This window comes from Topomyia yanbarensis, chromosome 2, assembly GCF_030247195.1.
Source record: "Topomyia yanbarensis strain Yona2022 chromosome 2, ASM3024719v1, whole genome shotgun sequence".
NCBI classification, from domain to species: Eukaryota; Metazoa; Arthropoda; class Insecta; order Diptera; family Culicidae; genus Topomyia; species Topomyia yanbarensis.
The window spans coordinates 462,620,407-462,868,460 of NC_080671.1; the positions used below are offsets into that span (position 1 = coordinate 462,620,407).

At 39.8% G+C, this 248,054-nt stretch overlaps 5 protein-coding genes across 7 annotated transcripts; 3 read left to right on the forward strand and 2 right to left on the reverse strand.

The window, feature by feature from the left end:
- The first annotated feature begins 16,958 nt into the window (after positions 1-16,958).
- Positions 16,959-21,062, forward strand: LOC131686045 (actin-interacting protein 1). The gene is made up of 4 exons (XM_058970160.1): positions 16,959-17,372; positions 18,537-20,068; positions 20,128-20,278; positions 20,336-21,062. Exons 1-4 carry the CDS (start codon positions 17,357-17,359, stop codon positions 20,446-20,448), a joined length of 1,812 nt encoding a protein of 603 aa, XP_058826143.1. The 5' UTR covers positions 16,959-17,356; the 3' UTR covers positions 20,449-21,062.
- A 43-nt stretch (positions 21,063-21,105) lies between these two features.
- LOC131686044 (uncharacterized) lies at positions 21,106-181,137 on the reverse strand. The gene is made up of 8 exons (XM_058970159.1): positions 180,084-181,137; positions 71,464-71,953; positions 70,118-71,194; positions 69,887-70,017; positions 43,451-43,937; positions 42,728-43,390; positions 42,586-42,668; positions 21,106-42,505 (listed from the first exon to the last, which is right to left on the reverse strand). Exons 2-8 carry the CDS (start codon positions 71,555-71,557, stop codon positions 41,768-41,770), a joined length of 3,273 nt encoding a protein of 1,090 aa, XP_058826142.1. The 5' UTR covers positions 71,558-71,953; positions 180,084-181,137; the 3' UTR covers positions 21,106-41,767.
- LOC131686046 (cilia- and flagella-associated protein 157) lies at positions 59,773-61,969 on the forward strand. Its single transcript, XM_058970162.1, has one exon. It carries the CDS (start codon positions 60,200-60,202, stop codon positions 61,928-61,930), a length of 1,731 nt encoding a protein of 576 aa, XP_058826145.1. The 5' UTR covers positions 59,773-60,199; the 3' UTR covers positions 61,931-61,969.
- A 26,140-nt stretch (positions 181,138-207,277) lies between the features above and the next one.
- Positions 207,278-208,323, forward strand: LOC131686047 (protein FRG1 homolog). Of its 2 annotated transcripts, none has more exons than XM_058970163.1 (3): positions 207,278-207,437; positions 207,503-208,096; positions 208,154-208,323. In XM_058970163.1, the coding sequence occupies exons 1-3, from the start codon at positions 207,379-207,381 to the stop codon at positions 208,299-208,301; spliced, it is 801 nt and encodes a 266-aa protein (XP_058826146.1). In that variant the 5' UTR covers positions 207,278-207,378; the 3' UTR covers positions 208,302-208,323. The 2 variants fall into 2 exon arrangements, with proteins under 2 accessions (XP_058826146.1, XP_058826147.1); XM_058970164.1 differs by having other exon boundaries at positions 207,295-207,437; positions 207,506-208,096.
- A 563-nt stretch (positions 208,324-208,886) lies between these two features.
- On the reverse strand, positions 208,887-244,655 carry LOC131686048 (DCN1-like protein 4). 2 transcript variants are annotated; one of them, XM_058970165.1, is made up of 6 exons: positions 244,376-244,655; positions 243,540-243,847; positions 229,178-229,275; positions 228,858-229,111; positions 228,582-228,789; positions 208,887-209,290 (listed from the first exon to the last, which is right to left on the reverse strand). In XM_058970165.1, exons 2-6 carry the CDS (start codon positions 243,638-243,640, stop codon positions 209,223-209,225), a joined length of 729 nt encoding a protein of 242 aa, XP_058826148.1. In that variant the 5' UTR covers positions 243,641-243,847; positions 244,376-244,655; the 3' UTR covers positions 208,887-209,222. The 2 variants fall into 2 exon arrangements, with proteins under 2 accessions (XP_058826148.1, XP_058826149.1); XM_058970166.1 differs by lacking the exons at positions 243,540-243,847; positions 244,376-244,655 and adding an exon at positions 229,386-229,584.
- Between the last annotated feature and the right edge of the window lie 3,399 nt (positions 244,656-248,054).

A 248,054-nucleotide genomic window follows, 5' to 3' on the forward strand; every position in this document is an offset into this window, starting at 1 on the left:
TCCTACTTGTGTGGACACTTTATCATGCTGTACAAATCAATCGCGTTGGACGAATTCAGCGTCATTGTTTTAAATGCGCTCTGCGGTTTCTATCTTCAATTAATTCCATTCGTCTAGGGTGGAACATCGATGCAACCGTCTACGTTTGCCGACTCTTACAAGTCGGAGTAAAAAGCTCGATTCAGAGGATATATCAGCTTCCGTCAACGTCATCGGAACGACTCCGTTCCGTTAGGATAAGTTGAATGCCTTTCTTGTGTGCCCGTTCACACGTACCGTACGTCAAAAAATTCCGTGCCTCCAATTTAACCACGAAGAACAGACATATAAGCTAGAACAAACTTTCTCAAAAAAACTGTGTAAACATTTAAATGGAATTATGTTGAAAATCACCATCGCATACAGGTTCACATGCGTGAATCACCATTGTATCAAAGTTTGCACGCAAGACCCGTATAGCGTTTGCTGGGCAATCGTAATGCCGACTAGTGGCAAGTTCCTACTCGCTGGTGGCATATCAAAACGGCAGTTTTATTTCTTACACACATTGAAAACCTGACTTGTATGTCAGTTATCAGTGATTTAACTGCATGTAACTAATCTTGATATTCCGTACCGGTGACGGAAGCCTGATGTTATCGTGTGAGTTGTACTTAATGCTGCAACGGCTCTTCGTGTTTGGGCTTCTTGGAAACAATATGCATAGATAGCCCGAAGCTGCTGAGCCAGGTTCGAATCAACGTATCACCTAGAGTTGATTTCTTTCGATCACCGATGTATCATACTCTATTTTCTCAAAACAATCCGCTGTCAATTTATGCTGTCGTAATTTTAATTATGTTGCTGACAAGTATGATTTTAACCTAACTAAGACTGCCTTTAAACGTATAACTAATATTAATCAAGAAGCTCCGTACGAGTAATTCGAAGACAAATATAAATAATAAATAAATAAAAAATTACCTAGTTTAACACTACAATGATAAACTATGTGAAATAATTAGATCTGTTGGAAAATGCACAAAGGAAATACAATCAAATTTTATATTGAAAAAAGAGTGCTGATGATACAATGAAAAATCCATAAAATGCATGAAATTGAGAGGGTGCGAACAAATCTATTCAAGAAAACACTACCGTAAAAAGGAATAGCTGATTGGAAATCAGCCGCAATAAGACTATACGCACTATTACTGAAAATTCGTCGCGTCTGTTTCTATGAATGTAATTTCAAGTTCCGTTATTGCGAGCCAGCCCGTGTATCAGGTTAATAATCCTTTGTATTTCTCTTCAATGGTTGTTATTATCGCTCGTACACGTGTATTTTACAAATCATCCGATACGTAAAATAGGAAATACTTTCCTTGATTCATAACATCTCGCACTATCATAACTCTTTGTCTGTATAACGTGTTATCACTCGGTAGTTTTCAACTGAATAAGTATATCGTAGAGAAGGCATAACAAAATCTGTCTAAATACTGGTGCGATAAATAGTGATCCCATTTCGCAGATAAGATTGACTTTTCTAGGTAATACTCCCTCGGTCGGCCGTGTGGAGTTCAAATTGCTTTTGATTAGAAAACATAATCTCGGTATCCAGCTACCCAGAGTTTCAGTTATCGGTTCTCTTTCACGCCGAACGGACGTATTTCTCCGATTACGCTGATAGAAGGTCGAACCGTAGAAAAATTAAATTCATTTCTTTTTCCCGAGTTATCTGTGCCTCGTCGCGTGTTCAGGGTCCGCGATGAGGCGAGAAAATACTGTTAACATAGACTATTCGACCTTTCTCGTGCAGCCGTCATTTGAAAAAGTGCATTCATTTTGCCGTACAGTGCTGGGCCTAAAAGAGTAAGATGTCAAGAGACTAGGTGGAGCGTGTGCTTCCGTTAAGGTCAGTGATCTGGCGCTAGCATAAAAAGTGGTGGACGAACACGACGAGAAACAAGAAGTGGAGTTAGACGGGATGAAGCACAAACTTCGAATAACCATGGAAGATGGAAGTGTTGAAGTGAAAGTGTTTGACCTGCCCGAAGATGTGAGCGAAGAGAAGATTACTGCTTTTTTGAGCACGTACGGTGATGTGCTAACAATTCGTGAGTTGACACGGAGTGAAGGTTTTGAATTCAGTGGAATGCCACTCGGCATCTGGTCGGGCCGGATGATTATAAAACAGAACATCGACTCGTGGGTCACTATCGATGGAGAACAAGCGTTCGTTGTGTATAAAGCACAGCTGCAATCCTGCCGACACTGTAAAGAGCAATCACACACAGGCATATCTTGTGTCCAAAACAACAAACTGCTGGTTCAAAAGAGCTAGGCAAACGTGGCAAAACAAAACAAAACAAAACAACCGCAACCGAAAAGTTCGGCTGGCAAAAAGTCAGCTAACAAGTGACTGGCTGTACCAAGCTTATCGGCACCACCTCCTCTTACACCGAAGACATTTCCAGAACTGCCCAAGGCAGCTGGTATGACACCGCACAGTAGCAAGTACAATGTAGAGATTGTAACAGCCTCATACCTAGAACCGCTACAATTGCAAAGACCGACGTCATCGCAACGATTACCACCGCAAACTGACGAACCACGTAACACCAGCACGGTTGCAGCTGCGCTGCTTAAAATACCTACTATTACGACACGCACACAAAGCAAGCGTAGCAATGGGAACGAAACCGACGAGTCCTACACATCTACAAACAGCCGACGAACGCAAAACCGACAGCCGGGCAAAAAGTTCTCCGAACCTTCATCAGTAGCCAAGATCTCGATATCGTGTGTCTGCAAGAAGTGGAGAACGAGCAGCTCTCATTGCCTGGCTTTGGCGTTTTCTTCAATGTAGACCACATGAGAAGAGGCACTGCTATTGCTCTGAAGGAACACATCCAAGTCTCTCACGTCGAGCGGAGTTTGAATGGGCGACTCATCGCATTGAGAGTGCAAGACGCAACAATCGGTAATGTTTACGCTCCCTCCGGTTCCTCACAACGCGCTGCCCGGGAGGATTTCTTCAATGGAACATTGGCATATTATCTCCTACGCCGCACACAGCATGTACTTCTTGCGGGTGACTTCAATTGTGTACTTCGAACGTGCTAGCCTAATGCTAGTCCCGCACTCAGAACAGCCGTACAACAACTACAACTACACGATGTCTGGGAGAAGTTATGCCCACACGATGAAGGGTTCGTCAATAGGAATGCAAGATCTCGACTCGATCGCATATATGTCAGCAGTGGACTTCGAAAAAACCTGCAAACAGCATACCCCCATTTTTGCTCATTCAGCGCAGAAACTACCGCTCCTGGATGCAATGGTGGTTGGAGTACGCTAAGCCAAAGATAAAATCATTTTTAAAATAGAAATCTCGTGAAGTTTCCGAGGAATTTCATGGTGAACACCAACGATTATATACTGAGCTCAGTTAGTGTACGACGGGTACTACCAACATCCAGAAATGCTACCCACCATCTACCGACTGAAAAGTGAAATGCTATCGCTTCAACGGAACTTCTCGCACACGTTCATGAATTACGTGGCGGGCGAACCAATATCGATATTTCAGCTGGGAGAGAGGCGAAGGAAAAAAACCGTCATCACACAGCTACAGACAGAGCGGGACGAAATCATCCGAGAGCCACATGCAATTGAGGCCGATATAACCGACTACTTCTCGAGTCTCTATACTAAAGAAGCAAGAGAACGAAACGAAAATAACTTTGTCTCAGAGAGAGTCGTCCCACCAAATGACCTACTGAACGAGGCTTGCATGAGCGAGATAATCACAGCAGAAATTCTAGTTGCAATACGAGATAGCGCACCCAGAAAATCTGCTGGCTGTGATGGGATCCCAAGGAAGTTTTACCGCCGTACGTTCGATGTCATCCATCGAGAAATAAATTTATTGCTGAATGAAGCACTCAGCGGCAATCTATCCGCTGCTTTCGAAGAAGGCATTATCGTGATGGTTAAAAAGAGAGGAGACAACACAGCCCGATCGTATCGTATCGTATCGATATCGCTTCTCAACAGTGACTACAAATCGTTCTCCTTATATTAAAAACACGATTAGACCAGGTGATGAAGGCCCATCATATTCTGAGCGAAAGGCAGAAATGTTCGAACTCAGAGCGAAACATCGAATTACTGATTTCAGCTTCGATCTGGACCTCGCTTTCGATAGATTAAGACACTCTTTCCTCTTCGCAACAATGCGCTCGCTTGGCATCAATGAGGATCTCATTCATATTTTAGCGGAGATCGCCAGTCGAGCCACATCGCGGCTGTTTATTAATTACCATCTGTCGCGCTCGTTCGAAATACAACGGTCAGTTAGACAAGGAGATCCGTATTCAATGCACTTATTCGTGTTGCAGTTGCACCCACTAATAAGCAAAAATTACATCGCTGATGGGCACATTTCTCTGGAGAGGAATGATCGCCCGCGTCCCAATTATGCAGCTGGCCCGCAGTAGAGACGAAGGAGGTTTGAAGCTGCAAATACCAACGCTGAAATGCAAATCACTTGCGATAAATCGACATTTACGAGAGACCGGATCCCTTCCTTACTACAGATCCCTGCTTTATGCAAATCCTTGTCCAGTAATACCTGCAGATCTTCCCGGCATTAAAATAATCCTATCCCATTTAGCTCAAATCCCCCAGCAAATCCAACAAAACCCCTCCATCGATCGAATCCACCAACACTTCATCGAACAAACGGACTTGCCAAGAGTGGAACGACGAAATCCGGACAACAACTGGCCACACACGTGGCGAAATATAGCAGAAAAACAACTTACCTCAGCGCAAAGATCGAAACTATATTTGTTGGTGAACGAGAAGATCGAGCACCGCAAACTAATGTTCGTGATGCAGCGTACTTCAGATGGAAACTGCACATACTGTCGCAACCAAACGGAGATGACTCTCAGCCACAAGTTTAGTGTCTGTGCTCGTGTGATACCGGCAGGGACGGTTCTACAACAGAGGTTAACAGGTATCACAAACGGATGGGGACGCCTGTCATTCGAGGAGCTAGTAAGACCATCGTTAAAAGTAAAAAGGGTAGAAGTTCTAAAATTTTTATTAACTGCATCTTCTATGTTGAAGCAAGTAACGACGGAATTAATGTAGCTGAAATGATTTATTTCCTCGATATAGAAATCTAATGTATTATTGAACTGAATTGTAATAATTTGACAAATAAAACTATTTTATTAAAAAAATATTGCGATTTCGATCAGTACAACGGAAGATATTCGCATTTTAAACCTGGGAAAATTTCTCAACTGAAATTTTTGAAACGGGACCCCATATTGAAACGTTAGAAGTATTCTACTTCAAAAACTATATAGGGTAACCAACCTAACTTGGACCCCTACATATTGTGGACCCTGTTAATGTATTTGTCTCCTACACTGCCAAGTTTCTCTGAATCTGTTTGGTTTGATGTACCAATTACATTCCTTGGGTTGCCTATTAAGTTTCAATATCATTAGTTCATCTCTAATTGTTTAAAATTAAACAGAATCCACAGTTTTTAAAAATATCACCGAAAACGTTTCATGTTTCAACGATGGCTAAGAGGAACCGGTGGAAATGATACATTTTCAAATTGGTTTTAAATGCACAATTATAATATTTTTTATCGATTTAATTAGTTTGTCTGATTTGGTATTATGCATGTTACGTGTTTGAAAAGGTTTCTTCGTAATGTTTTATCTAAAAAATCTGAAATAAATGGTGTCTACAATATGTCTTAACAAATTGATATCAACTTATTTTGGACACCCCGATTTTCTTTCTTGACAGCTATTTGTTTATCGAGTTAGAATAATCAAAAAGTGAAAAATTTCGTAACGGTAGGTTGCCTGCTCTTTTTGGTTAAATTATTTAAAAATGTTCAAACCAATGGATGTTGAAAATCAAACGATTGAGGAACATTTCATTGCAGACCATAATATGACCAAAGAGGAGACTTCTGAAATCCATGCTGAAGAACATTTGTAGTTCGAATTTGTTGAATTCGACGAGCTATATGTTGACAAATCTAAGAGACATATCACAGCTAAATAATGATAATAAGAGTGTGCTTGCTGAATTCCTAGAATCGCCTGAAACACTCACACGAACAGGAACATCACGATTCAAGCGACGTAGTCCTGCTGTTTTAACATGACGCCGAACAGTTGAATACCACAAGGCGAACACTGAAGAAAAAAGATGGGTTGGTAATGTCTCGGACATAACCGGAGTGTCGTGACTACTCGTTTGACTTGTAATTCAAATCGAATGATACTAAATGAAATATGTGGGAACCTTTCAAGTTATTCTTTATAATAATTATGGTGGTTCTGAAAAGAACTTTTGTTGTTGGCGTTTGCGTTGATAGGGGATGCGCTGGATTCTAGGCTCGTTGAGATATTCATTCATGAAATGAACAAATGTTATATTTTCTTGCTTTGAAATATCAATGTTAAAATCTCTCGAAACAACCATCGGAATCTTTTTCCTAGCGTACAGAAATGAATCACGCATAGCGAAAAACTAGGGGCGGGTAATGTCCGGGACATAACCGCGATGATGATATTCTTAAAATTCTGCTTGTATCTCTTTCAAATGGCTAAATTTTACGCATTAAGTTCGATTCACCGGGCTCAACGAAATTTTCCCGGGGATTCGTTAATTCGTTCGTTAATCTATTCAGTAAAACAATTTTGTTACCGAGTTCTCCGCAATGAATACAGGTCAATAATTTCATATGATTTCAACAAGCAGACAATGTACTTGTATGACAGGTGGGAGTGTTTTGAAGTGGTTTTAGTGGAGGTAACAACATAAAATCGTGTATTGGACATTTTACAATGATTCTCCTTAACCCCGCAAAACCACGGGGTTGGCAGTAGAGGGTTAAGTTGTTTGGAAGAGATGACAGTTATTATATGATAACTAAAAATATGGCCGGTTGTCACGTCTACCTTTATCAGGACACATGATAGTGAACTCGGGTGATTCGTAGTTATTCTGCCTAAGCTCGACCCTCATTATCAGAAGGCAAAAATTAAGCCCGCACGATATTAAGCCTGTTCTAGTGACCTTGCCACTTCTAGTTTTCCGATCTGTTTACTTCACATCCTTGCTCTCACTTGAGTACTATGGCTCTAAGTTTCATAATTTTCCCTACCCAGTAATCTCTAGATAATAGGAATCTTTAGCGGTGTGCGGGTTAAGGCATATTATGATGCACATTAGTACAGTGAGTTAATATCTCAGTCCTTTTCCAATTTTTAGGCCCGAAACTATTGAAAAAAACATTTTTTAGTTTGTTTCCTTTTAGGACAATAACACATCCAAACCCATGCGACTTGCACGACTCTATAGGTTGCCTTATCAGATTCACCATAGTTTGCAGATGAAACTTGGGATGGCAGGCTGTTAGCGGATTGACAAAGTACCAGATCATGCTGTGTGAGGTGCTGTCCCGGTTAACAATGAGGCGAACGAGATATTTGCAGATACGTCATTTAGTCGGACAACTGTCAGTTTGTCGGTGGAATTTAATTTGGTTTTTTTTAATTTAAAAATCAGAAAAGAATAATTAAGGTTTAAGAATGATATGAGTGCTTTCGTAAGGACACCTGCTATCAATAAATATGAAAAACTGGCAAAATTTTTCCAAATTAAAGATCCCTATTGAGTACTTCGAACGTGCGACTCTAGCAGCCCTAATGATAGTCCCGCACTCAGAACAGCCGTACAACAACTACACGATGTCTGGGAGAAGTTATGCCCACGCGATGAAGGGTTCACATTCGTCAATAGGAATGCAAGATCTCGACTCGATCGCATATATGTCACCAGTGGACTTCGAGAAAACCTGCGAACAGCACACACCCACGTTTGCTCGTTCACCGACCATAAAACATTAACACTTCGACTCTGCCTTCCTTCCCTGGGACGGGAACACGGGCGCGGATATTTGTCCTTTCGGCCCCATCTCTTGAAAGACGAGAATGTTGCCGAATTCCAATTTAAATGGCAATACTGGACTAGACAGCGCAGAAACTACCGCTCATGGATGCAATGGTGGTTGGAATACGCTAAGCCAAAGATAAAATCAATTTTCAAATGGAAATCTCGTGAAGTTTCCGAGGAATTTCATAGCGAACACCAACGATTATATACTGAGCTCAGTTAGTGTACGACGTGTAGAAATGCTACCCACAATCAACCGACTGAAAGGTGAAATGCTGTCGCTTCAACGAAAATTCTCGCACACGTTCATGAGGATAAATGAATTACGTGGCGGGCGAACCAATATCGATATTTCAGCTGGGAGAGAGGCGAAGGAAAAAAGCTACAGATAGAGCGGGACGAAATCATTCGAGAGCCACATGCAATCGAGGCGCATATAACCGACTACCTCTCGAGTCTCTGTACTGAAGAAGCAAGTGAACGAAACGAAAATAACTTTGTCTCAGAGAGAGTCGTTCCACCAAATGACCCACTGAACGAGGCTTGCATGAGTTCTACCGCCTTACGTTCGATGTCATCCATCGAGAAATAAATTTATTGCTGAATGAAGCACTCAGCGGCAATCTACCCGCTGCTTTCGTAGAAGGCATTATCGTGTTGGTTAAAAAGAAAGGAGACAACACAGCCCGATCGTATCGTATCGATATCGCTTCTCAATTGTTCTCCCTTATGTTAAAAACACGATTAGGCCAGGTGATGAAGGCCCACCATATTCTGAGCGAAGGGCAGAACTGTTCGAACTCAGAGCGAAACATCGAATTGCTGATATGCTCCACGGTCGCCGCGCTGGTAAACTTATCAGCTTCGATCTGGACTGTGAATAATCGCCAAACCTGTAGAATCACCCAACACGCTCCACGATATTTTATTAGGTCTTACCTTTACTGGTACCAACGAACGAATGAGGAAATTCGGTTGATCGTTGCTATTGAACTAAATAACACGAGCATAGTAACGGAGACGCATGGTAACATGTTACAATAATAGTGTTGTACTGCAAATGAATGCACGGAACCACGCTTTCGATAGATTAAGACACTCTTTCCTCTTCGGAACAATGCGCGCGCTTGGCATCAATGAGGATCTCATTCATATTTTATAGGAGATCGCCAGTCGAGCCACATCGCGGCTGTTTATTAATTACCATCTGTCGCGCTCGTTCGAAATACAACGCTCAGTTAGACAAGGAGATCCGTTTTCAATGGACTTATTCGTGTTGCAGTTGCACCCACTAATAAGCAGGCTTGAAGCAGTATGTGGGTACGATTTGCTGGTAGCATATGCAGACGACATTAGCGTGATCGTGACATCGAACGAGCAGATCGATGCGATTGACGTTGGAGTCTGGGGAGGCAGTGATATTAACAACACGTAGATACAATCAACCAATGCTGTTAAAATCCTGGGTGTTGTATTCACAAACTCGATACGGCAAATGACGACGTTAAATTGGGATGCAATTGTACATTCGATACTTCCAAGATATGGTACATGCCGGCGATACTGCCACCACTTGCAGTGCACATAGCAAAAATTACATCGCTGATGGGCACATTTCTCTGGAGAGGAATGGTCGCCCGCGTCCCAATTATGCAGCAGGCTCGCGGTAGAGACGAAGGAGGTTTGAAGCTGCAAATACCAGCACTGAAATACAAATCACTTGCGATAAATCGACATACGAGAGACCGGATCCCTTCCAGATCCCTACTTTATCATGCAAATCCTCGCCCAGTAATGCCTTCATATTTTCCCGACATTAAAATAATCCTTTCTAATTTAGCTCAAATCCCCCAGCAAATCCAACAAAACCCCTCAACGAACGACGAAATCCGGAAAACAATCCCAACACACGTGGCGATATATAGCAGAAAAACAACTTACCTCAGCGCAAAGATCGAAACTGTATTTGTTGGTGAACGAGAAGATCGAGCACCGCAAACTCATGTTCGTGATGCAGCGAACTTCAGATGGAAACTACACATACTGTCGTCGCAACCAAACGGAGGAGACTCTCAGCCACAAGTTTAGTACCTGTGCCGGCATGGACGGTTCTACAACAGAGGTTAACAGGGATCACAAACGGATGGAGACGCCTGTCATTCGAGGATCTAGTAAGACCATCGTTAAAAGTAAAAAGGGTAGAAGTTCTAAAAATTTTATTAATTACATCTTCTATGTTAAATTGTAACGACGGAACTATTGTTGCTGAAATGATTTATTTCCTTCGTATAGAAATCTAATGTATTATTGAACTGAATTGTAATAACTTAACAAATAAAACTATTTTATTAAAAAAAAAAAAAGATGGTTAGGTAATGTCAGAGACATAACCGAAGTGAAGTAGAATACACATAGGCTGTTAATTCGAATGCTGCAATTTTTGCTACCTTCTGCATTAAAATCAGCTATTTCGATATTTGTTATGATGTATTGTGCCTCGTAGTTGTGGTGCATTTTAACCCTGCACAGGTTTGTTTTGGCCTTCCCATTTTTCAAAGAGCAATTTATAATGATTTTGAAAAATTGAATATTTTTCATGTTCCTGAATATTGTGCAAAGCGATTGTGATTTCAGAGTAGCATGTTGGCTAAATGATATCATTAATTAAATTCTCCCAATTGATGGTCTTTAGCTAAGTTATGATTATATTTTCTTAGGGGTGTATTTTATCCCATCTACCTCTACATACGCTTGCATTACATTCACATAAATCACTTGTGACGCGTTTGTGCAAATGGAATCTTGATCATACCTTGTAAATTTCAAACGTGCACCCGAGACACATGCGTTGCAAAATTCAAAGGTTTGGTTTGTTCCAAAGTTTCGAGTGGGTAATTACCAACTCGATTATTTTCAAGTGGATAGTACCAAGGAGCTTTTATTCTCACCGATCAGCCATGTTGGTTCTAGAAACGATAGCTAACAACATTGTTTACTACATCCCCATGCATGTTTGGTTGGATTTCAGTATGTAAACAAAGTTGTTCGCCGTCATTTTCTACTCCGCAGCTTGCTGCACGCTAACCTCACTCCTCACCTGGTTACTGCCAAAGACGAATCACCTTATAACTCTAAACACCTTGGATAGTACTACCTTTACTACTTATATTACCCACCGGCCCTGATTATTGAATATTCCATTACACATATGTATAGTGGGATCAAAATGCATTCACTTGCTGAATATTTTTAGAAATAGGCCACTTTAAAGTATAGCATGTACAAATAAAGTAAATTAAGGGCCAAATCGGATAACAAATAGTTTTTGGACTTACTATAAATTGTACTTACTTTACAGTTAAGAGCCAGCAGAAGGGCATTAGCGCGTGGAATGTCAGCATTAGAGAGTTAAGACTAATACCCTATACATAATATGTTCAAACCTTCACCAAGCAGGTTTCTTAGCATAGAGTATTCGCAATAACCCTGCAATTGCCACGTATGATAATAACCCACAACGAATGTAGTGCCAGGCAGCGATGTTTTTATGAAATATCCGCAGAAGAATAATGTAAATGTCTCTAGATGGTTGTGTAAATTCTAGTTACACTAGAATATTAATTTAAAAATAGATTGAAATTAGAATACTATTAATGAAGGAATAACTCGTAGTCGAATACAGATATTCTAGTACAATTTTGCTAAATACTATTACTCTTTTAAAAGTAGTAGATTTCTTGCTACGTCTGTAGGAGGCTATCAAAAGTCTGTAGAATTCCGACATGTCTGTAAATCCCCTCATACATGTAGCAGCTATACAATTAAACTGTGTTTATAACAGCATATACATAGATGATATGTAAAAAGTTATCCTAGTTTGCCCCGAGAATCAAATCAACGGCAGAAACATATTATATCAGTGTCCAATAAGCCAACATCATCTCCTTTACATAACACAACAACCAATGCTATTAAAATCGTCATCGTCAATCATACTACCGCTTGCCAAAAGAAAATTAACCAAATCTAGAAAAAAAAAATCAATAGGACGTAAGTAACAATGAGAGATTCTCTTTGAGGTATTTCTCTTCTGTTCATTACTCGGCCATTTCAACATTTGCTACTCTACTCTTTGCATAATATTGTAGTAAAAACCGTCGACTTTCGATATGTACTGGAAAATTAGTACAAAGTGTTGTAATGACGTCGTAATAAAAGAAAGAGAAAATAAACAAGGAGAGGCTCTCAATGTTACTTACGTCCTATTGAAAATTTTCTCTAGAAATGATGAATTTATCTGAGCCCGCCACGCATAATTTAAAGACCCACTGAGACGTCCAAAAAATTGTTTCAAAATCGTTCAACACGGGTCCAACGATGGACGTTTGTTGAACGGTTATTTGGACGTTGTCCAAATTGGCCCAACGAACGTCCTTCATTGGACAATTTTGAAACCAACCGTTCTTAGAGGGGAGCAAGAGAGCGGGGTCTTTCGCACTCAACCACCCCTTCGCACGCGCACACTTGCAATCCGCATATTGAACTCCGAAAAAAGAGCGTTCTGTTTTTTCTGCGATGTGCGCTAATCATTGTATCACGCCACGTCTGTGCATCATTAGGTGGAATGATACCTGGCGGCAGTCATTGAATATATTCCAACCGAAGAGTTTGAGCTGACACAAAACGTAACAGCTAATACGAGGTCAGAAAGCAAACTGACGAATTTTCTCTTATGTTCCGCTTTTATACCTAGCAAAGTTCTTTTGATAAAAAAGAGGCAGTCCTAGCAACGCTCGCTGCTTGGTTGAATTATACGGACCAATCAGCGCAGATAATTACCACCTTTACAAATTGCATTATTTTCGTTTTCAATAATCGACGTACATTTTACGAGATCAAATACAATATACGTGCACATATTTCCGATCAGATAGTGCAAAAATATAGCGATTTCGATCAGTACAACGGAAGTTAATCGCATTTGAAGACTGGGAAAATATCTCAGCAGAAATTTTTGAAAAGGGACCCCCATATTGAAACGTTAGAAGTATTCTACTTCAAAATTGTTTAAAATTAAACAGAATCCACAGTTTTCAAAAATATCACCGAAAACGTTTCATGTTTCAACGATAGCCAAGAGAAACCGGTGGAAATGATACATTTTCAAATTGGTTTTAAATGTACAATTATAATATTTTTTATCGATTTAATTAGTTTGTCTGATTTGGTATTATGCATGTTACGTGTTTGAAAAGGTTTCTTCGTAATGTTTTATCTAAAAAATCTTAAATAAATGGCGTCCACAATATGTCTTAAAAAAATTGATATCAACTTATTTTGGACACCCCGATTTTCTTTCTTGACAGCTATTTGTTTATCGAGTTAGAATAATCAAAAAGTGAAAAATTTCGTAACGGTAGGTTGCCTGCTCTTTTTGGTTAAATTATTTAAAAATGTTCAAACCAATGGATGTCGAAAATCAAACGATTGAGGAACATTTCATTGCAGACCATAATATGACCAAAGAGGAGACTTCTTAAATCCATGCTGAAGAACATTTGTATTTCGAATTTGTTGAATTCAACGAGCTATATGTTGACAAATCTAAGAGACATATCACAGCTAAATAATGATAATAAGAGTGTGCTTGCTGAATTCCTAGAATCGCCTGAAACACTCACACGAACAGGAACATCACGATTCAAGCGACGTAGTCCTGCTGTTTTAACAATACGCCGAACAGTTGAATACCACAACGCGAAAACTGAAGAAAAATGATGGGTTGGTAATGTCTCGGACATAACCGGAGTGTCGTGACTACTCGTTTGACTTGTAATTCAAATCGAATGATACTAAATGAAATAAGTGGGAACGTTTCAAGTTATTCTTTATAATAATTATGGTGGTTCTGAAAAGAACTTTTGTTGTTGGCGTTTGCGTTGATAGGGGATGCGCTGGATTCTAGGCTCGTTGAGACATTCATTCATGAAATGAACAAATGTTATATTTTCTTGCTTTGAATTATCAATGTTAAAATCTCTCGAAACAACCATCGGAATCTTTTTCCTAGCGTACAGAAATGAATAACGTTTACCGAAAAACTAGGGGCGGGTAATGTCCGGGACATAACCGCGATGATGATATTCTTAAAATTCTGCTTGTATCTCTTTCAAATGGCTAAATTTTAAGCATTAAGTTCGATTCACCGGGCTCAACGAAATTTTCCTGGGGATTCGTTAATTCGTTCGTTAATCTATTCAGTAAAATAATTTTGTTACCGAGTTCTCCGCAATGAATACGGTTCAATAATTTCATATGATTTCAACAAGCAGATAATGTACTTGTATGACAGGTGGGAGTGTTTTGAAGTGGTTTTAGAGGAGGTAACAACATAAAATCGTGCATTGGACATTTTACTCCTTAACCCCGCAAAACCACGGAGTTGGCAGTAGAGGGTTAAGTTGTTTGGAAGAGATGACAGTTATTATATGATAACTAAAAATATAAAATTGTTCTATAAATTGCAAAGTTATTGCCGTGTTAACCTGAAAATTTGTCATTTCATTCATATAGGAACAATCATTGAAATTATGTCAATTTATGCTTTGCAAGATTTGAAATAACTTCGACGTGTGGTCACGACACCCCTGTTATGTCATATACATCACCAACCCATCTTTTCCATTATGCATTCGTCCTAATAAGGACGGTTTGTAGATAACTATGGTGATACAAGACGAGAGTCTTTTGAAACGATTCAAATCTTGCCGACGATTTGTTTCTACTGCGTACACACATACGAACCTTCCCCTTTGGCAGCTCATACCGAATTAACATGCTTTGTATCAAGGCGTTCCTATTTATTAACTTTTCGGTGCAGATGGAAGGCCATCCTTTTGTGCGATAAATGAAAATATTTTCATCATTCGTTTTGGTGTAGCTTTCGTTTAGTGGCAGAGTTGCCACATTCACTGATTCTCTTGGAAGGATTTGCAAAAACCTTCGGGTTTGTAGATTAATTTGAAAAATATTTTTTTATATAATTATCGGTATCGGTAGCAAGCGTTGAACGTTTTCCTTCCGATTTATGAAACAAGATTAGCAATCCGTTTAGTAGAAGAAAAGTTATTAAGGGTTAAATTGTACGTAACGCTTTCGCTAATTTGCACTATTATCGCTTTCTCGCTCGTTCTCGTGCGATCATGAGCCTTTCCGTCTGCCTCTAATGGCATAATCAAAACTAATATACCGGCTTTCCCCCACCAACTGCTCTCGTCAAGCAACCCAATACGAATAATCATAGGAACAAACATGTAGTGGACCTATATTTAAAACTTTTCATTATTTTATTGTTCGGTTGGTGCACCATATTGACGGCTCTGTGCGGGATGGACTGAAAATTTTCACTTTTCCGAGTCGTTTTCGAAAGATTTTCCAAAACCCTATTTTTTCATTGATAATGAAGGTCCTACATATTGCAAAATTTAATCCAGCATTGGTACAAATATTTTCGACAAAATGCCGAAGAAATTGATTAAATCCATTCAGTGCAACAAAAGATATAAGCGATCAAAGTCTTACTTCATTTTTCTTCCGAAATTTTGAAAAGGGGCATCTATATTGCAAGGTAAGTCGTTAGTCACGACAAAATGAAAATAAAGGAAGAGAAACAAAGAAAAACTGAGCTTAGAAAGAATAACAAGAAAACACCTCGTAAACAAAAGAATTAAAAATTAATATAAAGTACAAGAAGATTCCTACACACAGAAAAAATATATTGGTAAAAATAAGAGTGCTCCGCTCTTAGCAAAAAACAACCAACGCCAACTATTGGGTTGAAAGTAAAACTATTAAATTAATCAACAATAATAATCAAGGTAAAAGTTTTCCTCTTAAGCAAATGAAGAATAGTACTCAAAACAAAAGTTTTATTTTTAAACTAAGAGTATGCGTTGGTTGTTTTTTGCTAAGAGTGAAAAACTCTTATTTTTACCAACTTTTTTTTCTGTGTGTAACGAACTTTGAACCTTGATTTATCATCCGCTTGAGGATGTTTCTCCATAATACTGCTACAGATGAACTGTTACACGAAATATATTATTGTTAACTGTATTGTATAACATTTAATGCTGCTTTGTTAAGTCTGCAGTAACCTAATTGTACCGCAAGTTTTTCTATTTCTCAAAATGATATAACTGAAAAAATACTTCATGCAGGCAGCCTTCCATATAAAGATTAATATACCATTTTTGATTGGCAGTCACTGATATGCTTATGTTCTTTTTTCATGCATTAAATATACTGCAAAGAGAACGAGTCAGTAGGTCAGTTTAGTAGAAAAAACTTAACCGTTTCCAAAATATATTCAGTCACATTCAGTGTGTCCAAAATATGCTTGGAACACTGTCCAAATTAGTGTGGAAGGGTCCGAAATGTTAAAAATTCATGCTGTGAAGAAATGTCATTTTCGAGTTTACATCAGTGTATAAAACATCCATTGACAGTTTTCTTTCAAGAACAGTAATTTTGGAGCAGACTCGTGCATGTATTGCATTAAAAAACTTCCCTAATAAAAAATATTATACATGAACTTTAACTTATATAGTCTAACGATTCCACATATTGTTTGGATGATACCCTGAACAGGTTGTTAGGCTCTTGGATCATAAGATGTTTATTAGGGAAATATTTTTGACGTTCACCTAATTTCGCTTCCTTTAGGGAACCAAAATTGTTTGGTTACCCTATTATATAAATTTGTGAATTTCGTCATTTTCACAAAAAGCATGGATTCGTATCCCGTGTGGGGTCGTTTGTGCACATGAAACACCACCCTGTGTTTTACAATGTTGTAAGCTGAAATATTTCAAGCTGTCACTTGTCGGCCGCTTTCGTGTTTATACATTCGGTTCCAAGTCGTGGTCGATGACATTGTGTATACTCAAAGTACCGTACCGGTATATCTCCGATACTTCTGCGATCGTCTACGCTACAGCGACAGCAGACAGCACAGTCATTCATTCATTTCGTTCGTTCGTTCGTGTTTCGCCGTGCAGCCAATGCGTGAAAAAGAGATAGAACACGCTTGTTATCTACATTTCGCAAGTGAAAATTTATACCAAAAAAGGAAAAGTATTCGTGTTTCGTGTTGAATCTGCTAACGAATATCGTACAGACCGAGTGCAGACTTTTTTGTGTGTGTTGTTACAGCTAGAATAGCAGAAGCACAGTGTGACGCTGGTGGTGACCGTCTGTCGTTTGTTTCGTCAAATCAGCGATTAGCGGTTGTTTTTTACCGAGAATTTATATCCGCTAGTTCGTCTGGAATAAGTTTTAAGTTAATCTGATTGGCATCTGGTCGGCGAAAACAATGGCCTACTCGAATAGTAAGTATCGAAATTGCCTAATTAGGTAATTTTTGTTGCAGCCAAGAAACCAACACCCTTCACTGCACTCGGTGGCAAGAAAGGGAAGAAAGAAAAAAAGGCTTACCGGCTCGATGATTACTGTGCACTGAGTCACACTATTCACCTTGTCTGGGGTGTGTGATTTCAATCAAAGTAGTCATCCGACAATGAACGTATATTATGCTTCGTCGCCGCCTGGCAGCAACACAGAAAAGACCGCGGCAGCCATGGTTGATGTTCCGCCGCCATCGCAGTGTGCGTTGATTGGAAATTTCCTCAAAGCTTTCGCCCATTTGGCACCGAGATTGGCACTTGATTCCATCGTTTTGTTTCTTTTTTTTCTAAGCGTGTCAAATCAAAGCATGAGTATACAGCTGCCCACGGTTGTAGAAAATAACAATAACAATAGCATAGTAGGCGGATGTTTCGGAAAGGTTGGAACTAGAGCATGTGAAGAGCAAAAGTTATAAATAAACTCCACTCGGGCCACCACCGGCTTTTCTTGGATTGGATTCGATTTTAATTTCTCCTGTACACTGATGCTACGGGCGACAGAATCTATTGCCTCTTCATTCGTCGGTTCGGTGGCTAGTGATTGTGTACCATAGAACCACAGCATCGATGGGTGATAGAAGGGTGGGTCTGACTCAGTAATGAGTGGAGAAAACGGGAATGATTCCGTAGCTCTGACACATACACGATGCTCAGCGAAGCTTATCTGATAAAAATACAAAAATAAATGGCAAACAGAAGAAATGAGGAGTGTTGGAATGTTAGGTGCATATTGCAGTGTGTACATTTTTGATTCCACTCTGTTTGGTTGTATTTCATTTCAAGATAATTTCCTTTGCCTTAAAATAATTAATTTTCTCCGTTTCTGCCCACTTGTTTTAATTAATTTTAGTTAACTATAACGAAAACATTTAATGCGTGATGCGTCTAGGCGGCTCAATTATCAATGCAAAGTCTACGCTTCATAGCATGCAGAACACGCTATCCGTTGAAAAGCCTACATTTCGATGATGCGTGAGCATAAACAATTTTGTTAACATCCCATTCGTTACCTACCAACATCGAGACCATTTTCGGCTCTGTAACCGCCTTTCATAAACTACAGTATGGATTATCTTTTTTTTCCAACAGAATTCATCTATGCCACGCTTCCGCGCACGCAGCGCGGTCAACCGATCGTATTGGGCAGTGATCCGAAGGGGAAAAACTTCCTCTACACCAATGGAAACTCGGTGATCATTCGCAACATCGACAACCCGGAAATGGCGGACATCTACACGGAACACTCGTGTCAGGTGAATGTGGCCAAGTATTCACCGAGTGGGTTCTACATTGCTTCCGGTGACCAGTCTGGCAAGATTCGTATCTGGGACACGGTTAACAAGGAACACCTGCTGAAGAATGAGTTCCAGCCAATCGGAGGTCCAATCAAAGATATCAGCTGGTCTCCAGATAGTCAGCGGATTGTGATCGTTGGCGAGGGACGCGAGCGATTCGGGCATGTGTTTATGGCTGAAACTGGAACTTCGGTAGGTGAGATTTCGGGTCAATCGAAACCGATCAATTCGTGTGATTTTCGACCTGCCAGACCGTTCCGAATCGTTACCGGTAGCGAGGACAATACGATCGGTGTTTTTGAAGGACCTCCATTCAAGTTCAAAATGACCAAGCAGGATCACACACGTTTCGTACAGGCGGTTCGCTATTCGCCAAGTGGTCATTTGTTTGCCTCGGCTGGATTCGATGGCAAAGTTTTTCTGTACGACGGAACAACCTCAGAGCTGAAGGGTGAGATAGGATCACCGGCGCATGGAGGCGGAGTCTATGGTGTTGCCTGGAAACCCGATGGCACCCAGTTGCTCACGTGTTCCGGTGACAAAACCTGCAAATTGTGGGACGTTGAGTCACGCACCTTGATCAGTGAGTTTCCCATGGGAACGACGATCGATGACCAGCAGGTGTCTTGCCTGTGGCAAGGAGATCACGTCCTGTCGGTTTCGTTGTCCGGTTTTATCAACTACCTCGATGTAAATAATCCCACCAAACCTTTGCGCATTGTCAAGGGTCACAATAAACCGATCACGGTGCTCACGTTGAGTGAGGATCGCAGCACTATCTACACCGGAAGTCACGACGGTGCCGTTACCAACTGGAACTCCGGTTCCGGTACGAATGACCGCGTTGCCGGTGCTGGCCATGGCAACCAAATCAATGCTATCTGTGCTGCCGGAGATTTTGTGTATACGGCCGGGATCGATGATTCGATCAAGCAGATCGCGATTGAAGGTAATCAGTACAGTTCGGTGGAATCGAAGTTGAGCTGTCAGCCACGAGGTATGGACCTTCTGAAAGAGGGTAACATTATTGTGGTCGGCTGTGTGAAGGACGTTACCGTACTGCAGGACAATCGGAAGGTTTCCTCGGTACCGATTAACTACGAATCGAGCAGTGTTAGCATTAATTCGGAAACGCTGGATGTTGCCGTGGGTGGAAACGACAGTAAGGTGCACATTTTTAGTCTGCAAGGGACGCAGCTTAGCCCCAAAGTTGAATTGGAACATCTGGGTCCGGTGACTGATTGCAAGTATTCGCCTGACAATAAACTGCTGGTGGCATGTGATGCCAATCGGAAGGTGATTTTATACAGTGTGCCGGAATACAAGGTAAGTACAAGTCAAATAGATAATCACCGATTTCGTCTCACTCTGTTCCGTCTCTCCAGCCGGCCCACAACAAGGAATGGGGCTTCCATAACGCTCGTGTCAACTGTGTATCCTTCTCGCCCAACTCACTGCTGGTGGCCAGCGGTTCGCTGGATACCACCATCATTATCTGGTACGTCAACAGTCCAGCCAAGCATACCATCATAAAGAGTAAGTATTGTTCATCGTGCTGTGTGATGCCACCTACTAAATCTAACCTCCTTTTAGATGCCCACCCACAATCGCAGATCACCGGGCTGGTTTGGCTCGATAATGAAACGTTGATCTCAACCGGGCAGGACTGTAACACCAAGGTGTGGCACATCGAGGCTGCTGCCTAAGGGCGGGAATGGAATAGCAACAGGAAAAGCAATTGATATGCAGGAAAATAATCGCGAGTTCGTTTCTTTTTTTTTAGTTTTATTCATTAATCGCGAGAGCATGAGAAGAGGTATTGTGATGCAGTACATTTGCGCAACGCTCAGTCAACTATGGAGTATTTCGGAAAAGTCTTGAAAAACAAATTAAAGCTGCTGTTGATGTCGTTGAACATAAGAGAGTAAGTTTCAGTCAGTTAATTGTAGCGTGAAGCAATTAAACATCAGCAAAAAAAGAGAATGATGTAAAATAGATGTGTCACTTCTTCATTTGTGATTTTACAACAGTTTCCTTAAGTCATTATAACTTATTTAAGCAAATCGCGTGTTTTGTAGCGTTAGTCCCTTGGTTTCTTTATAGTGTGACTACTTTAATCGCAACCCGTTATTGTTCATTTTAATTCGTTCCCACGGTTTGTTTGTATAACATACTAATTGCAGCAGTGGCATTTAGCAGGGTTTCTTTTTGCCCGAACTGACCAGACTTTATGATGCAAACGCTTCACGATTTGCTACACGTCAGGAACCCATATTGTAATGAAACAATTTATAAGAATAACACACACAAAAAACAACGATTGGAATGTTTCATATTTTCGGTATAAATGATGACAAACACAGTTAATTTTTTTTTAATTTTTATTATTTCGTTCAAAAACAAAAGAAAAAATGACAAAACAACATAAATCAACATGTCGCATATTACGTCTATTTTACTACAAAACCATCTGTTCAACTGTTTCTCTAATTCTCTAAACTTTCTGCCGAAAATATTCACGTTTCCATTTACTTATTGTTTCGTATCTCTTCCAAACTTTGACCACGGCTATGGCGGAACCTACTTAGCGCGAATAAAATTCGAAGCAATTGCACACGTTTTTTTTTCTCTCAGCTATTGTTTTCAACTCGTACACAAAGAACCTTACCCTATACCTGGCCTATATTATACAGGTTTGTTACAATAATTGAAGAGTTTGATTTTTTTTCTGTATCCTGCTTCAGAGTTTGACAAGCGTAAATAGTGACAGTTTGTCTTAATTTATCGAAAATCAAAAATTTGTTTGGAATCATTTTTGTCTCATTCCTTTTTATTAGCTACATACGGACAATATTCTGTACAAATTTACACATAAATTAGCATCGTAAGCTTTATAATCTCGTTTGTTATGTACATTTACTTTCAATTCCTATTCTGCCGTTCTACGCATAATTGTCCCATGTATATAGGGAATCCCATAGAACATGGGACAATTAAGCTTATAACGGCAGTATTCTTATATTGCGATACTTCAAATTCTGTTTTTGATGAAATCATAGCAATCATCGACGGGACAGGCAACAAGATTTCGCTTCCGTCAAGTTTTTATTCTATAACGTTTTTGGGTAGAGTAGGCGGCATCTTTTGAATTAATGGCCTGTTTGTGTCAAGTAAAAGTTGGGTGCAGATCGAACTAAAAACTACGAGTATTGGCGTTTCCCATTGCAGCTTTTTTTGTTAAAATCCGTTTAAGACTCGAAGGTGATAACGGAGAACGTTCCTGAATAATTTGATCAGCGACAAAAATTTTGGAATTGTGTGAGACAGCATTGCATGATAGAGACACCAGGCATCGTTTGCAAATTCAAACAGTGAGTTACATATATAATGTATTGGGATTTTCTTACCGGGACTCAAAAAAACAAACTAGTAAAGTTCTGCAGTTAAGCTTTATTAGGCCGATGATAAGCTGAAGCGGAAAGCGAAGCGTTTGCGGACGCGTCATAGTGTTTTGCCGCGTTCGCCCCGCTTTTACTATGACAGTATTACGCGTTCTACATGCACACACCAAAGAGATAGGTCAAACGCATTCGCTTCGCTTACCGCTAACGCATCGCAAATCGCGTAAGCATGTCATCGGCCTTATCGTCGTGATCGCGCGGTTTGGAATGACGAAAAGCTGCGTTTGCAGCCAACATCCGTTGCTAACAATATAGCTGGTTGCTATTTGGATAACATCCTCTCGTTGATCCTCCCTCAATTCCCTATTCCAACGCATTTTTCAAGTTTTTCTAGACGGTCAGCCACCATTGGTTTGGTGAAGCGATCAGCCAGTTGATCATCAGTTCGTACGTACTCGACCTTCACACTTCCACTCGAAATGTTTTTGGATGAAATGCTTCATATCAATGTTCTTCAATCGTTTGGACTCATTTTTGGCCATGCCAATGTACCCTTAGTGTTGTCCTATTAAATTGTAATGGGATAGCAAGTCTTTAGCTTCAAATCATCGAGGATTTCAGCATAAAGAAAATGTATACTTCATTTCGGTACTAACACTCGAGACGACAAGTCGACCAGTGAATAGCTCCGCGCGTTTTGACAAATTCGTTCACACCGAGTGATAACTTTCCGTTTTATTCGGCGCAGCTCGTCGTTACGCTTATCGATTTGGTGATACAAAGTGCAAGATAAAAAGTGCGATACAAAAGTGCACAGTGCAAAACCCCCCGTATAACGGGCCGTCGAATCCCGGTGCTGGGCGTGACTGGGCCAAAGGGAAAAAGAGGTGGACTCTGTCGGGAATCTGCCACCCGGCATCGTGTATTCGCATGACCTCTACCCGAGTGTTCTGAGTAGTTAGAAACTTGTCGTCGCACACAACATTTCACACAAGCATCTCACATTCCGTGCAACTGCATCACTCCTTCCGTGCAATCTCGCACCGGGGAGAGCACCCACCCATACATTTTTTTCGGATATCGCAAAACTTTTCATACTCTGGTCAAAAATCCAAAGTGAGTGATGGATGCCGATCCGCCACCCCCCGGAGGGGGGCCTCCACACGATCCCCACCTTCATGAACTCTGGTGATCTGATCGACCAGCAAACATTACTGCTGCGAGCAGCGAAGGATAGCGAGGGGAACATTCAGAACCTGCCCAACCCTCTCATGCTCTATCTGCTGCTGAAAGAAGCGATCGGAACCGACCCAAACAAGGGCATCCAAGCCACAAAGGAGGCCAGAGGGACCCAGTACGTCGTACGTACAACCTCCAAGAAGATTTTAAACAAACTATTCAGCATTCAACATCTCTCGAACGGCCAACATGTCGTATTAATCTACCACCCCTACTTAAACAAAACCCAGGGCCTAATCTTTGACCCAGACACAATCGACCTGTCCACCGACGAAATCCTGACGGCTCTCAAGCAGCAAAATGTGACAAAGATTCGAAGAATCACAAAGCTTGTCTACGGATCTTCCACCAATACACCACTACTTGTCCTCTCTTTTACCGGATCCCACCTACCAGAAACAATCTACTTAGGATTGGTGAGGATTCGAGTACGCCGATACTATCCATGCAGTGCTTCCGCTGTGGGAGATTTGGGCACGGCAGTCGAAACTGCAACCAGAAAGAGATATGCCTTAACTGCGCCAACGAACACGAGACAAACAAAGCCACCCCCTGTCTGCAAAAAAGTGCTTGTGTCAATTGCGAAGGCGAGCACTTGGCCAGAGACCGCGGATGCCCTACATAGCAAATGGAAAAGCAGATTGTTAAAATAAAAATGGATAACAATCTAACCTTCCCCGAGGCCAGAAAACTAGCCAACCAAAGAACAGGGCCACAAACTACAACGTAGTCGAGCAGCCTTAGAGAGAGGCTCACCTCTGGCGCTGACGACAGAGATCGTACCATCAGTCTGCTCCGAAAAGAGATCGAAGCGCTCAAAAAAATCGCTGGTAAGCCAACCTCTGGCGACGACAAAGACAAAACAATAAAACTGCTTAAGGAACAATTTCTGGAAGAAAAAATACTGAACAAAGACCTCCGAAACGAGATGGTCGAACTACGACTAGCCTTTGCGGACCTTAAGAATCAACTACCCAAACCGACTCCCACCGGACTACGCACCAACCCACTCACACAGTTCCCACCGCGGCAACCCAACAAATAACCACAGTAGAACGAATCATAACCCCGACGAAAGGGCAATCTGAAGCCGCACTGACAGGATCCTAACCTTTTCCAGTCCAGTTAATAGCAAATATCGGAGCAGCCAACAACATCAAGATTGCACAACTGAAGTCAACGAAACAGTCTGCCAACAATAACTCAGTAGAACCAGACACTGGAACAAAGGGAAACCCCCCAGGGAAGTAACCCACATAATAACAAACCGAGTATCCTAAGTTCCGCTCCCTCACTCCCAACAGCAACCATTGGCAACAGTCCGATGAACTCCTTGGTCGGCTTCCCTCCGGAAAAAGGTCGCAACGCCCACAGCAGAAACTTTAACACCTCACATCAAATCCGGAAAAAGCAATCATTCTTCGACAAGAAAAAACGCCTGTCCCTCCGGACAGACCTTGGGCAGGGACGCACGAAAGACCACTGCAGAAATACCACCGGCGATCAATTCCCCCGCAGAGGAATCTACTGCCAGTATCGGCTGGCTCTCCAACGGAAGTCCATCCATCAGTAGCAACCGCCCCAATGTCAATTCCCCGGAACCCAGTTACCACACACACCAACGGTTATTTCACAAAAATTTTTAGTTCGCGCAAATCGAGTACTGATACACAACCATGCACTGCTAGGCCCCATGCAAAACTGACTCAGACATCACTTCACTAAAAGCTTAATAACTTCTTTTAACAAAGCCGAATTCACTAGCAGTCTTCGGAAAAGTTGTAGACAATTAAATTATCTTTCTTATTTTCACTTACAGTGATAATGCGATACATACAGTGCCACCTAGCGGCAAAAATGCGAGTTAGTGGGTTTTCTCCATGTAAATTGTCGAAAAATCCCATACAAACTTCAGGCACGTTGGTCCGGTAGCTAGACTTGTCCGATTTGCTTCAAACTTGATGCAAATACTTCTGGTGGGACTAGGAATCGAATCAGGAGTGGGCCAATAGGGGTTATTTTTTCCTGTCACTCTAATGGATACTCGCTCGAAATCGATGACATCACAACCACCCAACCAATCGAGATTGCCAATGAATTAGGCCGCTACTTCTCCTCTCTATCGGCCAATACATCTTTTTCGCAAGCCTTCCTCAGGAGGAAACAACAAGCAGAACTATCTCCAATCGTTTTTCCACCTGACGACGGCCCCGAGTACAATCAGTTATTCACGGGAATGGAACTCACAGCGGCACTCAATCAAGGAAAAGCCACCGGTATAGATAATATCGGATATCCTCTCACTGCTGGCCAGTTACAACAGGATCTGGGAAGGCGGGTCTTTCCCAGAGTCCTGGAGTACCGCCCTCATCATACCACTTCCCAAAAGGAATCAAGGCGCGAGAACGCCGAACGACTTTCGACCAATAAGTCTGTTGCCGTGTACCGGAAAAGTCAGGGAAAGAATGGTCAACAGAAGACTCATTACCCTACTTGAATCAGAAAATCGCCTTGACCGTCGTCAATTCGCTTACCGTAAAGGCCTTGGAACCGGTGTTTACCTTGGGTTTTTCCGGGAAATAGTCGGGCAGGCCGTCGCGGATGGAATGCTTACGGACATCGCCGTTCTGGACTTGGAGAAGGCCTATAATACAATGTGGCGCCACGGGGTTCTTAGACAACTTCAACAGTGGGGAATCCGGGGCAATCTAGGGCAGTTTCTTCAACGCTATCTACTCAACCGGCGATTTCGTGTCGGCATTGGTGGTAGCCAATCCGACGTCTTTTGCGAAGAAAACGGAGTCCCTCAGGGATCTGTACTGGCTGTGACCTTGTTTCTCGTCAGCATTCAGTCTGTATTTGCCCATCTTCCGAAGGGAATTTTCATTTTCATTTATGCTGATGACATCATACTAGTCGTCGTTGGTGAATCCAGGAGCCGCAATAAAATCAAGTTGCAAGCGGCTGTAAACGCCATCGGAAAATGGGCATCTTCGGTAGGTTTCCGGATCTCCATCAGCAAATGTGTTACTGCTCACTGTTGTCCATATAATCACGTGGCAACTGGCAGACCAATAAAACTCAACGGCCTCCTAATACCCTTTAAGAAGGAACCGAAACACTCCTTACGCACTTTTGGCAACTTAAACGGGACTGTGACAGTCGGAAAAGGCTTGTTCGCACCATCTGCTCCCGAAACCCGAGGAACAACCGCAATACTGCCCTCTACATCATCCAAACCCTAATTCTCAGCCGCTTGTTCTATGGTATTGAGCTAACATGCCAAAATCTCGAAGGTCTGATCAACACCCTTGCCCCACTTTACCATGGAGCAGTGCGCACTGCCTCCAACCTACTCCCCAGCACACCAGCAAATAGCGCATGTGTTGAAGCCGGAGTCTTGCCCTGCAGATGGGCGACAGCACTAGTCACTTTGAGGCGAGCCCTCGGATTCCAGGAAAGAACCTACGGAGGAGATTGCCTGACACGACACAGCCAAACAAATCCACATGGAATATACCCAAACACCTCTTCCACCGCTAGCGGGTCTAGTCAGAGTGTGGCATCGTCCATGGAGTGCACGTGGCCCAAACCTGGACATCAGCCTCCCTAGATCAGTGGGGGCGGGCGCAACTCCAAGTGTTGCCCAAACGAAATTTCTTGAAGTGATTGAAAGAAGATACGTAAACCACGCAAAGCTCTATACAGACGGATCCAAGACTTACCAGGGTGTAGGGATAGGAGTTAGTGGCATTGGAGCCGGTCTCTCACTCCGCCTTCCAGCCACCTGCTCCGTTTTCTCGGCAGAGGCAGCTGCAATCTTTCTGGCCATACGCAGGAGGCAAGAGAATCTTCCGACAGTGATACTAACAGACTCTTTATCAGTGCTATCAGCACTTCGAACAGGGGAGTCACAACACCCGTTTGTTCAAGCCATCGAAGCAACCTATGACCCACTGACCACCATCTGTTGGGTTCCGAGGCACAGCGGGATCCAGGGAAACTTGGACGCCGATCGGTTGGCCTCTCTCGGTAGAACCTCGCCCACATCCTTTACCAAGAAGGTACCGAAAGAGGACATTGTCAAGGCTTTTCACCACTGCATTGTTCAACATTTTACCAACCATTGGAGATCTTCTACCGGCTATCTCCAGAAAATTAAAGGATCCATTGACAAATGGACGGACCGCCAGAACCAAACTGAGCAGAAGGTGCTCTCTAGGCTGCGTGTGGGGCACACCAGAGTCACTCATCCGCATACAGTTTCCAGAGTGGATCCACCAGTATGCAGCTCCTGCAATACTAGGCTCACCGTTGAGCACCTACTGACCAACTGCCTGGAATTTGCTGATTTGCGTCGCTTCTATAATATACCCACGTCTATCAGAGACGTCCTATCAAACGACTCGACGCAAGAAGAAGTCCTACTGCTTTTCCTTAAGGACGCCAATATCTTCGATGCTGTGTAGAAGTCCAGCACCAAGCCCTTCAAACAACATGTCCATGTGAAGCTCCGTCGCCTAATCTTTTGGGGGCCGAGGATTCATCGCAGACCTACGCTTCAAACACTAACACAACTGTAATTCTCATTGGTCCAGCGCAAGAAACAAAACACAACTACAGAGACTTTGACATTAAAAAAGGAGATTTATCAATCGAACGATAATTTACCTACTTTTGTTAAATGCAATGTAAACATATATCCATTTAATTCATTAAGGCGAATGACCCTTGGGGTTAAAACCCAAATAAACAAACAAACAAAACAAACAAAATGTATGCTAGAGATCACACACGTTTGATGTTCGAAAGGGTTGTCTTTGACATCTATAGCGCTATCCGGTGATGAATGGGTGTGGAAAGAGCAGTCCCTGCTCTTTTACCTGACCACAGTAGGTATTGACGAATGCTAGTACACCCAAGATCCACCGTATTTGAAGAATTGCGCTTATACAGTGTAGCTGGTGATTCATTACAGCGGAGTCTTTAGTGTTTAACAAACGACCACACTGTTTTAGAGCACGAGGTTGCCGAAGACGAACAACACAGAGTCCTTCACCAGTGGCGGCGCTAGACTTTTTGCCGCTCGGGGCAAAAAGTTAAACTTGCCGCCCTCTTACATATTTCTGACTAACCAAACTATCTCACCAGTACAGTTTTCTGCGTATGTTTATGAAAATTGTAACAGAATAGTTAACAACAACGTTACTTTGAAATTTAGCTATTTTTTTTACATTAGATGTTATTAGTTAGTTTTATGAAAACTAATTAAAAAAACGAAATTTGATCGAAACATTACTTGATCTTAAGATTCTTTGAAACTTGATAGTGTCGCCACAAATTTCATTTTTTGGCAGATTTTTCATTCTTGTGGAATGAAGCCCTTTTCAGCCATTTTCTCGATAAAACATATATTACACCTAAAAATGAATTTTTGGTTTTTTATTAAACTTTCAATAAAGAAATGAATATATAGTATAAAAGCCAGGACAAAATTGAAAGGGTGAAATTTCCTTTGTTTTTTAATCCATTTGGAATCTACAGAATAAAACGCATTCAAACTTGACCAAGTAGCCTTGCAGCAGCGTTACGTATTAATCATGGTGAGCAAGCTAAGGCTACAACTCTGTTAACAAGATCGCACTTAACTGTCATGTGTCCGACAGCGTACTCCTTTGCAGATTTTAATTTATGAAATTCCAGTACTCTTTCCCAAACTGAAAATTGCAACTTAGTGAAACCTTAGAATAATACCAAGCATAGCTTTTGGGAGCATAAAACTAATGATACAGTGATCGGGGACTTGAGGAAGGGTTTTTGTATTTCTTTAACCCCGTAACAGGCCGGCGGGGTACTCCGGTACCACCAAAACCGAAATACTAATAACTATTGGAATTTTTATCCAATCTGGATACATTTGGATGTTTTGAATTCCGGAACTCAACCACTTTTAGAATCTGTAAAAATGCATCTGATTCCCGGTTATTCAGATTTCCGGCAGTAAGTTTCAATTATTTATTTTATTTTATTAACAGATTAAGGCCGAAGTGGCCTGTGCCGTATACAAAAGATTCCTCCATTCCACTCGGTCCATGGCCGCACGTCGCCAGCCACGCAGTCTGCGAAGGGTCCGCAAATCGTCTTCCACCTGGTCGATCCATCGTGCTCGCTGCGCGCCACGTCTTCTTGTACCGGTCGGATTGCAATTGAGAACCGTTTTCACCGGGCTATTGTCCGACATTCTGGCTACGTGCCCGGCCCACCGTAGTCGTCCGATTTTCGCGGTATGACAGATGGGCGGCTCCCCCAACAGCTGATGCAACTCATGGTTCATTCGCCGTCTCCATGTGCCGTCTTCAATCTGCACTCCACCGTAGATGGTACGCAGCACTTTCCGTTCGAAGACACCAAGTGCGCGTTGGTCCTCCACGAACATGGTCCAGGTCTAGTGCCCGTAGAGAACTACCGGTCTAATCAGCGTCTTGTAGATGGTCAACTTCGTACGACGGTGAACTCTGTTCGACCGAAGTGTCTTGCGGAGGCCAAAGTAAGCACGATTTCCTGCCACGATGCGTCTACGAATCTCTCTACTGGTATCATTGTCGGCGGTCACCAGTGAGCCCAAGTACACGAACTCTTCAACCACCTCGATTTCGTCGCCACCGATGCAAACTCGAAGCGGGCGGTTCTCATTCTCTTCTCGTGAACCTCTTCCTATCATGTACTTTGTCTTCGACGTGTTGATGGCAAGTCCGACGCGCTTGGCTTCTCTTTTCAGTCTGAGCTGTAGCAAGTAGCTGAACGGACTTTGTGAAAATCGTACCACTCGTGTCGATCCCTGCTCTTCTTATTACACCTTCCAGCGCGATGTTGAATAACAGACACGAGAGACCATCACCTTGCCGTAACCCTCTGCGTGATTCGAAGGGACTCGAGAGCGTCCCTGAGACACGCACTACGCACATCACCCGATCCATCGTCGCCTTCACTAATCGCGTCAGTTTGTCCGGGAATCCGTACTCGTGCATAATCTGCCATAGCTGATCTCGCTCGATAGTGTCGTATGCGGCTTTGAAGTCGATGAACAAATGATGTGTGGGCACATTGTACTCGCGGCATTTCTGCAGTACTTGACGAAGAGCGAACACCTGGTCCGTGGTAGATCGTTCGCTCATGAAACCCGCCTGGTACTGCCCCACGAACTCTCTTGCAATTGGTGATAGTCGACGGCATAGTATTTGGGAGAGTACCTTGTAGGCGGCGTTCAGCAGGGTGATTGCTCGGTAATTACAGCAATCCAGCTTGTCGCCCTTTTTGTAGATAGGACACACGACACCTTCCATCCACTCCTCCGGTAAAATCTCCTCCTCCCAAATCTTGGTAATCACCCAGTGCAGCGCTTTAGCCAGTGGCTCGCCACCGTGTTTTAGTAGCTCGCTTGGTAATTGGTCAACCCCAGCGGCTTTATTGTTTTTGAGCCGACTAATCTCCTCCTGGATTTCTTGAAGATCCGGAGCCGGTAGTGTAATGTCTTCCGCGCGTGCTCCCAGGTGCGTTACCGTGCCATCCTCGTCGTCTGCTGCATCGCCGTTCAGGTGTTCTTCGTAGTGCTGCCGCCACCTCTGGATCACCTCACACTGGTCCGTGAGAAGATTCCCGTTTGTATCTCTGCACATGTCGGCCCAAGTTTCAATGCTGGGATATAAAATGTATAATAATATAATTGACCCCGCAACGCTCTTTCCGGAGCAGGTACCCGCAAGGCCGTGAGTGACCGTTCCGAGGTTAAATCGTCATATGATCCCGTAACGATAAGAAAAAAACCATCCGAGACAATTCTAACGACGAATACGGGTTCAATTTCATCGATTCTAAAATTGGATGGTTTCCTGAATTCAAAACATCCAAAGGTGGTCTAAAACTATTAAAAATTGAGATAGCTACACACTTTTGCATTTGCGGGTACACGGGTACCCTGTCGGCCTGTTTTCTTTTTGTTGGACACACAACGAATGAATGTGGGCTATCGTCACCTTCTGTAGCGAAATGAGAAGCCTCCGACCAGATAGGAGGTTTGTGCAGGTGTAACAAGTCCGGAAACACCTTTGCGGATTAAATCAATTAAGTCAGGCTACGAAAAAAAGAGTGGTTATTGGAAATACGGAACTGTAAGTCGCTTGGCTTCCAGAGGATCGACCGAATTCTGCACAACGAGTTGCAAACTCGCAACCTCGGGGTCGTAGTATTGCAGAAACTTTGTTCGGCAGGTGTGAAAAAACGGACATCGAGCAGCCTACCAGATCAGCGGCACAACAAACGAGTTGGGTTTTATAGTGCTGGAGAAGATTCGCCTATGCTTGTTCCTGTAACAGCGAGAGACTGTGTGTAGTGAGAAGCAAAATTCCGTTTCTTCAAATACCGCATCATAAACGTTCACTGCCCACACAAAATGAGACCAGTGAACGACAAAGATGCATTTTAGGCCGAGCTGGAGCGTTTCTATGACAGCTGTTCACGATGGGATAATAAATTGATTTACGGCGACATGACGCCCAGACACACAGAAATAAATATTTTGCAATTTTAAATTTATTTTCATGCACATATTTGGAGCAAGAATATCAATGTAAAATTAAGTTCCAACACAAATACACACAACTTGTCGTGCTTTCTGCCAACGATCTTCACAGCCACACAAATGTTAGTACAGCACTCGTGAGCCGAGGCTCAACATCTAGCAGCTACGATCGTGCTGCGGAAATACGTGCAGAAGCTGGAGACGGCACTACCAACAGAAGAACAGGTATGTGTGACTACTCTTGATGGTTGGAGCAACTTACGAAGCACCACAGGTAGCACTACTGAGATGAAGAGACGAATACGGCAGAGGCAAGAATGATGGAGCACCGTACGAGGGAGAACGAGAAACGATTCAGGCAAGCACGGATCAGAAAAAACGGTATTCCACTGGGCACTCCACTGGGTGGTTTAGAGGATTTAAGAGGAAGAGACTTTACCGAATGATTGTATGGTGAACATGGTGACCGGCGATGAGAACACCAGCAGAGAAATTCAGAGATGTATTCTGGCAGGTACTTTGGGCTCGGGTTTTAGTCGAACAAAGTACGATACGGTACGAAGCAAACCAGCTACAAAATGTTCATTGGACCGGTTGGCCAATGGGCTATGCAGACCCGTAGTGTGCGGTTAGCCAGGTTGACCCCCGCCAAGCTTAGAGGGACGCTGAAATTTGCTGTATAAAATAAGTAAGGATAAATATTAAAATAAGTAGGGTAAATGCGCTATACACGCTAAATTATTGTTCGTGAGTCAAATTGAAAAAGGAGCACTACACTGAAATTCAACCAAAAGTATCAAAAGAGTACGCTACGGCCCTATCAGTCCCATCTCAAATCTAAAGTTGATAGAAGATTAAACAACGAACTACAATGACTTCCAATTGAAAATTGTTGCAAACTTAACGCTCGCTTTCATAGTTGCATAGCAACAAAAATGGGACAAATATTTGATCATGGGCAGTAAAGCAGCCACCTCCTTAAAACTGTAGCAAATATCATGAAGAAAGTTAGATCGTTTATCAGCGAGGAGATACCCCATTTTTGGGGTTTCTTGAAACGCTGGAAGCTCGTTTTTTGATCTCAAATTTCCAAGACCAGGAACTGTTTGCTTCAGCTTTGTGTCATCGCTTCCTATAGCTGTTATATTCGGTCGCGGAAAATGTTTACCTTTACAACAAATCTCGTTCGATTACAGTTTTTAGGAGCAGTAACAGATGTCTCATGATGGAGATCGTCAGAGTCATAGTCTTCCTGAACCAAGAGAGCATAACGATTTTTCGTGGTGAGGCGTAGCTCTCCTCAGTATTTCTGTTAAAAAGAGAGCGGCTTTGAATGGGTTTTAATTCTCAGCGCACTTTCCACTCGCGGTTTTATTCTACAATAGCCTATTTACCTTTATTTAATGCAAAACATGACGCGCGGTACGAACCTTGTTATAGAACAATTTTGACACAGCAATACTGCTAAAGGTCACCCGATACGAGTTTGAAGGGTCATACAGTTTTGTCCCGTCCTGTGCAATTGCCATTCAAAATCTTTAATCACTGTAGAAAGCGATCCTTGAAACAACACCGTCGATCTCAACTATGTGAACCGACATTTAGATGTTGTTAGTCCGTCATAAAGTCTCCTGAAAAAATGCTCCGGCACTTGGCATCCTAACCTAACCTCGAAAACAAATCTGTAGTGAAGTAATTTTTAAAATATTTTCAAACTTTAGTAACCTGTTGGCACTTTATATTGATGGTTTCGATTTTCCGCGTCACTTTCGAAGGATTTCCTAAAAATTAGTTTTCGTGCTTTTTTATAAAAGTCCACACACTTCGATATCTTAATTTACTTCATAAACTATGTGCAGATAAGTCATAAAGTAAATCACGATAAGTGTGCCATTTTCAATTATACACTCAATTATTGGTCGAAAGTCGAACAGAAAAAGATAGTCAAGTGGCGTTCAGGGCACAAAACTAAGACTCCGCCAAGGGCGCCAGAAGACCACGTTACGGCTCTGAGGCTATACAGGCGAAGTTACAATGTACCATGGGTGTTTTCGAACGTAAGATGTTACGAGCGATCCGTGGACCGATGCAGTTGGAAGTCAGCATGACAGCATGGCATATGAACCACGGATTGCAACAGTTGTTTGGAAAACTATATATCGTTCACACAACAAAATATGTGAGGCTGTGGTGTGTTGGGCACGCCGTTAAAGTGGCGGACGACAACACGGTAACAATGGTTCCCAAAACTAATCCGACTAGCACAAGTAGCCACAACGAGCAAGGTGGGTTGACTAAGAAGGGAACCTGAGGAGTCCTCGTGCTCTGTGAAGCTGGCGACAAACGGCAATGAACGGAGTGAGCTAGAGACGACATATTGATACAGCAAAGGACATGGTGGCATTACACTGATTGGTACGGTAGGTAATAAGAGAGTTAAAGAAGTTAGTGCCAAGATCTCGGTGTTGTCAAAAACCAATTGCAATTGTAAATGTTGGAAATTACCAAAAGTTTGAAAAGGTTACTGAAAATAAATAAAACGCCGTATAACGTGTGGGATATATTTGCCACAATTAGACAGTGTTAATATAAACATAAGAAAAAAAATTAACATCAAATTTACTTACGATTACAGCAGTAAGAACCCATTTTTTCTGGTTCCTCATTTGTGTGAAATAAATTTCATTACTGATTTTTTTTCTCGAAAATAGTTAAGTTATTAACCCTTTCATGCCCAACTTTTTTCTAGTGTATGTAGGGTTTCAAAACTATTTTTCCTTGAAAACGGAGAGACCAAGAAATACGAAAAGTCTATTGTCAAAAAGATAGGTGCTTCCATTGCAGTGCTAGAAGCTGCTCGATTTTTACCTTCCAATGCTCAATACAATTCTCCAAGAATATTTACAATAGTCCAATTACATGGAAAACGTAGCCAAAGACAGTATAAAATGATAAGTTTTATCAGTTTTCAATAATATTGCACCATAACGAAGATATATGAAAAAAATATTTTCCGTTGTCAACGTAAGCTGTCCCTGGCAGCACTGCTCCATCGGAATCGAGTCAGACTAATTGCAATAACTTCGCTTCTAGAGCTGATCCTTGTAACTGTTATTACTCAAATGAAAGGCAATAGTCACATTCATTAGTCTTACTTGTTTTTGTGAGCAAATCTTGCCTTAAGTTATAGTTGTTTAAAAACGTTGTTGTCCACAAACAACATGGGCACAAATGGGTTAAGAAAGGATTTTCTTAAAATAATTTGCATTTGCATTTGCTAAGATCGTTACGTTTTAGGTTCAGGTTCAGATATATATTGTTTTGTTCCGTCAGATCCGTCGTACTTCTGATCGTCAACAATTAATCTTCTACAGGCGCCAAAACAAAATGAATTCAAACGTTTCACCCGCGCTTAACGTTTATCGCCATTAATGAACAATGATATTCACTAATAAATAATTAAATTATGTTGAGCAGCATTTGCCGGCCCCAAATTTTGCCGTTCGGGGCGGCTGCCCCCTTAGCGCCGCCACTGTCCTTCACAGATTTACGCTCCTCGGTGCCAGAAGCTCAGTTCGCAGCAACGTAACACCCAACCACCAAGAGTTCTGCAGATTTATCTTGCTTGTAATCCACACATCTGGCTTTCGTCTATTTAATGTAGCAAACCACATGCTTCGAACTTTGCCAAGATTGAAACTCTCCAAGATATCTATTAGGTAGCAAATAGCAAGTCTTGTATACAGCTTCACATACATCCACTCTCCGAGGAGTTAGAACTGGGTTGTTTTCATTCTTTTGCCAACCACATTCCTTTTTTCATAGGGCACTTCACTGGATTGAGTATTTGCAACCTGCGACAGTTGCAGGCGTCCTTGCTGACTATTGTAGTCCAAATGAATACCCAAGAAGTGCGTAACAGTCGGACATCGTAAAAGTTGTTATCAAGTGCTGTTTCAGTCTGATGATGCTTTTCGGTTTCCTTCCGCATATCAGCAGGTCACCTACAAACAGCACTATCCCCGTCTTGTATTCCCATGTAAAGGTAATAGTCGGGCCTGGAGTGTTTGAAATCCTAGCTTAACAACTGTTCATTAAACTTTTCGTTGCAGTATCTCGGTGACTGCTTCAAGCCGTAGAGGGACTTAAGCAGCAGGCACACAGTACTCGGAGATGCCTTGACACCTGTAGGAACCTCCATATTTTGCTTCAATTCGCCGTACAACAATGAAGTTTTTACGATACAGTATAACCGTAACGGAAAACATTGACACTTGCTGTCAATATCGTTTGATTTGTGGCGAGCTTCACCACTGGAGAAAATGTTTCTTTGTAGTCCAGGCACCCTAGTCGCGCCTAGTATCACACCACTTTTCCGTCGTGGCCATCTTTCATCCGGAGCATCCACTTGATCTTACCAAGCTTTACGCCATCTGGGCACTTGACGAAGCTCTTCCCGTACCGGTTTCAGCCATTGATGCTCACGTTATATGACGTCATGGGGAGGTCTGTGTCGCCAGAACTTGATCTAACATTTACGAAATAATCGAATAATTCACCAGGAAGTCGGCGTTCTCGCTCGCTATGCCTCAGCACTGATTCATCAAGCTTTCCACGTCATACTATTTGCGAAGGGAGGGGGCTCTGTTGTCAGAAGTTTATGGTCGTAATCCTCTTCAGTGATGAAACTAGTTGCCTCCTCGAAACTATAACTGCTGGCTTCGTTATCTAGAATAACAGGAACAGTATTATTTTCAGTAGTTTCCCTCTTTTGGCAGAACACAACAATGCATCATTAATGATACTTCCTGTCTTAGCTTCGGTTGGGCATACGGAAATAAAACTTCCCCAAATTTTACGTCCCGAAGAGTCGTTACTTTTCGTGTTTGCTTACCTCAAAACCTAACTCCGCTAGCGAATGACGGATCTCAATAGTAGCATGTCTGTAATAGCCTACGTATTTGGAACTATTGAGAACCAGAGCTACAGGTCCAAAGTCCTGGTAAAGGAGGATGGTTGTGATGATCTGGGCCGCGGTCACCACGTAAAGCAAAAAAAGGTCATAACCCCAAGTCCAAGGCCTGAAGCGACCCGTGCCGAGGGATGAGTGATCGATGGGGTGAAAAAGATGCTCGATCGTTAACGGAGCCTGTGGGGTACCTGGGCAACCCCCACAGTAAGCGTCCCTTACCACGTTACTGCGGAGCTCTGACGTGGCGGACATTTCTTTCTCGCGCGACTCGTGGGATCAATGAGCGACGTGAAAAATAACAAAAACCAAAAAACGGTGGTTGGATGAGGTTTCCCCCCAATGGGGAGAGTAGTGGAGCAACGGGGGCTGCATCCGACAGCACCAGTGGCCCCCCAGCAGTAGTAGAAAATAGCCCTACAAACGCGCTGGACGGGTCACTAACCGCGATGCGTAAAGTGGTGGAGCAGCTCGATACTATAATCGAGTTCACTAACGCGAAGCAAAATATCAGCAAGGAGCTGAAACAGAGCCTGCTGGTGCTCTGGAAGGCTGTTCGTGTTACAAGACAGGAACACCAGGCTTATGCCAAGGGGGTGGTATGTCGGGAGAAGTCCGACAGAGAAACCCAGACAGTGGCCTCCAAGAGGGAGGGAAGAGAGAAGACCGACATAGGTACCCAGACAGGGGCCTTCCCCTTCTATGGAGCAGCCAAGTCGCTTGAAGCGGCGGCTGAGTTCCCCTGGAAGGGCAAGGGCAAGCGCAGCGGCCTAGGATGTCACCAGGCGAGGGTGCAAAAACCAACACCATACGGCGTGTAACCGTCACGGCCAAACGCCGTTTGGTCGAGGTAAACCGGGGCGAAAATGACCCCGCCGGGCAGAGAGAAGGTGCCAGCAACTCGGCGCAACCGGGGCAGGGGGGCGTAAACCCCTGAACGCTGGTCACCAAGAAGCAGCCGACACCGACACCGGATGCACCGCGGCCCGCGAAGAAGGCAAAGAACAGAGGCGAGGCCTTGTGGTTAAAGACCGACAAGGACAAATACGCCGACGTCCTAAAGTCGATGAGGGCGGCCGAAAGCCTCTCGGCCCTCGGGCAAGACGTGCGCAGCTTGAGACGCACCAATACAGGAGAAATGCTTTTGGTGCTGAAGCGAGGCGCACAATCCAGTGCTGTCGATAAGGCCTTGACCCAAGAGGTCCTGGGTGGAGGCGCTCAGGTGAGGTCGTTAGGGACGGAAATGACTCCAGTGTAAGCAACTGGACGAGTTCACGACCGCAGACGATGTCGGCGCAGCCGTCAAGGAGCAATGCGACGTAACAATCGAGCGGGCCTCTGTGTGCTTGAGAGGCGGACCCTCCGGCATCCAAGTAGCCTTCCTCAGGCTTCTGAAAGCAGATGCCAAAAACGTTACCGTAATAGGTAAACTGAAGATCGGCTGGTCAGTATGCCCAATTAGCATACCCCAGCCGCCTTCAGTGGATAGGTGCTATCGGTGCCTGGAGTCCGGCCATAAATCGGACGAATGTAAGGGTACAGACAGGAGCAAACTATGTCGTCGCTGCGGCGAGGAGGGACATAAGGAGCGGGGCTGCACTAAGGCGCATAAATGCCTTATCTGCACCGCTAAGAAGCAAGCCCATAATCATGCTATGGGCGGACCTTCGTGTCCCCCATAGAAGAAGCCGTGAACGTCACACAGCTAAATCTTAACCATTGTGCAGCAGACCAACAGCTGTTGGTGCAGTCGGTCTCGGAGTCGAGGACAGATGTCGCCCTCCTATCAGACCTGTACAACATCCCTGCCGGCAACGGCAATTGGGTGTCGGACGGGCCCGGGATGGTAGCGATCTGTACAACGGGACGGTTCCCGGTTCAGGAGGTAATAAACTCCTCCGCCGAAGGAGTTGCGATTGCCAAGATCAATGGTGTGTTCTATTGTAGCTACGCTCCACCATACAGTTCAACCAGATGATCGACAGGCTCTCGTCAGACCTAGTGGGCCAGAAACCGGTAGTCATAGCGGGAGACTTTAACGCTTGGGCAGTGGAGTGGGGCAGCCGCTGTACAAATAGCAGTGGCCAAGCGCTAATGGAGGCGCTTGCGAAACTCGATACCGTGCTAGCTAATAATGGCTCCGCTAGCACATTCCGTAGAAACGGGGTGGAGGCATGGATTGATGTAACATTTGCCAGCCCGAGTCTGGTTCCAGGCATGGAATGGAGGGTAGACGAAGGCTACACCCATAGCGATCATTTAGCAATCCGCTTTAGGATCAACTATGGTGTGCAGCATCCGAGGGCGGGAGATCCCTGTCAGGTACGCGGGTGGAAGTCCAATCACTTCGACAGCGAAGCTTTCACCGCGGCCCTGAGACTGGAGGCCAACACCGACAGTCTAAGCGGGGATGCGCTGGTAGCTGTTCTATCACGCGCGTGCGACGCCACTATGCCAAGAAAAGCACTGCCAAGAAACGGCAGATGCCCGGTATACTGGTGGAGTGCCGAGATTGCAGCTCTACGATCAGCCTGCCTCAGAGCTAGACGTAGGATGCAAAGAGAGAACCGCCGTGAAGTGTTTCGAGCTGCGAAATTGGCCCTTAACAAGGCCATTAAAAGCAGCAAGAGAGCGTGTTTCGAAAACCTGTGTGAGAGTGCCAACGCGAATCCGCCTACAGGATTGTGATGGCCAAGACCAAAGGGGGCTCCTCACCCCCAGAACGGTCTCCGGACAGGTTGGCAACGATTATCGAAGTACTCTTCCCGTCTCGAGCCACAAGCCCCTGGCCACCTGCACTACGGGACAGTGCGGGCACGGCCGAAATGGTGGCTCCGGTGACGAATGAAGAACTACTCGCAGTGGGTAATTCCCTAGCTATGAACAAAGCTCTAGGGTCGGATGGAGTTCCAAGCAGCGCTCTCAAGGCAGCGATCATAGCGAACCCGAACATGTTCAGGCTAGCTATGCAGAGATGCCTTGACGAGTGCTGCTTCCCCGATAGATGGAAAAGGCAGAAATTGGTGTTGTTGCCGAAGCCTGGGAAATCGCCAGGCGACCCTTCGGCGTACAGACCAATCTGTGATCGACAGGACTGGCAAATTGCTGGTGAGGATCATCCTCAACAGGCTAACCCCGTACTCAGAAGGCACGGACGGCCTGTCAAGCAACCAGTTTGGTTTTCAAAAGGGTATGTCATCGATGGACACTATCAACTCAGTGGTAAAGACTGCCGAGATAGCGATCCAACGAAAAAGGCGAGGCATTCGATACTGTGCGTTAGTGACACTTGACGTGAAGAACGCATTCAACAGCGTAAGCTGGGATGCCATCGCGCTCTCGTTACACCGGCTTAGTCTACCAATGGGTCTGTACCGGATCCTGGAAAGCTACTTCCAGAACCGCGTATTGCTATACGAGTCCGATGCCGGTCAGAAAAGGGTTCCGATTACCGCCGGAGTCCCGCAGGGCCCGGTGCTATGGAACCTCATGTATGACGAGACTGAAGTTCCCTCCTGGGGTCAAGGAACGTTTGAGGTCTATGGGGAGTCAATCCCTGAGGTAGAACTAAATGCAGAACACGCGATCAACACGGTGGAGGAATGGATGAGCGCGAGAGGCCTGGAGCTCGCTCAGTATAAGACGGAGGTAGTTATCGTTAACAACCGCAAGTCGGCACAATATGCAGTTATCTATGTGGGAGAAGTCGTGATCACCTCACAGCGGAGTCTGAAGTCTCTCGGAATCATTATAGACGACAAGCTGACCTTCGGCAGCCATGTCGACTATACGTGCAAGAGAGCGTCGACTGCTGTTGCGGCACTATCGAGAATGATGTCCAACAGCTCAAAGGTGTGCGCCAGTAGACGTAGGTTACTGGCAGGCGTTGCCGTATCTACCCTCAGGTACGGCGGCCCGTCATGATCAAGAGTACTGAGGGTTACCAGTTACCTACAGGAACTGGAGAGCACCTACCGCGTGATGTGCCTCAGAGTGATATACTGCGTGATAGCGAGCATGATGCCAGTCGGGCTGGTCATCCGGGAAGATGAGGAGTGCTTCGAGCTACGTGGAAATAGAGGAGCCCGCGAGCGCACCAGGATGGCTTCGGTCGCCAGATGGCCATGGATGCTTCCGACAGTACCTCCACAGGTTTGGGCACGCGGAGGCCCCCGTCTGACCTGACTGCCCAGGTGTTGACGACTGTTCGTATGAATTAAGAAATGTTTTTTTAGAGTAAAGCCATTGAGCTTCAATGTTGGTATTTGAACATGGAATACCCCATCACTGTTGCGGCACAATTTTGCATTTTCTGGGTACTTAAACCAAACCAACACTCAACCACATCAAGTAAGAAATGAAAGCAGTTTGGGTCGAAACGTTTTCATTGAGCCATACATACAACTAGATACAACTTCTCTACCTACTAATGCTGCTGTTTGTTTGTTTTTTAGAACAACTGACACTACGGAATGTTGCGATTGTGTTTCGCATAAAGTGTTTTCGGAAAGTCGCTCCGAGTAGAATAGGAGTTGGATGAAAAACAGATAGAGCGAATTCATCAAATGAAAAGTGAGCCAAAATGCTCCGGAATGACTTTCCGAAAGCACCAAAACTGATCCAAACTAGGGATCTCTTTCAACCAATTAACCCCAAACGCATAATATATCTACGCTTATACTTTCTTACGATGTGTAAATATTCAACAACATCTACACTATCAGAAGGAGAAAAAAATACCTGACTAGAAAGAGGTCCCATTTGTATGTTTCTGGTTTCTAATTCTACCTTACCTACTCCGAAGAACTCCGCTACAGATATGCCCAATATTGTACATTTTATACTTTGGTCAGTTTGACATCCGCCACGTTAGTCTTCTGTGGCGTCCTTACCGCGTGGGATTTAACCTCGTCCCGTACTTCATCTGCCGAATCTTCGTCATCAGCGAATTGAATATCTGACATTTCATAAAAATCAGATATTTGCTTATTATCCACCGGAGACTTCGTGAACGAAGTCTCTTTTTCTTTCTCTTCAGCGGAATCTTCAGCAGGTGAGCTCACTTTGCGTCTAGCATTGCTCAGTGCCAGTTCCTGCAGATGATTCCGTCTACCGGCAAGCGTCGGCTCTCGAACCGATCGATTGTCCGATTGCTCACTCTCCGTGTAGATGTCACTTTTGGAGATGCTATTGACGATCAAGTAGTCATTGCGTTTCTGCTGCAATATCCGAACGATTTCCTCGTTCGGTGTTGTGTTACTGCTTCGCGGCTCGGAAGTTGCTTCCTCGTTGTCATCCGTTCGTTCTTCGTCGATTTCCTCCGTTATGTCCTCATCATTGAGCGGAGGAATCCATACTAAAAAAGCCGGATCCATGCCGAGGTATGAACCGGGAGCAGCACCGGCATTTGTTACGTTATAGTCGTAGTAGTCCATTTCCATGTCTTCCGGGTGACCAAGTGAAAAGTCCGATCCGGCAAGCAGTTTTTGCAGGTTTTTCTTTTCCTTGCTCTCCTTCAGGTTGCGGGTTCGATTGCTGATGGTGTTGGCGACGCTCGATGCGGGAGAAGAGCACTCCTGTTGGATGTGTGAAAAAATATGATTTTAGTTATCATTTTTGTTCTGTGCAACATTTGTAGAAAAGATCTTTAACTCACAATATCCGAAGGACTGATATTGGTCAGTGTTACCGTACTGCTACTAGCTGGAATGGAAACCTTCTCGTTGGGAGACCGATCACCTGTAAATGCAATACAGATAAACAATCGAACGAACTTTGTATTACAAATCATATCTTACCTTCACTTTTCGTCTCGCTTCTATGCTCGGGAGTCTTCTTCCGAGTCACCAACGGTGTATCTTCCCGGTTCAGCGTAGAATACGCCGAGCTGACGTTAGTCGATTGATCGTCCGAGAACTGCTCAACGACTTCCGTCGGTGAACTACACTCGCTACCGTTCGGATTGTCTAAATTGTTAAGATTTTGAAGTGGAATTTCATCACCTTTTTTGGGAGATTGTTCCGTCGCCGCAATTTCCGAGCTTCCATCGGAGGGTAGATCGGTGTTTTCAATTGTATATTCTACACTCTCTCGGAAACGGTGATGCTTGATGGATCCATGTTTGGGGCGAAGTTTGACGTAGGATACAATCTCCGATATTAGCGTCGTTGTCGACATGGCACGTGATCGAGGTTGCTGGGCGTTGTTTAGTGAATTTCCTGAACCGAATAGAGTATGAGCTGGGGAATCGACCTCTATCCGACTAGTAGCTAGTTCGTACTTTCGATAGCGGAACAAGTACTGAATAAGCAGCAGAAAGCTAATGATGATGATGAAGCTTATGAATAGTATTGCACAGATGTGAACCACCGACAGGTTTGCGTAGCTGAAGGATTGAACAAATGGCATGATAATTTGGCTAGCCATAGAGACTGTCACGTTCGTCGAAGGATAGTGTATTTCTGCATGAAAAAATATCACATTAAAATTGGTTTTAGGGGATATAAATCAACACATCATACTTATCTGCTCAGCTTGGGCCAGAAATCCGGCTATACAGTTCTCATCGTAGTGTTCCATTTTCTTCGAGTGAAACTCGACTAACAGTAGCGATCCGGTAGACTCTGCACTCTTACCCGATTCGATGTGACCGGAAGCATACTCCAGAATAAGTTCATTCGAAAGTTTATCCCCATCGCGTACCTTCAACCACTGTTGGTCACAGGGGAACTTGCTGAAATCCATGGTGAATCGTATCCGATGCCCTTCGTCTCCCTGCACCAACCAGAGACTTCGTTCCGGACAGCTCTCCGAGGAGGAAGCTACTATTCGTCTTGGCTTCACCACTCCTAGGTGAATTACACAACCGCAGCGACAAGCCGGACCGATCTCCGTGCTAACGTCGCCAATCTCAGCAGGTAGGGTGGTTCCCGGACCGGGACTGAACATGCATTCCCACGAATCGAACGAGGTGTGCGTTCCGCATCGTTCGGTTTGCACCGATGAGCCCTGTGAACGAGAAACCGGAATGCTTTGAGTTAGGCGCTGATGGTGCTAATCTGCATTTTATCTACTGCATCAGAAAAGTAACATTTTTGCGTTGGGTCTCACGAATTCCTACACGGAAAGGTGATTTATCACAATATCAACCATAAAAGTAGTTAATTTTTTGGTTCGACTAGTTGATATTTGACTTTTTGGAGGTATCTAACTGCGAAAACATCGATATGATTAAACGAAAACTATTATGTGAAAAAAATCCCCCCAGAGGCAGGATTCGAACCTACAACGCTTGGGACTCCCACCCAATGCTCAAATTCTTATGCTAAGATAACGTCCCAGGAAGACCACATGATTATCGCATTTGCGACAGTGATCGTAGCCCGTTTAGCTCACCATTTCGATCTGTTTTCCCCGTTGGAAACCACCAAAAAATCTTAAATGAGATATTAGTATTCACGTTAAAAAACGCTTTTAACACTCGGAATACCAAGGGGGTAAAAAGTTACACGGACTACCAAGGGGGTCTAAAAAAATGGAAACGCTTACTTTGACCGGTCATATCTCAGCCGTTACATAATCGATTTTAAATCTGTCTTCACCAATAGAAAGATATGTCTTTTGTGAACACGTCAAATTAAAAAATAGAAGAATAGAGTTGTCTACCGTAAGTTACAGTAAAAAGAGTATAACAAAGTCAGTGAGAAAAAAAATGGGAACGCTTCTTTGACTTACCATATCTTAGCTGTTTGCTCACCAATTTTAATTCTTTCTTCACCATTGGATAGGTAAATCTTTTATAAAAACAGTGAACAAAGAATGATGGAAATCAAATTTGTATATCTGAAGTAATTGTAAAAACAGTAATTGAGAGTCAGTACAGACGAAATGACTTTTTCTGTTCAAACAATCGTATCACGACCGTTTGTCAACCAATTTCAATTTTCCTTACACCAATGCAATCCTTAGAGCTTCTAGACTTGTAATATATGCAATAAATAGTAGATTTTCAAAAATTACTATACTTTTTCGAGTTTTTAGGAGATAGGATTTTTACAATGTACGTAGCATACGGTTGATTGAAATTCTTTGCGACTTGTTAGATTTACGGTTTGAAAATTACCTGTTTACTCAATAGTTCTACATATTATACATGGATATTATTATATCAAAATGATTGCACGAACGTGGAGAAACACATTATTGTATGTAAGTTACTAAATAATAGAGTGTGTTAGGACGATTCAGTAAATACGAAGAAGTTCAGAATTTTAAAATATTCGTCATATAACTTTAAATTGTAGCCGAAATCAATTACAATCGATTGGTATATATATATAAAAGTGTAGGTCATCACTTTGAATTTGACCTTATTTGCCAACTACATCAAATTTCCGTACTTCTACGTATTTTGTCTATTATTTGAGAAAATATAAAAATGTGTTCTTTCAAAAATTGTAGCCGCCATCAATTACAATCGATTGGTGTATAAAAAAGTATAAATCATCCCTTAGAATTCGTCGTTATTTGCCACTAAATGAAATTTCTGTACTTGTACGTATTTTTGGCTATTTTTTGAGAATATATAAAAATTTGTTCTTTAAGAAATTGTAGCCAAAATCAATTACAATCGATTAGTGTATAAATGGAATAGGTGATAGCTTTGAATACTTGAAGCTATTTGTCAACTAAATGAAATTACTGTAGTTCTACGTACTTTTGTCTATTTTTTGAGAAAATATAAAAATCGTTCTTCCAGAAATTGTAACCAAAATCAATTATAATCGATTGGTATATAAAAAGGTATAGGCCATCACTTTGAACTCGACGTTATTTGCCAACTAAATGGAATTTCTGTACTTCTACGTACTTTTGGCTATTTTTTGAGAAAATATAAAAATGTGTTTTTTCAGAAATTGTAGCCACCATCAATTAAAATCGACTGGTGTATTAAAATGCATAGGTTATCGCTTCAAATTTAAAGTTATATGACAAATATTTTAAAATTCTGTGGTTCATCAAAAAATATCTACTCGATGATCTACGAAGAAAGCAGTCATCCAGACACATACGGACATTTGATGGCCGGTTCCGTGAATTCCGGAACACGCTTTATTTTCCTTTCTCTAAGGAACGATTGCTAATGGTCTGTGAAACCGTAGTACACAAAACAAATACTCTGGAGCAGAAAAGCATTTGTTTCGTTGCTCTTAAGCTGTTCGGATTATAGCAAATCGCATGTGAGTGTGTCATCGCTCCAAATTTGGGCTCCTATCACAACATGTCCCGTATAAACTGAATGTCACTCCTGAATTCCATGTCTACAAACATGTCCAGTATGAATAAGAAAATCGGAGACAAATAATAACTTTATTGTGGCGACTTGTGGTTACTTATACTGCGACATTTTACTTATTAGTTTCTCATTTGACTTCCCACAAATTTCAGCATTGATTATGATCGCTGAGAAATATTTTCCTAAAAAGGCAAATCAAATTGGCACTAAAATGGGGTAAAGATGAGGTTGAGAAGCTGGTGATGAACGATATTTTTTTTCACCACACCAACGGGGAAAAATTATCGTTCATCACGCATATGAAGTTTACCATTGTATGATATTGGTGATGTTATAGTAGGAGTAGAGGGTAAAGCCGGCGCAAAACAAAATGCCAATAATGTGGGTTGAGACAGAGGTTTGGTGGTGAAAAAATACTATCCAATTCTATTTTATTTCCTTGTGGTTCGTTGATATTTGCACTCAATCACTGTGTGCGAATTACTGCAAGTACACGAGGATGACTTTTGGACAAGAGACCGTTAGCTCAAAATCAAAAAATGCGACCGCGCTATTTTGGGTAAAACTTAAAAAAATAAGTTACGTAACGGAGTGTAGTATCAAGGCTTTGCTTTAAATACATTACAGATCTTACAGAAAAATATTTCGGCCAAGGAACCGTGTTCCGGAATCCACGGAACCACAACATCAATAGACCGCATGTGTACGGATGCCTTCATATATGACTGCTTTCTTCGTAAATCATCGAATTGATCTGTTTAGTTATGTTACTCTCCATCAAGTGTCTGTATGTATCCGGATGCCTTCGTATATTATTGAATTCTTCATAGTTCTTCGAGTTGATGTTTTTTGATGTGCCGCATGCTATGATTATCATAAAAATAAAATTCATCCTGGGAACCGTGTTCCGGAATTCCCGGAACTCTCCATCAAGTATCCGTATGTGTCCGGTTGCCTTCAATATGATTGCATTTTTCCTAGATCTTCGAGTTGATGTTTTTTGATGTGCATCATTCCATGATTATCATAAAAATTATATTCGTCCTGGGAACCGTGTTCCGGAATTCTCGGAACTCTCCATTAAGTGTCCATATGTATCCAGATGCCTTCGTATATGATTGCATTCTTCATAGATCATCGAGTTGATATTTTTTGATGTGCCTTATGCCACGATTATCATAAAAATAAAATTCGTTCTGGGAACCGTGTTCCGGAGTTCCCGAAACTCTTCATTAAGTGTCCGTATGTATCCGGATGCCTTCGTATATGATTGCACTTTTCATAGTTTATCGAGTTGATGTTTTTTGATGTGCCGCTTGCCATGATTATCATAAAAATAAAATTTGACCCGGGAACCGTGTTCCGGAATTCCCGGAACTGGCCATCAATGGTCCACAAGTGTACGGATGCCTTCGTATATGATTGCATTCTTCACAGATCATCGAGTTGATGTTTTTTAATGTGTCGCATGCTATGATTATCATAAAAATAAAATTTGACCTGGGAACCATGTTCTGGAATTACTGGAAGTGGTCATCAAGTGTTTACATGTGTCCGGATACCTTCGTATATAATTACATTCTTCATAGTTTATCGAGTTGATGTTTCTTGATGTGCCGCATGCCACGATTATCATAAAAAATAAATTTTGTCCTGGGAACCGTGTTCCGGAATTCCCGGAACTGGTCAGAAAGTCGCAAATCTATATTAAACCTTTATTGAATTAATTGCTTGCTGTACTAAGCAGACGATCTGATAAGATTTGTTGAAAGAAATTAGCGTTTCTGATATAATAAAGCATATGCAATGTAAGCTCATGAATGGCCACTTTTGGGAACCGCTCCCAGGAACTGGCCAATACGTCTTACTCATATATGAAGTGCAATTATTATGTAAGAAGGTCATTTCTAACAAATTTTTGTCGAAAAATGTTGAATTCTAGCGTTGTTTTGAAAATATTTATGAAAAACTGAAAATGGCCAAAAGTTGGTACCCCACTGCAATCTGGATTTACTCCGGGGTCGTATCTCCGAATACAATTTTTAAAGCATTTTCGAAAATTGGAATAATTTCCGGTTCTTTGGCAAAAAACTGCATCAAAATCGATTAAACAGAAAAAAAGTTATGGCCAATTGAACGTCGATTTTGGTGTATCGAAGAGGGCTTGGTAGTTTGAAGGTTAATGTGAAACACAGTGAATAATACATACCATTAAGACCCATTTTTATCAGTCTCATGGTGTATTTTAGGCTGACAAAATGGGGACTAAATCGGGTAATTTTTTTTTCTTTATAATAAACTGAAGCTGTTAAAACATTCTCCTCGTCCCTTGATGTAGTCTGATAACTATTTCTGATTATGATGAACTTTTTATTTTCGCGTATTTCGCAGATCTTCGTGATAAGGAAAACATGCTCAAGAAAGGATTTACTCGAATTCAGTATTGTTCGTCTGCTAGAGCCCATCAAGCATATGTTCATATTTGGCTGATAAAATCGGGGTTTCAATGTGTTATAATAGATATTCAGCATTCGAAGAAGTTTCTTTTGAACGAGTGTAGAACGACTTTGTTTCTACTTACTTGAAGTCAGCGGCGTAGCCAGAAAATCGGTTTGGTGGGGGTTTGGTGAAAATCGATCATACTGTAGAAACGGCATAATTCCGAAACCGTAATTTTTGAAGTTTTAAAATTATGCAGAATTATTTTTTCAGAAAATAATAACAGAGTTCGTGTCTTTAACGAATTTGTTGAGACTTTATTGTAGTCATGAATATTAACCTGAGAAAATTCACCATAAATACTTCTTGGACGATATACTGTCAAAATTATTTTATCAAATGATGCGCTGTTTAACGTTTGCAAAAGCACAATACCAAAAGAAAGGGCATATTACCTCCATTAAATTCTCCGAAGATACTATTGACCTAAAATAAGCCGTTTTGGCGTTAATAATAGATTACATGTTTTTGGTCATATTTCTGGCAATGGGAAATGATAAAAATCTTTCGTCCGCATTTAATGTTAAATATCTGTTTTGATAATAGTCCGATTTCAACAATCTATAGCTTGTTCAAAAGGTATTCGTTAAAGCTATCTAAAAACTTATAAATTGTTTATCTTTATTGTCAATTTCGGCAGATAATTAAAAAAAACTGCAAAAAACGCCATTTTTGTGCATTCAAACATTCATATCTTGGAAACTAAACATCTGAATCAAAAACAAATTAATAGCGTTCATACTGTTTTTTAGTTCTTTCATATAAAATTGGTTTGGATAAGATCGGTTCAGCCATTGCTGAGAAACACGAATGAGAATTTGTTCGTTACACACACACACACACACACACACACACACACACACACACAGACATTGTCCCAAATCGTCGAGCTGAGTCGATTGGTATATAAGACTCGGCCCTCCGGGCCTCGGAAAAAATCTTGAAAGTTTGAGCGAATTCTATACATTTCTTTTATAAGAAATGTAAAAAGAATTACTTGTTTCGCGCTATTGTTGTCATGCTGTCAACCTCAGCCCAGACACGTACAGCTAAGTCTGGGACGATCGTCTCAGCTTGAGATTTTTGTTTCAGCCGATCGCATAAAATTGTCACACAACTAGGCCTAAGCAGTCTCATTCATATTTTTTCCTTGATACTAAGGTTTGATAAGGTTTGATTTCCTTTTTTCGAGAAAAAGATAGCCAATAGAAATGACAGAAAATGAAAGATACATTTTTTTTATTTTAGAGCGAATTAGCTCTAAATGTTGAAAGAAAATATAGACTAATTGCTTGTCTAGATCTACTGTCAGTAGTCAACTGCTTCATACGAGTTTATAACTGATTTGTTAAAAAATTGCTATCCGAAAGAAGTAGGCCATGCCAGAGTGCGGACGAATATACTTTTTTGCTTAAAAAAATGCATATTGCGATTCAATCTGAGCATTTGCCCGGATAGCGAAGTACAGGAAACACATTGCCACAGTGTCCACTTGGGAATCATGCGCTACTGGCGTAAGGCTGGAAGAAGATGTTGCGGCGAAGAATTAATTCGTGTGGTAGCTTTGAAGTCATTGTAGTTAGATTCTAAAAATATCGATAAATAGAGGCCGGCCAAATATCAGCATGGATCAACTGGTCAATTCTACGAACAATGGAATCGAACCCTGAGACAATTAGGCGTAGAATTGCAGTAGAAGCGAACTAATTTTTAACCTCGATGTCATGGGGTACCATCATATATCATGAACTGGATACACGCAATGCTTAGCAGCCGACATCTACGCTCGTCGTTAAGACAAGTAGAGATAACGAAATTGAGTATCTGTTGATGTTCCTAAGGTGGTGCACTTTCACTACTTCTATGGTACCTTGTCGCCGATGGCTTGTTGAGGAAACTTAATGAGCTTGGGTTTCCGACGTATGGTTTCGCCGATGATTATCACATAATGATGACCGGTATCTTCATTAACACACTTTGTGATTTGATGCAAACAAGCCTTGTATATTGTTGAGTAATGGTGTCTTCGTGTTTAACTATCAGTTAATCCAAATAAAACATCAATGGCGCTTTTCACGCAACGAAGAATTACAATCGAAACAAGTTAAGTACGTTGGGGTAATTCTTGACTGAAAACCTAATTGGACAGCTCACATCGATTTCAGGATCAAGAAAGCTTGCATGGCCTTCGGCCAATGTAGACGGCCATTCGGCAAATCTTTGGGGACTCAAACCCAAGTACATTCAGTGGATCTACACAACAATTGTTAGACCAATACTGGCATGCGGGTGCACAGTATTGGTTGGTGTTTGGTGGCTTGAACTTGAGCTTGTGCGACCACCCCTGGCTGCTACTCCGTTATCGATCTGGACTAGCGGAAGTTGCACAGAGAATAAGAAGATAATTATGCTTGGGAGTAGCGAAACATCTTTCAATGTGCAACTCCTGGTAATCCTAAAGTTTTTATTGATCAATACCGGCGCAGGCCAGGCTCGAACATAGATCGCGGAAGGAAAGGGAAGGAATGGTTAGTCCGATACTTGCTTTTGCTAGAGGCCGTACTGCGCACTCCACAAGTATCACAGGAGGAGGATATTTTTGTTAGTAAGAGTATAGAAGTTTGATCTACTTCTTCTTTACCGACGCCAGAGAGGTGACTTCACTATCTGAACTAGATATCGATCCACTAAACACATAGACCGGGGACCAATGGCTTTACTTCCCTTCCGAAGGAAGACGTGACCGCAGATTTTTTCACCTCAAAAAAATGTCAACGACCTCGGTTGGAATTGAACCCAGGCCAACTGGAATGGGTGGCGGTCACGCTTAGGGTGCTTACAGAGTGACGGCGAGAAGCTGAGCTGGGGCTGGTACTGACATTAGAGTGCGAGATGCGAGAAACCTGCTTGCAGCATATTAAATGGAGCCTGTCAGAGTGAAAGCGGGCAGTCGGCGCCGATCCGCTCGGCTTTCACTCTGACATCACCCATTTGGTTTGCAGCAAGCAGGTTTCTCGCATCTCGCATTCTAATGTCAGTTCCAGCGCCAGCTCAGCTTCTCGCCGCCACTCTGTAAGCACCCTTATCACTCAACGACCCGCGCCGTCAGTAATGGTTGGTGTTTGGTGGCAGAAGGAAGAAGTCATAACAATCCAATCAATGTTAAACCATCTTCAGAGGATGGTCTTGATGCCCTATGCTGCTCTAGAGACACTCTTAAATATGAAACCGCTACATGTGTTTCTGAAACAAGAACTACTTTCTTGTGGATATCGTCGGTTACTGGGCTCTGGAATACTGAAGGTTCTTTGTTGGAGGGCCGAGCCGGTGCTGGAGTCTATTGCCATGAAATGAGATTAAACCAATCTCATTCGCTTGGTAGATACTGCACCGTATTCCAAGCAGAAATCTTCGCTATTCTGTGTGGCGTACAATCAGTACTTCAACAGGGAATTTGCGGTAAAAGAATTTATTTTTGCTCTTACAGCCAGGCTGCCCCGAAAGCACTTAGTTCGGCAGATTCGAGATCGAAATTAGCAATCGCATGTCGAACTCAAATCGAAGAACATAGTATTTCAAATGCTATCTACCTTCTATGTGTACCCGGTCATTCCGGTATGACTGGAAATGGATAGGCGGACGGATTGACCAGAGCTGGCGCTGCGACTGACTTCGTTGGTCCAGAGCCAGTTCTACCACTGTCGATCAGTTGGATAAAGCACAAGATTCGCTTTTGGACTGCATCCGAACATGCCAACCATTGGCGTAGCTTGCAAACTTGCGTTCAAGCGAAGACTTTTCTGTTGGATGTGAGTCCGAAAATGTCAAAGAATTTGTTGTATTTTTCCAAGCACAACTGCAGTATTCTAGTTAGAACTGGACATTGCAAACACAATTATCATATGGCTACTATTCAGTGCCCTGAGTGTTATTCATGTGATCTTTGTGAATCTGATTATGGAATATCATATCATTTGATATGCAAGTGCCCTGTAGTAATGCAGTTACGTATCCGGATTGTTGGTTCTCCATACATAGATGTACAGAGAGCTGAAACTGAAGAATATGCTATTGTCCCTAACCCAGCATGGTAAAGAGCTATAGTTTTAGTCGTATTTGAATGACAATATTTATTCGGGGGTGTTGTCGTTCTGTTATCTCAATATGTTGATGTATTCGCTCACTGCTTAAATAAAAATTCTAAATACCTCCGGGGGTTGGAAATTTAATTCCTGTTATTGTAGCACCTGCAGATCATTCAGCATCCCTCCAGGGGTGCAGAATGCTCTGTTTTAATTGTTATGCGTTATTTTCCTTACCCTAACCTTACCACTTCCCCAATCCTTCTCATCAGGGAAATGATTCTTGGCAAGGCACAAATCTCCGATCAACATGATGAACGTGCCATTTGAGCCAGACGCTACTGACTCCTGATTTCTGATACACATACGTGTAAGTAGAGGGGTTGGATTTTTATTTACCTCCCAGGTAGACCCTAGGTGACAGGGCGGCCAAGGTGCTTCTACCAACAATTGTAGAAATTTCGCACAACAAACAAATGGAAAAGAATCTAATAAATTTAATTTTACCGTTTTAATCCTACACTTCCCAAAACTTCTCCGCTGCACACTGTGCTGTTCGTCAAATTGCTGGCGGAAATGCAGGCTTCCGTCCGGCCAGGACAACAATGGTAGTGTTCTGCTGCTGTACTTCCGTTGGCTGCTCCAGAAGAGACCAATGAGCTAGGAAGGTAGATGAGCTTATTAGAACCTCGCTAGCGAGAGTGCTAACGAATCGCCGGATTCTTTGCTTCCTGCAACCTATCCCAGAAGGCATCGCAGTAGGGGAGAGTGGGTACGCTTGATCCCACTTTTTCGAATTGTTAGAGCTATGTACAATATGTAAATCCGAATACTATGTCCTGTTAGTAATATAAACAATTTTGAAAATCATGCCAAAATGAGGTTTTTGTAAAGTTCAGCTAATCACTTATCCTGACAAATTAATTAATAAAACTACCTTTTTAGATGCACGACAAACTTTAACCACAGTAGAAAGTAAAGACAAGTATTTGCGGTGAATCAGTGCTGTTTAACTGGCTTTTCGAAACTTCAATAACTTATACCATCATTTGTTCGCGGAAAAAACATTTTAGACCAAGTAGTAGTTCCAGGTACGTTAAGAGAACGATGTTTTTCTATTTCTATGCATTTCGAAAGTGTTTGAGAGAACTAATGATAGGGATCAAGAATACCCAGTGTTACAGGGATCAAAGATACCTGTTGCATGAGGTGAACGATATTTAATTTTTTTTGTACATTGTGTATTTTTTTTTCAAAAAACTTGTTTTTCCAGGCAAAAGTACTTAGAAAGTAATCGTACTTGAAAATATCCTCACTCTCCCCTATTCTTCTCACGGAGAGCCGCTGTCCACCCTGCTCCGTCCTCCATTGCTGTTAGCTGGACTGGAAAAGATAGCAAGACTCGTTCGGCTTATCCTGCTCAATGAGGGCGGATTGGCATAGAACAACATCTTCTTTTGTTTCTTCTCAGTATTGCTATTGTGAGTATCCGAAACGGCGTGTCTTCTGATTTGCTCCATAGTCTGTAACTAACTCACTACGATGACCACCTTCTTCGATGCGCAGCATAGTCAGTGAGGTGAGGTAGGTGAGTACCTACTAGAATACCTTTCGTCAAATGATGTCAATATATGTAACAATGGAGCTGTACCTACATTTATGAACGCAGTTAGGAGCGAAGTACTGGACCCTACGGTATGCAGCGCTCAAATAACGGAAAAGATAGAGTTTCTGACGAACCTAGTCTGTCGAATCACAGACACATAATGCTCGCCATAGAATCCAATAAACTCACAATGCAAAAACACAGGGAAATAAGGAAAACAAATTGGTGTGTATTCCGCTCACACCTGGAACAATCAAAAAGAACGGAGAGTAAGATCCAATCTCGGAGAGATCTGGATAATGCAGCAAATGATCTACAAAAGAGGATCATAACCGCCTATAATGACAGTTGTCCTCTTGTAACGAGGTCTGTATGTCGTGATGCTCCTTGGTGGAACGAAAATTTAGGCGCCTTTTCAATAAAGCGAAGATTACTAGTAACTGGTCAAACTACAGGACCACTCTTACCAAATACAACACCGAGTTGAGAAAGGCCAAAAAACTATCAATGCGCGAGTTTTGTGAAAACATCGGAAACTTTCAAGAGGCAGTTCGCCTCCAAAAAGCCTTATCAAAGGATCACACAGATGGCCTAGGGCAAGTGAAAAAAGGCGATGGTTCTCTCACAATTGGCAATAGTGAAACATTGGATGTTCTAATGAACACCCACAGAATTCGACAGGTCAGGATTGTGATGGACTCCGTCCTAACAGGACTTGTGAGGCATCAGAAAAACTGGCCTGTCAGATTTTAACACCATCTCTAATTAAATGGGCTATCAACACGTTCGAACCCTACAAATCCCCCGGCCCTGATAACATTCTTCCAATATTTCTACAAAAATCGGCAGATATAATTCTACTGAACATCCTGAGAACCAGTCTTATGCTTGGGCCCTATAAGCTGGAGAGAAGTTTGGGTAATATTTATTCCAAAAACGGGTAAAAAGTCCTAACACTACCCAAGTCCTTTAGACCTATTAGTTTGACATCAACACTTCTAAAACTGATGGAAAAACTGCTGGACCACTATATTCTAACAGAGCACTTATCGAAAGCTCCGCTTAACAAGTACCAGTTTGCATATCAAAAGGGCAAATCTACGAAAACAGCCCTACATACCTTAGTGACACGTATTGAGAAAACCCTCGATTTCAAGGAAATAGCAATTTGCGCTTTTCTTGACATCTAGGGTGCTTTTGATAATACGTCCTACATGTCAATTCACAAGGCCCTGGCAAAAAGAGGAGTGGAAAAACCGATAGAGGACTGGATTCTTGCAATGCTCAAAAGTCGAGAGATCATAGCAACGTTGGGAGACACGAAAGCAACTATAACAGCCGATAGAGGTTGTCCCCAGGGAGGTGTGCTATCACCCCTGCTCTGGTCGCTAGTAGTGGACGATCTTCTCAATGATCTGACTGAAATGGGTTTAGAGATTGTTGGATATGCAGATGACATTGTCCTAATTGCGAGGGGAAAACGTGAATCTGTACTAAGCGATCGGATTCAACTAGCCCTAAACTTCATCATGACATGTTGTTTCAAAGAGGGACTCAATGTAAACCCTGCAAAAACGGTCATTGTACCATTTACCAATAGGAAAAAAAACTAAAGTTGGTTCCCCCAACTCTCAGTGGAACTACAATCAACTACGCAGAAGAAGTGAAACACCTAGGTGTTATCCTAGACAAAAAAAACTGAATTGGAACTCGCACCTGACATACGCCGTTAATAAAGCAACCACAGCACTGTGGCCGTGCAGTAAACTCTTCGGGAAAACTTGGGGTCTCAAACCGAGGTTGGCTTACTGGTCCTACACGACCATCGCCAGATCACGATTAACTTATTCCTCATGTTGTGAGGGAGGCGAGACTTGGCTCTCTGAGAGTGCTAAAGGGTAAACCACTATTCGATGGGGATTTAAATGGTCACCTGAGTATAATAAAGGAACTCAAACTAAACCCTGTCTATACAACAGTTCAAGATAAAATGGAGGCTAAACCGAACTTCGATATCTCATATGAGGTCCACATAGTGGATCGTCAGATGTGGGATGTAGGGGGTCCTATACTGACTCAAGGTAAAATATAATTCTATACGGATGGTTCTAAAATGGGTGAGCTGACTGGCTCGGGAGTCTACGGACCAAGATTTAAAGAAGCGATTTCAATGGGAAAGTGGCCTACAGTTTTCCAGGCAGAGGTATATGCAATATACACCTGCTCGGAGGTCTATAGGAAACGAAACTACAGACATGCAAAAATCGCAATCTTCTCGGACAGCCAAGCAGCACTGTTGGCATTAAGGTCGTCGAAATGTGAGTCAAAACTGGTTTGAGAGTGCATCACATCTTCACGACAACTGGCAACTCGGAATAAAGTAATGATATTCTGGGTTCCTGGCCACCAAGGAATCGATGGTAATGAAGTGGCCAACGAATTAGCCAGGCATGGTTCATCAAACACGTTTGTTGGACCAGAACCATTTCTAGGTATATCTACCTGTGCCATTAAACTAGAACTTTCGGCTTGGGCAAGAAACCAACTACTAAATGACTGGCGTAACGTAGAAGGCGCTCGACAAGCTAAGAAATTCATACATCCAGATACAACGAGAGCCAAAAAACTAATGGATCTAAAACGTAAAGACTTGCGTATAATCACAGGTTTATTTACGGGACATTGTCCTGCTAAGTATCATCTGAAAAAATTGGCAAAAGTCAAGATGACATTTGTGGATTTTGCAACTACGAGCTAGAGAGCTCGGAACATATTCTCTGCCAGTGTGCAGTATTATCTCTTCGAAGGGAGCAATACTTCGGAAGGCATCTTATGACGCCTCACGAGGTATGGCATACCTGTCCCAAACGGATCCTCAGCTACATTAATAATGTACTACCCGGTTGGGACGACACATGTGGACAAACAAACAACTCGCTTCCAACTACATTGGATTCGGGCAATTTGTAACATGTAGAGCAAACAGGGGCAGCCACAAAAGATAACTTGAATAGTGGTCGCAGTGGCAAAGTTTCCCCTAACAAAAAAAAAATAGTCAGTGCAACCAGAGGAGAGCGGAGGCCTACCTAAGCCTTATGTTACGTATATACAAATGTCAAACAAAAATTACTACACTATCTAATTTGTCAAAACCATTCACAAACGCGAGTAATCACAATTAGGTATGTTTTCACCCATTGTTAACCCTTTCATGCCCAACTTTTTTCTAGTGCATGTAGGATTGCGAAACTATTTTTCCTTGAAAACGGTGGGGTCAAGAAACACAAAAAGACATTTTTCATAAAGATAGGTGCTTCCTTCACAGTGCTAGAAGCTGCTAAATTTTTACCTTCCAATGCTCAATACAATTCTTCTAGAATATTAACAATAGACCACTTGCATGGAAAACGTAGCCAAAGACACTCTAAATTGATAAGTTTTATCAGTTTTCAATAATATTGCAACATATCGAAGATATATGAAAAAATCATTTTTCGTCGTCAACGTAAACTGTCCCTGGCAGCACTGCTCCATTGGAATCCAATCAGACTAACTGCAATAACTTCAGTTCTAGAGCTGATTATTGTAAGTGTTAGTACTCAAATGAAAGGCAATAGTCATATTTATTAGCCTTACTTGGTTTTGTGAGAGTTATAGCTATTTAAAAACGTTGTTGTCCACAAACAACATGGGCATGAATGGGTTAAATTGTTACCCTAACGAGTTACAAGTGACACTCAACGATGAAAATATTTTTAAAAATTCTATCGTGTTCATTATTCCACAAACTATTAGTGCATTTTTCCTTCTTTTGACATCGTTAAACTGTATTACAAGTAAACCTATTATTAATCCGATTACTCCGTTTACATCACAAATTGAGTTTTCCTATCGGAAAAAATGATGTGGTAAAATTATTTTTGTACTAAAAGCTGCTGATATAATAATGAGCAACCAGTGAAAATTTCAGATTGATCGATTAATTGGTTTCTAAGATATCGGGATCGCCGCAAATGAACTTTCCAACATAATACAACTCCGAGATAATCGAGTTTTACTGTCGGTGCAGCGAGTTAACGGTCTAGCGTATCAAACACTAAGCACCGCCTACGAGTGATCAATGGGTAGTGGTCTGTGAATAACTGTAACTCAAGTTGTAGTATTCCGATCTTAATGAAAATTTGAGAAAATTTTCCTTAGCGTATGTAGTTTCAGAATATCTAATTTACAAAAATTCGGTTTTTTTTATCCTAACAAAAATGTGTAACCCTTTAAGGGAAAATTGAATAAAAACAAAACATAAACACTGGTTCAACTACTCTAACTTCTCTAAATGTATTCTGCAAGAGTATATGAACAATGTTAACTCATTGATAATGCTTGTTCTGGGTTATTGCTTGGATAATATAAGTAATTCTTAGCACCTACTATATATAGTAGGTTGGGCAATAATGGGTTAATTTAGTCCGACCGAGCATGTGAGAAATTCGGGCATCACACGAATAATAGTAATGTGGTTTTGCTATATGACAGTTTATTTATGATTATCTAAAGTGCCTATTAGTAACTTTGTCTGCATTTTGAATAAACAGCCAACTGTCAAAAGAGTTTTGAAGTTGATTTCAAGATGGGTACTCGTAGCAACATTACTGTTAAATGTAATTAAATAAAAATCTTGGATGCGGTGTTCAGAAAATGTTCCTAATCATAGCGTTATGATATGCGCCAGCGCTACCGAACTACTACAATAGTAATAAGTGATTTGATCTTTTATGCAGGCCTTTTATAGTAGACTCTGTATTACAACGAACAGGTTTTTCTAATGAATTTACTACCCATACGATTTTACTATGCTTATTTCAAATGCAAATCCCTAATCGTCGAAATACAGAATTAGGACGATAATTTCCGTAATACAAAAAACATTTTCCCAACAAACCACGCAAGAAAATTCATTCCGAGCGACTAAATTGTATAATCGATAAATCGCGAAACATACCGCTTGCCAAATTCACATGAACGCTGATACAACATACTAAACCCAAAAAAAAATCTTTATTCACGTACCACCTGTCGACATACGACATCCCATTACCGCCGGTCCCCATCCAAGCAAGCCACTCCACCGAACCGAACAGCTCTAGATCCAACACTAAAAACCCCATCAAAGCAAGCGCCGACAGCAAACTCCATCAGTACAGCAAAGGTGGAAAAATATTGAAAATTTATTACTTTCACTCCGTCTGCCTGAACACCAGTTACTTACTGGGACGAAAGCCCGTTGGTGTTTTAATTTTCCACCCACTTTTTAACGTAGCTTCGTTCGGATGATGACCAGTCGTCTTTTGGGTAGGTAGCTCAACGTTTGAAGTGGAGTTGAGAAATTTCATCCTTGCTGAAACGAAATTTAATGATATTCCACGTTGTTGGGCTTCCTGGTGCACGGTTAATTAGGGAACTTTCAATTTTTCAAGTTCTTGTGTCAAGGCCTTAGTTTTAAAATGTAGTGGAAAGAGTAAGAGAGTAAAAAAAACCGGTAAACCAATTGACAAAACCAACGTTGATAAAACTGTCTGTGCTCAACCCCATTCGAAATGGAATATGTTGATAGGGCGGCTGGTATGGCTACTGCAGGAGTATTTAATCGATATCAACCTTCCAACCGAACACTGCGCAATGTTTTCACGGCCCAAAGTGCAGCAAACATCGTAGCAACCTGAGTTTTACGGCTTCCAGTCGGTTATTACATTTTGAAAGGTGCAGACTATAATTTCAAGCCTGTGTCACAATGCCCAAGGAAAAGAAAGCGAAGAAGGCCAGGAAGCCGGTGCCGGATATACAGCCAGTGGATGGACTCAGTGCGGTGGACAGGCAGTTTTTCGAAATTACCATCAATGATCTAAATCAAAAGTTGGCGCGGCTTCGAACGCACAATGTTAAAATCGAGGAACGCAACGAAGAGCTGGAGGCGAAGGTGAAACAGATGGAAGAGGATCGTGCGGATGTGACGGCTTTCCTGGATCGTACGCTGAACGACAAACTTGCTGTGATTATCGAGCTGGAGGATAAGCTGAGCGAGTTGTCCAAGGTTCGCGATCAGGAAAACGATGAATGTCAGAAGCAGATCAGTAGCTTGGATGCCAAGTACAAAGCAATGCACGAACAGTTAACATCGGAGATCCAGCTACTAACGGGGAAGTTAAATTCCATGGAAGAATTTCGACTTCAACGAGATGAATTAATGGCTAAATTCGATGCTCAGGATACCGAGTTAAAAGAACAGAACAAGCGACATAAAACAACTTTGTATGAGATGGAACGAAAGGTGATTGTGGATAAGGATCGACTCCGGAAAGACGTAGAGAATAAACTTCTGCAATTGTCTACCGAGTTTACGAAATCCTCGGAAATTCGAGTTGCTGCACATACTCAACGCTTAGTACGGGAGAATATTGCCCTGAACAATGAAATGGATCGAATGATTTTCACCCAAGAGCGACTAGAGAAACAATACAACGAACTTAAATCTCAGAATACAGAACTTCGCAATAAGGCCGAAATTGATCTGGTCGAGAAGCAACGTCTAATGCAAACATGTCAAGAGCGTCTTGATCTGATCAAACAACTGGCCGATCAGTATGAACAGCAACTTAATACAAACGCACAGCTGAATGCCTATAAAGAACGAGCCAATGAATTTGAAACAGAAACTCAATCCACCAAAAAGGACTACAACCATCTACGGCAGAAAGTTCGTATACTCGAGCAATACATTCACTACATCAACACTGATCGGCAGGCACTGCGAAACGCATCCAATCATAATCGTAAAGAATTCGAACGTATCTCTGAAATTCTGAAAACCGTTCGATTCACGGTTCGTTCAGCATTCAAAGAGGACGAAGAAGATGACGATCTCCCCTATCAGGAGATCAAACGTAAACGCTTGATTTCGGATCTGCTGAATGCACTGACCGAGCTGGATCTCCAACCACGGGTCGATATATCGGTTGAAACTCTTCCCCCTGACGGAGAGGAAGGTTACGAGCAGGGCGATTTGGGTGTTATTCCGAGAGAAACTATGGAGGCCATCATTCAGAAGACACAGACTTACGACCTAGCCGAAACACCGCTGCTGAGCTCGGAAACGGTTTCGTGTGTAGGTGATGCGGATAGTTCAACTCTTCGGATAGCTTCGGGTAGCGACGTGATTCTGGATGTGGTCAGTGGTTCCCAGCTGGTTTTCAAAGGTTCAGAGGAATCGTACGAAGAGGGGGGCGAAGTGAAAGATGAAGGGAATAGCGAGAGGGCCGAAAGTAGTGAAAGTAGGGTGGATCAGCAAATTAAACGCGAGGAAGAGGTAATCGAACGGTCGGTGGAGGATGAAGGAAGTTCACACGCCTCGGAGGCTCGTTCGGCGACTTCGATGGAACGGCCGGAGGATATTATCGTCGATGCACCAGATGTGATTGATGATGAACCGATTGAGTTTACCGCGGTTAAGAGTGATTCGGATTGAGATTTTTGTATCGGAATATTTGGAATAAATCATAAGACATGAGAGACAACATCAGTCTTACAATCTATTATGTGAAAATCCTTTTCCGTCTGCGTTATTAACAGGGTTATGAAGAGTCAGATTTTACCATATCCTTTTCTTTTGTAAAATACTCATTAATTTTACAGTGTAGAATGGTAGACTGCAATCGCCAAAAACTTGCTCTATACAAATAAAAGACTCTCTCTGTTGCTCTGTACGGCTGTAAGGCATGATCGGTGAAGGAAACAGACTATCGAGTGCTCTGAGAATGAGCGAAAAGTTTTGCGCTCAATACTCGGCGGCACAACGGAGTACGTCCTAGCTGTATGAAAGTATAGAAGCATGCTGATACGGAAGAAATACCTATTTATTTATTTATTAAACACACACATCAACAATGTCATTTTCATCTTTCCTATCCACAAAAAAGGTGATAAAAGGAACATTGACAATTATAGAGGAATTTCTGCCCCTGTGCCATTTCCAAGCTCTTTGAGTTAGTCGTAGTTTTTACACTGTAAGGAATAAAGACCTCAACGACGAATCTACTATCTCTAACCTATTTTGTGTCCGAAGGATTTGACGTGAATGAACAAACTGATGTTATATATGCTGACATATCTGCAGCTTTCGACAAAATCAGTCACGATTTCGAAAATTGGAAAAACGATGGTTCCAATCCTATCTCGTGGGCCGTCAACTCAGTGTGAACATAGGTAATGCTGGTATTCCGCAAGGAAGTCATCTTGGACCATTCATATTCACTCTCTATTTTAACGATGTAAACTATCCGCTAAAAGGGCCACGGTTGTCGTATGCAGATGACCTAAAAAGCTTGAACAGAATTAAGAACCGAACGGACGCACTTTATTTGCAGCAATTCGTCGATTCTTTACGTTAGGGTCAAGAAGATCGATAAGGTAACTCATTATATGGCAGACTGTTTCAGCGGCGGAATTCACATCATCCTTGCTTAGCACAAAATCCCAGTTAATGCTGTGTAAAATGTTCAAAATGCTGCTATAGTCGGTCCGCTTATAATTGTAATATACTGTGGACGCGTCAGGCACGTAGTCAGGGGGGCTAAGGGGCCAAACCCCCTTCCCCCCGAAATTTTTCAAAAATAAATTTTCCGCGACTTTAACCAAAATTTGGCTTATTTGGTTTGAACAAATTATTGATAAAAAATTGAAAAAGTCTTTTTCCAACCACCAAAAACACTGACTTGCATTTATAATCAGGAACATTTCCTGAAGATGTAAGTGGAGGTTAGTCTTTCGGAATCCGCCTTTATCGATTTCTACCATGTCAAGCATTCAGCGCTCATAGCGCTCAACAAATTAGTCTAAATGAAACCATTCATTTCGAACTACTTAAAACACATGGTTGTTGGTGACAATGCTATAACTAAGATCCTCCTGTATATGGACGATGAGAAAATTAATGTTCCGCTACAAGATCGGTTACTGCTTACTTGCAAATTCATGTCACATTTAGGAGAAATGGAATCCATTCCGATGGGCACGTTTAGGAACTACTTCCCGGTATTTCAAATAGTGTTTATGTGGTGAGAATGTCGATGGGCCGATCCATTTTCTCCTACCTGACCCTAGAGTACAAAGCATGATGCGAGAGTACCGTTAAGTGCCAGTTCTGTGATAAAACGGCACATGAAAGTGTCGATGAAACACCGCACGGCTAGCTCACCTGCAGTATCTCTCAGGGTCGGCAACCGCTCTCGGGAGGACTAACAGTACCCAAAATCAATCGACGTTAATTTATTACAAAGTGGAGCGAAACAATAAAAGACCATCCAAGGGAAATAGACTCTCTATGAAAAAATGACTACATACGAATTTTACATTTATTGAATGGCCATACATGCGGTTTGTTTCGGCGCCGATCGACGTTCGTTGGGGCCCTGGACGATCTTCGACGATGGATGGAGAGAGAGAGAAAGAAGTAGGAGTTGACGTACCTTGGCACTCTTCACGGACGACAGCGGCGACAGCCTTTTAGCTCTGCTATATTCCGGGCGGCTGGCGGCGGTTAATACGGTGACGCAGGCGAGTTCGTGGTCGAAAAGATGTGGACCGCCTTCAAAGCGGTGTCGGTAGGCACCACGTGGGTGTTACTGTTGTTGGTCGCAACTTTGGACGGTTTTTCTCGACAATTCTGGGGCCGTCTATTTCTTGGCATCCGTCCCGGTGCAGGCAGCGGTGGTTATTTAGGACCGTTAACGAGTGCGGTGCGAGATCACCGACATTTATCACGAAGCACTGCTCGTCGGTTCTTTTGACTCTTGGCTCACGCTGAGGGTAATACTATTTTTCTTGCTGATAGCTTGATTGCCTAAACCAGACTGATCTCGATCGTTATCAGTGCTTTCCCAGGGACTCCTTTCGCTCTCTATCCCTCTCTCTCTGCTGATCTTCCTCTCTCTCTCTCTCTCTCTCTCTCTCTCTCTCTCTCTCTCTCTCTCTTCCGGATACAGTGGTTCTGCTGGTATTTTTTTTATCCTCCTTACCCAGCTCAAATAGAAACGAGAAATTAACAAAATGTGGTACTAAAATTAAGATTAGTTGTTCTTTTATCGGTTGCGTATATTAGGGTGGCTCCCTATGGCCTTTGCTTTAATTTTCTATATTTATGTACAGATTGCCACTGTTCATGGAATACGGTTGCTTGGCCGGTTTATTTTACTGCTCCTGAAGGGAGCATGTACTAAGCCCCAACGTCTGGTTTGCACGTTCCGGGGTGGGCGCAAAAGGCCTCTTTTTCCCGTCCTTCAATCTGCATACTCCGCATCTCCACGAACAGTGACAAGTTGGACATATTTTTAAGCTTTTAGTGTAAGTTAGGGTATATATTTTTAGGTTTATTAGGGTTAGTGTACACTTATTCTAGGTTAAACAAAAAGTACATAGGAAGTATCCAAAAATTTATAAACTAACGACAATGCAAAGAGAGTCTAACAGTAGCAAAACAAAATTATCTTATGGACTAGAAACACTTAGGTACTAGTATACTAAAGTGGGTGGACAAATATTGTTACGAAAAAAGTTGTTCTGTAACACACATTACAGTCTACCCTGCTTAGAAACCGCTGAATAAAAATAATTGCGAAATTTGTAGCAGCTGCTCAGATAATATTGACAACGGCAAAAGCTGCGTAAACCACCTCAAAATCTACAACCAGTACCATCATTGAGGAAGTTCACACTTGTAAGTGCAAGAAGCAAGGAAGAAATCATATAATCGCGACTATAAAGGCTATATGATGACACGGAAATGTACAATAGCGAGATAGAAATGAACAACACCGTGACGTGACGTGACGTGACAATACAGTGAATATACATCAAGACGCAATCACGAAGAGCGACTATAATGTTGTGGCTGGTTGAATGTATAAGAATGTATAATGTATAAGAATGTTAGGATAAATGTTGCGGTTTCATGTCTTTAGTATGTGGCAGTCTTTCGTCCTGTTTCTGCTCGTCATGGAATAAAATGAGAAAGATAATTTGAAATCAGAGAGAAACGAGAAGAAAAAATAATCAACCAATCGAAATCGACTCAAGGGCACCTCTTCTATCTTTTCTATACACTCAACACGAGTGCTTTCGGAATTGCGCTCTGATTTTCTCATTTCGGTTTAAATACAACGACGTTTTCGTCTTCGTTATCCGTACATCTTTGATGCGTTAGGTGCAATAACTTTAATTGATACTATTTCCCAAATAGTGATAAAACAAACTTGTAATCAGACAAACATTACAACTTTCTTCAAGAAGTCATACATCTCTTCCAATCTTGATGATGACTGTAAAAAATCAAGAGCTAATTATTTTTAATCGAAAACAAACTAATTACTGGACAGATTAGTGTCGACAAATTTGTTGAACGGATTGATAAAAGTTTTGAAAAAGTTTCACAGGAAACGAAAAAAATGCTGTTATTTAAAAATAGACAACTCTAAGAGAAATCCTCTTCGGCAAAGTAAGTGTGATGTGTTCTCTTTCATGTGTCGGAAGAAAGTGATGCTGAAATTATTAAGCTAATCCATATTTATAATTTCTCGTTATTTTAGTGATGTCGTCCATGGCACATTTTACAAATTTTTCCTAAATTAGAAGCTTCCAGTAATCGGTGATTTTCTTTCGATTAGTGAACAATTTCTGAGCAGTTTCCCTCAGTAGATTAAATTCCAGGTAGTTTCCATTAGTAAATTAAATCATTGAAATATATATCTTGCATTGTCCAAAAATTCCGAAATAAAGCCTTCAAATATTCACATATAATATTTGCTTAATCTGGCAAGTCAAGGCAAGATGGCTGAAAATCAATAGATCCAAGGTTCTTAATCTTGATTTGTAGTGAAATCAGTAGTTTTTTATGCACACTCTTTACATTTTGACATTTACTATAGTTTCAGGGATCTAGGAATTCTTATGAACTAGAAAAATCAGTCTGCGATATTTCTAATTCGTAAGTTCAATGATATACAAGTATCGATTTCATAAACAAATAGGATCTGTAAAAGAATTTACTTAAACAGTTATTCTCAGTTGTCTTTGACCCATTCCCCACGAGAGTCAAACGAATAAAACATGTGTTTTTCTCAGCATATTTATGATTACGACATGATCAGTATCACGTAAATCGAAAATTTCATAAAAATGAGTTAACGCAAGTCACAGAAGCAATAATTACTACTATACGCCTGATCATGAAAATTGGAGTCGAATCTATTTTCCGCATCTACAGATCGCCTGCCTGATCAGAAGATTTAAATCAAATTACAACATTCACTTTGTTCGGACATTCTTTGCAACGGTAAACTTGGATTTCTCACTGATATATTCCTATCCATGGAGATAACCTTAACGTTGGTTTCGTCCTCCATCACGGCGATTAGAAAGTGCGTGTAAAGTTTCGTGAGAAAGAGAGGTTTTTTAGATATTTTCTGCTCATTCCACTTTAGCGTCTTTTACACCTTGTAGACGTGTAGTCTAGAATACGTTGCATTTTCAAGCACCCATAAATACTTTAAACTCTTGAATGTTCATTTTTGTAAGTAGAGAATTTGTAACTTGTAAATTAATATTAATAATCAAATTCAATTCGTCGATGCACTATAACCTTTCTTATAATAGATACAAATTTTTAAGATTTTTAGTGACTTCTGTCTTAGTTTTGGAACTGTTTTTACTAAGAACTTTTCATAATTACATTCAGTTTCCAGTGACTATATCAAGTCATCAAAATTAACACATTTATGCAATCATTTTTAAGCCCCTCTCGAAATGAAATCCTGCTACGACGCGTGGTTTGAACAATTCACAGGCAGGGTGGCCAACCCTACGGATTTTCCCGTAGATCTACGGATTTATGTCCTTTCTACGGATCTACGGATTAACGTGAGGAATCTACGGAATTTTCAAAACTTCTTCAGAAGTCTACGGAAGTTTAGTAGAAATAATACGTATTCGATTTTTTTGATTCGAACACGTTTAATAATTGTTGCACTTGCTTCAATCGAAGCGGAATCATTGGATGTATTTCAGCTGGAATACGCCAGAGTTCTGAATAATATTCGACTGGATTTTTTACTTCACATTTAAATTGAACAGTTCGAAGATACTTGTTAATTTGGAGTACAAATCAACGCTAATCCCTAGAATATACGATGTTCAGTTTCACGAAGTAGAAAGGGGGAATGCCGTTGCGACCTGTTTTGTGCCAATATTATCTTTTGGTTACAAATGTGGATATTTTCAAAAACATTCACCAAATATTATCGAATCCTAAAACTTAACTTTATTGAATTTCTGAGCAACATATTACCTATTATCGATGGATTCAATAGATTATGTTAATCGGATAAGTCCAAAATATTGTTGACAAAGAATGTGAAACAAATTTTGGGATATTTCCAAAAAATCTTCAAATTGATTTAGACTGTTCAGTTCCAATAAATGTAAAAACTGAAAATTCAACAGTGTTGGATTTTCAATAAAGCACTTTTTACAAGGATACGAACCAATACGATAAAGTAATGGTTTTCGATTTCATAAATTGCTTCTTAGAACACAACCCCGGATTTCTGATTCAATTTTAGACCTTTCAAGAAAGGTATATCGTTACTCCGTTGATATGCAGGGTATTACGTGCAACGTGTCGCCGGGAAGCTACCTAAACTAAACTTCATTGAATTTCTGGGCAACATATTACCTAATTGACTTGCATTTATAGATGAATTCCCGGGTGCACTTCTTGCAAAATAATGTTCTTATCCATAACCCGGGTTAACCAGCTTTCGACCACAATTCGTATCGGCCGATTGAAATGCTATTCTATTACGCCTGGACAATTTGGATAAGGCAAACGGCTTGTTATTGTAAACTCAGTTTACATTTTGCCATGGCAAAGGGACGAACGATTGTTTTGCCATGTTTTGAACATAAATTCAACTGACATACGCTCTAAGAGCAAATGGCAAATTTATTTTTAACCAATATGTAGCAAGTATTGTTTTCTCGGAACATCTTCATTGTTACGGACTTATACTAATTCTAAACAACTATTCGTAGAATAGTAGCGTGGCAATACGGCGTAAATCCGGGCATCGAGTTCACGAAGAAGAAAATCGAAAGAAGTTTTCAAGGAAGTGTGATCCAGCTCAACTTCAACTTATACCAGTGAAAAGAAAGATTGCTGAAATTTTCGCATTCATGTACTTGAAGGCTGGTTCGACTTTAAAAATTGAAGGGGATACATTTGGTATCGAAAGACTAAATGTCAACAAAGGATTAATTTTCTTCGCACATGAATTTGATCCTGGTATGTAAACTTACAAAAGGTTGTATTGAATAACAATACTCTCAGTAATTAAGCATGGGAACTACTGTTTCCGTTATACCGCGAACACTCCCATTGTCAACTTGGAACAAATACAGTTCGCGTATTGCCCAAGGTTTCCTTTCCATTTGTGGGATATCTCTTCTCATCTAGTCAGCCGATGCGAGGTAATGAAGCTTTGATGACTTGTCGAGTTTCAATCACAAACCAGACAGTAAACTTTGCGTTTGTGGCAAGGATTTCCGAGTCATCGAGCGTATTGCTTGGACGTGGACAAAATGTCATAGTCCCAAGTGCCGATCAGAAAATTCGTTACATTTTCGAGGGAATCATATTTTCGATTTCTCGCATATACCAGTCATCGAGTTTATGCAACACAGCTCAGTACTTTTCGTATTCAGTGTGGATCGACAACGACGTAAAGCATAGCAATGCTAGCATGCTTCTCTCTTTCGCGGTCCGATACACTGATCTCTCCGCTCATCGGCCCAGTATAAAACAGAGTCAGTGTTCGTTCTTTTGTATGTATGTTTGTTTGAATAATACTTCATTTTTTATATGATTTAAAAGAAAAATGAGTATAATTTATTTTAGATACAGTCCTTAGACCAATCATATCGAGAAAACGTAATGACGATCATTTGCCTCCTCTTGCTGCCACCTTTTTATGGGACTACGTTAGCAGTCTCGTCTACGAGGGAATTTACAAAATTCCTCCAGTCTTTCTCGAAAAAGTGACCAAAGAAAGCTACGGAAAGTTTGCTTGACCAAACGGTCATTTTGATGTTGGATAATTAAATTGCAATGAAAACTAAAGCAATTAAACAAATGACCATCATTTGTCAATACTATTTCCAATTTAAAAAAACTATAAAAACACCTACCGATACGTATCGCATAAAGTCAAAATCACATAAAAATACGAAATATTTTTTTCCGTGAGCTTGCAGTTCCGTAAATTGGCTTACTGCTTTAAAATCGCATAAAAAGACACTTCAGTCCACTTGAGAAAAAACATCATAAAAAGGAACTTCACATTCAAGCTGACAATTGGCAATCGAATTCACTTACCTCGCAAAACTTTGCACCATATCGTGGAGGCGGCGAGTCACAGAACCGGTATCGATTTCGCACCCCACCGCGGCATGTGGTTGAGCAGTGTGTCCAGTTACTCCACGGTCCCCAGCCACCGGAATCGGAAGCTGCCGTTGGAAATGAGATGAGCACAACCCCGGTTAATATAACGAAGCTTATTTTCAATCGGCATAAATGTAAACTAAAAAAAGCGAAATCGAAACTCACGGGCAACTGGAAGGGTGGGTACACAATCCATCCGTATATCGGCAACGGCACCGGAAATTGCCTGACTCACGTAGACAAAGCAGTACTCGATGTATTTTTCGTAGAACAGATCACACTCAAAATAGAGAGCATGTTGCCCTTTCATCACCCGTTGCTCGGAAATGTAATGCAGCGAGGTGGGAGGCACTAGCGATAATACGTTCGCCCGGAGCTTGGCATACACCCGTACCCGGTCCGACTGGTTCAGTATGCAGGAAGGGTACTGGAACAAGACGCGTATCCCGGAACTGTGACCATCGCATGGAAATATGCTTCTGGTGTGAACGGTAAAAACGTACTGCTTGCTCCAATCAGCCTTCAGAAGAGCTCTTGCCCCACTTAGAACCCCCGCCAGGGTAGGGTCTTGGATAGAAGAACGCAAATGTAACAGATAGTATCCGGCTAGTCCGAATAGATCACAGCGAAAATTAATCACTCTTAAGCTAGGGAAACCCCGGACCTGTTCCGAGAACAGTATCTGAGGCTTAGAGACCGCTTCCAGCGGGCATGCTTCGTTACGACCACAGTAGACCAGCTCGAGCCAAAATTCGGGCACATCCACTGATTCGTCATTTACTGGCACCGAACTGGAGCAGTGCACATCGGGAAACTGCAATGTCCCCCGGACAACTTCTTCCGGATAAGTACTAATCGTACCAGGCACTATACTGACGGTTGGCGTTGGCCAACTCACATTCAGCTGTTGTCGCAATCGTTCATCAAATTCCACCCCGATAGTGCCAGCAGGATTTTCCACACTCAGTTCGTAAATTCCTCCGTGCATGAAGTAGCCACAGGGTATCTTTATCTGCGTCACGTTGTGATTCACGTCCGGTTCGATGTCCAACAATGAGATCGTCGTTCCACCCGTTGCCCTAACGAGGGAAATTTGCAGCTTCAAGTCCAACGGTGGTGTTGGTTCCCCGTGCACAATCAGCTCGGTCGGGTCCGTCTGCAGCTGAATGTCCAGATCATCCGTTTGGGCCACATAGCTCGCCGGTACCATGAGTCGTCCCTTGCGCAGGCCACACACCAGTGCTATCGGGCGAAATAAGAGAAAGGTGTGAAATTAAGAACTTGTTCTGTGCTGGATATGACCGCAGGTGAGATGGATACGATAAAACTTTTTTTTCTCGCTCATTGAATATGTAATGGATGCTGTTGTCGATGAAAGGAAATTTAAAACGAATAAATGAGGGTACGTATCCGGATAAGCTGGGAAACGTGTCTCCGTTCGAACATTGTTTTATCGTGTCCACTTTGCCGTACAGAGTAAGGAAAAAAATGAAATAAATCAAAACGCTTACCATCGTTGATCAGCACAAACAGAATGTGTACGCAGCAGAGTAGTATTTTTCCGGCCCCAGTGGAGCCACCCCCGCCCAGAGATCCGATGTGCATATTTCGTTGTCCAACTTGGTGATGGTGACGGGAGGCTCGGGACGGCAGCAACAGCAACAGCAACAGTGGACAGTGTAATTGTGCCTCGAGCTTGGAATTTTCATTCTACATTCTTCTCTTCACTTCCCGTTTTTCACAATACCATCTGCAGGAAGGAGGTGGCGGTGGTGGTAAATTTGTCCTACCAGTTTCCGTGGGCAGGGTAGTGACACGCATCTGGGTTTTCCGGTTGGATAGATTGTACCAACAAATACATACACTTCACGGTTGAGCTGGTCGGTCGGAGCCTGTGGCGGGGAAAGTGTTGATCGAAACAAGATGAACAACAACCGAAAAAACGCCTGTTGAAACGAGCGGATGCGGTTTGAATCTGTGATAAGGTTGGAGTGTTTTGACCTGGAATGTTGGATCAGAGAAGAGATGGAGAGCAAATGTTAGATGAATATTGTTTTCGCATAATTTAACTAAATCTTAGATTGTGATGTCAGCTTGGGAAGCAATCAGTTAGAGTACCGTCAGTTGTTGCTACTTGGAAATTGAAATATCTATAAAATGTACAGTACTTAACGGAAATGTGTAATTATTGTTGATTGTTCATAACAGCTACTCAGTGATTAGACTATATAAACTGCACATTGTAAATACATACAAAAGTCAACGGTTGACCTTCAAATCTCTGCCACCAAGTCTGCCACTGGTACAAAGAGGAGAAACTGTCAAAACTTCCTCCTGATCGTAGTCACCATCTCTACAAACCGATGGCGACTGGAGTAGTAGGCGCCTTTTAAAAAAATGTGAATGGAGACGCATGGTTATTACTGATATAAAATTTGAATAATCACTTTTTAGTTATAATAATGACACGAATACATGCACAACTTTCAAATAGCTGAGAGAGCATGATCTACGAGGGTTTTGCTAGTGTTCAAGAGACAGAGCTATGTGGAATGGTTTCTTAGATGGTGAGGGTAGTAAATGTAAATGGTAGTAAATGAATGGTTGTGTATCAGTACTCGATTCCCATAAACTACACATTTTTGTAGAATAATTGTTAGATTTAGCCCAATACTATGTTCAGAAGAATTGTAGTACATAACACGAGCTATGATTTGGTTATAAAATTTTAGTTCCACCTATGGCCACATAGAGGGCGTCAACACTAACTTTTCATAGAAAAGAGATAGCATATCAAGATGTTCGGAAGAATTATTGAAAAATGCTTGTTCTACAACTTTGTGGAAGACATCTAATGTCTATCTCTCTCCGTTACAATGTTAGTGTTGCCGCCATCTGTGCGGCCACGGGTGGAACTAAAATTTTCTAACCAAAACATAACTCGTATTATGTACTACAATTCTTCTGAACATGCTATTGAGCTAAACCTAACCATTATTTCACTAAAATGTTTAGTTCATGCGAATCGAGGACTGATACACAACGATGCACTGCTAGGCCCCATGCAAAACTGACTCAGACATCACTTCGCTAAAATCTTAATAACTTCTTTCAACAAAGCCGCATTGACTAGCAGTCTTCGACAAAGTTGTAGACAATTAAATTATTTTTCTTATTTTCACTTACAGTGATGATACGATGTACACAGTGTCACCTAGAAAAATTAAATTGTCGAAAATCCCATACAAACTTTAGGCACGTTGGTCCGGTAGGTAGACTTGTCCGATTTGCTTCAAATTTGGAGCAAGTACTCCTGGTGGGACTAGGAATCGACTCAGGGATGGGCCGATAGGGGTCATTTTTTTCTTGTCACTCTAACGTACACCTACCATCAAACTTTTTTTTTCGTTTGATTTTGTAAACTTCAACAAAATAGGACAAATTTTTTGGAAGTTCTATGGGTTTCTGCATACTTTAGAACAGTTGTATACGAATAAGAGTAATTCTGTAAAGTCCAGCAAAGTATTTAAAACTTTAAGTAAGTCATAAATTCATCGTGGAAATCTAACAAGTATAAAAAAAATTTGAAAAAAAGCTTTAGGGACGCTGTACATGTTTCAAGAAGGTCTTTTATGTTCTGGGAGATTGCAAACTTACAACGAGATCCTTAAAACTTCAGATAATATGGACGAAACTCAGGTTAGTTATAGTTTGTTTTTGTCAAACTTCAGAGTATCTCAATGCACTTTAAGAATGATCTTCGAAGATCGTTTGGAATTTAGGAAATACTTCAGACTTTAGAGATTTTCTATACTAACAATTTCTGTAGAAAGCAGAGTGTTCAGGATTTTCATACATATTTTACCAACCTTGGGAAATTCTGCAAACTGGACATTTTGAAATATTATTACAGTTTATTTTTAATATCAAAAATGAATCCAGCGCACAAAAATTACATAAAACCGATTTGAACCAATACACATAGAAGTAACTAGAACAAATTCCTGGCCAATAACCGAAATATTTTTTTTGATAAAAAAGTTACATAATGCGGCGAGATCCGGCAAAGCTGCTGAAGCAGTATTACAAAACAAGTTTCCGGCACTTTCAAAAACATTCAAACTCTTCCGATCTTGTCCGATCCTTAAATTCCAAGCATCAACTGATCAACTGTTTATGCAATTATTAGTATTCGAAAGGATATAAAAATACCTCTGCACTGGTAGGTGGATAGATGCCAGGTTGTTCCAAAAACTAGTTATTGTCAATTTTTAGTTCACATTAATGTCTTTTCCGGCGGTCCTGGAACTCCAGACAGAAAGGATGTGCTCTACTGTCTTCTGCGTCTCGCGGGTGGTGTATATGGGGGGCTGAACGTTAGAAACAGTGTGAGTGTGCGGAATTTTGGTGTGCCCGGTCCGCTATCTGGATAGAACCCTCCTTTCTCTCCAGCCCTTGAAGCGGTCCCATTTTCGAGAAGCTCTTTGTTTTTTGTAGGTTTCCCCGGGACGCCTGCCAGTGGTCCGTAAAATTGGTGGTAAGGGCTTGGGCAAAGTGATGGATGATGTCCGCGGCTGGCACTTCCTTCGTTAGGATCCTTCTGGCACTGCTGCCCAGTGCTGCCAAGTGCGTTTCTCCTTATACTGCAGTGTCCGGGGATTCAGCAGGGCTTGATGAGTGGATCAACGTTCTATCAGGGCCGTCTTAAGACTCCTCGGGGCCCCTGGGCACTATTGAACGTAGGGGCCCCAATAGTTGAACAGGCGTAAACAGATTAAGAGTTACCATCGATGAATATGATAAAGCGTTATATCATAGAGATGAAATGAGCATATCGGGGGTTCCAAAAGAAAACATTTTGTAATGACAATTGAAAATATAAGAAAACAATTGAAGGCTAGAAGCATGCGTTGCGTTTCTCTTAATAGCAACTGTATAATTGAATGCGCAGTAAGAAGTATACTAACAGAATTAACAATAGTAATTTGACAAACTAAATTACATTGCGTGGTTTGAGGTTGAAGAGTTTCTTAACCAAGAAGGAGGAATAATGGAGTAGGGTAGATATACCGTAAATTCTCCCTTGTCCAGACCAGCAAACAATTCTTTGTATTTCATGATGCGTTTAAGGCTGTTTTCGTTAACAATAAACTCGGCTATGTATATTAGAGTGGGACATGGTTACATGAAAAAAAATCCGCTCCGAGTAACTTTTTGGGTCACATTTAGCTCCCAGAACAACTCTGCTAATTTTTAGTTCGATCGGTAAAATTATATTTTTGCGCCCACGGTTTAAAATATGCATAGGATTTCGTATGGGATAACGTCTTTTACAAATTAATTCTTCCAAGAGTCGCCCGTTACCTCCTAAAAATAAATAGATGTCTTATTTTTATAGGAAATTTGTCAAGGAAACAAAGTCTAGAAGACCACGAAACAATCTGAAACTTGCGGAAAAAGTTATTAAGCAAAAACCGATTGATGCCCTGAAGATGAATGCAAATTTTACTTTTCATAGCATCACTGCTGCTGAGGGTCGAATTATATATAAAATCTTTAACTTTCTCTTACTATGTACAAAAGCAGACTCAATTTATCCCTCAAAATTCCTGCGAAGTTGCCAAATGGCATAGATAAATGATTTAGATACTTTAAGAGAAGATCAAAACAAAATTGCATATAATTGGACAACCAACATTGCTAGAAAAAATGAATATTTTATCAATCGTCAGAGCATCAATTGGTTTCAGCTTAATAACTTTTTTCTCAGGCTTCAGATCGTTTCACAGTTTTCGAGATTTTGTTTCTTTGTTAAATTTCCTACAAAAGCCGCATTATTTTTAGGAAGCAATGGGCGACTCCTTGAGGAATTATTTTGTAAAAGGTCATTTTCTCATATAAAATCCCATGTAAACTTTAAACAGTGGGCGCAAAAGTATAGTTTCAGCGATCGAGCTAAGAATTTACACAGATGTTCTAGGACCCAAATGGTACCCAAAAAGTTGCTCGGAGCTGGAATCTATTTTTTGTCCCACCCTAATGTATATCTGCGTAAATATACATCATCTGTTATATATGCTATTATATGTCAATAGATACCAATGTTCATTGATAGATGGGCGAGCATTACTAGTTTAGAAGTCTATCGCTGATGTATAACCCTTTTTTCATCAATTTTTTTGGGTTTCGCACTCTTAATGCTATCAACGAGAAAACTTCCCCCGCATGTTGACAGCTGTGCGACGCAGAATAACCAAATGATCCCTATGATACATGTAAGATTCGAGTTTAATAGAGTAAAATCCCGGCTGTGAATCGCTCATGTTCCGTCCTTTGAAGTTGCAGGAAGTGTAGATACAGCACAACGGATCAACACAATAGTAGAAGCCACATAATTCAGCAGGCTTTCGACTATTTTGAGGCCAACCATCAGATCTTATGGAAATATAGACTTAAATCTTTAATGGTTCATGACCGGAATGCCTACGCTCACGGTAGTGGCCAAATATTCACTGCTAGCAGAGTTTTATTTCGATCATTTGAAACATATAATTTACATAAATAACAGTACAAAATATATTAAAGCTAAACGTACCGTTGGAAAGCGGAACAGGCGCAACTTATAACATATCAAATAGTTTCAATTTGAGTGTTTTATTACAAGACTTAGCATACATTCACATTAATAAATAAATCTAATCAATCGTGAATGTTACATAGGTTATAGCATCATTGGTGTTATCACTTCTTATTCGAAAAAGTTGATCATGCACAGTCCCATGAATATCTCAACAGCTACCTTATTTTTTTTATTTAGATTATAGAGGTTTTAACCTTAAGGTCATTCGCCTCTTCGGGTTAGGAAAATCTCTTATGAAAAATTTCTAACCCTATGTGCGGGGTCGGGACTCGAACCCAGGTGCGCTGCGTACAAGGCAATCGATTTACCAACTACGCTACGCCCACCCCCTTTAGCTACCTTAGAATAAGATAGTAGATTCCACATATGAAAATGCTTTGTAAGATTGAGAAAAATCCTTTTTATTTGACATCCAATATACCTACACTGGTCAAGTTACGGTTGAGATATTGAACAATTCAAAAAATGTAGCAAAGTTTCATGGTTTGAAAGCATTTACTAAAAATGCTATATCTCAGCCCCTCGACCGAATTTTCACAACATTTGTTCACGAAAATTTTTGCAATGAAGAGTACTTTCCAAAACATGCCTTTGATTTATTGAAAAAAAATATTGACATTCGTTTTGTGTGGATTTTCTTCAAAATTAACCAAAAAAATATTTTTTTCGCCATGATTAAGAGATTCTATAATTAATATAAGGACTTTTTGTAAAAAACTTTTAAATGGGATTTATTCTCTGAAGTCCACAGAAAAATGAAAAAATATATTAAAAATAATTGGACTTTGAAAAAGTTGCGAAAACCACTTATATACGACAATTTTGCTAAAAAATGACCATTTTTCATAAATCGCATTTGCGGAACCTCTAGATGATTTTTTAGAAACTTGATTTGTTCTACAAAAGTGCTTAAAATATGCTTATCTTTCATTATAGGGTTGAGCACCATGACTTTTCGAAAATCGATTTTTTTTTGGGACAGCCTACTCCATATGTTGTCACTTACGATGAGTGCAAGTGCACAGTGTGATTCCGTAGATGTCCGGTATGGAATGCACTGTATAATTAGAGCTCTTAAGTAACCCACCAGGTGTTGACTAGCAGCCGAAAGACAGCAACTGGCGAAAATCGCGGTCGGAGAACATATCATCGACTCGAACTTTTAAAGTCACGACAATTATGCTAAGGGAAAGACTATGAGAGTAACCACAGTTTTGGTTGAGGCGCCCGTGTACCGGGCACCACGAACCATCTGGAATCGCCGGACCGAAGCCCGTGAGCAGACTAGTTACATCGTCAGGAACTAGATCGAGTGAAGCGACAGCGGTTGGTCGTCGAGTTTTCAGCGAACCGAAAGCAGCGAACCAGAAGCTACGCTCCACCCGGTATCGTCGAACCAACATCGCCAAGTACTGGTTGGCCATTTGAGTAGAATTTATGGACTATCCGAGTAGATTGCGACAAAACTGGGAGCTAAATGACTCACACAACGGGCATCGGTAGGGGAGACTGAGGAGACTTGATCCCTTTTTTATTTTTCAATCCTACTCCGTGGAATGATACAAAAACTATGTATTTGTTGTAGTTTTATATTGTTTCTAGGGTTGACTGATCATCATAAAAAAATTACATGGAAATATTATACTGAACATGAGCTATGAGCATTTTTGGAAAACAACAAAAAACTGGAAAATTCTTTTATTAGTTGAGACTCGATCCCTAATTTGGGGACACTTGATTATTTTTTGAAAACGTGTTTAAAAGAGCATATAGGGTAATAATCCTATTTTTACCCTTTTTATATTATCATTCTACCCATCTGACGCCTTTGGCTAGAGCAGCTTCTGCCATATTTGCTCAACGCATTGGCTCAAATGGTGTTGCGATAAATGGGGTACTCGATTAGAGTTTTTGCTGCGCTCAAACAGAAGATTTTCACCAAGACAATTTTGTTATTATATTGGTTCTCAATAAGAGGCGAATGACCTTAAGGCTAAAACCTCTATAATCGAAATAAAAAATGGCTCCTAATAACAAAGCAAAGAAGCTGAAATAATAAAATTAATAATGAAATAATGTGGTACCCTCTCTAATAGGGCAAAAATAGGTACCTAACCCCATTCAATGCTATAAATGTATTGTGGTATTGATTAAATTGTTGTGATTACATATTACTATTTTTGTTACTACATATTACGCATCTCTCACCAGATTTTTTTTACGAATTCCCCAAATCTTTGTGCAATTATTTGAAAGCTGTCGTCATTATGGTTGAGGAACGTCAAATGTGGGATGCATGGTTGCTACGTATACTGTAGTAAACAATTACAGTTAAGTTTCTGTACGATGAAGCGTTCATTTTTGACAGTATTTTTTTGTTATTTTATGGCAACAATGACTTCAATTGTTCTGGTGTGAATTTGGTTATTTCCAGTGGTGTGTATGAAGCATGGCGAAGGGGATCAAATCTCCACGAATTTTAAGGGATCAAGTGAACCCATAGCATCTATTTCAGCAAACTTTAGTACAAGTATAGTTGAACAAAAAATCAGCTCAATCATAACGTATTCATATAATTGACATTCTTCTGTAATTCTGTATGCAAAAGTATAGTATGTAGTGGGTGACTTTATCAATTGTATAAAAGTTTGAAAATTTAGAAAATAAATCTTCTTCAGTTCTTCTGAGATTTTTTTCTTTGAATCGGTAAAAATTCAGTAACACATGTCCAGTTTATTTTTGTGTGTTAAAGAAACTTATGTTTAGATAAAGCTGCGCAACTTTCTAGTATATTCGATTAATGTATTCTGATCCGCCTTTGAGTTACAATGATGGGATCAAGTCTCCCCGGGGATCAAGTCTCCTCAGTCTCCCCTATCGGGAGAAATTCCGCCGCCGAGGAATAAATGACTCATTGAGATGACTCGCGTAAACAGGAACTAAATGGCTCACAGAAACGGGAGCCATAAGGTTCACAGAAGTTCCCCACTGCGATTAACCGAATAGGTGTTCGGAGCTAAACGGCTCGAATGCATGCTCTATTGTATCAATTGGTCATAACTTGTCCTGGACAATATATAATCATTTTTATACAAAGACATACCTTAAGTACCACCATTAAAGCTGAAATAGATTGTTAAAATCATGTAAACGGAACAAGCAAATGGAAATTTCAACAGAAATTTCCATTTGCTTGTTCCATATATATCTCGTGATCTCGATCTTGTACAGGGTATCTATCTTCGGAAAACCTGTTCGGAAGATCAAGAGCTGTGAAAGACCAAATAGTTTTCAACTCTACCACTAGGTAGTGCCAGTGATCATGCTATTTTTGAGTTCACTGTATCTCAAGACCGAATCAGTCTCCCCACGATATAACGCTTTGATGCAGTCTCGTGGGGCAGAAGGAAGGAAGAAAAGTAAGGACTGTTTTAAGTGGTTATGCACGAAAGTGAGTCACAGCCAGTGTCAATGCACTTTTGAAACTTTTCAACTTTACTATAATAAACACACATATAGACATTTTCACATCTCGACGAACTGAATCTAGTGGTATATGACGCTCGACACTCCGGGTCTAGCTTAACAAGTCGAGTTTCAGAGTGATTGCATTCCTTATATGAAAAAGGCAAATATGAACTGATGATTCCTATACGTTTCATAAATCCATACGACTGCACAACAAGATGGGGGAAAATGCAAGTATTTTGAAGATGTACACGGAACAGAGCCAAATGACTATCTTATACCAAACAAACATATAGAGGTTTTAACCTTAAGGTCATTCGCCTCTTCGGGTTAGAAAAATCTCTTATGAAAAATTTCTAACCCTATGTGCGGGGTTGGGACTCGAACCCAGGTGCGCTGCGTACAAGGCAATCGATTTACCAATACGCTACGCCCACCCCAAAATCCACAAGTTTTCAAACACAAGCAATAAAGCAAACCTGCCGTTTTCACTAGAGCTCGAAAAATTATAGTATGCTTAGAATGTACGTTCGCCTGTTCGCCAGTCCATATGTAAAATGCTATAATCCTGTTTCTGTACATTGTTGCATCTTTGACCAATTTTTATGCTTTTTGTTTAAAGTCGGTCCATGTGCCACTACAACGGTACGAAAACTATCCAAGCAACCAAAAGTTCGGATAATACCTAAAAGTACTCCCTAATGTTCATATTAAGTTCTTAGTGATCATTCAAGCTTTTATAGGGAATTTAGAAACAGATTAAACCGCTATTAGAAATTGTACTGTTCGGAAAATTATTTTAAACGAAAAACGTAACCATCCCTTTCTTATATGAACTTTTGATTAATTCAATAAAGTTTGCTGGAATTGCTTTAGTAAAACAACCCCGCTATCCGAAATCACCCTGCGGAAACGTCCACGAGAACGATCGCAGAAAAATGTAAAATGAAAAAAATATGCTTTTTTTGTTTTAATAAAAATAATTGCTTGTCACCCCCCTCAGAAAAAAAATTGTACTTGGACATAATTTTTAAAAAAAGATTTGTAATGGCCTAATTGGAAAAAATAACGGAAGATATAACTATCGACTCCTATAGTGTGAGACAATACCTTACTAACGCATGAAGAGTTAATGCGAGCAAGTTTCTAATTTGAAAAAAAAATCATCCCTTTCACATTTGGGAGATTACTGATCAAGTCGCGTGCCGAGCAAAAGCAAGCAGAGATCTTCTCCGCGTATAAGCTTGAGCACTATTTACCTTTCAACGAGTTTGGAACACGTATTTGGAAATTCGAAACTCGCGAATCAAGTCAGACAAAAACTTTAACTCTGGAGGAAATTTTTAGGTTGAGTCGATAGTTTCGGACAATGCGGTAGCAGAGCAGTGATCAAATCAGAGACCTCATGCGATGAATGGGGTCTATCGCAAAGTTAACACCAGACTTTTGCGAGGATCAGTATTATTGAATGTTTTATCTTTCTCACATAGAAAGGTTATGCAATAGCTCTAAAAATCGTCAACCTAATCACGGCCCGGAGGGCCGAGTGTCATATGCCATTTGACTCATTTCGTCGAGATCGGAAATGTGTGTGAGTATGTGTGTGAGTATGTGTGTATGTGGAAAAAAAACTGTCACCTCTGTTTCTCAGAGATGGCTGGACCGATTTGCACAAACCTATTCTCAAATGAAAGGTACAACCTTCCCATCGGCTGCTATTGAATTTTTTATTGATTAGACTTCCGGCTCCGGAGTTACGGGTGGAAGAGTGCGACCATAAGCAAAATTATGTTTGACCTATATAGGCTCAGGCAGGAGTATGCAATGAGGGGTTGCTATTTTAAAATTAAAACTAGCTTAAAATTTCTTAACAAGTTGAAGTTCGGCAGGGTTCGGAACCCCCCGGATCTTTCTCCTTGATCCGCCGCTGGTTTCAAGCGATGTTTCAGTGTCGACACATAATATCTCAAGATCTTGGTTGTTGATCCATTGTATGTATGTGCCAATCGTATTGAATATGTAATATACATTTCTATCATTGTATTGAACATAACCAGCCATGGAATCGTAGTTTGGACAAACGAAAATGCACAATTGCACCACTAGGTGGATTAAAACAGGTTTTTATTATATGGTCTACAAAGTCAGAGAATTTGATCAAAAATTTCAGCACTGAGTTCACTATTTCATGTTTTATTTCAATTTCTAAAACCAGTAGCTATTAATTTCAGTATTTCGAAAGATATTAGTAGAGGACCCCCCAAGTGACGAAAACCACACAGCCAATCTCCACTTCTCGAATGGGCACGTAGACAAAACATCGTTTGTCTGTTTTTAAGTTTCTATTACGAACTTGAATGTGTCCAACCGGCCCATTGCTATTTCGGTCATAGGCGGGAAGCCCCCGCCAGTTCTTTAGAGATGTTAAAGAAGTTCAAAGATTTAGTTTTTTGTTGGACTGGATAAAGACAACCAAGGAATTGTTTGAGAGTTCGTTAGACCACGATTCATCCATAAATGTGAGACCGAGACAAATAACCACACAAAGCGATAAAAAGACCCGGATAACCGGAGAGCTACCAAATCAAAGATTAAAAATGCATTTGAAAAATTAAGATGAAAGTATTTTCACGACTACGTTAAGCATGGCCCACTGAGATCAGTAAGCCCAACTGTCACTCGGTCATTCTGTCTTAGTGATAGAACAGTTGGAACTCAAACTGACAGAAAAATATCCGCTCCGTAGTGACAAGATATATACCTAGCACTTTCATTATGCTGTCCGGAGCTAAAATCTATCATGAATTCTCGGAAGCCGGCTGCCCAGAGCAATCAACACTATTGAGAGTTGCATAGATCGTTATCACTCATCAAGCTGAAACCAGATTTGTGTAACACTTTACCCCATCATAGTAATAAAAACTCCTTCCCGTGGCAAACGTGAAAATGCAGAATCTATAATGAAAAGGGACTGCTGAAAATATATAAGATTTAGTATCACTATAAACGTCATTTAATCAACCCGCAATATAGTTTTAAAAGTTTGTCAATAAATACAGCTCATATTGAAAAGAAGGAAATATAACAGATCCGTGAATTTTAGCACCAGAGCACAACATCTAACTTAAGTAACCAGTTCTTCATTAGTCTCCCATTTACTCATTCTTTTTTTTAATTTTTCGATCTCATCGATATCCCGCTCTTTTAGTTTACCTTTCATCATATTGTTTCAATTAGTTTTATTTGTGGGCAATTTGCACACATTTTTTTACGAATTAATTTTCATCTTCGCGATAACAAAGACGGGTGTAATAGCACGGATCTGAATTAGGCCAAACGTGATTCGAATTGATGTTTTCGGAAATAATCCATCCGTAAAATAGCGGGATTCATGTTCGACATACCACAATGGCAAATCGCTTGCCAAGCTTGTACGTTTATTGCCAAATTTTTCCCAAAAAATCAAATCCTTCGAATTAGGAACAACCGTTTTTTACTCCACAGCGAAGAATTGCATCCTTAGTTGCGTCTTACAGTACAATTTCACAACGTTTCGTAATCCATGATACAGTACCTTTCCTGAATCATCAATTCCTGCTAATTCAGCGGCGAGCTCGCGTGTTCACCGAACTCGTTAGAATTTGGCTGCGGTTTCATGTTTAGAAATCTTCTTGGCCTTGATATATAATTGCATTTTGATCCACAAGAACATCTTATTGTTTGCGTTTCTTGTGCAAGTCTCGACATTATTGATAATTTTTACTTTTACTGATACACTTAATTTTTTTAATTAATTAATTTGACACAGCTCATAGCGGTAGCTTAACGGAGCCGTGGATCTTTTATATGTTTAGAATACATGTAAAAATAAAAATACAAACAAGAATTATTGTAGTTATATTGGATCTCGTGCGCGCAACTTTTTATTGCGAGTGAAAACCTTCTTTCGCGAGGTCTGTTGGCAAACAGCGTCAGGGGGGTCATTTAATTCTCTCTTGTTTTTCACGTCCCGGTCGAAGCTGGCTTGGTGTCCGGGATCAGATGTTCTCCCCTGCTTCTTGCACTTATTATTGATCAGTGTAAATCCGTCGTCATTGTAAATCCGTCGTCATTGTCGTCATTTTGAGATGCTGGATGATTCTTTTGCGTTTGTTTTCATTTCCGGAAAAATACGTAAAGTTAGGGTATTACCGCATTCAATAAAAATGCATGGATGATCTCGCCGCTGTAACCAGTAAAGTGGTTAATGGTTTCGCCCTGGAGATTTAACTTTGTTAACCTACTGTTATAGTACAAACTAAATTCAGAGAATTCGCTAGTACTAGACTCCAGCAATTTTCCGCAGTTTTAGGAACAAAATCGACATGCAACTTTATCAGATATCTCTCAAATCTAAAAGGAACAATGTAGTCGCAAGCGCATTCAAACATAATTGACGAACGTCAGCACGGCTTTATAAAAAAACGCTCGACCACTTTGAGCTTTGTGACGTACACAAATTTTCTAGTTCCAGCTGCCAAGAAGCAAGTTTCTTAAATTTAACTTGATTTCGCTACAACCTTTGACAAGGTTGCTGTTATGAAACTATAGCGACTAGGATTTCCTCCATAGGTAACCAGATGGCATGGCTACAATCTTACCTTTTTGAACGACCCACTTTTGTTAGAATCGGCAGCACATGCTCAAGCATACTTGAAATGCCAACCGGTGTCCCTCAAGGAAGTCACCTAGAGCCTCTTTTCTGTATCTTATTCATCAACGATCTCTGCATACGCACCAAGCCTGGAAAATTGTTCTACGCTGGTGATTTGAAAATCTTTCGCTCAATTGCTTCAATTGCTGTGCTCCAAGAGTATATAGCTAATATTGAGGAGTTGTGCTCGCAAAAGTGTAATTCAGATCAACGTCGATATGATTTGGGCGCACGACAACTCTAAGGCGCTGCGAATATACCCTTGAAGCCTGCGTCATCGAAAGGGTGGATTCTATCCGTAATCAGATATCAATTTGAGAGGCATATACTTATTGTAGGAAATCACCCACACGAGCTGACAAAGATGAGGTGTTAGATTTAACTCTCTGCTCTGACAGTATTACGCATAAGTTAACAAAGTTGCTCGTACCCAACGAGCTCGAACTGTCGTTATCTGATCATAAGTACATCGTATTTGATCATTTTAACGTCTCTCTAGATATCGTCACATATCGTAAGCCCAAGTTTGCGAACTAAGACCTCTACGAATAGGGCTTGGCGACAAGGATACCTTCCGAAAATTGAATAACTTTATTGAGATCGTGGATAAAACCAACTCTCTCATAGCACTCAAAAACTTTTGTATGTACAAACGTACAAATAAATTGTTGGCCCTTACGCAAATAATACCCACCCGATTTTACCATTGAAATACTTATAACTCATTAATATGTACCCAACAAGTCTAAAATCACCCAACAAAACGGTACAAAATGATGAAATGTGTACCCCGAGCGTTAGTCCCTAATAGGATGCTGATCTTTTTTTTCTGCTTCCCTGCTTCCCTACATATTTTCTAAGGAAAAAGCTCATCCACTCTTGTTTGAGCCGACCTCGAAGTCGAACCGTGTCGGAATAAATGAAAGCTTTCATCTCTCGCCCTTGGCGCAGCCAGCCAAACTATCGACGAGTCCCGGCGGTATGGTATGCTAAACGAGGGACGAAAAATGAGGCCATTAAATTTTATCTCTACTCCACGGTTCTCCAATTTCGGTCGTCCCAGTCGCATGAGCAAGATCGGCATCACATTTTCTGAGCTTCACCCAGAAACCCATTCACAAGTTTCCACTGCCTGGCTGCAAGTACGCAAGCTGTAAGCGGGGAGTCAGTTTGTTAGTGAGGTCGAAGAAAAGTTTCTTCCCAGCTCTGAAGGCGTTCGCATTTCACGACTACTCCAGCTCGACGCTCTCGGTGTGAAAGTTGCCGCAGAACTTTTCCATTTTATCGTTATCCTGCTTCACCGACGACGCATGAACGATTTCTGATATCATTCGCTTTGGTCGGTCGGTCGGTGGGTGCGATTAGCGTGCGAGGAAGCAAAAAGGGACCAACTTTACTGGGATTTAATTAATTTTAAAATATCACGTGCTGCGACAGATTCTTCCCATGATGCGCACATAAACTCATCACTGCGAACAATAGTTGCGCCGGAAATCACAATCATACTTTCCCGTACGTGCCAATTCACCAACATGACGGCGGAGGATGGATTGTCATCTGATCCGACAGATTTGCAGAAGCATTTCATAATGTTGTCAGCAAGTTAGGCGAAGCTCATGGGATGTGGCACGGTTTGAAGCTTAGTAGGAAGCAATGGCAGGTAAAGTTGTGCAATTGAGGGTTACTGATGCAGTTAGCTTTGTGATTGACGCATGGTATGATAATAACTAATAGCAAAAATCATAGCTTCGGTATGACATACGATTTAAACGATTACCAATTATTTAAATAGACTTTTCAGTCTACACGTCAATTTTAAGGCTAGTCCAATGATCCGAATGACACTAGAAAGCTATTCCTGGTTGTAGTTCACTTGAAACTGTCATTTTTGTATGAATTTTGTAAATATTGGAGCGAACCTACTTTGATTAGGATAAAAAAACGGCTTTAGCATTATATACGAACAAAATTTCACGATGCATACTGAAAGATCGGCCGTGGGCGGTGGCCGAAGAATTTTGATATGCTTCAAATTTAGACACTGAAAATTTAAAATGAAACATAAATTATGATAATTGATTTCAAATCTATCTGCTGATTGAACTAAGATTAGTGTACAGAAGCGTGAACTAATTCCGATTCAGTTCAATGTCGGTTCTAGACGAGATTTTTCCAATCATTTTTACTCTATAACCTACTTTACGGCACTACCATTCTTTTTATTACCAATTGAATGCATTGGAAACTACTTTTCATTTAAAGTAGAGCATATGATGATGTACATCAACATATTTTACGGGTCAGCTATTTTTCACTCAGCTGTTGATTGAAGTGTACACCCAAAACGAATCGTTGAGAGCGGAATTGATTCTGTTTTTTTCGCTCTCAAATTGTGAGCGAAAAGCTCCCAAACGATGCATTAGTGTTCAACCAACCTCATACTTGTGGAATACAATATCGTACCCCATAGCTACACACTGTTGGCTCATGTAGTGCAGGGATAACTTGAATAACACATACCATCGTCTCCATACTGTCCCATTTGTGATCACTGCTGCAATGATGCGAAGTTTATATAGCCCATTCGAAGGACTGCTCATTATGTGTCGTTATGGCATAAGGTGTAAAGCAGGCGTTTTAGCGAGTGGATGTTTGTCGGTTCCAGTCTTGATGCTACCCGTTAATCTTTTTTCTAGTAAGGCTTAGTTCCCAACACATACAAACAAAATATTAATAACAGCGGGGAAATGGTACAAAGCAAAATGCGTCAATGACGATGCTGAAATACCGACGCGGCGGCGGGATGCAAACGATATTATCTCACTCATCATAAGTGTGAAGCTTTATATACGCCATTATACTACTCCACCAGTGTGTCGTCATGGTGCGGGCAATAAAGAGGTGTTTTTACCGATTAGAAGTTTGTCGGTTCTAATGTTGAATCTGATATAAGATTTTTTTTACTAGAAGTTTCAGGTCACGAGCTATTTATAGCAGCGAAGAAAAGAATGAAACAAAACAAAATAATGCAATGCAGCAGCAATGGTGATGACATTGCTTGTGGTGGTTGGGTGGGGGGAATGTAAGGTGTAGAAGAAAGATACGAAACTAAATACTAACAAAGTTTCCTTGTGTGTGAGTGTGTGTCATCGTTTTTTTGCGTGAGCGTTGCGCTCATCCCGAATTGTGCGCGAACAGCTCAATGTTCAAAAAGGATTGCTTTTGGGAATGAGATTGTGAGCCCAAAAACAGAAAATCTGAGCTCACCGTTTTGGGTGTATTGACTATTCGTGTCAATTCAAGTAGCAATCTGGCTGCATTCAACCGGGAGAACTGAACAAAGGGCAAGGTGAATAAATTCACCGTGAATTCGATTTTAGCACTAGTACTTTGTCATATTTTTATCAGCAGCTAAGGGGTATTATATTATTTGAAGGTGTTGTAGTAGAAGTATTTGTGTTTCGCTCTTATATTTTTTCGATATTTCTTGGTTACTGAGCTAATCAGCTAGAAGTGAACTGGAGTATTCTTAGCATCATAATGTAATTCATCAGCAGATATCTACACTAGTATGCTTTCTCACCAGTTTTTGTAACAGTTTTTTTGTCTGCAAAAAGAACTGAAATTTCTTCATTACTTATGTACCGTCATTAGCATTGGTATACATAATTTGGGGGCTGTTTAGTCTGTAATTATCTTCTGTATCGTACAAGTGTCCCAATTGTCATCGCTGTAGCACGATCCTATACCTTCTACACAGATGTTGCTGGCTTTTGGTTTGGAGGTACTAGGTGCAATCGTCGCTCAACGCATTCTGGTTAACCCTCCGGCAGTCGCACCAAATTTTGTAACACGGGCACCGGCGCGTTGTATTTCATGCACCACAAATAGTTTTATTACTTCTCTTTAGAATACCTAAATGATCCTGATCATTTGGAACACAGATCTATTCTGCTAAATTTGGGCAGTAGGTTATGACCTTTTGGATGAGTGAATAAATATGTCGGAATTAAATCGCCAGGCAGCCCTAGTCAGCATTGAATTCTTTCAAATCTATGTATCTCAAGTTTTTGATTTTTTAAAATAATTGTGTTTTCGGCAAAGGGTTTGAGGAGAACGAAACCTACAAAATAGTACGCCGAATAGTGTCGTAGAGAGCACGCCATTTTTGGCTTACAGTACCTCAAGTTCCTGTTTTCAAGGTGGTAAACGTGATTGTGGATTCTGCCACTAGGCGGCACTTTTCAACATACTCTATTTCAAGTTTCTTATTTTTTTTGAAACTCTGTGTCTTTGGCAAATTACTCATGACATTAAAACCAACCAGGAGGTATGTCGAATAATACGGGATTCCATCATCAGATGGTGCCATTATGAACGCAATTTTGTCGATCTACTGTATTGATTTTAGCAGGTCAGTGTCATGGACAAAGCCTCTCTTGAGATTAAAACCTACGAAGTGGTTCATCGGATGGTCGGGATCTATCATATCTTGCCAGTATGTCGTGCCAGTGGTATACCGAATAGTTCAGGATTATGCCAGCATACAGCAAATGATTTATAAATCTCAAGATCACGATTATTTAGAAGTGCAGCTGTGGCTAGAGTTGTTGATTCAAGTAGTTTGAAATTTTGCCTCCAGGGAAAACCGACATGCGAAGTGAAGAATGTAAATGTTATCGCGAACCAGCCTATTATGGTGAACTGGACCTTTCTCGACGAAAATTGATTAACTACGCAGTATACTAGTACTCTGACTACATCTCAAAATAACACTAAAGCAGTGAAAACCAAGATATACCCAAGACAGCAGATCACAATCGAGCAGATACAAACAAAGATGAAATATACATGTATAATATCACTTGAAATGTATAACATACAGAAATGTAGAAAAACAATGGAAATAAAGATAATTTTAATTCGAAAAAATACTCTGACTACATCTGAAGCATTTCAAAATAATGTTTTTTAAATTAGTACCTAAATAATAAGTAAAAGGCAAGGATAACAGGTGTAATTGTTATATTCTGTTGAACAGTTTTGTTGAAAGTTGCTCAACACCGCTTATACAAACGATAGTATAATACATGTCATGTGTGAGCTATACGATACATGGCACAATTCAGTACCTTATTAGTAGATATTCATACCTCATCACCACAGTACCGTCGACATTTATCTGAAATTATTTTGCAAGTGCATTTTTCTTTGCAAAATAACAACAAAACCGATTTAATCCACCTAGCATTGCGATGACGGCTTGGTAAGACCAAACTGGTGTCGAGGGGGGTCAATTGTGGCTGACTGACGTATTCTTGATGGTCATTTTAGCATTTCGGCTAAAAATCGGCAGACAGCCCCAATTGATTATTAGAATAGAATATACTGGGAATTAATTTCTTTATCGTTTCAGATAGCAGGATATTGCAAAATAAGCGGGCAAGTTGTCCTCTTCACAATACGGATCCAAATCAAATGCTCGAGGAAAAAAAATCAATAACGATTAAAAGCACCCGTAAGAAGCAAGACAAGATGGAAGGAATAATAAAAGCGATAAACAATCTGGTTAGACCCACCTAATATAATATGCCAATATATGAAAATCAAATATATCTATCTTGCTATATCTATCTTCTAAAGTGAATGTTTGTAAGTATGTGATTTATAGACTTTATATATACTTTATTTATAGGCTCCCAAACGGCTTAACCTGACATATTTATGAAGATTGCGTGGGTTCCCCGCATCTTCTTAAGTAGGCATTCAACTTCCATTTATTTTATTTATTTATTTATTCGTCAATCGATCGTAAATAGACTACATTACACAATCATTTATTACTTATATATTATAATGAATAATGTTTCTTATACACTATGATTTCGCAAAGAGTTGAAAAACTGTTTCAAACTTGTTCGGGGCATGGTAAAGTCAATAATTTCACAATACTCGTTATACACAGCCATCATCTGGTTAAGTGGTTCGAATTTAGCGTAATCTGTACGGTAATGACCTATCGCGAACAAATTTCTATTGAGTAATTGACGAGTAGGAGCATATAAATTTAATTTTGACAATATGTAAGATGAGTCAGTACGCTGCGTCGTTTAGGAACGAGATCATAGCATAGTCCCGACGTTCTTTCAATGTTTGAATATCTATCAACATACAACGTGCTTCATAAGATGGAAGAGGGAATGCTGTCCATCCTAGCCTGCGTAGTGCATATAATAGAAACTGCTTTTGAATTGACTCAATTCTCGCTTCGTGTTTTTTATGTATAGTGACCAAACAATACTACAATATTCTAAAATAGAACTGACATATGCTATGTAAAGAGTGATATACGAAGCGTTTTATAAAATTAACCATATTGCTAGCTCTATGAACAATTGTGTAATAATGTTCCACACATTTAAATTTTTTGTCTACGGTAACTCCTAGATCTCTTATTTTATCACATTTCTGAACGATTTGATTACCTAATGTAATTGACATGGAAGTCGTGGTTTGTCTTCTGCTAAAAGTTATACGATTACATTTTTAAGATTTAATTAAAATTTATATGTCCCTTATCCAAAAATAAGATCGAAAATAACAATAAGAATCGGAATAAATGTTGATGAAACTGCGATGAGAACTCCTTCGCCTGACATTCTTTGGGTTAGTCGTAAAGCCTAGTACATACTTATGAATTTCGTTCATCTTTACGGCACTCCTTATTCTATTAAAATCTTGACAGTAAACTAAAATTTCAGTGGTTTTCGAAGAAGTTGGTTGTGATTCGTAGCAGTATTATCTAAAACTATTGTACTGTTACCAGCTGCGTCACGTTTGTCCTGGTCTGCCTCTGAGAAGTGCGGTCGTTTTTGCTATACTATGCTAGGCTACGATTAATTGAAATCAAATTAGGGGAACCCAGGGCTGTTAAGACCATGTGGGTAATTCGGATCCCCTCAATTTCTCAATTTCCATTATTCTAAAACATTAACATTGAATCTAATTGTTTGTTGATTTTTTTTAGAAAGGAAATATATTGGTGAATGATTTTTGTTTGGGTGAAAACACAGACATTTTCTAGCCGTTCATCATTTTTATGTAAAATGAACGTACGGGGCTATTCAGACCACCTATTCCATCAACTACCGTTCAGCGGTTTGCGGCTACGCACACGATTGCACACGTCATGGCAAAGAATATACATGATGCGTCAATCGACAGCTGTGACTAACCAGATTATATTTTTATAACGCAAGTGATTTTTTTTGCTACTTAAGGAGTTTCTCCAGTAAATATTTCATCGATAAACATAATTCCATTGTAAAAAAATGACGATCTGAATATCCCCGTAGGTAGCATGGTAAAACGTAGAGTTTTGCAAATCGTCGCCTAGCGCTGCCATGGAGTAGTGCAAATGTCGGTGTCGGTGTCGAATACTAATGGCTTAACGCCATTAGGCCGAATGGTTCATTTGGCCGAATGGATTAGTAACCCGAATGGGTAATTAGACCTATGCACCATTGGGCTGAATGTCATTAGATTAAAAGTATCGTTAGCTAGGGGACATTCATAAATACCGTAACGCTTTTAGGGGAGAGGGGGTTCGATAATTTGTGACATGTTTTTTTTATTATTAAGGAGGGGAAGAAAGCTAGAGCAATACGTAACATGTTTTTACTGACGAAAACAAATTCAAAGAATTTGTTACGTTATACGAGAGGAGGAATAAAGAAATTTGTGACAATTTGTTACAAGGGGAGAGGGAGTCAATTTTTGCATTACATAATTTATGAATAGTCTCTAGTTAGTCTCCGCAGGCTGTCTTCCATCTTTTTGGTCTGTATATTCCGATGTAGTAAAGATCTGCCAAGATCAACATATTACGTCGAATCGTGGCATAGCCGGTTGTCGAAACTTGTTGGAGCAGAGAACATGGATAATTGTCGAGCTTCGTTTGGAATAGAAAGCTGGTAGTGCGTTGGCAAAAGTGTTCCTATTGAGTGTTGGAGGAAGAGCCACACAAAGGAATGAATACGCTAAGCAGAATGAACGACTCCGCAAAGTCGTTACCTATGTAATTAAGGATTATATTACTGCTATTGTAGCAAATTTATTCAACTGATTAATCATTCCCGAAATAAAATATAAATAGTTCTATTTACGATGCTTACTGCATTCAGATGGAGTCCAACATGATTGTTTTACTTTTAGCTAAGATATTCGCTAGAAAATATAATGTTGAAGAGTTTTACCTAGAAAATACAATTACCACTCAAAACCATTCTGCTTATAACATCGATATCCAGAAATAATTCATCAGAATGTCCCGTTCCCCAGAAAATCAATGGAATGTCGGCCTAACGGCATTTGGCGAACGACATTCGGCCGACCGTATACCACGAGTGTACTGAAAACTAACCGAATTCACATTTTTTGTGCTGGCTGAAAATTAGGATTTTATTTTTTAATTGCTAATTTTTTTTTAAATCAACAACTTTGTGTCGATTTTTATTACATTTCAAGCGTTTTTTCACTTAAAAGAGCGCCATTTCGCGTCAAAATATTGGAAAAATCCTACGTACGTCGCTGGCTATTATTATAAGAAATCAGAAAAACTTTGATTTTAAACTCTAGATCAAAAATTGCGGGGGATAGGTTTTCGGTCGTGGACCTTAACAGAGTCTGCTAGTGATGTGTGCGGAGACCATCTGTTGTAGATCAGTGCGTTGCGTTTTTCATTTATATTTTCAAACCAACTTGGAACGATAATATTGTTAATGTTTTACATTTCTTATAAAAGAAATGTATAGAATTCGCTCAAACTTTCAAGATTGTTTCCAAGGCCCGGAGGGCCGAGTCTTATGTACCAATCGACTCAGCTCGACGATTTGGACAATGTCTGTGTGTGTGTATGTAACGGACAAATTCTCATTCGTGTTTCTCAGCAATGGCTGAACCGATCTTATCCAAACCAATTTTAAATGAAAGAACTAAAAAACAGTATGAACGCTATTAATTTGTTTTTGATTCTGATGTTTAGTTTCCAAGCTATGAATGTTTAAATGCGTAAAAATGGAGTTTTTTGCAGTTTTTTTTAATTATCTGCTGAAATTGACAATATAGATTAACAATTTATATGTTTTTAGACAGCTTTAACGAATACCTTTCGAACAAGCTATAGATCGGACTATTATCAAAAGAGATATTTAACATTAAATGCGGACGAAAGATTTTTATCATTTCCCATTGCCAGAAATATGACCAAAAACATGTAATCTATTATTAACGCCAAAACGGCTTATTTTAGGTCAATAGTATCTTCGAAGAATTTAATGGAGGCAATATGCCCTTTCTTTTGGTATTGTGCTTTTGTTGATTAATCCTCCTATGAGTGAGATATTTTCACAAATTTTCTTGGAAGTGAGTATATCGAAATGATGCCTTCAGCAAATTTGTAGCTCTTACTTTTGCGAATAACTTTACTGAAGACTTTAAATATCTATTTTGAATACTTTAAAAGTTATGGCTTGTTGTTTGTTGATTACTCTTTGTCGCCTATTTATTGTTCAATATAGTAATAATCCATTGAAATAAGCTAAACATTATTTCGATAAAACGAATTTTGTATTTCATTTTACTATCTACAACCGCTAGAAATAATCACCGAACACTTCCAAGTTGTCTGGACGGAACTTGTTAACTTATCAGTGCTAAAATGTTCATTTGTGCGAATCTTCTGACTGCAATTTTTCTAACTTACCATCGGATCGATCTGAAACATATCGGAAAATGAAAAGCGAAATAAATAACTCCAAGCAACGGCGTAGCCAAGAGAAAGTTTTGGGGCTTAACACTATACAACCCCCCCCCCCACCGCACCCAACAAAAAAATTGGATTGAAGTTGAAAATTTATTGATGCTGACTGATTTAATTCAATATTACAATAACAATTATCTGATCCGTACATTGATAACCTGTTGGTGTAAACATCATGAGGACTTTTGATAAATTGTCGTAATGGGGTCCTGATATGTAACTGATCTATTGGTCTTGATTTCACAGTTGTCTCATAGCATCAATATCAAATTCCTGCCTGAAAACATTCCAATAGAAAATTCCAGAGTTCTGTAATCAATGATAATCCTCAGATTTATTTTCAAATTGAGCTCATTTTTGTAGAAATGTACTGTAATAAGGGTCTTTATTTAATAGGAAGCGAAGTTAAAATTGATTTAATGTCTATGAAACATAGAACTGCTTACCAAAAAATGCATAACTTTCAACATTTGCTAAAAATGTTTTTGCCTTTCTCATTCACTCTGAAATTCGTCAATCTAATCCCGACCCGGAGGGCCGAGTGTCATATGCCAATCGACTGAGTTCGTCGAGATCGGAAAATGTCTGTGTGTGTATGTATGTGTGTATGTGGAAAAATATGTGATCTCCGTTTCTCAGAGATGGCTGGACCGATTTGCACAAAGTTAGTCTCAAATGAAAGGTTCAACCTTCCCATCAGCTGCTATTGAATTTTTTATTGATTGGACTTCCTGTTCCGGAGTTACGAGTTGAAGAGTGTAATCACACAGCAAATTCCCATATAAACTGAAATGAAAAATTTTCAAAATCAAATTTGTATTTTTGAGGCCAAATGATTTTAAAATGCATGAAACATTGAGATGTTTGACAAAAATTGACTTTTTTGGACTTTGGTACATTTTTGCCTTTCTCATATAGAAAGGTTATGCAATCACTCTAAAAATCGTCAATCATACCGGCCCGGAGGAAATATACAGTGAGAGGTTGCTACTTTAAAATTAAAACTAGTTTAAAATTTCTTAACAAGTTGAAAATTTTCGGCAGGACCCGGACCTCCCGGATCTTTCTCCATGATCCGTCGCTGGTTTCAAGCGATGTTTCAGTATCACAGTATGTTGATTCATTGTATGTATGTGCAAATCGTATTGAACATGTAATATTCATTTCCACCATTGTATTGAACATAACCAGCCATGGAATCTCAGTCTATACAAATGAGACAAGCACAATTGCACCACTAGGTGGATTAAAACAGGTTTTTATTTTGGGAATGCTTCGAGTTGAGATGAAAACGTAATATGATTAATAACGAGGATAACACTTTCCGAATGTAGAGAGAAATTTATGAAAAATGACGATTTCCATTCGATTCTAGCAGGTTCTGATCGATTTTGATGAGCATTTGATTTTTGTTGTATGACCAATTATATGTATAGGTCAAATGTTTAAAAACAGTAATTTAAGGTCAAGATAGCATCATTTTGAAACCGCCAATTTCGGAGGTTTAGTATCTTTGATGAGTTTTACAAACGTTAAACAGCGCATCATTTGATAAAATAATTTTGACGGTATATCGTCCAAGAAGTATTTATGGTGAATTTTCTCAGGTTTATATTCATGACTACAATAAAATCTCAACAAATTCGCTAAAGATACGAACTCTGTTACTATTTTCTGAAAAATTAATTATGCATAATTTTAAAACTTCAAAAATTACGGTTTCGGAATTATGCCGTTTGGACAGTAAGATCGATTTTCACCAAACCCCCACCAAACCGAATTTCTGGCTACGCCGCTGATTTCAAGTAAGTGGAAACAAAGTCGTTCTACACTCGTTCACAAGAAACTTTTTCGAATGTTGAATATCTATTATAATACATTGAAACCCCGATTTTATCAGCCAAATATGAACATATGTTTGAGGGGCTCTAGCAGACGAACAAGACTGAATTCGAGTAAATCCTTTCTTGAGCATGTTTTCCTTATCATGAAGATGGAAATATGCAAAAATAAAAAGTTCATCATAATCAGAAATAGTTATCAGACTACATCAAGGGACGGGAAGAATATTTTAACAGCTTCAGTTTATTATAAAGAAAAAAAAATAGCCCGATTTAGTCAATGTCCCCATTTTGTCAGCCTAAAATACACCATGAGACTGATAAAAATTGGTCTTTATTGTATGTATTATTCACTGTGTTTCACATTAATAGGTACATTTCATTTTTGGAGATTTTTTTATTGCATCGAACTACAACAATTTTTAGGTAGTTTTCAAGGGGTTATTTTATAGACTTCTTCCAAAATTTGGCGAACCTATTCCAATTCGTATACCAATTAATTGGTATATTTAAGGGTTTATACGTTGCAGATAGAGAAAATACTGAAATTTTCAGCTTTTTTCCTACACAATATTACGAAAGCTTATTAAACAAAGTTCTAAATGTTCTCAAACGATATAATATCCGAAGAGAGTGATAAGAGTTATAAGAAATGTCTCATCACACTGTTAGGTGGATTAAAACCGTTTTTTGCCCTGAAGATGAAGGCATAGAACGTGGGTGATAGACGCAATAAAATATTATTGTAAGAAACCCGTGACCAAACCCTATCTCATTACTAAAAAAAGTGATCGTTCATCTTTCTATTAAAATAATTACAATAATAAAGTAAATGAATTAAAGTAATTAACTAAATTAATTTGGCGTACAAGAAATATTCAAAATAGATTTCAGCATAAAAATATTATTCGAAAACATTTAAATTGGACCGTTATGATGAGATGGCTATAATGAATACCAATTTTAAATCTTTTTATCTAGACGGAGAAACGATTTCTGGCGTCTGAAAATGTCATAATTTCAAGAATATTTTTTTTCGTTGGAAAAAAATTGGGAAATTATTTTCTTGAAAGCTTCCCCATTATGTAATTATTATATCTTTGGAGAAAAATAGTAAAGGAATATTTCTGTAGATGTATTTTGTGACTTAAATTTTCGATTACAAAATGTCACAACTTTTATTTCGCAGAGAAGGATTGATATCCGGTATCTCATTCTCGGATAAAGACTGTATTGAAAATAAGTTATTATCCATATTTTTTTTAAATCATGTAAAAGTGACATTTTATTTAACCCTTTGCGACGCGATTTTTTTTCATTGGTAAAACTGTTATTTTTAGCTTTATATAGGTTTTCGAGGTCGCTGATTCGGATTCTGACGTCGAAAAAGTAAAATTCAAAATGGTGGATTCAGTATGGCGACTGTGTGACCCAAAAAACTTCCATGAATCAAGTTTTATACTGACTCTAAAAATTTATTCTAGAAAAACGAGATTCTTGAGTTTTAATTGTTTATAACTAATAAGTAAATAACAAATTCACATAATTTTTGTGCTACTTGTACTCCTTACATCCCTAAGAGTTAAATAAAAGCAAGAATTCGATGTCAACGCTAACTAGAAATCAAATAAAAACTTAGGAGAAGTAGGTGGGACGTACTGCGTCGCAAAGGGTTAAGCTAAACTTTGATCCTCTATTGTACTAGATTGAATTTGAACATTGTGAATACCAAATGAAATAAATATTATTCCTTTAAGAATTTTTGACCGGACGCTTATCATCATCTTTTGGATTTAAAACTTTTTCAATTATATCTAAACCCTGTGCCGTGAACCAATAGATAGTAGTATTGGCGTAGTGCATCGATACTAAATCCAACCAAAACAGTGAAGAGGTACTATGCTTCCCATTTGGCCTAGGTTAAACCAAACTGTACTGAGCGCCATAATTTTTGTCTAGTATTTTTCATGATAAAATACATTTTCACATAACTTAACATAGCATGTTAAGGAACACTTATTTGCTTTCGTTTGCAATTTGCGTTCCCAAAAATAAACAGATGTGGGTGTTGCTAGTGCTATGTTGGATGCGATAGGGTTTTTAGAGCATGTATCTCAAATTGGCGCTTGGTCCTCTTTGGCTTAACACAGGCCATATAAAGACAGCAACCTCTTTTGCAGACACACAGATCGATAGACTTCTGGTTTTATAGTTCCGGTAGTGTAAAAAATGGCAGACTTCACGCCGCAGGAACACTTCACTGTGTGTTTCGGAATAGGTGTCACCATTACTACTTTTATTTTTTAGGCGGGAACATAAAATCGATTCATATTCGAGAGTATCATTTCAACAACTCATTGCTGAAAATAAATAGTGATAGTTTTGTATTCATTTATCAGCGGCAGTCATGGACCAATTACAGAAGTTTTAAAATTGAACTTGCAAACGTTTATACCTTATCAGACTTTAAAAGCCGGCGTCGGTCGCAAAACATGATAATGAGTTATGCTATCTCATCGAACATGCGGTAGACTTGGGTGGAAGGCTTAACTCATACCAGCAGAAGGCAAAAGATTCTTCACATTTCTCTTCGACCATATGAGCCTGTACAGTCCTGATTCTCCGTCCTAAGGTTATAACTGATTCACTCTAGAACGCCTATCCATCATTCAATTTCATAGCTTTCGTTTCTCTTAGTCTTGAATTTGCCGAAAATAACCAGCAATAGCGATATAGTACAACTTTGCGGCAATAAAAAAATTGTACCAAGTAAGCTAATCCTATAACATGTATCTTTTTAATGGAGATAAATTGTTGAATTCGATTGATTTGTTTTACTACAATTACGAGAAACCCTGTACAATGTACATGCCGTACCCGCCTTTTCGATCCGATTTCTCTACTAGAAAAGACCTGTCCCTATCGTTTACATCGTCGCCTACGACGGTAGTATAATAATTTGGACCTGGAATATAATTTCCGAGCCTTTTTTATTTACGTGACTTTAAAATTTAATTTCCGAGCGCTCATTTCACTACGTTGCTTTTATTTTGAATTTTTTGGCGATTTTATGCTTTTTATAGATCTTCAGGCTATTTCGTTTCTTGATACGTTTGATTATTCCGACGCATGTTCCCGATTTATTGGCCAAATGCTACTATCTGGTCCTGTTCCAGAAGATCAGGATTTTCTCCTACTCTCTGTCAATTCATCTAAAGAAAAGTGTACTTCAAACTTGTTTTTGACGGATTTTACACTCGCGTAAATAATTTCAAAGCGCATCGCCAATTGTCGCATATTTGCAACCTTTTCACTTAGTCGTGAGTCCAAAACTTTAATTTTAACTTCATTTTCAATGCGCTACATTTTGGAAACGAAGAATTTCAACCGTGCAAAAAAGTAAACAAACGAAAGCTGATAGACAAACGCACAGCATGCTGTGATGAGCACATTAAAACCATCACAAATGCGTGCGTACAACACAAATGTATTTCCGATGCAGTCCTTACACGCTGAAAAATTTAGCATATTTAAACCAAAAATATGTGTTATTGAATTCAATCAATTATTGTTTATCACTTTAACCAACAAAATTATTAATTTCACAATATTTTTTTATTAGAAAAACAATGTATTTTTGCTTTCAATAAAAACATTTTTAATTTCAATAATTTTCTTTTATTTTCAATAAAAACAATTATTAGAAAGCAAAACAATAAACTTTTTTATTGAAACAATAAATAAATTTTATTGAATTCAATAAATAAATTTATTGTCTCCCGACCAATAATTTTATTTATTGAATTTAATCCATATTTTTATTGAACCTACAAATCTTTTTTCTGCGTGTAGTTCTGCCGTACAACTGTTAGTTATAGATTTTTTTGAAAGTAGTACCTAAAATAACACAAACATTGAATTTAAAAGATATTCTTGAGTCAAAATGGTATGTTGCCTGTGAAAACTATGGAGAATTATAAACCGAACACAACTGCTATTGCAATCGTTCCAATCGGAAATAGTCTAGTTTTATCCTTGATTTGTCTGGCAGAGCATATGTTTAAGAGGCAATATGTGCTTTGATGTTATTGAGTTAGTCGAAGCAAAACCATTAAATCATGCACGCAACGTTCTTGACCGTGCTTATCAAAGGACAGTATTTGAGTATTTGAGACTGTTTGCGCCTATTTCTAATCTATCATCGTCAGATTAATAGGGTTTCACTGTACACATAGCATACGTGCAATCTGTATACCATTTAGATTAGATTCATTTTGTGTAGTTGTAGTGAGCATAATTTACGCTTCTGCTGACAGTATTGCCAAGTCAGTATATGTTTAGGGTGGTCGGTTGAACCAATAGCGTTCGTCCAAAAGTGTATCAGGACTATAAAAGCCCAGCTCACGTTAGATCAGATACGTTTTCACGTTTTCACGTTCTTTACGTTTTATACGTTCTTTCCGTTTCTTTACGTTTATACGGTTTTAAGTTACAATGTGAATACAGTTTAGTTAGTACAGTCATTCGTTATTCCGTTTGCGTTAGTCCGTCTATACACGTTACATTACAGTCTAAGTTCGGTCGCTAACCGTCCTACGTGTCTGCCCGTCTGATATAATCCGGTACAATAAACAGTAAAAGAGTAAAACAGTAAGTCCCAGAGTTTTACTAGGCAGATAAAGAATCTTCACCGACAAACCATACAGACGCTTTGATGTGCGAAAACATTTTGGTCCTTCGAGCCGGATCGTCGGTGTAAGATTTCGGAAATGTATTGGTTCCCCGCGGTCGCGACGCGAAAGAAAAGAAGAGAAAAATTCCGTCATTACAAAAGTGATAAACCGGCCTTCATTGCCGTTCGCATTGGGTTGGCGAAAAGAAGCCAGTGTTGGCGACGACGCGCGTCACTATAAACTCTTCTGTGTGTGAAAATCTGTCGTGATGCGGTAGTTGCAATGATCAGAAAATCGGCGAAAAATCTATGTACGGAACACAGAAAAAACAGATCAGTGAAAATTTACTCCAAAACGCCGCCGTGAAAACTGCTGAAAACAGTATGGCGACGCCGCCATTGCATTCCAAGTTGGTCGTGATCATGCGGCACGCAAATTGCAAGTGCCACAGTGGGAAAAATCAGTTAAATTATCAGTATATAAACTGTTGCAATCAAATGTGCCCACCCGCAATTTATATTGTCTTGGCCCAATCTACCGGGCGAAATTCAGTATAACAGTACAGCTACCCAGTAAACCAAAAGGCGGCTAGGCGGGTTAAACTGGATGCTAGCGATCGGTAGGCTATTGAAACTTTGTTCTAGGCTACCCGCCGTAACTTGCCGTTTACTGTAAAAGTAGTGTGGGTTTCTAAGAAACGTCAAACGGTATCACTCGACGAATAACAACAGTAATCAGCCATCGTGCTCGACCGTGTGATTTGATTGGAATTTCAGTGCATTTTGTACATTTAAGACGGAGCCTTCGTTTAATCAGATTGGGCATATCTACGGCATTTTGTAATTCGATGTTATTGTGAATTATGATTACTCGGTTGTGTGTTTCGTGCTGCCCACATCCGACACCTTGGATAAATTCCGGTACCAGAATACTGCGGTCAAAACAGTCGTGAAAAAACCGTAAGCAGTAGAGAAATGCCTATGCCGTTCTAAACAGAAATCGGTGTACCAGTAGTTAAAGTGCGAAGTTTTTGGAACTTCAATTTACTGACCGTTTGAGTAAGAAAATTATCGAGTGAATGGTGAAGACTGAGTTCCCACAAAACAGCACAGAAAACGTCAGTTCAGCGACAGTGCTCATATTTTCGATCCAACGGTCTTAGAAAAAGTCATTACCATATACATATACTGATAACGTTTTCAATAGATAAAAGTCAGAACGTTTAGTGAGAACATTTCATGATGTATTAACAGGCCGATCTGTATAGGTCGGCAGCCCTACAAAAGTGGTATTCTGGATACGGTTCACTCTAACCAGAATGGACTGCGGTTGCACAGCGCGTGCACATTGTTGTTGGGAAATCGTGCTAATTACATCGTCAGTATTCTGTGTGACAGCAACATTGTTACATCTCAGCAAACGGAGACTGTTGGAATAGTGCAGGCAGGGGAGTGGCCCTTCTGCTACGGCAACGAATTTCGGTCGTCGATTCGTTGCAGCTTCATGACATCCAGCCTGCTTACAATAAGTCAGGCGCTCCTATGGCATTAGGGGTTACATCAAAGTCCATTCAGCAGAATGGCAATGACATTACTGCGGTGCGCGCCAGTAAGTCATTCGGGCTTGTTCACATAACAAGCACATTCTTTTCCGGACATTCGCGGGAATGATTGCTCGGCTGTCTGCCCATCCTTGGGAGACAATTCTTCGCCGCATGCGAAGACGGATCAGGTAGCACCTTAATCCACGCACGGTGGATCAGGATTCTGTTCATTTCGTCGGCTACTCTGAAATACAGCGCACAAAGTCGTCATGAAGCATCAGTCAAAAGGCTCGCAGCAGCCAATTCAATCCAGCAGTGAGTCCATCCTATACAATGCAGCAAATCAGAATGGGTTTCGCATTCGAACCAACTCAACAACACTGAAGTAGAAACAAATACAATCGGATCAAGGAGCAGTTATTGTCGGAAGAAACAAGTACATCAGATGCTACGAATATCGAGTCATAAGGAAGGAAGTGTACCTGCAACATTGTTAACGAACTTCGGTCTTCGGTTCGTTTGAACATCATTACAGTTCAGGTCGCTGGAAACCAAGCAAGGTCAATACCAGTTTAAACAACAGACTGGTCTAAGAAAAGAAGGTATGCAGACGGTACTACAGCGTTGGTGGTATTTGTCCTCATCCATCTTGGGTGCATTTTCACGGGTTGAATTTAGCGCAATTCAACCAGGTTCGGTGTCGAACCATTTCGGCTGTGAATGCCCCTGCAGTAGAGTGACAGGAAAAAAATGACCTCATCGGCCCATGCCTGAGTCGATTCCTAGTTCCACCAGGAGTACTTGTACCAAATTTGAAGCAAATCGGACAAGTCTAGCTACCGGACCAACGTGCCTGAAGTTTGTATGGGATTTTTCGACAATTTACATGGAGAAAATCCACTAACTCGCATTTTCGCCGCTAGGTGGCACTATATGCATCGTATTATCACTGTACGTGAACATAAGAAAGACAATTTAATTGCCTACAAATTTGTTGAAGACTGCTAGTCAATCCGGCTTTGGTAAAAGAAGTTATTAAACTTTTAACGAAGTGATGTCTGAGTCAGTTTTGCATGGGGCCTAGCAGTGCATGATTGTGGCTAGGTACTTGATTCGCACGAACAAAACATTTTTGTGAAATAATGGTTAGGTTTAGGTCAATGGTATGTTCGGAAGATTTATAGTAAATAATACGAGTCATATTTTGGTTAGAAAGTTTTAGTTCCACATTTTACCGCATAGAGGGCGCCAACACTAACTTTTTAACGGAAAGAGATAGAGATTAGGTGTCTTCCACAAAGTTGTAGATCAAGCATTTCTAAATAATTCTTTCTAACATCTCAATATTTTATCTCACTCCTATGAAAAGTTAGTGTTGGCGCCCTCTATGCGGTTACAGGTGGAACTAAAATTTTCTAACCAAAACATAACTCGTACTACAATTCTTGTGAATGTACTATTCAGCTAAATGTAACCATTATCTCACAAAAATGTATAGTTGGTGGTAATCGAGTACCGATCCACAACTATGCGCTGCTAGGCCCCATGCAAAACTGACTCAGACATCACTTCGTTAAAAGTTTAATAACTTCTTTTACCAAAGCCGGATTGACTAACAGTCTTCGACAAAGTTGTAGGCAATTGAATTTTTTTTTCTTATTTTCACTTACATTGATAATACGATGCATATAGCGCCACCTAGCGGCGAAAATGCGAGTTAGTGGGTTTTTTCCATGTAAATTGTCGAAAAATCCCATACAAACTTCAGGCACGTTGGTCCGGTAGCTAGACTTGTCCGATTTGCTTCAAATTTGGAGCAAGTACTCCTGGTGGGACTAGGAATCGACTCAGGGGTGGGCCGATTGAGTTTTCAAAAATTCTTTATTTTTCTGGGCACTCTACCCTGCAGTCCGTTGCACATGATGTGTACCGGAGCTGGACTGAGTTCCAGTAAATTGGAAATGCACCCCCAAGACCGCCAACGCATACATCGCATCAACAAGTTACTGTTGATGATTCCAACACAGAGGAAACGTTGGGATTGAGTTCGGGGGTCGAGACCCGCCGGAGCTCTTTCGGAAGGTGACACAGCAACAGTCCAGTGAACACTTTCACTGGAGCCTTCGCGAAAATCATCGTAGTACAGCACCATCGTATACAGCAACAAGTCTGGGATTGAACCCCTTCGGATCTCTTCGTGGTCAATACCATTGGAACCTTCGTCGTAGCACAACAATATACCATCGAGCGCAGGAAAATCAGCAGAAATCGAATTATTCAGCAGATGGACAGCAAAGAGAAGAGGCAGATCAGGTATCAGTCCTACTTAGTTGGACAAGTTCAGCACAGTCGTCGCAGCAGTCAACGTCGCCGAGAGCGGCCGCGGAGGCCACGAGGCCTCCGTTCCAGGAAAGTCCTTCTATTATAACTTTTTACTCTTTAAAAAGCACCCTTTCTTATATTCCAGCGAATATAACGTCATCAGCCAGTCAGCTGGACAGGATCACCAGAAAATCGAATACGGAGCTAGTCGGTATTAGCCCACTGAAGCATGGACACCAACGTCAGTCTGTCAGCGAGACAGACCCACTGAACAATCAGAAGGCGACCAGTTGTCTCCAGCATAACGGCATCCAGTACAAGTATCACCAATGACGCAACCGTTTCAGCTGAATAATCCTGCGAGCACACAACCAGACCAGCAGCTCAGCAGTAGTAACCAGCCAACAGTCATGCATGCAAATCAGAAGCATCGGAATATAGATACCACTCCATCCCTCCCCCGCATCTACTCGTCGTACTCGGTCCAGTTAAGGTGCAGTACCAAGCACAGCCAACGTTTGTCAGTTTATAACCACACGCTAGAAGTGGTTTCGAGGTACCAGCAACAAGGCAATTAGGGATGGCGCGGTTCTGGTTGAAGTGACTGGAACTGCCATCCCAACATAATCCCAAGTTAAGTATTTTTAATCATCACAATCATTAACCAACACAAGCAGACTACGAGTGGTGGGACCAGCAGAGTCACTCGGGTCTTGTCTTATCGATGTCGGCTGCATAGCAGTTGACGGAGTCGAATTCAAGTCTCCCGTCCTCGACGCCCATGGTACACCACTGAGCTTCGGCAGCAAATCGCAAGGCGGGCGGCGTAATCAACATCTTCGAATTGATCTCTGATCACATCAACAATAACTACAGTGTACTACCTGGATAGATTTAGTGTCAGAATTTTAGACAGATTAGTCGCAAAGGAAATCATCATAAATAGTACAGTTTAGTTGAAAGGCAAGTCTTTCAAGGCGGGCGGTATGTTTGCGCCTATTTCTAATCTATCATCGTCAGATTAATAGGGTTTCACTGTACACATAGCATACGTGCAATCTGTATACCATTTAGATTAGATTCATTTTGTGTAGTTGTAGAAAGCAAAATTTACGTCCCAGAGTTTTACTAGGCAGATAAAGAATCTTCACCGACAAACCATACAGACGCTTTGATGTGCGAAAACAGAGACCATAAACATTTGTTCAAGAAGGCGCTCTTTAGACCCAAAAACTTCCATACACAATCACAAATTGCTACGTGTCAATTCTACCATCTAACTGTCCATTGCATGATCTGGAAGGAAAGAGTTGTTAGATATAACTGTCTGCTCCGACAGTAATATGCATGTCTACGAATACAGTTTGCTGAATGATGGCAATCAATAAAAAACGGATTCACATTCACTTGCAAAAAAATAATGTAAGTTCTGAAAGCCACCGTAAAAGGATCGCTTAAAGCTGCCCAAAACATGAAACACGAATCGAAATGTCAAAGCAGGAAAATGGAGGAAAACTGAAGCCATTACTTTCATCTTTCTGGCATCAAGTGCTTCGCAGGCAGTCAAAAGCCTATACTTGAAAAAAATTTCGCTACTCGTGAAAATAATCGCTGCTTACTTATCAACGAGCTCTCAAGAAACCAATTTCGTTCACTTTGAACCATCATCACGATCCATTCCGGTGGAGCGGGAGGGACGAAGGACAGTGCAAAGCACTTCAACTATTCATCCCATTCCAGGCACAGAACCGCATAATCCATCAGTCGGATGAATGCGAATCACCGAACCCTTGAATCGCTGGGAACTGCAAATGAGAGTAAAGTCAGAACCGACGCAGAAATATGTGCGATGAGGATTTTTCTCGTTCCATTCGTCATTGCACACACAAAGCACTGAACGAATGTAAACCAGTGCGAAACAAAACTGGAAAATGCTGCAACCCACCATACCTCCCATCGTTGCAATCTGCCAAAACATCAAAATCGTTGCGCCGGAGAAGATGCGTTTTCGCCCGCAGCTCATGTGTTTAATAAGCTTTGTCCTTCCACCCTACGGCGAACCCGGCACCGGTGCATATTCCATAATCCTATGCACCACGTGAACAATCATTATCATCGTCATCATCAGCATAATTATCAAAACCAGACAACGCAACGGTGTAGGGTGCAGCAGGGCTTTAATGGGCTATATGCAGGCAACTCCATACATCGATGTGCAACTGCACGCAAGGGTGAAAAACATCGGGTTCAGCTTCGCGTGTAATCTCGCAGAGGGGTGGGTATAATAAAAAAGGACACGAAAATTATAGTCCATGCGTTTTCTCCGCCGTAATTTACAGTCTAATGAGCCTACTATTAGCCCGTGTATAAAATCAATATATATATACAGCAGGCCTGGACATTGAATTGGTGTAGTAGTAGTAGGCGCCAAAAGTTAAGGTCTAAATAATATCCCCTTTTTGGTGTGTTGCGGGCACGGGTTGCTGACATTGTAATGTCCATTCGAATGGTCGTTTTGTGTCAATGGTTGATTGATGTTGGTACGCTCTTTATTCACTGCCGAGTTCTAAGCCATGAGGGTAGGATGCAAAATCGATTTCATGCGGTGCTGCTTTGAACTGAATTACGCGCAGCACGCGATCAAAGCAACCCGATGTTGCACGTATCCGTTTGTCTGGTTTTGACAGTAATGCCAGAAATTTTATTTCCGAACATCACGCATGCTGTGTTTATAAAAAATATATTTATATGTGTTAGCCCGCATGTTAATCTAAATGAATATTGTTCGAACGTGTATTTGAAACCAAGAACTAAAAATGATTGTTTGGCTGATAGGTTGACATGAATTCATTTATCTACATTATTGTTTAAGTTGTTTATCTATAAGCGTATTTTTTTTTGTTTGGCAACAGTAAACATTCGATTTCATAAAATAACTCTCGCGCGTCTATAATCGCATTTCGTTGAATGGCTAGACATCAAGTTTGCGTGCTTTCCGAAAAAAAAGCCTAGGGTCGCGTGTCGAGACACAAAATCCCCTAATGGCTCACCAATTCGAACTGTCCGCACCCTTCTCTTCTTTCCACCCACACGGTGATGACGACAACGACGACTTCGACTACGACAACGACGACGATGATGATGATGATGACGACGCTTCCACCAACCGGCGACAACACCATTCTACAACCAGCCTACCCCTAATAATTTTGTTTATGCTTACAGTTTGTTGCACCCTCCGTCGCCGGTTCGCGTTCGCGAAAAACCATCGCCAACCAACAGAATGTTGCCGACATCGCCGACCGAACACGAAGCACAGTAGGCTGAACGCGGACGAAGTCGGCAGGCCGGAAGGGCAGACCGGAATGAGACATGAGTCTTCCCTTCGCCCCGGACCCACAGTAGGCTGTGCCGAGAGATTTGTTTTTATCTTGTGCATTGCACCTTTCCCGCCCGACCCGACAAGGATCTGCGGTTGTGGATGCAGTGCAGTGGCTTTTATTGCGCTCCGCTGATTTCCCCGCCTTTCGTGTTTTGTATGCTAATATGCAGGCGAGTTCCGATTGTAGTCTATTCTATGGTTAAGCTCCCCCCCCCCCCCCCCCCAACAAGAGCCAGGATGGCACGCTGGAAAGAGAAGCATGAAGATTGAAGAGTGTAGGCTGAACCACCCAGAGGGATCTTAGCAGGCGATTTCATTTAATTTGAATCTCTTGTTTCTTATCGCGATGAAAGAGAAGAACAGTGCACTTGTTATCCAAGTGCTGTTTTGTGTGGAAAAGGGAGGAAGAGAAAAGTGTGCAATGGTTTTCCAAAGGGGTTGCGGCCAAGTAGGATACGAGCTTGGACTGGAAATAAATGAATACTTGTTATGAAAGTAGTTTCAAACTTTGGAATATGATTGTATAGTAAGTGTGTCATTAGCAAATGACTATTACTATTATTATTATTTCAATGGAAAACAACACAGGTTCACATCATAGAGCAAACTTGCTAAAAAATCAGCAATAGCAAAAAAAGAAAATCACAGCTCCTGCTGCGATAACGTCCAATCTATTTAATGCTCGAGCGTACGAAACATCCTTAGATAACGGGTGGTAGGATAGTGAATAGCGGAATCAAGAGCACCAACGAATTGAGTAGAACCATCTCAACTCCTATAGAAAGCACCCTCACCACCATCGATCGCCTGCCTGGATTCGGTCTACTTTCATCGAGGAGTGTAATGGCACCATGCGTCGCACGTGACGGCAGAATGAGCGATAGATGGATAGTGGTAAAAACACACAGCCTGCTGTTGGGGTGGATGTATACCGACTGCCACGCACTGGCGAAACAACAACGTGGAGGGTCCGTAGCACACTTTCAACACTGACAGTGCTTTTCGAGGGGAGTAAGCCGTAAAGAAGACAACAACAACAACAACAACAAGGAAGACGAAACGACAATCTACCGTAACGCAATATTTGTGTTAATTCTGATCCTAAATTAATAATTTATTGCGTTCGGCTGGTGCGTTAGATTGGTGGTTGGTATGAGCGAATGGGAGTTGAGGTATCCAAATGGCGACGCCACTTGGCTGTGTAGCAGATCCAAACGACTTGAACGATGGCCATAGACTATACGGTTGCTAAGGACTACACTGTACACGGGATGCATGGGATAACTGGTGCTTGTGGCATTCTCAAGTGTAAGGATATCCCTCCACAAGTAAATTACATTAGAGTCAGTCTGGCCATTGGCTGGAGCAGGTCCTGTCTGCACGGACGTAGCGTATAGCGAAACGAAGCAACCAACGCAAATTGATACATCTCGACGAAGTTGCTCGTTCATTTATTGCAGTGAGGGAGCTGGAGGTAAACTTCAGGCGAAATTTTGCCGAGTTTCAGTCGGTAGTGTTTCGTTCAGCTGAAAAAGTACTTTTGTTATACCTACTGGGAATGGTTTTGGATGCTGCACTGTGTTGAAATCTGCAGAATATTTCGACACGAGTCGCCCAACTACGAGCTGTATTTTTTTAGTAAAGTTCTTGTAAATATAGTAAATATTTAATTCATTTATATATGCATAATAACATTACATGATTGAATTGTTTTGGTGGTATGCAACGAGGAAAACTGATCTAAATGGCGAGTGAAGCGAAAGTAATTGTGTGGAAAATTCCCCCTGAGGCGAGATTCGAACCCGCAACCTTCGAGACTCCGGCCCAATGCACTAACCCTTATGCTATTTTTACCATTTTTTTGTTAACCATTTTGTGTTAACAACCTATTGAGTCAATTTGTCAACTGTTGTTACGGCATTTAATTAGCAAGGGACTGGAAGGTGAAGTATATTTTTCGATATTAAGAGCCATAGTACACAAGGGAGAGCAAGAAGTTGAAGGGAAAATGTTTAGAAAAGCATGGAAAGGTCATATGTGCAAGCTTAGAGTTTACCGGCGACTTAACCCTTTGTCTGCTACCGTAGGAGTCAAGTTTTTTTGGCATTAGAAATGCGAATCACCTGCATCTACGGCATGTTCGGACAAGCGTAAAGTAACTTGTTACTTCATGCTGTCGGAATCGACAAAAAGTTCCCTCACCAATTGCCTGCCTGGGTGTTTTTATTTTATCGACAATTGTGACTGTATCAGTGTCTGTGACATATGGTGACATACGGTATGTTGGTAATAAAATTAATTTGGAGTAAGCTTAAATGCCATTTTATTGTATACATATTGTACAAAGATTTCATCTTTGGACACAGATTGTTTGAGTGAATGTATTGCCGGATAAAAGGGGGGGGGGCAAAAATTGACCATTTTTGCGTTGTCCCCTAACGCAAAAATCATGTTTTTTTCAATTTTTCACGAAAACAATGCACGATATCTATGAAATGATTTCAGAAGCTATTAGTACTCATCAATATCTTTCTAAAAAAGTGCTATTTGTATATAACAAACTTTGAAATCGTTATTTCACAGGAGTGCACTGAAGTGTTGTCCCCTAACGCTTTCCGTTACAGTACGATAAATCCTTCTGCAGAGATACTTTGGGAGCCTACAGCACAGGATATAGACATAAAAAATATAAGCAACCTATTTCAGAAATATCGCAGCCATGCAGTGGTATGAGAGGCCTAAGGGGTGGAAAGAGAGGGGGGGGGGGTTTGCTATAAAGGGGAAGGCCTACCTTATAATATCGCAAAATAATCGAGTTTTTATTTCATCTATCAATGGATAAACTATCTAAGGATAAATCATCAATTTCAGAACAGGGTTCAAAGATATGGAATGGAACGCAATATGCCAAACAAGTATGAGAGCGCACGTAAGAATTTGGTCATAGGGAATAACACTCACTTGTCCTCCTTAAATATTCTTTCAAGTTGACGGAATAACACTGTTCAACACACGATCGGGGAGCAGAACGAAAAAAAAATGGCGAAAGTTTTGCGTCCCAGGAAACCCTTGGTAAAGAAATTTTTGAAAAAAATTGGAACCGGGCTTCACAGTTTAAAGCCAAAGTTTGTATGGAGAACTAGGGGTGTTCAAGAGGCAAGATATCAATGAAAATGGTCATCTTAAATTTTCGCATAAAGTCTTACATAAAATGCTTATTACATCGAAAAAGTAATCTATGCAAGTTTTTAGCTCAATCGGACATCATTAAGGGGGTGCGGCGTTTGAAAATTGTTTTCATAATATAAGAAAAAATCCAAAGGGGAGTACATGAAATGTTAAGAATCGAAAAAAAAAATTAGATCCATGGACTTGGTAATTTTTGAAAAAATGATTCGAAAATCGAAAATTTTACTGTAATACCCTACGATTGTAAAAAAATCCCCATCGAACTGGGTTTGGTAGCAGCACAAATAAAAGGCAGGTCAGGGGTTTGGGGTTCCAACTAAATCACCGTGAAGGAATTTTTGAAAAAAATGGAACGGGACTTCACAGTTTAAAACCAAAGTTTTGCGAAATTTTTGAAAATTTGCATCTTTTAGGTGAAAATGGAAATTTTTGATCAAATTTTTACAACGTAGCCGGCCAGCTGACCCATAAGACCGCAATTGTGTGCAGATTTTTAACAATTTTTTTATACTTTAGAAACGGTTGAACAAACGCCAGAGGTTGAACTGGAAGGGCGATATTCTATTTCGAAATCTTTACTTCAACCGTATTACTCGTTTTTCGCGACATTATATACAATATGTAAATATCATAACTGCTTGACTGAGTATAATCGTTTGACAGTCTTACCTTTACTGAGTTGCTTCAGTGTCACATTTGTTTATTTTTAACGCAACAAATAAATATTAAACCACCCTAATGACGTTTTTTGATCTGCCCTAATCAACAGTCAATTTTATTTTCAAGATTTTATAATGTCAAAAAACAAAGTCAGCGCATTAAAGTTGCTTGAAAAAACTTATTTGATCAACAAAATAAAAATTTGTTGAGTCACCCTAATAAACAGTTAATTTTATTTAATATATTTTCCGATGTCAATAATGTATTCAACTTACCAAAACTACTTGAAACCACCTTTTCGAAACATTAGAAAGTGTCGATTGTGGTCTACAATCTCTTCTATACCGGTCCACACTGTGGTATGCGGTGTTGCCTGTTCTCAATCGATATTAATTTGATTTCTAAATATGCCCTTAACTGCCCTAAACTGCACTTCACGTATCTTTGGATCATTTTTCTAGTTGGTTTTGCGCTCTCAGTGGTGTTGCATAGGTGAAAACTGCAATTCATTTTGCTCGTAAACAATAACAAATGCATCCAGCATCAAGCCCAGCAACCATCAATAAATAACTACTACCAGCTTTACGAGCTTCATAGAAGGCCAGATAATGATATTGGTTCGTCTAGATTGGCAGAACTGAAGGGACCGTGCTATCGCTATTACTTCAATAGATCTAGTATTCACAGTACCATAACATTTTGACTGTTTCTTCGTGAGTTGGTAGTCTCGATTAGTCTCTGGCGTAACCTGTTTAGTGTTTTACAAAGGAGCGCCTTAAACGTCGTTTAAGTGAACGCTTCAGATTCCTTGGACGCTGTTTGTGCGCGGGGAATGGCAATAGATCATGTGGACTCTCGCCATAGTTAGCACACTTTTCAGCACTATGGCCCATTTGCTTATATTTAGTGTAAAGCAGCAATGCATGTCGTGCGGTATAAACAACCGAACAGAAAGACGATCCTCATCGCAGAAGACCTCATTAAATGCAACAAAATCCCGCCAACGGTCTTCCAACACAACATTTGGTCGGTGTTAAGTCAGACCGGACCAAGTCGCAAAACATAAAAAAATGAGTCAATGATAGCACTGGATAAAGAATTTCTTCACCTACATTCCACTTTTACCAGATTTGAAATATGAAACAATAAACAAGAATTATGGTAAAAATTATTTTCCAATTATAATGAAAAGGATGCTGCGATTCAAACTTTAAACGCGTTTTTCTCGAAATCAATGCACTGTCACTTAGTCCGGTCTGACCTACCACCGACCATTTGTCGTGTCCACCCTTTTGTTCCTTTCAGTGCAATTACCATTCGAAATCTTCGCTCGGTCCTTGAAACAGCCAACTCCGTGCGTCAGTAGATCCACGCATGACAAACTCAAATCGGTGACTACACCGTCGAGCTCAACTTTATAAGCGGGCATGTAGACGCGGTAGTACTTTATAAAAGACATGTCGCCAGTAACGTACTTTGCTTGCTCCGACCGAGTTCAATGTGTATGATTTTAAGCGGGAAGTCGGAATCTTTTAATGAGGAATTTTCTTCGATAACCATTTAACCATCAGCTGAGTTTATTTATATGCGAGCCTGGATCACGGTGCAAAGTGATAATTTAGAGAATACGAAGAAGGATGCAAATTAACGAAAAAAATGACTTTCAAATCACAGGATAGTAAGCAAAAATGTGGTCAGCCATCTTCACTTGATGTATGGCTGAATGCCATTTCCTTTGAAGTATGTGTATAAAACTTTATCAGCAAGGGATCATAAAAGCATATTTGATACATTCGCGTGTGCAGAAAGGTGAGTAATTAACATAACTGGAATATCGTGACGACATCTAGACTGGTAATTCAAATCTAATGATATGCACCGTATTCAACAATCCACCAACCATGTAACAGCTCCTAAAAATAAATTCCTTGGAATACTGGTTTGCATATACGGTGGGGTGCCAATAATTATGGTCATCCTGAATTTTCAAACCGGACACACCTAAAACTATTTTGCACCTCGAAAATATTCCTTATGCAAAACTTGAGCTTAATCGGATATAACTAGGTATCGCGTAAAACAATCAAACTTAAAAAGTTTTCACCCGTGAAAAAAACACCAACCCTGAAATTTAAAAAAATCGAATTGTTGATGCCAAATATATAAGAAAGTTCGAGATCTGGTGTAATCTTGAAAAAATAATTTTGAAAATATTGTCTTTCTGAGAATAATATTAATTTCATTTGACATTTGATATCAAAAACAAATATGTTTTCTTTTCAAACGCACGTCTCAACTCAACTTTAAAATTGTCTAAGTTCCATAAAGGCAATCTTCATCTTTTTCTCCAGGTGACACTGCGTCCGAAAATCTTCAAAATCGTGACCGACCATCTTAGATTCCGAAGAAAATTTACACGTTTCACCGGCATGGAAAACTCAATAAGATTATTTTGACTCAAGAGTAGGCCCAGGTGTTTCTACGGGCATTAATTTCATTTTTTTTGTTCGATAACTGTGTTTTATACAGCGAAACTAACTGAGAACGAGTTACAAGGAATGGATACGAATATACGTAAAAAAATTAACGCTGAAAAAAATGTTGTGCCATTTTCCACAAAAACTAAAATTTGTGTTAAAAATTTAAATTGTATGAAAACCCTTTATTAATTTTTTTTATATTTTGTCAACTAAAACCGAAAGAGAAAATAATCATTTTGATTGTAATTGTATGATGGAGAACTTATCGGTGAAAAAGTTTTTCTAACAATAACTTTATACATGTTTTTAAATTTCATGCTAATTGACATACAAAACTGTTATTTTATTATAGAATATAATTTTAAGTATCATTTTAAATCAAAATTCATTTAATAAAATTCTTGCTAAATGCGATAGTTGTCGAGATATTTAGAATTTTGGTCCAACAAAAACAATAAATTTATGTGATTGTGCTTTTTTATAAATTATTCGCGTAACCTAGGGTTGGACGTACCGGTTTTACCGTTAACGAAAACCGGTAAAAACGTCGAAATATCTGAAATGCACACATTAGCAGACATGAGATGCTTTAGAGAAGGTAATATGTTGAAATGCGCATCAATTGTACCAGGGTTGAAAATTTTTATCCATGCTTCACTCCAAACTACTAGCAGCAGGCTTGCTGGAGCATCACTCATGATGCTAAAATGAGGTGAGGTATCAACATTCTGAGGAGGACTTCACACACCTCGCCAATAGCAGAAAAAAAACTCTTCTCCCACTCAACAAGCAAACTCATCATCAGAGGTGATGACTTGTTCAACGATTAGAGGATGTTATGTGCATCACACAGGAAAGGCGAGAGCGCAAAACTGATTGAAGATGGGTTTGAATTCTTCTTCAAAACTGCTGAGAGTGTGGAGCGCGAGAGTGATTGTTTCCCTCTCTTGTTTTAATGGGCTTTTGTCTGCTGCGTACACACTTAATTTAAATTACTGGGTACAGTAAAATTTTGCTGGGGTTTTGAACAGCAAACCGTTCGGTAATCAATTCAGTAAAACAATTTGGTACCGAACTCTCCGCAATCCGTTCTATCCAAACGTCAAAAAACACTGGTCAGTCAGCAGTTTCCTCTGAAAATGGCGACTTGACAGATGATCTGCTGTACCTGTTTTGTAAGTTTTTGACGAGGTTCGGTAACGTTGGTACAATTTTGCCGAACAATCAGTCAGTATTTTACTGGATAATGTTTATGTACCGAAAAAACAGAAGAGCTGATAAATTCAGTGAAAAATATTGCGAGTTTCAGTAAATTATTCGAAAAATTACTGAAAATCGTTAAAAAATGAAAACTATTCCGCAAATTTTTATACAATTTGCTGACAGCTCCTTAAAAATATCACTTTACTGAGTAAGCCGTCAAAAGAAATTACTGAACAAGTTTGGGCTGGGTTAGTGTGTAGGATGCGGATATAAGTATAATTTTCGTGGTGTAGATCAGTGCTTCGTGGAATACGGATATCATCATGTGGTGGGCATCCAAGAGACTGGTGGACCCAGACTTGACTCTACTATGCCAAACGACCTTGAGGCTTGAGCACTTCTTGTACACAGGTTTCAATGAGCGAGGATTCAGTGGCCTTGGGAAAATACTAACTAACGATCAGATAAACCTCAGCTCGGAAAATTTAAAATCAATCCTATTCGTCAAACTTAATAACACCATAATAGAAGATAAATCTAGAGAAAATATAGAATACACAGATAAAAATATTTTGTAATTTTAAGATTATTTTCATGCACATATTTGGATCATGAATATAAATGTAAAATTATGCTCCACCACAAATACACACGACTTGTCGCGCTTTCTTCAACGAATTTTACTATAATTTTACACGTGGGTTGAAAATTACAGTTTCTTTAAACAGAAAACACATGCACTTCAATGTATTTTTACTCGAATACTGTTGTAAAATGATTGACATGAAATATTACACGAATGAAAGTGTAAAATTGTATGCTGTTTGATGATCCAATTGATGTTAACGTAATTTTCAATCAAATTTTAGATTCAATTGTTGTATATTTACATTCGTATTGATTTACATGTCGTTTAAATTTCATTATTTTTTGGTGTGTAGGACGTAAGTAACTTTTTCATCTGTTCATTACTCGGCCATTTCAACATTTACTACTCTACTCTTTGCATAATATTCTAGTAATAACCGTCGGCTTTCGATATGTACTGGAAAATTAGTGCAAAGTGTTGTAATGACGTCGTAAGAAAGTAAACAAAGAGAGGCTCTCGATGTTACTTACATCCTATTGAAAATTTTCTCTAGAAATATTTTAATTTTGATATCTTATACAACATGACATCGCTTCCAAGTAAAATGGGTGCATAATATTCGATTCTATTCTAGTGTTCTTTCTCAATAAAATTTTTAAAAAATGTTGTTATCAAATAGTTTCGTTTCTATCTCTATTATAGATTGTTTTGGCTGGTTAGTTTCCAAGATATGGACAATGAAGTTTAAAAAAAAGTTGTTTGTGTTTATTTGTTACTAAATGTCAAAGTAGAAAGTTTATGCGGATAAATTTCCAATGGGCAATACATTTTTAAAATGAGATAATTATCGACAGCGATATTTAAAATTATACATAGTCGAAAATTGTATACTATCCTGATTATCCACTTTCAACGCTAGGGTAATAAGCCTATTTTCGTCTTGTTTCTATTATCACCCTACTAATTTGTAGCCGCTGGTTAGAGCAGCTTTTCCCATCTTTGTTCAACGCGTTGGTTTAAAAGGTAAGGCAATAATTGGAACACTCGAATCGAGTTTTCGTTGCGCTTAAATACGAACATTTTACAGCTTTCATACCAACTCAATCAGAAGCACAAATTTTGTTTTCGAACTGGAAACGCATCTCCATAAATAGTTTAGTTATAGGTTTTGTGTCCTTTATGCGCAAAGGTGGTTTCAAACCATTTTCTCGTTAGTGAAGGAAAATAGTTTTTAATTAAAATTTTTCTCCACTACGGATAAATATAGCATAATGCCAATTGTGTTATTATATTGGTTCTTAAGAGCAAAGTAAAACTACTGATGCCAATGTATACGCATTGTATCAATTGTATGCCTAGAAATTAGTGGTACACCCACCATAATAGGGTTTATTTTATGTAAGGGGCTTACCTCTTTACCCTATATTCGGAGGAGAACACGAAGCTTCTTATTTTGATACTGATTGAAATAATTACAAGTGAAATAATTTTTTGAACAGATTGTTTAGCAAATATAATGAAAAGATGAGTTCATGAATTATGTAGGATATACGTTAGCCTTTGCCTATTCAATCAATTCCATTACAAGAATCCAACATTTGTACAATATTTTCTTAAATTTTCATTGCAAAATATTAAAATTTTGTGAGTGACATTGAATTTTCAGGAGGAAAATCGAAAAAAATGCGTTGTACACACTAACCTAAAACCTCCTATACAGGTAATCTTCGATACAACGTACCCTCGATATAGCGTCATTCGATATAACGTACATTTTTCCTCGATTTAACGTACATATTTTTTAATTTATTTTTCAGGCCCAAATTTATCTTCAATTGCGCATGTATTCCATATTTTAAGAATTCAGTATGTCACACACACAATCTTAAAACGTACTAATTGGGCTTCTAATGAGCATGTTAGGAATTGGCTACTTCATTGAAGGTTACGAGAGCGATTTTTTTTTCAATTTCATTTGCGTATGATCGTGATTTAATAAAACCAACCATTTATCTCAATAAATAACCCAATATCAGCAGGGGAGCCCGAGGCTAGTTGGCGGTTGGGGTAAGTTGGCGGAATCCCTTTTTCTCCGTTTCTATTAGACATATAGCACTGCCTCTCGTTATGTACCTCAAGTTATGTGAAACCCATTATCCAATGTGTTTTGGTTGCAAAACATTTTGTATGGAAGTTCTGGGCGATATTGTGTTTTCGAGCATACCTAGTAAATTTCCTAAATTTTAAACACTTTATGTTATTTAGGGTGATGGCGGTGCTGCTCGCGGGGCAAGTTTGCGGTCTATTTACGTTGCAAAAATAGTCATCAAAAAATTTATTTCTGGAATTCACTCCAAAGTAAGAAAATCTTTTTCTTGTGTATCTTGTCAATGCAGGAAACATTTACTTCGGCTAGTCACCTGAAGAATTTCGAAAATTTGCTATTGAATATGGTGTACGCGTCAATGTCAATATTCCGGGATATTGAGACTGAAATATAATAGCAAATGTCGATTAATATACAGTTTTCTTGAAAAGACATTCAGCACGTTCCAAAAAGACCCATGAAGTGTTTGATTCTCTATTTGATTGCTTATTTGTATCCATACATACCGCCAACTTACTCCGCGGCCGGGGTAGGTTGACGGTTTTTCCGCGTCACATATTTTTGTCTCTAAAAATAGAGACAATGCATCAAATATTTCAATAAAATTCAGGGATGTTGCCAACAGTCTGCCCTTCCATGCCACGTGTTCTATTTTGCAAAATCTAGGTACATCAAAACGGTAAAAAATGAAAACTGAAAACACAGCCAACTAGCCCCGGTCTCCCCTAAGTACTAACTGAAAACTAAAATTGATTATATTTGTGTGACCATTGTTGGTTGGTTTCGGGACTGCGGAATCCGATTCTCTGGGCCGAATGACAACGTTTAATTTCCACGGCATGCTATGCCACAAAAAGAATGAGAGATCATATTTGTAGTTACACGAACAACTGTGCACGCTTCACGACCGGTTTGGGGTATTTAGGAAATCGGTTAGCGGACTGAAATATATCTTCAGAAATTTTTGAATCGTGGATACAAGTGGATCTTTATACTCTATTCTAATGATTAAAGTTCATAAATTGCTTTTATTGTATGAGGCGCAGACGGTGGGAATATTAAAAACACTTTACAAGCCCAGACAAAATAATAATTAATGATTTAATAATTAGGAAAGGAGTCAGAATAGAGAATATTTTCGGAGGTAGAGATAGCGTAGTTGGTAACTCGATTGCCTTGTACGCAGCTCACCTGGGTTCAATTCCCAACCCCGCACATAGTGTTAGAGATTTTTCTAAAGAGATTTCTCTAACCCAACAAAGAGGCGAATGACCCTAAAGTTAAAACCTCTAAAATCAAAATAAAAAAAAAATATTTTCAAAAAATTTAATTCATATAAGCTAAAAAAATGATTATGGCATCTTTTTTATGGATCCACTATAATTTTCTTATTAGAAAAGTTGTTTCGCACTGCTAGGTAGGTAAGATTTTCAAAATTAGTTACGCGTTATCAACATTCTACAAAATAAAGTACCACGAACAACAATTCTTTGAACATTTTGCATGCTTCGGTATAACGTACAATTCGATATAACGTACAATTTTTAAACCGAGATGTGCGTTATATCGAAGTTTACCTGTACTAATCGTTTAGAAATTTCGCAGAGTTCTTTCTCACATCATTGCCCAGGTTCCTATGGGAGCGCTTTACAACATCATTATTATTTTTCAAGTAACATTTTAACCGATTTTTTAACGAATGTATTGGCATCAACGTGCTATGAAAAATTCGAAAAAATGAAGGCTGCTCTCATTACTCCTTATCATCTTCACTTATAGCAAAAACATTTTCTGGGACCTTTGGCACCAAAACATTAATTACGTTGTCCAGTCTTAGCGCCGATTTCTAGCAAGTTCTAGAAAGAGAAAAAATACACCTTTCCAAAGGTATGCTGTATTATTCTGTTATGAATATTGTGCTAAATTGCGACAATAATAAGAAAATTGTCATTTTTTGCATTTTTTTCCTGACAAATATGCAAATGGTTCAACATTCTTCCAAGGGCACGTCATGGTTCTATGTAATAATAATTCGGAAGAGCATTTAATTCTGCTATAAATCAATTTGGGGGCATGCAACATTTTTCAAAACTTTTTGTGTTGCACTATAACCTATGCTGGTTCACTTGAAAAGTTAAAAAAAATCACTATAGCGCCGTGAAAAGAGTTATGATGTCATCCGGTTATCCACCTGGACAGTGCGTAACGAATAAACGGTTTGCTTCAATATAAACATGTGTGTCACGTTTTAGCTTAGCTATGGGTGCCAAACGTCAAAAAAGGTCGCAATCTTTGATACCTAACTACTTCTTCCTTAACGAGTATTATATTTTAATAACAGATCGCTTGGCAAGTTTTGGCCCTTTAAGGAGGGTACTGGACTATTGTATCACTTACAAGGCCTACAATCGATGAAATTTCTATAAATTGGCACCAACACGTTTGCTTCGTTCCTAAGAATAAATGGCCCGAGAATGGTGGAATACTTCTGTTTGAGTGCAACTAAAACTCTAATCGGATGCCCAAAATATCGCACTACCATTTAAGTCAAAAGATAGTACAAATATATGGCAGACACAACTCTAACCAATGGTTTCAAATGGGTAAGGTGCTAATTGTAATAAGGTGAAAAGAGGCTCATGACTCTATACATATTTGAAAACTATGTATATATTTAGATAGTTGCATTGCTTCATGTAACGCTTAACTATACATTCATTTCAAATACAAAAATATACATCAGAAATAAACTTAACACACGCATCAAACCCATATAACAAAACCTCATAGCAACTAATCATTACCTCCTCACAAGGCGTGTGAGGACATCACAAACTCCTCTTGAATCATCATGAGGTGTAGCACACTCTCCTCCACGGAGCAAATATCCCATGCGTAAGAAAATATTTATCTACATCATTTCGTTGAGCAAGAGAGGAACTCTCTCATTTTTCGGTTCCTCACACACAACGGTAGAGATGCTCCCGTTGCTTCATTCTTTTCTACCTCATCCTGAGGGAGGGATATTAGCCCTCATCGTGTGTTGAAGTGTTTATAACAAGTCAGCTGTCAGCTGTCATCGACGTGAAATGCAAAAAATGTCATTTCTCGAAAGACTCTAGAGATGTTATATGCTGGCTTCATTCTGATCCTATAGTTGGTATAGTCATTACGTCGGAGTGCATATTGGCGAAGCTTTAGAAACAACGAATCTGCGAGAATGGCAATGGGTTCCGACGAAACTAAATATGGCAGCGGACAACATGAAAAACCATCCCCGACCTTAAGGATCTCGAACCGATCATCGATACGAAAAGGTTTAGCAGTGGTTCTTCTGCAGACTACAGCATATGTTTTCAGAGCCAGTATACAATGGTCCAATCTGGAAACCTTTAAGAATAACTCTTGTCGAAATTGTTCAAGCAAAGTGCCACTTAGATAACCCTGAGAAGCACATATGCTGTGATTTCGATTACGCCAACTTACGAGAGCAATCAGGCAACAAAACTCGGGAAATTTTCTGTTTGGATTCCACATGTTCATAGACGAAAACGGTGTGCTGGGAATCGCGGACAAACCAACAATTGGACGAGTGCTTTTGCTCCTCAGGTTTTTGCACGCTCTGTGTGCGAGTGAAATAAAGACACATTTGTGAACCGCTACTGCTCAGTTAAGTGTCCACATTTTGACTTTACTATCCCCTGATTCGTCTTTGATTTTCTTATACCTCCCGTACTTCGTATCTCTTCATCCTTCTTCTTAACGTATTTATTTTGTTCCGACGTACGTGCCCAAACGGCCCTGTTTATAAAAAGACAATGGTTATCGAACAAGAATCGACATCACAAACTCCAATTCTCCACAAGAAATCTTCCTCGCTGAATTCGATTGGACAGTATATGATCAGTTTCAGGCCCGCTGTGTCACTTTTTAAAGATATTCAAAGTCCTGTAACTGGAACCGTAAAATCAAAATTTTGAAAGTCCGTCCAGCGAAACTGAGGTTTCCGATCTACAGCATGCAAGTGACTGCCGGAGATACTACGAAAATTCGTGTCTACCTATCCAACCACAATGGCGTAGTGGGCAACTCCTGATTGACATACGTGGATCTGCTGCGATTGAATTCACGGTCAATAACACACGACACTCAAAACCTATGTCTAGTCAGACTGGTATCGGCAGACTTTTGCCGGGTCTGCTTTGTCAAATTACGTCCTCTTTAACAAGGCTTGCCTACTTATTTGCCTTTCTGTAAGGCCGGTCATCAATTTCACTAAATATAATCCACTGTGTCACACAGCCACCCATTGAAGCACCATGACCCGGTGTGACAAGTGGGGGTGGGTGTTCACGCCAGCTCCGGCAAATTCCAGAACATTCCATCACCATCAGGAAACGACACGAACCAGTCTTTGTACAGGAGGGCACAAATCCTTATTTCATACTATGTTGCGTTTCGGCTTCGCCTCATCAGAAACCGACACTAACACATCAAGCCGGCGCTAATCTATTCCGACAATGTGTTAGTGTCGGTTTCTGATGAGGCGAAGCCGAAACGCAACATAGTATGAAATAAGGATTTGTGCCCTCCTGTACAAAGATTGGTTTTTACCAACAAATTTTCACCCTAGTGAGAAATTTTGGTTTTTACCAAATTTTCCTCCTTAGGGTGAAATATAGCATAGTGCTTTCGCATAGGCCTGCTAAGCCAAGACAAGTTTCGGCTTCACTTGTGTCTCATCGGCATAAACAGAACTTCTGCTCGAACGGGACATCACGTTTGATCAGTCGTTTGATTGAAACACATAGTGTGTTTCAGTTTTAAGGGATTTGCGTCAAGCCGGCGCTAATCTATTCCGACAATGTGTTAGTGTCGGTTTCTGATGAGGCGAAACCGAAACGCAACATAGTATGAGATACGAACCAGTAACAGAAACATTTAGAACCATCACGTAAACTTGCATCACCGACAGCCATCAACGCACCATAGCAGCAACGCGCGCATCAATTTGTCTCGCTCACGCATGCTTCCGTCTAAGCGCCATGCAGGAATATTCTAGAATTTTAATACTTTGTATATAAGCTTACTGTTAAGGACAACACTGTAGGGCAATCCGAATTAAAACCCTATGATGTAAGCTGCAACGTGCAAGGAGATGAGATGTCAGCTCGGTTGATAGATGACAGCAAACGTCGTGGAGAGTGAGGAGAAGAATTAGTGAAATCATTATATTGTCACGTTAGGAAGTCGAGGTGGTATAAAGCAAAATTGTAAGTTTTAAGTTGTAGGTTTGGTAGCTGATTATCATTATCATTTATAACATTATGTTCTCTCTTTTCTTATATTAAACATATGCTACTTAATCTACTTAAACTAGGAAACTTAATCTACTTAAACTAAGGCAACGTAAGAGTTGAGGTTAAGGTGGTGATATCGAATTACATGTGGTGCACGTTACGAGCAAGAAAAGTGAGTTCTAAGCTTAAATCTAATCTTTTGTAATTAATCCTAATGCACAATTAAAAACCAGGATACGAAGTCATTTGCGGAAAATTGGGATAAAGCTATCTAAAGGAGGAAAGCGAGAAGAAACTTATTGTAAGATACTGCCAAATGAATTTATTGAACTAAATTAAAGGGAATAAAATCTTTCAGCTTTGATCCGACTGTAAAGGACGATTTCAAGGAAGTTTCTTTGTTAAAATTCCGAACAAATCCAAAGAATAACTTCGGAACTAACTTGAAATGATGGCGTCAAATTCTTCGAAGGAAGAGGCACCAGCGACATGTCTGGTTTGTAACGGTCCGGAAGAGGACGACTACCACATGGTCAGTTGCAATCAATGCAGACTGTGGGCCCATTTCAAGTGCGCCGGAGTTACGGAGGATATAAAGGAAGTGGACTGGCACTGTCAGAAGTGTAGCAAACCAGGCGTCCAGCAGTTGCGTGTTCCATTGCCACAGAGGAAAAGTTCGAAAAAGGCTGGTTCCAAAGCCGAATCAGAGTCTGTTAGAAGTACTGGTTCAATAGTAGATGCTGCCGGTCGACAGCTAGAAGAAGAAAAGCGGGCGAAGGAACGGGCGTTGTGTAAGCAGAGGGAAATTCACGCAAAGCGTCTCGAAATGACGAAAAGGTGGAACGCGAAGCAACTACTGCTGGAAAGAAAAATGCGGGAAAGAGAACTTCTATTAGAGCGTGAAATGCAAGGTCTTAGACTGAAGCAGGAACAAGAGTTGCTAGATAAACTATTGGCTGCCGAACGAGAATTCGTAAAAAGAAGGGATGTAATCCGTCAGAAAATTAGATTCAGTCAAAAGTAGATGGAACAGTTTCCGGAGGAAGTAACGCCAGTAGATCCTGCTGTAATCGAAAACGGTAAAGTACAGCTCTGGCTAGATGAACAAAAGTTGAACAATCATCTACTGGGAGATTCTCGTGGGGCCTATCCCAAGACTCAGACGTCTGGTAATAGGGTGACAAATGAGCAGTTCCCACCACAGGTAACGGAAGAGCGGGAAAGAGATTCTACTGACTCCGGAAGTGATGCTTACGAGCCGGAGGAACGTAGCAGTATCGCCCGGAATGAAGTGCAGTACGGGCCGGGGCTACCGTTGGTAAAGGTTACCAAGCAACAAATGGCAGCTAGGCAAGATATCTCTATGCACCTCCCAACGTTTTGAGGTGAACCTTAAATATGGCCCTTATTCATCAGTAGCTTTGAATATACAACCAACGCTTGTGGATTCACGAACATAGACAATCTGAAAAAGTTGCAAGATTGTTTGCAGGGAGACGCCCTTGAAGCTGTAAGAAGTAGACTGGTCCTACCGAATGCTGTTCCAGATGTAATTAGGGAGCTACGTCATCTATTCGGTAAACCTGAGAAGTTGTTAAAAACCTTGCTGATGAAAGTACGAAATGCTCCAGCTCCAAGAGTCGATCGTTTGCAATCCTTTATCCATTTCGGAATTACAGTGAAGCAATAATTTGACCATTTGGAGGCTGCCAAGCTCCAGGAACACCTAAGCAACCCAATGCTGGTACAGGAACTTGTGGAGAAGTTACCGCCCAGTTACAAATTGGAATGGGTTCGGTTCAAACTTGGCAAGCGCGACACTCCATTGAGATTATTCACCGATTATATAACGGAGATTGTATCTGACGTGTCAGAGGATTCCGAATTTTCCGCTTCGTCTTCAAATGAGCCGGCAAACTCCGGTAAAGGGAAATTCAGAAATCGAGAATATCTACACATGCGCGATTCTTCTCCCAAAGCTGTCAACGAGTCTTTAGGGAGGAAGTTTAGTAATCCTTGCTAGTTTTGCAACGGAATGGATAATAAGCTCAGGTCTTGCAACGAATTTAGGATAATGCATGTTCGAGAGAGATTGAAGGTTGTAGAAAAATTGAAACTTTGCGGTCTTTGTCTTAATAGTCATGGACACGCGTGCTGCAACTTTAAGCTACGTTGCACGGTTCGAAACTGCTGGGGGAATCACCACACCCTACTGCACAGAAAAGAGGAATCAGTTCAATTGATGGAGGTAGCTTGCAACGCACACAAGAACTTATATCGTTCCGTAATTTTTCGTATGGTTCCAGTCACATTATCTATTGGTGATTTGGATATTGATACACTATCATTTCTGGACGAAGGGTCTACTACAACGTTGGTGGAGGAAACAATTGCCAAGAAATTGAGGGCGAAGGGGGAAGCAGAACCATTGATTGTCTCATAGACCGGTGACATCAGACGTCATGAGAACGAATCTAAATCTAAGACTAAATCGAATGGCAGCTATAAGTCCAGCGAATAACCTTTCACATGAAATCAGTTTGACCCCAATTGGAATCTTAACTAAAAAGAGTGGTTTGAAAATAGTTTTCCTCAGAATTTATCATCTATTTCACCTTTGAAGTCATATAAAAAATCGTACTATCGTCCTCGGGACTTAATATTTTGAGAAGACTCTATTCAACCTGTTAAGAAACAGAGAAAAATGTTTAATCATGAAAAATCAAATATAAAATTTTGAGGTTTTGTCCGGCTAGGCGACACTGTGCGATGTCAGCAGAAGATCAACGAGCCCAACAAATCTTGGAGGAGACAACGATTTGGATTGGAGATCGTTTTCAAACAGGCCTTCTACGGCGAACGGATATTCGCTGTTTCCTTGACAGCTACCCGATGGCTGTGCGACGAATGAGGGCACTCGAGCGTAAACTGGAGAAAGATCCAGTATTGAAGTATCAGCTCAAAGGCTACGCACATAAGGCTACGGCGGAAGAGCTATCCGAGACTCCGAAATCTGCTGTTTGGTATCTACCACTAAACGTAGTGTTAAACCATCGGAAGCCTGGAAAAGTGCGCCTTGTTTGGGACACTGCAGCATCTGTCAATGGTATTTCCCTCAATTCAGAACTGATCAAAGGGCCAGATATGCTGGTTGCACTTCCTGGAGTAATATGTCACTCCCGCCAAAAACCGATTGCATTCGTCGGGGACATAGAAGAAATGTACCATCAAGTTCGCATCCAAGCCGAAGATAAGCAAGCTCAACGTTTTCTTTATCGGACGAAATCCGATGAACCTCCACAAATATATGTGATGGACGTTATGACTTTCGGGTCAACTTGTTCACCCTGTTCAGCGCAATTTATAAAAAATACGAATGCCGGTGAGTTTGCTGAACAATACCCGGAAGCAGCGGCAGCAATTGTAGACCGGCATTACGTTGATGATTACTATGATAGTGTGGACACAGTTCAGAAGGCTGTTGAGCGGGCCAAGGCAGTCAGGCATATTCATTCGCAAGGAGGCTTTCGAATTCGCAATTGGATATCGAATTCAAAAATGTTTTTAGAAGAACTTGGCGAGAGACATGAACCTTCTGCTGTATATTTCACTAGAGACAAAAACATTCAACATGAGCGGTTCTGGGTATAGTGGGGGAGTCTGACTCGGACATTTTTTCGTTTGCTACCTCGTCGAATGTCGGATTCTATGAACTTCTCGAGAGTGGGGAACGCACTACGGCCCTACAAAAAGGAAAGTACTTAGCTGTGTTATGGCCTTTTTTGATCCATTGGGATTGCTTTCACCGTTTACCGTGCTTGGTAAAATGCTGGTACAAGACCTGTGGAGGACCGGATGTAAATGGGACGACCAAATCGATGATGTTTCGTCCGAAAAGTGGATACGTTGGTCGAAATATTTATCGAGCATAGAAACATTCAAAGTCCCGCGAAGCTACTTCGGGGATGCGATCTCGTTGGAAATGCATCAAATATTACAAAGACTGACGTTTTCTAACGGGCGGTAGCAGTATATTTTCAAAACACGAAATAAATTTAAATATATTCTAAACTAAGTGAGAGAACCGTGTTTCTATTAACATAACATTCATTAATAGCCCCAAACTGATATTTGGAGAAAGTACATTCTATATTAGGGCATAGCAAATTTTTTTTTTTAATTCTCGTAGGCCTCCCCTCTCATATTGTGTCAAATGTGAAAGAAAGCTCAGATGCCAAATTTCACATCATTAGGACAATTTTAGACCCCCGCCCACTTCGCTTGAATTTTTTTGAAATTGGTACTATGGGAAAATATGGAGGAAAAATACATTAAATGCTATAACTTTTGAAGTAACAATCAGAAAGTTACAATTTATACCTCTTTTGAAAGAAAATAATCTTAGTATTTGAATGGAGATATTTTTGTTTCTAGGAAAATACGGAAAAGTGGGGTACTGGGTCATTTTGTCCCCAAAATCCCATATTTTTAATGATTTTTCTGCTCCGTGATACAAATCATACATATTTTGTAGTTTTTCTAATGTGAAAAAATCTCAAAAATCGATCAGAGCCTTTTTGACCTTTGTCAAAATACGAAAAGTTGGGGTTAAATGGCCTTTTGTCATTCATATTAAACTTCATAATTTTTTCGTGCATATATCTCTTTTATTCTTCACTCAATTTTCATAAACTATACCTTGTTGAACGTGGAAAATCCTTAGGATTATAATAAAAATAGATTCGTTACCGGTAAAATTCAGGAACATCAAATTATCTGACATATAGTGTCGATTTCACATTTTTATCATAAAATCGTTAAATCCATTTAACAACAAAATTCTTATTTAATTTACTACTTTTAGTATAAAATATGCTTAGGGATCACATGAGAAAAGTTTCATTCCTGGAAAAATAGGGGAAGTTGAGGTATTAGAACGAATAATGAAAAAAAATTAGATTTTTAGAGTAAATATCAAAAAGTTTGATGTTTCTGAATTTTACCTTTTACGTTTCTATTTTTGTTTTATTCCAACAAGTTACATTTTATGAAAATTGATTGAAGAATAATAGAGATATATGCATGAGAAAATGATAAAATTTAATATGAATGACAAAAAGCCCTATAACCCCAACTTCTCGTATTCGGACTAAGGTCAAAAGGGTTTCATTCGATTTCTGAGATTTTTTTACATTAGAAAAACTACAAAATTTGTATGATTTGCATCACGGAGCAGAAAAATCATTAAAAATAGGGGATTTTGGGACCAAAATGACCCAGTACCCCACTTACCCGTATTTTTCTAGAAACAAAAATATCTCCATTCAAATACTAAGATTATTTCCTTTTAAAAGAGGTATAAATTGTAATTTTCTGATTGCTACTTCAAAACTTATAGCATTAATGTATTTTTCCTTCATATTTGCGATGCCCTTTTCTATATATGCATCAACAAACGCTGACAGTTTTAACAAAATCGAAGCACATCGATACGAGTAGTGACAACGTTTTAAAACCTCTTAATATATTGTATATCAAACACAACTGAGTGGTTTAGTTCCTCATTTTGACATTATGGCATCAATCGCAGCAGTCTTCGGCAGGCATGGAAAAAATCATTTCACGAAAAGATCAATTTCAAATCATCCACCAACATGCTCCTACTGTGAAACCCGACCTCGGCAACCCTTCTTGTGTAGAGTTACGCGTTCATGCGAAAGCGAGAAACAAAACAAAAAACTGAAAAAAGTGACAGCACATGGCAATGTTAGTGTTCACCCAATGATTCATTCTCCATCACATATATTAGGTTTTACACCAACCGACATAACCCCACAACATGAGCCAGATGAACTTTGTTTGACCATTCTCGGTGGTTTGTTTACATGGAAGTTACGTGAGTTCGAATGTAACAGATGAGCACCCGTTGCACTCGCACTCACGCAACTGGTAAAGTAAACAAACCACCTAGAATTGTCAAACATGAACTTCATTCATCATGAGTTCATTCGTGTCGTCATCTTGTAGAACTCAATAGTGTTTTAATTGAAAGCAGAAAGGATCGCAAATGAATGCATTATTTCATTCACATTCACATTCACAAGATTCATTTCAAAACATTCACCAGATCGTTCTAATAAAAAACTTCAAGGGGCAGCCCTATGGTGTTGCACGAACTGTAGACGTAGGACTATACTGCTTTATGTATTTATTTTCTTAGTACATTTAGAGTAATAATAAATCAAATATATTTCTTACGGATAGTTTAAGCATAACCAATCAACATCTAATGTTACATATTGAACCAAAACTTCTTGGTTATCAGGTTATTTCATTTGTAGAAAGTGATCGAATCCGATTAAACTTATTTGAGAAGATTTGAAGAAAGAAGGCAGAAAATCGTAACCGAACTGGAACTAAATCTTTATAGCACAAGATCAGCTTTCAAAAATTGTAAAAAAAATTCGATTGTGTGTGGTAAAAAACCCGGACCGGTGAAGAAAAATCAAATTTTAGACAATGTAATCACATCATGTATAGACAAAACTTTCTAGTTATATTTTGCCGTTATTGTAACTTTACTAAAGTACGCATACAAATGTAGCGAATGCAGTGGTTTTGATCATGTATCGAAACTATACATATACAAGAATCGAAAACAATTTAATATATGGACTTGGATGCGTTTTTGCAACGGTTGTTCGAGTGGTAGTGTATTCATTCATAAATAGGCTTTGTGGTATGTACCAATTAGCAGAATCAAAATAGGATAGGCTCAGTGGAAATGAATCACGTGAAGTGGAAATGAATCAATGAATTGATCGAACGTAAATAATAAACTTTCGTTGCGCTTTCCATCGAGACGCGTAAATTTGTTGCTAAGAAAGTTTTCGCCTTTGCGCAATGAAAGCAGAGATTGTTCTCATGCAGATTACGCATGCAACCGCTAAAATGCCACATTGAGCTCTGTGTTTCGGTTAAAAATATCGTTTTACTATCTGTGATAACTGAAACAGGAAAAAAAATCTGTGATAAATTTCCGAAAAATCTGTGAAAAATAACAATATTTCCAAAAATCTGTGAAATTTTCATCAAAATTTCAAAAATCTGCCATCTGTAAAAAGAATCTGTGATAAAAAAAAATGTGAAAAAAAATCTGTGATATTACAGAAAAAGTTGTGAATACGGTAACCCCGCTAACAAATTAGATAAACCTACCTACACATTCGCTTCAAATATTGAACCCAAGCGCACAAACAAAATGAGTCAACGCCGATGATGATGGGTAGAGCGAAAGAGATAACTAGTACCACGACACTATGTTAATCGTGTTTGCAAATGGAGCTCGAATGTACAAGCGATTTTATGTACGAATCATGGTGTTCGAGATTGTATACAAAAGTGTGCTGGAAACGAGCACAACACAAAAGAAAGTGTTTGAACAGACGAACTCAATCGCTTGTTGGACAGCACTGGGTAGCGTACCTTCATAGACAGTGTAACGGACTTCTAACTCAGCTACACTGGCTCTGAAAACATACAGCGTAGTGATCTGCTCCGCCCGTCGTTCAACAGGCAACTGAGCTTGTCCGGCCAAATCCGTTCTTTAAATAGTCGATGATGACGTCATTCATAGAAGCGTAGCGGGCTATGTACACAAATCTGTCGTGCCAGACTTGGGAAGCGGTATCTTCTGTGTGTAAATGCGCGATATTTTGACTAGGTTGTACAATAATTAAGTTTTCAATGACATGGTATCAAAAATCTTTGGGTTTATCTATTGGAATTAGTTCTTTGAAGTATTTCGTTGCGTTATGCGCAAAATTTTTTAAAATTTATCGTGTGATGGCTGAATTATATGCGTATATATGCGACCACTTTTCGTTACATACCGTAGTCCTACGTCAAAAAAACTTGTCGTTCTTGTTTATAGACCTATGAAATTTTCACTTGGTGATGGTGAAAAAAAAACAGTTTTAGAATGAAATGACGCTGTACCCAAAAAAGATTCTGTTGCAAGTTATCCAGGAGGAGGGCAGCAAATTCCACTGCAAAGCAGATGAGAATTGCGAATGTAAGCAAGAAACCGCTGATACTCGAAAATTTCAAAAGGAACTTTATTATTTAAAATGTCTACGCAGTAATGAATTTACCAGCACTGCCAAACGAGAAAATCGAACCGCGGAGCCGTAACATGGATTGTTTAAAGAATACGAAATTGTTAATTATGCAATTTTCATGTATGACATGTACAAGCATACATTTGCCCAGAAATAACTCCATAAAACGATTCCCTGCATATAACAGCATCAGTTTCAAGTGGATTCTAATGCAATATACCTACCAATAATGATTATAGTGTATATTTGCAGTATTAAGTTGACCTAACCCAACTGGAGAATACAATCTCACATTCATTTGTGAACTAAAAGTTGATTCACTTGTAAATGTTTACAATACAATTTTCCGATTCAATCCTCAAATAAAGAACCACAATCTTCTTCATTCAACATAGTACGTGTCGTTCTTTTACCTGGCTTACTTCTTCGGAAGTTCATCTCTACCTACGTTCAGTTGTGTTCATTTGGAGAGTTTTCGTCGGATCGTGAATGAACGACTGGCTGTTGTCAAAGAAATGAACGGATTCGCCAAGAATCATGCGAATGAATGATAATTCCCCTCGTTCTCTTCGGGTCAATACGGTATCATTTCTGCAGATGTTCACTTGTGAAACTTGTTTGTTTCGAGCTAATGTTTCTTGTAAACATGAATACCAGAACAAAGCACCTATGTAATTTTGTAGTGAATTATATGAGTGCACAGGTGAAAAGTGGTGGAGTGTTTTAAGATTATTGGGCTCGTAACGATAAAAAAATTGTTGCACCCTTTTACATTTCTTATAAAAGAAATGTATAGAATTCGCTCAAACTTTCAAGATTTTTCCGAGGCCCGAAGGGCCGAGTCTTATATACCAATCGACTCAGCTCGACGATTTGGGACAATGTCTGTGTGTGTGTGTGTGTGTATGTGTGTGTGTATGTAACGGCCAAATTCCCATTCGTGTTTCTCAGCAATGGCTGAACCGATCTTATCCAAACCAATTTTAAATGAAAGAACTAAAAAACAGTATGAACGCTATTAATTTGTTTTTGATTCTGATGTTTAGTTTCCAAGATATGAATGTTTGAATGCGTAAAAATGGCGCTTCTTGCAGTTTTTTTTAAATTATCTGCCGAAATTGACAATATAGATTAACAATCTATATGTTTTTAGACAGCTTTAACAAATACCTTTCGAACAAGCTATAGATTGTTGAAATCGGACTATTATCAAAAGAGATATTAAACATTAAATGCGGACGAAAGATTTTTATCATTTCCCATTGCCAGAAATATGACCAAAAACATGTAATCTATTATTAACGCCAAAACGGCTTATTTTAGGTCAATAGTATCTTCGAAGAACATAATGGAGACAAAATGCTCTTTCTTTTGGTATTGTGCTTTTGCTGATTAATCACCCTATGAGTGAGATATTTTCACAAATTTTCTTGAAAGTGATTATATCGAAATTATGCCTTCAGCAAATTTGTAGCTCTTGCTTTTGCGAATAACTTTACTGAAGGCTTCAAATATCTATTTTGAATACTTTAAAAGTTATAACTTGTTGTTTGTGGATTACTCTTTGTCGCCTATTTATTGTTCAATATAGTAATAATCCATTGAAATAAGCCAAACATTATTTCGATAAAACGAATTTTGTATTTCATTTTTCTATCTACAACCGCTAGAAATAATCACCGAACACTTCCAAGTTGTCTGGAAGGAACTTGATAACTTATCAGTGCAAAAATGTACGAACCTTCTGACTGCAATTTTTCTAACTTATAACCATCGGATCGATCTGAAACATATCGGAAAATGAGAAGCGAAATAAATAACTCTAAGCAACGGCGTAGCCAAGAGAAGGTTTTGGGGTTTAACACCATACAACCCCCGTGTATATGTGTGTGTGTGTGTGTATGTGTGTATGTGGAAAAAAATGTGACCTCTGTTAAAAAGAGATGGCTGGACCGATTTGCACAAAGTTAGTCTCCAATGAAAGGTACAACCTTCCCATCGGCTGCTATTGAATTTTTTATTGATTGGACTTCCGGTTCCGGAGTTACGAGTTGAGGAGTGCAATCACACAGCAAATTCCGATAAAACTGAAATCAAAAATTTTCAAAATCAAATTTGTATTTTTGATGCCAAATGACTTTAAAATGCATGAAACATTGATATGTTTGACAAAAATTGCCTTTTTTGGACTTTGGTACATTTGTGCCTTTCTCATATAGAAAGGTTAGGCAATCACTCTAAAAATCGTCAATCATACCGGCCCGGAGTGAGTATGCAGTGAGGGGTTGCTACTTTAAAATTAAACCTAGTTTAAATTTTCTTAACAAGTTGAAAAATTTCGGCAGGACTTGGACCTCCCGGATCTTTTTCCATGATCCGCCGCTGGTTTCAAGCGATGTTTCAGTATCACATAGAGTCTCAAGATTGTGGCTGTCGATCCATTGTATGTATGTGCAAATCGTACTGAACATGTAATATTCATTTATACCATTGTATTGAACATAACCAGCCATGGAATCGTAGTCTGGACAAATGAGAAAGGCACAATTGCACCACTAGGTGGATTAAGACAGGGGGGGGGGGAATGCGTCGAGTTGAGACGAAAACGTATTATGATTAATAACGAGGATAACACTTTCCGAGTGTAGAGAGAAATTTATGAAAAAAGACGATTTCCATTCGATTCTAGCAGGTTCTGATCGATTTTGATGAGCATTTGATTTTTGTTGTATGACCAATTATATGTATAGGTCAAATGTTTAAAAACAGTAATTTAAGGTCAAGATAGCATCATTTTGAAACCGCCAATTTCGGAGGTTTAGTATCTTCGATGAGTTTTACAAACGTTAAACAGCGCATCATTTGATAAAATAATTTTGACGGTATATCGTCCAAGAAGTATTTATGGTGAATTTTCTCAGGTTAATATTCATGACTACAATAAAGTCTCAACAAATCCGCTAAAGACACGAACTCTGTTACTATTTTCTGAAAAAATATTTCTGCATAATTTTAAAACTTCAAAAATTACGGTTTCGGAATTATGCCGTTTGGACAGTATGATCGATTTTCACCAAACCCCCACCAAACCGATTTTCTAGCTACGCCGCTGACTTCAAGTAAGTAGAAACAAAGTCGTTTTACACTCGTTCACAAGAAACTTCTTCGAATGCTGAATATCTATTATAATACATTGAAACCCCGATTTTATCAGCCAAATATGAACATATGTTTGATGGGCTCTAGCAGACGAACAAGACTGAATTCGAGTAAATCCTTTCTTGAGCATGTTTTCCTTATCATGAAGATGGAAATATGTAAAAAATAAAAAGTTCATCATAATCAGAAATAGTTATCAGACTACATCAAGGGACGGGAAGAATATTTTAACAGCTTCAGTTTATTATAAAGAAAAAAAAATTGCCCGATTTAGTCAATGTCCCCATTTTGTCAGCCTAAAATACACCATGGGATTGATAAAAATGGGTCTTTATTGTATGTATTATTCACTGTGTTTCACATTAATAGATACATTTCATTTTTGGGGATTTCTTTATTGCATCGAACTACAACAATTTTTAGGTAGCTCTCAAGGGGTTATTTTATAGACTTCTTCCAAAATTTGGCGAACCTATTCCAATTCGTATACCAATTAATTGGTGTACTTGAGGGTTTATATGTTGCAGATAGAGAAAATACTGAAATTTCAGCTTTTTTCCTACACAATATTACGAAAGCTAATTAAACAATTTTTCCTAATAAATTTGTGAAAATTATAAACTATTTGAAATTTTTTAATACTTTTATATTTTTATTTAACCGTGATTTTTTAATAAATAGTGACCATCGCTTCTTAACGTAGTCTATTTTTCATGGCTTGCGGTGAGCACGATTTCTCGAATTGCTGAACTGAAAATTATGGAATAGAAATTAATTTTTAGTATTCTTTACAGATTTAACTCGCCGCGCAGATAGCTCTGAATTAGACCCGCTGGTGCCCTAAGACGATTTCGCTAGATTTTCAGAGCACTGTGCACCCAGTACATTAACGCAAGTGACGGAAGGTTATCGAAAAGTTTCGTAAAAATGAAAATTCCAGTAATGATGATGCCCAAACGGTTCGTTTTCGAGAGGTTTTTATTTGTTCTTTGGCATTAGGATTAGCGGTAATAATTCAAATCAAGAATACTACTGGGAAGTCACCTTTAGAAAAAGTCGATGTCGAAGTAAAATTTGGAACTATGCACGCATGCACTTCAGAGATATCGTGATATCAGGAGCTGCGATTTCATTTCAACGCTTTTTTGTGAAAAGGGCGATACTTACAAATGTAAACATAAGGCTTTTTTCATACATGCGAATGAGGGCTTTGTAACGCAACAAATTAACCTAGAAATTTGGATTCTACGATATTGCTTTCTTAAACTACAGCAAAAAATACAACGGGCGAAACTGTATTTTTGTTTGTTTATTTAAAGTTTCGCCCTCCACGCTCCATGCAAACAAGAAGGGCGATACTTATTTTGCTAGCAGTTTAGAGGCGAAACTGTTTTTTTCGAATTTTTTTTGGATAATCAAGCTGATACCAGCTGTAAATAGTAACAATGATCGCTCTTGAAAAAACCCGGACGAAATCGGTGGTGTAATACGGTAGTTATTGTAAAAAAAACATAAGGGCGATACTTCAATGCTGATAGGTGGGACCGAAAAAGTAAACAATCGCCAAAGGGGCGATACTATCATTTTGTCAATTTCAATAGCAAAAACAAATTTTAATTTAATAATTTCAAATACTTTATGAAGTTTTGGATTTCGATCACTGAATCATGCAATCTAGGATGTAAAAAACACAATAGTTCTTAAATAGGAAATAAAACCAAGTCTGGAAATATTCACTGTAGATTTTCTTTGAATGGTATCACTGCTAGTATCGCCCTTTTCAAGAAAAAGCGTTGATTTCTTAATTCTCAGCGTTGGAAATTTGAGTAAAGTATAAACTTCAAATCAATTCAAAAAAAAATTTCGATTTTTTTTTGGCTCAGTACAATATATAACCCCTTTAGGAAAGTTCAGTTTTCCCACCACAATTTAGATATTTTATTAAAAGAGCATTAACAATAATTCGTTGGTATGTCTATTTTATGGGCCATTTTTTCGTTTTCCCATTGATTTGGTTTGAGATTACTAGCACGGATGTTGTCCTATGCTGATTTGAGCGATTCTCTGAGTCCTGCCACTATCCCATGTAGTATGTGTTATCAAAAACATCGCGAAGCATCAAGTTCTAAATGTTCTCAAACGATATAATATCCGAAGAGAGTGATAAGAGTTAAAAGAAATGTCTCATCACACTGTTAGGTGGATTAAAAGCGTTTTTAAAAAGCACGTTCAGGGTCTAAAATTAATTTATATTTGAAAGATCATCTTGCAACTAACCAATGCCCGTTAAAATTTTCTTTCACTGATACGCTTCCGACGCAGTGCCCGCTACGAAATTCCGGCAGACACCATTCAACGGTACGGATAAGAAGTGGGAGGGAAAAAGCTTTCAGGTACAGCAGCGAAATGGGTACATAAAACCTTCGAAATTAACACTTTCTGTGAGGAAAGAACCATATCAGGTGGGAGGATATCGACGGAATGGGCGAAATGTTCACACCAACTCTCTAGCAGAACTTCTGTTCTGTCTCTCGATTCACTCACCTGTACTTTGGGGAAATAGCACTAATGTTTGCCCTTGGGTTGAACACACTCACTGGAACGGAAATCGGTATATGTATTGCACGGTTACACTGGAAGCCCAAGTTTGTCGCCAACTTTGGCCACAGTAACTTCCATCGGCAAACAGATACACACCCGTTACAAGAAAATGTATTTCCGAATTTGCGTGAAATATTCTCGTCTATAAAGTATAACCGAAAACAGTTTAGTATATTATTATTGTTTGTTAGTGTGCCCCAAGCACCGCTGAAACTTGTGGCATTCGAAGCCAAAAAGCTAAACCTACTCCGCAACATTTACCAACCCCCCACAAAATTGGGTTGCCGGGGAATAAAAGGAAAATACGACGAACACGCAGTAGATAAATTTATGGATCAGTTCGGTAGCTTCTTCGGTCGGTTTTTGTCCCGCTCTTGGCGGTAATAAACGCGTGAAATAATAAAACTTTTCTCGTTTCGTGTTGAAGCGTTGAACGTAATTTACATAACGATGGCACAAACTTTGTTATTTAATAATGTCGAAACAAATTGATAAATTCTTTTGGCAGTGAGCAAGTGCGTTAAAATTTCGACAGCAAATTGGACACATTTCAACTGCAGTCGAACAATTGTCACTTTTTTCGAACCCCTATCACAGTAGGCCCTTTTTCAGGAATGGTGGAAGCGCACGTTCGCAAATTGGATCAATCTCACCACGAAGCGGAAACGGTGAGTTTTAATCGAGGCGCTTATGCGATCGAATTATTATCACTGCTTGGAAAATTTGTAATTCAATCGCTAGACTGGTGGTTTATTAACTAGAACAAGAGCTTGATGAATTCGTCGGCATCGGGCGAGTTCTCCGGTAAGGCAAAGTTTCATTTAATGTTGGTTTCGTTTTTGACAGAATAATTAATGTGCTGCAATATACCGTCCGGAAGAATGGAAGTTTAACGAAGCATGTTTTGTCACAGCAAGCGGAATCGGAAGGTGCTAAATTCAGAAGAGCCACTGTCTGCTTTGTTTCATCATCCCATTCTGTTAGGTAAATGAACCCCACTGGAATGCCTTTGTTGTTGACGAGGAATAATTTAGTAGGTACCTACCTTTTCCAGCACCTATTGTCGCTGTTCATCAGTGCTGACGACTTTCGGCACATTGACTTCGAATCAACATCAAGTAATCAACTGATGGGAATTAAATAGATTAGAGTGATTTCAATGATACAATGGATGGGGCTATTTAGAAATGATTGAGTAAGCTTCAAATAAATCATTTGGAAATGTTTTGAATATAAGATTAATATTTAAATTCTAATTTATTCAGTCCTTGCTAAAAGCTTTGTCGAACTGGATTGGAGTGGAAAACTATTACTAAGCGTCCTTTCAATCTCAACCAAGGAAAAATAGTTTCTTTGAAGCGGTTGAACTGCGGTCAATCAATCTGTCAAAATCGTGCGATGGCGGCGGGGTACATTTTGATTCAGTCCTTAACAATACACTTCCCCTCGTCGGAGCCAAAACCGATTGCAATTTCGTTCTCTCTCTACATACACAACAAAAAAACAAGCAACCATTTGTTCCGTCTCTATTCACTTGATTCTGTTCGCCTCGTACATTTTTTTTTCACTACTCCACCCAAGCTGCCACGAGCAATAATAGCTTTGCTCTCGTGGATGCTGAATGGGGTCGGTATCACAGGACCTAGTCTCGACACTGCTATTGTCCTGCGGTGGCCCCCATAAATCCCCGAACCGACGAAGACACAACCGAAAGCCGTTTTGTTGCGGTGGGAATCGGATCGGATAATGGAACTCGTCCAATGGAACGTGCAGCGCTTGAAGAGACCAACACTGATCCATGCGGAACGGAAGGGGTACCCCCTTCTTTCAGCACCACCCCGTCAAGATCGAATGGTGGAGGTCAATTTTACAGTCAGTAGGCTTTTTATCTGCTTCCTACATAGTATGAGGTTTCGGTCACAATGAGAAAAACAGACACAAATAAAGCTTTTGTGTAGTTTTTTTTATTCTATCTATGTCATGCCTCCTTTGATAGAATGCTCGTAAGAAAATCGGGTAAATGGTCTCCAGGAGAGTTATGCTTCATTCTCACCCGTTCACAGTAGGCGGTGAAATCGTATGTTGTATGCTTTGCCTCAGCCACCGGCGCTCCGGATAAATTCTTCACGATTGTGATTGACAACAATAGAATGCGTGAACGAACAGAAGCTCATACAATCAGTTCGAGAGAAGCGGAAGACCGGCTTCAGCTAACTTTTCCGTTAAAACGGGGATACTCAAAAACTGTTTCGACCTATATGTACAATAAAGCTTTTCTAGGACAAAACTAGGATGATACCATTTATTTATTCACTCCAAAAGTGGGAATGGCTTTTGAAGACAAAGAGCTTGTTACCATATCCTACGTTTTGTCTTCTTCTGAAAAATCCATTTAGGATTTCTGGACATCAAAGTTTAATATATAAGTGAAGAAAACAAACGTACATCCCTGAGGGTATTTTCTTTGTCTTTGCTAAGGTGACAGCGAAATTCTTGAATAGTTGTTGAAATAAAAACTTTCGTTGTTCTATATTCAGGTTTGTGTTTCACCTGCATTGCAATAAAAGCTTGTTATAAAAGGATTTAGGTCACCGTTTACGAGGATTAATTGAACCAATAACTCATTCGTTTTTGACAACATGTTCGAAATTTCTATACTTCCCAATTCGAAGCAAGCCGCAGTGTAACGTTTTTATCTTTCTCATAAAAAAAAAACAAGATACCGCGTGAAATATGATGTTCCTTTCGAACGCCGAAGGGTCGAGTTTTAAGAACGGATCGATTCAGCTCGTCGAATTAGGACAATTTGTGTATACGTGTGCCCATTCATGTTTCTCGGGAATGGCTAAACCGATCTTAACCACAAAAGGTTCTAACATCCATACAGAATGCGTTTAATTCGTTTTGGAATCTGATGTTTAGTTTCAAAGTTATAGATAATTGAAGTTATTAGAGTTTTCTCTTATTTTCTTCTTTAAAATGGCTTAGTTTAATTCAATGGTACCATCGGAGAATTTTATGAACGTAACAAGCCTTTTCTTTATTTACTATGTTCTCATCGATTAATCATACGCATATTTTTTAAATTAGTTTTTTTTCCGAATGCAAGGGATAACGTATTTGGTCAATATGTGTATGTTCTGCAAAGATTTATGAAGCGTCACTATACACAATTTTTTTTCCAGAATAATGTCTACTCAAATATCAAAATATTTTTTTAAACATTGCGCTATTTTCTATGTGCTAAAAACTATGGAATTAGCCAAAAAGGAAGCCTATTTGGTTGCTTATGAAAATAGGAGTGGTCCCTGAAAAAGACCTCTTGACTCGAAGCCATCCATTCCAGCAAGTGTACAAACTATAGATGAGTGCAATATGCCGGTGTCAGCTAGTCGGAAAAAATTAGTGAAGAATAAACTAGTCGGTCCCAGGAATGTTTCACTGCAATCAACTAGACTTCTGATGACTAACCAAAGAGCATCCGACCTGCTAAATTGGAGAATATCGATTGGTAGAATAGTTTGGGCAGATCAGTAAAAGATCGATTAATCATGAAAAACCTGTTACGATAAATATTACATTTTAGTTCAGGCCGTATCGAGCTATCTGAGCGGTATTAATAAACTGTGGCTATACTGTTGGATACTAAAGATAAAGTTCAGACTTCATTTTCACAGTACTGCAAGGAACGATAATCAAATTTGTGGCATCTGTTCAGACCATGAAGACAATCGTCGAACAAGATAATATCAGTGGCGGCAGGATTACGCTGGAGACTCGTAATGCAATGACAGTGGGAGTGAATGGGCTCAGTCAGAACCCGACCTGGAACCTGACCGATTTTAGAAAAACGGCATAAGCTGACTCGTACCTCGATTGACACCACGAGGAGGTGAGGGATAGGAGTTCTGAATCAGAGGTGATAAACCACATAGTGTGGCCTCATATTGCACAACCGGTTCTCACAGTAAAGAGGGACAAGTCTGTCTTTACCATGAGGCATGTTGGTGGACTTGAGTGATTCGTAGCTATGCTGCCCAAGGTCGACCCCCATCAACAGAAAACAAAAATTAAGCCCGTAAGCTATTAAGCCTGTTCTAATGACCCTACCACTTCTAGTTTTCCGATCTGTATACTTCACATTAGAAATATGAAAAGGACTCTATTAGAAGCCTAAAAAGGATTGCATCTTGCATCCAGAAATGGATTTTATTAGAATATTGCGAAGGATTTCATCGGAAACCTATGTAGAAGTACGTCGGAATTATCCTAATAAAAAAAACTAAGAACGATTTCATCAGAAACCCGAACAGAAATCTTAAGAGAAATGGAATGCTTAGAAGCATGCCATGTACAATCTGTGAATCCATCAGGTACTTTGCAAGCCACCCCGTATGTTCACTATTTTGTGACATTTTAATGTTGAATTTATCAAAAATTTTAATACAGGAACATGGATCCAAAAATTCTGGTGCTGTATTGTAAGAACTCGAATGGTAGTTCGAATGGTGTTGAGCTAAATAAGGTGATTCTTTACAGCTTTCGTTCGAAAATGATTACTCGTACACTACCAGTCAAAAGTTTAAGTACACCCTACAATATTAATGTAATATTCAAAAAGTTATGGTTTTCTTCATTTATTGTTATGTTGAACTTAAACTTTTGACCGGTAGTGTATGTCGTATCAAATTTTACAGCATGAACGAAATTATATGAAATACATCGAAATAAACACTCTGATTGGCTGTCACTGCGAACTGTGTTTAACTTAGATTTAGCAGAAAAGACTAACATAATTGATGGGGTAAAAATAAAAAAGAAAAGGAAAAAAAGAACAGATGCCGTACTTGCCTAAAACCGTTGTGGACTGAAAGAAAAACTAAGCTGCATTAAAAATTAACTCAATTGAAAATGAAAATATTCTTAATCCTTCTTCTCAATCAAGTACAGAGGAGTCGCAAAATTGTTGGTTGATTTGAAAATGGAGGATTTTGAGAAAAAAGTTGGTGACTGTCTTAAATGATTTTGATTTTGTCGCAAGTTAAAAATCGATATTATTCTGATATTTATTAAATGAATTCGGATGTTATCGGTGAAATGTTGTGTAATATGTTGAAATAAATTGATTTGATTAGAATTAGAACGAAAAATCTCTAACATTTTTAGAAATTGAAAAATATCGTGATGTCTTAAATCTTCTTGACGCAGTGTATTAGGTGTGATAATATTCAGCCGACATATCGGAGATCTAAAAGAACTGTTTATTAAGGTAAATGGCTCCATTGAACTGATTCTGATGTTTTAAAACTCACATTAGCCGCATATCCAGTATTTTGTTTCGAGAGGAGCTTAAAAAATGAATGAAATTTTGAAAAGTTCTTAGCGAAAACAATTTCAAAACTAAGACAATAGAAAACATAAAGACTAGAGTATAGCGCCGAATTATTGATTTTGAAATTGATTTTTATTATTTATTCACAAGTTACAATTAACTCTAGTTACAAACAATGGATAGTCATGAGTCAAATGTAGTTAAGAACTACGCGAATATGACAATCTGTTATGCTGCTAGAAAATGCAGGACTACACGTGTATTAGCTGCAGAAGAGGCCAAATCGGAATGAGCAGCAACATGTTATCTGAAAACCCCGTAGCAGGAAACTTTATTCGCAGTCGCTATTCAAATCGTCTTCCACCTTAATGAATAACGAAACGTACGTCAAGGATATTTTCTTAAACAGGAAGGTAGCAGTGCAAAATCCAAATTTACCGCTCCAGAGAAAGTTCGAGAGAAGAGAATTTGTCCTAAAATTTCTGATCTGGCAGGCGATTTGAAGATGTGAAAACCTGTTTTAGTCCACCTAGTGGTGCAATTGCGCCTTTCTCATTTATCCAAACTATGATTCATTAGCTGGTTTTGTTTAATAGAATTGTGGAAATGTCTATTACATTCATATTTCACTTAGCACGTATCCTACGACTACCACGAAAGTAGACACAGACTCACTTTAAACAAAAAAGTATAGGAGAGACCGGGGCTAGTATGCGGTGTTTTCAGTTTTCTATTTTTTACCGCTTTGATGTAGATAGATCTGGAAAAATAGAACATGCGGATGTAGCAAGCATCCCTGAATTTTATCACAGCGTTTGTTGCATTGTCTTTGTTTAATAGACAAAATGTGTGACGCGGAAATTCGGCCAATTTACCCCGGCCCGGCGGTATGTATAAATACGCCACAAAATGGAGATTCAATTAAATCAAAGGTTCGTGTTGAATGCCTTTTCAATAAAATTGTGTATTAACCGTCAATTGCCAATATATTTCAGTCTGAATACCTCGGCATTTTACTTTGACGCGTATTCCATATTCAAAAGCGTATTTTCGAAATTCTTCAGGTGATTGGCCGAAGTAAATATCCCCTGCATTGACGAGATACACAAAGTTTTACTTTGGAATGAATTCCAAAAATAAAAATATTTGTTTAAAATTTAAAAAAAATACTTGATATGCTCGGAAACACAATATCGCCCACAACTTTTACAAAACAAAATGTTTTAACAAAAACACATTGGATAATAGGTTTCACATAACTTGAGGTACACAATGAGAGGTAGCGCTATATGTCTAATAGAAACGAAGACAAAGGGGTTCCACCAACTTACCCCAACCACCAACTAGCCCCGGGCTCCCCTAATATTTAATTAACTTAATCAACATGAGTTCAAGGTTATCTTCATGTGATTATATTTTGAAATGTTGGTGGAATGGGTTTGGAAGTGGAGCGGGTGGGGGTTTAGCAGAGTGGGAATGGAGGATGAGTCAGAAATCCTTCATCGTATTTCGGTATACGGGGTGGATGAAGGAAATGCGGATGTTAGGGTGGTCCAAAGGGAGAAGAGTGATGAAGGAGAGAGGTGTGAGGGCAAGCGGGGGGAGGGGTGGTGCTGAGTGGCGACACAATACTCAACCGCAGCAGCCTTTCATTTGAGACTTGGTTTGAGAACATCGGTTCAGTCATCACCGAAGAACCGATATGACTTAAATTGTGGAATATGTCCGGTATCCGGGACTTCCGGAATCGTCGATAGTGGACAATATATCCAAAAAATGTATGATTGGCAATCAGTGATCTAGACGTGCGAATCGAAGTATTTTGGTGACCATTTAAATAGTTTCTAGCCTCTGCGGTGTTACGATTGTACCGATTTATATGGGAAATTCCAGTGTAACCTTACTAACCAACCTGTAACTCCGGAACCAGCAGTCAAATCCGAATGAAATTCAGCAGCAGTCAATGGCATTACTGTATCTTTCATTTGAAATCGAGTTTGTAAAAATCGGTAGAGAATTCGCTGGGCAATAGGTATGATATTAGCTTAGGAATTTGGCAAGTTCCCCGGAGGCATCATGAACCGTCATAGGTGGCCAATGTGGTCAAAGCTGCTTTAATTTATCATTAGTAATCCAGATCTGCAAACTAGAGTAATGTTGAACCCATTTTAATATGTTTTACGTCATTTGGACATCATGGTTGTACCAGTTTACATGGGAATTTGCTGTGTGACCGTACACTTCAACCCGTAACTCCGGAACCAGAAGTCGAATCAACTAAAAATTCAATAGTAGCTTGTGGGAGCGTTATACCTTTCAGATGAAATTAAGTTTGTGAGAATCGGTTCAGCCATCTCTGAGAAAATTGTGTGAGTTTAAATGACACACACACATACACACCGACATTTGCCGATCTCAACGAACTGAATCGAATGGTGTATGACACTCGGCCCTCCGGGCCTTGGTTGAAAAGTTGATTTTTAGTGTTTGCATAGCCTTTCTTTATATGACTAAGGCAAAAGGTTTTTACTGTATCCAGATATTTTGGAATTGCTTTTGGAGGACCAATTTAATCTATTGTTATATAATTATGTACATTGCATGGGGAAAGATGGTAAATTTCCATCTGAAAAAGTTTCTGTATACATATAATCCAAAGATGTTATTCGACTTGGTTAATCCCAATAGTAGACAAAACAACCAACTAACACTCCAAGTTCATGTCCGGTAAATTCTGGAACGATCTTGGGTAATCTGGTTGCAGGAAACGAGTTATGCTATAATAACCACAATACTCGCAACTATTCAAGGTGGATCAAAGCAACCTTTCTAAAAAGATTTTCTATAAATACATTCCAGATTCAAATCGGAAGCGTTCACGTTCTTGAGCACCACGTTCGGTCTAACGTGCTGATCAATGTCAGTCCACAGAAACATGATCAGCGGATCGAAAATACTACGATTCAAGCAGAGCAAGGAACGCGAAAAGGAAGCAGGGTTACCCGAGTTCGAACTGAAGATACGATTCCGCGGCCAAAATGGCCAGTGGACCCTAGGAGTTCCAGAGATTTCAAAGAAGATTTTCGGGGTTTTCCGGAAGAAACCACGAAGAAAAGTTTGTTGGGAAAACGAAAAACCGATAAGACGGCGATTGAACCTCTTCGACGGTCGAAGAGATCTAGGAAAGCAAAAATGTTTGAAGATTTTATTTCCACTCGAAATAGAAAAAAAATAATTATAGTAAATTGAAAAAGTATTCTGTTCAGTCGAACTATTGAATAAAGAATTTTTAAATTATTGTACAGAATAGTGATAGATTTAAACATTTTGAATTGTATAATGAAAGCATGTTTCCTCCTAATTGGGAGGGACTGTTGCATACAACATTTAGTACAACTAAATTAACCCAAATATGAGTTACGCACATTTAGTGTGTAAGCTAAGTTAAAGTAAATAAAACTGTTGGCTGCTGAGAAATCAGCCTCTTAGTCTGATCACGAGTCCAACAGTAAAGTTCGTTCTTTAACTTCTCTCCGACTTAAAAGAAACCCTTTCGTATAGTTTACTGTGGTGTTCCCCTGTGGTCACTTCTGTGCCGTTATTTGTTACGATCAACTGATCCATTCTTACCCACACGTTATAAAGAGTTATAAACAATTGAGTGCTACTATTTTTTGGAACATAGCATTCAGAATGATTCAATATTCATCCTAAGTTGGGGGCCCCTAAAAGACCGGGGCCCCTGGCCCTGGCCTAGTGTGCCCATGCGTAAAGACGGTACTTGTCAAAAGCACCTTCAATATCGAGAAAAAATCATAAACTTGATTGCTTTTGTGAAAAAGCTTTTTCAATGTTGTAGACAACATTGTGTAACAGGGTGGTAGTAGACTTCCCCGGCTTATATGCATGTTGCATTGCATAAAGCCCAGTGCTAACATCCCGAATGTAGTGATCGATTAGGCGTTCCACTGATTGAAGAAGGAAGGAAGTCAAACTGATCGGTCTAAAGCTCTTTGCCTCCTCATAAGTGACACGGCCACCTTTGGAAATGAATTTTACAGTTATTTTCCGCCACGCTAATGGAATGTATACTGTTGCAAGACTACAGGTAAGAACTTTTTTTTTCAAAATATGCTTGGAGTGTTCATATCCTCTTTGTAGTAGAACTGGAATTATTCCATCTTTTGCCGTAGACTTATATGGAGCAAAACTCGATTCGATTCGGTTGGAACAATTCTACGAGCAAATTCCCAAGAATCCGAACTGCCTGAAAAGAACTCAGGGGCAGGCGTCAGTGATGGCCCCGTACAGCCTGGAAAGTGTGTGTCAAAAAGACATTTCAGTACTAAATCTTCGTCAGACGAGTTTTCACCATTAGGAGTTCTATTCGAACTGACATGAAAGTCTTTCGATTTCAGATTTTAAACTGCTAGTCTCGTTAAGACTTGAGATATTTGTGCAGTGGCTTTTCCAATCACTACGCTCTGAGGATCGAGCCAACTTCAATGCCTCCGACCCGTCCCTGCGTCTACGATTTCAAGCTCTTCTACATAACTTTTTGAGTCGAACAAGTTCGGTATTCTACCAAGGCGTTCCTCTAGAAGCACGCATAAATCGAAGTGGACAAGCCTCTTGGTATGCTGCTACTATGAGTGAGCTTGTTGTATCCACGACCTCATCCAAGTCACTTGAAGATTCAATCGTCGAAAGATACCCATGAAACTTAGTCGCCAAGACCTCTTCGTAGAGGTCCCAGTTCGCAGATTTGGGATTACGATATGTGACGATATCTAGCGAGACATTTAAATGATCAAAGACGATGTACTTATGATGAGATAACGACGGTTCGAGCTCGTTTGGTACGAGCCAGTTTGCCAACCCATGCGTAATACCGTCAGAGCAGAGAGTTACATCTAACACCTCTTCTCCGGTAGCTCGTGTAAATGTTGGGCGGTTTCCTGCATTAAGATTGTGCTGATTTGTACTACTTAAGTATTCGGTGCCTCTCAAATTGTTATCTGAGCTGCTCCAAATTATGTGGTGGGCATTTGCATTACTGCCGATTATGAAGGGAAACCCATTTCTGCCACAGTATGATACAACTCTTTTGAAATCATCATTATACGTCAAATATGCCGAACAATAGACGTATTTCTTGTTTATGTTGTCAACAGTCATATTTACCGTGACAGCACAAATATCGCGAGTTGTGAGGTCGGACATAAGACATGCGTCAATAACACTATTCGCAAGTATACATGCACGAGGCATTTTACGTGGACTTGTCATGCCATTTTTGTTGAAAGTTACGAAGACGGGGTTAAGTAGCTTTCCAACATAGAAATTTCCTTTATGGAAATATGGTTCTTGAACCAAAGCTATGGAAGCTTTTCCTTCCTGCACAAGGCGGGAGAGATGCATAGTTTCTGTACGTTTATGCTGAAGATTAATTTGTGCTACTCTACCATACTCGATTAGAGTACTACACATTTCTTCTTCAGCACTTGTTGTACAGCCACTAGAAGACACCAAACACTTATAACTTTTAATCGCCTATAGTGAACCCCGAAATGAGTATTAGGAACATGATCATCATTTGAATACCACGATTTGCGAAGAAACAACGTCCACTGTGTCATAGATTCGCGTAACACAGCAAGAATAAGATCCACAATACGACTAGGCCTATTTGAGTCCTGCCAGCCGTTCAGTCCTCGGCACGAAGTAACACCTTGGCTTGAGGACTCCTTTTTTCAGTCGCCTCTTACGACATGGGAGCAGGAACCTACTGGATCAATCCTTAGTTAAGATACTTTAACCCGCCGGATAGCACACGGCCTCTAGGCGCTAGCTTAGTCCTGTCACTAAGTTAGTGTCGGATTCTGATGAGACGAAGGCGAAACGAAAATTCCATAACTAATTTAGACAAATCATTCTGCAACGACTCGACCTCCTAGCAAACTCTCCTGCGCTGCTAGAAAAATTTGACCTCAACATTTCGAGTAGATCTATCCGGAGAATTGTTTTTTTCCAACGCTCAACCTAGTCTCAGAACATCATTGGCAAAGCAATGTCTGGTTAACATTATCAAACCCTGCTACGAGTTGAACCACACTACCTACTTTGGAATACCATTTCATCCAATCTGCGAGCGACAATAACAATACACATCAGTAGCGGTTACAACAATTATTGTCAAAGAACCTCACCAATTTAAATTTTAATGAGACGTGTACCAATATGTTAATTAATCATACCCCTTTTGTAACCAGTCATCGTTTCGTATTTTTTTGCCAGGTTCCGCTTCATAAAGCGCCTCGACGACGCTGTAAATTCATCATCCATTAGCGTCTAGGCCGTGATTTAAACATTTCCCCGCCACAACAACGAGGCACTCTTTGCTTCACAGCAATATGCTAATGATGCATCGCTTCCGTACCAGCTGCGGAGCGGTAAAATAGAGTATGCCACCCCCACCGTTTTCCCATCACCACGAACAAAAAATAAAACTGCCAAAAATGGTTTGCTTCGCCAGCCGGAAAGAGACAAAATTTATTTAAATTTTCCCGTACTGCGACAGGCAAATGACTTAAATCCGGATAGTGTGCCATTGACTGCTGTGCTGTACGGTGTAGGTATGAGCGGGTAAAGCATAATTTGAAAAAAAAAACTATCATTTCTTCAAAACATTGCAAAAAAGAAAATTCTAAAAATTCAAGAACGAAGGTTATAAAATGCAAATTACCATGAATATACAAATAAATAGGTGTGCGTTTTAGCTCGTTCACCCACGAGCTAGTGGCGATGAGGTTCATTCAAGGAATGTGTTATGATTTATGTTACTCGTTCGCAGCGGCAGAGTCTATCCTGTATTCATTTATTCAAACGCCTCGTCAGATCAAGTGGATGAACGCCATTCACGCTTAAACCTACTACTAACTATCACAAATCTCTCTTTTGGATCATCTACGCCTACCCTATATTCATGTATGCAGGCAAAGAGTGTCATCACTTGCCGTAGTCACAGTAGGCCTTTCAACTAACTAACCGTAGACGGTTTGCAATAAGTAAGCCTGGAAAAGTCCTCGAATGCTTCGAAAGCAGTCCCCCTTGTGCGAGAACGGAAAACTTACGCCGAGTGAATTGAAGTGAAACAGAATCCCTCAATGGCACATACACACGCACGCGTCATCGGTCATTTGGAGAGTCCGGAACCGAACCGGAACGTGATAAAGACTGAGTATACGGTACTGTGACCAGTCGAACGTATCATTTGATGGTACAGCAGCAGCTCTACAGTTTTTTTTGGCCACCAGCCAATTAACAGTCTCTCGATGGATCGGTGATATGAAGAAATAATTGGGCAAAAAGCCGAGCGGATTATTACCTTCAGTTCCCTGTCAATTATTGCTACTTGACCGGCTAACGGTGCGGTGGTGTCGGGGAAGCCATATATGTGTTTGCACAGTCGCGTCGCGCTGCTGACGGGTGGAATTTGATGCGACAAGGGAGAAAGGCCAAGCGAAACTGAACCGAGCACGGTAATTGATTCAGTTAAACGTCAATCTGCAAACTATGCTACTTGGCTTCGGATTGAAAAGTATTAAATGACTGCAGGGGAATGGAAAGGTTTATTTTGCTGAGAATCATAGTAGGTCGATTTTTGTAAAAGCGTCAAACGATTTGGCGACAAATTAAGCTGTCAGATTTCGTCGCACGAATTATAGCCACCAAAGTCCATTGTAAGCCTACTACGAATGAAATTTTAAATGGATGGATAACGCGAAATTAAATTGCTGAGTTTTGATTTGTCAAAGATCTCAATAAATGGCCATGCGCTCACTTTTAATTGGATATCGATGGGGACGCCTGGCAAGCTGTCAGTAATCACAATATGTTGTGATTTAACGCAATAGTATTCTACATCTATTTTTTCGAAGAGTCGAAGAGAATGTTTCGCATATGCTGTAAGTTAAACATTGCTCTACTACCAAAAACGTCAATTCAGACCTTTTTATTTTCGACTAAACAATTTCACCAAATAGCTAGCACATTCCTAGCCTGAACCGACTGGTATTTCAATAACAAACCAGCTTTTTTATGTGTACAATTCCCTTCCGTTTATTATGCATTTCGTATTGATGCGGATGGGGGTGGTGGTGTCGGGGGTACCATTTAGTTTCGGTAACACAGAGCACGATACCGCACGAGTCAGCAAGACTGAGTCTTGGGTAAATTGTTCCATGAGAAACCCCGTCAGACCATCACAGGTGAATCCCGATAGCAAACAAACGTGGCAAGCTTTGTGTAAGGAAAATTACATCAGTAGAGCTAAGGGTAAAAGCATAGCCACCTTAGTTACAGGGGAGAAAACTTCAATATCATTCGATCGTCAGTATAGAACCAGAACCGTCCTTCGGGGACTTCCGTCGCAATGAATTTCCATGCATTTTATGTTTTTTTTTCTTATCCGGTGTACGGAAAGCATACACGCGAACGTTTCCCCTTTTTCCGACTACCAACCCATCGAAGAGTTTTTTTTGTCGAAGGCAATGCAACATATCGAATGGTTTCTGATTCTTACTTTTTAATGGCTGAAATAACATCATCAGAAAATGACGGAGCAAGGGATGAGTCATGTCAAACTGGAGTGACAAGGGGTATGAAAGATCCGGTGGGGAAAAAGCTCTAAGCGCTGATTGCAATCATTGCAAGGGGGTGATTCCGTTCGATATGTGAAATATAGGTTTAAGAACCTTGCGTTACTTTGGTATCGAGTTTCTGTCACATTTTTAAACACGCACATTTTACCAAAAGTCTCGAGAATCGGGATATCATACGATGAAGTAATAAACACGCTTTTTGGCTGCACGTACACTATAATATCATATGTTGTGCTGGCAAACAAACAGCGTGATAGCCTGTGCCGCAATGTGCCAGGGTGTTCAGCAAAATAAAAACACGGGTTTCTGCAAGAGTTGCTGTGATCATTTAGTTACACTTTGTTGACTATTTTCAAGTTTACTGAAGTGTGCCTCAATGTTCATCAAATACAAATTTGTATTTGGTGCCACACATGTGATAGTGAATGAATGAGTGAAATGATTGTGTATTACTGTGGATCGTATTCTTATACCGTGTTTTCGTTACTAATACAGTGTGTCCCACATTTATGCGTTCACACTAATTTTTCAGGACCTTTCTATTCAAAGGAGCTGCACTAAATTTTTAAGGGTTCATGTATTGTTAAATACTACTGGATAATTACTTTAAAAAATGCTTTTTTAGGAAAAACTATATTTTTTCTTAGCGCAGGAATAACTTTTTTCACTTAAACTGTCATAACAAACAAACAAAACGCACCAAAGTTTCCAAATTTTAAGAAACATCGTTTATTAGGTTTTAAAATAAAATCAGAAAATTTGGTGCAGTATGTTTGAATGAATGGCACATTGTTCTAAGCGACTCACCCCTTGGTAACAACCACTTTTAATTGAATGGAAATGAGTCTAACTAATTGAAAACACCATATTTGAAATACTCGGCATACATCCAGTTACAAGCCGAATCAGTTCTAAAAAAGTATGATGCCAACGTTGAATTTCAGTTCTTCCGAAGAAATTACAAACCAATTATTTCGCGGCTGAAAGCATAGCGTATTTGGAGGCAAGCATAGTATAGTAGGTAAGACGATTGCCTCCGATTCCCACCCAGCCCATTGGGTTACAAACTTTTCTAATCCGAAAAAAGAGATGAAGATTAAAACTAAAAAATCCTGTTTTAATCCCCACAGTGGTTCGATTGTGCCTTTCTCATTTATCCAAATTATGATTCATTAGCTGGTTTTGTTCAATAAAATTGTAAAAATGTCTAAGACGTTCTTATTATACTTTGCACGTATCCCACGACTACCACGAAATTTTGCGCTGACTCACATTAAACAGAAAAGTATAATGGGTCATTCCACGCGAAGTGATCAAGGCACGGGTAATCGACCTTTACGCACCAAAGTTGGAGGAATTGTTCATCTAGGGCCAATATATAAAAATCCAAATTTTTGTGTCAATCGTACCACCCCTCGAGCCATGGGAACACCCCCCGTTCTGATAAATTTCCAAAACTCTTGATTGTCTTTTGATCATATCTCCGGTTCTATTCACTCTAGAATCAAACCGCAAAATGGTTTTTGAAGAAATTATATTATATTATTTTTGGCGGCAGTGCTGCCAATTATGCGATTTTTTCAATACAAATATTTTAATTTTGAAAATTCGAATGCCATCGTGTTCCTCAGACATTTTTACTCATTCCAAATGTATCTGCTTGGGTACATAGGAAACATGGAGAGGTGAACTTCCATTTGACGCAGTTTTTGTCGGGGAACGAATGCTTCCGGAAGTACCTGCATCGATTTGGACATGCTTCGTCACCCCTTTGCCCGGAGTGTGTGGATGTGCAAGAGGCACCAAAAAACGTGGTATTTGAATGCCCTAGGTTCGAAGAACTTCGTAGGAGAATGCCTGGTGTGACAGTGGACAATATCGTCGAAGAGATGTGCCATGACGAGCATATCTGGGACGCTGTCAACACAGTGGTTACGAGTATACTCTCCGAGCTGCTGAGGAAGTAGCGAAGGGACCAACAAAGTAGCGCCATTGGCTGTAACGCCGCCGGGAAACCACAAATCGGGTTTCGCTACCGAGGAAATCTCCGACGGTGTAGACTAGGTCCATCGCCGGGAACCAGTTGATTAATACGCGACATAGCACCGGGCTTGAGTCGTAATCACCGGATCGACCTCGACACCCTGCCGGGTAGCTCGTGAGTAGAAAGGTACATCGGTGTCAGGAGCAGAGTTAAAAATAATCGAAGCTCTTTGTTGACGGCTGAAAATGAACCTGATGCGACTCGCGGTGAATAGAAAAAATATTCATTCAAATATCCATGTTATTCATTCAGTTGAATATCGTACAATATATTCATTTCGGTATTTATCTAGGAAAATGTTTTCAAATGCCGGTAAAGCATATGAAACAACAATCATCATCGCTTACATTGTGCCAGGGCCTACTTTGATGCGTTTGATTCGTTGCTGGACGGGCGCTCCGTGTAATAATCGGAGACGTATGAAAATCTGCATGGATGAATGGGCGGTTTGGTCGTTTGACGTTTTCAGCTGCGTCACTGAATATTGAAAATGAATGCGTCTGAATATGATCAATTTTCATTCAATGAATTTGAATATTTTTAACTCTGGTCAGGAGCAATCTACCGCCGGGGAATTCACGGTACGGTAGATTCGCCGCCGTGGACTACTCAACAGAATCGTGACGAAAATTGGCTCACGAAACACACACCAGTACCTAGAGAAATTCTTTTCTTTTATTTCTATTATAAAGGTTTTAACATTAAGGTCATTTCTAACCCGATGTGCGGGGTCGGGACTCGAACCCAGGTGCGCTGCGTACAAGACAATCGATTTACCAACTACGCTACGCCCACCCCCTCGAGAGAAATTCCGTTGCCGGGGAACTCTCAGGCGGAGTAGAATAATATCCGAGTTGATCGCGATAAAGCCGGGAACTGAATGACTCACGAAAACATGAGCTAAATGGCTCAATGAATCAGCATCTAAACCTTGAGTCGCACACTGTGCCAATACACTAAAGGTCAGGCGTTTGAAGCGTTTTAAACCTTACTATAAAAAAAAACATACATACACATAGACATTCTCTGATCTCGACGAACTGAATCGAATGGTATATGACACTCAGCCCTTGGGGCCTCGGTTAAAAAGTCGATTTTTACAGTGATTGCATAGCCTTTCTTTATATGAGAAAGGTAAAAAGGCTTGTTCTAAGAAATCTCGTTCAGACATCTCTAAATGGCTTGTTGTTGTCTTTCTGAATAGAGCTTCTAGCGCGGAAACTTATTCCCAAGCGATCGCCAGGATTTTAGTATTTCCCGGACTTCCGATTCCCAGAATTTTATGCGTACGAATTCCCTGAACTTGACAATCCTGATAAAACGATGTCCTTGATAAACGATGTCCTTACAGTTCTTACAGAAGACATTCCGATCTGTAAATTTTTAAAGTCGGTCGCAATAATCAAAAATACATTACCAACTAGTTCGAATATTAATTGTGTGCAAATATAACCAGTTGCATGACAAATTAGAGCCGTCTTAAGACCATGTGGGCCCGTTTTCTTTTTATAGAGTCGTGATGAAAATGATTATTTCACCTAATTTTATAGATACTACCAGAATATGAGTAGTACAACGTTCCTAATGTGACGAAACCGGACCCAGTCTGTCTTCGGAAAAGGAAATCCGCTAGAAATCCCAGTTTACTAGCACATGATCCAATTTTACAAATAATCGATATTATGTTGATTTTGAACGGGGAAAGTCAATACACGCGATAAGTTGATTAGAAATACAACATGATTTTGCATTTGCATTTTGCTCAATAATCCAATTTAAAGCCACCATGAAAGAAAAGTGCAAAGAAAGATGAATTTAACCGAAAGCAATTTAATGACTGCGATACACCAAACGACTGAGTGATAAAGCAAACGACAAGCATGATCTTGATCGCCGTAGAGCATGGATTTCAAGCTCACCCAAAGATGTCAACATTTCGAAGCTTTGAACAATAGTTATATTCCTAATACTCAATTTAGTTATATTTGTACTAATCGATTGATGTAGTTTCAATATCTTCTTTGCAGAGTAAAATATCGAAACTACTCGAATCTATAAATATTACGTTACAAATAATTTTATCGCTTGTCAGAAGAAGTAGAAAACAGGTTGAGTTTGTTTCACCGTAGACGCAGTCCTACGTCAATAATAACAGCAGAATAACCAGTGTTATCAACTTCATGGCCTTATTAGTTTAACAGCGTTTAGTTTTAATTCTGACGTCAAATGTCATAAATTTCTTTGTTTGCCATAAATACATAAGATACATGTTCTAGTCCTATATGAACTTGTAGAGCTCCCCTTTTTACTTCTCGAGATCCGCCGTGTTGGTCCCTGAAGTCTTTCTTGTCTGTTCTTCGTCTAAGCCAGGGAACGTTCCTAAAAAAAATCACATCATTTTGTCGAAGATAACTAAATTGATTTGAACAAACCTCAAATGAAAAGTATGACATCCCGATAACCTGCTAATGAATTTCATACTGGTCCGCAGTGACGGTAAAAAAATGTTAAAAAGAGAGAATGAATTAATACATCTAAGTCACTCTTTGACTACATCGCTCATTACAGACGTTTCCGAAAGCTCCGAGGAAAGCAACCATGCTTGATAATTAACGTAGTCATGATTATCACTAACTTCGTCTTCAATGCAAAGCGTAATATATCCACAGATTGTCGTTAAATTCGATACGTATGAGTATAAGGTTTCGGAAATATAGACTGAATTGTTTGATCATATATGAAATCCCCATGCACTTTCCAATTTAATATTGTGTATGAGTTTGTGTTAAGCTTCCAAATCTCAATGCCCAGCAAAACAACTAGGAAAAACATGCTGCATAAAGTCTGGTCACCCCATGCAAACAACTTAGTTTCGGAACGTAGTAGGTGTTAGTTCTACCAATTTTCCTATGACCAATTTCAGAATGACAGGGAGCTAATGGTCACTCCTAATCTCGAATTTCCTATCGATGCCCAGAGGAATGATATACCATGCGACTTATTTCGCCGAGACGGGGAAACATTTGTGTGCGCGTCTGTCTATCTTTTATCATATGTCCCGAACTGAGACTCCATTGAGTCCTAGTGTTCATGAGTGAGAAAGGCACAATTGCACCATTTGAGGAATTTAAATAGTCCCAAATGTTCTGAGAAGTAGTTCAAGATGTTGTTGTAACTAGTGAAGACTGCATTTCATTCAATCTCAAGGATGTATATTTCACTACTGAAATGAGGATGTATTTCTTAATTACGGTTGAGTCATCAGACCATAAAATGAATAGAAGAGCTGAGATGAATTATAGAGCGATTACCCTACAATCACCAGAAGACGTTCAATGAATCAAATGAAAAGCAATTTCTTTAGCAATCTCCTAAAACCGACAAGAAATTTGTAAGTTTACGGCACGATGGGCATAAAGAGGTTGCCAATTAAAACCATCCAACGTACCGGGCCGACCTTGTGAGATCCACTTCCGACACTAGCTGCACTATCAGACTACATATTTGCCCCCGGAGAGCAAAGCTGCGTCACCTGTCACAAAACCAATCGAATTGCAAACAGCAGACAATGGGGTTAAAATGTGTATGCTACTGTATCGGATTACCGAACATCCCAGTCATGTTAAATTGTCCAGCTCCAGCCCTCCAGGGCGGATGGCTTCTTATCAAACACTCGTCAGCAGGATACATCCGTACTGCATGCGCCTGTGCTGCTGTCCGATATACTTGATTTCGCTATTCAATAAAAGGGGACCACCGGGGGTCGTAATTTGTCCAGCTAAACGGCCGTTGTCAATGCAATATTTATACCCTGCCTGTCGGATGTGCACACTGCACATACACAAACGACATCGACGAGCAAGCGGTATGGCCGCCTTCGGTCGAATTAAACGTCATGCCTTGCCACGATATACTATCCCTGCGCTGCAAAAGTTGTGTTGCCTACAACCCATTAGCCTTCGACTTGGGTGGCTTTGTTTGGCTAGCTGTAGCTTCGGGTCAAGCACATATTTTCATCTAACTACCATAGGGGAGGAGTTTGGTTCGATCAAGAAACCACACAATTCTTTATGGTTTGTTTGACCAGAGGAAAATAAACGAAGGAGCCCTTTTGCACTGTGTTATTGGGAGGTGTTATTTTGCAAAAGAAACTGCAGTCGGTTAGCTTGTCAACGGGATTACGAATTTGATTTCGTTGAGAAGATTGGATGTTTCATTCTGGAATAGAAAATTGTCATGGAAAACCGGAGACAAATCGTTCAGAATGGTGTGTGAGCAATAAACTCAACACTATGATTAGTGTGTCCATCGGTAAACCGTGCTAAGATATTATTGCTATTTTCTTTTATCAGATCTGTGACTACAGCCTGAACCAGAATTAAGATAAAATATTGAACATACCTATTTTGCTTACTCTTAAAATAAATATGATTTTTTTTTTTGTTTTCCTCCTAGGGTAGGAGTATCAGTTATGGCAATAGCACCAGTTATGGCATTATTGAAAAAATGCACTTTTATCAAACAGAGACGTTGGTTATCCCAACAAAGCCGTTAGGTACTCTTCGATACAACATAACCTCGATATAGCGTCACTCGATATATCGTACATTTTCCTCGATATAACGTACATATTTTTAAATTTATTTTTCATGTCCAAATTTCTCTTCAATTACGCATGTATTCCATATTTTAAGAATTCAATATGTTACACACAACCTTAAAACGTACTGATTAGGCTAATGAGCATGTTAGCAATAGGCTACTTCATTGAAGGCTACGAGCGATTTTTTTCCAATTTCATTTGCGTATGCTCGTAATTTATTAAAACCAATCATTTATCTCGATAAATAATCCAAGATCGGTAAGGTCTAACTGAAAACTAAAATTAATATTATTGGTGTGCATCCTGTGCCGCAAAAATAGTATGTCAATATTTGATGACAATCAGATGCAATCGCTTCCTGAAACTCCCGAATTCGGTTTTTTGGCTTACAGGTTCTTTTTATCATTCTCGACATTTGGGTAATCAAATTCCATCAACAATATGATCTACGAATCACATTGAAAGCAATGCGGACACATTTAACTCCGATTTTGGATATTCCTGAATTCAGTTCCCTGGACTCATGATTGTATTGTCTGTTTTGCATTGATGGTGCCATCATGTGACGCATGAAATAACGTCCCCTTGACAATCTACGAGGAATCCAGTGATATTTATCGAAATTGTATCGCTTGTTTCTGAGACTCCTGAATCCGGTTACTAGAATCGAAGATTGTTTTCGATTCCTATTATATGTCACATCAAATAAATAACAGTGAGAGATTATATTCGTAGTTAAACGGATCACTGTGCACGATTTACGACCGGTTTGGGGTATTTAGGTAACCGGTTAGCGGACTGAAATATATTTTCATAAATTCTTGAATCGTGGATACAAATGACTCTTTTTAGTCAATTCTAATGATTAAAGTTCATAAATTGCTTTTATTTGATGTGACGCAAACGGTGGAGATATTAAAGAACCCTTTACAAGCCCATACAGAATAACAATGACATGACTAATTATTTAATAATTAAGAAAGGAGTCAAAATAAGAATATTTTCAATAAATTTAATTCACATAACCAAAAAAAATAATTGCGGCATCTTTTTTATGGAATCACTATAATTTTCTTATTAGAAAAGTTGTTTCACACTGTTAGATAGGTTGGATTTTCAAAATTAGTTACGTGTTATCAAAATTCTACAAAGTAAAGTACCGATAACAACAATTTTGTGAGCATTTTGCATGCTTCGATATAACGTACAATTTTTAAACCGACATGTACGTAATATCGAAGTTTACCTGTACCACATTCATTGTTACAAACTGGAACTAAAATACATGTGCTGTTTATTTTGGATACCTTTGATAACATTATAAAAGTCTTACAATATTTTATCGTTATTTTATTTCATATTGCCATATCCGCCATGAAACTACTAGTTCAGCTAAGAATACACGTTTCCAATTTAAGAAAACATGTGTACAATACGCACAATAAATACTAACAAATAACAAATAGGCAAATGTAATACAAGTAGTTTTAGCAAAAGAGAAAAAATATACACCATTTATCCATATTTATTTGTTTCATACACTACTGCTACAACTGGTACACTTGACTAGCCGTGTTCTTTATTTCGCATCGTTCGAAGTAGGCCGTTTTTTCACTGTTCCAATTGTAGCTTGTGTACATTCTACGACTCTGCAAAGAACTGTCTAGGCATACATTTTTGGTGTTTTGTGTGGTTGTACGTACCTTATTACTGTTCATTATAAACTTCAAAGTGTCCTACGGAACAGTGGTTGGTTCTAAGCGAAAGCCCGGAAGTGAAAAATGCTCGGAAGAAACCATTAACAAGTGCATTGCGAGCATACGGAAGGGTGAAATTACGTTGTACAACGCCTGCAAAATGTACGGAACTCCTATATCCACAATTCGATACCGAATGAGTGGTAACTGGCAAACCAAGAACACCACAGGTCCTCGGTCAATACTCACTAAAAATGAAGAAGATGGTATTGTTCGCTGGATGGTCGGAATGCAAGACCGGGGTTTTCCTGTTACACGTGCAGCTCTTGTGGCAAAGGTAAAAGCGTTTTTGGCATCAAACGCCTTTTAAAAACAACATACTAGGTACAGTGACGTATACCAAACTTGAGATTCATGTTAACATAAGATTTTTTGGCTTAGGCCGTAAATGATTTGGTGCTTTTTAAGAAAAAAAAATCCTGGTCTTTCACTGTGTAAGCGGTAACGACGGCCAGTAGTCGAGTCAGTGAAGAAGATATCCGTGGATGGTTCACCATGACCAAAGATTGGTTACTGAAAAATGGATTCTTTGACATTATGGAAGACCCAACTAGGATCTACAATGGCGATGAAACTTCCTTCTATCTTCTTTACAAAAACGAAAGAAGTTATTGCTCGAACTGATTCCCGTAACGTCTATGAAGTTGAACGGCCGGTGCGGTAGTTACTCCTCAAGTAATCCTGCCTGGAAAACGAATGCCTAAGGAAGTAGCAGAAAGTCTTCCGAGCGAGTGGGCTGTAGGACTTAGTAATCGTGGCTGATTCCGTGAGACGGAATCTTCACCAACTTCGAAGAATACTGAGCACTTGCGTTCGACGTCAGCTCGTTCCACTTCTTCATCTGAACATCCAACTATTACTATGGAGACAACTCCATCACGATATGTTTCTATAGAATTCGATAAGGATCTCCAAGCTGTTGACATGATTGGTCCGCATACAATGCAAAAAATACAAGGCGATATTAGTCAACTTTCTCGTGAAGAAAGAATTCTATCGCGAATTCGTGCATCCGTTCGTCAGGCCTCATAGAGCTCCAACAGTTGCGATGGATCCAATCATTATTGAAAATTTCTACGAATCTGGTTGCAATGATTTAGGTATTGCAGAGAACCTGTGTACAAATGACGACGAATCCACTTTAGCAGTACATGAAGTAACTGGATATGGTAACATGCTTGTTACAGTTTAATTTTTTATGCTAATTTCGTTTCAAGGTATCGAAAACTCTGATCCACGGAACGGTTCACATGAAATCGTTGTCGAATACGAATTGTTTGATTCGCAGACTCGGCAAAAGTTGAAATTGTATACTTTCTAGTTGGACCGAACAATTATACAATCCACAACACCGCAGGAAGTTACAAACTGTCAACAATCGAACAGAAAGCGTAGACTTTCTTCTTCTTTTTAAACTTCCACGGACACCACGTCTTAGTGTAAAGCATCGTAACTATTCCAAATCATATTATCCCGAACTGACGGCTAGTGAAAGACATGAGGAAATGCGCAGAAAAGAGGAAGAGAAGGAAATAGCAGAAAGGAAGTTGATAAAAGCCAAGGAACGAGTTGCTTCGCGGCTTAAACGTGAAAAAATTAAGACGCTTAAGGCTGAAGAACGCAAGCGCAAAAAAGCCGAGGTTGAAATGAAGAAAGAAGAACTCAAAAAGAAACAAAGAAAAAAAAGAAAATTTTATTTCTTGTATACTTTTGCGATGAAATGAGATTATTTTAAATATAAACAAATATCCAAAAAACTTTGATTGATTACGATATTTTTGTACAATCTAATGAAATCATACTGCATTATAGACTTATACTAAGCAGGTAAAGACTTAATGAAAGAATAATTTGATTATTCACTGGAGAAGTTTGGGCATCAAGTCGATTTTCTGGATGCATAAACGGTTGTTAATCTCATGAATTTAGAAGAGTTAGAGTGTTCAACATACTACTAACTGTGGATAATACAAACAACACGAAGATGAATCAGTTTTTTTTAATAAAATAACCACTACATATATGCTAATTAACTAAAGAACATTTTTTCGAGCATTGCCATACACTAGTATGCAGTAGATCCAAAACTTGTACACAGTAGTGCCACAAATGGCACACACAACTGGTACATGTTTGTGGTAAATAAAGCAACAGTATTAACATTTAAAGAATGACAATGGATAATACCCACATTTTTCTTGTTTGTTTACTTATTGCGGATATTTGCAACTTCCGGAAATTGAAAAGTTCCAAAGAATGTGATTTGTGGTTTGCATAAAAATCGTTATAATATGCTAGACTAAACTAATTATTGCTATAACTGGTACACTTACCCTATTTTTAAGCCCGAAAAACTATGACTAATATTATACCAGTCCTAAATCCGACTGAAACTATTAGCACATTAACAGTTCCAGCCGGAATCGATCATAACAATTGAAAGCAATAATGTACCTAGTTTCAGGGATATCCGGTGGCCATTTAAAAAATTGGTTTGTAAATAAACACATTAGATAATTAAAAGTACCATAACACAAAAACTCCTTCGACTCACCATCAGTTTGCATTACTCGCTTCATATAAGATTCTCTGCTTCGACGTTTTCGTTTAATTTCAATTTTTACACCATCACTCTAAACGCATAAAACACTTCATTGATAAATTGCGCTGTTCCAGAGGCACATTTTTAATCACATTAATCAAGGTGGGCGTGATTTCAGCCGCACCCGCTCCGAGCACCAGCAGTTATTTACCACACGCAGCTTAATTAATTCTTTAATTCGCGGTAATTTCGTTCGTCCGTCCGCTTCCGCCGATAATCGCTGCTTCTCCGGCTGCTTTCCGAGCCACCACGAAAGTTGGCCAACACTTGCTAGAAACGAATATATTAATGAGCTCTTGTTATGACAGTTAACAAGCCGGAAGAGAAACGAGTTTTGCGAAGAGAATTATAGCTGTTTTGAAAGGCGCATGGCCTGCTTGTGGTGCTTCTTTTTTCGTCCGGCGGGCTCGATTGTCTTCAGGCCCGCCTTTGTAATTTATCCTGCTGGAATCTACCTATAGATCCAAGCACTCTTGGTGGGTTAAAGCAAGGATTGAAAAAAAAATCATAATGTTTCTTCCGGTTTATTTTCCCCGCGACCGCGGGTTTCTAGTAAGAAAAAGATTTTACCACCCACACGAGTCAACCACCCCAAGTTCTGGTGAATGTGTTGTTTGCATTCCGCGACAAGACGTTTCCACGAAACGGCACTCGGTAGCATTGCGATGTTGTAGGTCGTAAAAAACAGCACCATGCATAATAGATTATGGCGGACTTATAACATCCTTAATCGTTTTTCGAGCTTTGTATATTTACATAAGACATAATACAGCTGGAAAATACATGGTTAGCTCACGTTTTATTTACTCTGTTACTGGCATAGATAATTTCGGTGTCTGTCGGTGTGTAGAGAATTGTCCCACTGCTTTTTTGATGGGTGCTTCTATACGGATTAGACTTTGCTCGGCTCTCTAATGGCTATTCACATAAATAAGTACATGTCCTGTTGGAAAACTCTACCCTACCGCATAAGACGACCTTTCCATTTTCTGGTAGTCTGGCTTTTCGTTATACCGTAAATTGAAAGTCCGTCGTTGAATAATTGATTAATGTTAGAACAGGCGAAGGGTGGGATCCAGGAACAATGCGATTGCTTTATACGCCAGTAAATTTTAATACAACTTACTTATTTATGGCCCTCGTGCAGTCGACTAACTATGTATTTGTGTGCACCCCACGCTACAAGATACATTTTTGGTCAGCGTGAAACCTTATGTGGGGGATAAGCACGATGTTTGGTGATAAAATTTAGCTAGTTCGCCATACCTAAATTCAAAACATTTTCAATGAATTTCTCAAGTCCGGCCAAAGAATTTTGTTAATTTAAATTCCTGTCTGAAATACCTAACCCGTAAAAAGAAACAATCTCTCTTCATTTTTTTTAATTTGGGAAAGCCTAACGCAATAAAGTCCATCAGATTTTGAACGTAAAACCGCAAACCAAACAAAAAGGAACGACAACGTCGAAGCAGGCCTAGCAAAGATTTCCCACCCAGCTCCTGGGTGGTTTATTTAAGCAAACCATCTTATGTCGCTCGCTTCTACCTATATAAATGCTAACAGGTAGGTAAGAGTAGAAAATAAGGCAAAAACATGACAGGTGATTTTCCTACCTGAAGTCACGCGCAACGATTGGTCGTTTGCCGGGAATTTATTTCAATCCATGCGGCTCCGTCTGCAGCTTGGTTTCGTTTCCCTCCTTTTCGACCGCTTTTTCCCTCATCAAAGCAACCCGGCGGAAGTGTTATTATATGATCAAGAATTTTATGTTTGTCTCTATTAAAAGTTGGATTAAAAGTGTTGTATATAGGAGTATTGCGAGGTTCACCTTCTGTGCCCTATTCGAAGGTTAATATTTTCACCTTGAGGTAATTGGGAACAGAATTTTGCTGGAAATTGGATAGTCCTAATGAAACGAATCGATTGGTAGCCTATTTACATTTTATGAATTGCTGAATTCAATTTGCTTGCGACTTCCGTTGGTAGAAAGAGTGAATAACTGATTTTTGAGAATCAGAACCATTAAAAGTCAATCCTACCTATAAAATAAATTTTAAGTGCGCGAAATGTATCTGGTCGGGGGTAATGACTAAAATTTAGCATAAACCAAGTATGGTATCGGGAATGGCATAATTAAACAATTAGGTGAATCAATAGATAAGTTTTTCTGTGCAGCACAGATAAGATTCTGATTTCATCTCACACCTATCGGGCAGGGTTTTCCGCTACGAATAGTATGCAGATTGAATCGATATGTAGTAATCTGATTTTCGTAAGCAACTACCGTTGTTCGAGTGAAAGCGCACAATATCCGTTTGGCATAGTCGATAGCAGTCCATTTAAATTTAAACAAATGTTTCAAAATGAGTTTATTTAAACCGATATTTGTGTTGTTTTCCGTTATTGTATTGTATGTGCTTAATCTTAACTTTAAAATCGAACGTTACCAAATTGGAGGTTTCCGACACGGCTATCCGGTCGTACTCCAGCAAACACGTATTTGAGCTAATAAGATACGTGTTATAAAAATAACCACGGCATGACACACTAGGTCGTTTGCAGCACTCATTTTACGAAGTATTATTGCGTATCCGTGCCCGCACGGGTAGTGAAGATTAATGGTGAGAGAGTGAATTCGACAAATACCTGTTAAGTCTGTCCGTAGGATGGCCAAACCACTGGGAATGACACCATAAACTATCAGGATTATAGTGAAAGATGATCTCGGGTTGAACGCATGCAAAAACAACAACGGCACGGTTTGACGGAAATGCAGAAGATTGTTAGAGTCAAAAGATGTCAGAAACTGTTCATGTGATTGTGAAATTCTGTATCACCATGATTGGATATATGCAGCACATCTTTCCGGTAATTGTCGTGATAAACTGGTTCTTTTAAGATTTTAGAATATTGCCAAGGGAATTATTTGGGGATGTTTCTCCAAAACTTTGCAGGTCCTATTGTAGTATATTGCACCTGGTGTTAAAATCAACAGTAATTATTGCATCGATAATGCTTTAAAGAACCATTTGTTTCTCTTCGTTATGATCTACTACCAACAATAGCCAACACAGTCCTACTAGGCAAAAATTATACAAACTTAGGCAGGAGATCGATTTTTAGAATTTTACTTTGTCGAAATAAGGACTTGCTTCTTTGCCTGATTTGAATCCTCCCGACTATGCCTATGTTGAAATTCATCATTTCTTATCAGAAGCATAACGCGCAAATAGCAACTCCTCTGACGCGAGTGCTGAAGAGTTAACAGAAATGTTAGCAAGAGCATGTGACACAATGAAACCTAGAAAACTAAAACGTCAGATAAAGCAGAGTTTCAGGAGACTAAGTCAAAACACTAAACCCCTCGGACGATGAATGTCACGTGGCGATAGCAAACATTTATCGCCATATTTTCATTGGCAAAGTTATTGTGCTTACTTAGACTTATACTTTAGAGTAATTGGATATCCAATTAGTTGAGAACTGTTCCGCCAGCGGTGCTTTACAAGAGAGTAAATAAAACGAACCTCTCGTCGTGAATGTAACTATCATAGAATAGGTTTAACATGAAATCGGAACACTGATTATTTTGAAAGGTTGTGTCTCAGAAGGATTTGTCCAAACATTCAAAAGCGTCTGGATGGTGCAAATAATAACTTACCATTCTATATAAAACTCACTCCCGTGAAGTTGAAAATTTTTCCATTTTGATTCATCGACGGACCCCCACGTGCATTGAGAACGTCCATAACTATTGATTTACTTCTGCCAACAACTTGCCTTTCAATATAAAACTCACTCCCAAATTCGTTTTGACGCATTGGCAAAACTATTGATTTATAACTGTTTTTAAATATGAAAATCATTCCCAAATTGTTGGAAAAAAATTATTTTGACTCATTGCTGGAAGTGTCCAAAACAATTGCCCTTTAAAAGAAAACTCATTAGCATATTGTTGAAAAAAAATCCATTTTGGTTATCAAAATTTTTACTAGCTCACAAGCGCCGGATAGCCTTACACCTTCTTCCACCATCGGGCAGTCCTTGAAATCTCGAGCAACTTTGCTGAAGACATCACCCTTCTTAATTGTCATCATTTGAAGATACTGAAATAACTATACATTTCCAATTTATTCATTACATTATCAAACAGCCCTTGTCGTCCTCAGAAACTTTACAGAAATCATCATTTTCCTTAATTATTAAACTTTCGTGATAAAACATCACCTAACATGCACTGGAAGTTGTATTCTCCCTAGCGCCACCTAGTGGCTGAATTCAGAAATTATCTATTTACCTTCGGGTAGGACTCGACCCGCTGATGAATATTGCCGAAGACACTACTTTTATACATTATCATGATCACGAGATAAAGAATATGAAAAATAGTACATGCGCACTAGCGCAACCTAGCGGATCTATTTTGATTTGATTTGTTCATAATTGCGTAGCCCTTGACCCTTCTCTAGAACTTTGCCGAAAACACCATCTTTCTAAGTTATTAGATTTTTGAGACTGATCATACTCTATAATGTGCTGAAAGATGGTACGCTTACTAGCGCCACATAGTGAGAGTATCTCAAACTAATCCGTCACCATCTGGTAGTCCTTGAAATCTCGAGCAACTTTACTGAAGACAGTGTCTCTCCAAATATTCTCGTTATTGAGATAAAGAATGATTTTGATATTAATTAAACACTTGCATTCGCACTAGCGCCACCGAGTGAGACAATACCGAGTTATTATTTCCCCCATCCAGAAGCGCTCTCTTTCTGGACATATCTTTCTGAGATACCACCTTTCAAAATAATCAGTGTATCGATATATTTCATGTTAAACCTATTCTATAATAGTCACATTCACGAAAAGAGTTTCGATTTATTCACTCTCTTTTAAAGTACCCCTAGCGGCACAGTTCTCAACTAATTGGATCAAATTACTCTAAATTGTAGGTCTAAGTAAGCACAACAACTTTGTCAACGAAAGTATGACGCCAAATGAAATTTTGGGCCACAGCTTCAATTAGTCAAAATCCCATAAGCTATGGGATTCCTATTACGCGATTACTTTTTCACGCTCCCAGTTATTCGCGTAGTATAGGTGCAAAAACGGGTAGCGTTTATCGTCCGCGGAACAACTTATTACGTGGTCCAGATTCTAATGCCGTCGACCGTCCACGGTGCAATCGAAGTTGTACAGATACTGGTAATGCGAGATAAAAATTTTCGCAATTTTTGAACGATCAGAATTTTTACGTCAGTACAGACAAGGCCTACTTTGTGAACTGCTACCGATTATCGCGAAAGTACACTCAGGCAAAAAATACAGCGAATTTCATAGGAATATCGTATAATTTTTAGCCACAAGTAGCACGTATGTAAATCATAAGATGAAGCTTATGAAACAGCATTTATTTGGTCAAATTGGTTTGCTATGATTTCATGTTCCATAAGGCATTGTTGAATTATCATAAGACAATATTATACATTTCTCTTATGTTTATGAGAATCATAAGATGCTGGTATGAAACTCGAACGACTGGCATATGCAATAACTTTCGCTATGCGTTTTGCCTTAGTGTATACGAATAAAAATGTACCCAAAATCGTAAATAAAGTGCCGTGAATTGTGAAACAATTACTTTTTTACGTTAGGAAAACAGGACCATGAAAAGAAATCATGTGTTTTATAATTATGTTCCATTTCCCTTCAGTAACGTCAGAGTAACGCTTTTATTAGTATAGGTATTTGTTCTTATTTTGTGAACTTCAGTCACGGTTTCCGCCATACCATTACCAAATCGAATCACAGTACCTGAACTAGTTCATAATTTTCTAAACTTTATTTATTAAACTGAAGGTTGAATCGTGATTTTATTCATGGCATATGGAACATTATTCGGAGCCCGACTATGCGACGTGAACTGATTCATGATTTGTTACATCTTGAACATAATCTGGTTTTCGTGGTTGTGAAGTAGTTCACTACATCCTGAATATTATTCATGAACCCTTTTAATCGTTGTGAACTAGTTAATGATTCCTAATATATCACGATTCAATATCCGTGCTCGTGAAATAGTTGAGAAAATCATAAAATGTTATTAAAGGGGGGGGGGGTATTGTCAGGGTTCCAGCCTGAAAAAATACCTTTTTCTCGAATTTGTTAGAAATTTGGGTGAAGCGAATTGATCAAAACTTTTGTACATTACAATGTATCATTTCAATAACATTCCCATAATTTTTCTATGCAAAAATGTCGACAAGCTACTCGGTGACGGAGCTTTTTGTAAAACGTTTTTGAAAAAAAAAAACAATTTTCGGTGTTAACTGCTATTCAAAAACTATTTAACCGCTTTATTTCAAATTTTGCATACATATTCTAACCCCTACGTTGAGTTTTCGAGACAATTTTTCAATTAAGGGTTTTTTTACTCATTTTAAATAAAAATAACTACTTCTCACGAATAATTCCGCCATTTTATATATAAAACCCCCTTAATTGAAAAATTAACTCGAAAACTCAGCATAGGGGTTAGGTATTATAATTATTACAAAAAGACAGCTAATAGATATCTAATTATGTACTTATTTAACTAATTTAATTTTTAAATAAATTTAATTAGCCTGTGCACGATGACGAAGTCGACCGATAAATGGACACACAATGGCCCCCAGTGTGAGCCCCGCCCATCAAAAATACCATTAAACTGTGGAATAGTATCGTCAAACACGGCCCACAGCAAAGGTCAATCCACATCCATTTGAACATTAGTATGGGCAGGCGCAGAGTATGAAGAAACACAAAACATAAAAAAGGCCCATAAGCCCTCTCGGTTTCCCCGATGCGCCACTATCGAGGCGTAATGAAATAACCATCTTAAAGCAATTGCCTGTCCGAGGTTCTGTAGCACTGATGCACGCAATATGCTTGATGATGTTTGTAATACCGTCAAACCCCTCAACCTATGGGAGGGGTTTTCGCAATTAACACGGTTTTTGCAAAATATGCAAAGTCCTTTTGAATCCAAAGAACCTAGAAGATTTACGGAAAAGTGAGAAAGACGGTGTTGAAGATTCCTTTTGGTCCCTAATTCAACAATATGGGTGAACAGGACTAACGGGTATAGCCAAATATCGACGTCCTGGGGCCGTTTTTAAAATCAAGATGGCGAGTTTTGGTTTAGTACACTTCTCGATAACCACGACAATGTTCGATTTTTAGGAATAGCGATGATGGATAGATGGCATTTGTCAGCTTTTTGACTCGATCGACGCCATTTTGTATTGCAATATGAACTCAGATATTGATCTCTATCATACACTTATCAAGCTCGCTCAGAAAATATCCAAATTTTATGAGTTCTAGAGATTTTCGCTAAAAAGGAAGCCGCCATCTTGGATTTCAAGATGTTGGCGTCTTCTCGTGCCTATTTCAAACTACTTAAACCCGCAACTATAGCAAATGTAATGCACTTCAAAATAGTTGCAAATTCAGAAATGATAAATGTGCATATTCGCTAGCGCTGCCTAAAGGCAGAATTCTGACTTATTCGGTGTATGTTTATGCTGTACAAAGTACAACGCGCGAGTTCTCGTGTTACAAAATTTTACGCGAGTGCTGCAGAGTTAAGCAACAATATAGATAGAATTAAAGTTGAATCATGTTTGTCACTATATCAAATAGGAATTCATGTGTGCCCAGCTTATCTTCAAGCGCTACGTTGGGTACCAGTGGCGGCGCTAAGGGGGGAGGGGTGAAGGGTCGGCTGCAAAATTTCGGGGCGGCATTTCGTGTGTGAAACGTTCCAATTTATATTATTTTGGCGTCTGTTGAAAACGAAGGAGGTAGGAGATCGGAACGACGGATGTGACGCACAGTTCAAAACTATGTATTGCTCAATTTCAAAGGATGTGTCGGAAACTCGTCTCTGTTCACCTTGCGCATGATTTTCGTGTGACTAAATACTGGCATCGGTTATACTGGGATGAACTTCCGAGCGAACACTTCCGAATGAAAACACGCCTGTATAAGCTAATCGACAATTTTAAACAATTTTTGTTCTGTATTTAATCTTGGCTTTGTTAACCATTTTGTAAAAATGTTTGTTTTGTCCATTTGGCAAACGTTTTACTCTGTTGATTCCGAATTAATAAAAAATGTCAAGGCAATGCCGCCCTCTGCTTGATTAATTATTCCTATATTTTCTTAACTCTGTTTCAACTCAATACAAATTCTTTTTCAAGTAACTAGTATGTAGTATGCAGACATTTTCTAATACTTTCATCGATTCCAGGTCAATTGGCCGAATGCCATTATAATTTAATCCCAATAGGACATTTAGCCGAGTGTCGTTCGTCCAAATATTATTTAGCCGACAGGGTCGTTTGGCCTAAAGAGCTAAACAGCCATTTGACCGAATGCTAATTGGCGAACGCAATGTAATCGAATGTCAAGCATTTATTTATATGTTTTGGTTAGTTCATGTTGTAAGAAAGAAATGTATAATTGGAAACATAATACAAATATACTTGTTGATTGGGTATATACACCCTTATTCTTGTCTACGGCGAACGCGAGATTTGCAGTTCGAACGAAGCTCATTTGATTTGCTGTTGTGAACAAGAATTGACACAACTTTCGTTCGAATCTCACATTCGTCGTAACCAAGAATAAGGGTGATATTATAACTATTATCCTACGATGATTTGTGCATGCCAATTAAAGAAATTATTTGTAAATAATTTAGATTTTTGGGAATGTTCAATGACAAAACAAATCGAAATATTTCTATTCATTTATTAAGGCTGTAACCTCGAGAGTCTTTCGCCTTTTAGAAAATAATATACGTTTAAAAAAAAAACAATTAAATTAGCAATTCAAACTATCCTGGGCGCACTGCTTTCAGCTTTTTGTGCTAATTTCCTTTCTTGGTGGTGAGCAATAGTCAGATTTATCCTCTGCCGCTTGCTGACCATTCCGTCTGCTTTCTTCCTTGCTTGTGTTTGTGTTCATGTCGTCGTCGATAGAGCTTTGATTTTCGCCATTACTTGTTTAGTGCATTTTTTGTTTTTGAGTGACTGGTGTAACCGTCTTCTTTCTTGTTTATTTATTCCATAGGTATATTGACTATTGGCATCGGGATACCGAGTAATATTGTTTGTTCGGTATGTGTTCTTTGGCCGGCTGTCTTTGGTGTATCAGCATATGTCAAAGGCTGTTTCGTGGTGTTGGTTGTAGTAGATGAATTTTCCTTTAGTTGTTTTGGCGAATGGCTTACCGTAGTGTGCCGTCTGGTTACAGAACTGGTACGTGGGCGTCTGTCCAATTTACATGCATAGGGTTCTTTGTGTGCAGTTAACACCTTGAGATGATCTGCCCGTTAAAGTCAAGTAAGACGATATAGGTTGGTTCATAATGCTAGGGAAAAAGTTTTTCCAAGTGTCGTTGTAGACGGATTCCACTTTTCCCTATTTCGACATGAATCTTTGTGGTAGTACGAGGTGCCAAATCATGCAGGCGAATTTCCATTAGACATTTTCATATTCGACGTCGTGATGCACGTTTCTTCGCTAAGAAGCTTCCTGCCTCGGCTAAGGAGTTAAACGTTATTAGTACTACTTGTCTCGTATAATGTAGCCGTATGTGGGGAACTTCTGTAAGAACAAATAACATTGTCACCTTGATCAACTTTGCACCTCGCGAACTGTAGATGTAAGACGGTTCTACGGAAAGTCAATCGCGATAGTGTTCTCCCATTATCTATATGTTACACGTACAAGTTAGAGCGGCATGGTGCAGGCAGTATATTTTGTTTGTATACTGTTCGCAAGCACTAGGTACTAATCTATACGAGATGAGAAAGCAGACTTAAATCGAAATGTGAGTTAAGTATGTTATTCCGTTGAAGAATGTCAAAACCTCTAACTCAAGATAAGGAAAATCAAGTAACTTATTTAAAACTAAAAATGAAGTTTATACTATTGCATTATGGAAAAGAAACAAAATATAAAATAGCTCAAACTTCTTTAAGTTCGTTTAATATTTTGTAGTAGCTTTGAAATCATTTTTTGAGCCGAGCAATTCAGCAGACCACATTTCTAAGCTACAGTCCAGATTCGATTATTCGTAGTGCTGGGAAAAATTTCGATCCTGTATATTTCGTGAAATCAATTTGCTATAGGTTAGAAAACACGATCTAAGGTACACGCATACATGTATGACTCATGGAACTTATGTTCCTATCAAACCGTTTCACAGTGTGTATTTGTCCAAACCTAGCGTCAAACTATCCTAAAGCCTTAGTTTTAGTGAAATAGTTTCAGTGATTTATTCCTCTTGAAGTGTAATAATTGTTTCCTTTTTTGAAGTTTAAAAAAAATATGCGTTAATAATAGTTTTGTATTGTGACGATTAGAATAACTTAATTGAAACTTTTAAAAATTATGGGATTCATATTTGAAAAGGCATTAAAAATACAATTTTTTAGAGGCCATCCAAATATAACGAGCTTTAACTTCTAAAGTTCTGCTATCTTTTGTTAGCAGTTAGTTTAGAGATATTGACTGAACCGAATTCAGTGGGAAAATAAGACGAGCGTTCCGATCCCGAAATGACTTTACACGATCGAAACAGATGATGCTGAAAAACCATATGACAATCCATTGTTGTACAACAACAGATCTGAAAAAGGTCCCAAACGGACCGAAACGTCGGATGAAAACAAAATAGTTGCTTAAAAATTAGACTGCAAAGCCATCTTACCTAAAAATTGAAAACAATCGACTCCAGCTCAAAGATTATTTAGAACTCTATTATGGTTATGCAGATAAATAAAATAGCATTCGGCCTAATTACTAATTCGGCTGAATGGCGTGCGGCCAATCAGCATTCGGCTAAAAGCCACCCGTCTATTATATTTGTTATATATGAAACGTGGGAAATATTCGATCTCTTTTGATACGTTCGTAATAAAAGGGGCGGCAAATTTAACTCTCTGCCCCGAGCGGCAAAATACCTCGCGCCGCCACTGTTGGATACGCATTCTCATCGTATTGTCTGATTGCTTTTGACGAAAGGTGTTGTTCGCCCCGTTACTGTCTTTCTAGTTTTATGTCATTGTAAAATTGTTTGCGTTTTTCGTATGGAAAATAATTTCAAATTTGAGTTTAATAACTTTTGAAATGCAAAACAAAGAAACTGGTACCGCCAGCTAACGTACCGTGCCGTATCATATAAACATGCTACCGATCACGATTGACGTTGACAAAGAACACACCTTTCTGTTTTTTCTTCAGAACTATAGTTATGCGGAAAAAAATCCGTTCATAAATTCACGAACAAAAGATCACGATTCGGTGAGCTGAACGATTTACGAAAATTGTGACCAAGTTCCTAAAATTATGAATAATAATCCTCGTATTCATGCAACTATTTGTGTTTCCACAAAAACTAGTTCGCCCCGAATATATGCATGGCGTTACATTCGAATGTTTGGTTGGGTTACTGTTGTTGTTCCCTGGACAAGTTTAGTATTTGTTATGATTCTTGTTCATAATTTGAGAATGCACAGCCGCCGGTCGCATGATGTTCATGATTTCAGGAGTATATTCGCGATTTTTGCTGATTTCCCATCACATTACCTTGGAATTTTATTCATGAGTTTACTATCGGATTTTTCTGCCAGACTGGCGGAATTTATGATCATGATTTCAGGATCTTAGTTGCGAATTTCGTAATTTCTATTCACACTATCATCATATTTTAGTCATGATTTGAGTGATCCATGTCCATGATTCCATGATATTTGACAATTTCGACACGCGTAATCTGATTTATGATTATGATTTCAGGAACTTTGTCATTATTTTCGTAATTTCCATTCACGTTATTGTCATATATTAGTCATGATTAGAGTGATCCATGATCATGATTTCAGAATTTTGGTCACGATTTTCGTAATTTCTCTTCACGTAATCGTGATATTTTACTCTAGAACTTGCTTTCGAATTTGACACGTGGAGTAATGTGACTCATGTTCATGATATCAGCAGTTTTATTCTGTGAAATATATCATGAACACGATTTGTGGTGCTCAACGCAGTTTTCGTTTTCTGTCCAGACATCAAACTGAACCTTATCAAATGAATAACGATGTTCGAGTTCTTAATAATTTTCTCATATCTACTGCTCGTACCTATTACTGGTCACTAGCAGCTTAATATTTCACGAAAAAGTGCATAAAATAAAAATTATTCCACGAATAGTACTTCAAACTTTGTGAAATAGTTCACGTGAAAATTTCATTACCGTGTTGCAGGAAATTTAAAATTATTAGAAATATATTCTAAATATTACAAGCACACAAAATAGATCGTAAGTCATGTGCTGGAAATCATGAACGTGACTATTGTACTAGGATTCATGAACCAGTTCACGAATACACTAAAATATTTCATGGTTTTGTGATCGTGAATAATATATTAGGAATTATGAGCCAGTTTACGAATACATGAATAATATTTGATGATTTTGTAAACTATTTCACGAGCACTGATATAGGGCCGTGACTAATATATTAGGAAGGTTGAATTAGATCACGAGGATTGAATGAATTCATGAATTAAATTCCGAGTTTCGTGAAATATTTCACGAGAAAATAAACTAATGATCCCAAATATATGAATAACATCATGAGTAAACCATACGTGAACTAGTTCACGTACAGAAAAAAACCGATTTGATAATGAGAGGGCGGAAACCGTGACTGAAGTTCAAAAGAACAAAAACCAATTTTTCCACTAATAAACGCGTTACGCTGGCGTTACTAAAGGGAAATTGAACATAATTCTAAACTACTGATTTTTGTTCACGGTCCTGTTTTCGAAACACATGTTCAGTTATCACAAAATGTCAGTGGCAATTAAAAATATAAATTATTTAAAAATCAATACGATGTTCACGTATACTCCAAGATCTTTTTGCTAATACTTTTTAATTCCACTATTCACTTGAATCTGCGACAGATACGAGTGTTTCGCATACTATGTGTTAATTCAATGTTATTTGCAAAGTATTTCTGTACTTCAGCGTATTTTTAGTAGAACACATTATTCAAAAACCTGTTTTAATCCACCTATAGGTGCAATTGTGCCTTTCTCATTTCTCCAAACTATGATTTAATAACTGGTTCGTACAATATAACATTATGGAAATGTCTTTCATTCTTATTACACTTGGTAAGTATATATAAGAGCACCTTTTTGCATTCATCGAGGTATCGGTTTGAATCGGAGTTTTCTATGTGATCGCACTCCACAACCCGTAACTCCGGAGCTGGAAGTCGGATGGAGATGGAATTTAATATCAGTTTCCGGGGACGCAACACCTTTCATTTGAGACTAAGTTGATCAAATCGTTCTAGCCATTTTCGAAAAACCAATATAACCGTTATTCTGAATTTGGATGCTTCCGGATCCGTCGATGGTGGCCAGTGTGGCCAAAGAGACTTTGAATGACTGTTGGTGACCTAGATCTACAAATTCAACAGTTGTGTTTTTATTTTGGAAAAAATCACCTCACCAATTCATCGCAGAATTCGTTAGAATCGGGATTTGCTGCGTGATCGTACGTTTCACCCTGTAATTCAGGAACCAGAACTCGGATCCACACAAAATTCAACAGCAGCTGATGGACCTTTCATTTAAAATCAAGTTTGTCAAAATCGGTTCAGAAAATTCCGAGAAACCGATGTGGACAAATCAACAAATTTTGTTTTGTAACCATACTCTTCAACTCGTAATCCGAAACAAGATGTCGGTTGAAAATGAAATTCAATAGCAACCTATGGGAATATTATACCTTTCATTTGAATCTTAGTTTGTAAAAATCGGTTCAGCCATCTCCGAGTAACCGATGTGGACATTTTGTTAACAAATCCGCACATACACACATACATACATACATACATACATAAATACATACATACATACACACATACATACACACAGATATTTTGCGATCTCGGCGAACTGAGTCGAATGTTATATGAGACTCGGCCCTCCGGGCCTCGGTTAGAAAATCGGTTTTTGAAGCAATTGCATAACCTTTCTACATGAGAAAGGCAAAAGAATAATATTTAATTAGCTTAATAAGCATGAGTTCAATGTTATCTTCATGTGATTATAATTTGGAAAGGTTGGTGGAATGGGTTTGAACGTGTAGGGAATGGGGGGTTAGTAGAGTGGGAGTGGAGGATGCGTCAGAAATCCTTCATCTTATTTCGGTATACGGGATGGATGAAGAAAATGCGGGCGTGAGGGTGGTCCAAGGGGAGGGGAGTGATGAAGGAGGGAGGTGTAAGGGCAAGACGGGGGGGGGGCGGCGACGCAATACTCAACTGCATATTTTGCCTTCCATTTGAGACTTGGTTTGAGAAAATCGGTTCAGTCATCACCGAAGAACCGATTTGACTTTAATTGTGGAATATGCCCGGAATTCCGGACTTCCGGAATCGTCGATAGTGGACAATATATTCAATGAATGTTTGATTGGCAATCAGTGATCTAGATCCGCGATTAGAAGTTATTTGGTGACCATTTCAATAGTTTTTGGCCTCTGAGGTATTACGATTGTACCGATTTATATGGGAAATTCCAGTGTATCCTTACTAACACCCCTGTAACTCCGGAAGCAAGAGTCAGAACCGAATGAAATTCAGCAGCAGTCAACGGTATTACTATATCTTTCATTTGAAATCAAGTTTGTAAAAATCGGTAGAGAATTCTTTGGGAATGGGTGTGATATTAGCTTAGGAACTTGGCGGGTTCCCCGGGGGCGTCATGAACCGTCATAGGTGGCCAATGTGGTCAAAGCTACTTTGATTGATCATTAGTGATCCAGACCCGCAAACTAGAGTAATGTTAATCAATTTTAATATGTTTTACATCATTTGAACATCATGGTGGTACCAGTTTATATGGGAATTTGCTGTGTGACCGCACTCTTCAACCCGTAACTCCGGAACCGGAAGTCGGATCAACTAAAAATTCAATAGCAGCTTATGGGAGCGTTATACCTTTCAGATGAAACTAAGTTTGCGAAAATCGGTTCAGCCATCTCTGAGAAAATTGTGTGAGTTTAAATGACACACACATACACACACATACACACACACAGACATTTGCCGATCTCGACGAACTGAATCGAATGGTGTATGACTCTCGGCCCTCCGGGCCTCGGTTAAAAAGTCGATTTTTACAGTGATTGCATAGCCTTTCTTTATATGAGAAAGGCAAAAAATCTTTATTCTGAATCACACAGCCACATTACTGACACTTTAAGCAATCAATCCGCTCATGTTATTAAGTTTGGCAAATTTAAAAAGCTGTTTTTGTCGTAAATTTAGTTCTATTAGGTATTAACCATTCCAAATCGTATTTTTGTAACTTGTAAAATAGAACTTTTCAGATAGATCTTTACTGTCTTCGATGAAGTTGTAGAGCAACACATTTTAGACAAATTTGCTGAAGACATGCAAGCTCTAGCTTTTATATTTTCCATTGCACGAGAAATTCAAATGAAAGCTTTAGGGTGTTTCTTATAAAAAAAAACGGTTTTATTTCTATAACTTTTGAAGTTTTTATTTTACGCTAAAGTACCTTTGGACAACTTGAAGATTATTTTAGGGCGCATAATTTGCTTTAAAACACCAACTACTTAACTTTTTTCGTTTTAAAGTTATAAGAACTTTTATATAAACAATGTAACTTCTTCAAACAGAATTTTCTTCGATTCGGGCACTGAACATTAAATACTGTATCTTTCATATGAAATAGCATACTTTGTAGTATATATTACCAAAAAATGGCAAGTACGATATTTTTTATATCTTGCAATATTTACTCAAAACATAGTTTATTTTTAGTAAAAAGTATATAAAACTTTCTAACGAGCTAAGCTAGAGGTTCAATATATTAAGACAAATTGTTCTCCTTCAAAATATCTGAAAGTATTTCTAAAGTGATATTAATGAAAAATCAAAACTGAACAAGTAATACAAAGAAAACCATTTTTTAAGAAACACCCTAAATTTTTTGGTAAATTTCTTGTAAAATGAAAAGTACACGACATAGAGTTTCAGTGTCTTCGATAAAGTTTTTTAAAATTTCATTTTCTTCAATTTTCTGGAAAACAGCGAAACACTATCTCGAACCACTAAAAAGTTAATTTTCTGATTTTAAAAAAAATAGAACCACCCTACCCACTATTTCAAATAATAGAAAAGTATTGTAAAGTGCAATATTTTATCATGAAAACGAAACTACATTTTTTATATTGTTCATCGTGAAAGTAATTTAAACATATTACAAAGAGTCAATTCATGAAAACCAATTTTTAATATAACTTTTTCAGTATGCATTTTTCTCCAACCTATCCTTCAGATATTTTTCAGTTTTTGAAGACGAACATTTTCTTCTAATACATCAAAACTCTAGCTTTTATTGTTCTGAAGATATAAGCACTTAATATTTCAAAAATAGATTTTTTTAAATCAATTTTATGAAATTTTAAAAAATATCGTATTCGCCATTTTTTGCTCAATTATAACTCTAATCATGACCTTATTTATAGTTTAAAAAGAATTATCTTTTATTTGCCCCAAATGAGTGATATTGTTATTCCAAACAACCCCATTTTTGGCGAAAAAGTGCTCATAACTTTTCAACGGAAATAGCTAAATATATGGTGCCATGGAACAAATTATTCGCCTTGAAACAATCTTAAAGTTGTCTGAAGACTACTTCAGTTTTAAATGAATACAGCAAAAGTTATTGGAATAAAACTGTATTTCGATGAAACACCCTAAGCTCCGACTTTAAATTTGTTGTAAAATAAAAAATATGACAGATAGAGCCTACGTGTCTTTAGCAAACTTTTCCAAAATTTGTCGTTCTACAACATCGCTAAGGGTCGTTTGGCTCTAGCTAGAATGATTAAAAAGTTAATTTTTTGATCTTGGAAAAATTAGAACCACCCTAACTGTTGTTTTAACAAAAAGAGGGGGCTCATAAACTACGAAAACTTCTCCAAAGACTTAATAAGGCTAAGTTTTTTAGTTTTAGTAAAATCTCAAAATTCCTGCTAAATTTGCATTTTGAACCACTGTGCGATGGCAATATTGGTATGCCAGGAAATTTTCGTGGTTATACTTCTTTAGATATATGAAAAAGCAATATGTACAAGATTAAATAAACTTACAATTCTGAGAAGTAAAAACGTTCAGCAGACAACTAGCAAACAAAATTATATTTTAATAAGTAAATTGAAAACAGTATTTACCTAGGACCCTCTCTATATATATTCTTTCCTTTCGTCAGTAGCGCTGCAAAATCAACAACAAACGGAACGTTCCATTCCGTCGACCGTCTGTAATCCACTTTACGAAGGATTAAAACTGTTCGTACGAATCCTGCGTAGATTGCGTTGGTTTGCCGACCGCACAAACTGGAATCTTATTTTTCCCGTGGCTGTGGAAGCTCGTACCCGCAACCAATGCGTCGTCCTCCGACCCGTTCGTGATCGTGCGAAAACAAAGTCACTCAATCACGTGGTCGATCTGATATTGGTTGGCAAACGAAGCTATAGCATTAAAACGACCGATGTTTCCTTTCGGTTTTTGTATAGTTCCTGGTGAGTTCCAATTAGTAACGCGAACCACAGGATTTATTTTCTTATGTTTCCTACGTAAAATCTGCACTCGCCTTTTCAATTCCTTTGATTATTTCACTTCTGACGTTTTAATTCAAACGAAAAACCACCGAGCGGAATTTTTCTGTTCGCCCCTTCTGCCGAGAGACTTTTATTCAGTTGTCTGACACCGACAGTTTAATTCCTCAGAAATACCTTCTCACATTTCACGCTTTGTTGTTGTTTCATGCACAAAAACCACTTCACACGAAATCACATTACGGGCCTTCGCCTAGTTTGGCTACCTTCCCGCGCCAGTGCGTAGGGCGAAAAACAAAGCAGGCAAAAAAAAGTGGAAATACCACAGGTCGCAAAAGCGCCGCAGCAATCCGACCCACCGGACTGGGTATCAAATTTCCCGATTGTTTTCAGGCCTTGTTACGCTGCCACCCGACGAAATGAATGGACCAAACATTTAATTACGACAGAACTTCAAATTCAAAAGGGCAAATCACTTCAAGCGCACATTTCTTTGAACAACTTTTCCCGCTCTTTGCTGCTTCGTGACGTGGTTGCTGTCCACAAAAGCCGGTCTTTGTCTCCGCCGACCAACAGTTTAGACAGGGAAATCCTTCAAAGTAACACACTGACTGACGGCGGTGTACCTTAACACCTGGGAGGGAAAAGAAAACACGTTCGCACCGGAGCACTCTACGAAACGGACTGAATCGGAACCAGCAGTAGCAGCAGCAAAGCAAGCGGTGGCGTAAATTTTGAACCAACAGCACGCCATCCATCGGCCCGATCCGGGGTTTTCCATCCTCTCTATATGTAGTAGAGGGTGGTATAGGACGATTTGTCGGTGATGGGCCCCTCGTTGCGCGAAAATAAACATGCAGGGTGGAAAACGGTCCTTCAGCGACCGGTGCGCGCGGCAGTGTGTTTGTGTGTTCGGTTTGTTTGGGTGGTTGTTTGATTGTGTAGGTGTAAGCTGGTAGAAAGGAAGAGTATTCCCAAAGTGCGAAACAGGGGAAGAGGGTGGTGAGCACATTTTTATGAATGAGGGAGGAAACTTGTAAAATGCCTTTTGCTTACCTTGATGGGGAACAAAGCGTAAAAAGGGATGCATTCAGTAGGCATGTCTATGACGCACTGAGTTTGATTTTCTCGTTTCTATCGTGAGACAGATTAGTAGGCCCCGTTTGAAAATACATATTCACATAGAATTAACATTCATAACAAACTGAAGAAAATCATTTAATTGATTTTACACTACGATTTAACAGAGTCAAATCAGCATTGAAAGAACGCCATATCAAAATCGTTATGATCTCATCGCAAATGATAGCTTTTGAAGTTTAATCTTTCAATTGATTTGCATTCGTTGAACAGATTTGTTTAGGTTATATCATAATACCAAGTGGTTTACCTCCATAAATTCTCATTAAGATTAATTAGGACATTAGGCATTAGGACTTCAAAAGTATCCACAAAACAATGCACTCGGAAAAAATATTTGTATATTTTTTCCGACTGCATTTCTCCACTCCGAATGAATAGAATAGGAAATCAAGCGACATCAATTGGTGGAACGAAAATCATTTTTTGCGCTTGCCTTCGATTCAAGTTTTGTTTTTGTAATTTAAAAAAGTATTGCAAAGGAAGGTTTCCATCCCTTACCTTTACGCATTATGTGTGTCGTAACCAGGTTTAGGACACTATTCCCAAATTCACGCCACCTAGTGACTAGAGAAAAATTTCCTTCTAGTCACTAGGTGACATGACTGTGAGAAGGGCCCTTAATTTCGATGAAAATTGGCATCTCTAAATTGAATTAAATGCTATTTAATCTGCAGTACTTTATAAATGTAGCGAAGTTCATATCGGAGAAGAGCAAAATTAACATACATTTGTTTTAATGAATTAATAAAAACTTTGTTGTTTAACAAAGTTCTCAGCTTTTGGAAGGGATGCGAACATAGTCAAGTAAGCCACTTGCTTGGTACACAGTGGACCTGGGTTCGTTCGTTTGTAGAAATCATTCTGTGATGTCGATACACAGAAAATATAAATTCGTAAATATAATGAAATTGATCGTGCAAGTTAATTCGTAGTTTTCTGTAGGTTTTTTTTACATATTTGGTGTACATTGCACGAATGTTATCGTTGATAACGAAATAATTTTTTATGAATGAAAGGAACTGTTTCGTTTGTTTTAATTCATATTACAAACGATTTCGTTGGTCGCACGAATTCATTTTCGTTTATCTTAGAAAAGCTTTCGTATTCATTAGCATATTATTTTTTCATTCGATCTTTTAGGATCGATGTTTGACAACACCAAAATCAATTTCATTGTGGTGTGAAGAAATGGCCGTTTGATGAACGAAACTTTTCATAAATTTAGTGTACATTGCACGAATGTTTTCGTTGATGACGTAATTATTTTTCGTGAATCAAGCGAAATGTTTCGTTTATTTTAATACACGTTTGTGTGTATTACGAGCGATTTATTTGGTCGCACGAATTCATTTTCATTCTTTTTAAACAAGTTTTCATATTTATTAGCATATTATTTTGGCATTGCTCCGGCAGAATATGGAAAGAGCTCGGTTTCTTTGTAAATTATTCTGAAACAGAGGAAAAACTTCAACTTTTTCATACAAAATCAACAAACAGTTCGCAATGGCACATCTGAAGCCGATCGAATCCGTACTGCTCCTGATTCTGGATCTACTGGAAGCGAAACAGGTTCAGGAAATTTTCAGATACGGATACGGTTATTGACTATTTGACCGTCGTGATGATCAACAATTATCTGAGCAACAGCGACACAATATTCTACTTCTATTGAAGCTCTTTTGACGTTGACGAATGGTGCTTGTATAATTTTTAAAAGCTTTCGTATATATCAGCGAACAATTCGTTTGCCTAATGAGGCCTATTCGTAAAATGCCAACGAAAGTCGTTTCGTGGTTTTTACGAAAAATTCGTAATAAAAAATAAAAGCGATTCAATAGAACTACGAATGATTCATCATACGTACGAAAAATTCGCATATTTTATGAAAATTGTCTGTACGAAACTAATTCTCAGCGATTTACTAATATATTCTTTCACTGAAAACAGTATTTAAGTTTAGATATTTCAACGCAAGATAAAAAGGATGATATGATTTTTTTAAGAATTTACTTTCAATTTTAACCGATATTCCATACTAATTTCCATATAAACTTTGAAATTTTTGGATGGTCCGTAGACACAACCGATTGGTACCAAAATTTGCACAATTACTAAGGGCTATAAAAGGAATCAATAGAGCCTGGTGGAGCTAAAAGTCAAAAATTGAATCAGTCTAATAAGCAGTTTACATTAAAAACTATCCAATGCTAGTAGTAAATTAATTTTATTACATTTCTTGCAAAAGAAATGTATAGAATTCGCTCAAACTTTGAAAACTTTTTCCGAGGCCCGGAGGGCCGAGTCTCATATACCAATCGACTCAGCTCGACAAATTGGGATAATGTCTGTATGTATGTAAGTGTGTGTGTGGGTATGTATGTATGTGCACTAATGTCATAAATTATCTCAGCAACCGCTGAACCGATCTTAACGAAATTAGTTTCAAATGAAAGGCCAAACGTTGCCATCCGACACTATTATTTTTGTTTTTCGATATGTTGTTTACTTTCTGAGATATGGGTGATTTTGTCAAAACGCAAAGAGTTTTAAGCAAATAACTTTCAAACAATGCAATCACTTCGCGAATAATTTATAAAAATACAAAGCTTGAAAATACCTTTCTAACAAGCTAAAGATTTTCAAAATCCGTGCACGAGTGGCGGAGATATTAAACATTTTGTATTTTCATTCTTCGCTTGCCAATTTCCACTAACTAAAAGTGAGACCGTTTCATACAGAGTATTGCTTTACTGGTTTTTTTATGGTCAAAACTAAACCGATTTTGAATATCTATTTGTATGAAAACGCATCTGCGTGATTCAAGGATGTTGTTGTGAATTTACTCAATAATTAATTACCTATTTCTCAAAAATTAATACGCAAGTTCATTTCAAAGACAAAACAATGTGTAAATTCACTTCAAAGTACAAATTTGTCCAGAGTTGATGAATTTACCCGTTGGATTGAGCAATGCGTTCACTCGTGAGATAAACGTTGTTTGGTATATGAATACAACAAGTAATCCTCCTAGTAGTGAGGAAATAGATTCCTAATATAATTCATATTCATATTATACTCGTAGCATTACCGAGAGCAACTGTATTTTTGAATAACAAAATTGTAGTGAAAATTTATCAGTTGCATTAATAAAGATGTAAGGAATCAAAATTTCGCTCTATAAACAAAAATAATGTCACAGCTGTAACCATCATTTACCATTCCTCACAACCGACACTGAGTTGTACTGAAAACCCAAATATACATTTTTTATGATCAATGTGACTAAAAGCATATTTATTAGCGAAAAAATACGACCTGTAATTTCAAGAATGTTCGTGTCTCAAAGCAGTCCAGGGACACTTTCAATACTAACTAGCTTTTCGATAAATTTAAATACTTATTCTGGTAGTTTGAACCATTTATTTGCAATGGTATTGCTTTGTACAGGACTCATTAACCCATATCTCCAGAACGAGAATTTCGAACGAAACAATTCGCAAGTAATAAGGATGGGTGGAAAAAGACTGAATTGTAATCGACTTAATGTACGGGTTTTATGCAATCGACAATAATATAATTGCCAACATAGCCGGGACACTTTTTTCTAGATATTTCAATGCAAATGAATACTATTTACAGGTGGCCTTATCTCAGTTTACTATTTCCAATTACGTGTTAAAATACTGGACCTGAAAATTCTATTCTGTTCAAAATCATTTTTCAGATGTCAGTAACCAAAAAGATATCTTTTAATTCCAAAACAAATTCCTGATTTCTAGATTTTCTGATGCCTAATTAAGGACCATCAATAAAGTAGAAACATCAGATAATCCTAAAAATTCCGTCAAGAAAAGTGCTCTTTGCAATGGGATTTTCACAAACATTTCAGAATATTCTGTAACAATGGTTTTGGAATTCGTGAACTTTCTTTAAATTTTATGCTCATTTTTTCTAGTTCAATCATTTCATAAATTATATTCGTTTTGTTTATTTTTTGCATTTTAAATATTTGACTAATAATAAATATATGATCATTTCATTTTAAAGATTTTTTCATTTAGCATTGCTTTATTTATTTTGTTTATTTGACCTAATTTTATCTATTGTATTCATTTAATTCTTTGTATGCATTCCGATCAGTTTATTATCTCTTGCATCTTATTCGAATTATTAATTTCACTTATTTTGTTCACTTTTTTCTAATATTTTTTTCTGAGATTTTTCCGGTTCACACTTTTATTCATAATAGTCTGACTAATTTTGTTCAATCATTCACTTTATTCATTTCATCTAGAACATTAATTAGACACAATATTATTTCTTATATTAATTCTATTACTTTTTAATATCGCTGATTTTTTCATTTCAATAAGTTAACTGCTTAAAAACAAACAAAATGGAAAAATGATAAAAAGTATAGACATTTCCATTCATTTAATTTTCAAATAGCTATACTGCCCATACTCGCAAATCAGTCCCATAAAGATAGGAAATCCCACAGAAAACGGAACAAATATGCGTTCATGGGCAGTATAACTTTGGGGTTGGACAGGATTTCTTCACAAAAAAGTAAAAGTAATAATTGTGACAATCACCGTTTATTTGAGCGCTAATAGTTAGAGTAAGATCCGTAGAACTCAAGTTATTGCAATTGCTCTGATTGGATGTCACTGGAGCAGTGCTGCCAGAGACATTTTCAGTTATCGGTGAAAAATTATATTTTGATATATCTTCGTTTTCTTCAAATATTTCTGAAAACTGATAAATCTTATTAATTTGCACTGCTTTCGGCTACCTTTTCTGCCCAAACGAACTATTGAAAACTTTGCAGGAGATGTGTATTAAGGTTGTCATGATGAGCTGTCTGATTACAATACTTGCACGTAGGAGTTTGCCCCTCATGGGTGTATAGCGTAGTTTGCATAATTGTAGTTCCGTGAGTTTTGAGTTTTATTGTCAAGTAAGAGGGTATAGGCCTTTCAACCCGCATCCTCACTACAAAAACGCCGTTAGAAGTACCAGGGAAGAAGTTTCTCCAAGTATCAGGTGTAACGGATTCTACTTCTCCGTATTGCGACATGCATTTTGCAATTGGCTCAGGAGGGGTACGAGGTGATAGGTCATATAACCTTACATCCATATAATCATTCTCAATATATACGGGAATCTTAATTCCAACGTTGTCACTTTCAACCACGTGTTTTAAGTTGTTCTTCTAACGTGTTGAATGATATTAACACTGCACTGCGAAGATGATGATACTGAAGGTACAACACTTCCGTAAGTCTAAGTTGCATTTTTGCCTTCAGAAGGTATTCCACTTCACTAAAACTCGGTCGTTTTAAACAAAATTTAAAGTCAACGACCGCAGCGTTGGGTCGGAGTAAAGCTTTTTCGTCAACTTTACTCATGATGACAAGAATAATCCGATATTTCCTTTGTTCTCGAGACAATGCACACTAGATCGGGAGGCCTGTTGTTCACTTGGCTCGATTGTACGTTTGATTGCGGCAGAAGTAGAAAGTAGACTGAAACATAGGAGTTATATTTATTATATTTTATGGGGGCGGGCATAGCGAATAAAATTAAATTTGCTGATTTTTTGTATCATTTCATTCCATTTCACATATTCTTATATAATTAATGTTCTTGTAACGTTTGTGATGTCACAAACTGAAAATAAAAGCTTTCAAGATAAGGTTCCATTTTTGGCACGGTTCCAGTTTTGGTATCTGAAAAAAAATATTGTTGCCAAAAACGGAATCCAATAGAGATGGGCCATTCGTTCGCGAACGGTTCAAGTGAACTGGTTCTTCGAAGAGAATGAGCGACCGGAAGTTCTTTTTAAAAGAACGGTAGTTCTCAATTCTCTTCAAAGCGAATGAACTGAACATGACCCAAAGCCGTTTGGCGAATTTCTCGGATCGATTTTTAGGCGAACGAATGAAAATGAACCGACTTGCCGTCCCACAAACCGCTCTCTGTGCTCTCCCAGAATGGAACCGGCGAAGAACGACTCACAAGCGAACGACTCATCACATTCTCTATTTCTCTAGTTATACATCATGAAGAAATCGCTACCCTTGATGGACTCGTTAAGCATACAGGGGTATAATAGTTTGGGCAGCATCTGTTTGGTTCCTCTCCAAGAATCGAATGTTTTGAGAGACATTCGCTAGATACAAGTAAAATATCAGCTGAACGGAAGAACGGTTCATCTGAACTAGTTCTTTTTACAGAACTGTTTAGTCGGGAATGGTTCTTCGAAGTGAACTGTTTCGCCCATCTCTAGAATCCAACTTTACTATCAAAGATAGAAAAAAAACAAGTTGAATTACAATTTTTGTTACAAAATTCAAAATTTTTGGAGCGACTTGGCAGAATGTCACAATAAATCTTCTTAAGACAGATGTCTTCCGTTTAATTTCACTATATTAATAATAATGAAAAACAATTGCTTTTCACCACCAATCAGATACTTGTATTTCAACTATTACTTGTAGTCTTCTTCAGTTTTCATATCAGTCTAAAGAAAATTGCTATTTTAGTAATTTGAAATTTATAGGTTGTACGCAAGCTGAGTTTCCGCATACCACGCATTCGGTCTTCTTCTTTTATATGAGTTCAGATTTATTCAAGTATATATAGTAGAATAAAATGTTGATCGAGTTTAATCAGCTTCCAGAGTAACTCTACTACAACTAAAAAGTTCAAACATTTACGTTCTTATCATTATAGGCCATCACAAAATTTACTTTCTTGAAGTGATAATTTATGCCAAACGTCCATTATTCCAATCGTCCATTATGCCTAACGTACGTATGCCAAACGTCCATATGCCTAACGTATTTATGCCTAATGGGGTACACCCAGATATAATAGAACCATTATCGATGTTTCATGCTCCACCATACAAACAATGGGTTAAGAACAGTAACTATATCAGAATAAACTTTTTTTTAATATCACTACATAGATGAACCAAATCTATTACAAATCGATTTTTGAAGACCCTCTTCATAATCGCCCTGTAACGTTTGGGCCAAAACTGAAGGCAATTTGGTGGGTTATTTTCATTTTCAACGAACTGTCTTAATTTTACGTGTGCCAATTGAGGGTTGTTTTGGCGTAGTGCATCGAGGCTAAAATCAGGCGAAACAGTAGATGGGTACTATGCTTCTCATGTAAAGGTAGCAATCCCTTCCGCAGACTCTCAAATCGATAGATTTCCGCATTTATAGTTCCGGTAACGTAAAAAATGATAGACTTCAAACAGCAAAAACATATTGCTTACCATATCAGCAATTTTCGACCAAATTTCTCGACCTGAATCTATTTGTCCCCATTGTTTATGTTCTCCTCCGTGACAATACAATTTCTAGAGCTCTTCTTGCAGCACATTGCTTGCTTCAGGTTGATACGTTGGATCATTCGTTCCCGTTTCATTGGCTAAAATCTCCTATCTTCCTAATTTGAGATACCACTTTCCGATTCAGTTTCGGGATGGAAGATTCGGGTTTCCTGCCTCTTCACCTTCCTCACTTGCAGTTCCACCAGTAGTTTTCCCCAAATTGGTTTATGATGGATTCTACACTCACGTGGTCAATTCCAAAGCACTCCACCGCGCATAGTAACACCTATTTTTTCACTTCATTTCTAACACTCGACATTTTGAAAACGAGGAATTTAAACCGTACAAAAACAAAAACAAATGAAAGGAGACGGTCATACACACAGCATGCTGTGATGATCACTTTTAAAACAAATACGTGTGTATAACGTAAACGTATGTGGACAGTAAAGTGGCTCGACATATGACATTTTTCAGCACAGCACTTTTTGAGTTCCTTTTATGGTCCCAAATGCCTCTGCAAAATTTGGTGGCGGTCGGTTGCTTCCCGGATTTGCGCATTGCGTTCAAAGTTTGTATGGGATTTTATATGGGGAAATCAATTATTTTGATTAAAGATCGCTATTTCACTCAATATGAAAAACCAGCTTTATAAAAGTATACTTTGTCGAAGACGGTATTTAGCTACGAGTTTTCAAAAAATAGTTATATAGATAGACAATCATTGCTAAATTTTTAAATTTTCAATTCTGCCGCGACGCCTCTTAGGTATACCCCGCGTTCACTACGTTTATAAATTCATAAACTAGATAATGTGCAAAAGTTTTCATCCAGAACTTATTCATTCTGAGCAAACTCTGCATGTAATAAACCCTCTGACTCAAGGCAACAATCTTAGAAAATAGTCGTTTAATTCTTCACCTGAGTCTACAATTCAGCTACTGCCGATACAATAGGATGGGCTTCATACAACTAGACACAAACTTTTTTCTTCGGCCAAGTGTGTCAAAAAAGTTCGATCCCGAAAAAGGGAATGCGGCAATTTACACTAGATGTGGAGACCGGGCGGCTCGAATCTGAACCAGTACAAAGCAATACGCTGTTCCAGAATTCTTCAACATGGAAAGGAGATGTTGAGGTTAAAGGGATGTTTTATCTGAAAATGTAGAAAAGTAGGAAAGCAAATGTTTGAATTGTACCATACTTTTTATAGAATTTAGAGCCTCATTTTAGTTAGACTTCACCAGCAATTCTTAGCATACAGGATAATTGTAGAGCTAATCTAACTCAGAATTACTTGTCCGGTTCCGGCACCTCCCCTCCATTGTTCCAATCAAGCAAGATATTTTATCTAGAGTTCTCAAGTTGCTCAAATCAGGAGAACATTACAACTCAAAATTTTCAAGGTTTGCTCGTTCAAATACTTTCTCGACAATGAAAATTTTAAAACCAATACCTAATACTGAAAATTACTTCCGTTTAACTCAATATTCCGATCTGTCTTTCCCGTTGGATACTATGAAAAAAAATCAACAATGAATTCAATACGCCCTCCGTCTCCCTATACCACAAATGGAAAGGCCTGGATAAGAAACACATATTGTACCGGTAGAACGAACCCATCAGTAACAGATTCCGAGCGTACATTTTCACACTTATCACCTCGACAGTTTTCCACTAAACTTTTACAATTCGTTTTGCACTTTTCTGAAGATTGAAAAGTCTACCAGCAGTGGGTTGTCTGGAACATTTTCGATAGCAAGAATTATGGATTGATTCACCTCTTTGTACCAGTGAAAGGCCATTGGGAATATAGAATAGAAATATAGCGTATAATAGTCATGGAATTTATTTAAATAATGCACCGTTTATGGTAATTAGTATAGATGTTAATTTCAGGTTGAACTAAAGTGACCAGACGTCCCGAATTATATGATCCCATATTTAATGCACTTGTACCGCATCGCTAGACGTCCCGGAAACTGTCCCGTATTTTCCATATAAACATTAATATTCTACAAAGTATTCAAAAAGGTTTGAATAGTGATATCCAATCTCTGAATAACGTGGGGAACGTGCAAATTGAGTCATTTGAACTGTACCTTAGTTGACTACTAGTATGAATCATCTCATCAATCATTGCAAAAAGTTTCTGGCCTAACAAAATATTCAATAGGTTTTTTGAGTGTGTACCCCATTCATCTCGAAAACGTATCTTCGTGATTAAGGCACAGACCAACAGATATAACACTCGAAGACAATGCTTCGGCCGCTTTAACGGTCATTTTAAATATATTTGTAGTTGGGACTGTGGCCACATTTGCAATTATGGCGCCACTGACATATCAACAAACGTATGGGGGATAGACCACTAGTGAAACATTGCCCCCACATCTGAGGGGTAACCCACCATCAAATGCGTGTTTGGGACCGTGAACAAAACTAGTGTTCTGGTAAAATTGCCGGATCGATATTTTTTGAGGGAATAGTGTTATGTCTTCTAGTTCTATTTCTTCACCCTTGCTTAAGGACATTATACATGCGAGCCACAACATAGCAGCTGCGCCACACACACCCCTCTCCCCTGCCTAACCATGTATCTGACATGAGCAAATATAAAAATACGTTTTTTAACACACTAACCTTGCTGGTGTGCCACGAAACTGCTACTTAAGGAAGCTAGAATATTTTCCTATACAATCAATCCGAGTTTTTGACGGAATGCCATCTGTAGCTCCTATTTTGTGCGAAAATATCACCCCTCTTCACTTGAGGTTTCTTTTCGAAACAATCTTATTTTTCTTCTTCTCGTTTTCATTGCACTTTTTCAAATGCACTTTTTTCACACGCCACTACAAAAACACTCGCGAAACTTTAATCGTTTACTAACAAAACTTTTCTGACAAGTTGTAGATGACCAAAGGAAAATGTTCGGAAACTCTCATTTGTGCGTTTGAATTTTCACTTCAGATTTAAGTTTTTGTCAATGTAAACAAGCGAGTCGGTGCCTAGCAACGCAACGTGGCTTCCACATATCTTCACCTTAACGCCAGGTTTAAACGTACTGGTGAAGCTGATTTAAAAGTTAAGCGAGGGTGAACAAATCGGCCCTAAGACATCACAGTTGAACAATTGTTGTTCATCAAAAAACAGCTTAATCTATGCTTTGTGCATTCAGTACAAGCACCAGTTCGTATATTTCCAACCAAGTTATTACGATATGATTGCACATGTCATATCTAATGATCAACGCGGGAAATGGGTTAAAACAAAGTTCACTTCCCCCAAAACACAGTTTCTACCAATTTGAGCATGCAGATTGCATCCAACAATACAATGCTTTGAAACCACGCCGGTTGTCTTAATTGCTCCGTTGCAATGCACTTCGCCGAACCAATCAACAGAGACAAGCTGCCGTTCAGTATGGCCTAGAACCACGGGCCCCGTTTGCTAGAATACGTATAATTCCTGACTCACTGATATGCGGGTGAAAAGGCACAAAAATTGGAAAGTGCACCTACCGAAAAAAGTGCACGGAAAGGATCCGGCCAACTTCCCTCGATTTTATTGCTCAATGCTATCTAGGTAAGGGATTTCCCTATTTATCCCCCTGCAGTTCTTCTGTTTACGCTCGGTGCAATCGAAACACACAGACTGACAAGCCCGCCTCCGCCCTCGACACGGACACCGGCCTGTTTTCATATCATGCGGAAGTGGAAGAGCCTCGAGTAGTAGGCTTTCGATTTTTTTCGAGTTTCACTTCATTCGCTGATGATGGTTGAGATTTGATACCTTCCTGTTTTACTGCTGACCATGGCTACACGCTGATGATGTTGATGACGATGGTAATGATAACGTTTCGGCATTTTGATGACAATGGGGTTCGTGTTTTCTGCCGCTTTCTTTGTGAAGAGGGTGTAAATTTGATGCACATGCGCATCTGCATTTGGTATTCATAATGCGGCCCATACACGATACAATTGGTCGTACAACCTGTCGAACGACATGTCGTACGACAAGTCGTATAGACTGTTGAAGCGATTTGTCGTACGACCAATTCGCCACACACGGTTGTAGCTGCAGTACGATAAGTCGTCCAACCAGTTTGACGTTTTTTTCTTTCTTTTGTAGAAAAGTAATGCAATCACTAGGAAAATCGATTTCTTAACCAGGGCCCGGCTGGCCTAGTCTCATATACCACTCTACTCAGTTTGCCGAGTTCGGGTAACGTCTGTGTGTGCGTGTATTTGAGAGTGAATGTGTGCATGTATGACCAACAATCTAACATCGTTGAATTTCATTCTGATCGAACATCTGGCTCCGGGTCTGCGGATCGATGGGTGTGATCACACAGAAAGTTTTGATATAAACGCATTTGGAGAGGGAATAACTGTGGAACAGCAGGAACCATGAAACATTCGCAATAAAATCATAATGCATGAACAAAATCGTCTCATTCCCTCATTTTCCATGATTTCTAATTCTTTACACGTGTTGCTATATTTTGGAAGATTTCTTATAACTCTATCTCTTTTAATGATTTTTTTTGTAACAGCCAGAGTAAATTTACAATGAACAAACTTTATTCCATTTCTAAGAGTGGCCGTTCATCGAATATAATTCAGTCTACTGCTTTTTATAGCTAATTTTATACTCAATATTTGCCGCGAACAAAGTTTTTTGATTACTTGTCGTGGTTATGTGTAATTTCCCAATTTTTATAAATAGACCCATTGGGTTACTGTGAATGGGTTCCGATTTTCTACAGTAAATACTACTCATCTAGTCCAACATTTGTCAATTTGGGCAAGTTTTGTGGCAATTGTATCTTCTTTCGGGAATGCAGCTTATATGCATATATAAGTCCGATGATATAAAGATTTCTTTCGTAAACAAACGATTTTCGCCTTATTATAACTTTAATTAGAATCGCTAGGATCATTCGTAATATTTAAAGAATACAATTTACACTCCACTATAGACGACGTCGTGTTTCATAGTTCCTACCCATGGGGCACACTGGTAAATTTTAGCACCGACTGTTTATTATCAAAAAAATATAATTGTTAATTAACAACAGAATAGAACTATGTACCACTTTTGGCTACACATATGACATGTATTATCACCAAATTTAATCGTGGAAAAATATGTTTCATTGCAACCCTCTCTCCCTTACCACTAAAAGGTATTTTTTATGCAAATGGCTGCCAATTTGCTTTGATTTGCAGGCTTAGGTAATTGAAGACTAATCCAATGGTTCCAGAAGCTTTGGTGCTAATATTCAAAATATAAATCGGTCTCATAGAACATCTGCTACTGTGTTTTGAGTTTTGAACAATTGTTGGCTCAGTTGATTTGGCACATTTTTACGATTCCCGTATAGAAAGATTATGCAAGCGATTTGAAAATTGTTGAACTAAATCCGGCCCGCAGGTCCACAATTTTTGGAGCAATAAATTTTCTGGATTTTAACAGCGGAGTGGCTAGGGCTGACCGAAATAGTAAATTGAAGAAACCAGATAAATTCATCGAATTCATTTTAACAAAGACTAAAAATGTTAAAATTAACTCTAGAAGTGTACAGATCTGATAAAAAAGGCCATAGTTATTAGTATTTCAGTTTTTCAGGTACTCTATCGGGTCCACAACGATTAAATGAAACTTTCGTTTGCGGAGTTACAGATTGGTTACTGCGATCACATAGGGATTTTTCGTATAAATCGGTGCAATCGTGATATTGTTAAGGTGCAAGTGAGAAACGTTTGAAAAAGCGGTCATCTTGGAAAACGCAAAAAGCAGTTTTTTTGTGACACCATTGGACAAATCTTCAGGATAATCAATCAGCAATACTCGACCAATGCCCCGAATACATTGATTCATTTTCATGAAGATTTTTACAAAGGTGGTAGAAAAAACTGCTTTTATCGTTTTCCAAGGCCGCGTATTAAGGTGTTTTCAGTTGAAACTTAAGGTTAAAAATGTCAAAATATTTAGATTTACAGTTCTAGATCACTGATGGTCAATCAAAGTTTCTTTCGCTAAACTGTGCATCATCGATAATTCTAGAAGTCCATAGACATATCGTACGACTGGTAGTACGACAGGTCGTATAGACTGTTGAAGCGATTTGTCGTACGACCAATTTACCAGACACGCTTGTATTCGCAGTACGACGGGTCGTCCAACCAGTTAGAGGTTATAGCTTATACGCAGAGGCATTCAAAATGTCAAGTTCCTCAAAACGTAAGCTAGCGTCAATTTTTTCCATTGTTTTGTTAACAGACAATGAGGAAAAAGTTAAGAAACGGAGAAAGTGGTCCAAAAATTGGCTGTTAAATCGATCGACTCATACGCATATGAATTTACTCTCAGAGTTAAGTGTAACAGAGCCTGAAGATTTTAGAAACTATTTGCGTATGAACGAAGATACATTTAATGCTCTACTCGATATGGTTGGGTCTAAAATCTCAAAGCAGAACACGGTAATGCGAGATGCGATCAGTGCCCGCGAAAGATTGGTTGTTACATTACGGTACCTTGCAACAGGAAGTTCTTACGAGGACCTTAAATTTTGTGCGGCTATATCGCCTCAAGCAATTGGCAAAATAATTCCTGAAACGTGTTGGGCCATATATGAAGCACTTAAAGAAAATTATCTAAAGGTAAGTTTAAATCCAGTGATTTTTAATATGCATATTATTATGAACATACAGAACGGGAAGTAAAATATTCAAAAGAGTTACATAGGTGTTGGTAGAAAGGTTTCAAAAAATTCTGTTAAAGAAGTTCCAGCGATGACTGTTTGAGATTCGTTCAATTCTTCATTTGAATGAGGTTCTGGATGATCGGATAATAGATGTGGTTGCGATGCTTGATTATACATTTGTTGTTCCACAGCATTTGGTGTGGAACACGTCGCTTGTGATTGGATGATAGGAATGGTTTGAATGTGAGTTACAGATCTGCAACGCACTTCGGCTTCATCCGTTAGTTTGCCCAACCTTGCGTAAAACACAGCATCCGATATAAGTTTTTCTGCAATAATTCGTTGAGATTCCGATAATTCTTTTAATTGAAAAGCTATACGTTTTCTAATTATCTGAAACTCATTTTCATCCTCCGTTAAGGTTTTATAGGCCAAATCGAGCAGTTCTGATTTCTTTTTTTGTTCCTTTTCGTTGTTCACCAAACGTCTTTTGCGGTTGTTGGTTGAACGAACTGGAGCGTAGGGTTACCAATTTGTATGGGGAATTGCTGTGTTAACGCACACTTCAACCCGTAACTCTGGAACCGAAAGTCCGATCAACTAAAAATTCAATAGCGTCTTATAGGAGCGTTTTACTTTTCAGATGAAACTAAATTTGTGCAAATCGGTTCAACCATCTCTGATAAAATCGAGTGACTTTATTTGACACACACATACATACACACATACATACGCATACACATAGACATTTTGCGATCTCGACGAACTGAATTGAATGGTATATGTCACTCGGCCCTCCGGGCCTCGGTAGGAAATTCCATTTTTCGAGTGATTGCATAGCCTTTCATTATATGAGAAAGGAAAAACCATTTTTAAAATAAACTACCCGAATAAATCACCAAATGGCAGTAGGTTTGCTAAAGCTCGTATGAATTCGTTATACTAACCTCTGAATAAACTACCAAAAATTTGTGTAGTTCGAAGTTTCTGTTGCGCTTTCATTGATCACGAGTAGTTTTCTTTCACAAAAGCTCGTAATGTTTCGAAAGGAACCTTGAATTGTTTAGAGGCGATGTTCTCTACCATGCATCTAATTCACGCAACACGAGTGACCTCTGCAATAACATAGCAAAGATAATGCCATTTACCTATTGTACCCCCATACCTATTTGCCCCAATCACTCTATATAAGGAAAAAGTCTTGAAAGTTTGAGCGAATTCTATGCATTTCTTTTATATGAAATGTAAAACTGCATAAATAATAACAACGTGTCAATCGTGCCTATATATTCTAATAGGCTGTCCTGACAAATTAAAAGATTTTCCATGCCGAATAATATGATTAGTCAGCATACAGATTTTCTTCGTTCCAACTATTATCGACTTTCCTCTGTTATCGATTTGTTCAGAACTGTCTTACGATTGATGAATAGTCAGTCCTTTAGAAAATGTTATTCGATTTCCCGTATGAGCCCCTGCATGCTGCTAGTTGTTTTTGCAAAAGGTACAAACAACATTAAAGTGGACACTGCACTTATATATTTACACGTTTACGTAAAATAACGATGAAGAATTGAGACCTAATTCGAAAGTCTCACTTAACGAGAAGAATAGATATAAATTAGATAAAGCACTCTATCAAAACTGCCTAATATACTTTTCACGGGACATTGGCATTGAATCTTGGTGACATATGCAACAAGGATAAATTTTATGTATAATGTCGAGTATAACCTGCCATGATAATAGTAAAAAGAAATGCACAATTACACCACTAGGTGAATGGATCTACACGACAAACGAAACAGATTCATTGCCGAATTTGCCAGAAAAAACAAATACCAACAAATTTTCACTCATACATACAACTGGTCGTACGACCAGTTTTTAAGCATGCCAAACTACCATACGACACGACCGGGTCGTACTACAAGTCGTACGACAGAGGCACACACGTTGCGATAATCGTTCAGACGGTCGTTTCGACACAAGTTGTACGACCGGTTGTACGACCGTCGTACAACAAATCGTATCGTGTATGGCCTGTTTAAACGGTCGCGCGTCAAAACATAATTGGAAAAGTGTGCCGTGGAAAAGTGTATAGGCAAATGAGTGCTTAATACAGCTACGATGAGAGCACGCTGGATGCCGCTATGTTTTGTACAAATGATAAACAAAGTAAACCGTTCTTCTATTGATGTTTTTTGGTCGATTAAGATAGTGACAAATGACTGCATTTTTCAAGCAAGGTTATACAGGTATACCTCGATTTAACATACATTTTCCGTTCATAACATCGAATTTTATGTTACGCCCACACTGGTAGATATGTTTTTATGGGTGAGGTTGGAGTTACTGGAACATCAATTACTAAAATTACCTGCTACGATTTACTTCTAGTTTCGAACCTGAGATCTTCGTATTCCCAGCATAGCCGCTATGTACTCATCTATTTATACACTGTCAAGCAACGATTATATTTGATCATTTTTATCGATTTGTGATTACGATCTAAAAATACCATAATCCAACCTAAATATGGCACTCCAATGATACCTTCTATACCTGTCAAATCGCAACTTACATTCTGTACTCAAGCCATTTTTATTGCTCAAATATTGAATTAGTTTGGCAGAAAATTTGCGAAGTGCTATAAGGAGGTGACTATTTTTTTGAACGATTTTGCAGTTTAATCCAATTGCAAATTAATTTCTATACAATGTTTCAAAATTGTCTTTATTATTCCGCATGTACAATTTTGTTTTAAGTTGTAGTGGACTAATAAATAACTTCAAGTCAACATTGTATTTCCATCACAGATTTGCATTTTATGTGAACTTTTTACAACAAAACATAATTTTTGCTTGCACTATTTGTAATTTTGATTTAGTCTGCCATTATTTGTAATTTATTGTAAACTTTTATATACGATTGCTGGTTTGCTGGGTACGTGAACTTATCAGTATCAATAAAAAATTTCATCACAATACAATGAAATATTTGAAAAAATGTTAAATACACACTTATATACAGCGAGGAGATGGAATCCACTAGAATGTTGATATCACATCGGTCTCCAAACAACCTCAGTTTAGAAGCCGCGTAGCATTTGATGGCTGAAGCCATGAATGTATTCACTAGCTTCCTGCTCCTAGGTTATAAGAGGGTTCAAAATCGGAAGGCTTCTTTTCATTTATTGGATCTATATAGGATATATTCATATATTTAAATGTAAACATTTATTATGGTACCCAATATAACGGAATCCTTGCACCCAGAGACTCCAACCATCTTGAATCGTACGCAAATGCCAGTTTATTCGAATCCCTATCTCCACTAACAACCATTCTCCGCCCGTCGCATTATTCTATTTTTTGTAGAATTCCCATTTTATCCATGGCTTGTTTCATAATATATGCGGTCAGCATTCTGTTAAACAAGTAAATTAAAGAATTTTGAAAGAATTTAATCGAATTCGTTTATCAAAATGATTCAAGACTTCTGATAACTATAATTTCAGGCTGCTTAGTGGAGTGATGTCATCAAAAAATGTATATTCAAAAATTCGCATAATATTTACATGTGTCGTACAGAATCATATATGGTTGGTGTTAAGTCAGACTGGACTAAGTCGCAAAACATCAAAAAATGAGTTAATGATAGCACTGGATAAAGAATTTCTTCATCTACATTCCACTTTTACCAGATTTGAAATATGAAACAATAAACAAGAATTATGGTAAAAATTGTTTTCCAATTATAATGTAAAGGATGCCGCGATTCAAACTTTAAACGCGTTTTTCTCGAAATCAATGCACTGTCACTTAGTCCGGTCTGACCTAATACCGACCTGTTTACGCCGGGATCTGGCCGATACTCAAGCCCGGGAAACAGTGAAACACAGGGCGGACGAACAGCACCCGGAACGAAACAAACTTGGCTGGCCCCGCACAGGCCAGCAGAAGGGCGTTCTTTTCCACCTGCTTTGGACAACTTTCAGTCCACACAACACTGAAAGTCTCTTATAACAGAACTGAATGTGCGTCGCGCTCGCCGTGCATACGTTGCACACCGCTTCCCCACAGACCGGGAATTAGAAATAGTTTCGAAGCAGTGAAATTTGAATATAACAATGTTGTAAATAGTGTAAATAAATGTTGTTATGATTACAGTAGGACTTTCTGGTGTTGTGTGGACTGGAAAGGTCCGAAGAAGGCGGAAAAGAACGCCCTTTTGCCGGCCTGTGCGGGGCCAGCCAAGCTTGTTTCTTTCCGGGTGCGGTTCTTTCGCGTTGTGTTTCACTGTTTCCCGGGCTTGAATATCGGCCAAATCCCGGCGTAAACATGGTCCTTCGAGCCGGATAGACTCTCAAGTCCGCAGGATGGCGCTCCATTTACCGCAAGCCAAGCGGTCCGCTGCAAAACGCGCGCAACGATCGTGCTTTTGTTTTCGCGAGCGCCATCGCGATCTACCCGGTCTGTGGGAGAAAATGCAATGGAGACTGCACCCATTTTCCAATACTGCGAAGACGCGGATCGAGATTACTTTCGCTGCTGATTTGGAGAATCGGCGGCCAGCTGGACAGCTATGCAACAAATCTGCCAGCTGTAGGACGCGTTTTCCATCGCATCATCGACGGAAGTGGGTGAGTGCAGTTCCATTCAAGTGTGTGAATAAATCGGTGCGTCTGGTAGTCTTTTTTCTTGCCGTTGACGAAGAAACACAATTCACGAAAGTTACACACCGACCGCGCTGTAACAGTAGGTCCAAGCAGGACCGATTCCTGGCCACAACACGTCCCGCTTTCGCTGCGATTCTTCGGGACGAGCACCGTTGTGAGCCATTTACGTCATCACATATTAGTGAGCACCCTACGACGAAGACTACCAGCCCGATTCACACTCGAAACGAGCCATAGTGTGGCATCAGATGCCAAATCCCACGTCATCAATTCGCGGCAAACCGATGGCCGCTTCATCTAGTGCAGCACAGAACGCCGTTCTTCGTATGTGTCGCCAACAGACAATCGAAACGGCGCGTGATCGTGTTTTCCCTACATAAGCCTGCACTAGATTTGCTCTACCGGCATTAGAGCTGTATCGTACCCCGTACACACACACTAGGCACATTAAGGATCTCTGGTGGCCAAAATGCGCACAACGTCAACCCACATATACGCACGATTCGTTCTTCCTGGAAGCAATTGGCTTCACTTTTCCCGTCAAAGACGACCGAAGGACGATTCTCATACACACACAACTACACACGGATGTCGAGTCACTTTCCGACCTGGGAAGCAACCAAGTGCTTCATATTTCACCGTTGGTGTTTTCTGGTCCCACCAAAGGGCGATTTGGTGGATTTATGATCGCGTATTCGCCAGAAATCATGCAACCGGAAAGTGACATTCGCCAAATTTACCACGTCATCCGTCAGCTCACCCGATACTGGATCAACTTTCCGTGGGATTCTGTTCCTCAACGCACTCCTTGTGGTTGGACCGGAGGAATCCATCTTTTTGCGTGTAATCCGTCCACGGATGTACGGATTGCACCACAAAGTTGATCACATCGCATCACTACACGCAGTAAGATACGACGAAGCGGTTTTGTCACCACCATCAACGAAGCCAAAGCAGCAAACACACCCGCCGGACGAGATCCCGGCCCTCACTCAGGGTATAGAGTCGCCAGACGAGATCCTGGCCCAAGCTCGGGGGAATCGAGCAGTTCCTGAAGCATCTGTAAAGAGCACAAGCCTCGCCGGGCGGGTTCTCGGAACCCCCCGGCTGTGACTTGACAATAGTTAAGTACAATTTTTTCGCTCAGCAGCAACGATGTTTGCGTACAGATTTTCTATTCTTTCAGTTTTTCATCGTGATCGTTAACCGCACTATGGTCTGTACGCACATCCATCCGGACAGAATTACGGACCGTTTTATCACTCATGCACACATCGCCGTATCAACGAAGCTCTGCGATCACCAATCCGACAGAATATCGGACTACACCGTCTATGAGCATCATCCCGACAGAATATCGGTATGAGATCACTTACCATCACCACGAACGTTTGTGACGTCACGGGATCACCACTCCAGTAGCAGACTGGACCGCACAGTAGTTTTCTGTGATCGCCGTCGACGAGTCACCATCGCCTAGCAACACTATCTCCGGACAGTTTCCGGCCCGTACTACGTCATCGCAAGAAACAGACAATACAACGTCATCACAGCTACACCGCTAGTCCATACCAACTAGCGGAATCGTCAACGCTACCAACTCTATCGTAGTTCGACCCATCTCACAGGCCTAAGCAACTACTGATTGAATTTCCTTGATAATTCAAGGCGGGGAGAATGTTCACGCCGAAGTGAACATAGTATCGGAAAATTATTTTGACCGCTAAAATCGACACCAGCTGACAGTGTGCCAAATCGAATAATTTCCCACCCGCGGCACAGATGAATTTCTTCTCCAATTTCGGTCAGCTGGCACACACGTAAAACGAAGGCAAGCTAATATCATTGCTGTTCAGCTGATTGCTGCTGGTCTTTCCAACAATGACTTTTGCAGTCCGGTGGTTTCTACGCAAATTCGTTGCCGTAGCAGCACCGACTGAAGAGGATCGCACACACTCGGGGCGATCATCATCTTTACCCGTCAGCCCATACCATGGCTGTGGGACCGGACGGGTAGTACAAAGTTTATCGCCGAACAACACAGTCCAGCACAACTGACTGTGCGTCGCGCTCGCCGTGCATACGTTGCACACCGCTTCCCCACAGACCGGGACTTAGAAATAGTTTGAAACAGTGAAATTTAAATATAACAATCATGTACATAGTTGTAAATAAATGTTGCTTGTTCTAGAACATAGACTTTTAGTGTTGCGCGGGCTAAAAGTGATTGCAGAAGGCGGAAAAGAACGCCCTTTTGCTGGCCTGTGCGGGGCCAGCCGAGTTAGTTTAGTTTCCCTGTTTGGGTGCTGTTCATCCGCTCTGTGTGTCGTGTTTCACTGGTTCCCGGGCTTGAGTATCGGCCAGATCCCGGCGTAAACAGACCATATGTACAAAATACGTTGTAAACTAATCGTTCCACAACGCCCTGATACCACTATCGATAACTTATGACGGCGCAAAATGTTGAATGCTGGCGCTAACTTGACGAATGATGACTTATCCACATATTTCGTCACGGTTTGTTCTACTAACAATTTATTTTACGTTATTATAACGTCTAGAAGTTTGTAATTTGAAATTATATTGGATTCACTTTGGCTTCTACGACGTACCGATTTGACTGTGTTGGTCCACAAAATTTCAATATATCCGTCAAACATCTAAGTGAAATTACAAAATATACTACGTTCATCATTTCTGAAATTCAGATTTTGAGACTTTAAACCTAAAATAAGTCTTGTTTGATCTCCTACATAGTTTCAAACAAACTTTTAGATGTTGTGAGAAGAAAAATATATTAATAGTTTTACAAATTATTAATTTTATTATACTTGACGTATGTAGTATCACATAGGATTCGAGTGTGTATCTTCGTCGCGAGCGGTTGACTCTCGTAGAGCTCCCTTCGAGTTGGTTAATTTTCATCATTTTTGGCACAGTTTGCTGTCTCCCGGTTATCAAAAGTGTTGATAACGGTGCAATTTGACAATTTGAGACATTTGATTATACAAAGTGAAGTGGTTTATAAAAGCATTTTTCGGCATATTTTCGACAGACGCGAGTGGTAACAGTTTGTGAAAATTGAATTCCGGCAAATGAAAAAAATATCTTTTCCTCGCATTACGGGCCGTCGATTCCCGATGCAAGGACAATAAACGCGTACAGAAAACATCTAGAAATACAGTGTACATTGTAAAAATAGTGAAAAATGGTTTTTCAGAGAAAAAAATTCGATCCGAAAAGTGAAAAAATATGGCAATAAGAAAAATTGACATTCAAATAATTGGCGTTTCACCAGCGACTAGCAACTACCAGGTGTCGCCCAAAATTCTTCGCCCGAAAAATAGGTGGCAAACCAGCCGGTCGGTGCTCAGCTAATTTCGTCCGCGTCCCTTGTCACCTATTTTTCATTGAGTGTTTCATCGGCGGTGCTATCTTTGAAAATGAGCCGCCTTGGATATTCAACTGTTTTTTTTACTGTATTATTTTATTGCAAATGAGTAGAGGTTGTGATTCTTTTATATTCGGGATTGCAGATATTTTGTCGCATGTAAATTTTGGGTGTTCGTTGATGTGATGGCGCTGTAAGGGAACACGTATCTGCCGGTCGGCAAACTTTTCTTTGGACTGAGCAAACTAATTTTTATGTTTCTTTAGGGTTTGTTTTACCAACGGGGGAACTGATTCACAGAGCATTCAATGTGCTTTGGGAAAACACATGGCCTTAATTGAGTGGAATGATGACTTCAATCATGTATAATGTTTGAGCATTGACAATTCGCGAGAGGGATCGGGGACCGGTTGGCAATTACCTTCAGTTATGTCAACACGAAGAATAAGTGTTTTGCTGTCATTTTCATTGCTTAGCTTTCAATTCTATCGCAAAAATTCACATTCTGCAAAATATTGAATAATTTTCACAATTCCCATCCGATTTAAACTAACAATAGCTGATTTTTATTGGTTATTAGCAGGCTTTAATTTCGCATAAAAATATAATTTTCAAAATTGCTTTATCTTGCCCAAAATCTTGACCAAACGCTTATTTTTCTTTAACCCATCCATGCCCACGTTGCTTGTGGACAACAACGTTTTTAAACAGCTATAACTTTTGATTAAGGCAAAATTTGCTCACAAAATCAAGTAAGGCTAATGAATGTGACTATTGTCTTTCATTTGAGTATTAATAATTTCAAGGACCAGCTCTAGAACTGAAGTTATTGCAATTAGTCTGATTGGATTCCGATAGAGCAGTGCTGCCAGGAACAGTTTACGATGACGACGGAAAATGATTTTTTCTTATATCTTCGTTATGTTGCAATATTATTGAAAATCGATAAAACTTATCAATTTAGACTGTCTTTGACAACATTTTCCACGCAATATGACTATTATAAATAATCTAGGAGAATTGTATTGAGCATTGGAAGGTAGAAATTGAGCAGCTTCTAGCACTACGAGGAAAGCACCTATCTTTATGAAAAAAGGCTTTTCGTGTTTCTTGAACACACCGTTTTCAAGGAAAAGTAGCTTTGAAACCCTACATACACGAGAAAAAAGTTTGCCGTGAAAGGGTTAAAAATGAGGAAAAATTAAGAGCAAGTTAGATAACGTTAGAAGCAGTAGTCGCACTAAAACAAAAAGTTCAAGGGCATTCAATTACCCTTGATTCAACATAATAATATTTCTTATCGATGCACTACAACCGAAGATATTTGGATTTTACTGAACGAGCTTTTATTTCATTTTTTTACTGTAACTCGAAAAGTATTCTACTGTAATTTTTTTGGTCTTCTTTTTCGAATTCAGCACACAATTTTACATCAGAAATGGTGTTTAAATGTTGAAGATCAGATTTTTATTTCTATTTTGTAAACTAGTGTTATCAATAGTGGACAATATATTCAAAGAATCTTTGAATGGCCATCAGTGATATAGCGTCGCTGTTGTCTTATGACAAACGCCATTTTGGGGTGAACTGAGTTAGATATGCCACATCACTAAATCTCTACAAAGTGGCGTTATCGGATTTTTGACATTCTGCTTGGTCACTGAGATATAGCGAAAAAAGTAATAATTTTTTTTTTTTTTCTTTAAATGACTGTGTCTGGGAATTAGCTCAAGTTATCTTGATGTATAGGATGTTTTTATATGTAAAACTATCTGAGAAACACAATGGCACAATCATTTTCAAATCAAAAATATGCAAATTATGAGAAAAATGCAGTTTAAGTTTTAAACTGGAATATAGCATATTTGGCAACACTGTAACCAGAAAAAAACTATTTTTTTCTAGATTCCCTGTAACATTTCCTTCAAAATGCATCTCACCGATTGTTTATAGACCAAATGAAGCCAAAATATGAATAAAAGTTAATAATTGATGATTTTTTTCTATGGAAAATTTTCCATGCACGATTATTACACGCTATACAAATTTTGTCATTAATACACACCTATGACACGTGTGAGTGTGACTTTTGTTTACAGTTATAGTAAAAACTCACAACATAGTCAACCGATCTTCGTAATATTTGAGAGATTAATACAGAATAGATAGAAGCAGTGTCTTCTTTGAATTGTTTATACCAAGTTTCGTTTTTCTTGAAATGTGCTAAATGGCGCTTGTCATAAGATAGCACAACAGCGACAATAGCTCTGAGAAACGAAGTAATTTGATGTTCATTTCAATAGATTTTTAACCTATGAGGTATTATGATTGTACCGGTTTATACGAGAAATTCTTATGTGACGGCAATAACCAACCTGTAACTCCGGAATAAAAAATTAGAAATGAATGAAATTTCACAACAGTCAATGGGTGTATTACATATTTCGGTTGGAAGTTCGATTGAAAACAGGTGTGACATTATCTTAGGAACTTGGCAAGTTGTTTCATTTAATGCTGTTTTTAACTTCTTGATGTTCCTGACATGATGAAACTGCGCAGAGTCGACATCCACTTCCACACACCTCGCATTTCTCTATCTTATCAGACATAATATTTGTTGTTTTAAGGAAATTTGCAAGATGAAATTTATTGATACATACTATATTCTATTCGCTAGCTCGAAAACCATCATTATATGAAACCTACCTATGGAGGTTACGTGAATTTCCCGCATTTTCTTAAGTAGGTATTCAACTAACAATTCTTTTCATTTGGCGATCGTAAGGATATGGCCAGGTGTGCAGTGAACTGTTCTGCCAATAATCGCAAATCGGTCCCATAAAGATAGGAAATCCCACAGAAAATGGGACAAATATGCGATCAAGGGCAGTATAATATTGTATAAAAACATTTCGTTAGTTTTTGCCATGCTATGCTACGGTATGAGATGTATTGAGGGTTTCAAATATAATGATGGATCTGTGGTCAAGCAGTTACAAGCTCAAATTCATTCTCTATAATCTGTTTCTTAAATCTTTAAAACATTTTAGTTGTCGGTTTTAAGAGCCGGTTTACTCCGCTCTCGGTAGCATTGCATAGAAAAAGGCACGTTTTTCCTCTTAAACAGCCACAGATGCATGCAGTAACGATCATAGTAACGAAGTATAAACAACGGTTACCAACTACACGAGCCTGGTAGAAAAGCAGATCAGTAGATTGCTTCGTCAAGATCGGCAGCACTGCAGAGAATGTCTTCATTAACTACTTCAAAATTTTGAATGCTACTTCATGAGTTGTATCATCTTCAATAAAGACAAGTCGACGACAAAAGTTACGTAGGAGCTCTAAAAGTTTTATTCAAAAATGTCCAAAACAATATTATTTCACAAAACAAAAACCGTTTTCGATGTGACCATGCGATGTAGATGTCACCTAGGACCTTTCGAAAAAATGCTGCTCATTAAAATGTTGCAAACCTGACAGTTCGAAAAAAAACATCAACTTTCGAATTCGACTCACCTGCATCCTTTGTTTACTTTTATTCTGAATTTTGTGCTTGCCGTTCTGTATTTTGTAAATTTACCAGTTAAATTATTGTTAAATCAATACTATTATCAATTCTTCAACCAAATTATGTCGGAATACAGCACAGTGAAAACCAGCAAGCTGGTACTGAAAGGCGAAAGTTCCAAGTTAGTAGAGATTATTTCCGATTAACCCATCAGTACAGGTGTTTATTTTTAAAATACCATCCCAGTAGCTCCAAGCGCAAGCATAAAAAACACAAGAAGGACAAGGACGGCTCCTCGTCCAAACGAGGTCGGTCGGAATTGGACGAAGATGCTCAGAAACACGGCGGCTGGTGGAAGGTAAGCAAAGTAGCCGAAATAACCGGTTCGGTGGCGATTCAGTTCGGCAAAAGAGCGTTCATCAAGGCTCTCGATAACGGTACGTTCACACTGGGTGCACCACATGACGAGGGGGACGGACCAGATCCGGAAGAAATTTTCACCGCTGTGCTGATTAACGACGAGAAGATAGCTTTCAAATCTGGCTACGGGAAGTATTTGAAGGCGGAAAAGGATGGCATGATCACAGGACGGTCGGATGCGGTTTCGGTTGTGGAACAGTTCGAGCCGGTTTTTGAGGGAGCCAAAATGGCACTATTGGCCGCAAATGGGTGCTTCGTGTCAGTGGATCCAGAGGACGATGCCGTGGTGGCAATCAAGAAAAAGGTTGGCGACAATGAGGTCTGTGTGGTGAGGAGCTGTGCTGCCCGGGAACACAAGACTACCAAGGAAGTAGCGGTTGAAGAGCAGGGCGAATTGGATCAAGTAGAAATAAACTATGTGTAAGTTATTTGCGGAAAGCTGGATTTTCGTTAAATAATGAGAATCTTTTCCCACAGAAAAAAATTTCAGAAGTTCCAGGACAAGAAGCTGCGTGTCAATACGGAAGACAAAGCCGCACTGAAGCAAGCTCAAGTAGAGGGGGTATTACATGAAGCTCTCCTAGATCGTCGGAGCAAAATGAAAGCGGATAGGTATTGCAAATAAATTACACGACATCTGAAATGAATTCGACTTTATTGATCATTATTTTCGTCTCTGTGTATATCACCGTTTTTCAAAGACAGTGTTTTCGCTCTTAAGAAAATGCTTTGTTTTTTCTGCTGTCTGTCCGGTTCACCGCGTGTTTAATTTCTAATTATTTTTGAGTATAACATGTAATTTTACGTAACCCTAATAGGGATCCTGAATGAGTAGTAGTTTTTTTTTATTTTTGTTGATAGATTATTATAATGCCAAAATCCAGACGGTAGGTAATCCTTTTTGCTCCATTTCTAATGTCGATGAACGGTGTAACCTCTCTCAGCTGTTTTCGCCAGTATCACTATTTATTCGCAGAAACACTGTTTTGAATCGGGCCTCCCATTCATGAAAGTGTATTGTGTTTGGTTTGTCTTATCTTAAACTGCTTCGCTAAGTAAACTGAATCAAAATTTTACGATCTATACAGTCGATTGCCGTACCAAGCGATATATGTCTTCTATTTAGGAGACAAAATTAAAGCATGAACCAGTTAATACAAATAATGAGTTTCTCGATGAAAGAAATCATAAAAAGAAAAACAAAAAACTATTTCATTTTCCCTTTTATTTTTAAATTATTGTTTCAAAGACAAAAAAAAGAGAAATAAAATTAAACTAAAAGACTTGGCATGTGGGGCTTCTACGTCTTCATTCACTTTCCCATTCATAAGCTTGTTTTGTCATCGCAGAATCAGGATTCGTGACTGTCGTTAGCGAATTGAGGTTTTGGTTGAATGTGTGAAGTCTGAATATTCAGATCTTCATTTTGAATGTAGTGAGGAGAAGACCATTCTTTTATTTACTGCGGCTGTGTGTGTTTGTGGATGTATGTGTTTTTGTCCGTCTGCTTGTCTGTCCTCAGACTCAGTCCTTAGTAGAACAATTCTCAGCTAACTGACGGTTGTGTGCGCAAAAGTCTTAACCATTCGACAAACTCGTCCAGCATCACTGGCCCTGCAAGGAAAGGAAAAATGTGGAGTATCAATAATTGTATGATTGTAAATGACAGGCATCTGTTAACTAAACATCAATTTAATGATACTACGACCAGATTCGATTGTCAGTAGTATTAAGTGTTCACCTTTTAGACCCCTAATTTAAAGGGTTACATAGCTTTTTGTCCAAAACTTAAGATACACATTGTAATTCTACTCTATCTGAAAACTAAGCCGCCACGAGAATTCTGTATTTCGCCAAATCAGAAGCAGCATTAATTTTGTCTTCTTCCTTCACAATTCTTAACTCCTTTCGCATGACGGAACCCAAACTGCCCATATATGCATAAGATTCCCATATTGAAAAACACCAAGCCGAGAAAAACGCTGTTCAAGATTTACATTTTTCATTGAGCCTTATGGATAGGACAACCATGTTTTGGTATTTTTTCGATATTTTCTGAACAAACCTGGTAATCTTATTTGTGCATTATGAAGGTTGTACGACTTTCCCCCGAAAACCATTAAGCATAAGCATAAGCATAAGAGATCGCCCGTAGTTGCTACTCCGTTATTGACCAGAACCAAATTAGGTTGCAAAATGTTCATTGGAACAACATGCTTGGGAATAACATGATGAGCCACATTGTACAATCTATTCTGATCCCTGCATGCTGATCAATACCGACGCCGGCCACGTCCGAATGCAGATCTTCTGGGAAAGGAAGGAATGTTAGTCCGATACATGTTGCTACTAGAGACCGAGGAATCCTCTGCATCTCCACATGTATCACGGGAAGGGGACAGTTGTTAGTAAGTGTGCCAATAGCATTATCATGTAATAATTGCTCTGGGCAGCCGGCTGCCGAGAATTCGGGAAATTTATCATTTGTTGTATTAATACGATTAGCAAAATAAGCAACTTGAACTCCGGATAGCGGCTATAAGGAGCAATGCTTATATTGTTTAATAATATTCAATCACGCGACGAATTTTTCGTGGTTTCTATCGTGTCAGTGCTGATTTTACCCGGCGATCGCTTGAATAAAATGAGGAATCTTATACAGAATGTTCATCAGACTCTTCCATAGGTATCGCGGAGTTGGTGGTTTGGAAGGGAATAGGGTCTAGGATTCGCTCCAAGCAAGCGATGCGACCTGTAAAGCATAGTTTATTAGGTAGTAGTTCAGTTGGTTTTCAAGAAGTTCGCTCGAAAAATAAGATCTTGTTTAGTTTTTGGTTCTTTTAAAATCGGGGTAGCCGGCTACCGAGAGTATCCTATGTTTTCTAAACAAAAGCAATTTCACATCCACACAGCCGATCGTGGGAATATTGCCTAGAAAAGCCAATCTTATCTGCATAATGGGCCGGATCACTATTTATTGCGACAGTATTCTGACAAATTTCATTATTCCTTCTCGACGATATATTTATTGGGTTGAACACTACCGAGTGATAACACGTTATACAAACAGTTATGATAGCTCTAGATGTTATAAATCAACGAAAGTATTTCCTATTTCTAATATCGGATTGTTTGTGAAATACACGTATACGTACGATTATATCGAACATTGATGAAAAATACAGAGGATCGTTAACCTGATGCACGGGCTTGTTACCAATAACCGAACATGAAATTAGATTCATTAAAACAGACGCGGCGAATTTTCAGTACGTATTGACCCGCGATCATCGATACTAGTCAAATTAAAGTCTTATTGGAGCTGTTTTCCGGACAACTTTTACGGTATCATTTTCTCGGCTAGATCTGTTCGCACACTCTCATTCGGCTACTATCGGTAGAAGGCTGATAGCTCCCAGTCGTCGCCGGTCTAAGGACCAAATGTCATCAATAGACAGACTCGCGTGGAGGCATGAGATAGAATTGAAAGCTAACCAACGAAAATGACAGCAAAACGCTTATTCTTCGTGCTGACATAACTGAAGGTAATTGCCAACCGGTCCCCGATCCCTCTCGCGAATTGTAAATTCTCAAACCTTATACACGATTGAAGTCATCATTCCACTCAAATAAGGCCATGTGTTTTCCCTAAGCACATTGAATGCTATGTGGATCAGTTCCCCCGTTGGTAAAGCAAAGCCTAAACAAACATAGAAATTAGTTTGCTCAGTCCAAAGAAAAGTTGGCCGACCGGCAGAGACGTGTTCCCTTACAGCGCCATCACATCAACGAACACCCAAAATTTACATGTGACAAAATATCTGCAATCCTGAATATAAAAGAATCAAAACCTCTACTCATTTGCAATAAAATAAGAAAGTAAAAAAAAAACAGTTGAATATCCAAGACGGCTCATTTTCAAAGATAGCACCGCCGATGAAACACCCAATAAAAAAATAGGTGACAAGGGACGCGGACGAAATTAGCTGAGCACCGACCGGCTGGTTTGCCACCTATTTTTCGGACGAAGAATTTTGAGGCGACACCTGGTAGTCGCTAGTCGCTGGTGAAACGCCAATTGTTTGAATATGTCATTTCTTCTTATTGCCATATTTTTTCACTTTTCGGATCGAATTTTTTTCTCTGAAAAACCATTTTGCACTATTTTTACAATGTACACTGTGTTTCTAGATGTTTTCTGTGCACTTTTTTTGTCCTTGCATCGGGAATCGACGGCCCGTAATGCGAGGAACAGATATTTTTTCATTTGCCGGAATTCGATTTTCGCAAACTGTCACCACTCGCGTCTGTCGAAAATATGCCGAAAATGCTTTTATAAGCCACTTCACTTTATATAATCATTGAATTGCACTGTTATTAACACTTTTGATAACCGGGAGGCAGTAAACTGTGCCGAAAATGATAAAAATTAACCGACTCGAAGGGAGCTCTACGAGAGTCAACCGCTCGCGACGAAGATACACACTCCCTCTCCCGTACGACTTTCCCCCGAAAACCATTCCCCAGAAACTAAAACATCAAAATTTTTTCCACAGAAAGAACCATTCTCCAGAAAACCATTCCGTCGAAAGTACCAATCACTAGAAAACCTTTTCCCAGAAAGTATTTTTGCCCAGAAAACCGTTACCCAAAATGAACAAATACCCAGAAGTTCATACCCCAGAAAAAACCATTTCCCAGAAATTGAGGTATTTTAACTGAAGATGACTTATTAGTATTAATATTCAGGTTTGGTTTTGTAATATAAAAGCTATTGATAAAATGGTATCTTTTAATGTTGTACCATCTTCCTGGTCGGCAGTTAGAACTTATTTTAATTTTTTGTCTCTCCTGCCTGTTTTTTTACAGCGACGCCGGTTTATCATATCTGCTTGCATATATTTCGCCGACGTGAACTGCTCTTCCTCTTTGAATGCTTTCACAACCGCATAAAGTTTAAGGTCACTGGTACCTTTTAAGAGTGCATTTAATTGGTTGTGATACCCTTCTATTGCGTTTGAGGTTCTGAGTATGTCATTGAGGGTGTTGTATCGCATGGTCTATAATGCCGCTAGAAGCATAACTGTCCCATGTGCTATGGGAATACCTATACACATGGGACAATTATGCTTCTAGCGACAGTATAATTCAGGGGAAAATCTGGCCTGTGCCTGTGCGAAGTGTTTTCCAACCCTTCGCTTCCCCAAAATGTATTTTTTTTATGTAATCGAAGTACGGGGACATTTATTCCGGAGCTGAAGCACGGACAATACCCAAGCCTTCAGGCAAGGCACATCTTGAGGCTTCAAAAAGTCCAAGGCCTGCGTTTGTCTGAAAGAGATCGGCATTTGCACGCTTTTCAAATAAATTCCATATAATCCCAATTTTTGGATTCGTTTCCAATTTTTCGTTAGGTGGAAAAAGCAACCATATCGCGCAGAATTGGAAACAATCCTTTCTATAGCGTTTATCTCAGCGGTTTCAAAACCTGTCAATACAATCGATTATAATAATGTTGTTGGCTGTTATGGTTTTTGTCAGTTCTAGAGCTTTTTTGTAGTTAAATTCTGATTTATCTGGAAGGAGCATGTGTACTAAGAGCAGGAACGTTCGTTCAATGCTCAATGTTCCGATTGACCTGTGGATGGCAATTTAGGCCATTACAAATTTTTTTCGAAGTTTTTGTCTCCCTCCCCTTCATTAAGGGCTCGAAAAATCGAGGGGCAAAAAAAAAGTTTTCTCAGTGTAAAAAGTTTTCTCAGTGTTCATATATATTCTTGTGCTGACGTATGGTTACCAATTTATTTATATTTATTTTGTCCAGACTCTTGCTAGAGGAGCACTACTGTGTGAAACGAACAGCGGTTCCTGTCATTCACTCATCGCTACACAGTAACTGGCAACAATGACTGTTTTTATTTTCCATCGTACAGCGCACGTCTAATTGCGTAAATTTATAATTTTTTTCGGAAATTTCAACTTCTAGCAGAGAAAATCGTATTGATTTTAATCAATATGGATACGGTAAGTAAAAATTACTCTCTACATTAATGTTTACTAATGCTTACACCTCTTTTACAGAACACGAATACCACAGTTCCGATTGCTCTCAGAATTGAACGTGATGGTAAGCTGATTCAACAATCTGTGATCGGAGTTGAGCTACACGAATCGTTCTTCGATTTAAGGTTCAAGTTACCTTTTTTGAGCATGTGTTAGATTTGAACGCTGGGTGGTATGGGTAGGAAAAATTGTGTTCAGCTTTGCCACCAAATTATCTATTTAAACCTTTTCAAAACTCTAAAAGAAGAATATCAGCCGATTTATTAGATCACAACGATTCAAATCATACAAAATAGCTGCTGGAAAAACTATCGGTTTCGCTAAATGGTGTTTTTGAAAAAGTGGCTGTGATTTTTTGTCACACTACCACACCATACTGGGGTACGCAACACAACTGCGCAATGAAAAAACCACAGCCACTTTTTCAATAGCACCATTCATCTAAGCCGATGGTTTTTCCAGCAGGTATTTTGCATGAATTGAATCGTGATGATCTAATAAATCGACTGATATTCTTCTTTAAGAGTTTTGAAAAGGTTTAAATGGATAATCTGGTGGCAAAGCTGAACACAATTTTTCTTACGCACACTACCAAGCCTTGAGGTAACTTGAGCCTTAATACAGCGGGAAATCGATTTACCCCATGGGGCAGAGCAAATAGAAATTGTATATGCTGGAGCACAATCGTTCCAACTTAAAGAACTGTATAAAATTTCAACCACGAATAGAATATCTGATTCTATCACAGCAATTGGTGCTTGCACAAAAGTATTGTGTATGAGCTAGTCTTTAATCACGAAAGATTAGCACAACTAATGAAGAAGCGTTTTCTGCAGTCACACAGCTGGAAAGTCGTGTTTGATGATGTTTTGCAACTTAAGAAAGCAATTTCGGACTACATTCGACACATTCCAAGAGCGATTGACAGCAAGGCGACTGCTCAAGCAATTGTCCCAGAAACTCGAGAAAATCGTGTTTTGAAGATCATTCCTCCCTGCGGGAAGCGAAACGAGCTAGCGAGGTTCCGGTATAAATGTCTAGAGCAACACCTGTCTGAACTTCCGGAGTATTCGGAAATAAATATTGTGTTTTTCGCCCCAACCGAGCGTAGGTTGAAGCATAAGTTGCTGGACTATGTTTAAGTTTTCCTGTACAGCTCTACAGGTCGTTCAAACCGAACGGAACATTTATTTGGAAAGTGTCGAAAGAAGAGAATTCAATCGTTTCGGCAATCGTAATTAGCAGAATAGAATTGAACCTGGAATCACGTCTGAAGCAGGATAAAATCAAGCGGATTTCCGAAGTGTATAGTGGAACAACTAAATGGACCACTAGAAAAGTTAGAATTTGTCTCTGCAGTAGAAGGTAAATTAAAGTATATATTTATGTCATATAAACCAACCTACTTAACCAACTTCTGTTGCAGACGACGACAGTGAGCTAGACAATTCACTGCAAGCAGGATACAAGCTACTACTGGAAGAAGGGTATGAAATACCCGAGGTATTAGAGCTGGAATGCGAAGCGAAGGCTTCATCAGGAGGAAAATTCGCGAACTTCTGGAAAACAGCCGAAAAGGTTTTAGCTGCCAACGATTATACTATCACCGAGGAACGACGCCATGGAGAAATAACATGGATATCACCTCCCTGTGTGTCACTCCAAGATTTGATGAAGAAGTGTGAAGATGAGATGCAGAAAATGTTCCCGAATTCTGATCAAAATTTCGTACCATCGTATGAGTATTTCCGGTTACAGTTTGTTCCACGTAACAGCAACTCTGAAGTTGCGAAGCGGTACTATGGTCGTTTCAACGTTAAATTCGGTTTACAAAAACGAACACTTCACAAAGCTCATGTCGACCAGCATTTCGGAGCAAAGCAGTTTCAATATCTGAAAATGATGGCAGGTTTGTTAAAAGTTTTCAGATTCTTACGAGATTTACAACGAAACACTCTTTGCAGGCATGTTTTCGGATAGCGCGTTGATATTTTTTCTTGATGATAAAGCTTCTATTTCCGTGGGGTTTATAGGAGCACCTGTTAGTGCTACACGCCGTCAAAGGCAAGTGTTGATGGCTGGTTTAGACGAAAAAGGTTTAAACGCAATGGATCACGATAATATACCGCAGCACATCGTGCCATCCGTAACTATCAAACTTGTTCCGCCTAGAGAGCTCACCGATTCGTGGTATCACGGACAGCCTACGATAATATTGAAGGATGCTATTTTTGAACCATCCACTGCTTTCCGTCATGCGGCGGAAATTGTTAAAAATCTTGTTCTTGCCGACTATTCGAAGCCGATGATGTTTTTTGGAACGGATGGAGGTCCAGATCATAATGTGACGTCAATTCAAGTCATTTTAAGCTACATGTCATTATTTTTTTAACTTGATCTTGATTTTTTGGCTGCTGTACGAACACCATCAAATTTTTCAGTTATAAACCCAGCTGAACGGTTTATGAGCATTGCTAACATTGCATTAGTTGGAGTTTCATTGGCTAGGAATCACTTCGGAAGTAACGAAAAAAAGTGCGCTCTTTTATGAGTAAGAAACTGTGGAGGGATGCACAGCAGAGGCATCCGGAAGTTGATTTTCGTCAACTAGCTCTTGACGGAACGAAGGATGCAAGAATGCTGTTAACCGAACGGTTCCAAAGGTTAACATATAAAGGCGAAAAAGTGTTGATTGGACAACTTGCTTCCTCAGTCGAGATCGATGAACTGAAACAGTTGATTAATAATCGGTGGCCAGAGCTTGATTTTTCCAAACATCTACTCAAGGTTAACGTGATGAGCATTCCGGAGATGAAAGATTTTGTAGCCAAACACGTACGCTGTACAAAATATACTATCCAAATTGAAAAATGCAAAGATGCAGCGTGCCGGTACCATCAGAGCATCAGATTACCTTCAGAGGTTTTCGATAATATAAATTGGCTACCGAGTCCCAAGCTCGTAGGTGAACAATTTTTAAACTTTACCGATGTTTTTGGGCGGGAACCCACAGATAAAGACGTTCCGAGTGCCAGTACAGCAACGTCAACCTACACTAGTAATCTTCCGAAAGCTCCATCCCTTTGGCCCACACCCGAGCACGATTAATTGTCCTATGCACTGAGTGTGATTTTCCGCGAATGTTGTACACGAGATATGCCATTGAAAAAAAGCAGATGTTGAAGATACAACAGTTCTTCGAAGACAAGTTGTTCGTCTGTGGTGCAGATATTAACGAGTTTCCCGAACTTTATCAGAGTACAAAAATAACGTGTTTTGACCCCATTTGTCTGCATTATTATCAGGCTGGACCTACACTTCCTGGCTACTTTGCACAATGTGCGAAGTGTCTTAGTAGAAGCGTTACACCTGCAGCAAATCGAATTGTACTCTGCGATCAATGCAGATTCCAGACACCAAAACCCGCAAACATTTATCAAAAACAACCGAGAGGAAGACCAAACAAAAAGAAATTAAATTAGATTGTAATAACCTGATCTTTGAATAAACATACTTTCTTTATATATATATATATATATATATATATATATATATATATATATATATATATATATATATATATATATATATATATATATATATATATATATATATATATATATATATATATATATATATATATATATATATATATATATATATATATATATATATATATATATATATATATATATATATATATATATATATATATATGTAATTTTTTTTGCGCCCCCCCCCCCTTGATTATTTACAAGGATAGAGACAAAAACTTCGGAAATAATTTGTAATGGCCTTATGTAGCAGATGAATCAATAAGGGCATGACCTGTGATCAACACGTATGTTCGGTTTATTCAAACATAGGAGTTGACTCCTTCTTTTAAACATGAGCAACTCTTTGAATATGTATGCCAAATAGCCCTCGGAATGAAACTTGTTATCCACTCGTCTGACCGGTTTTCTCAAACATAGGGGTTGATTCATTCTTTCCAGCACAAAAATGGAATGGAATAGCTGGAGCAAAAAGTTGGCTAAAATAGGAAAAACATATTCGAACTATCATATTAAAGATTTTTTATAACATTCTTCGATGTTTGTTGCATCATGTATCATCGAAATTTCAAGGGGGTCCTCTCTCGAGGCATAAAATTGAGGTGCTTTTTTAAAAATAATTTGCGAAAGATCTACTGAATGAATCTTGTTTTTTTTATTTTGAAGATACATGTTTCGGCTTTTCAATTTAACTTTAAAAGACGAAAACAAACATCTCTACCACCTTGTGACATTGATGTTTAAATTACATGGGAGTAAAGTTTCGGCTAATGGGATTCTCGTCTTCAAAAGTGAAATTCGAAAGTCATTACCAAAAAAATTGTTCATTTCTTCTAAAAACTGTCCGTATGCAACAGTTTTTATTAAATTGAAACTATGCAATCAATGCAGTAGTATTAAGCTAGAAAACGTTGTTATTAATCTATGCTAAGTACTCTTTTGTTGAAAATATTGAGTTATTAAGGGGTTACATTACTAGAATTTTCAAAAAATCGAAAAAAAAAATAATGGCTGAAAATGTGCTTAAATAGTTTTGAAAATGATATGTTGCCGAAGCGCCTCTTATGTAGGGTAACCAACTAATTTTGGACCCCTAGAGGAAGTGAAATTGCGTGAACGTCAAAAAATATTTGCTTGCCTATGTTTTTAATGCAATACATGCACGAGTCTGCTCCAAAATTACTGTTCTTGAAAGAAAGCTGTCAATGGATGTTTTATACATTGACATAAACTCGAAAATGACATTTCTTCACAGCATGAATTTTTCACATTTCGGACCCTTCCACACTAATTTGGACAGTGATCCAAGCATATTTTGGACACACTGAATGTGACTGTGACTGAATTTATTTTGAAAACAGTGAAGTTTTTTCTACTAAACTGTCCTACTGACTCGTTCTCTTTGCAGTATATTTAATGCATGAAAGAACATAAGCAAATCAGTGACTGCCATTCAAAAATGGTACATTAATCTTTATATGGAAGGCTGACTACATGAAGTATTTTTTTAGTTCTATCATTTTGAGAAATAGAAAAACTTTCGGTACAATTAGGTTACTGCAGACTTAACAAAGCAGCATTAAATGTTATGCAATAGAGTTAACAATAATATATTTCGTGTAACAATTCATCTGTAGCAGTATTATGGAGTAACATCCTCAAGCGGATGATAAATCAAGGTTCAAAGTTCGTCAGGAATCTTCTTGTACTTTATATTAATTTTTAATTCTTTTGTTTACGAGGTGTTTTCTTGTTATTCTTTCTAAGCTCAGTTTTTCTTTGTTTGTCTTCCTTTACTTTCATTTTTTCTTCCGTTTTCGCCTTGTGGTATTCAACTGTTCGGCGTAAAGTTAAAACAGCAGGACTACGTTGCTTGAATCGTGATGTTCCTGCTCGTGTGAGTGTTTCAGGCGATTCTAGGAATTCAGCAAGTACACTCTTATTATCATTATTTAGCTGTGATATGTCTCTTAGATTTGTCAACATATAGCTCGTCGAATTCAACAAATTCGAACTACAAATGTTCTTCAGCATGGATTTCAGAAGTCTCCTCTTTGGTCATGGTCTGCAATGAAATGTTCCTCAATCGTTTGATTTTCGACATCCATTGGTTTTAACATTTTTAAATAATTTGACCAAAAAGAGCAGGCGACCTACCGTTACGAAATTTTTCACTTTTTGATTACTCTAACTCGATAAACAAATAGCTGTCAAGAAAGAAAATCGAGGGGTGTCCAAAATAAGTTAATATCGATTTTTTAAGACATATTGTGGACACCATTTGTTTAAGATTTTTTAGATAAAACATTACGAAGGAACCTTTTCAAACACGTAACATGCATAAAACCAAATCAGACAAACTAATTAAATCGATAAAAAATATTATAATTGCACATTTAAATCCAATTTGGAAATGTATCATTTCCACCGGTTCCTCTTGGCTATCGTTGAAACATGAAACGTTTTCGGTGATATTTTTTGAAAACTATGGATTCTGTTTAATTTTAAGCAATTAAAGATTAACTAATGATATTAAAACTTAATAGACAACCCAAGGAATGTAATTGCTGCATCAAACCAAACAAATTCTATTCTATTCTATTCTAACCCTTACATCCTGGAAAACACTGCAGCTATTCTTTAGTGTTTTTCTTGTCAACATTAATATTTGAAGCATATTGTGTGTAATATATCGCAAATATTAAAACGGCCAGGCCTACTGTGCAGAGTTTGGTTTAAAGATGTTTCAAAATTATACGGCTATTAAATTATTCATTTAATGAATAATCTAACTAACGAATCATTTTGAATCTTGAAGGAGGAAGAAATGAGGACAACCGTACCGACCGTTTCAGTATGAAAGGGATATGATATGTCGTTGGGAGTGACTAGGCTAAGAAGGGTAATGTCACTCCTTTGGTCCTTTGGGATGCGACAGAGGTATTTACACCGTGCCTTGGCTAATGAGCCTAGGTTATAGCGCCTTTACTCGCTCTTATGGACGACTGCACCCAGTAAGGCAATAAACTTCATACGTTCTATAATACCTTACTGGGATCGCGCCTACAGTCAGCAATTGAGAATCACTCAGATTAATAGTGATACAACACCCTGATGTGGCATACAATAAAAAGAGTCTGCCACAGTAGATCAAAACACTGGTCGCAGTGGAATATGTACCCAACAGGAGAAAAAAAAACCATATCTGCTGTAAAAATGTATGGACTGACGTAAGTTATGGTTAAAGGGACTCGGCGTTGGGTAGAAAAAATAGCATCAGAATACTAGGTGCAAGATATAAAATGCAAACAGAAAAATACTCCCTTATAAATCAGACGTCTTAGGCTTGTTCAAGATGGCTTCATCTGCTATTCTTGGTATCCTTCCAGACGACAATGGCCATGTTTAAAATTCAAGAAAACAGCCTCTTCCGTTGTAACCCTTGTTGAAGGGTATAGGCGAGGGTTTCATCAGGAGTAACCTACACAATTCTTCCGAATGATCACAAAACATCAAATACTACAAATACCGTCTTGAACGTGGAATAAAGTTAGCCTCATAATCCACTTGGTGCATTACGTTTTTCGCAAAAAATGACGCGTGAAAAGTTAAACGTCTGCCCTCAACCATCGCTTACTTTGATCTGCTGCATCAAACCAAACACATGCAGAGAAATTTGGCAGTGTAGGAGGCAAATACAAAAACAGGGTCCAAAATATGTAGGGGTCCAAATTAGGTTGGATACTAGAGTGACAGGAAAAAAATGACCCCTATCGGCCCATGCCTGAGTCGATTCTTAGTCCCACCAGGAGTACTTGCTCCAAATTTGAAGCAAATCGGACAAGTCTAGCTACCGGACCAACGTGCCTGAAGTTTGTATGGGATTTTTCGACAATTTACATGGAGAAAACCCACCAACTCGCATTTTCGCCGCTAGGTGGCACTGTGTGCATCGTTTTATCACTGTAAGTGAAAGTAAGAAAGATAATTTAATTTCCTACAACTTTTTCGAAGACTGCTAGTGGATCCGGCTTTGTTAAAAGAAGTTATTAAACTTTTAATGAAGTGATGTCTGAGTCAGTTTTGCATGGGGCCTAGCGGTGCATGGATGTGGATCAGTACTTGATACGCACGAACTAAACATTTTGTGTAATAATGGTTAGGTTTAGGTGAATAGAATGTTCAGAAGATTTATAGTAAGTAATATGAGTCATGTTTTGGTTAGAAAATATTAGTTCCACATTTTACAGCATAGAGGGCGCCAACACTAACTTTTCAACGGAAAGAGATAGAGATTAGATGTCTTCCACGAAGTTGTAGATCAAGATTTTTTAAATAACTCTTCCGAACATCTTGATATTCTTTCTCACTTCTATGAAAAGTTAGTGTTGGCACCCTCTATGCGGTCACAGGTGGAACTAAAATTTTATAACCAAAACATAACTCCTATTATGTTCTACAATTCTTGTGAATATACTATACAGCTAAATCTAACCATTATCTCACAAAAATGTATAGTTGGTGGGAATCGAGTACTGATACACAACCATGCACTGCTAGGCCCCATGCAAAACTGACTCAGACATCACTTCATTAAAAGTTTAATAACTTCTTTTAACAAAGCCGGATTCACTAGCAGTCTTCGACAAAGTTGCAGGCAATTAAATTATCTTTCTTATTTTCACTTTCAATAATAATACGACGCATACAGCGCCTCCTAGCGGCAAAAATGCGAGTTAGTGTTTTTTCTCCATGTAAATTGTTGAAAAATCCTATACAAACTACAGGCACGCTGGTCCGGTAGCTAGACTTGTCCGATTTGCTTCAAATTTGGAGCAAGTACTCCTGGTGGGACTAGGAATCGACTCAGGGGCAGACTGAGTTTTCAAAAATTCTTAATTTTTCTGGGCACTCTATTGGATACCCTATACCCCGAACGCACTGAAAATTTTAAACACGATTTTTTTTCGAAACCACTTTTTAGCTCGTCGGAAATGTAAGTCAAACAACTCTTTTTGGATCGTTTTGAAATTACAGTGCATTCAGAATTGCTATCTGCAGCGACGTAGTAGAATTTTATATTTTTATCACATCGTTTTTTTTTTAATTTGATTTTAAAGATGCCCGATCGTTAACGGAGCCTGTGGGGTACCTGGGCATCCCCCACAGTAAGCGTCTCTTACCACGTTGATGCGGAGCTCTGGCGTGGCGGACCTATTTTCTCGCGCAGCTCGTGGGATTTAATATGAGTCAAGTTAAAAGTAATAAAAAAGGGTGATGAGGAGGAAATGACTATGGCGCTGAACCCCTTTGTCGTTGGGGGTCTGGCGAGGTCTCTTTCGACAGGGGTTGACAGTGGAGCGACGGTGGCTGTAAACAACAGCACCGAGGGAGCAATGGGTGTGGTAGGAGATAGTACTACCAGCACGCTTGGCAGACCACTACCCGCGATGCAGGCGGTGGTCAAGCATCTGGATAGTATTATTGAGTTCACAAGCGGTAAAAACAACATCAGCAAGGAACAAAAACAGAACCTGCTGGTGCTCCGCCAGGTTGTTCGAGTTGCAAGACAAGAACAAGAAGCTTACATGGAGAGGTTGCCGGGAAGAGTGAAAGCCGATAGAGGTATCCAAACCGAGGCCTCCTTCCACGGTGGAGCGACGATGGCACAGGAGGCGATAGATTTCGCTTTATCGGCCACAAAACGCTTGATGAAGGGCAAGTCCGCGAAGCGGCCTAGGCCTAGTGAAGGCCACTTCTCAGCCTAAAAAGGCGAAATTCGCCAATCGGGCGCAAAACGTGGAGCAACCTGGCACCAGCCAGCCGGCGCCATCGGCAGAAGATGGCGAATGGCAGGCGGTCAGTAGAAAGCGGAAGTCGAACGCACCTCGACCCGTGAAGAAAAAGAAGGCGAGAGACAGAGGAGAGGCCCTGTTGGTGAAAACCAACGAGGCTAGCTACGCTGAGATCCTAAAATCGATGCGGGCGGCCGAAAGCCTCTCGAATTTAGGACAGGATGTGCGAAGCGTCAGACGCACCAAAGATGGCGAAATGATCTCGGTGCTGAAGCGTGGTGCACAATCCAGCGGAGTGACATATAGGAGGTTGGCCCAAGAGGTCTTGGGAAACGGCGCTCAGGTGAGGTCGTTGGGAGCGGAAGTGACTCTCCAGGGCAAGCAACTGGACGAGGTCACAAAAGACGTCGTCTCGGCCGTAAAGGAGCAGTGCGGCGTTCAGATTGATCGGACCTCTGTACGTCTCAGGGAGCGGATACTTGGCACGCAGGTAGCTTACTTCAAGCTACCGGTCGCGGAAGCCAAAATAGTAACTGTTAAAGGGAAGTTGAAGAACGGCTGGTCAGTATGCCCAGTAAGCATACCCTTGTACCGGTGTTTTAAATGTTTGGAGCCAGGCCACAAGTCATACGACTGTAAGGACCCAGACAGGAGCGAGTTGTGTCGCCGTTGCGGCGAGGAGGGACACAAGGCGCTGAAACGCGAGAGGGCACCCAAGTGCCTTATCTGCGCTAGTAAGAAGCAGGGCCGCTACCATGTTATGGGCGGACCTGCGTGTCCCTTGGGGGGGGGGGGGGGGGTGGCCGCAAAGTGGAAGCTATGGCATACGTCACACAGCTGAATCTTAACCACTGCGCACCCGCTCAGCAGCTGCTGTGGCAGTCGGTCTCGGAGTCGAGGACAGATGTCGCCCTCCTATCCGACCCGTACAACGTCCCTGCCGATAACGGCAACTGGGTGGCGGACGGGTCTAGAATGGCGGCAATCTGTACAACGGGACGGTTCCCGGTGCAGAAGGTAGTACAGTCCTCTGCGGAGGGAGTCGCGATTGCCAAGATCAATGGTGTGTTCTATTGTAGCTGCTATGCCCCACCTATGTGGCCAATAGAACAGCTCAACCAGATGATCGACAGGCTCTCTTCCGACCTAGTGGATCGGAAGCCGTTCGGCATAGCGGGATGGACATGGACTGGAGGGTAGACGAGGGCTACACCCATAGTGATCACCTAGCAATACGCTTTAGGATCAACTATAAAGTGCAGCATCTGAGTGCGGGTAATCCCTGTCAGGTACGCAGGTGGAAGACCAATCACTTCGACAGCGAAGTTTGCGCCACGGCCCTAGGACTGGAGGCCAACACCGACAGTCTAAGCGGGGATACGCTGGTAGCTGTTCTATCACGCGCGTACGACGCAACTATGCCGAAGAAACCCCTGCTAAGAAATGGCAGACGTTCGGTATACTGGTGGAGTGCAGAGATCGCTGCCCTACGATCAGCTTGCCTACAAGCTAGACGTAGGATGCAGTGAGCCCGCACAGAGGAGGTAAGAGCGGACCGCCGTGAAGTGTTTCGAGCTGCGAAATCGGCCCTTAACAAGGCCATCAAGAGTAGTAAGAGAGCGTGTTTTGACAATTTGTGCGAGGATGCCAACGTGAATCCGCGGGGCGATGCCTAAAGGATCGTGATTGCAAAGACCAAAGGGGGCTCCTCACCCCCCGAACGATCGCCAGAACGGTTGGAGAGAATTATAGAAGTACTCTTCCCGTCCCGAGCCATTAGTGGCTCCGTGCGCCGCAAGGCATGGTGGGTATAGACGACATGGTAGCCCCGGTGACGAATGAAGAGCTACTGGCGGTCTCTAATTGTCTAGCAGCGAGCAAAGCTCCAGTGCTTGATGGAGTCCCAAACAGCGCTCTCAAGACAGCAATCATGGCGAACCCGAACATGTTGAGGTTGGCTATGCAGAGATGCCTTGACGATTGACGTTTTTCGGATAGATGGAAAAGGCAGAAGCTGGTACTGTTGTCGAAGGCCGGGAAGCCGCCGGGTGACCCATCGGCGTACAGACCAATCTGTTTGATTGACACGACGGGCAAATTGCTTGAGAGGATTATCCTCAACAGGCTAACTCCATACGCAGAAGGTACGGATAGCCTGTCAAGTAATCAGTTCGGTTTTCGAAAGGGAAAGTCCACGGTGGACGCTATCAACTTGTGACCGAACCGTTTCAAAGGCCAGGTATAGATGGTTTGTTGATACGAGAAGTGGCGAATTTTGAATGATGTGCGAGATTATCGGTCACTAGAGTTGTATGTGTTGTGAAGATTGTTAGATTAAATCGAATTGAAATTGAAATTATAAAATATTGAAATGTAACGGTGAAATTGAAAATATAAATATGATAAGCATGCTAAGGGATAGGAAAGGAGCAAACGTTTTGTAACGACAGTGTGGCTAGTGGGAGTGATTTGCTGAAGATGCCGGATGGGGAGGATCGCAGCTTTGGGTGGATGGGGAGTGACAGGAAAGGGGGAAGAAGGTGCCAGGGAAGAACAGAGGAGTTCAGAAGGGTCTGACGACCGAAGTAGTGCAGACGTGCTAAAAGTGCAAAATTAAGATTCCTAGTAAATCAGCCCAAGAAAAGCTTACACGATCGCAGATTGCAGGCGACTGTAACGACAGCTAATCACAAAGGATCGGAAGGTAAAGTCGTCAGACGGGGTGAGAAGACAACGGAAAAGTGGCCACCTGGTTTCGTACCGATCTCACCCGGTTTCAGGTCCCGTCAAGCGCCATCGGTGTGAACGCCGCCAACACGGGAACCTCTCAGTGTGGAAAAACCTTCACACCTTTACTAAGGATTTATTCACCCAACTGTCAGGTTTCGCCAAGTGTCAGCTTCCCACTCAGGCCCGTCAAACTCACTGAGCCCCTGAACAACCGGAGCATCAAGGAACCGTTACATAAACGCCGAACAGCTGAACGACCTCGAGCCATCCCCATCCACCACCAGCCACCGACCACGTGCACGTGAAGGAAGCGACCCTAATAATAGATCGATAGTTGATAGGCCAGGAATAAACCACAAATTAAAGGTAATCCACGTTTACGCTTTGTTATATTTAGAATCTCGAAGCCGTGTAAAGAAACCCTAAATATCCCCACCCTACGGAACGACCCTGAGTTCGCGGTTCGTGCAGCCCTCTTAGAGAGTACTCACAAACTCAGTGGTAAGGCTGCGGAGATAGCGATCCAACGGAAAAGGCGAGGCATTCGATACTGTGCGTTAGTGACACTTGACGTGAAGAACGCATTCAACAGCGCAAGCTGGGATGCCATCGCGCTCTCGTTACACCGGCTTAGCCTACCGGTGGGTCTGTACCGGATCCTGGAAAGTTACTTCCAGAACCGCGTACTGCTATACGAGACCGATGCCGGTCAGAAAAGGGTTCCGACTACCGCCGGAGTCCCACAGGGCTCGATCCTAGGCCCGATGCTATGGAACCTCATGTATGACGGGGTTCTGAGACTGAAGTTCCCTCCTGGGGTCAAGATCGTCGGCTTTGCTGACGACGTAACCTTGGAGGTCTACGGGGAGTCAATTCCTGAGGTAGAACTAACCGCAGAACACGCGATCAACACGGTGGAGGAATGGATGAGCGCGAGAGGCCTGGAGCTCGCTCATCATAAGACGGAGGTAGTTATCGTCAACAACCGCAAGTCGGCACAACATGCAGTTATCCATGTGGGAGAAGTCGCGATCACTTCACAGCGAAGTCTGAAGTCTCTCGGAGTCATTATAGACGACAAGCTGACCTTCGGCAGCCATGTCGACTATACATGCAAGAGAGCGTCGACTGCTGTTGCGGCTCTATCGAGGATGATATCCAACAGCTCAAAGGTGTGCGCCAGTAGACGTAGGTTACTGGCAGGCGTTGCCGTATCTATCCTCAGGTACGGCGGCCCGTCATGGTCAAGAGTACTGAGGGGTAAGTTACCTACAGAAACTGGAGAGCACCTACCGCGTGATGTGCCTCAGAGTGATATCTGCCTACCGCACGGTATCACACGATGCATCCTGCGTGATAGCGAGCATGATGCCAGTCGGGCTGGTCATTCGGGAAGATGAGGAGTGTTTCGAGCTACGTGGAAATATAGGAGCCCGCGAACGCACCAGGGTGATCTCGGTCGCCAGATGGCAGCGTGAGTGGTACAACTCCTCGAAAGGTAGGTGGACCCACCGGCTGATACCTAGCATATCAAGCTGGATGGGAAGTCCCCATGGGGAAGTTCACTTCCACCTGACACAATTCCTGTCAGGCCATGGCTGTTTCCGAAAGTACCTCCACAGGTTCGGGCACGCGGAGGTGTATGAACGCGTGAGTGAGAGTGAATGAGTACATCAAGTACGGCCATCCCCCCAGAAGTAAAACCGAGAGGTAGTCCCTGGGGGGAACGATGGCGGAGCCCAATGGAGTTTAGTCGGTATTAATGGCAGCGTCACCATTCGAGCCCGACACGCCCCCAGTGCACCCCGTGCGGTAGCTTGGATCCTACCAATAGCACGTGTACTGGGCTAGGACGTAAAGGTCTTCTCCATTGTAAAAAAAAACATACATACATACATACTATTTGGCACCAGTTTAGAGCGTGTGACATCGTGTAATCTAATCAGTGTAATCCTATAGAAAATCATCCTAGCATCGCCTTAGAGCCAGCGTCATATTGGCAAATTTCGCATTGAATCCGCTTCTGTCCTAATCTCCTTCTTGTCTCCTAGGTCCGAAGCGGATCAAACGACTATTAATTGATACAGTAAACTTACTAGCAATATTAGTCCTTACTCCCAAATATTTTTTCCAACAACTGTGCTATTTCATCTCTATCTTATAACATTTTTTTTTTATTTTTATTATCCTGAGTGGCTAGACGAGTGAAGGCATTTTAGAGTTTCACAAAAAGAATCTCTGCCCATAAACGACATAAGAATTATTTATCCACTATTCCCCACAAAGTTTGCTCGAACCGATTGTCTGCCTGGTTCGACTCGAACAGACCACTCCGACCCGAAAGAGCCGGTGTGCTTAGTCGAGTTAAATAATCGTAAGAAATAGTCCTGAATTATTAACTATTTCTTAGGTGCCAGTTCTGCACTCCTTTCCTGAACTAGCCTCATTACTACGGTCAAAAGAATCGACAACTAGTAGGATCCACATGTCCCCAATCCAAGCGAATTGATCAACTTGCAAGTAGGAGCAGACATCTACCAAAACCAGTGTGACTGCAACGTCCTATTACTATTATTTCACGTTTTGTCGAACCATCGTCAAACGTATTGGACACACGACTATTGTCAAAATAATAACTCTTAGCATATTACGAACAGGACGATTTTTACCGCCATTATGGCACGCAACAAATTTGAATTTAAAAACTTACTAAGTACATTTAACTAAATTAATATGGTACTCAATTACCCATGCAATACTTACATGCGCCGTCGACATCGTAGTTATTTAGATCATTGGAGATAGTACGGGAAAACTCGAGGATATTACACCACTGATCTTTATTGATCACTTTGTACTTGGACTGCTCCAGAAACTGAGCGAACTGTGGATACAGGGACCAATGTTTACCAAGTAGCAGCTGGAGCATCGCCTTCGCCGTCTCAATGTCCATACTACGCTGATCTTTGTCCTATCAATAAAAAAAATATAGCGTTACTTAGAGTTTGTACAATTATTTCGCAAATAAACCCCACTAACCCGGGCGAAATCGTACGCGTATCTATAGATTATTTTGAACGTGTTGTGATCGTTCAGCAGATTACGCAGGTGGTCGAGTTTGCACTGCACCTTGCCGGCGGTATCGCACTGCAGATCCGTTAGACCCTTGAGCCATTCGCTTTGTGTGAAGAATCCCATCTGGCGGGCACCCATTTTATACGCCAGCACCAGCATGGCAACGTTCTCCGGTTCGACACTAATGTCTTCGCAGAACTTTTCCATCCCTTCCGGTCCTACAATAAAAATCGAACAATATAACTATGTACGTCGTTATGATAGTGTCGTAAAATAAATTTTACCCAGCGTATCCGGATCGTCGGGGGTTGTGTATTCGCGGAACCAAGTCAAACATCGCTTCTGACTGAATGTATCATCTACTTTGCTGTACCGCCGAGAGCTGCAAAGGACAAACGAGGCAAAAAATAAAAATACTGATTTAAGCAGTTTCGAAATAAAACGAAAATGAAAAAGCTCAACAACAGAAGCGATTCTGCTATGAAAGTTTACATCTCTTCACCCATTTCAGCCTAAGCGAGATTACTGCAACTGATTTGCTGCTCCTCTGTAGTAACTGGTCTTATCGATCTGCTTCTTACTTTACGATAAAGCTACGTACAGGCGAAGTTAATCCTACGATAATCAAGACAGCACGAAGAGCGTACTGCTTATCACTAATTCGGAGTAGTACTGAAACGTATAGTTTGGTGATGGCAGACAAAAAGAAAAACCACCGTCCGTCCACTGTCGTCATTTGGAAATTTGACCACCTTCCCGAAATCCCCTCCCACACCAGCGCCACAACTAGGTAGGAAGAGTAGAGTAGAAAAAATAATGCAATGCGCGCGCGAGAATTTTCCGAACCACACGTCGACGCCAACGAACAGAGCAGCTCGTGGTCAAACGTTGTTGGGAGGATGCTTTTCTCTTGTTGCTTCTGTTGCTAAAAATACCCTGGTTTCTCTTTTCCTTCTGTCGTCATGGTTTCATTAGACAACAATAACGCGTCCGAGTGGACAAGTCTACTGAGAGGTAGGACGGGGATGGAAAGCTAGTCGCATGCATGCGTCATACCGGTGACTATGCGCGATGCAGCTTTCTAAGCTAGATCAGAAGGTGATAGTAGATTATTAGGTAAATGCTTTCGAAATAGGAAAACAAATTTGATTGTTATGTGAAGGTGAACAAAGCAGGATATTTTTAGTGCATGAATATGCAAGGAACATTTGCGTTGATTACAAATAGATTGAAAGCAATGTTGGATGATCGCGTTATGAGGATTTCCGATAAGCTCTAATTACTGTGTTGAACACGCAAAAGCTCGTTTGATTTTGTAATCATCGCATAGTATCTGTAACAGAAATGACAACAAAGGATCAATTTTCTCAAACAAAAGACCGAAGATGTTCTAACCTACCACAAAATGCCGAATCACAAAAGGCCAAATCATATAAAACCGCAAGTCCAACATGCATCAGAAATCGAATGATCTTATGTTGATGATACTAGTCCTCGTATTTTGGTTCATATATGCTGCATTCTAAGAACAAATCCATAATCTCGAGAAAAAAAAACGAAATGAATATATGAGAAAGTCAGAAAAATGCACGATAGTTTAGCACATAATTATATTAAACCATTTTTGTTTCGAAGACAACAAAAGGGCTACACTTTCATCAGTGATATTTTCACATTTCAGACATATATCTCTTATTTTATTCCAACTATTTTGAGATCCTTGGGCATGTTTCATTGAAAATTCCGTAGAATTCGTCCTTCAATTTCGTGTTGTTCCGATCGCAGTTCTGCTACCATCTTGGTGATGGACCATGATAACCATCAAACAATTTCAGTTCACCGTCGATGCCACGCCTCGAGAGCACTGGTCGTTAGTGGCAAATGTTCCACCTTGTGGTTTGACCAGAGACCAGCTTTTTCTAACAAAGTTTTCACATTCAAGTCAACTCCAGCTCTTAGGTCGCTAAGGATAGGTTGCCATAGCTACCTAGTTTGTTAGTTTTTTCTAACAAAGTTTTTTCATATTTAGTTCAACTTCAGCTCTTGTTCAATACACACGATAGTTATTGAAACTTCCGACGTTTATTTTCATTTAATTTGGAACTTAAGCATACAAAAAATGAGACCATAGATTACGATACGCCGGATTTTCCTATGAAGAAATTGACGCAGAGTAGCGGTTAGGGCAGTGTAAAATGAGAGTACGTGCTATTTGTTAAAGTGACGAATATGGAATGAGGTTTATTCATTTAAGTTACATGTGTGTGTATCATATGTCAGGAGTGTAATAATAACGCTATGCTGCATAAAGGGCGGATGAGTAATATATACACTGAGTAAAATCATAGAGTTTGGATTGGCAACGGTGTTACATGGTTGTGTATTCCGTCACTCCTCCTCAATGTTGTCAGTTCGAAGTCGCGATTGGCTCCTTGACACCAATGGCAATTCGGTGCCTCTCCAGCTTGATTCTGTCTAACGGCTTCGTCATGAGATCCGCCTCCATGCGCTCGGTTGGCATGTAGCGGAGTTCGATTACCCGTTGTTGTTGTTGTAGATGCTTCGTATAGGCGTGCTTCGTATCTATGTGTTTAGAACGCCTTTCGAGGCGCTCCGACTCCACTATCTCTATGCACGACTGGTTGTCTTCCCATATGACGATCGGATTGGGCGGTGCTTGTTGCAGGTCGTTGGGTAACTTCCGGTACCACATGAGCTGCTGGCAGCCATCCGCCAAAGCAACGAACTCGGCTTCCATAGACGCACGATTGCTTTCGTGTTCCCCAGTCGATGAGGCCTCCACCGAATTTGAGAAGAAATCCGGAGTGTGACTTCCTGTCACTTTCGTCGCCGGCCCAGTCCGTTTCACCTGATCCAGACACTAAGTGCAGACGATGCTTTTTGGTAGCCTTGAGGTATCGAAGAACTCTCTTTGCTTCGGTCCAATCCCGGTTAGTCGGGTTTGTGACTTTTCTTCCCAACAGTGAGGCAGCCACGCAGATGTCCGGTCGTGTATTAACCGCAACGTAAAGCAAACTCGCTACCAAACTACGGTACGACGTGTTTGTAGGTAACACACTTTCCTCCTTTTGCTTGAGGTACGTCGTATCCGAATCGCCGTATCACCTTTTCGATGTAGCTTGAATCCCATGGATTTGAAAACACCGTCAATCTTTTTGTTCCATACTGGAGCGGATGTTTGAGCCCGCAAATGCATCGTTTGAGACGGCATTCTATTCCGTTGTTACGATCGAAGCCTGGCGGTTGCCTCGTATACATGTCTTCTTGCAGGTCTGCGTACAAGTAAGCACTCTTTATATCCAGGTGTTTAACCAACATTTGTTGCTTGCCGGCCAGTACGAGTATTGTCCGAAGGGTTGTTTGACGGACGACGGGGGCGAAAACTTCGTCATAGTCCTGGCCGAATTTTTGGGAGAATCCTTGCGCGACTGATCTCGCCTTGTATCGTACCACTTGCCCGTTTTTTCATCTTCCTTCCTTTTATACGTCCGTTTACAACCTACCGCTTTGTGATCCGGTGGTAGGGGGACAAGTTCCCACGTGTCGCTTTCTTGGAGAGCTTCTATGTCCTCCTGCATCGCAACCTGCCAAACGGCCGCATCGGGGCCTGCGATTGCTTCGGAGTAGCTTTGGGGTTCTTCGCTTATATGCTTCGTCACGCCAGTGACCTCACGATATCGTGTGGGAGACCTTTCGTTTGACGTGTCGATTTTCTCGATTCGGTTGACTCAATATCACTTTCGCTGAAGAGGGGTGGCTCGTTGTCGCCAAAAACCTTCAAACTCATTATTCACGTTCTCGACGGCTGAATCATAATCTTCAGTATCTTCCGCTTCCGGTTGAGCATGTGGTAAGGTTGGGTTGCTTTTCAAACCAATATCGAACAAAATTTCCTCACCTCGCCTCACCTTGCCATCGGATGGTTCCTCCGTTGGGTCACTTGTATCATTTTCGACGAACTTGACATCTCGGCTCACGTAGACTTTTCGTGTGGTTTTGTCCAGGAAGCGATAAGCTTTGTGCTCTGATGAATAACTCACAAATGTCAACTTTTATGCTGTGGCGTCCAGTTTCTTCCTCTTTACCTTTGGAATATGAACCCACGCATGGCAGCCGAATATCTTCAGGTGATCAACCTTAGGTTTAACACCAGTCCAAAGCTCGAACGGCGTAACATCAACTAGTTTCGTTGGCAACACGTTCTGGAGGTATACTGCCGTGTTTAGAGCTTCTGTCCAATAACGTTGATCTAGCTGTGCATCGAAAAGAGCGGATTGCCTTCGGCTTTCGCCCGAAAAGATTTTTGACGTACTGCACGTACTCTTCGATCTTCGCGGCAACTTCCGACTTCTCTTTCAAGAGGTACATCACGCAATACCGACTATGATCGTCGATCATGGTCATGAAGTATCGGTATCCACTGACCGACGACACCTCTACCGGACCGCAAACGTCCGTATGCACCAGATCCATGGGCGCCTTTGACGTGAATTTGGACTCATTTGGAAAAGGGGCACGGGGGGTCTTACCTTTCAGACAGCACTCACACGTTTCGTCGACATTACATCCCTGAATCGTTAGGCCGTCGGCCAACTCAGCCTTCTTCAAATGATCGATCGCCTTTGGGTCCCGATGACCAAATCTTCGATGCCAAACGTGCTGACAGTCCCTGTTGTGGCGACCGCTTGCTGCCATCACGATATCCTTGGGATGTTTGATCTGGTGAAGGTCCTCTTTTAAACGCGCTGCAGCAATTGTAGCAGTTCTACGAAGAATCCGACAACCGGATGTGTCAAAAACAACTGTAGCTTGTTTCTTGACTAGTGCCGGTACAGACAACAGATTCATGGATAGACTCGGGGTGTAAAGCGCAAAACTAATGTTCATTTCCCGCCGCAAACTTTTGCTTGCTTACCGTCCGCCAAGTTGACAAACTTTATTTTACTTTCGCGCAGCTCTTGGAAATGGCTTTGATCTGCCACCGTGTGCCTAGTAGCACCGGAATCGACGACCCACGACTTAGCTGTGCCGCCATCCGTTGCTTCTCCTGCAGCGAGTGCGAAAGAAACTGTCTCCTTCTTGTTGGTAGAGTTTCCTCTGGGTTTTGTTTCTTTCTCCGAATCGCGGATCATCTTACGGCATTCCTTTTGCTTGTGTCCTGTCTTTTTGCAGTAATGGCAGACAATTGGTTTTTTCTTGTAGTTGCCGCTGCCGACTCTCAATGCCGAGTTTAACACATTACCCTGCCGTTTTGACGCTTCATCCAACAGCTTTCTTTTGACGAGCTCTAGTGTGTGATCGTCGTCCGATCGGCTTTCGAGTGCCGTAGTAAGGGTATCGTACGAGCCGGGGGAGACTTCTTAAAATCATCGCGACGGTAAGATTCTCCTCGAGCTCCTGACCGGCGTTGGCCAAACGAGAAAACAGCTCTTCCATCTCAAACAGATGTTCCGCCATGTCGTCGCCGTTTGCGAAACGTGTATCGCAAATCCGTTTTAGCAATGACACTTTCGACGTGAGGCTCGTCTTTTGGTGATTGTTTTGCAGCGCTGTCCAGGCTTCTTTGGCCGATCGTGATGTACGAATCAGTCCGTGCTGATGGTTTTCGATCAATAATCCGATCGTGGCCCTTGCCTTGGCATCGCCAAGTTGATAAAAAAATAGATGCAGTTAAAAAAATAGATGCTGTTAAAAATATAGATGCAGGATGGGTACCGTGCACAGCTATCTACTTCCACTCTGCAATCTTCTCCTCCGTAGTCTGCAAATTGCATTTAAGATTGTAGTTTGCTTGCGCTATAGTTGCGGTCCGCAGCACAAACTGTTTGATATACTTCATGTCGGCTGGTATTTCCCACAAAGTATTCCCGCAGCCGTAGCACCTGCGCTACACATATTGCCTGGATGTCGACTATTTATTGTCCTCCTTCATCCCGTGGCAATGTGAATCTTTCCAGCGTCGACTGAGGATGCCGCATTCCCGCTGGTTCTAAACGCCTTCTTCAATTTTCTCTCGAGATTTTCCAGAGCTGAACTGACCTGCTCTATTTGATGACGCCGAAACCGGAGGCTAACACGGGGACAGCAAACGTATTCATTGCTCTGACTTTATTCCCCGCGTTCAGGAAAGACTTCAAGATGCAGTTCACTTGGCTAAGAACGTTATTTCGGAGCTTAAGCTGGATGTCGGTGTGGCGAATCCCGGAGAGCTGCAGGAATGCGATATACTGATATGATTCACCGTGAATCGTGTCTCGAATTATCTCACCTTCGTCGATCTCGCAGTCTCCAGTCTCGACCAATCGCCCTGATAGCAGCTGAAGAGATCGGCATTGCTCTAGGCTAAACACGCCACTAATTATTTCTGCTAGTTTGATGACTACACCTAGTCGTTCTGTCGAGTCAGCATAGATCTTGATATCGTCCACGTAGAAAGTATGGAACGTCTCTTCCGGTGAGCTTTCTCGATACCTTATCTGACAGTCATGCAGTGATACTCATTGAGAGGTCCCACTGAGCGAGATAAAAGAATCGTCTTAGAAGGTTCCCCTCAAGATGCGAAGCATTCTAGACCGTAACACGTCTTTTCCACTTCTGAGCTGAGCAGTTTAGTCGTTACTCTCTCCATCACCTGCCGCAGGAACCTTAGACTACAGGATCAACTTTATACATCTTTAATACCTTGATGAGGAGCGAGTGCGATATGGAGTTGTATGTCTTCTTGTAATCGATATAGGCCATACTAAGGTTCCGTTGGTTACACACTACTTCTCCAACAATGAATGCATCGTTTATGGCTTGATCTTTTGTGTTTTTCTTATATCCCTTCTATTCCTCTGTCAGGATGCTACTCTTCTCATAGTGGGCCCTTATGCATGTAGTGATGAAGGTGCTAATGATCTTGTGCAGACTTTTTAGACAGGTAATTGGTGTGTCCTTGGGAACGAGAATTGTGGCACCACGGGTGATGAAATCCGGCGATAAACGGGGTTCGCGTGACGACGTTCGACGGAGATAGCTCGATTTCTCGTCGATTTCTTCGCCTGCTCATTTGTTGTACGGGGACCTCCCAAATACTGATTCAAAAGTTATAACGCTGATATACGGTAGACCTTCGCTGAAATTGGGATTCTTGTGGCTGATTTGATAATAGAAGACACTCCGTTACTGTATTAGTGTGTCGTGTTTTTTCGTCAACTGGCGAGCTCCCAGCATGCGAAGCTTAGTAGGTGCAATGATAGCGGCAGAGTTGTTCGAGACCTGACTCTCCAATCTCCGCTACCTTGGAGATATTCGCTTTTCTCGGTGATGTTGAGACGAGTCGCCTCTAGGTGTAAGTCGGTATCGTAAACATCTTACGATTGCCACTGCAGCACAGAATACTTCCAGATTCTGCACAAATTCCAGATGAATTGGGAGCACGTTATCATTCATGATCTGAACCAGCTTCGGGATCCTGGGTGCGACATTGGATCCGTTTCGCGACATAGCGCAACCGCTTCATCCACATTAAAGACCAAATCACGTAGTAGCTGCCGACCAAGGGGTGGGTCTTCCTTGTTTTTATCTAGTAACGAGCGAGACGATGAAGGAAGAAAGTTCAGAACAGCGTGGAAAAGGTCATATGAGCAAGCTTAGAGTTTGCTGACGACGTAACCATTTGTGTTCTACCGCAGGAGTCAGAATCGTCTTGAGTACTGTGGATCTAAATAATAAAAATAATTTTTCTTCCAGTCCCTTGCTTTGTTCTATCAACAAAAAAGTGATCTTCACAATTGGTACGATCATAACTCGCAGGTCTATGGCAGACAGTCACCGACGCAGGATGGATCAGAAAGGTAGGAATGGAACAAGCAATTGAAGGATTCCTATACAGGCTGGAACACGAAAGGGTACGGGGAGGAGAGGAATCGATAGCTGCCCATCGGAAATCCTAATGTGTAGGATAGATGTATGCAATGAAGAAGAACCGATAATAAAATACAACGAAGCCGCAGTTGTAAACAAAATGCTGAGAACAGCATACCGATTGCCAAGATGTATCGAATCAAAAAAAGCCATGAACAGTGCAAGGAACCATTACGATAGCGCAATTCAAATACTCAATTATAGAAAGATGGAAATCAATACTACAAACAGCCCTAGTAGTGAAGCACAATATATACCACCGATCCCACAAATACAGACATGGCAGGAAAACATAATGCCGAATGAATACCAGATCAGTCAAAGAACAGCATCAATGGAACGGACACCAGTACAACAAACAAACATGAGTAGGACGATTATAAAAATAGCGAACTTGAAAGTGAGAGGATGTTCAGAGAGGACCAAGCAAGAAGATCTTGCGGAAAGAATATTCGATTATAGCCCTACAAGAAACTAGGATGACCGATTGTACCATAGATACTCAGAACTATCACTGGTTCAACGTCAATGATGACGGAGTATTGAGAGATCCAGTAGGGGGAGGATCAGCTATACTGATCAATAAAAATCTTTACGAAGAGGGTAGCTTTAAAAAAATAAGCAATAACTCATACTCATACCACTGTAAACTGCTTAAAGAACCATTCATCTTCATATCAACATACATACGGAGCGCCGAAATTCGAACGAACAATGAATTCGAGAAAGTAAGGAACTACGTAACTGGGCTTCCAGCGGCACTGAGGTGTCGTATCATAATCGCAGGCGATATGAGTGCCCACGTGGGGAAAACGATTAGGCAGAGAACGACAAAGAATTCATAGGGAACAACTTGACTCACGATACAAGCAACACCAACGGCGTAGAACTGATTACTTTGCTGAGATTACCTAACATTGGATAAATTCCAATCTGTGAGATACACGTGGACCAATAGGAATACATGGTCACAGATCGATCATATCCTGATGAGTTAAAGCTTTCTTCCATCCAACGATACAAAGCGACCACAAGATACAAGAATTCATGCTGAAAACAAACCGACAAAACGAGCCCCAGGGCAGACATCAAAGAAGCGTACAACACCCCACAAAAAAACTAAAACTAGATATCGACAAACTGAGAGCCGATGAAGACTGTCGCGATCGGTTCCAACAGCTCCTGGATAATCGCCTAAGAGAAGAAAACATTGACCAAACAACAACAGCTGAAGAAAAATGGAGGAAAACATCGGAGGCAGTAAACATAGCAGCAACGACGGCAATAGGAACAAAAAAAATTACTTCAAGATTTTTGGTTGATCGGGATGTGTGGTTGTTGGTTAGGGATTCGTTAAATGTTGCCAAAAAGGCCGGCATCTTTAACGAAGTGAACCATAACCTCTTCTCTTACTGGATCGTTTGATAGGGCGTCGCGTATGGAGAGGGTGATGTCATGCCTTGATCGAAGTTCTTGCAGTTCCAGACAGTTCAGGAGAATGTGTTCAACGGTCTTCCGGGTGGCGCGCGAAGTACAGATGGGTGGTGGAACGTTCGAAACCGGATGGATTGAGCCAGGGAAGTGTCGATGTGGGGGGGGGGCAAATGTTCCAGGGGCGAGGCCAAATCCGATGGAGTCGGGCAAGCGGGGGGAGGGCAGTTCCGGTGAAGGTTGGCTCTTTTTAATGTTGCGGAGTCGTCACCTCCGAATGTGCGCTCGAAGGTACTCAGGGCACGCCGCAGGGTTGCTAGAGCAATTTTCCAGCGAAACGGTAAAACGCCAGCTTCAACGCAGGCACCTTCGGCTGGAGTGCTGGGTAGAAGTTTGGAGGCTGTTCAAATGACCGCGATAGAGTGGTCCTAGAATCTGGATGATCTCCTGGATGTTTCCTTCGGTTATTTCAATCCCGTAGTAAATACGGCTGTATATTAGCGCTTCACTGATTAAGAGTGCAGTGTTTCTATTACATTTCGGATGTCTGGAGCAGATGGTAACCTAACGGCCAGAACGGATCCTTGAGGTACATCATTTAACTCGGTATATATGCTCGATACGCTTCCAACTCGAAATTTACGGTTTTGAAGGAACCGTGTAATAAAAATCCAAGATTATCTCGTATTTTCCATAGATCAAGTTGTCCGTGGATACCTTCGCGCCCAACCCGTGTTGTATACTTTGTCGATGTCAAGAGCGGCGATGTCTGCATGGAGGCCGTCCTTCTTGGCCTGTTCGAGGGTTTCTCCAAGGGAAGCCAGGTAAGTTCCGATGTCGTTTCCTTTTCGGAAGGTGTGTTGTCGGTTGTCCAGTAGTTGGCGCTGTTCCAGTATGGTAATTAATCTACTCTTGACCATGGGTTCGAAAATTTTGGCCATGCATGGTAAGAGACTTATGGGACGGAAGTCCTTTGCTGTTCGTGTACCTTGGGTCCTTTTGGGGATTGGGATAATCAATGCCATTTGCTATGAGTCGGTGAGATGGTCGCCGAACCAGATTTGATTATAGCATTTAAGTAAGGCTCTCTTTCCGGATGGTGGTAGTTTTCTAAGGACAGGGTAGCCGATATTGTCTAGTCCGGTGGGTTTATCCTGCCCTTGGTTGAGAGCATGGGTGAGTTCAGAGCCAGAGAAGGGATGGTTCCATTTAGATAGGGAATCGGGGAAGAATGTTAGTGGGTTAGCTTCTATTGTGGAGTGAGGGAGTGAAGCAGTTGCGGAGAGGGAAGAAAAGGATCTTCCGAGTTCTTCAGCAATCTCGCGGGGATCTAAACTTGCAACTCCATTGATGTCAAGCGAAAAACCAGTATTCCGTCTTTTTCCGCTAAGTGCGTTTACTCGTCGCCTCCTGGTCTGAACGTCAGTGAATCCGCTATTGCTTCGGAAGATTGTACCCCATTTGGCATAAGGCCATTTGGCATAATGGCCGCGACTACCAAACTCGACAGCTGAACATTCTCAGTATCAAACGCCCCCTTACAACATGCCACCACAAGAAGCGTTGGGCGAGCCAACCATCGCGGACTCCTTGCCATACACCCGGCAATCACTGGAAGGGCAGCACGCCAGCTCCCTATATCTCTACCAATAAAGGCATAGCCGTCCTAAATGCAACAAGCAGCTCGTCAAGGAACAGTGGGGTTAGGAAGAAAGCCTTCTCCCATGCAGCGGGCCTGTCCGGTGTAGTACCGATCAGAGTCGAATTGACCCAGGGTCAATGACCCTGCTAATGCAGGCAGTACGGTTGGCTTTCGAGTTAATCGAACCATTTTACCCTCCAACACGACCAGACATTCGTCTCTGCTATCCCCTCGATGTTTCCGAGACCCCTTTCGTTATTATGAGGGACATGAACGTCCACCACACTGCCTGGGCGTCGCTCAAATGCTATCACCGGGTAATAAGATCGTGAGCGCTGTTGAAGGGGGTGACGCTGTCGTTCTAAACGACAGGAACAACACATTACTCCTTGGTCGATCCTCCTCGGCCATCGACTCACGATTGTTTATAGATCCATCGTCAGAACCAGTGGCTGAACCATAGCCAGGGACTAAGCTGGAAGCAATCGTTGCCTAATAGCACCGCCATCGTTGGCTATAGACCAAAGGAGATTGTCCCACTATTGATGATCACTTTCGATCCGCCTTCGACAAGAAACAGAGCTGAGGTCACAGCAACCGGCATCAAATGCTGAATCAAACACCTGACGAGACAGAGTACGGCGGTCGAGCCACGTCTTCAGTTATGGCGATGACGGCGTAACAATAGCCCTTAGTCGAGAGCAAAGAGCCGGTGATGTTTTGGTAGTGATCTCGAAGCAGTACGCAGTAATGTTGCCGTTTCAAGCGGGTTAGAAGGTCATTTCATCACTTCTTTGTATGCTTGTATGCTTCTTGTGAAGGTAGGGGGTGCTCGGTCGAGAGGCACCATATGTCTAGGCTATCCTCGAATTCTCTGAACAGTATGCTTTACAACCATCTATTAGGGTTAAAAGATATATCGCGGTACTTTGTGTGAGCTTTGTACTGCATATGTACCACATTTTTACAAAAGCCCATGATGTCGTAGTCTGATTTGACGGTATTGGCACAGTAATCACATGCAGTTGCCTTTGTAAACTTTTCAAGAATAAACGGACGGCCTCCATTATCTCTCGAGAAATTGCTGCAAGACGCGTTGATTATTAGGCACAAATGTTTATCGAGCGAGGGAAAATGCAGAAATGTTGAATTAGAAAGTTATTCTCCGCTATGATTGAAAGCGTTTTTTGCTTCCTCTGTCCACGTTATCTTCATATTGACGTTTTCGCATTTTAAGAAATCATGGCTCGTAGTTCAGCCTGATGATCTGTCTCTTTTTGTATAAAGCGTGTGAAGCCGTTAACCAACGACAGGAATCGACGTTGCTGGAAGTTTATCCTGGCGTATAGATTTTACCCTCTCAGGCACTGGAACTATACTGTCCACAAATTGTACATGCGACATTGAAAATGAACTATTCTTTCTTTATATCAAAACCATTTCCCCCGCAGTCGTTCGAAAGCTAATTTTACATGTTCCTTGTGCTCTTCTGGATTAGAAAATGCAATGCAGTTGTCGTCGAAAAAGGCAATGCTTTCGCATGGCCAAAAATTCAAAATGGTTCGAATCATTGCTGCCTTTGGAATGTCTTCCTTTTTAACGGAAATCTGATGATAAGCGCGCTCCAAGTCAATTGTTATGAACACATTCTTCCCCTGAAAGGCATTGAGTAGGTTGTGTATATGCGTAGCCATCAACACATTTTTCTGTGGGAAGCAGTGTAAAGGACTCGCCAAGCAGCTACTAGATGGCCAACAAATTATGAGTTCGGACATCTTTTGAAATTCTTTCTTAGCTGCTTCCAATTTATCCGGTGCCAATCTACGTGCCTTAGACTGAACTAATGCAACCCTTCGCCAGAATATGATGTTTTACGTCTCTTTGTTTCACTGCTGAACGCATAGTCAATGGAAGTGTCATCTTCAGGAACTCCAGAAGCAGGTCTCTGAAAGGATGATCGCAATCAATGGTGGTTTCACCGTGAATATTTTGCTATCTACTAACCGACGGTTCTGGAGGTCAACGAGAAATCCGAAGATGAGAAAATCTGCCCATATTATGGCAATACTCACATCGGCTACTGGGAAGCTCCAACAAAAGCGTCGTCAAAGGTCTTGGATTCAACAAAAAGGGGCTCAGAATTTTTTATACTAGTACCATTTGCTGTATGTAGCTGGAAAGCTGTTGTTTCTTATTTGGCGGTCTTTATTCGTGTAGCAGAAACGATAAAGATGTAAGATTGTGTGTCTATTAGAAAACGGCAATTGCTGGATCGATCGTGAGGTCTCATCTTCCTTCGCAAGGGAAGTAAGTCCTGGTGCATGTGTTGAGGGGTCAATATGATATGATATGATGAAATCATCTCTGGCGTCGGTGATAGACAGTCAGTGCGGATAGGGGCCAACGGAAAATACACGAAGCCGAAGCTACCGCGAAAATAATTTTCCCAAGAAAACTATATATTGCCAAAATCCTAATCCTCACAAGTTATAAAATCAAGAATAAATTAGCCCAGAATGTGCAAAAACCCTGAAAACGATTTCCTTGACTACGTCAGTTGATAGAAAAGCGTTTGTTACTTTTGTCATATAATTGTTATGGATGCCACATTGCGACTTAGAACGCTCATGCTTGAAAGAAGGAACAATGTTTATAAGAAAGCAAAAGCAAACCAATAAACTGACAGAAACAATGATTTTTCTGCCCTCGCACATATCGCTTGCAATAGAGATTGATCATTAATGTAAAGCTTTGGAAGCTTCGATAAATCTTAATATTGATTTAAAAAATATATATAATTTTAAATTTGATGAATTTATGCCTGCTAGATGCAAACAAATTCATTTTTCAGATAAGTTGTGTTTCACGTTATTCGCAATGTATTTCTCCTTAGTGGAGAAAAATTTTGATGAAAACGTTAACGGACAAAGCCAGCGCCTGATTGAAAAAACGGAGACACATTTTGTGTTCCTCAGCAAATCCCTAGTCAAGCGTGATGTCCCGCAAGAAAAGGCAAAGATGGTTTTAAACAATTTTCTCCCTAATGGAGAAAAAATAGTTACTACCAAAATTATTTTTCTCAACTAGGGAGAAATATAGCATGCATCTTGCACTGGCCTGCTATGCGAAACCAAATGTTCCGATTTCATTAGTTCTTAACAGCTTTAAAAAGAGCTTCTTTTCTTGCGGGACGTCACGATTGATTAGGGGCTTGCTCAGGAACACAAATTGGGTCTCCGTTTATTTGAGCTAGCGTCAATCCGGCGCTAGCTTAGTTCGTTAACTAAGTTAGTGTCGGATTCTGATGAGACGAAGTCGAAACGCAAATTCCATAACTAATTTAGTTATTCACAATTTTTCTACGTTACTCACGAATACTGTAACTCATTGCATTTTATATTAGAAAGAGTTGGAAGTCAGCCCCAGACACATATCACATATTTTAAGGGAAAATTCGATTGCAAAAACAGTCTCCACGTCTAAACAGATGTTTTTCCAATGTCACCCCAATTCTAATCGGAACGTGAAGAATGACAAATAAACCAAAACAAACACAAACAACATACGGAAAGTAACTTTCCGGGAATAGATAATTCAACGTTCCTTACAGTTCTTTTACCGTGTATCAAAAACTTTCCACTAACCTCTGACTGCTCTGATAGGTATTCCGCTGCCTCTTAGACGAATGTCGATCATCTTCGCTGGGTCCCATCTCCGCTGCGGACCGGCGTTTGCCTCTGGGCATTTGTGATCTCTCAATTTTGAAGGCTGTTTCCGTCGGCTTTCCTCAAAGGAATACTAAGATTCTATTCCGTTCTTCTGTCTCCCTTTTGTCGTCTTTTTTTTTTGAACCAGTCTTTTCGTTCACAATTCGATCGTCTGCCTCCTAGTTCCCGTCTCCTTATCACAAGTGTCCTTTTACGCAGCAGTGCACACAGAGGAACATTGCGCTCTAATGTAAAGGAAAAGGAAGAAAAAGTCACGATTAGTCACATGCTCGAACAAAAAATAGCTAGTATAAATCGATTCACAATTAATGAAATAGCTGTGATGACTCGATAGCAAAAGTCTGACATTTGTCGCCGCAAAACCTCCGTTATCATCCATTCCAAATACCATCACAATGACATGGACTATCAACCTGTTACAAAAAAAAATCGGATGCTGATTTTTTTTCGGAGACTACTCCCAATCCCGGTCAGTGAAAACTTTCATACCGCTTTTCTTTGAATTGCGTGTCTCGATTCTTTTTTGTCTGTCTCCACCTGACAGTTACCAAGAAAATATCAAACATAAAAAACCGAAAGGAGCAGTACCTAGTAGGCTATGGATGATGTAAAGCAAGTTAACACATTTTTAACAATACATGAACAATCGATTCTTTTCGAGTATCATCAATGTCGGACTGACTTGATCCTGAATTTTCCAGACTGATGTTTTTTTACGCTGAACCAAGTTAAAATAAGCTAATTATAATTACTTTTCAATCCAATGTGTGAAAAAGCGTAGCTTCCGTGTTTCCCGTTGGCAGTATCCTGGCACTTCCGAGCTGGTATTTCCTCTAGCACTACTAAGCGAACAGGTTGACAAGCTGATTCAGGATGTTTTTATGCGGCTGGTATCATATTGTTTTTAAGCCGATAGTGGTACCATTTTTCACCAAGCCATCCCTTTGACGACAACGGGAAACTTTGCGATAGACGACGACTGGTGGATGGCGTTTTGCGAACGACACGACAGATGAGACAAAAAAACGAAACGAGCAAAGTATTTCGTACTGTCAAAATGTTTTTATGTCGATATAATGGCAAGGTTCATATATATGGGATTCGGCTAATCTATGTCGACTTGAATATTTGAAAGTGTCGAAAAATCTCTGATGAGATTCGGGTTGAGATGAGCGCGACCAATAAAATATGTTTTAAAAATGTTAATTAAAATTAAGTAAGGAATGGTTGAGATATGATATGAGTTTGAAAAGGCAGGTTTTTTTAACAAACTACCTGAAAAATACATAAAACGTCGATGTAGGGATTGAGAGGGGCAAGTAGGAGAGTAGAAAAGGATTTAAGAGAGTACGAGAGAAAGAGAAATAAGATAGAGCAATATACATTTGATAGTCTGTAAAATAAATTCAGTCTTGTGATAGATTGCGGAAAGGAAGGACATACGCGTTTTTATTTAACGGCAAAAAATGGCGTCCGCTCGAAGCAGAAGTCACGACAATGGCGCATGTCGGTAAGTTAGTGCGAAGAGTTGATTCATTTGAGGAAATCAATTGATCTAGTTTATTTTAAATTTATTTGTGTGGTGTAATTCCATGTATTGCTAGATAGGGCAACCAAACCTGGAGTTTCGGTACCTGGACATGTGTGATTTCGAAAATTTGTTACATAATTACTTTAAAGTACAAGAAAAAAGACGATTACGTCATCGGGGAGGAATTTTTCATCCACCGAGAGGAAACCGTTTTTCTTCTTGAAACGTTGTCCGTAGACTACAGCGGCAGAAACGGTAACTGCATTTAGTAAAAAAAAAAAAAGGTTCCGATGGTTACGTATCCGTTTTTACGTCTCTGAATCTCCGGAGAAGAAACCACTTTTGATTCCGCCGAGAGAATTTGAAATTAGAGAGTAGCGTCTCCATAACAACGCCACCATGTGTATTGAAAGCAGTTTTTCGTTCACTGCCAAACTGATATTTTGTTTAGGTGTTTCAAAGTACAATGAATTAATGAATAGTTTGTGCTACTCTCATTTCCGAGTGTCCAAGTGTGAAAGTGTTCATCATTACGAAAAATTGCAGTAATTGGATTTCCGCGAACAATTCGTAGTGTTTGTTGGTTCTGCGGCTAGGATTGTCAATTTAAGACTGCACGATGCTGCAATGGCGGTAGAGGAATGCGTTTATAGAGGAAAATTTGAGAATATAGATAATTTCATTATGTATGCGAGATTTATATTCCTTCGCGAAGGTGAAAAGAAATAGTGTTTTGCGAAAGTTACCTAATATTTTGTTTCCCCGAGAGGATACCGTGTTCCTTGATAATAGTTATTTTTCTCTTAAGTATTCCCCGAGAGGAAATCGACATGTAGTTCGTTTCTTTGCGACGGTTTCGTATTTTCTCAGAAGTAACCCTGAGAGGATAATGCTGTTTCTCGAAGTGAAATCGATATAGTTATTTTCTCCAAGAAAAAAGCTGTGATCGTGTTCCACAAAGGGAAATTTAACATGTGTTTTATTTCCCTGAGAGGGTGCATTTCTCCGAGGAGAAACCACTGACAGTTCAATAGTGTTCCCCGAGAGGAAATCGATATAGTTGTCTTCCCTGAGAGGGTATCTTGTTTCGTCACTTTTAATTGTCCCCAAAGGCAAGAACGACATTCGATTAGTCGTTGACCTTAGAGGGCCAAACAAATGTATTATCAGGTCCCTATTCAGAATGCCAACTTTAGAAGCAATTCTCTCGAACCTTAATGAAGCGTCGTGGTTTTCGACGATCGATCTCTCAAGCGCTTTTTTCATGTTGTGTTACATGAAGACTGCAGACACCTGACAAATTTTTTTGCAGGAAACGGGACGTACAGATTCAAAAGGCTTCCCTTCGGTCTTTGCAACGCCCCCGATATTTTTCAAGAACTATTACAAACTATAGTTTTGGCAGACTGTCCTGGTGTGGTGAACTATCTAGACGACATCCTAGTGTATGGAAAATCTAAGGAGGATCACGATAAAAACTTGGAAATAGTACTTCAACGATTGCGCGAGCACAATGTCCAGTTGAACACTAATAAATGCGTATTTTGCAAACAATCTGTCAAGTTCATCGGTATCAAGTTGTCGCACGATGGATGGAGAGTAGAGGACGATAAAATAAAAGCTATTGAGAGCTTCCGTCGGCCGGAATCGTTATCGGAAGTAAAAAGCTTCCTCGGACTCATGAATTTTACAGAACGTTTTATATTTCAAAGAGCTGAGAAGACCGAAAAGCTCAGAGCGCTGACGAAATCGGATAACTTTTATTGGACGGAAGAAGAGGAAATAGAGTTCGTTTTTCTGAAACATGAAGCGCTTAAGTCAATTGCTAGACTTGGATATTTCGATCACAACGACACAACAGAACTTTTCGTTGATGCATCGCCTATTGGCCTCGGAGCGGTTCTCGTGCAATTTGACTTAAAAAGGATTCCCCGTATAATTGCTTGTGCGTCGAAAGCTTTAACCATTACTGAGCAACGGTATCCTCAAACTCAGAAAGAGGCGCTTGCGATCGTTTGGAGTGTTGAGAGATTTGCATATTATCTAACAAGTACACAATTCACTATAAGGACCGATTCGGAAGCAAACGAATTCATTTTCGGTGGATTGCATCGGACAAGTAGGCGAGCAACAACCCGCGCGGAGGCTTGGGCTTTACGTCTTCTCCCTTACAATTTTCGAGTAGAAAGAATTCCTGGTCATCTCAATATTGCGGATGCTCTATCTCGGTTGATAAGCAAGTCGCAAGTCGACGAACCATTCGACGAGGATAATGATAAGCATTTGCTGTATTCTCTGGACGTAGGAAATATGAGCATTTCATGGATGGAAATTCAAACGGTTTCGGAAGCGGACGAAGAATTAAAGGAAGTAAGATTAGGAATTCAGACTGGTACATGGGCGGAAAATCTTGGACGGTACGAATCCCAGGCAAAAAGCTTGAGAATGTTGGATCCGCTTGTTTTCAAAGGAGATTTGGTAGTTCTACCCAAGGAACTACGGAAAAGAGCTTTGGAGGCTGCACATCAAGGGCACCTCGGCTGTGGAGCAACAAAGCGGATTCTCCGCGAGTTTTTCTGGTGGCCTAATATGGCTAAAGAAGCGGGGGATTTTGTGTCAAAATGCGAGACGTGTCTAATGATTTTGTTACCGTTTAGGGGATCGCAGCTGCTCTCAGCCCCCGAGGATGGTCGTTGCAGTTCCTGAAGGGAACCCGCTTAAGCCCCAACGCCTGGTATGGACGTTCCGGGGTGGGCGCGGAAGGCCTCTTTTGGTCCTCGGGTCCCAGGGTCGTATTTAGTTGTGGGAGGGTTTTCGGATCTGGATAATTAATTCTGTAGGTTATGAACAGTTAATATTCCTACTCACAATTTGGTTTATACTCTATTCTACGTGCCTGG

Bases quoted from the DNA above. Each gene is read 5' to 3' on its own strand.
- LOC131686047 (XM_058970163.1), top strand. From the start codon at position 207,379: ATGTCGGAATACAGCACAGTGAAAACCAGCAAGCTGGTACTGAAAGGC. The intron at 207,438-207,502 runs GTTAGTAGAGAT...ATACCATCCCAG, and splicing joins CTGAAAGGCGAAAGTTCCAA to TAGCTCCAAGCGCAAGCATA. The intron at 208,097-208,153 runs GTAAGTTATTTG...CTTTTCCCACAG, and splicing joins CAAGTAGAAATAAACTATGT to AAAAAAATTTCAGAAGTTCC.
- LOC131686045 (XM_058970160.1), top strand. The intron at 20,069-20,127 runs GTAAGTACAAGT...CCGTCTCTCCAG, and splicing joins ACAGTGTGCCGGAATACAAG to CCGGCCCACAACAAGGAATG. The intron at 20,279-20,335 runs GTAAGTATTGTT...ACCTCCTTTTAG, and splicing joins CAAGCATACCATCATAAAGA to ATGCCCACCCACAATCGCAG.
- LOC131686046 (XM_058970162.1), top strand. From the start codon at position 60,200: ATGCCCAAGGAAAAGAAAGCGAAGAAGGCCAGGAAGCCGGTGCCGGAT.
- LOC131686044 (XM_058970159.1), bottom strand. From the start codon at position 71,557: ATGCACATCGGATCTCTGGGCGGGGGTGGCTCCACTGGGGCCGGAAAA. The intron at 71,195-71,463 runs GTAAGCGTTTTG...TTCGCCCGATAG, and splicing joins GTTTGTGCTGATCAACGATG to CACTGGTGTGTGGCCTGCGC. The intron at 43,938-69,886 runs GTAAGTGAATTC...TCTCGTTCACAG, and splicing joins ATGGTGCAAAGTTTTGCGAG to GGCTCATCGGTGCAAACCGA.
- LOC131686048 (XM_058970165.1), bottom strand. From the start codon at position 243,640: ATGCCCAGAGGCAAACGCCGGTCCGCAGCGGAGATGGGACCCAGCGAA. The intron at 228,790-228,857 runs GTTAGTGGGGTT...TTTTATTGATAG, and splicing joins ACGCGTACGATTTCGCCCGG to GACAAAGATCAGCGTAGTAT. The intron at 209,291-228,581 runs GTAAGTATTGCA...CTTTCCTTGCAG, and splicing joins CTACGATGTCGACGGCGCAT to GGCCAGTGATGCTGGACGAG.